This window comes from Antennarius striatus, chromosome 9, assembly GCF_040054535.1.
Source record: "Antennarius striatus isolate MH-2024 chromosome 9, ASM4005453v1, whole genome shotgun sequence".
Classification (NCBI taxonomy): domain Eukaryota; kingdom Metazoa; phylum Chordata; class Actinopteri; order Lophiiformes; family Antennariidae; genus Antennarius; species Antennarius striatus.
Window position 1 is genome coordinate 7,213,611 of NC_090784.1, and position 285,636 is coordinate 7,499,246.

General features: G+C 40.7%; 18 protein-coding genes, 2 long non-coding RNA genes and 1 other non-coding gene across 34 annotated transcripts; 8 read left to right on the forward strand and 13 right to left on the reverse strand.

Moving 5' to 3' along the window:
* Nucleotides 1-60,095: 60,095 nt before the first annotated feature.
* On the reverse strand, nucleotides 60,096-67,425 carry LOC137600929 (uncharacterized). The gene is made up of 3 exons (XR_011037008.1): nucleotides 65,556-67,425; nucleotides 65,092-65,461; nucleotides 60,096-60,715 (listed from the first exon to the last, which is right to left on the reverse strand). It is a non-coding gene; the product is annotated as an uncharacterized lncRNA (long non-coding RNA).
* Nucleotides 67,426-68,696: 1,271 nt separating this feature from the next.
* On the forward strand, nucleotides 68,697-94,958 carry LOC137600927 (zinc fingers and homeoboxes protein 2-like). 4 transcript variants are annotated; one of them, XM_068322837.1, is made up of 13 exons: nucleotides 68,706-69,107; nucleotides 83,325-83,692; nucleotides 83,991-84,695; nucleotides 85,853-86,065; nucleotides 86,410-86,673; nucleotides 86,947-87,162; nucleotides 87,337-87,421; nucleotides 87,698-87,883; nucleotides 89,187-89,596; nucleotides 90,798-91,050; nucleotides 91,263-91,416; nucleotides 91,584-91,703; nucleotides 91,815-93,178. In XM_068322837.1, the coding sequence occupies exons 2-12, from the start codon at nucleotides 83,594-83,596 to the stop codon at nucleotides 91,699-91,701; spliced, it is 2,703 nt and encodes a 900-aa protein (XP_068178938.1). In that variant the 5' UTR covers nucleotides 68,706-69,107; nucleotides 83,325-83,593; the 3' UTR covers nucleotides 91,702-91,703; nucleotides 91,815-93,178. The 4 variants fall into 4 exon arrangements, 3 of the variants coding, with proteins under 3 accessions (XP_068178938.1, XP_068178935.1, XP_068178936.1); XM_068322834.1 differs by lacking the exon at nucleotides 91,815-93,178 and adding an exon at nucleotides 93,193-94,958 and having other exon boundaries at nucleotides 68,708-69,107; XM_068322835.1 differs by lacking the exons at nucleotides 68,706-69,107; nucleotides 91,815-93,178 and adding exons at nucleotides 69,259-69,664; nucleotides 93,193-94,958.
* Nucleotides 94,959-95,192: 234 nt separating this feature from the next.
* On the reverse strand, nucleotides 95,193-100,219 carry derl1 (derlin 1). Its single transcript, XM_068322838.1, has 8 exons — nucleotides 99,894-100,219; nucleotides 99,026-99,125; nucleotides 98,859-98,923; nucleotides 98,262-98,288; nucleotides 96,673-96,768; nucleotides 96,464-96,516; nucleotides 96,144-96,254; nucleotides 95,193-95,967 (listed from the first exon to the last, which is right to left on the reverse strand). Exons 1-8 carry the CDS (start codon nucleotides 100,044-100,046, stop codon nucleotides 95,823-95,825), a joined length of 750 nt encoding a protein of 249 aa, XP_068178939.1. The 5' UTR covers nucleotides 100,047-100,219; the 3' UTR covers nucleotides 95,193-95,822.
* Nucleotides 100,220-100,794: 575 nt separating this feature from the next.
* Nucleotides 100,795-112,390, forward strand: tbc1d31 (TBC1 domain family, member 31). Its single transcript, XM_068323539.1, has 23 exons — nucleotides 100,795-101,165; nucleotides 102,194-102,334; nucleotides 102,609-102,724; nucleotides 102,863-103,041; nucleotides 103,196-103,347; nucleotides 103,476-103,635; nucleotides 103,807-104,007; nucleotides 104,135-104,290; nucleotides 104,428-104,507; nucleotides 104,620-104,766; nucleotides 104,898-105,031; nucleotides 105,213-105,346; nucleotides 105,482-105,661; nucleotides 105,751-105,983; nucleotides 106,122-106,194; nucleotides 106,318-106,397; nucleotides 106,534-106,669; nucleotides 106,989-107,081; nucleotides 107,582-107,710; nucleotides 107,900-108,094; nucleotides 108,381-108,444; nucleotides 111,258-111,449; nucleotides 111,959-112,390. The coding sequence occupies exons 1-23, from the start codon at nucleotides 101,095-101,097 to the stop codon at nucleotides 112,111-112,113; spliced, it is 3,201 nt and encodes a 1,066-aa protein (XP_068179640.1). The 5' UTR covers nucleotides 100,795-101,094; the 3' UTR covers nucleotides 112,114-112,390.
* A 5,240-nt stretch (nucleotides 112,391-117,630) lies between these two features.
* Nucleotides 117,631-121,170, reverse strand: c9h8orf76 (chromosome 9 C8orf76 homolog). Its single transcript, XM_068323999.1, has 8 exons — nucleotides 120,966-121,170; nucleotides 120,355-120,456; nucleotides 119,528-119,671; nucleotides 119,279-119,329; nucleotides 118,966-119,110; nucleotides 118,725-118,860; nucleotides 118,503-118,635; nucleotides 117,631-118,276 (listed from the first exon to the last, which is right to left on the reverse strand). Exons 1-8 carry the CDS (start codon nucleotides 121,068-121,070, stop codon nucleotides 118,103-118,105), a joined length of 990 nt encoding a protein of 329 aa, XP_068180100.1. The 5' UTR covers nucleotides 121,071-121,170; the 3' UTR covers nucleotides 117,631-118,102.
* A 514-nt stretch (nucleotides 121,171-121,684) lies between these two features.
* LOC137601251 (zinc fingers and homeoboxes protein 1-like) lies at nucleotides 121,685-137,915 on the reverse strand. 3 transcript variants are annotated; one of them, XM_068323351.1, is made up of 9 exons: nucleotides 136,314-137,915; nucleotides 134,187-134,505; nucleotides 133,612-134,075; nucleotides 133,327-133,530; nucleotides 132,948-133,163; nucleotides 131,934-132,098; nucleotides 129,893-131,119; nucleotides 128,645-128,860; nucleotides 121,685-126,298 (listed from the first exon to the last, which is right to left on the reverse strand). In XM_068323351.1, exons 2-9 carry the CDS (start codon nucleotides 134,386-134,388, stop codon nucleotides 126,287-126,289), a joined length of 2,706 nt encoding a protein of 901 aa, XP_068179452.1. In that variant the 5' UTR covers nucleotides 134,389-134,505; nucleotides 136,314-137,915; the 3' UTR covers nucleotides 121,685-126,286. The 3 variants fall into 3 exon arrangements, with proteins under 3 accessions (XP_068179452.1, XP_068179451.1, XP_068179450.1); XM_068323350.1 differs by having other exon boundaries at nucleotides 121,685-128,860; nucleotides 136,898-137,915; XM_068323349.1 differs by having other exon boundaries at nucleotides 121,685-128,860.
* A 181-nt stretch (nucleotides 137,916-138,096) lies between these two features.
* LOC137601225 (ATPase family AAA domain-containing protein 2-like) lies at nucleotides 138,097-155,977 on the reverse strand. 3 transcript variants are annotated; one of them, XM_068323311.1, is made up of 30 exons: nucleotides 155,663-155,977; nucleotides 154,960-155,093; nucleotides 152,818-152,873; nucleotides 152,504-152,675; nucleotides 152,092-152,173; nucleotides 151,175-151,289; nucleotides 150,251-150,433; nucleotides 149,795-149,912; nucleotides 149,581-149,595; nucleotides 149,113-149,214; nucleotides 148,561-148,669; nucleotides 147,373-147,488; nucleotides 147,028-147,202; nucleotides 146,840-146,928; nucleotides 145,363-145,522; nucleotides 145,115-145,205; nucleotides 144,790-144,967; nucleotides 144,533-144,669; nucleotides 144,206-144,332; nucleotides 143,761-143,947; nucleotides 143,010-143,195; nucleotides 142,785-142,920; nucleotides 141,080-141,276; nucleotides 140,771-140,930; nucleotides 140,520-140,642; nucleotides 139,686-139,856; nucleotides 139,052-139,606; nucleotides 138,777-138,910; nucleotides 138,500-138,628; nucleotides 138,097-138,287 (listed from the first exon to the last, which is right to left on the reverse strand). In XM_068323311.1, exons 1-30 carry the CDS (start codon nucleotides 155,855-155,857, stop codon nucleotides 138,255-138,257), a joined length of 4,365 nt encoding a protein of 1,454 aa, XP_068179412.1. In that variant the 5' UTR covers nucleotides 155,858-155,977; the 3' UTR covers nucleotides 138,097-138,254. The 3 variants fall into 3 exon arrangements, with proteins under 3 accessions (XP_068179412.1, XP_068179411.1, XP_068179413.1); XM_068323310.1 differs by having other exon boundaries at nucleotides 154,960-155,096; XM_068323312.1 differs by lacking the exon at nucleotides 149,581-149,595 and having other exon boundaries at nucleotides 154,960-155,096.
* Nucleotides 143,547-143,681, reverse strand: LOC137602192 (small nucleolar RNA SNORA5). Its single transcript, XR_011037142.1, has one exon. It is a non-coding gene; the product is annotated as a small nucleolar RNA SNORA5 (small nucleolar RNA).
* Nucleotides 144,284-145,518, forward strand: LOC137601226 (uncharacterized). The gene is made up of 5 exons (XR_011037045.1): nucleotides 144,284-144,419; nucleotides 144,556-144,637; nucleotides 144,803-144,895; nucleotides 145,143-145,249; nucleotides 145,378-145,518. It is a non-coding gene; the product is annotated as an uncharacterized lncRNA (long non-coding RNA).
* A 393-nt stretch (nucleotides 155,978-156,370) lies between the features above and the next one.
* Nucleotides 156,371-160,712, reverse strand: psma2a (proteasome 20S subunit alpha 2a). The gene is made up of 8 exons (XM_068323492.1): nucleotides 160,640-160,712; nucleotides 160,040-160,116; nucleotides 159,435-159,567; nucleotides 158,536-158,658; nucleotides 158,350-158,431; nucleotides 158,050-158,123; nucleotides 157,339-157,396; nucleotides 156,371-157,232 (listed from the first exon to the last, which is right to left on the reverse strand). Exons 1-8 carry the CDS (start codon nucleotides 160,678-160,680, stop codon nucleotides 157,116-157,118), a joined length of 705 nt encoding a protein of 234 aa, XP_068179593.1. The 5' UTR covers nucleotides 160,681-160,712; the 3' UTR covers nucleotides 156,371-157,115.
* Nucleotides 160,713-161,174: 462 nt separating this feature from the next.
* On the forward strand, nucleotides 161,175-164,156 carry mrpl32 (mitochondrial ribosomal protein L32). The gene is made up of 3 exons (XM_068324045.1): nucleotides 161,175-161,336; nucleotides 162,217-162,410; nucleotides 163,016-164,156. Exons 1-3 carry the CDS (start codon nucleotides 161,240-161,242, stop codon nucleotides 163,289-163,291), a joined length of 567 nt encoding a protein of 188 aa, XP_068180146.1. The 5' UTR covers nucleotides 161,175-161,239; the 3' UTR covers nucleotides 163,292-164,156.
* An 829-nt stretch (nucleotides 164,157-164,985) lies between these two features.
* On the forward strand, nucleotides 164,986-166,438 carry zmp:0000000930 (uncharacterized). Its single transcript, XM_068324474.1, has 2 exons — nucleotides 164,986-165,254; nucleotides 165,481-166,438. The coding sequence occupies exons 1-2, from the start codon at nucleotides 165,121-165,123 to the stop codon at nucleotides 165,815-165,817; spliced, it is 471 nt and encodes a 156-aa protein (XP_068180575.1). The 5' UTR covers nucleotides 164,986-165,120; the 3' UTR covers nucleotides 165,818-166,438.
* Nucleotides 166,439-166,674: 236 nt separating this feature from the next.
* Nucleotides 166,675-170,122, reverse strand: ccdc127a (coiled-coil domain containing 127a). 2 transcript variants are annotated; one of them, XM_068323954.1, is made up of 4 exons: nucleotides 170,042-170,122; nucleotides 168,612-168,742; nucleotides 168,089-168,333; nucleotides 166,675-167,994 (listed from the first exon to the last, which is right to left on the reverse strand). In XM_068323954.1, the coding sequence occupies exons 2-4, from the start codon at nucleotides 168,739-168,741 to the stop codon at nucleotides 167,548-167,550; spliced, it is 822 nt and encodes a 273-aa protein (XP_068180055.1). In that variant the 5' UTR covers nucleotide 168,742; nucleotides 170,042-170,122; the 3' UTR covers nucleotides 166,675-167,547. The 2 variants fall into 2 exon arrangements, with proteins under 2 accessions (XP_068180055.1, XP_068180056.1); XM_068323955.1 differs by having other exon boundaries at nucleotides 168,612-169,327; nucleotides 170,042-170,097.
* A 232-nt stretch (nucleotides 170,123-170,354) lies between these two features.
* On the forward strand, nucleotides 170,355-177,145 carry sdha (succinate dehydrogenase complex, subunit A, flavoprotein (Fp)). The gene is made up of 15 exons (XM_068323303.1): nucleotides 170,355-170,449; nucleotides 171,082-171,165; nucleotides 171,317-171,478; nucleotides 171,702-171,845; nucleotides 172,289-172,453; nucleotides 172,558-172,706; nucleotides 172,797-172,921; nucleotides 174,014-174,182; nucleotides 174,340-174,535; nucleotides 174,631-174,802; nucleotides 174,938-175,056; nucleotides 175,235-175,346; nucleotides 175,456-175,586; nucleotides 175,818-175,931; nucleotides 176,031-177,145. Exons 1-15 carry the CDS (start codon nucleotides 170,387-170,389, stop codon nucleotides 176,115-176,117), a joined length of 1,992 nt encoding a protein of 663 aa, XP_068179404.1. The 5' UTR covers nucleotides 170,355-170,386; the 3' UTR covers nucleotides 176,118-177,145.
* A 1,243-nt stretch (nucleotides 177,146-178,388) lies between these two features.
* On the reverse strand, nucleotides 178,389-181,090 carry LOC137601900 (cilia- and flagella-associated protein 45-like). Of its 2 annotated transcripts, none has more exons than XM_068324377.1 (4): nucleotides 180,271-181,090; nucleotides 179,503-179,600; nucleotides 179,073-179,327; nucleotides 178,389-178,893 (listed from the first exon to the last, which is right to left on the reverse strand). In XM_068324377.1, the coding sequence occupies exons 1-4, from the start codon at nucleotides 180,326-180,328 to the stop codon at nucleotides 178,837-178,839; spliced, it is 468 nt and encodes a 155-aa protein (XP_068180478.1). In that variant the 5' UTR covers nucleotides 180,329-181,090; the 3' UTR covers nucleotides 178,389-178,836. The 2 variants fall into 2 exon arrangements, with proteins under 2 accessions (XP_068180478.1, XP_068180477.1); XM_068324376.1 differs by having other exon boundaries at nucleotides 179,073-179,330; nucleotides 180,271-181,089.
* Nucleotides 181,091-190,103: 9,013 nt separating this feature from the next.
* LOC137601846 (FXYD domain-containing ion transport regulator 3-like) lies at nucleotides 190,104-200,952 on the reverse strand. Its single transcript, XM_068324290.1, has 8 exons — nucleotides 200,758-200,952; nucleotides 194,476-194,537; nucleotides 193,657-193,689; nucleotides 193,309-193,332; nucleotides 192,887-192,961; nucleotides 192,249-192,285; nucleotides 192,035-192,078; nucleotides 190,104-190,838 (listed from the first exon to the last, which is right to left on the reverse strand). The coding sequence occupies exons 2-8, from the start codon at nucleotides 194,507-194,509 to the stop codon at nucleotides 190,819-190,821; spliced, it is 267 nt and encodes an 88-aa protein (XP_068180391.1). The 5' UTR covers nucleotides 194,510-194,537; nucleotides 200,758-200,952; the 3' UTR covers nucleotides 190,104-190,818.
* Nucleotides 200,953-214,993: 14,041 nt separating this feature from the next.
* Nucleotides 214,994-220,482, reverse strand: LOC137601765 (junctional adhesion molecule A-like). Of its 2 annotated transcripts, none has more exons than XM_068324147.1 (8): nucleotides 220,330-220,482; nucleotides 219,535-219,677; nucleotides 219,200-219,270; nucleotides 218,852-219,057; nucleotides 217,698-217,961; nucleotides 217,130-217,441; nucleotides 216,563-216,641; nucleotides 214,994-216,064 (listed from the first exon to the last, which is right to left on the reverse strand). In XM_068324147.1, exons 1-8 carry the CDS (start codon nucleotides 220,388-220,390, stop codon nucleotides 216,001-216,003), a joined length of 1,200 nt encoding a protein of 399 aa, XP_068180248.1. In that variant the 5' UTR covers nucleotides 220,391-220,482; the 3' UTR covers nucleotides 214,994-216,000. The 2 variants fall into 2 exon arrangements, with proteins under 2 accessions (XP_068180248.1, XP_068180247.1); XM_068324146.1 differs by having other exon boundaries at nucleotides 216,563-216,644.
* A 2,137-nt stretch (nucleotides 220,483-222,619) lies between these two features.
* On the forward strand, nucleotides 222,620-233,715 carry hpn (hepsin). Of its 4 annotated transcripts, none has more exons than XM_068324143.1 (13): nucleotides 222,620-222,689; nucleotides 223,794-223,968; nucleotides 228,734-228,841; nucleotides 228,965-229,006; nucleotides 229,419-229,548; nucleotides 229,643-229,762; nucleotides 229,939-229,979; nucleotides 230,658-230,823; nucleotides 231,328-231,518; nucleotides 232,674-232,769; nucleotides 232,901-233,043; nucleotides 233,187-233,351; nucleotides 233,576-233,715. In XM_068324143.1, exons 2-13 carry the CDS (start codon nucleotides 223,932-223,934, stop codon nucleotides 233,618-233,620), a joined length of 1,284 nt encoding a protein of 427 aa, XP_068180244.1. In that variant the 5' UTR covers nucleotides 222,620-222,689; nucleotides 223,794-223,931; the 3' UTR covers nucleotides 233,621-233,715. The 4 variants fall into 4 exon arrangements, with proteins under 4 accessions (XP_068180244.1, XP_068180243.1, XP_068180245.1 ...); XM_068324142.1 differs by lacking the exon at nucleotides 222,620-222,689 and adding an exon at nucleotides 222,696-223,039; XM_068324144.1 differs by lacking the exon at nucleotides 222,620-222,689 and adding an exon at nucleotides 222,696-222,934.
* Nucleotides 233,673-239,874, reverse strand: LOC137601763 (carcinoembryonic antigen-related cell adhesion molecule 1-like). The gene is made up of 10 exons (XM_068324141.1): nucleotides 239,694-239,874; nucleotides 238,985-239,314; nucleotides 238,675-238,899; nucleotides 238,106-238,384; nucleotides 237,151-237,420; nucleotides 236,988-237,063; nucleotides 236,351-236,396; nucleotides 235,972-236,103; nucleotides 235,830-235,897; nucleotides 233,673-235,579 (listed from the first exon to the last, which is right to left on the reverse strand). Exons 1-10 carry the CDS (start codon nucleotides 239,731-239,733, stop codon nucleotides 235,519-235,521), a joined length of 1,527 nt encoding a protein of 508 aa, XP_068180242.1. The 5' UTR covers nucleotides 239,734-239,874; the 3' UTR covers nucleotides 233,673-235,518.
* Nucleotides 239,875-244,329: 4,455 nt separating this feature from the next.
* si:dkey-33i11.1 (uncharacterized) lies at nucleotides 244,330-245,534 on the reverse strand. Its single transcript, XM_068322925.1, has 5 exons — nucleotides 245,484-245,534; nucleotides 245,357-245,405; nucleotides 245,094-245,180; nucleotides 244,863-244,990; nucleotides 244,330-244,455 (listed from the first exon to the last, which is right to left on the reverse strand). The coding sequence occupies exons 1-5, from the start codon at nucleotides 245,489-245,491 to the stop codon at nucleotides 244,353-244,355; spliced, it is 375 nt and encodes a 124-aa protein (XP_068179026.1). The 5' UTR covers nucleotides 245,492-245,534; the 3' UTR covers nucleotides 244,330-244,352.
* Nucleotides 245,535-271,740: 26,206 nt separating this feature from the next.
* On the forward strand, nucleotides 271,741-284,084 carry LOC137601739 (basic helix-loop-helix transcription factor scleraxis-like). Its single transcript, XM_068324105.1, has 3 exons — nucleotides 271,741-272,709; nucleotides 273,018-273,234; nucleotides 283,281-284,084. Exons 1-3 carry the CDS (start codon nucleotides 272,309-272,311, stop codon nucleotides 283,317-283,319), a joined length of 657 nt encoding a protein of 218 aa, XP_068180206.1. The 5' UTR covers nucleotides 271,741-272,308; the 3' UTR covers nucleotides 283,320-284,084.
* The last annotated feature ends 1,552 nt before the right edge of the window (nucleotides 284,085-285,636 follow it).

The following is a 285,636-nucleotide window of genomic DNA, read 5'->3' on the forward strand; positions in this document are numbered from 1 at the left end:
ACTTAAACTACTCTGCTTGACAGGCTCCAGTTATGGCTACAATCCTTAAATAAAACAGCATAAAATAGTTTTACATAATTTATAGACTTCTCAAACTATATGGGGGCTGCAGGATAATGGGCTACCAGATGAATCAGCAGGTTTTGAGTTTTCTGGTTCTGGGTTAACATATGATACAATCTATAAGAAAATATTTTGTGTTTTCTCTCTAAAGATTCACAAGCATAATTATATATAATATGATGAAATATTGATTAAGGTATGGGTCCTCCTTCTCCTCTAAAGACCAATGACATCTGCATAAAGTTTCACAGAATGGCAACCCAAAATAAAAACAGAGATCCAAAACAAGAGTCAATTTAAAGCTAGAAACATTGACAGTCGCAAGCTACAATTTTAATTAAGGATCCAATAGAATTAAGAGTAATTTATGACCCCAGCTGTTCCATATTCTTAGTGCTGGATATGACAAAATTTTAAAATACAATCAGTCAGATAAATGAACCAGAATGTGTTATGATATACATGATAGAGTCAGTAAAAAATGTATTTCTGTAGAACATAGAATGGGGTCACAAATTAGATTAGATTGGATTACTGCAATCCCTTATTATCGGGCTGTTCTAGCTCCTCTATTAGGACTACAATTAGTTCAGAATGCAGCTGCTCGCTTACTGACTGGAACTGGGAGGAGAGAGCACATCTCTCCTGTCCTAACATCCCTACATTGGCTCCCGATTAAATCTAGAATACAATTCAAAGTCCTTATGATTACATATAAAGCTCTTCACTTTAAGGCTCTGTATTACATTGAAGAACTTATTGAAGTGTATCCCCCTCCCAGGGCCCTTCGATCTGAGGATGCAGGATTTCTGGTGACCCGTCGGGTTTTTAAGAGTACCACAGAGGGCAGAAGCTTTAGCTATTTGGCCCCTTTACTCTGGAACGAACTCCCAGCCTTGGTCCAGGGGGAAGACACCCTTAGCTTATTTAAGAGTAAACTAAAAACCCTCCTCTTTGATAGAGCCTACAATTAGAAATAACACACACTCCACTAGATATGCTGCTATAGGCCTAGGATGCTGAGGGTATTTTCCCCGTCTCTCCCGTTAAAGGGAGATACTCTGGACCTTCTGTCACTTATCTTTCTTTATCTTTCTACGGTTTTAGAATTTACTACTACTGTTAAATCACACTCTTTGTTTGCAAGATACTGCTGCTGTCTTTGTGCTTCTGTTCGACAGGTGGGGAACACGCATGGAAGACAGGAAATACAAAGGCCTGGAAATCTAGCCCCCAATTCAGCAACAGCTCGCCATGGATATTAAACTCAAACTGGTCTGTCTGCCTCTCTCTCTCTCTCTCCCTCTCTCTCTCTATCTCTCTCTCTCTCTCCCTCTCTCTCTCTCTCTCTCTCTCTTTTACTTGATCTATCTCTCTCCCCAGTGTATTTCTTTTTACCAACCAACAGGACAAGGCGGATGACCGCCCTTCAGAGTCTGGGTCCTGCCCGGGGTTTCTTCCTCATTGAGGGAGCTTTTCCCCGCCACCGTCGCTTATGCTTGCTCTGGAGGGCATTGTTGGCTTTCTATCTGTTAAGCACTTTGAAATATCTCCAGACAGATGTGTTTAAGCGCTACATACATAAAACTTGATTGATTAATTGAAATGGCTCCACACAGTCATTTTATTTGACACTATGGTCTAAATTGGATGGTATCAGTAGCTCCTCCAAACCCCACTTTATTATTTAATGGTGCTAAGTTTGAGCACAAAGTAAGGCACAAGGAGCTAAGGGGTTGTGTTTTGTATCATAATCACGTTCTGTGCTTTGACAGTAATCTGTGTGTCATGTTCCATCCTCTTTAAAAGCCAGGTGTTGATGTGTGGGTCTCGTCGAGGGAGGCTGGGGCATGAAAATCATTGTAACAGCAGATGGGATGTTGAAGGGTGGAGTAATACATTGTCATCATCACCCCAATAAACAAAATAGAAGAGATGAGACAGGTTGTTAAAAGAAGTTTATTTTACATAAATAAAATAAGCAAAAAGGGAACTTAAGGTTAAGTCAAACTTCACACAATAAAACCAAACACTGGAAGGTGACCTGGAAGTGAGCGTCTGACCGCTTACAAATGATGTAGTCCTGAAGCATGACTGGGTTTACTGAATCACCCTGGTGACCCAACTCCACCCATCAGTCTCCACGAGACAGGGGCCTTCTCCAGGGGTCACACACTTCTTCACACCCTCCAAAGTCCTGGTACCCTAGAACCACTTTAGGAGCGACAGGAAGAGAAGAAAAGGGAGGAACAGAAAATATGAGTCAGACAACATTAATAGAAATATCAAAGGCCATCTCAATGAGTGATTTGGATGTTTCACGGAACACAAAGAAGGTCAATGGTCTGTCGGCACAACCACAATGACTTGCAGCCAACTCACACAATATAGTGCCGTAATACCCTTTTAATACCATCATTTGAGAAAGGGCCTTTCCTCCACTACAGAACAGCTCAGCTGATACAACTTAGACTATTGGGAAAAGAATTTGAACAACCTCTCCATCCCCTTATCAGTTCCCAGGAAGACAGGCCCCCACTCAATTGGCCTAGCCTGCTTTGTTAAAGGACAGTGGGTGGGCTGACCAAACAAACATGAAGCTGTACTTCAATAAATCTATGAATGACTCCACAAGTTCTTACAAGGACTTCATGGTACCCTACCATGTCAAAAAATTAATAATGGGTGAAAATTTTATATATTACTTGCAGGAACCTTCGAGTACCTCAAGTACCTCAAGGAACGCGGATCCCCTCCTCCACGTCCTCTACCTCCTTGTAGCTCCAGCTGAAAACTTGTTAACCGTGTACGACGTGGTACCAGGCATATGTTAGGGCCTGGGACATTTTGTCATGTTCTAAGAATCACTATCTTGGTTTGCCATGTTAGCAATTGCTACTTGCAGTTTTACACAAATACAGATTGCAACCAAAGATGATAAGAATGTCATTAGTTTTGGATAACAATATATGAGGGGAGTTTGAGCATTTGTAACAAATTTTATTGAATTCCATCCTACAGTTGTTGCGTCAATTCATCAAAAACCACAAATAACAACCTCATGGTGACATGAGAAAAAACATCAGCAAAGAGATTAGGATCATTTGAGACACATAAATTTAACTACCAGATTTGAGGCTTTCATTAAATTTCTGTGATTTCACAGGAAAAAAAAAAAAGAAATATTTCTGGTGAAACTAGAAAAAGTCAGAGGAACACCCATATAATTAGATATAATTAGTATTCACCACTTTTTTTTCTGCCGTTTATACTCATTTTGTTAGAGAGAGAGAGTTATCTGATTTATTATGTTTTTGATATGGTGTCTCTGTACTTGCCGCTACTCTTGGCAGGGGATAAATTAAAATGACTAAATCACTCCGTGTCTGGCATGAAATTAGAGTCATTAAAGAAATGTCAGACACACCCTCACACAGAAAAAATGTCCACGTCATAAGTCGTCATCACTATTGGCTGCATCACCTTTTGAGTCAGCGTGAGGGAGAACACACACACGGCATTCAAGGGAACCCTGTCTGTGCGAAAGCACTTGGTTGTGTTATGAGTCTGTGGGGGGAGCTCAGGGTAAGAAAACGTTGAGCAATCTGAACAACGTTCTGCACAGTGTTGCTCTTTTTCTGTCTTTTTTGATACCATTTTGTTTGTCTTCACTTCTGTCTTTTCCTGTTGTCACAAACTGATGTAACCCAATCTATAAAAAAATGTTCATGTGCATAAACAATAGAGTTAATTAGGAATTATCATCAACAACTTTTTTCCTACTTCCTTTTGTCATTTTACGTGTGTTGTATGTGTGTGTGTGTGTGTGTGTGTGTGTGTGTGTGTGTGTGTGTGTGTGTGTGTGTGTGTGTGTGTGTGTGTGTGTGTGTGTGTGTGTCCTTATTAATGTTAAGTGTATTAGTTTTGCATTCACTTTGCTGTTGCTGATGTTTTTTGGGAAAAGACATCAACATAATTTATTTATTTATTTACAGTCTCCACTCAACCTGTTTGGTTGTCGTGCCAAAAAAATAGCACTTCATGTTCAACAATGTAGACTTGGAAAGATTTGAAAACCCAACGTTCTCATGTGCTGTCCATTCATTCCCAGCAGGCATTTGTGAGGAGCTGGAACACTCTCTGAAACTGAGTATATATTGCGTTTTATTTTTATGTGGTCCTCAATAAAGCGAATTGTTTTTTCTGTGTAAAGCACATATTAATATTTGGTGATGACAATAAAGGTATGCTTGATTTGACTGCATTGATTAAACTAGGGCTGCTCGGGGGCGCATTGGGTAGCGCTGCCGCCTCACAACGAGACGATTGCAGAGTTGCAGGACTGTTTTTTATTCTTTCATAATATTCAAACAAAATAGGTCTTTTGGCCAAAGTAAGGACTGTAGGCCATCATTCCAGGATCCGATCTAACCACCCTCTGCTAAATGGTTGATCTCAGGTGAACCAGCCTCCCCCTTTGTTTGTAAGGACAAGTCAGCCGACACATCTACGAACCTTTGCTAGAAGTTCACATTTATATCTTGGACAGGTGAGCACGTTATTCTGTCTGCCACATCTTGAGGCACACATAACCATGACAAGAGCCAATATGAGGCAACTTGGTCAGAATAGACATTGTTATCATGATTTTAATTGTAGATCAGATTATTTCTGTTTTTTTCATGGCAAGTATAACTATCAAATCAAAAAAAAAAAAAAATTGTGGCCCAAAAACGTGATAAATGAGCCTTCAACATTATGATTGCTGGAACATGCCTGAGGTCACTATGCTGGCAGGATATTCTGAGCATCTCTCTTGGAACTCATGTTTTCTCTTTATTCTAAACAACCTCTGGCTTAAACTGGGGCCATGAAAATCAATGCACCAGAAACATGTGGTGGACTAGAGCAAGTGGAGGGAGATGCAGCACCCCATGAAGGACCTGCAAAAATGAAATCAAAACCACTGCTGAGTAAAAAGCCTCGAGATGCTTTCTGTCTAATGAGCATGACAAGATTAAGTGACTGTCAGTAATTTTGAGCAGAATTAGGAATACAGGTTAAATCTACAGCAATGTTTTACATGGAAGACTAATTTCAAAAGTAGCATTTTGACCACAAGAATAAATAGACATCAGAAATGCCTGTGATAGGCTGATGTACATTTTTAGCAATTTATGGCCTCTTTGTTGAAAGGTTCTCCTCATTACAGGCTGAGGTGTAAAATAATCAACAAACCTCATCATGTGACCCCAGCTGGGGTTGTATGACACTGCATAGTAATGGAAACTGCATACTAACCCACATTGACTTTGTGGGTTGAAAGACAAGAGAAATCCCAAGCAAAGAGTCTGAATACGTCAACTTCAGACACCCAAAACAGAAGTGAAAATGTGCTCCATATGCTCTCCAGTTAACACTCTGTGAAGTTGAAACAGATCTCTTAGTTCATTTTCCATGAAGAAACTGTAGGACTGCCAGAAACCATTTAGCTACACATTATATTTATTATAGTTTTAAAAAAATTACATGTTTCAGACAAAATAAAATATTTTATACATAATTAATTGTTGTGTTTCTCATAAAAATGTAGTTAACATCATCACTGATCAGTTGCATTGTTACCATTTTTGGTACATCTGTAAATCAAAATTTTAGTGGGGGTCTGAATTTATAAAATTAAACATTAAGTAATGTCATTTTGAATAAAACCATTAGTTTCTGTTGTTGAAATTGTGTGCTTCTATCCCAAGAGACTGCATGTTTTTTTTTCTATGTAAACCCTGAACTGCTAATGTGACACAGCTGGTAGCTGAGATGAGATAATGTGCTACAGGTGTCTGCAGGTGACAATGAAGGAGAAGCACAGGTCAGGATAAACAGCAGAGGTTCAGTTTGTTTGAGCTAAGCTTGTGAGCTCATCTCCATATCAAAAGCATTTTCTGAAAGATCAAAATCTTTTGGTAGTTGATTATGCAACTAATTTATGCAGCATTCCACCTAATAACAGGAAATGATAGGAGACATCAGGAATATCAGATGGCAATAATCTGAGTTCAGAATTTATTACTGTATTGACAATGAAAAACATACAAAGAACAAATGTCTTCACAGCGTAATAGCAGATTTTTTTTTGTCTAGGATGTGATTTGTTTCATTATTGACTGCATTTTGTTCATCCTTTCTTTTTCGATTGACATACTGCTCACCATCACTAATTAAGAGTCAGGCGGCATAGTGTTAAACTGATATGTTGCTTATATAAACGACGATTCATGACTGTGTACAAACATGCATGGGTCTGACAAGATTTTGAATGCATCAGGATTAGGAGTTAAATTCTCTGTGATTCCCTGTAGGCAGCAGAATAAGCACAGATGGAAAAGGTCAGAGCTTTGAACTTATTAAGACTCAGGAGGAGATCACAGTCCGGGTGCGATCATAAAACAATTCCATTCCAACAAAGCTGCAATACTTCATGTGCTCTTTAATTCTCCATCATGGAGAACACATGCTGTCCATGCAAAAACAGTTTGTAAAGACTTTCCAACAATAGTGTAGGTGCAGCTACAACAGTGGTAATTTGACAACTGACACTAAATAAGCTAAACCACATGGTGCTGGGAAGCAGTCATGGATGGTCATACGGCAGACAAAGAGGAGTTGTTTGACTTAATTTACTTTTCATTTTATTTCTAGTGAAAACCTTTTCTACGATAGTTTTATATTGTCATTCACGTACCATTCCTCAGCTATTGCTCTGTTTTATGCACCTGAGATTCTGAAAATAGTTAGTGATGAGAAGCTTTCTTTCCTTCTCGAAACAACAAAAGAAATCACTAAATCAGCTCAAGGTACAAATCACCAAATCAATGAAAAATAAGGTGTGATGTATTTTAATTTAGTTTTTGTTCTTTATTGTAAAGTCACTGCAAGTTGAAGGTTTTTTCCAAGACGTACCACGACTGTGGCCAGATGTTCTATTTCATATGCACACTATACTGTATGTACATACGTATGCATCATATATACATACTGTATATTACTCAAAGTCAGCCATGAGGTATAAATACTTGAGACGAGATGGTGGTGGAAGGTAGGCAGCTTTTTATCCTCCTGTCAGTGTTTGTCATGTCAAACATGAGACCAAAGCATGACAAACATAAATATTTATAATGCAAACAGAGAAACTCATACATATTAATTCAAGAGTCTCCTGTTGAACACATGTACATGTCTGCACTTTCAAATGCAAAATAGAATGTATTCTTCCAGATCATATTACCAGCTGACTTCTGGACTATGAGTACGCTTATAAGGAGGCACTAGAGGCTGGAATAAAGTGTCAGACATGTGTGACCGTTCCTGCATGAAAGGTCGTGTTGATACACTCTAATGCAGTAGAGCAGAGATAAAAAGCATAGAATGCAACTTGCATTCAGAAATAAATACCAAATGAACATGCAGTGTAAATAATGTAATAAAAGTATGGTCAGTGAGTCCAATCACGTTAAGAGCTCCAACAATGTAAAGATTTGCAATGCATCAACGGTTCCTCCTCGACAGGATTTGAAATATGTGGAACTCAAGAAAATGTCTTTGTTCCATGACCAAATAACTAGCCAAAATACTACAAAAATACATGTTTGTGCAATTTCTGACAAATATTTATAGATGTGGCAGTTTTTCAAAAATAAATTCCACATTATATTGAATATTTATTCCATACTGACATCACAGTGTTATCATGCGTAGTCCTGTTGCTTTGTAGCAAGGAATACCAGGATTCAAATCTTCCTGGGACGTTTCTGTGTCCATTTGCCTGTAGTTCCTGCATCTGTTTGGGTTCACTCCTGGTTCTGTGGCTTCATCCTACCAAAGAGCTTACAATAAAGGTGAGTTGGTGAATCCAAACCACCAACAAGCATGAATGTGAGTATCACTGTGATAAACTGGCAACTTTTCTAAGGCACACCACGTTTCCTGGCCAGTGTCAGCTGGGAGACGCTCTGAACCTGAATGGGATAACCGCCTAAGAAAATGAATGAATGAATACCATAATGACACATGTTGGTTCTGTTTCAGGCAGAATTCTGAGGCACCCATCAGTTTTGGCAGTTGCCAACACACCAAGACAAAATCAGCTGTTTGCCAAGGATTTCCAGGAAAGACTATCCCTTCTACAATTCTGGCTTCCAAAGTTGGAAATCTTGACAAAAACTGCGTATGTTTTCATAGCAGTGGGTTTGAGACAGAGCCCAAGTTTCACCCATCAGTCCTAAGTTTTCTTGAGGCTGCTCGTTGGATCCTGGCTGTTGTCACAATAAGAACTCATTTTATCTGAGCTACATTTGATCCTCTCATGTGCATGTTCTGCTAAATAACCCAAGTCAGAAATATGACATAAAAAATCCTCATCACCAGTCGCCTCAGGCAAACCTTAATTTTCTCTCAGCGTAATGTTGGTGTCAATGTGGAGTAACAGGGTGACACCAGTGCTATACAAGAGAACACAACACACATTACCTGCTGTCTCTTGAATCTGGAATAAAAATACACTATTCATATTATTAATTTCTAGAAACCATACAAGCTTTTACAGAGAAAATCGCCTTTTTAAAAAGCACTTTTACATCAGGACATCATACAGAAGAGTTAACCTGAAATAAATTAAATTAATTAGACAGGACACATGTAGTCACAGGTCAGTAGAAATGTCAAGTATGCCAGTATGAAAAATAAACTCTCCACTGTAGAGACCAATTATTACCATGTGATGTCTGCTCATTGGTTTAGCCCTGTTTCAATTTCAATTGACCCAGTATGTGTCATTTATTAAACACTTGAATAATTATAAATAAGGGAAGACATGTGAAGATACTTTGTGGCAAAAAATGCTAAAAAATGTCCTTTTTCAAACATTATGTATAATATAGTTTGATTTTATGAGATCACTTATCAGGATTGATTCTGTAATGATCTGGTCTGATCAGGGGCTTGTTCACTCTGGGCTCTCCAGCTTCCTCCACCACCAAACACAAGCAACAGGTGAATGTGAGTGTGAGAGTGAGTGGGTGTTTGTCTATGTGTGGCCCTGCAACTGAACTGGTGATTCGTCCATGTGTTCCCAGTCTCTGTGTTACCAGTCAATAAATCCATTATAAAACTAGATCAGTATTTACAAAGACGGTCACTTTCTTACTTGAGATAGTCTCACACAGCTTGGCTACTATCTCAGGTAGGTGAGATAGGAACAACCAGCTGGTATCCATGTAATCTGGGTGTAATATTATGTATTTGTGATGCATACGTTTTGCAACCATACATTTTAGTTGTAACACAGCTGAAGGGTTTATGGTCTACATCAACATACACTTCAAGCATTTTATTCTCGACTGTTTGTTTTCTCTCCGTTGTTTCCTCCCTGTGATTCTGTTTATTCGACTCTGTTTCTTCTATTTGTTCATTACTTGCTTTTTGATTTATGGTGGGTGTCACCGAATCTCACATCTGGACCTCCGTTGGATTTCTTTGGTCACATGCTGTGCACACACATAAACATGAAACTTTAAGTGCGTACAGAACAGTGAGTCTACTAGCCATAAAAGTGTACAGACACCCAAACACACACACACATACGCACACACACACACACGCATCTTCATTTATTGCCATGACAATGATCAATAACATTCCCACCCTTTCTTATGTGTTGATCTCTCTCTCTCTCTTTCTCTCTCTCTCTCTCTCTCTCTCTCTCTCTCTCTCTCTCTCTCTCTCTCTCTCTCACACACACACACACACGCACACATACACACACACGCACGCACACAGACTGAATGTGGTGTTGAGTCATGAAACAGTGTGTACAAAACTTTGCAACAAATACATGCTTGTAGGTGTTGCCATACTGTGATGACAAAACCCAAACTCATTACAACTGTAAAAGTTTAATTTTCTCTTGAACACAAAGTCAGTGTGTTTAGGGACAATCTCCATAAAAACTCATTGGACAAATGAAGGCTTGGAAATAAAAGGTGGGCTTCTGAGATGTTAGAGATGTTGAAACTGGTACACAAATCCACTCTTTGCACAAAGCACACAATCCTTCAGCACAGAATTATAGACTGCACCTTTAATATTAAGAACTATTTAGTAAATATTAGGAGGATGACTCCATAATCTGGGATCAGCAATGCCCGCTGCCACTCTTCCATTCATCTACAGTATATTCTGTCAGTGCTTGTACTGTGCAGGATCTTGGGGTGCTGAAGCCTATCCCAATAGGCAAGAGGCACGGTACACCCCGAACAAGGCCAACAAGCCATTTACATCTATGGGCATTTTAGAGTCATAATTAACCTCTATTGCATGTTTCTAGTTGTGGGAGGCAGCCAGAGAACCCAGGGGGAGCCCACGGAGAGAATATCCAAACCCTGCACAGGAAAGTCCCCAGTCCTCAGGCAGATCCGAAACCAAAACCAGTGAGGCAGCAGTGCTGCCCATTACACCACCATCAACATTATCTGAATCTGAACTTAAAAACCCCTCCAGATTTGCTAACTATTTGCTATTTGCCTGTATCTTTCTGCTTATGCTTTTTCATTTTCCTCCTTTACATTTTTTGAGAGGACCCTTGAGAGTGAGCATTTTTCGTTTTTCACCTCCTTTTCCCGCACTGAAATTCAATGGTTCCTGCCTATTCTTTGACCCAGTTTCATGGCAATCCATCAAGTAGCTTTTGTGTCATGACTTAATCTCTAAAAATCCAAACTCCACTCACTTCTTGGTAAAATGATTTGCAGTGTTGTAAACTGAACAATATATCTGTATTCCATTTCCTGAGCAACGTGATAGTCTATTAATTTGATTAGAACCAATTTTCTGGTTGAAACCATGCAATTGAGCCAAACAGCAACCAAATGCAGGTTTAAACTGGACAGATTAAGTAGTAATGTTGCTCCATAGAGAATGCTAGCGATGCTCATAAATTTAATTTAATTTTATACACTATTATAATCCTCAAAGGGAAATTAAGAACACACACACTCTAGTTTTTGTTAGTCAATCAATCACACACATGCATACTAGTGTGTAAAGGCCCCTGTAATACACACAACCACACACAGGGGGGCCTGTAGGCATGCAAGGGAGGTAGAGTGGCAGGCAGCTCCTTCTTGGTGTGCCTCAAATGAACAATTTGTAAAGGGGACGGCGTCTTGCTCAAGGGTGCCTCGACAGTGCTCCGGAGGTGAGCTGACACCTCCCACTGTCAGCTCACCTCAGGGTATTTTTTTGGGCGGGAGCAGGAATCGAACCGCCGATCTTGAATCAAAGAACGACCCGCTCTACCACCCGCTTTACCACTGAGCGACTGCCGCCCTAAATGTTAGACAAAAGATCAAAGTCATGCATGTCTGTGAGACTAAACCCATGGGAAGAGATCATATTTCCATGGTTACAACCTGTTAAATATGTAATCGTTCCCCCAAAATCCCCCAAATTTCCCTGTTTGATGTTCTGAAACTAAGAAAGGAAATGTACAAGGCTTGACAGCAAAGAGCTATGATCTGAGCATAGTGCGAAATCATCAGTTTTTAACTAATTCACAGAATAATTCATTCTTTATGGCTTAAAGGCCACATGTTTCTATTTGTGGGCTTACAGACTGCCTGAAATTACTATTAAGTCAAGATCCTGTTTTCATTTAGTCAACTTTGTGAGTTTACAGTCGTGTGAGTTTACAGGTCTGCTGTGTAATACTGACAATGCTCCCATCGGTGATGAGGCAGAGCTGATGACAGTTTGGGAAAATCTCAAATTAAAAGTTCACCTGCTTATAATTTGGAATGAGGTCATGTGGAGGTATCAGCTTGTCAGAGCAAAAAACATCTGCTAAACTTCATCTTGTGTCTGAAACATGGGAGCGACCCTCACCCTGCCACTCTTTTCCATGTAACCGTTTCTTTATCTCTTAACGTTCTCCCCATGTCTCTCTTCATTCAGTCTTTAGTACTTTCCAAATGGTTTGGACTCAGCACAGCCATAACAAATACACAGTTGCTGTGGTAACATTTCTCAAAGTCCCAGGACAACTGCACAGTGCATCACTTCTGAGAAGGAGGACCTGTACAAGTCCCTGAGCTACAAGTGTTGCTTAATGCTGCATCATTATGAAAGAGATGTTTGATTTTACTCTATTGCTGTTTAGTGAGCAAAGAGAGTTGAAAAGTAATTATGTTAATCTTCAATCATACGCTACAAAATGGACTTTTGCAGAGGCAGAAACCTGCACGTCTTTGTCGATTACGTCAGGCGGTGTCTGTATGATTTTCCCAGATGAGCTCACCCATTCTCCGCCCCCTGACGCCACCAGACCACGGCTGACGTCTGGCTAACGCAACACATGTCAAGGGTATGAAGGCTATAGGTGTATGAATTGTGATTTACTATGGTGAGCGTGAGAACCCCTGTGTGTTGATGAGTCCTGGCTTGGATGTGTTTGTGCTGCCTGTGTGATCCTGATGCGTGGAGTCTCAGGTGTGGCAGGGTTGAGAGGTCAAAGGTGGTCTCATATTCCAGAGTCACTCATCCTTCCCTGGAGATAAGAAAACATCCCTAGGAGCTGCATTTTGACTACTTTTCATGACACATCTCCTTGTGATAACATTTCAAACCTGTTAATAACCTAATGTTATTTCCAGTGTTACAACATGTTGATGTCAACTACTGTGCATGGCAAAAACCTTTCTCAGTTTCAGTGATTGCAGTCCTGCAACCAATGAGCTGATGCTAAATGTTGTATTTATGCAAAGCATTATTTTATTCATTATACTGGGACTTTTTTTGGCTATGTTGAACATTCATACGCTGCTGGTGATCTGCTGGTGTTTTCTGTCGTTTACATGACCTTGTGTCAGATTCTTCCCACTGATTATGACATCGCACAGCAGCACTCAGCTCACTGTTTTTCTGAAGGTGACGGCGAATGGTTCATGCCTCGAGTGTCAGCAAACATGCGTGTCTGGATGTTTTTGGAAGTACTAGTGCTTGAGGCTAACACTGTGAGGTCCATGATTCACAAAAGCAGTTTAAGAGTGTTTCTCTCAACAGTGATGGGTTCATTTGGTCTAAAATTCGAAGCTGAAGCCTGCAGACCATTACTTTGTTGGTATGGTTAGTCCAATATTTCTTTTACCTTTTATTATGTAAGGCCAAAAAATGAACCACAACATCATCAGTACAATATCAATAGTCGGTACATTACTAAATGTTGTTTTTTTTCTGCGACTCATCTTCAAGTAGTAACAAATCAGCAGGTTATTCATTCTTTTCCTGTCAACACCAGTATAATATTTTAATCGCATTTGGACCTTACAGCTGACATTTATCTGTAAGGTTGCAAGGAGATTCAACAAAACCATGGTGTATCAAAGAGAAGTCACGCAGAGTGGCACAACAGAGAGACAGATTGTATATAAAATTAGTAGGTTATCTCAAGCAACACAGGAATTCCAACTGCTTTTAAGGACAAAAAGGGATTCTGCAGCCCAAACAAAACACACAAAGATAGGAATTTATATTGGGATATGGGAACACTGAGAAAGAGAGAAGAATAGCGGGGGTGATGTTTTGAGATCTGCAATGAAACACTGGGGCCATCTTATGGCAAGGATAGTCTTGGCTATCAGATGTTGGGCAACCCACACACACCATATCTGAGGTCACACATCAATTTGCACAGGGTAACATGGAATATGCTATGGCTAAGTTCTGTTTTGCAGTCAAACATGCACTGTGTTGGAACTGAACATGTAACTCATCCGTCCAGAGGGAGCAGCTGCTCTCAACCTGAGATCTACTGAATTTCATACAGTGACACCTGTTGGATTGAATGATCGCTTTAGTTTCCAAATGTTTCCTGTGAACATTTTTCAAAATATTGAAACACACATTGTAACTTGGACTCTAAAAACTGTGTTGCTTTACCTGCTTTCAGTCATTCTCATAATAACAAGAGAGAGACACATGGAACCTCTGGAGGTAAACTCATGTGACCCTTTAAGCCAATCATGTGCCACTTCCTGTATATAACTTTCATGACCTTCATTTCCTTTCATGCACTGATGGAAGCCATATGGCTGAAACATTAGCATGTTTGCTATCATGGCCGGAAAAATTGTTGAAACTGAGATTTGTCAATTTGTGGTTTTGTTTGTGTTACCTTTGGGTAGCGATGGAAGAGCTGGGTGTCATCAGCATAAAAGGCTAAGAAAGTGTGAGTGTACAATCAAAATGAGGATTTTGCTTATATTAAGAGTTGGCGTCAAAATAGTGCTGTGGAGAGACAGTACAGACAGTACCCGACTTACCAACACAATAGGTTCCAAGATAATAATATAATATATAACAACTTATGAACAATTCAGCTTAAAAACAGCCTCTTGGAACCTGTTGTTCTCATAAGTTTGACACTCTGTATATTAAATTTCAATATATAATTGCAAGAACGAACTGATCAAGACGAGGGAGATGAGTGTTGGAGGTGGGTGTATGGAGTGGTACTGTTTGGCGGAAGTTGCGGCAGAAGAGGAACTGCATTTGGCTGTTCCCCGAAATACGAACATCCAACTGTTCGTAGATCGGATATTTGTATCTTGGGAAACTGCTGTAATACCTGAGGTTCCCATGATGTACTCAAAAGTGGGTAGAGAGGAAGATTTAGTGGGGAAGTTTTATCAGTCCATCAGGATGGCTGCGAGTTCATGACCGTGTTGCAGAGTTTGTGACAATCAATGGTTAAGTATACTCAGGATTTTCTTTCGATGTCGGCTCCTCAGTCATGACATTTAGTGACTTCTCACAGATTCAGCTGGACGGCCAAGAGGAGAAGCAAGAGGGTGAGAAAACATGTAATCTCTAGTACCCACCCATGTTTTCCCAGGAGTTCTTCTCTGGACCCCCTTGTCTGAGGTTTTCCAGGTTCAACAACATAGTCGTTCTCAGACACAAATTCATATACACTCACACACTAGCACAAGTGTGCTTATGCATATCTTCAAGCATGCATGTGGACTTTTAGCCCTCTGGAGAGTACTGTGAGATAGCACATGCACCCTCTCTTAAGCCAGTGGAAATGATGTAATTTAAAGCGTACAAACACAACACACCCCAAATCTCCTCTATGGCCAACCCAATAAAATGCCTTTAACACAGCCGTGTTAAATATAAAGGGTCCAAATCTGTCTATCCATTGGGCTTAAATAAAGATTTTACTGCATTCATGGAACAGTTTATATTATTAGCCTATTTTAATGCACAGAGGCAACAATGAGCTGCTGAAGTTTCTTCAAGGACCAGCTCTCAGTTTTGGTTTTGCTCAATGACAACTGGACACAAAATAAATTACAATAACTGTTTGATGACGGTTTACTTTTAAGTTGTATTTTCCTTATCCAAACTTTGAAATGACAGCATAATGGATGCAAGGAGGACAGTGGAAACTAAAGATATGTAGTGTGAGGAGAGAGTTGACATGAGGTCCTACATGTAAGCTTAAAACATATCCTGAAAAGGCTGGTGAGCTCATGGAAAACTTTGATCTTTTACAAAGAGTCTACACATGGTTTCCCTGCTTACCTTTAATGACTGAATCAAGGGATGGCAACCAACTAGAATACTGAAAAGCATTTAAGGCCAACAGTAGCCAAATGATTAGAAGAAGACTTTTAAGAGGAATGCAGCTGACTGAAGGGAAAAGAACATTTAAAATTTCAATTACAACTAAATTTGACAATTTATTAAGAATGTCTTGGCATCTGTGTAATTCTGAGCCTTCCACACTTTCTTGCTCCAAATTGTTTGAAACATGGGGATGGCATTATTGAACTATGATTGAATATTTTGGGTTTTTTACTACTTTTTTGTTGATTTTGTGTTGAAAAGGATGAAGAATATGTCATCCTTCCAATCATTCCACCCATTTGCATCTGTTTATCTGAGGTCAGGTCCTGCTGGCAGCAAGCAAGACAGGGTGATCCAGACGTCCCATCTCAAGCAACACAGTAATAATGTCTTTAATTTGTTAGTGTTTGCTCCTTCATTTTTAAAATAAAGGGTGTAGATGTGACTGAACACACAACACCTGCTAGAATGGCCACAAACAAAACAAAATAACTGCTATTACTAGAGTAATTTTATGAGGGACTACAGAGCATTTTTATCTATGTTCCAATGTGTGAGTGGTGAATAAACATGTAAAAATGTTGGCCTACCTCAAAGGGATGTTGGTTTGCTTAAGCAAATAAGGATTAAACCTAACCTCAGTATGTGTTCCAGAGTCCATGTGAGTTAATTAAACTCAAGATCACTTCTCATGACAATTGTCAGGGTTCTCTTTTTTCATATTCTTCACATTCCAAAGATTGCGTTTGCTTTTTTGAAATTAAACCAAATTGTAAAAATTAGTTTCCATAATTTCTGTAAACCTGATGTTCATTTGGGACAAATCATATTAAAAGCAAGGAAGTTGTGGTTCAAAAATCAAGAATATTTCGGGTCACATAAGATCCAACAAAGAGGGACTATAGTTTGTTGATTGGGCTCATTCCTCTTTTGTGTTTATGTCACAAACAGGACAACAAATGGAGGATCACTGTGATCACTGTGTAGTCACAAAAACAGTTAAACCAGCATGGCTGATGTAGTTCTTCACCAACAGCAGGTGTAATCACACTACTTATAGTCTGACAAACACATCACTGGGCTACCTGAAGGAAGCGAGGGCAGTAACCATCAGTCTATTTTAAACTTAATTTAGCTTCAGTTAGCTTTAATTACATTTCTGATGTGAATAATTCAAGAATTAAATTCATGTATTTTACAGGATTCTTTTGCATTGGGATTAAACGTGACATTTATTCAAACAACCTAAAAATGTTTCAACATTCCCCCTCTGAAGGGGAATCGTTCCCTCCAGGCCTTCAATGAATACAGAATTTTTATATGTCTTGCTGTGCATAAGAATGTGGTCACCTGTTGAACCTTCTCACAACACAAGGTGAATGCACAGCACCAATAAGCATAAATGTCAGCGTTTAACTTTGGGTTTGGCCGTGTCACCTCAATATGCATTTAATGTTTTTCATGTGTGCTTTGGTCCTACATGTTATGGCTTGTCCTATGTAGAGAAGCCTTTCCGACATTTTGGTCTGGATCTCATGCTTCCAGTGTTGTACTGACTTTTCTCTCTATGTATAACTGATGTAAGTATTTTCAAACTAACTATATATACAGAAGTCTGGGCCAGCAGTTGAGGTGTTTACATCAGGGATGAAGTTGGTTCAGCATTTTTAATGATGGTATTAGTACATAGTGCTGTCCCACATGTCAGCACAGCAAGATATTGTCATTGTCTGTTTTTCTTTAAATTTAGCAATTAGAGTTTTGAATTTCAGCACAGCCTTTGGAGATAAAACCTTCTTCTGACTCACGTTACGTTAAAAAAATGTTTCACCACATTAACTGATTGATTTGTGCCCAAGAGTATCAGAGACATTAAACTCGATGGTTTTAGTGCATGATTTCCATAAATTGTATATGTTCAGAATTTAATTAACATAAAGAGGACATGAAGGTAGTTGGTGTGAGAGAAGAGGTTGCAGAAGACAGCTTTAAATAATACAGCATAAATTACCAAACAGCTTAATATGATACACTGCAGCATGAAAACAAACATCTCTGATTCATTTAGAGGATCTGATCTGGATGCTGTACAACCACAGACCTGAAATGGCCTCTGCAGTCATCCCTCCAGTATCCAAACACCTAACTTAGCCTGGGAAAGCAAAGACCATACACAGGTTTTAACTTACTTGTGAACCCAGAACTGTCTAACCATTGTATTAAATGTCAATGTGCTATTTATTTTTTTAGCGTTTATGGAAATGTGTCTTCTGTATGACTGATAAAGACCCCGCTCTAAATCAGCGGTTGAATACTTTCATCGTCCCCTTTGAAGCTTTCTCACAGCCTTAAGGGATGAACTCTCCTTAGTTTACTGGATCTGGGATTCCATCTTGGAATACTTGGATACCACTAAATGTCAAAGGATGAGGTTGAGGCGAGCCTGGAAAAAAGATAAAGAAATAATGCCTGGTTTGATTTGAAAGTATGAGTTTTATGAGAATTCCTTACTCTAGGTAGCCCCAACTGTCTTCGTAAATCAGGTTGGTTACAGGTATTTTTTATTGTTTGTCTTGTGTATTAGTTTATTGTGGACCTACATTGTGGTTTATTTGTTCTTAAATTTTCATAAACAAGAGTTTAATGAATCAGTCTGTAATGGGGAATATGTCTAATAGCTGAGTTTCAATTATTTTCAGCCATTTAGTTCTGAAATGTAAAATCAATAACTAATACAGTAGTTATTATTATTTGTCTTTGACATTTACATAGATGTCCTGGCAACGTGACCATTTGAAGTCTAATTTTGACTCTTCCCTAGCTCCTTTTTATTTTCCACTAACCCCTGTGGAAAATAACAGGCTTGTTAGCTGCTATGTTGACAAGCTATTTTCTTACTTTGTCTGTTTGCCGTTTGGTGCTTGGCAGGTAGAGTACATTTGGTTTTTACAGTGTTTTTGAATGAAACCAGCTGTTTGCTTCAGCAGGAAACAGGCTTGATGAGAGCAGTGAGAGGGAATCAAAACAGTACATTTGTGGTTGAGAATGACAAAAAATGAGCTGAAACCTATAAAAATGCGGTACAGAGGAAAAGAGCTTTACCGTAGTGTGATAATTCTTTGTTGGTTTGTGCATGAAAGTGTCGTCCATCACCTCTGATCTACTCATGCAGTTGAATTAGAAGACACCTTTCAGCCCAGATATTAACTGCTAATGGCAGATTAACTATTTCTAATTGTGTTTCCACAGAATAATAGTTTCAGAAACCAAAATGGTGCTGCAAATTGCTGTCTTGAGATTACTAATAAATTCAGGCTGTGCAAACCTTCAACCAGCGATTGTAATAAGTTGATAATCACAGCTCTACATATTTACACTGAAAATGTCTGTTGGTCAGCACCAGCATCTGACATGATGAATGATTAGTGGATAAACTCAAAGAGGCCATTATGTGTCTCACAAAGAGAAGTATTGTGTGTGGTATCTGTTCATGGGAGGGACATTTGCTTATGAGGTCAAAGAGGAAAATCAAAAATATTTATTAGCTCTTCTTCAGATTTATAAATGAGGAAGAGGTCTGTTTTTCCTCTTCAACAAATGGAAGAGAAGTGTTTACTGAGGTCTTCTAATTTATCACCGGAGCACTGAAGTATGTTTTGGTAGTTCTGAAGACAAATTGAAGATGGTGTTTACTGCACTGCATAATTTGGGGCCCTGACCCAGAGGAGGGGATAAGAGAGGAGGAGAGGAGTGATAAGGAGAGACCTAATGAGATACGAAGGTGTTTGAATGCAGTCATTGAAACGAGGAACACTTCATCACAAATTATCTTATGGCACAAAGCAATAAGATTATCAGTATCTGTTCTCCACAAATATACATATAGCAAAAACCATCTTTGTTTTCCTTTCTGTTAAGACAGTTTAAACATCTTTGGAAGTGGTATCATTTTTTAAGAAATTTTCAGGATTCAGAAGAGCGTACTTATTAAAGTCACACTACATGTTGACTGTGAGATAACAGGGGCTGTGAGGCGGGATTTTCTTTCCAGTCTTGGAAGTTGTCAGATTAGTTTTTATGCCCACAACAAATACATCCTGGACAATGAGTTTTAACATATTCAGCTTATTTTTCACATTTTAAACTTTGCCACATGCCAGATTGTCTACTTTCAGAGTTTTTACCTAGGAGATGGAGCATTTGTGTCCACTACACAAATGTTCTAATTTCAATCGATTTCGAGTCTTATGGTAACCTATGCTAAATTTGGTGACAACAGACATTTATAATAGGTTGTAAGGCAGATAAGTAAAACTATATTTTCTCAAAATGTGAGTGCCTTTCTTTTTTTATCATGTTAATATTTCTAATTTCTTCTTCTGTTATCTCGAAAAAAAAACAAACAGGTATGTGTGCTTATGCTTCTTTATCAGCTTTAGCTCTTTGTGAGGTCCAGCAGTTCTCAGCAGGACGTTCCTGATACTACCTGTAAGTGTGTCCTGTCTGTCTACACAGTGATACAAACTGATCTGGAGTTAGTGTTAGGATTAGCATGGAGTTAGGTTTTGTATATGTTTTAGCCTGTGGCTGTGTGTGATTTTCCACTGCTTCAAAGGCTGCCTGTGGCCCCTGTGGACATCAGGCAGGTGTTTCCTTTGACTCGACCCATACTGTCAACATTTTAGTCATGAGCCAAGAGTTCTACAGCTATAAACCAATGGAAGGACACCTGCTCCTCAAGTATGACGGGTCCTCCTCCACCAAGCATGTGTGTGTGAGCCAAAAGCAATCAACATCTGCAGAACAAAGTGTTAGCCATTGCTCCTGCTGCTGCTACAACAAAAGCTTTTTAAAAGTCCGTTGTTTATTTAACTTCTTTACTTTCACAGCCAGTTAGAAATAAAAGCATGCCCAGGTCACGCAGATTTAGCTAAAGAGAAGTAACAACCGCATTTTTTATTGACACTGAGGTAGAAAGAGGTTAACACTTGTGAAATACTTCAAGTCTCTGAAACGAGAGTTTTTAGGCAGAGAATTTTGAGTTCACAGAATGTTAAGAAAATATTTTTGGTCAAGGTGAAGAACAACACGGACCCCTGTCACAACACTGCAGCATTTGTTGCTCAATCAGTACTGCAGTCATCCTGATGCTCCTGCTCAGTAATTGTTTCTCTCAGCAGCACATACTAACAGTAGTAGGCCGCTGACCTCTTTCACCCAAAGGCTGAACAGTATTCGGGCATGTTGTCTGTCTGGATGGATGATTGCATGGCTGGCTGCCTGGCAGACTGTCTGTCCACCTCTGACTCTTCCCGGCGTTTTCTGACTTTCTGAAGTACATGTATTGGGTGGGATAATCTCAGAGAAGACCCTGTACTGTATATCTGTCGAGCACAACACGTATCACTGCTACTACAATGCAGCAAGAATTCTACTACTACCACAAAACAAAACAAGATGGAAGGATTCAAGGCAACACAATTCTGAAAAAATTAATTGATTAAAGTGTCAAACAGGTGCAGACAGGATGGCACAGTGGCAGAGTGAGTAACACCGCTGCCTCACAATGGGTTCCCACCACAAAACACATGCTACTTAAGTAGATTTGTCATTATAAATTGTGTGTAGGTGTGAGTGTCTGTGTTCCTCAATATGTGTGGCCATGCAGTAAACCCATGTAAAGAGTGTACCCTACCTCTCGCCCAATGTCAGTTGGGATAGAATCCAGCTTAACCCGTGACCTAAATTTGGATAAGCAGCTGAAGACCTAATGAATGAATGAATGAACGCAGACAAGGTTATCACAATTACATGCAAAGTTCATTTCAGTTATGTTTTATGAAAGAATAACATCATAGAAAGGATGAAATGGACAAATAAAACGTGTTTTGATATATGTTCACATAGCTTTTACTCAATGGCTTTGTGAACATTTTAATAATCATAGCAGCAACAGATATAATGAGTAGTAGTAGATCATTGGTCATCAGTTAAGCAAGTTGATCATAAGGTTGTATGGTTAAGAAATCTGGTTCATTGGGAAAATTAGAAATGAGTCATAATACAGAGAAAGAGGAAAAGAATTATTACTAAGAATTCTGATCACTCAAGGGATTTGTTAAGAGTGGAAAAATCAAAATCACTAACGATAAGAAAGAGGTATAAAAGTTTCCATGCCACGAGGCCTTAATGGTCATATATACTACAGGAAAAGAAGAATATTCCAGTTCAGATACAAAGGAGGAATTGATCATGTTGAAGACAAATGGTGAGATTGAATTTAATGTTTCTCAAAATAATGAGTTGGATCCAGTGAGCAGGACGATGGTTTCATATTAATTTATGAATGACAGGAGTTTTTTTAATCTGTTTTAGCAAGTTTTGTAGCTTCTCCACCAAGAATAGTTAGGCTAATTTATTTTAAAGGTCAAAGGGTGGGCCTGATGTTCTTGTTAGACGGCAGCTATGGAGAAGTCTACGGGATGAGTCATGAGAGACTCATTAAGCGTGTTTAGTCTGAAGTGTGGGAAGACATGACTGGGTCAAACAGTCGGCTCTAATCACTGTCAAAGGACGGCAGGCCACACACTGAAGATGAAAGTCATTGGTTTGAAGGCAAAATTGTGAATGAGCTGTGGATTTGTTCACACTCCAGTTCAAATGATGTTATGAAATTTCAGGATATACAGTAGAAAACATCAGAAAGAATTTTAAAAAGTGGGAACCCATATCAAAGTAAAGAACGTCTGTGAGGTTAAAGTATGCCATTTATATTAGGCACATGATCCAAAGTTTGACACCTGTGAAGCCTGAATTGCCAGTGAGTACAGAAGATGAATGAGGGACTATTTACAGCGTAAACCCATTTAGGTTCTCCCTGACCTCCCCCTGCTCCCGGCCCGGAAGGGGAGCTGGGAGGCGAGTGCCTGGTGGTCAAACTTTGATCCACAGGGGCCCCGTGGAGCAGAACCCAGTTGGATTCCTCCCTGTTGGGTTCAGCAGCATGCAATTTATCATAGCAGATCTAGTGCAGCGGCTTTACTGTACAGCTAAGTTGAGCAAGAAACATTTGGGCCAAACACACACACGAGCTGTAAATGGTGCCTTTAAATGCTAACAGTTGTCCCGTTTCTCATGTTCTGATGTTGACCAACTGGTTCATGTTGTCATGTCCAAATAAATCTGTTGCCTTTGGTGTTCTTTGTTTACCTTGAATTCTAAGACAACAAAAGTTGTAAAGGCTTCAGTATAGAGTTCATGACCAACCATACAAACAATGATGACAGTATATATTTTACACCTGTGCATGTGTTTGTATGGAAAACCATTTTAACAGACATTTTTCATGCACCAAATTGGCCATGGTATGATGCAATATTCCCATGGTAGCAAGTCCTTCACTCAACATTCAAGTTTCACTTTGACCCATTTACCACTGAGACCAGAACTTTATCCCAAACAGGAATACAGCATCTCCCAGAGGCACTTGTATCTGCGACGAATAAACTTTTAATTTTGTTCCTTTTGACAGTTTAGTTCTTTTAAATGAATATTGATTGTTAATTGTCATAAAACTTTATACATAAAATAAATCACAAGCACCTGTTGGCAGAAAGAAGTCAAAATCTGATTTATGTTATTATATAGTAGTGCAAACAACTAAACATGAAAATTTCTTATCATCTGCTGCACACCAGCAAGAAAGCTGGTATAATTGTATCCATATGTCACCTTCACAGACGGCTCTGTGGAAGGCCTAATTGAATTTATTCAGTGATATAAATTGAGGAAATTCACAGAGCCTCTTTGTTTCTGTTTTTATAGTGTCACTCCATTAACTCCATTACTTTTATTATTGTTGCAGAAAATCTCTTTTTCAATTGGCCTAGAGACATAGAGTCACTGACAATATGGTATTTGTTTTTTTAAGCATCTATGTCAAAGATGTATGATGACATTAGACACCAAATCATTCATTCAAATAATTTTGTCTTTTTTCCCCAACGTAAATGCAGATGACATGAATTTAGAAACTGCTGTACAGCTACACATTGTGTACACATTCACAAAGCTGTCATCTGTGTTCTTGCTTTTACGTTTAACAGCACAACATGAGGAGATTTGAGCTTTGATCATCAAACACAATGTTTACTTTCAGTGCACCTTATCGCAGTCAAAGTGAGTGAAACCACAGGCTGACCTCATTCTAAGACGTGGCCCATAGTCCCACTTTGGTTTATATCCAAACTTCCTGTCGTCTTAGGAGTGACTGCAACTCAGTGACAACAAAGAGAAAGGGTGTGTTGCAAGTGTGTGTGAGTGGTGGGGGGTTAGAAAGGGAGAAGGGGACACAAAAAATGTTTTATGCATTGATGATAAACATGAACTATGGCATGTCGATTATATCCAAAGCAGGCCATATGTACTGATGGCATTGGGGTCGGAGCCCAGTCATGGATCATAGAATCTTTTGGTTTCTCTAACTAGTGAAACGGTTCACTGCTGCCTTGTAGTGAGGTCTACATGAGAGTACCAATCCTGGAAAAGCTGGGGAGGTGACTGTTCACTCCAGACAGGCCATATGTTCCTGACTACAGATTAGCTCTGCCTAAGATCTCTCTGATCCAGATCTGGTTGATTTGGTAGATAAATATGGAGAGCATCGAAATGTCAACCTCGATTCTAGTATGATCACAGAAACATATTGCTTGACTTTTTATTCCCATAATTATGTCATAACCATGACCAAACATTTCAGATCCCTGATGTTAGACATCATACAGAAGGAATGTACAGACATTATTGAGAAGGAGGAATGTTAGAAATACTGACATCTACTGAGTATTAAAAAAAATACTCAGTAGATGACTATTTCAAAGTTTTGTCTGCCAGTTAGATCGATGATGCAGGTAACCATTGCCTACACCAGAGGAGTTGTATTTTACAACTGTGATTTAAAAAAAATCTGATAAAGCAAGGAACCAAGTTACCAATATTTTCTAGGCTGAGCCATAACATGAGACAGAATGGGATGTGGAGAAAGACAATCATGAGGACCCTAGGAGGATTAGATGTCCTGAAATGCAATGCAAACAAGATGATTGATTGAACATTGGGGGGCTTTCAGACTTGAAGCAATGTGCACCCCAAAGTCCAAAGTCAGTGTGTTTCTGCTTTCCAGTTTTTCCTCTAACCCTTAAACCTCTGCATCTGGTACTTGACATTTGTGGTCTGCTGGTGGTAGCTGCAGTGACTAGTAGGACACCATCAGTCTTACTGTTTGCTACTATAAAGTCAACGGGCACACAGACAATTATCATATTAGTGTCTCAGGTAAAGAGAGCAGGATAGAGAGCTAAGGGTGCAGAAGAGAAGAGTTCAAAAATGAATGAAAGATCAAACCCCTGAGGACATGAAAAGCACAGTGGCTGGAAGTGATTAAGTGATTTAGAATTTTATAATATAAATGTTTTTTTTAGTCTGGGAAAACTCTGAGAGAAACAAGGTCAGCATATTATTAGTCCTAATCAGTCCTGATCTACTGGCATTCAGGGTTTTTGTTTCATATGAGTAATTTTTTTTTCTAAATTAGTTGCTCAACTGTAAGGTATCGCTTTCACTGTGCCTCAGTGGAGACGAAGTACGTCAGTATAAAAAACTAAAGCACTAAAAATATTGGTGTAATTTTAAGCATATGTCTTTTCAAGAGATTGTGTGTGTGTGTGTGTGTGTGTGTGTGTGTGTGTGTGTGTGTGTGTGTGTGTGTGTGTGTGTGTGTGTGTGTGTGTGTGTGTGTGTGTGTGTGTGTGTGTGTGTGTGTGTGTGTGTGTGTGTGTGTGTGTGTGTGTGTGGCCCTTATTACATAGAACAAAAGTGTCAAAATGAAGGTCAGCACAACGTTGTTTCTTTACATTTACATTTTACACACATGTTGAGCCGTGCTGTCTGAACAACAATAGTCATTCATTTATTTATTCATTTTCTTGAAGTCAATACGACTGTAATCTTCTCGTTTTTAGCCGGTTATCTGAACTACCGGTCACATCCTGTGGAAGTGTGATATCAGGCTTTGTCATAAATGCATGAATTTTTGGGTGTCAGAGTTCTTACTCTGAAATTCTATTACGGCTCCATTATAGTGCTGAAAGAACTCTGTGTAGTCTGTATATGTCTGTGTAGCCAAGGAAAACAAAAGCATACACCAAAATATATTACAGAACCCAAGAGTGGAAACTTTTACTGTGTTGTACAATATCATTAAACAGCTTGGAGTCCCCTATTACTCATCAATCTCAACAATGCCTTTGCAATGTTAGGTTTCATTTACTGCTGACTCACTGGGATTATAACCCTTTTTTTCCAATTAAAATGTATCCCTGAACAACCCAGCTGATGACTATTTTTCAGTCAACACTGGAACACACATCATCTAAAACGAATAGAAAAATGCTTCATAATGCAAAATGATTCCATTTTGTGTCAAAAATTCAGAAGAAATTTTTTTGTTGTTGTTTTGATACTCTGGATGTTAAGCGTTTGACGACTGACTGTCCAGCACGTCTTACGGGGTTGGTATACATGCTGATTAACAGTTGAATTCAAACACATAAACCCATCAAATCAAACGTTGTGCTGGAGGTCTTCCAGCTGCTCAGCATGACTGACTGATCTCCTTGGAGATTGTCAAGTTGGGCGATCATATCACTCCAACATTCTTGCTGTTGTCAAACTTTCAAAATGCCTTATTACTTCATAGGCTAATATATTGGAGTACTGACGCACTTGGCTCACCACTACACTCATGAGCATCAGCCTCATTTAAATCATGACAATTCTTTGTTGTGTGAGTGTAGATGGAAACAAAATGTCAACACCTGAAATGACCCCGTAAAGTTTTGGGGCATTTGTCACCAACGGAGGGAACAGTGTAACTTTACGACATGCTGTAAGCTGTTTTGTTAATGATGAATACAATTGGAAAAAGATGTGAGCAACAGACTTCCCAATGATTCACTGTCGGCCACCACTCGCACAAAGACACACCCAGTTTCCTGATTTCACGTGTGTGAGAGCGTCCGCGTCAGTGCAGTGTGAGACCGACTGGAGACACCTGACCAAAGGATTATGAAGGTGGTCTGAATTTGTTCAGAGCAGGAGGGGAAAGAATGAGGATTTGGTTGATGGAAACCAGATAGTTTTACAATTTATCAGCCTTTAATTAGAGTAGAGTAGAATAGAGTAGAGTATAACTTTATTGATCCCTTAAGGAGGTTCCGTCAGGGAAATCAACATCTCCGTCACACACAGCACAGTGAGTGAGTACACAAAACACAGAAAAAGCACACAGAAAGCACCAACACATAGAAAGTAGTACCAACACCAAATAGAAAGAGTAATAAATAGCCCATCAAGAATATATAAATAAAAAATCATAAATAGGCACAGAATTTAAAAAAAAATAAACAGGCCTAGTTAAGCATGAGTAGAGTGAAATTAACACGTCTGTGTGTATTTATGGAGATATGGATGTGTGTACATCTATCACAGAATGACCTAAAGAGGAAATAAACAATTACAATTGTAATGAAACTAAGACCAAATGTTAAGAGCTTCATGTTTCCAATTACTTACTGTATGTACCATATTTATTATTTTACAGTTATTGTAAGTACAGTCTGCCCTCGTTCCTCACAGTTAATGTGTTCCAGGGATTAACGAATTCCGCGATAGAGTGACAAACTATTTATCTTATTATTTACTGTAATTCAAACATTTATGAACCCCCCCATACCTTCTATCTGTATTACCTTTTCCCACACTCTGATAGACTGTTTAAAGCACTTTTGTGTCTTACGAAAGTCCGATACTCACTGAACATAGCGCACTTCCGCATGCCGTCAGCCAATAGAACGAGCATACGGTATCACGTGACAGCTGACCAAAAATCCACGATGCTGTTAAGTCGCGAGCGTCGATGCGCAAATTCGCGCCATGTGGTGCAATTCCACACGTAAACCACTGTTGATTTAACAGAGCACAAGATATTCTGTTTAACAGGATGTTAAGCTCTCTGAGAATAATTTTAAAGTCAGCACACACACACCCTTGGGCACACACACACACACATACACACACGGACACACACAGGGGATGATGAATGTTGCATGAACTTTTGAATGCAGCTTTTATGTTACTTCAGTTGTAGGTCTCTCACAACAATAACATGACATGAATAACACAATTTTCTGTGTTAATCAGCCTTGAATGATTATTTTAATGAAACACATCTGCTAAATTGAATATAAACTTTGTATTAAAAGTCAAATACGTTGTACAGCACAGATGAGATGTGGTCGAGCTCTGAAAGGGAAGAATTGTCTCAGGATGAGAAACATCTTGTTTGATTTTTTAACAATACGGCTTGTGTGTGATTTGGGAACCCCACAGTGGTGGAAGTCCCCTGAGTTTAATTCACTCCACTGGGAAACTGTTTTGAGGGAAATAATTTTGCTTCTGCGTTATAATCTTTTTTATTTAGCCTCTTCAGCTCATGAAGGCTGAGCCGTGGGACGAGCTTGTTTTTGATTATGGATTTGATTTTTGTCAGGAGGATTCATCCTCAAGAAAATATCAATAGGTATTTCATTAGTAATGTATCCAAGGCCAACTGATCAACAGATTGATGTTGCTCTCCCTAGAGCCACGCCGCTAAACAGGCAACAAATGATGCAAACTATAACTGTCAATGAATTATCTGTGTTGTTGAAGGTTAGCTGAATGATGTAATGTTAGTGTAATTGTGGGGATCTCTAGACCACAGACTTGACACTGCCCATCCGGAATATTGAATGGGTCAATTTGGCTTTATACTTCAAGAAAGGGTCATAAAAACAGATGTGGCTATGTGATTGATGATTAGAGAGTTAAAATGTTTCTCATGTGAGACATCAATGATTCAACATGAGTGAATAAAAGTGGTCGTGTTTAACTGACCTTCAATCCTGGAATATCTGTGTGTGTGCGTGCGTGCGTGCGTGCGTGCGTGCGTGCGTGTGTCTGTGCTGTATATGTCTGAGTCACTCAGTTCAATGAAGGACAGAACCAAAGACTTACAGAACTACAGCAGTCACAGTGGAGATCTTCATAAATCAAAGCAGGCCAGCAGAGAGACTGGTTCTGGTCCTCTATTCCCTCCCTTTTTTCTCTCCAAATCTAATTTTCTCTTGTGGGATTCAGATTTTGCAACACCCCCCAAGTGCTCCACTACAACAATACTCTATTGTGTCAATAAGCCAAATGTGTGGCAGGTTGCAGCTTTCAGATGATGATGAAAGACTGCCAAAAAAAATGAAGGCTAATTTGTCCTGTGTGGTTTGTCTAGAGAGCGCTCCAGTTTGACACACAGGACTGGCCTGTGGACATGGAACATCACACTGCTTCAGTTTGATGGGGAAGGATGTAGAGTTTTGTCTCTGAAACATGTGGCCAGTTTAAGGGTTCACAGAGTCAGAATAGCTTGTTAACTAAACTATTTACCAGCAACAGAGTCCGTCGTCTAGTAACAAATGTTTTCTCTCTCTTATATTAAAGCAGTGAAATCATATGGAGGATGAAGTCCTCCCGTCGTAGGGAAAACACTTTGCATGGATCATTCATAATGTCCATTTTAAAGGGTAAATCAAACAAATCACAAGCAGAACTTTGGCACCTGACCAGATCTAGTTCAGTGTTGGGCCACAGGTTTTTCCCATCATCTGGTAAAGGGAAAACACCTGCTGGAGCGTCACTGAGCTGAGCTCCATAACATGCTTGAAATGTTCAACACAGTGGATGATATCTGCAGTAGGCGAATTATACATCAATTGTTCAGGATTATTCTGGATTTCTTACGTAATGTCAGTCAATGCACTTTATTGATTAAATCCAAATCAGCCATGCACTTGCACATTCGCATTACCCTGTCTCAAGTTGCCCGTAGTTCAGAGTGTGGGGGTGTTTGTCTACATGCGGCTCCACGGTGCACTGGCGTCGTGCCCGGGATGTACCCTGCCTCATGGCCCCAGTCGGCTGGGAATGCTCCAGCAACAGCGGAAGAAGTAGGCATTAAAAATGAATGAAAAAAGATGAATGAAATAGAATTCAAAATTCTTGGCGAGGTCTGTACAGTTATTTTTTTCACTTCTTGATTTTTCTTCACCTGTAATATTATCTAACGGTGGGACTGATTTGATCAACCCCACATGGACTGCAGGAGTTTTAAAGTCAAAACTGACGTTTTCATCACACACATAATGAGAATGTTACCAGACTCTCAGATGATCCCTTCTTTAATAAAAAACATGCACTTATAATATAACACATGGAATCTCTGTGTGTCTGTCCGTCTCTTACTGTAATACAGCCACCATGACAACAGACCTGAAGTAAATCTGATGGATGGTTGCTGTTGGCCCAGGGAATTAAGTCTCCACTTCGATGCAGTGTGATTATGTGGCCTCAATATCAACACATTGAAAATAACCATGTGTCCAGTGCTGTGTGCAGCAGTGGGGCTGCAACTTTGGGGTTCTGCTGAAATAGAGCAATAACTTGTGAAATGGTGGGGGCAATACAGTTACACCTGATGAGTGTATGCTGAAGCAACATGAATATGTCACCAATTCTCCTCCATCCTCATGCACCAATAAGTACATCATTCCTGCTGCTTTTACTGCTTTTACTGCTTTCTATTGACTGTAAATGATCACAACCTCCCCTAATTTCGACATATTTGTTTTTCATTTTAATTTTTCACTGCCGAAGTATTACATTTTTTTTTGGATATGGAGTTTAACTTAACCATTACATATGTTGCTGTTGTTTGTTCTTTTATTCTATTTTATTGTTTTACTGTACTAACATGTACTGTCATTTCAGAGCCTTCTCCACCACGATCAAGTTCATCCACTTCACCTGTGTTGTCTCAGCCACCTGCTAACTATCTTCCAGTTTGCCTCAACTCTACATTTAGTCTGCTCAGTCCTCAGTTTTCTGCCAGATTGTTAGCATTGAACCTACTTTCCTGAATTCCTTTTTCTATTTTGACTATCCTTTACTGATTCTGCCTGATTTCTGGATTCCTGTTTACCTGTTCCTTATCGGATTTGTCTGCCTCTGCATTTTATAGAAATAAATTTAATGCCATAATGAGAGCTTGTAGGAAAGAAGCCACTCTACACCCCGCCCCAGCATGTCAACAGCCCCTTGTGTGTATGTGTTACGAGCCTGTTTTTTAGACACTATACAGAATATGCATGACACTAAAACTAGAGTGTGCTAATAATTTCCCTACAGAGATTAATAAAGTATATTTTAAAAGGTTATTAATAAAAACAAGACCCAACCATCCTTAGATGGCATGGAAGAAGTAGCAACCCAATTCAGTGAATTCTTTGTGTGTGTAGGACCTGAGCTGGTAAAAAAAACATGCCTCTCTCTTACACTGGGATCAGTTTGATAACAATGGACAAAGAAATCCCATCTCTGTGTTCTTCACTGGTTTCTTGCACCAGTGAAGAACACAGAGATAAGAAACCTGGTTAACAAATGTGTAACAAAAACATCTGTTGAGGCAAATGACTTTGATATGAAATTAATTAAGGACATACTGGATGAAATTCCATTACCGCTGACGCACATTTGTAATCTGGCATTTCAAAGTGGGGTCTTCCCAGTCAAAACTGTCAAAGTAGTGCCATTATATCAACGGGATTAGACATGATGTGTAGGGTACGACAAGGGTCAGTCTAGGGTCCAAAAGTGTTTATACGATACATAAATGAGATATGTAAGGTTTCAAGTCTCCTAAAAATGATACTTTTTGCACACGACACAATTATTTATGCAGAGAAGATGATCGATATCAATTAGTACAGATGGTTGGGGAAGAATTGTCAAAGCTGCAAATATGGGTCAACATAAACTATTGCTGAATCTGAGTAACACCAAATGTTATTTGGAAAAAGAAGCAGCAAACAAAACATAAATATCACGGTGAACGAGGTAAATATAGAACAGATTACTCAATACAAAGGGCTAGGGGTGACACTGGCAAGGTCAACTTGTTTTGACCATCTATAACATTGACAAAAATATTTTTTCCTTCGAAAAATGTCAATGTGGCCATGCTCCGGTCATATCGGAGCTATTAAAGGTCATTAAACAACAACTTATGTTCACTTACAACTTTTTTTCGGATGTTGTTGATGTTGGAAATGAGATGAAGGTGGTAAAGTCTGCTGTAATGACATGTCTGAAAAAAGTAACTAAATAAATAAGTAAAAATAATTATCTAAAGGTGGGACTGATTCAATCAACCTGAGATGAACAGTACAACGGTAGTGTAGCTGGTAAAGAGATCAAGCAAAGCCTCATATGCACTGCAGGAGCTTTAAAGTCCTAAATGACATTTGGAATCAAGTTTCATCACACAGATAATGAGAATGTTACCCAGATGATCCCTTCTTTAATAAAAAACATGCACTTATAATATAACGCAAGGAATCTCTGTGTGTCTGTTTGTCTTACTGTAATACAGCCACCATGACAACAGATCTGAAGTAAATCTGATGGATGGTTGCTGTTGGCCCAGGGAAGGAAGTCTCCACTTTGATGCAGTGTGATTATGTGGCCTCAATATCAACACATTGAAAATAACCATGTGTCCAGTGCTGTGTGCAGCAGTAGTGCTGCAACTTTGGGGTTCTGCAAAATAGAACAATACCATGTGAAACGGTGGGGGCAATGTAGTTACACCTGATGAGTGTATACTGGATTCTGCCCGTTTACCTGTTCCTTATCGGATTTGTCTGCCTGTTTGGATTGACTGCTTAATTTCGTGAACTCTGCTTTTGGAAGTTGAATACGGATTTGGATTCCACTCTGCTGTCACACAGTACAGGGTTTCATTAAGCTTCTTATGTCCAATGGACCAATGAATGCTTTGCATTACATGATATCTCAATAAGCAGGTCAGTTGGAGGCGTCAGCTCACCTCCCGAGCATTGCCGAGTCGCCCTTGAGCAAGGCTCCGTCCCCTTTATAAGCTGCTCATTGAAGTGCACCATGAAGGAGCTGACTAACATTGTGTGCTGGAGTGGATTAATAATTTCACTACAGGGATCAATCAATCATCTAGATTATCCAGATGCAGGCTGGGAGATGCAAAAGGGGATTTGTAAATGCTTCACGATACCGGATAATCAGGACCCGACACAGGAAACAACAGCAGTTCCCTATCACTTTTCTCCTGTGACTACCTCGATGATTTTGGGTGGCTCAGTGGTAGAGTGGGTCGTCCACTGTTCTGAGATCAGAGGTTCGATTCCCGGTCCCGCCCAAAACAATAATCACCCAGAGGTGAGCTGACAAGAGGAGGTGTCAGCTCACCTCCAGAGCACTGCCGAGGTGCCCTTGAGCAAGGCACTGTCCCCTCTTACAAGTTGCTCATTTGGGCGCACCACAAAGGAGCTGCCCGTCACTCTACACCCCTCTGCATGCGTATAGGCCCCCTGTGTGTGTTTGTTTGTTAAGGGACCTGTACACACTAAAATGTGCATGTGATTGATTTGACTAACTACAGTGTGCCACTAATTTCCCTTCGGGGATTAATCAAGTATATAAATACATTTTTAAAATTAAATGGAAAAAATATTTGTCCCCATTATACATCGCTTAAATTAAGATCTGAGACACGTCATCCAAGTCACCTACTTCCATTCTAAACATTTTGTCATGAAAGTTGGAACTACATTTGTCTTTGCCAGAAATGGTTTATTCCCCACAAATTTTGTACACAAATGTTAGTATTTGCATTCAATTGAGAAAATGCATCCCTGACTGATGTGGCATCTCAAGACACTGATTCAACAAGTCAACATTACACAGGTATTTGTGGAGATGGCCACCCTTTCTTGCACTATTTTATCAAACAAAAGACTTATGTGTGCATAGACAAAGATTTTCTTACAGATGAAAAATTGAATCAAAAACATGCATATTTATTTTTTTATAGAGTACCTATTCTGATTAGTCTGTTGGTGTTCAGCCTCAAACATATACGGGTGGCAACAGCAGTTATGGGTTTGAGTCAATATGAAGTCATCATATGTCCTTCTCCATTCTGGCATCACTGTTCCTGGAAGGAACTTCTCAACCTCAGCCTTGTGGCGATCAGAGGATACTGAAAGTGTAATGGGGGGGGGGGTGTTTGTTCTGCCTGTGTTACAGCAGTGAACTGTGCTGAAATGCACATCTGTGTGAATGTAAGGTGAAAAAGCAGGACAGAGCCGTAACCTTCTGACAACATACTACACATGTGGCCCAAAGCAAGAGGATGCAGCCAGTAGTAATTGCAAGCTAGATAGATATACCACTTTTTTATTGTTGAACTTAAATTGTTCACTTAATGTTGCTATAGCGTTAACAAAAAATGCATTGTAGAGAAGGGATTTTATAGAACCTTTTTACACAATCTGTGTGAAAGATGCTACTGATATCAGATACAACTCATGAAGGACGGACGGCCGGACGGACAGACAGACAGACAGATAGTCAAATGTACAATGAAAGCTGGGAACAGAACTAAGCAGGCAGAAAGTAGCAGTAGCAAAACACATAAAACGCAGATGTACAGTAACTGTGACCTGAGGGCCCACATGGTGTGCAGACAGGAACATTAACCTATTGTTCTATCCTGTAGTCCTCCAGCATTTTGACCGTGGCTCTTTGATAAATCTCTAACCTCCATCTGTCCTCCACTTCCTGTCTCCTCTTCACCTGTCCCCTTCACTAATGAAGCTGGGGAAAAAATACAAATAAACATCCATTCTATAAGAAATAGACTGCCTAGGTAGACAACCAACTGATCATTTTTATTTTTATGGAGTACCACCAAATAAAAATGTTAATTATTCATTATATTGAAATGTTGTGGCTCAACTGATTCAAACAATTAAATTGTGTGCTTTTGGTTCCACCTGCTACATTTACCAGTGACAGACTAACACGGTATTTCTATACTCACACAGATTCCAGGCAGGTTCATATCAAACTGTTGGTTTGGTCTTATGATAATGTTTTGAAATTTTTTTGCCTTTCCTTCCTTTCAGCAATTGCAAAAGTGTTGCTAAAAACTTCAAACTGACGACATTTCTGGAAAAGAAAATAAATGAAACAGTGATTGGAAATTTGCTACAGCACAAAAAGAGGGGATCTTAATTGATGCTCGATCTTAAATTAAATCCAGGAGCAGCAGAGGCATTAAAGTCGAACAATACTGGTGTTATTTGTTCTGTCACTCTGGTTCCCATCAGAGAAGCCCAGATCTGGATTAGATGCATTTAATACAAATCCTATGTTCTTCATCTGTGTGTATGTTTCGCCACATCTGTTTAAAGTAAGAACTGTGACCACAGAATTCTGGGCCAAAACATATGCTCTATATTAACATATGAGAGGATTCCCAGCCAGTGAATGGCAGGACAAATGTATAAAAGTCATGTCACTTGTTAAAAGATTTTACCATTTTTTTGCTCAAATGAGACGGAATAGAAGTAAAAAGTTAAGGCTGGTAATGCAGGACAACTTCAGGGATTCATTAAAAATATTCTAGACAGAAAGACAGACAGTGCCATTGATCAATGATGCAAACACAAGCTTCAAGGAAAGTCCAGCAAAAGCAACTTGGATGAACTGACACAATGAAAAAGAGTTGTTGAATATCTGCAGATCCGATGGGGAGTGGAATCAGGTGAGGAAATGGGTGGAGAAGGCCAGATAGCTGCAGCCAGGTGATGGAGAAAGGAGGGAACGTCTGTTGAACAAGTGTACAACAGCCATGACTCGACCTCCACTCCCACCCTGGTAGGATAAATGTCACTGAGTTGGATGGATCATCAAGTTTAGAAAAAGATCACTAACTCTGTTGCACTACAGATTACCCCACATATGAAGTTGCTTTGATTGTTATACAGTGACATACTGTAGATGTGTTTACATTGGATTTAATTTAGAGCTCCGAGTCATCCACAGATGTTTAAGGGTTCATTCTGCATCTGGACCTGACAAAGTGCCATAGGAGTGGAACCAGGCTGGGTGTGACCGCTTCTATCCTGTTATCTGAACTACGTTTCTCCAACCTTAGTGTAATTTTCAGGAAATCAGAATGTGAACTTTAAGTCATAAACACAGTATACGAGCAGCAGACTGCAGATGCCTCTATCACTAATGGAGGATGGCAAACGTTCACCATGCTGCCACGCTATAACTGAACGATTACTGTGAGAGCTCTGATGAACATGAGTGATAGCGCTGCAGTTAACTCAATGACACAGACAAGAGAGCAAAGGGAGAAAGGGGGATTTCCATTGCCCTAGTTTTCTAGTTTTCATAATCTAATGTGTGTGTGTGTGTGTGTGTGTGTGCGGGGGGGGGGGTTGATGGACAGTGGGATCAGTTGTAGTTTTGATGAGAGCTGCAGCTTTAACTGGCTCACATTCAAAAGACAAATGAAAGAAAATGTGAGAAACAGGAAAAAAATTATCGAGAAAAAAATAGACTAACTGTTAAACTGTGTGTGTGTGTGTGTGTGTGTGTGTGTGTGTGTGTGTGTGTGTGTGTGTGTGTGTGTGTGTGTGTGTGTGTGTGTGTGTGTGTGTGTGTGTGTGTGTGTGTGTGTGTGTGTGTGTGTGTGTGTGCACATGCTCTCACAGGTGGGCCAAATACACATCATTCTTGTGAAGTTACTTTGCAACCACAATACTCTCATGTTACTTGCAGCACTTTATTTGCAGTAGAGATCGTCAAGCATCAAAGACCATGTGGCAGTGAATAAAAGCAGACTGAGGCTGTCTGAGGTGAGGAGAGAAGGAACTGTAAAAGGAACCAACTGTTAACAATGCACAGAATGTCCTAATGAATTCATGGGGAAACTGTTGGTGAAGACTAAAATATTTTATTATGTAAATGATGACGGGCAAGAACTGCATCTGATCACAAAGGAAACCGGGGACCTTTTAACCATTTAGGGGCCAAACAGATATCCAGCATGCACAGCAGCATACTGCTGCAGTCATTCATTACTGATTTGATGATGGCTCTAGAGAAGGAGTCTTATCTTTAGGAGAACATATGAGAAATAATACCATAAATTTCGTGACGTCAGTTAAAAAAAAACAACATAAATATCAACCTTGTGGTGACTTTACAGTAAAAGTCCGAAAAAGTCATTAAATTCATTTTCTGGGAACAATTATTGTGGTTCCCAGACTTTGGCTGTGAGATCATGCTGTCTAGACCAGAATGGTTACTCACTAACCAACCAACTAACCAACAACTGGTTTTGCTATCGATATCACTGTGTAGATCTAATGTAGACCAGGTTTTTCGCTCTTACTTTCTGTCTTTTAACAGTAAGATTGAGAGATAGATTTGTGTTGGTGTAAATCACTCCACGCTGCACAGTCACAGAACCTTCAGTGAGGCCTTTGGCTAATACGCCTCAATCACTTCTCACTCCAAGGCTGCTCCCAGGGGCTTCATAACACCACCGCTAAAATCCTATGAATGAAAAAGAATCATTTACATCCCATTTGAGCTTTTTATGCCTCCACACCTGCAGCAGGCCCTACAGTTTTACGTTCATATTTGGCACAAACATCCAGTGTGAACTATCTTGATTTTAGCACTCAAACCTCTAAGTCCCAGTGAATACATGAGACATTTTTTGACCATAATTTCTGGATTTATACACGACTAATGACTGCATTTTTTTCAAATGTTTTATAAGTTGTTGAAATGATGACAATATGCTGAGCAACTTTGCTGTGAAATCATACTTTCTAGTCATTATTATTCAATAAAGAAGAACAAATTTGCCCATGTTTCCCAAGAATTTCTAGTTTTTACACTGAAAACAACTTTTGAAAAACTGGAGTGGTTTTGGTGAATCTGAGCTTCAGGTGAGCTGTTGCATTGTGACTATGCAGAATCATGAACTGGAAATGGCCGTTTGCCTGCTTCTGTGCAGATGTGGTGTTTGCTTGTTTATTTGTTAGTTTGTTACTGGTTTCTTTATTCGTTTGTTTATTTGCTTGTTTGTTTGTTTGTTTGTTTCCCATATAAATATTTGTGAACAGTCAATTTGTAATTGAATATTTAGAAATGCAGCTAAACTAATCAAAATGATTATCACTGGTTATGTGACAATGATCTCCTACAGGTCATGTGTGTTTGTAGGTCGCCCGAACAAAACATATCATTTCTTGAACAGAACATGTCGTGAATACATTGCTGAGGACAGTTGACATTTGAAAGCATCATTTTAAAGCATCATTGTAAAAAGTGCAGGGAAACTTGTAAAGACGTGTTATTGTTGTTATTATTATTACTGGAACAATGGGTGTCAGACCTTTTGTTGTGGCAGCACACAGAGATTACCAGAATCTAACTTCATTGAAACACAGTGGTATAAGGCTCTTGAGAAATCTGAGTATTTGAGCAATGCTTTTTAATGAATCTTGGAACATTCAAAACAGAACACAGGTGTTGTTTTTTATTTGTGAGTGCAGCTTTTTCTGGACTAACAACAAAGGAACTGGACTTATGTAGCTACAACACAACATGTCCAGTTGATTTCAGATTCCAGGGTTCTGCTTGATATGTTACATCATCTGAACAAACTGAAACAAGTTTTAAAAAATTCTGCCTGACCTGGTGCAACATGACCCAGACTTATCTTCTAAATTTTTCCTCCTTTACTGGAAGGAAGCGTAGAAGACTCTGGCATCTCAAAAGAAATAGATTTCCGTGCCAAGTGTCTGAAACCTTTCAGCCGAGTAGATTCTGCAACCTGAAGCAAACCACAGCCACAGGATTACATTTCTCATCAACACTTCAGCAGCTGAATCACCCTGTTTGAGAGCCTCTTCAGTGATGGATAGAACTGTGACCTATTTGGAATTAATAGAACTTCCAGAGGATGACACTATGTAATGAGTCTTGTGAAAAAGAAAATGATTCCCACAGATAGTCAAGCGTCAAATGAGCAGCACTCACGTTAATGGTAATATTTTGATCAACTCTCTGTTTACTTTTTTTTTTTCACATCTAATATCCCAACATTGTCCTGTAGAATCTGGCAAATTGATGAAAACTGACTTTGAGTGCAAACAGACTACTACCTAGGCCTGACAGCAAATGGGACAGACAGTGTGTTGTCCTCTGAGCTGTGACTGTTTGTTATTTATTCTTAATTTATTTCAGTATCCTGATGTCTTGATGTGTTTCCAGAGTTGCAAGTCCAGAAACCAGAAAATCTTTCACCTACTGGATCTGCTCTGTCCAGTCTCCAGCTTTTACTTTTAAACTTTCAGACCAGTCACATGTCCTGAAATCTGACTATCATTTCCAAAATACTAAACAAGCAAAATATGGGAAGAACTTAAAAATGAGAGCACATGGGGACTGGAGCACATGGGGACTGGGCTGATACAATCAAAACTGCACTGGATAAAAACTGTAGACATGCTGAAACTTTAAATTTACTCTCTGTGGAGTTGAGGAACGACATGAGAGAAACTTTATAAGTGGCAGTGATATCAGAAAAAATGGTTTATTGACAATTTCCTTTTTTGACCTTGACTGACTTCTGGGGCCAGACACAGCTAGATGACCACAGGATGTGAGCATGTCATGTTCTTCAGTTCAATTGTGAAACCAAAATGATCCACATCAGTCACATATATAGACTCAAGCGAAAAACAAAGCCTTTGCTTTACGGATGTGAAACCACCTTAAGAAGACAAATATTCCATAATTATAGACAAATCTGCCATCTTTGTTTTAAATCAACACTTCTCTTTGTACTGCAGCCATTTACTGTAAATCACAGGCTGATCCAGTGTGGCCCGGGTGGCTTTCCAGCAAGCTGTCACTACATGAGGCAGTTTGCAGAGGAGTTGGGCTGCAGCCTACTTCTCTACACATTTACTTGTTCCACATTCATCGTGTGAACTTGCTTGACATTGCTGTGGCTGTATTTTGTATGTGAATCCAGGGAATAGAGGTTTTAAAAGTTAGAAACAAACAACTAGACTTTCTTACCCCTGTCAGAAGACAGACTGTATGGAGATGATTTAAAATCAACTTCCTGAAGGTTGTCAACAAAGTAGCCGCTCACTTCAATTCTCTACTGGTTTCTGTAATTAAAGGTCAAAACCTCCAAAGAAGAACATGACAAGGGTCACAATTGATCTTCATGAGAAAGAGAACCTCATTCACAGACAGGAATGTAAATATGTACTACATGTTTACAAATCTGGATTTGAGTGAACGGCTGACAGAAATACAATTAGCAGAAGAGACTTATTGCAGCTGTAAGTACTGTATATGTACTATATCACAGCCCAGTTTCTGCTCTACATAATTAATTATTTTGTCAACCCCACCAATAATCCGGTACTAGCAATTCATAAATACTGGTAGCTTTTCTGAGCCATCCACTTCCCCTGACAGTCAGTGTAGTGCCTGTGGTCCTACCTGATGTCTGTCAGGAGTCTTCTGCTTGGCTCTGTATTTCATTTGTTTAACACCTCTTTCTGTTGGGTATGATCCTGTGATCACAGAAGATGAACACAAAACCTGCCAGATAGTGCCATACATTAACTTTTATGCTCACTGTTACGATGTACAGTATGCAACACCTCTGAATGTTGCAAAAGGCTGCAATACACTGTCAACACACACACACTATCAGCATACCTGTGGGGTCACAGAGAAGCCTGTCTGGAAGTGGCTTTTTTTTTTGGCCGTAAGAAACCACTGGAAATAGCTGTTGTAGACGCTCAACACATGCTACCACATCCACTGCTAATGGTGCTGGTTTTACCTTTGTAGACTGAATCCACAGTTTGAACTGATGCTCCATTACTGCAGGGACTGGAGGTCTGGATTGGTGTTCATCACTGCTAACTGTTACTTTGGCACATACCGCAGCTCTGCTTTGTCTGGCAGGCTCCTCTACATTGTCTGTGGGCTTTAGAATTGGTGTTTCCACTTGGTTACTGATTATTGCCTAAATTACTGTTCATAAATATAAATGATCTTTTTTTTTTCTTCAATCCAAGCCATTTCATTGTGTGTGTGTGGGGGGGGGGGTAGCATAGTGTGGGAATTTATTTGATTTTACTCATCATGTGAAATGTGTTTCTCTTTAGCGGATAAATAGTTTGGAGAGAATATTTTTGTGGGATCTGGTGATTATTTCTGCTGTTTGCACTATTTCGTTTATATGGCTCAGTTTGCGTAGTTCATCTCTTGGATCAGTCACAAGCAGGTGTGTTTCTACTTTATTTGTATTTGTATCTTTTTCTTTCCTAATTCTTGACAGGAGACCTTATTCAAAACTGTTGTTAATCAGTGGGTTACAGCCTTCTTCCACTACAATAGAGGGATTTAGCCAGTTTTTTGTATTTTTTTATCTACTGCTTATGTAAATGAAGTGTGTGCCCCAATTGTTGTGCTTTACCCTTTCCATCTCAGAAGCTACCAGTGAAAGGTGGTGGTGGCTGGCCCCTCCTTGTGGTGGTGTTCTGGATGTGGGGCTTGTGTGAGCTTGAGGTTTCTCTAACCTTTTTTTTGGAACACGTCATTGTTATGAATGGGATTTCTTCTTCATAGTAAATTTGGTAACTTTGTGTTGCATTCACATCATATGGAGCACTATTATTTCTCGCAGTGTGCTTACATACAAAGTCAATGGAAAGTGGAGACTGAACTCATTTTTTTTGAGTGACGGTGAAGCCAGCAAATGACAGAATATAAATGAGTGAATCTCATTTGAATGAATAAAAAAAGTGTTGAAATAAATTATACTGGAATTTGCCATGTAACTTGTGTGAGTGGTGAAAGTGAATTAAAATGATTGTGTGGTTATTTTCGTATGAACAATTTGAGCATAGCAAGGCAGCAGTAAAAAAAAAACAAGATTTGCATAATATTTGGTGTGAAGGCTGCGTTAATCAGGTGTCAACTGCATGGTACCAGCTCAGTTTGAATCCAATTGTCTTTTTTGGTTTCCAAATAAGTGGGTGGTGGCTGCTAAATGCTAACTCTCTGGTATTAGTTCAGAAAAAATGAGCAGGTGCTGAGAGGTGGTGTGAAAACACTTCAGACCATTGATTGGTCAGAAAGAAACATCATTGTGCCATCAATGTGTGGCAAGTTTGGATTTTCCTACGTAGCGCAGACCCATGATGGTCATTTTTTTCAAATAAGAACAAGTTATAGCAGGCATATTGATGTTCCGATGTTCCAGCTTTTGACTGCTGGCATGTGAATCACAGGTGGAAGAGAGGTGTCTGTTATGCTGAAAAGGACATTATAGCAGTTTTGCACAACCATATGACATCCAGCAACAGTTGAATGATGATATCAGAAAGAAAAAAAAAGCAGAAAAGTAACTGGTGAATTGAATTAACTGCAAAGTCTGTCCAAGGCTAATGGGAATGTCATTCATTTTACATGTATTCACCCACATCTGTTGTATATTTCATGGCACTGCGTTAATATTTCTCAATTTGTGTGAAAAAGCAAGCATCCATCTCATGGGGCTGCACAAGTTTGGGCTGACTGACCTTGAGACAGACATTGCCAACCATAGAACGACTGCGCTAGCATGGAGAAAGTCATGTCAAAATAACACCAGTTTACACCAGAAAGTCAGCTATTTTAAATACAAAATTCAATAATATGGGATATTTTTCTTTTGTGTTTTTTTGTATGACCTTTTAGGTGTCTTTGTATCTGTCCTGTAGAGCAATGCATACTCAGCACTTTAAAATGAAAGCCAGATGTTAACAGGATGCTTTCCACTGAGAAACTGACATCACAGCACAAAGCTATCATATTTACACAATAGGTCCGCTGCTACCCCACTGATGGAGTTAGAGCCTTCTCATTAATAGCCCTTCCTACACAACAATAATCATATCATGCACAAATTTCAAGGGCCTGCAAACTTCAAAAACAGCCCGCCCATTCATTTCAAATGTGTGTCCTGACTTTAGTTGAGGTTGTGAAGAGAGATATTGCTGTAATATCTCATTAATCTGATAGATCGTCCGCTACATTTCAATCCCAGGCACCCAACCTCTTTCTTAATGGCCTTTGAACAGGAAAACAAATGGCAAGCAATTGTAAAGACAAACTTGCTACTGAAAGGAGATGGTCCGTGTTTATACAAACTCAAGAGACCACTTGAACGGACACACAGATTGTTGTGCAATTTTGAACCAATGAGTGATGCTTGTGTTTCTGTGTTGAGAGGTGGGGAGATGTTTTTTGGCAGGTTACACTTTCTGCACTGTGAAGTCATCTGTCACCCACAATAGAGTTGGGGTACTAGCTCTGGATTGTTTGTCCATCTGTCTTTTACAGTAAAATACACTCTACAGTATATCAAATGGTATCTGACTTATCCTAACAATCTAGTATTGTATTGTGTTGCTGGGTTTGTTGCATTTAAGAACTCATGCGTGTGTCACTTGGGACATTTGACAAACTTATGGCCTAGTTTTGACCAAATGTCATAAAAATTAATCTCTCTGATGAATTCCAGCATTCAAAATGACACTTAATAGCCCAAGAGGAAAATATAATACTGTACAACTCACAGCATAGTCACATATTAGTTGTCCAGATGATAACTTCATCACTGAATGAGACACGTCTCCCTCATTATTAGAAATTCCTTTGTATTGATCTGTTGTCAATTTTGCTATCTTTAAAACACCCATGCAAAAAATGATCCAAAGCTCATCCTTCTTACTTGATGAGGTGATTGTACTCTTGTGTGACATTTAAGGGAGTCACCAACTTTTTCTCTTTGTTTATCAGGCAGTGATCTCCATAGTGACAGAGGGGCTGTGGTCCAAATCCAGAGCTGATGTTGTAACATTTAATCCTCTGATTGAATTACCAGGGAAGCCGAGGGAGAGAGAGAAGGAGTAAAGTTACTCTGCTTTCATAAACATTTACTCTGCTGAGGTGGTTTCTCATTTTACAGAGGTTCCACTTATCATGAAGGAGGGTGGGTCATCATTCAATACCCGTGACAGGTTCAAGTTTGCTGTCGTTGTCAATACTTTCTTTTTATTACTACGTCTCTACATTCTCCAGCCCAAATTCAATTCCTCCCGAGACTTTCCCTCAGAGCATTCAGGTTAGGGGAAACTGTAGACAGCGCAGGTGACTATGAGGCTGTAAATTCTGCAAAATTCTTTGTGTACAGAATCTTGAACATTAGTCAATGTTCTGCTGACAATTGTGTGTAGATTCTTGGTTGACTGCAAAAAAAACAAAAAAAAAAGCAAAGATAACTCAGTATAGACTCAGCACCTTCTCTGTACTATCAGACCAGAGTGGATATACCGTTTTAGCATTTTTTTAGCTATAAGTCATTTTTCTGTTTTCCAATAGAGTACCATCGTGCCTGTAAATCTTTTTTACATCCTTTAAAAAACCAATAATTAATAGAGATGGGCACATCGATCAAAAATGTTAATTGATAATCACTTGGCACAAATCAACTAATTCAACTTTTGCCCTTAAATGATTGCTTAAATATTCTCAATTCAAGACCCATCTTTATATCCAAGATGCGTTTGTTAGATTGCTCTACTGCCCACAAGTGGTAAGAAGCATCTTTCACCTGGTCGCATGCGAGTAAAATGAGTTAAAGTGATGATAGGTACAGAATGAAGACAACAGAAATTGAGTTAAAGTGATGATAGGTACAGAATGAAGACAACAGAAATTCATGATGATAACTCAAATGTTATGGAATAGATCATTTTTACTGAGGACTTTTAGGACATATTATAACATCACTCCAGATGTGATGGAGCTTCGTAATTATTATTATGTGTATGTTGCAAGAAGTAAAGTAGCTTTGGCTGACTGGCAGGTTAAATCGAATTTAATTCTGTTGTTGTAACCGTTAAATCCATTAAACGCAACCACACACACACACACACACACACACACACACACACACACACACACACACACACACACACACACACACACACACACACGCACATTAATTTTTGCATCTCCTTGTTACCCCCTGCTTTCTCTCTCTCCTTCATCCACCCCACCACTTTCTGTGTGGGTTGTGTTCACAGTGTGGCTATAGTTTCCTCAACACAATAGGTATAGAACCAGTGTGAGTCCATGTGTTGTTCGGAGTGAGGGCCTTGTTTAGTTATTGCACAAATTCATCATCATTAGGCAATTGTGGCAAAGCACTCCAGTCTGGTTTAAATATACACTGATGAGAGCCGCGAGCAGAAGAAAGTGTATACTTTCACACAAAAGTATGCTTTCATTCACAGAGCAGCACGCGCACCTCACAGGGATGAGTATTTAATTTAAAAAGACCAAATACAGCCACTGAAAATGGTTTTTCAGACTGATGAGGAGGAATCCCTAGAAACACAGTGGGAGTTTCAGGTAAGCTAACAGTACTCCCATTCTATTCCTGCAAATAGGAAAATAGAAAACTGTATGTTGCATGCCTGGAAACATCACACATACCCTAACTATGTTGCACAATTTTGTGTAGATGACAAAACGAGAGGACTGATGCAAACAGTGATCAAAAGCAGCCGTCCATGGCTGTAAATGTAAATGCACATTTGATTTAATGACCAGTGGAAAGGCTGTTACCGCAATAAAATGGTAAAATGGTAAAAAAAAAAAAAAAATGTTTCTTGATTCAGTGCCCTGCACCGGATTTAGCCGTGTTTGGCTGACTTAAACTGTGATATTAATGCGACAATGTCTGCGTCGTTTAAGCGCCATGACAGCTAAATGAAGTAAACAAGAGACAGAAATGACAAATGATTTTGAGAAGAGTTATGTGTGCTGAATTATTTGAAATACTTATTAAGTCTTTTTTTCCCACTGTCTCCTAGGACAAGCAAGTGTACCGCTTCAATAGAGAATGGGATTTTAAAGTACACTGAATATCACTGTTATATTTCACCTTTGTATTAAAAATTTAATTTTTAATTGGTTATTACACAACTTCAGAGATGTCGGCATGCTCAAGCTTGAAACACAGTCATACTTTTCCCAGCTGTTACCATTTCTGCTGAGCTAAGCTTATGTGTCTTTGCTTTAGCTGCATATTTAGTGCAGATGTAAGAGTACTTTGATTTTTTTCATCTAGCTCTACAACAATCATGCTCATTTTATGTATTTAATGTAAAAGTACTCCTGTGTTGCAAGGGGTTAGTTAACTGAATTTGTTTAGTCAGTGAAGCAGAACATGATTTGTAGACATAACCTGCTGTGTAACAATACACTTGTTAAAAAAAGATGAACTCTAACTTCTACTGCTACTAAGGAGCCAAATGGTATGACGCTTTCTTTTATCTGCAATCTCCCCCACGTCATCTCTGACATGATTTTCTTACTTATGGCTGCGTACAATGGACTGGGCTTCCATCCACATCCGTTTAATGGTCCACAAAGCTGCATCGCATACACAGACACACAAGTTTGGCATTTAGAAAATGGGCTGTTTATATGTTGCCAAAGCACTCGTTCACCTCTGTTTTGAAATCATTCCCAAATGAATTATGTCTGTTATTTTTGCAGTTCATAAAACCACAGCTCCATGTAAATTCTGTTACAATGCTTTTACTGTTATTGTATACAATTTAAGGTTGACACAATGGAGTGTTTGTTTATATCCCTACTGTGCAAAGCAATTTAAGATGGCAGAAGCCTCTGAGAAGTAATGGTTCCTATGCATGGATGAGGTTGCTGATACTTCCTTAATACTTCCATATATATATATATATATATATATATATATATATATATATATATATATATATATATATATATATATATATATATATATATATATATATATATATATATATATATATATATATATATATATGTTCAATTAACAATAACTACATATTAATGTCATAAAATATCTTTAAATTCATTTAAAGCAGTTAAAATGATGACCTGATCCTATGAATATCACGGGAGGGAATCTGCAGATGATCAGGGTTTTGGAAGCAATGATAGTTCCATCTTTTCCCAGTCAGATCCTGACTGATATGTCTCCTAATCCACACTTACAATGGAGAAAGCTCATGCATAAAATGCAATCTGGAAGAGTGTAGATGTGAAACTAAACCTAGATTTTAGCCTTTACTGACTAATGTGTCAAGGATGAATGGTAGGCAGAATGCTCCAGGGTTCTCCATATGTTTTCATGGAAGATTGTAATTAATTAAAACTCTGTAAACTGCATCTTGATTCATAATCCCTGAGTTTTCAGCGCAAAAGCTAGCTAGAAATCTGGACCAGCCCATTTTGTGCTGGCCCAGGGTCGTCACTGGGGGATCTTCCAGCTGCATACAGGATTTGGAGATAGGTCCTCCTGTTTTTCTACTTACTGTTTCCATTTACTAACACTAAACCAGTAGTACTGATGTTTTTGGAGGTGGGAGGAAGTCAGAGAACCCCGAGAGAACCCACCCAGACACTGCTCCACCGTGCCGCCTAAATACAATATATCTTTTAAATAATTATTGATGTAATGATTATGGATGATTAAATGATGACGAACGATTTTTAGAAACGTCCTCTTTTTGGTGTCACGCTGACGCAGACTCCTTTTTGGGTGCATGTACATTTATCATGTAGGAGATTAGAGGGATTATAGTGTTGTGGGAATTCATCCTCAGACAGGGACTGGTTCTCTTCAGATATACTACTTCCTTTCTTATCCCACATTATTTAACAAGTCAGTTAACTCATATTAGTAAAATTTGCTTAACCCTCAGACATAACTGTCTACGACTGTCAACAATTAAGTGTTTCCAATTATCTGTCTCCGACCACCCACCCACTTCCCCAATCTCTGCTGGAAGGTATTAATTGTGTGGTCAGACTTCATCAAGATGGAAACACAGGCGTTATAACGCGGCTTCCAAAACCTCACCCTCTTCTGTCTGCGTTTAATTCACTTTCACGCCAAACTGCATACAAGCAGTTTACTGTCCTCAAGCAACCATCTGATCCCACAGCCTGAGCTACCTCATCAAATCAGACATAATAATCTCATCTACGAGGGATTATTATTAGGAGACATATTTTTGATGACAAAGTTTTTTCTGATTACACCATGTTTGAAAGGAATTTAATTGCATCCCGCAAAGCGGTGATGTATTGTAATTGTCAGTGTTTATGTGTTTGTTTGTCCATCGGTCCGTCCGTTCGTCCACCAATATCTTCACAACGGATAGAAAGATGCAGATGGAAAGATGAAATAAAAAGCACATTACCCGGGCAGCAAAGGGGATGAAAATGAGATGATGACTGAGAAAACTAGGTCATGTTCAAATTTTCACTTTTATACCTTTTTAGGTACACATCTCTGAAACCTGATGAGAAATAATCACAAAACAAAAAGCAACATTTTTAGGAAACCAGGGGTACAAAAATGTGATGATGACCTTCACCTTTGGAAAACTAAGGTCAATGTCAATTTAAAACTTTTGTATCTTTTAGCGTCCAACATTCTGGAAACGGACAATAAAAATTTTGAAAATAATCAGAGGTCAAGGAAAAAACAATATGATGACCTTGACCTTGGGAAAAATTAGAAGATTGTCTATTAATAGTAACGTGAACATGGTTTAATAACTTGCGCTTTCAATGTTTTTCTGTGACAGATTAGTTAGTTAGTTAGTTAGTTAGTTAGTTAGTTAGTTAGTTAGTTAGTTAGTTAGTTAGTTAGTTAGTTAGTTAGTTAGTTAGTTAGTATGCACACATGTAACAAAAACCATAGATCAAAGCACTAGCTGAATGATGTAACAAAGAATGTCACCTTGTGCACAAGAGGAATGAACAAAGGATTAAAGGAGATAGATCAAAGATGGATCAAAGATGGATCAAAGCAAAGCGAACCCTATAAATACGTAAACTGCAGAAAGAGCAAGACAGTACGGATTCTTACTTAAAAGAAGTAGGTCGATGAATTCAAAAAAAGATTAACTCTAACTTCTACTGAAGTCGCGGATATTGCAGTCTCTGACTGCTTTGTTACATCTTCAAAGCGGTGATGTATTGCAATTGTCAGTGTTCGTTCGTCCGTCCGTCCGTCCATTAGTCCACCAAATATCTTTGTAACCGTTGCAGATAGAATGATGAAACAAAAAGCACATTACTCGGGTGGCAAAGGGGATGAAAATGAGATGATGACCTTGACCTTGAAAAAACTAGCTGAAGGTCATAATTTAACTTTTTGTACACTCAGGAACCGGATAAGATAGAAAGACGAGAGAGAAGACCAGTGTGACTAAGATCATAGATCAAAGCTAGTGCTTTGATCAATGACAGTAGGTAAGAGCACTAGCTTTGATCTTTGATGTATGCAAGTAGGTCAAGGTAAAATTTTGAATTCAGGGGTGTTGCGGGATGTTGCCGTCTGTGACGGCATTTGTTCTTGTTTTAAATAAGTTTTTTAATAACATAACTCTGTATGACTTCATCAAATGAATTAAAATCCGATAAAAAAATTTATTTTTTACTCAATAAATGACATTTCTGTTTCTATATTCTGATGTGGTGTGTAGTCATTGACACCAGAGATGTGTGCAAAAGTCTCCAACACAATGGCATCTGTCTTAGATTGTACATCACTGTCTCACCACCAGACTGCCTATGGTGCCTATGCTTATTAACTCATGTTCCCACATCACCCAAGGGGAAATTATGGATGTAGAGGGCGGAGTCAGCACATCATTTTTACACCTAATATGCATTCAGATAAATAAAGGTTTTTTTAAAAATATTCCAACATACATGAACAATAGATTTATAAAGAGATTAGACTGTTATTCATGTTATTAAATACATGAGATATGCTTTACATTTCATCAAGCTGCTATAATGACTCATAGTCGTCATTGCATAACAGTCAGTTGCCATCAACAGGGTCATTAAGAGTTATTCAAGTTTCTCAAGATGTCATAAAATCAGAAAGTGTCAGAGTTTGAATAGTCCTTACTTTTTGTCACCACCCAGAATGATTCAACATATTTGCTGCCACACCTTTTATAAATGTCACACATCTACGTCACAGAACAAAACTGACTGAAATGACCATCATTTATGACACCACAGCCAGAGAAACGAAATACAGGTATACATTAATACACTACTAGATGTTGCATCACCTCTATCATGTATAAAACAGGCTATTTTTCAGCAGGGACACAAGTCTCTGTGTATTTCCACTACAATCACACAGCTGTGCAAGGGCACCACATTATTCACACACATTGCAGAAGACCAAGAATTTTTTTCATTTTTAGTATATTTGTCATTCTATTTCATTATAATTTATTTGATATAAACAAATTAAATTACAAGAACATTAAATATGAAAACTTAGGTAAGTGAAATGCTTGTAGTCACCGAAACACAAAACACAAAATCCATTCTCCTTTCATTCCTCAAGAACACTCCACGAGCTAGAACAGGTTAGCTAGTTCAGGTTAGCTAGAACAGGTTAGCTAGTTCAGGTTAGCTAGAATAGGTTAGCTCCTTGAGGGATCGCACCCTCATCTCACTACAGGTTTTCTTCAAATGTGCTTCTGCATAGCGTCTGCATAGTGCCACCTTCTCAGAGTGAATATCCAATCACAGGACACGTACATATCAGGTGAACGTGAGACAGCCTTAGCAACGCCAACTTGTGATCTGATTGGCTATCGCAGCCTTCTATTAACTATATGTTCCCATTCACTCACAGTGCAGGGAGACCTGCATTCTAGATTCTGAAGGTCCTGGGCAGGTTTAATTCAACCTGGCAACACGAGCTAGCTGAATTCTGATTGGATAAAACCCCTCTAATCTAAAAATAGGACACTTACCCAGTGTTGGCCTATGTCATATTATATCCAAATGTATAATTATATATTTATACATATATTTGAATATATTTATTAAAGTAAAATGCAATAGAATTAATAAAATTAACTTTCGTCATAAATATTATCATGATCTCTGGTTTTGTTAGACCAGCAGAGAGGGCCTTGCTGGCCCTGACCGCCCACCACTGGTTAGTATGTTGTAGATCAGTGATCCCTGACCTCGGCAGTGGTGAAAGAGAAATTCAATCTAATATGGAATTGAGATAAAAATGTCAATGTTTTATAGCCCAGAATCATACCTTCAATTCTAAGTTTCAAGTAGCATGGAGGAAGACTGGGTAACACTCCTACCTCACAGCAAGAAGGTCAAAGGTTCAATTCCTCCAGGGCCTGAGTTTCAATGTTTTCCTTGTGTCTGCATGGGTTCTCTCTGAGTTCTCCAGCTTCCTCCCATCTCCAAAAAACATGCTACTTAAGTCCAGTACAACCCACAATCTGCATTTCAGGTAAAGCGGCTGAAGACGAATCAATGAATTCAGTATTTCCTTTCTAACACAAATATGTGTCATTTTCAGGGTTTGCATGTACCATGTGAAAGCCTAGTTTCCATTTCCTTTGATTAAATTTGTTCACGGTAGACATCAAAGCAGACAAACTCAACACAACCTGCAATAAGGTCATCATATGTGTGATGTGTGCAAACAAAATACTCAATCAGTGCGGTGGTGTTAATTACAGGTCTGCTCTCCAGAGGAGCATAATTCAGGTGGGAATCTAAGAGCGTGGATATCAAGCTATGATAGGTCAGGGTTGGATGTCATTTCAATGGAAACATAAAAGTGGCTATGTGCCTATATCCTTGTCCTAAAGGAGCCAAGGTTACTGGGTTGTCCTGGTTTCCTAGCAACAGTCGATCAGAGGCGGAGCCAGTAAACACTAGTGGCTACTGTAGAGGGATGATGATGGTACCCTTTCCTGTGGAAGACAGCCCGGACATTGGTGGGGGGTTTTCCATTGTGAAAGGGGTGGTACGGTGTATTTCGACTGCCTTTAAATCAGATATTTATAGTTTTTATATTACATGACAATATTTATTATATATCACTAGAAACATGAATAATTTAAATGGGATGATCTACCTACCAGATAGACAAGACTGGTTTCAGTCATTGAGTTGTTAACCATAGTTTTCATATATTTGTTATTGTTGATTTTGTCCACTCTGATGTTCACCTTGATCACCAAATCAAGTCTAAGGATTATTCTTCTCAGATATCCTACATTATTCACCTGCTGTCGATGCACACATCTGTTAGTGTGTCTGTGGAAGTGAAAGTGTGTCTGTCATTCGATTGTGTGTGTGTGTGTGCGTGCGTGCGTGCGTGCGTGCGTGTGTGTGTGTGTTTGTGTGATTCTGACTGTCCTTCCTCATCACAGAGCTTGTTAACTTACAAGGTAATTAGTTGGACTTTGGTTTTTACCGAACAACCCCATGGCGTTCCGTGTCCTGATTGGCTGTGACACTGCAGGTCAACAGGTAATTGGATTAACACAATTACTAACATTCTTATGTTGTTGAAGGGGTTCATGAAAACACAAAATTACATACATGCAGTCCACATCTTTATTCAGGCACACACAAATACCTGTGTGATCTCTGGTCTGAGTCTCCTACAAAAGCTGTTGGCAGTACTTTTGTTAACTGTAAAGTGCTGCTCTTCAGAACGTTGTATGTTGATTAAGTATGAGGTGATTTTAGCAGAATGAAGCCTAACAGTCTGTTAAGTACTTTGCTGACAGCTGGAGCTTTTAGGAACTGTTTTAACTCCAGCTTCAGAACTGATTTTCTTTATTATTTAGATATTTTCAAAAACGTGTATTTTCTCCTATAATTTAAATAAAAATTTATCTTTTTCTACTTTTACAAAATAGTTTTGCTCGAGAAATTCCTATTTTACAATATATACAGTCACTTGGAGATGGGCGGCACGGTGGCGCAGTGGTTAGTGGTTAGCACTGTCACCTCACAACACGGCGGGTCCACGTTCGAGTCCAGCTCTGTGCGGAGTTCGCATGCTCTCTCCGTGTCCGCGTGGGTTCTCTCCAGGTTCTCTGGCTTCCTCCTGACTCCCAAAGCATGCGCTTCAGGTTCAGGTCCCAAATTGCCCGTAGGAGTGAGTGTGTGTGTGCGTCTTTATATGTATGTCTTTGTATGTGGCTCCATGGTGCACTGGCGTCGTGCCCGGAGTGTCCCCCGCCTCACGCCCTATACCAGCTTGGATAGGCTCCAGCTCCCCGTGACCCGCTGTGGCAGATACAGCAGCGGTACTTGAAAATGAATGAAAGAACTTTGAGATACATCTGGATGCCACTTTAATTAACATCTTCATATAATTCATATTGATACTTTTAAATTAAGTTTTCAAAATAATATTTCTTCCCCTGCATTATTTTATATTCAATAATTATGGAAATATTGCATAAAAGGTGACAAACTTACAATCAATTCATCCAAAGCAAGTTATCAAGATGACAGAGTAGCTATAAAATAGTGTGTAGCACTGTTACAGTGTGTTACACTGTAATACACTGTGTAATCACACAGTTACAACACTGTCATAACTGTGATTTAACTGTGTGATTCAACAGGATGATTATCTTTAACTAAATCCAAACGAACAATGTTTGAGGTCAATTAAAATATTTAGAGCAGCTTGTTAAAGACACTAAATTTTAATCCAAAGCCCGTCCTCCAGCCAAGTTTTGCTGACATAACAAAAAAACAGCACTAATAAAACCATGACCTCCTTGGCAGAGATAAAATTTTAACTTGTATTTTGTTGGGTGACAGCATATTTGTAGCTATCCAAAGCTGTTTAAGTCAATCCACCAGATTTTAAGAAAGTTTCTTGGAGACGTTTCACCTTTCATCAGAATCAGAAAAAGTTTTATTGCTAAGTACATTAAAGTTTACCATACAAGGAACTTGACGCGGTGTCGGTGCATTAAAAGGTGGGAGAGAAGCAATAAGGAATTATAAGGAATAAGGAATTTTAAAAAGTATTTACAATTTACATTACGGTGAGATGAGATGGTTGGTGTTTACAGGCGAAGAAGAGAAGTCCAAAGAGTAAACTGTCTTTTCAGGGTGGTCAGAGGCAGATGGTTACCAGGGGGGTCTGGAACAAGTTGTGGCCAGGATGAGAGGGGTCAGCAGCAATCCTGGATGCACGTCTGTGGGTCCTTGTGTCGAACAGTTCATAGAGGTTTGGCAGGCTGCGGCCGATCACCTTCTCTGCAGAACGGATGACACGCTGCAACTTGACCTTGTCCCTGGCCGTGGCTGCAGCAAACCACACTGACATGGAGGATGTGAGAATTGACTGAATGGCAGTGTAGAAGTTCACCACCATCTTCACAGGGAGGTGAAACGTCTTCAGCTGCCGCAAGAAATACATCCTCTGCTGAGCCTTTTTGGTGAGGGACCCGATGTTCTGTTCCCATTTGAGCTCCTGAGTGATGGTGGTGGCGGAAAGACTCTATAGGGGTCACTGGAGTGTCACAAATGATGACGGGTGCAGGGCAGGAGGGTCTTTCCTGAACTCTACTATCATTTCCACTGTTTTGAAAGTGTTGAGCTCCAGGTTGTTTCTGCTGTACCATGATACCAGGCGGTCCAGCTCAATTCTGTAGGCCGACTCATCCCCATCAGAGATGAGGCTGATGAGGGTGGTGTCGGCGGCAAACTTCAGGAGTTTGACAGACTGGTGACCAGATGTGCAGCAGTTGGTGTACAGGAAGAAGAGCAGAGGGGAAAGAACGCAGCCTTGACGGGATCGAGTGCTGATGGTCCAGGTGTTGGAAACATGCTTCCCCAGCCTCACAAACTGCCGTCTGTATGTCAGGAAGTCTGTAATCCACCTGCACATTGATTCGGGCACGTTCAGCTGGGAGAGCTTGTCATGATTATATTGAAAGCAGAGCTGAAGTCCACAAACAGAATCCTGGTGTAGAGGCTTCTTCAGTTCTGGTGGTGGCTGGTCATGTCCCAGCTTATTAACCCTGTGAGGTGTGGTCAGTGCTATATTCATATTCTAATGACCATAGCTGAAACCTGTCTGGCTTCTTAACAATGGTTGTTGGGGGTGCCTGGGGGTGTCAAAGGGGGATTGTTGAAATGCGAGTTTCACCAAACCTCTGTTTACTAGTGGGTGTCATTAGCATGAGGGATTCCCTAAAATAGCACTGACCACATTTCACAGGTTCAATAAGCTGAGACAAGACCAAGCTCCACTAGAACTGGAGAAGCCTCTTGGACGAGAGGTCAAATGTCTTCAAGAAACTTTCTTAAAGTCCAGTGGATTGATTTAAACAGCTTTAAACTGAGAACCTACACAGATAGCTTGTAGCTAATTTCTGCTTTGATAATGGTTTTGTTCTTTGTTTACAACTTGTTGCTCTGTCTCCGGGTAGCCAAAAATGTTTGTGTGTAGTTTAATTAATGTTCCACTTGTAATGGGTTTAATGGATCACATGGGAGATGAAGAAACATGGCTAAAGCACAAATCTCATATACTGTACACACACACACACACACACACACACACACACACACACACACACACACACACACACACACACACACACACACACACACACAGTACATATATATATGATTAATGACAAGGTAGGGAAGAAACAATGAATGATTGTCTAATAGTGTTTGAATTACATTCATCTGCTGGCTCAAATTAGCAAGCAGCCCCCTCTAGCTCCAGCGTTTTTCTCTACCTCCCTCCTCCCTTGCCTACCATGCTTCTTCCCTTCTCCTCCTTCTCTTTACAGCCCTGTTGCTCTTCTTCCAACATCTGACACAATTACCCTGATCAGGATGCTGGTGTGCAAGAGAAAAAGAGTTGCTGAAGCACATCTGTGTCTATGTCCATTTGTAAGGTACAAGTGTGTGTGTGTGTGTGTGTGTGTGTGTGTGTGTGTGTGTGTGTGTGTGTGTCTGTCTGTCTGTCTGTCTGTCTGTCTGTCTGTCTGTCTGTGTGTGTGTGTGTGTGTGTGTGTGTGTGTGTGTGTGTGTGTGTGTGTGTGTGTGTGTGTGTGTGTGTGTGTGTGTGTGTGTGTGTGTGTGTGTGTGTGTGTGTGTGTGTGTGTGTGTGTGTGTGTGTATGTGTGTGTGTGTGTGTGTGTGTGTATCTAACCTCCTGCTGCCTTTTTCCGTAACAGGCCACCACCAAGCTGGACCCCTTCCCCCCACCCGGTCTGCTTTAAGACATGAGCGCACATGCTCATAGGCTGAACAAAGCCCTCACAGTCAGTCAGTCAGTCCAGTGAGCTGCACAAGGGCTAGAGCTGGTAAATGGTTACATATTCCCTCAGCTGCATGGGTATAAAAGCAAGCAATGGGGATTACAACATGTTAGATCAGAAGATCTAAAAGACTCAATTTTCACATGAAAGAAGTAGCAAAACGCTGTCTCACCTTTTAATCGATCTCACATAGGTGTGAGTACCTTAAAGGAAATGTGCAGGTTTATCTTTACTGAGACAACTATATATATATATATTGATACTATAATAATATTCTCTGCCAGCCAGTGTTGAAAAGTTAGTATTTTCAGTATAATGTCATGCATTAATGCACGTTGTCAGTCGTCATGTTGTCATAGAATATCAGATGTCCCTCTCCATGTGGTGTTCGTAATGCAGAACAGGACTCATTGATTGGTTGTTTTAATTGCTGCAACCCATCAAAAATTACATCAACCCTAACACACATGCAAGAACACACGCACACACACGGGGGCCAAGATCTAATTTCAGGTTATCTCTACTTTGGTGGTGTTTGCTCTTACCCCGATTGGCCTGTAGTCCCCTCAGGATGAGCTCTTATTGACTCATTTGGAGTCCAACCAATAACAAATACTGGTCCTGACCTCTGACTCCTGCTGCACATGACACCCTTTCTGTCTCTTCATTTCTTTCCCAATGAATATTTAACATCAACACAGAAGGTCACACAAACAGCCAGACTACAAAGAAAGAATCCAATGGGGAATCTGAGGTAGGTGGTTGCTAAATCCACTCACCATATCTGTTACTAGGACTCGTTTTGTTTAACCTCAGAAAGGATAAACGAGACAAATTATTGGCCATGCTTGATGTTCAGTGAGGCTGTGTTTAGGCGGAGTGGTTCTTTGAGGTAAATATCAGTATGCTAACATGCTCACAATCACAATGCTAACAGGCTGTTCAGCTTTTCCATCCAATAGTTGTGGAGTAAATTCCCCCAAAAAACCAAACCTGTCTACCTCATGATGGGCAGGAATTACCAAAATCATAATATGATAACTAATTCAAGGAAACTCACCTACTAGTTGTTTAGTCTCACTGATGGACCAGCCAATAGACCATCATTGCCCCGAGGGGTACATTGGCAGCTGGAATCATTGGCTAATGGCTGTAAGAATCTGTAATTGTTTTGTATTTTTCCTACTAAACAGCTGGAGAACCCATCCTTTTGAGGCTGTGACTTTAGTCTGTCAAATTCACACAGTTAGTGGCGGCTTCGAGGTCCAAGACTATACTGTAAGTAAACTGTTGTTTTCTGTACAATGCATACGTTTAATAAATAGATTCCTCCCTGTTCACCATTGTCCATCTCGGGATGACAGTTAATGCCACATAAGGGATTTCAGAAAATTTGTTTATGGTATTAATATTACATCAGATCATCAATACGCAAGAGACCAAGGTATATATCAAATCTATTTTTGGAGAACTTAATGTGAAAAAAATTGGTCTTTCCTCTTGAATATTTTTCTGTTAAAATGCTTGTTTTCCTTTGTAGATTGCTGTTGTTGGTGTTTCAGCATTAATACCAATCCCTGTCTGTAAAATGCCAAGATAAATGCAAATACTGAACATACATGGACTCTATGCAATAAAGAATTGTCCAAACGTTTTACATCTCCTTTATAACATGCAGCACACATGTTGAAAAGGTGATGTGTTACAGTGGTATATTACATTAAACAGTAACAACACAATGTGTAGTGTTATTGCAAAGTAAGCAGAACTTAATAATGCCAGCTCCACAACAACATTCAACACAAGGGACAAGAATACAATCACAGCAGCAAAATAAAGCCAGTCTCACAAAATGTACCACAAGTTACCACACTAATGGTAAAAACTATAAACAGGTACAAAATTACCAACATAAACCACGGTGCTCTCAACAGACATATTAAAAACCCTAACACAAAGCAACATTTGCATTTGGAACATAAAACAGCAAACTTAAGCTACTCACTGTAACACAGCATGATCAGAGATGAGGGCTGTTGCTATGGCTTCAGAAAGCGTTATGCAAAAGAGGTTTGTGTGTCCATACACAGATGTGTGCATACTGTGTGGCTGGTCCTGGTCCAGAGAGATAGCACAAACCTTCACCTAGGAGTCACAATACACAATATAGCATCTTTTTCATTGGCTTTGCAAACTCATGTTTGTCCCGAAAATATAATTAAAATATGATTAATTGTAATATAATATAATAGTTAAATATTTGATGCTGGCTCTGGAATAATTGATTAAAGCAATGCAGAAGTGCTGTAATCTGTGATGCATTACTTTCTTACTTACACATACAATCATGTTACAGTGATGTTACGTGCAATAAGGTAAGTAATTACTTTGCCCAACACTACTAATTATGGTTAGATTCATTGAGTGAGTTTTCATTTGTGACATCATTTGGTTTAGAACAGAAATACATCTGAAGTGCATGTGTTGGTAATGAACACATTGCCCAAAGGATATCTGGAGGTTGACCATGACTTTTCATTTACCAGTTACGGATATGAGTCACACTGCTCCATTGTAGTGCTCAGTCTCCAAATCTGCAATCGCCTGTGGACAAGGTTGACTCCATGTTCAGAGAGCACTTGGGATCAAAGAAACCACCAAATGGCATAAAATGCCTCCTGCCTGCAAATGGTGAAGGTACAGCACTGTGGCTCACCTTCCCAAAGCTGGTGCAGATGTCCAGTGGTTTTTATTATAAGGGTTAGAGTCAGGACAGAGGCGACCCTGCTGACACTTAACAAATGGTTCTCAGGCTTTTATAGGGTCGAGGAAAGGAAACCAGAGTGCCACTCAATTTCCTTTAACTGTCACGAAAACACACAGTGGCTCACAAGCTATGAGCCACTACAAGCCTGATAAGATGAGGGCTCATCGTTGTGATATTTACAAGAAAACTTTACCACACAGCACCTCTTCAGTTTCAAAGTCAGATTTATGAAGGGTTTTATTTTGATTTTAGATCATCTAAGCAGGTTTTATCAGAATGATGACTTGGGATCTCCATAGATTTGTGACTGTATTATCAAAGAAAACAAATGAAAGACAGAGAGCAATGTGTTTTGGTCAGGAGTGCTGTAGGAGGGGCCCTTCAATGATTCAAGACGTCCAGAAACGTACATGGGGTCTGAAACATGTCAAGAGCCATGAAAATGAAATATGTTACGATTGTTACTGAGATGTTTTTAGGGGGCCCGAAGTTTTCCAACTCCCTCCCTGAGTTTGGCAAAAACTACAGTAGCAGAGTGTATGAACAAAATTACTCCCCCCCCCCCCCCCCCCCCCCACACACACACACACAATGGTGCAGAGCTTTTGAAAATCTGAGGTGGAAATTATTTTCCCCCTTTTATACTTGCTGAAAGGTATAAAACCTAATTTAAACTGTAAGCAAGACAACATCCAAAGTTCTGAAATAATTTATCTCCTCCTTTGGAGTTAAAAGAGAACTTTGCTGGACGTCTGCACGTCATGCTTCCAAGTATTGTGCAGCGTTCTCATGTGGTCACAAAAATGTGAGAATCCAAATCACCTGATCATGTAAAAGCTTTAAAAGTGACATCAGGTAGCGGAGCCTGGGCAGCGCAGGTAAATAAAACATCCTGAATATTACCACTAAAAGTTCTGTGACCAGTGGATTGTGACTCACTTGCCCGTCCACATCTACTTTCATGATTCTTACAGGAAGAAGCATGAAAGTTAGTCCATGTAACTAGTCATTAGACATGTTTTCATGCTGTCATGAGTCTATGAATATACGCATGCAACAATGCCACTCACAAACTGGGAGTTTGCTGTTGTCAGAAGTCTGAGTGTCCAGAGAGTGGATTTCAGGTTATATGCCACTAAACCATTTCATTCACTTTTAATGGGAGTTACATTGAACCGGGAGCTGATTCATCGAAACTCAGTTTTAGTTGAAGACCAGTAATTTATGACAAAGTACCTTGAAACAGGCTAACACAAAGCTGATTAAGTTAATAAACGCCGTTAAAACTTCTACAAGATGAGTTTTTAAATTTGAAGTGGTGACTATCTTGTAATTGTGCACCAACAGTAGAGATGCTCACATCAATAAGGTTTGGTTTGAATCTCTGTTCAGAGATAAAGGGACAAACAAGTTTTGTGACAGAGAAAGCTAAAGCTAATAACACGTGATGTCATAAGTGTTGGCATTGTGAGCTCATTTTGCAGTCCAGATATCAAACTGAACATAAACAACGTTCATAGAGTTTAAACAGTTTTCCCCTCCAGTTACCACATGTCCATTCAGTCCTGGTCCATTCATTCTGCACAGAAAATGTTTAAAATGTCTGTGATCATGATCTATGGTCATTCCATAAACCAGTTAATTCAAGTAAGCCAAGCTTGAATAAATCCTCCCTCGTTTCCAGGTGAGTCCAAATCAAGTTGATTGTATCAGGCTGAGGTCACAGCAGTGCTTCCATTCACTCGTTTGCTGTGTTTGGTTCACTTGACTGTAAACAGTCACCATTAGTTAGTAGGGTTGGTTACGCCATTTTAGGCCAATTAATTTTCCTTCACATGCAACACACCCAGCTGGATGCTGCGTTTTTGGATTTCTGCACAGAGAAAAGGAGAAACAAACAGAGAGGACAACAATAAGTGGAAATCTTTTCACATGCGTGTCCTTTCATCTTGTTTTTATCACAAAGTTTATTATTGTTTAGGTTTGTACTAATTAAAGACTGACTGTATTTTGGTGCAGAGGTTACCACAGTTAGTGCAGTGATGGGAATGAGAAGGGGACAAAGGGGGTTAAAAAAAAAAAGGACTGGGGACTTAAGAGGAAGCAGAAAAGTCATTTGAGGTGACATAATTGGTTGGGAGGAGGGGAAAAGGACAGACGTGAAGTGTTGAAACAGAACTGTGCTTTTGTTTTATTTCAGAAACCCACAGTAATTTTTCAATATTTTTTTGCCCTATGCTGAATGATTTTCTGCATCCTGACATGTTTTAACTGAATAAATGTTGATCTGCACTGCTTACTCAATATCTACAAGACAGGAGTGGAGTTTAAAAAAAAAAAAAAGGTTTAGAAATAAAAAGAAGTGAGTGATCTATCGAAATATTTACGTATTTATTTACAACAGATCCTCCTGATAATACAGTGGATTGAACAGTATCTTGTAGTATTACAAAAGATGTGAAGGTTGAAACTGTAAGTCAACATCTATAATCAAGGACCAAAGTGCCAACGCAGACAGATAAAGAACCAACAATGATGTGGCTTCCAAATAACAGAGGAGAGAGGAAGCCAGTGGGCGTGTTAGACTCACTGATAAATATATAAAAGAACAGGCAGAAACAGCAATATGGAGAGAATGTGAATTTAATACTCCTAAGGAGATCATAGTCCTACTCCGATGTTTGTTAAAGTACTTCATATGTTTCCACATTGTTTAAAGCTATGCTAGATGTATGCTAAAGATTGGACAAACAAGTAGAAGCTTTCTGAAATGCCATATACACAAAAATGAAACAGAAATGGCCATAACACAATTACAGATAGCATGTTGTTGTACCCTTTGATTATGGACCCACGACTTGGGTGCATCCCATCTGTAAACTGACAGATAAACAAAGAACTCAAGAGAAGATATGCATTTATGCACATAAAGAACACAGGAGACAGAACAGAAAGAATGAAAAGTGAGAGTAGGTGTATGGTGAAGCAATGACATGTAATAGTTTGAAATTACATTGTATTTTCACCAATAGCTATTTTTTTTAATATATATTTGTACTTTTGCACCAAATAATCCACAATGACAGCATTGTTACTGAGTTCAGGTTGGTTTCCTCCTGCACACAGAGCCATTGTAGGGTAAACTCGCAGCCTCTGCATCTGTTGTTTAAGTTCAATGAGGAATGTCAGGTGAATGAGATAAAGGTAAATATTTATTGTGGTATTCATTGCAGCATATATGTGACAATAGTTTTGTTGTAATGTCTTTGTGCTCATAGAGTATTTCTTCTGAGCAGCAGCAAGATAATTTCACCCATTTAGTCTTCAAACACTAGTGGTGGTGGTGGTGGTGGCTGATGACTCTGCTGAGGACAGTGAAATTATGAAGTTTGTAAATCTCTAAAAACTGAGCGGTGACGTGGAGCTGGAGGGAGAACATAATACGACCATGAATGAAGGTGAGTTACTGAGAGAATCATATGTAAGTGGTGTAGACATCAGCCAGATGAAGGGAAACGATGACGCTTTGACACTGTACTATTGGTTAGACGTGAACAGCTAATGATAAGTGACGGCTCCAGACGGTACCAGCAATTTAAACTAGGCATGCATGAAGTGTGAAAGAAAAAATGGTATGAGAAATAAACTATGGCCCGTGTCGTTTGAGCTTCCTTTCAATGCTTATTATATCCACTAATTCATTTGGGTTTATCTAACTCTGCGTTTATTACCCATGGTGACAGACGTGAAAGACTTTCAATATTCTTTTTGTTCTTTACGGTCATTTTCTTTCTCATCTTTCCCTTCTTTGTGGTCCTGCGAAGTGAACAAGCTGTCATCCCTCTATCATACCATCCATCAGTTTACTACTGTACTGTATATCTGGGTAATTGTGGAAGTAGGCCTCAATACATTATGTTGTTACCCCAAGCCCTCCATTTCTTCTTGGGGGATCTTTAAACGTTCCCAGGTCAGTTGAGATATGTCATACTTTCTTCACGGTTTAGTGTAGAGTGTCCTCCATTTAGACATGCCTTGAGTACCTCCAGGGACAGGAGGTACCCTAATCCTTTTGTGATTTCTACCTCAAGCTCCATTGTAATATCTAATTTCCTATCTCAAAGGTTGACCCCAGCCAACGAAGAGACTTATTTTGGTTTCTTAAGTGGGGAATGAAACACAGATCAGATGTTACCATTGACTTCACCTTTAACATCAGCCTCAGCTTCACCATAACGATCCTTTACAGTGTCTACATGGCTGACATGACCACAATCCACTGGTCATTCTGACATTCTGAAGCTAAAAAAGAAAATCTTCCTCTTTCAGTTCATCAGGTCTGTGAATTTGTGAACAGCAGAACTATATCATCTCCAAAAAGCCGACATGCAATCCCTAGACCACCATTGCTATGGTCTGACTCACTGGATGCCCATCGTGGATGTAAGCCTGTAGCCTGCATGTTGGTGTTATCACTATGGAAACAACACAGCAGGCAACCTACGCAACCAAAATATGATGTTGCAAAAAGCCTTATTTGGTCACTAATGGTACAAACAACAACTTTGCAGTTGTCACTTTTTTTTTAACAGGGCTTATACATTTCAATGCTGGGAATCCCTTCCCCATTTGGGAGTGAACCAGCAAAACAAGCCAACACCCTATCACCACACAATTTTTCAAGGCCACTATTGTGTCTTCACAGCTTTACATTGCCTAAGATGATTGTGATTATTTGAAAGTAATATAAACAAGCTTGGGGGCTAATGGGAAAAGACTCATGGGTGTAACAAGGCCTTTCTCTAATTGTTCCCTAATGGTATTGGTGTCCAGATACAACCTCATTGGAGCAAAACACTACTCAAACGAATGTCAAAACAGGATCATCTGAGTTATCTTGGGTCATAAGCATGAGTTACATGGCCTAATTTATATTTCTTAATGCAATTTCCTGTCATCTGCACATAGTGACTGAAGTGAACACAATCACTCTTTATTTGTTTTGTTGCCTTGTCTGGCTATTACTACTACTACTGCTTCTTCTATTATACCTGTCAATAAATCTCTTTGAAAGCACAAATCACACATGCCACACATGGCTAGGAGAGAGTGAATAAAAGGAGGAAATCTTCACACTTCATTCCAAACACTTGAAAGCAAATGGAGGGTTTAATAGAGAAGCTACCATAAATTATACTTTCACTCTCTTTCCTCTTCCTTCCCCCACTACTCCTTGTTGTTCTCCAGTTGTCTTGCTGCGCTTATTTGATTTTATCTTTACATCTCCACTGCAGCGATTTCATCTGTAACCATTCATTCTTCCTTTCACTCTCTCCCCTCTCTTCTCCGCCCTCTACTTACCTCTGTTTTAACTTCACCTTATTTGTTTTTCCTCTATTATCTCTCTCTGCTTTCCTTTTTCTCTCCCCTGCCATTGCCAAAAGCCATATGGTTGAATTGTAACCATGTGTGTGCTTGATGATTACAGTGGTCGCTCTGTAAGACTCAGGGAGACTTTAGACTAGTAGGTGGAGGTGGTACCAATAGATAAACACGTACTTAAACATGTACGTGTATGCTCTTCTTTTGTCATCCCAGAAAGAGGATGCATCTTGATATTTTAAAAATCATTCCACTGTGATAAATATTTCCATATCCTGGTTTTGTGAAGTGACAGTTCCATAAACCACAGGAATGAGTGCTTCACATTAACGGTCAAAATGTGAGGTATTGTGTCTTAAATGACACAATGTCTCACCTTTTTTGTTCATTAGGAAAGTATAGCAGTACCAAGCTTTGTGCATTATACTGTTGCCTGTCTCAGTTAGAATGAATACTGATTTGTTTTGCTAAACAAAAGAATTGTGTAGATTTAAAGTTTAAAAAAAATCTGAGTTAACTGAGGAAGAGTGTTAGGACTGGGTTTTATTCATCCACTTAATTGAAGGAAAACAGTAAATAATAGTGTCTTTGGACACTCTAAAATAATATGAAATACTTTTGAAAGCCAAGGAAATCTCCCGAGAACTGCTGCTCCTTTGAAAAGACTTCAGTACAGAGACAAGCCAAGGAATATGAAGTTGGACCGTTCCACCAGAGCCAAAACGGCAATTGAATGAATTGTTTAAAAAGCAGAACTCCACTGTAAAATAAGTTAATTCAACACAAGTATTGGCCACTTTCTGTAGACTGAATGAGTCTGTAGTGATTGCATCTGCTAAACTGAACAGGACAATGAACTGAACTGACCTTCAGGAGTGCTGGAGTTAATTAAGTGCTCCCTTCCTGTGAGTGAACGAGGGTCTCACCACAGCATGTTCACTCTCTGTCTAGCTCTCACTTCGGCGAGTTACCCTGCCAGGACCCACTGTGGGGGGTGCGCAGCTGTGGCAGGATGGTCTCTCACCACAAGGTCGTCCCTTCCTTCAGTTTGTGCTCTGCAGACACATATAATACAGTCCCAATCATTTGGATTGGGGTGTTTGATGCTTATCCTCTGCTATCACTGCTTCATTGTTCTTTCCTCTCCGTCTCCTTCCCTCCTGAAAGTTTCCTCCAGCCTTCTAACTCTTCTCTTTCATTTGCTGTGTGACGGGTGTTGGAACAGCTGTCATTGAACCTGAACATGGGAAGGGAAGCCGTTAGAGATTGCATTGCCGATAAGGGGGTATATAAATTCCCACTGGATGAGCAGTATGAGAATGCATCATTACCAAACTGCTTCTTGACTGTGCTCCAACTGTCTACTGTCTGAACAGCTCCAAACTGTTTGCTGGGGAATAAATCCTGCAGACTCACACAAGTATGGCAGTCATCGATGCACACCAACTGAACAAACCTACATATATTCTAGTATATACATGCTGACAGGCAAATGGCACAACAGCCTGACTGTAAGAACTATTCAACCATCTATTAATATTGTAATGGATTGATCAGTTTTGCTATGTCCGTTAAACCTTGCCTTGCTGCTAATATCATATGCAATTTGCGAGACTTATGTCACAGCAGAGGCTGTGTAATATTATTTGGCTTTTTGAGTTTTGAAAGGGCAATATGTGACAACCATCAACATTCTTTCTATACAAAGAAGGATCTCTCTGAACGGTACTCTATGATCGTTGCTGCTTCAACACATTAAAAAAATCTAAAATTTCTGTGATTGGAGTAAGCTAATAGACAGTCAGCAGTCAGTAGGGTGTAAAAAATTACTACTAATTACTACTACCCGCTCATTATCCACCAACACTGTTATCACAATGTCTTATTAAATTTAATCTGTTCATCTTAATTCTCCCTCTCTCCTTCAAATTGTTATTCCCCATGCATCTGCCATAATAATGAGTGTTGTACAAAGTACAAATGATCTGTTTCTGTATCACCAAGGTGAACATATTAGTTAAAGACGGTGCAAAGATCTGGTGAGTGATATAGATTATTGTCATTGACAGAAGGTAAACATGTGTTTAGAATCAAAAAAAGCAAAGTCGTAAAGGTGGTCTTAAAATCTCTTTGAGTTCCTCTATATACCGTACCTAGGCACACCAGATCACAATAACCAGTGTAGGTCGGTCAGTAGGTCCGCTGGCTTTACACGGCGATCATTATACAGCTATTTGGCGCCATCTAGTGACCATTCACCATAATCACAACGTTTGTCTGATAGACGTCCCTTCAGGGGTCACTGTCTATTTCGTGCATTAATTCTGTTCCTCTGCTCCTCTGAAAGTTATCTGTCTATCTGTCTTGTCTATATGTCTGTCTGTCTATGTGTCTGCCTGTTTGTCAACTATCTACCGAGCTATTGATTTTTCGATCTACATAGCTATCATCATTCCATCCATCCATCTATCTATCTTCATTCTGTTTGGAAAAAATGGGTTGATTTTCAAGTCTTTATTCTAAATTCATAAATTAAGGTAAATGCTGTTCACTAAGGAAATGTCATAGTCTATATACATTACGGTATGATTACATCTTCAATGTCCAATTCAAGTTCATAATATTTTAAATATTCCTCTTTCAAAAAATAACTAAAAACTAATGCAGTCATCGACTGCAACATCCCACGACACCCCTGAATTCAAAATTTTACCCTGACCTACTTGCATAGTGCTCTGACCTACTGTCATTGATCAAAGCACTACCTTTGATCTACTTACTTACTCACACTGGCCTTCTCTCCTCATTTTTTCTATCTTATCTTCCTGAGTATACAAAAGTTGAAATTTGACCTTGGTCTAGTTTTCTCAAGGTCATCATCTCATTTTCATCCCCTTTGCTGCCCGAGTAATGCGCTTGTTTCATCTTTCTATCTGCAACGGTTCCAAAGATTTTTGGTCGACATGCGAATGGACGGACGGATGAACGAACAAACAAACACTGAAAATTACAAAACATCACCGCTTTGATGTAATCAAAAGTTTTTTGTCAGTGAGATAATTAGTATTTTGGCATAATTTTACTCTGTACATTTTTGTTTTCATGTATAATAAAATAGATGTTCACCCTAAGAAATGAATCAGTGGTTCTGAACAGAGACAGAAACCTGTTTGATGATAATCTGTTATATAACTGTGTGTTTCAGAAGGTCAACTAATACTGAACGAGTCGCCACAAAAGATAAGCACAAACTTCACAGCAAACGTTAAAGGTGATGATGGTGATGATGATGATGATGATGATGATGATTCATTCCAAAATTCAGTTGGCTTCGTATGAACATGAAGAGTTTCATGACTATCCAAACTCAAACTTTTTGCCAGCAACATTCAGTTCAATCAACAAGTAAGTCATCTTCTGGGTTTAATATGTGTTATTTGTGTGGAAGAAAATGTGACCAACTTTGCTTCTGATATCAGTGCCTTGCTTAGAAATGGTAAGTTTAATAGAAAATAATATGATGCTGTTTAAAACTAAAGATGTAGACTGAAACAACTTGACCAACTTAACCCTAAAACCAGGCCACTGGTTATCATCAACAGAACTGCCATATCCATTCATTTTGTAGGGACTAAAAGTCACCGTATCTTTCCCAGTGCAGCATTGGGTATCAGCCAGACTTTCTAAAAAGCTTGTCTCACATGATTTCCAACATCTCTGAATGTAATATAGAATTACTAAAACATAAAAATATAGCTTTGCACACTTTAAATTTTCAATATCCAGGAAAAAAAACAACTGAACACTAAGTGGAATCAGTTGATTTGTCTTTGTTTTTTTGCTGACATGAATGCATCTGCAAAGCAATGTTCCCTGATTGATTCAGTTCCAAAGGCCTCAACTCAGACAAGGACTGCAGCCAGAGGTCCAGTCAGATGTCACAGAATGTCCATTGTTTTTAAGTGAGAAACAGAATGAATACCTTCTGGTCACGGATGCAGTGAACCAGCAGTCTGATCTCAGTGCGGGTGGGTATCGATGCGGTGCATATTTTCTCCGTGGCTCCACCATGGCTACATGCAGACAGTGATGCATGAGTGAGCCAAGGTCAGAATCACTTCTGCAGCGGCTCCAGTGGAGGTCACTGTTGTGTGAGAGCTCGCTGCCCCGTCTGTGTCACGTCAGGGTAATTTCTATTACGGTATAGACTGAGAGCATCCCCTGACCTCTGGGTGACCCCTGTGGATCCAGATGTCCGCGTGTTTCCTGTGTGTGATGATAGCTGGGCATGTTTGCAATTTCCTCACTGCAGAGCTCCTACTGTAGAGCACTGCAGCAACTCCAACTCACAGGCACGGAGGGAGAGAGGGGGAGTGGGCGGGGACAGAGGAGAGGTGGGTCCTTTGAGGTAAGGCCCGCCTCCTTTGCTACTTTAATATTCAATGAGCTCCAATGGCAGCGGCTGGCAGGCATCAGCACGGGGACAAGTTGACGGCAGCAGGACGCTGCTCATTCATCTTTACAGTAGCCAGCCTGCTTCATGGAGCCAGCAGCTCTCCCCCCAGCCGTCTGGACACACTTGGTCCACTTTCCTCTTCCTGTTGCTGAAGTTTTCACGGCTGTAACACTATGGAGCCGTTATGGACGGACACCGGCGCTCCAGTACGGCATGCAAATACGTACTCTGACGTCGATGATCATGTGGCTTTTGGCGTAGATCCTCCTTGTGATCGCCAGTTTTTTCTTTCCTGTCGCCTGTTGTCTGCTCGGCTACCGGACCGACGTGAGTGCGTTTAACCCAGATCCGGGGTGTTTCTTCGGCTATCAAGCCTCTTTCGGGTCGGACCGCACTACCTGAGCATCGCGCCAAAAACGGTGGGCAGGTAAGAAACGGATAAACTTCCTCTATTTTTACGCCTCGCCACTGCCCCCCCCACACCCCCTCAAAAAGTCCCCCCCCCACCCCCCAAGTTAAAACTGGATGCTGTTGTTTTTTCCACCTAACCTCGTCCCCGCGTTACCGTCGCGTGGCTCCCAAACAGCCGCGCGCGCCCGCGGAACGTTCAAGACGTTTTAACTTGGGAACTTCCGCCGCCCGCGAGCCGCTATCGTTCCGCCCGCGGACGCAGACAACGAGTCCGCCGAGTTGAGTCTTGTTTTCAGCCCCACTCTGACGGGTTCACGGCGGCGGCGGAGGAAGACGGCGAGCAGAAACACCGTGTCTACTTTTCCTCCTCCTCCCCGTGTCGACATAACCAGCAAAACATGGCCGTCCTCTGCCGACATGTTGTTACGTCGATGGCGAGAGGGGGAACATTTGGGGGAGAGTGTTTTTCTGCGCCCCTCTGTCGCACCACGGGCTGGCCGGTGGGGAACGGCCGCTTCGCGCCCCTCTTTCGCCGGTGTGGTCGTCCGCGGTAAGCGGGGCTCAGGTTTGGAGGTAACTTTTGGAGTCTGACGTTGTTTATCCACTTTGATTTGAGCCACTCCGTGATGTAGGCGGACCCCCGCTGGCGCCTCCCCCGCCCTCCGACGGCAGGGCTCCGGCTACGGGCGGACGCGCCGTGGGGCCGCCGCGGGTGAGGAGCTTCCGGGCGGGGAGGGGGAGCCGTGGGAGGTCAGGCGTGGTTGTTGTCGATCCGAGGCGGAACTTTGTGTTGACTCAGGCTGCCGGCTGTCTGTGTCAGCGGGTTCAACGCCCTGCCGGCGGGGGCGTCCCAGGTAACGGTCACACCACGAGGAGGGTTCCTTTGGGTTTGCACTGCATCCTGCATCGGGATTGGAACCCAAAAGGCACCCAGATGTTGGAATAAAGGCTAACAGATTACATTCAGGCCAGGAAACACACAATAGGTTCAATCCTACAAGCAGGTGAAGTCTACTTGCTCTGGAATGTAGGCCGTGTGTAAATATCCTGTTTTCTGCTGTCATCCATCATTATGTCATAATAACAAGAAGATCTAGTCATCAGGGTTGCCCCGTCACAGGACGGATGTTTGTTTCTAAAGGGCAGCTTTTAATTCTAGAAAAAGCATTTATGAAATGAAAGTTCAGCGTGGGGACATCAGACGTAAACTTCAACATCTTAATAACATGAGTAGCTATCTGCACGTAGACTCTACTGTAAAGAAGAACTTGTGGGAGGGTGTGGTGCAAAGCTTTTGAACATTTTGGGTGAAAATGGAGCACCTGAGGCCACCTGACGGGAGTGATTATTATTATTTTCTTGTAGTCTTGCATGATCGATCCGCTGATGAGCCTTTCAGTACCATCATTATCACCTTTGGGACAGCAAACGAAAAATTTATACTATACAGTTTCCTTCCACTTTTTCCTGTGAGTGAAAGGTCACAAGAACACAAAAATCAAGTTCTGAGTTGATAAATTCTATATGAAGACAAACTACAATGTTAACTGAATGGCAAAGCAGGAGTGTGAATGACTGCTAGCTGCGTCGGTGTGTTTATAATAATTTTGGTATTTTTGGAAAAAATTAACAATTTCCAATGAAAAGACATCTATGCTGGGATGTTTTCACAGAGATAACCTGTTGTGTGTCTGTAATAGCACAGTCTAGACCTGTCGCCCATCCACTTTTGTTCAGTGTTGCTACATGTGGACATAATGGCTTAAATGGAGTTTGTTGGAACTAATATAAACATAGATGACATCACAAATAAACATGATGGGTAAAGAATGAGTAACACCTGATATTTTAAAGTACAAACATTCACACTAACCTGGATCCCCGTCCCGTCGTGTATAATGACTGACAGACTGTAGGATTAGCACGGCCTTCTATAGCTTGTGTATTGCTGCTGGTGATAGTGATCACTGACACAAATCTACTATGCAATAGTTTGATGCACCTGGTCACCAGCATACGGTCCCAGAACTCTGACTTCTCAGACATGCCGGTTAAAAAGGCATTTAGTGTATTTACAAAAAAATACAGCTTTCTAAACAAAAGCTGCCAAGCAGACGTAGTGTGTATTCACGTTTTTTCCACCAAACAGCGTTCTCTTCATGCTGGTATGACCTGTTGTATTTCCAAACATTTCTTGATCAACAGAAGAGTTCAGTCGGTGACAGATGTGTGTGAGTTTGATCACAGTGTAGTTAACCTGCCTTGTCATCTCCGTTACCAGCGATTCCTCTGGGTATAGACGCGTCTTCACTCACTGAGCCACGCTCTCTTGCTCTTGCCAAGCATGGCTCATGTTTGTTCCTCTCATGGGTTCTGCTATGATCTGCCAAATCACAGGTAATGTTATATAATTTGGGATGACAACTGACTCATTTTTATTGGTGGCTGAACGATCAAACACTCCTGTTTAATAAAAGAAAGCACTAACATTTCTAATGACACACTTGGCATGTTGTGTAGTTAAGATTTCCAACAGAAAGCGAAAAACAGGTGTGAGATTTATATTTTTTTAAAAATGTACATAAATAATCTACCTAAATAAAATAAATTTGCCAAATTAGCGTGCAAGAAGGAAGTGTTATTTAAAGAAATGAAGTGTTCAGAGTATTTGGTATTACTCAACTTTTTTTTACCGTGTGACAGATGTAAGATTAGGCCTGTGTTTAAACGTTTTAAATGTTATTGTCTGTATCGCTGAAGCGATTAGAGACATTCACAGATGCCACCACCCAAAATAGTTGTTCATAACGTCAGTGACTGTCCCTTACTCGCTGAGGCCTGATGATTTTTACTGTTTCTAATGATTCATTTACAACCTTTTGGTTTTTTGAAGAGATGCTTCGTAAACTACTGTAAATGTACCCTCATTGGATTGCCTATTATCTCCAATATTGCTCAGCTATGCTGTTTCTCAGTGAATGTCAGTCAAAACATCCAGTGGTGAAGTGACACTCTCTCAGATCCAGGAGCCGTTTATTCAGTTTTTGTAGTTGGACAGCGGAAAATGAAAGACTGTCTTCTGTCAACTTCAAAAATAGAAATTGACAGTGAGTGACATATAGTACAGTCATATATCATTTGTTTACTTGACAGGTGAGATGTAACTGTTGACAGTCATGTTGTTGGATGTTGCCGGTATCCGTCCTGTTCTCATGTACTGCTAGAAGACTGAAGAAGAACATGAAGAAAGGGTGTTTGTTTCTGATGAATTAAGGGGGTGGCAGGTCGTCCTCTTCCATTGATGTAGGAGGACATTTGCCGCTGTCACAGCTGTCCAGTGTTGGAGCCCCGGCTGTCTCATGCAGCCGTCAAATTAGTCCTTTCTCACAATAACACACAATCATGCAGAAAGTCTGCCTGTTATTTCCATAATAGATTTCATTGTAATTCACAGGCATGCATGTATTAAATTAAACATTTATGGAATATGAATATTGAGGTGTCCTCATATGATCCAGGTGGAACTCTGTCGCTGCCGTAATGTTTGATTCCATATAGTTCATCTTCAGTCTCATCACGACAAGAAGTGTTGACAGCCGTCTCATTTTCCACTCAGGCTGATGGTGGTAACCTGAAAGTCACATCTGACAAAGACCTGAAGGTGTGTTTCTGTTAACTGCTGAGCTAACGCTAAAGTTAATGTTAATGTTGAGACAGGCAGGCCGCGCTGCTCAGCCCAGCATGTCCTGAGATGGTGATGATGATGGTATAAATATTAATGTGACGTGCAACGGAGGGATTCCAATTATTGGTGTCTGTCTGCTAGTGTGAGCTGTCCAGGGCTGATCAACAGCTGTCAAGCTAGGAAATGAAATGCACAAGCAGCCGATGCCTCATTGTTCACGAACCCACTGACTCTGTTCTCTGTGAACAGTTAAAGAAATGCAGATCTACCGTCTTGTGATTCAGGTTTACCAGTTAACAGCCAGAAGCTCATATTCTGTATTGTTTAATAGACAAAATAAATGTTGACACAGCTTTTAATATGTATGCAGAATTGATACTGGTTGTATTTTTTTAAAGGGATGTTAGGGTGTTGGGGTGGGATTTCTTTTTTTTCTTTTTTTTTCAAAGACATCTCTGGTGTCTTCTGGCTCAGATTCCAACTGTTTGTAATGGACTTTTTCTTGATTATATTTGTCCTGTTTGTCTTTTATTTACATTCAATACTGGTTTTGAATTCACTCACAGAAACATTGCAGCTCACTAATAAGGAGACTAATGTGTTGATGAGTCTCTCCTTTCGTCATGATCATCCAGCATTTCCTGACCACACATCACACTTTCATGTCCAGCTCTTAGTTCCATAGAGACGTCCATTCTCAGCAACAGAATGAGTCATCATGGGTTGGAGGATGAAGGTTGCTGTCGTCGCCACCGGTCATGTTCAGCCTGACTCTGTGACGACATCATCGACGCGTACCAGGTTTTGTTCCAGTGTTTTTCAATCGAGGTTCTCCCCACTGTGCCTCCACCCCCACAGCCTCTCAGACGTGTTGTTAGGTGACTAAGGCAACCACAGAGATGAGCTCATCACTTGTAGGTGGAGCTGAAAGGGAAATCGTGATTGAAGGAAATAGACAATTAAGGAGACGGGAGTAAAGGGACAAGGAGAGAAGGAATGAAATTGACGCTGTGTCAGAGTATGAGATGGCACAATACAGAGTAGGAGACAAATGAGTGATGCTGTGTGAAGGAGAAGCGGCGGAAACTAATGCCCCACATGAACCTCAAACCATAAAAGCTATTTTACAAGTTGCTGTCATGTCAGCTTTTGGTATAAAAGGCTGCAGTTTAGAAGTTCTGGGAACTCTTTAATGCTTTAGTGGAAACCAAAGCACCATCATATCCGGATAAAGCTCTCATAAACTGACAGTAGTCCTACAGGTTACGTGGTTTCATTTGACCCCTGAAGTCAGGCCCACTACAGGGGAATCGACCCCATCTCTTGTCACCTCAGAGTCACACTGCTGGAGAACTTCAGTCAACTCTAACATTCAGTCCAAGATTTTCAGTCTCTTTATCGATTGCGGTTTAAATGTCATGTGACACCCAGCTTTAGGCAATCCTCCTGTCTGGTGTTCCTCTAAAGATCCTGATGCCCTTGACAGTCCCAACTGAAATTTCCAGTTGCAAAGAAAACCGATGATGGCGAGAAAGAAACAAAGAGGCAAGTGAGAGATTGTGTAAGCAATGAAAATGAGAAGCCAGAGGCAAGGTGTGTGTGTGTGTGTGTGTGTGTGTGTGTGTGTGTGTGTGTGTGTGTGTGTGTGTGTGTGTGTGTGTGTGTGTGTGTGTGTGTGTGTGTGTGTGTGTGTGTGTGTGTGTGTGTGTGTGTGTGTGTGTGTGTGTGTGTGTGTGTGTGTTCTCGGGTGAACCCACTTTTCCCAGTCGGTCATTCCACAGATGAGTATGTTTAAAGACTCCAGAGCTTTGCTGCTGCACTGATAATCATTTAAGTGTATGGGTGCATTGCAGTTTGTACAGCAGTGTCTTCTGCATATGTAAGCATGTATGGAGGTACTCGGTGTATATCATCCCTCAGCTGGAGGGTTAATTTCCTACTACTGCAGCCTTTTAGAGATCAAAAAAGTTTAGCAAATTAGATCCACTGAATGTAAAACAGACACTACTATTGAAAAAGTTTAACGTCCTTGAACGCGTTAGTTTTTCAAGTTATGTAGGTCATTCACGCTGAACAAGCATGTATGTGAAGGAGCTCCCCTCCATCCCTCTGCCTCCTCCAAATTTCAGGTTGGAAAGAATGAAAGGGGGTTAAGAAGAGCGCTGACTAAAAGGCTTTCTGCAGTGCACCACGTCAGCTGTTGGCAGAACACAGACACACCCGTCCTGCCAGCTTGAGACCAATGAGGACAAGCTGGGGGAAAAAAATTCGGAAGCCACACCCACTGCAGGGAAGACAGAGATTGACAGGTTGGAAATGTGGCTGTACAGGAACACTAAATGCCAAAATATCTAGGCTGTCTCATTTGGACTCCACAAGACATAAATCCTCCTCCTCTCACGCATGCACACAGGTTAAGCACATAGCATCACAAACTGAAGAAGACTCATGGATGAGAGTGGAAATGTCTTTAAGAAACCTAACGTAAGTTCAGGGGACTGTGTTTAAGTCGTTGTGGTTTACTTTAACCTGAATGATCGAGAACCTACAGACATAATGTAAAGAAGAATAAAAATATGGCATCTGGTCGCATTAGGAACTGTAGCTTTTACCAATTATTTTATTCTCGTGCACATGCAAATCACAGTGATAAGTGTGTGTGGTCATATTGTTTCTAGACTGGGTCTCTCATTTTTCCCCTGCCATTCTAAAAGGTTTTATCTCCCCCATAATCCTTCTTTTTTTTACCCCAGAAACAAAGTCAATATAAAACCCCGGTGTCCAAACAAATAACTGTTTAGGCACTAAAACATTGACTTTACAGAGCCTAGTGTTTCCATGTGAGATTAACGAAGCGGCATCAGCGCGGGCTGTCTGCATGTGCGCAAGGCCTCCGGGGAAAGGGGCGTAGAGAGAGAGGAGTGCACAGCTGGACAGAGAGAAGACCAAATCAAATCAAGGAAATCTTTTATTATAGGAGCTGAAAAAAAATGTTCAAAAAGTAAAGTCTACAACCGTATCGCTCTATTTACTACAATGAACACTTGCCCGTGTCCCGTTTGCCTTTCATTCCCACTAGCGGCCTTGGATCAAGCTGGTGCTCATTGATTTGCTGGTCCTCATCACTGGCATCTAATTATGTAAATTTAAATGGGGCCACAAAAACAAAATCAACACAGCTTCAGTTGCTCAGTGACTGTTTAGACTCGCGATGTTAAATCTGATTCCACCTCTATTTGCTACACAGTGATGTGTGTGTCACATAATTCAGATGATGGTGGAGTACGTCAACATGTTATCCGCCCACCACGAGTTCTGCTCCACTTCTTAAGGTTATTCTGGACAAACAGGAGAAATCATGCTGGATTATCTGTGTGTCGATCAACAGTTGACAAACAGTTCATTCATTCTGACATTGGCCTGGGTAGATGTGCAGGTATACAGTATACTGTACCTCATTGATCCTGAAGTTTTGGGACCAGCCATTCTTACACAATCTTAAAAGGCTGAAACAGAAGTGGCAGCAGAAACCACAGACATACAAAAAGAGCAACAAAAGATGTAAATAAAACCAACAGTATCAACCAGAACTAAATCGACTCCTACAGTTGTAGTCATGTGCCGTGTCAGTGAGTCATCGTGATGCTCAGCAGACCTTCTTATGTCCAGAATATGCAGAAAGCATTCCTTGTCTAACCATGTCTGATCTCACAGTAATGGTAGGTAGGCAGGCTACAAAATTCAGCCCAAGCGTCGGTGTTTTCACAGTGGATAGACAGAACAAATGTAGTGGCTGCTTGTTTGTTCTTAGCCTCGCCTATAGTGTTTCTGGTTTTATTGGAATTGTTTTCACCAGATATTTTAACCAGACATTTAAGTAAAGTGTTTCAAGATTAGAAAATAGAACACATGGATTAAGGCAATAGCTCACATTGATTTGAACAAGGTTTCCTTTAATTTCTCACTCTGACATTTATTAGCACACATGCATGGTAGCATGGAATAAACCTTTTGGCAGAGCGAATGAAGTTGAGCTTCATTTCTGAACATTTCTGTGATGACTCATTGACCTCTGCTGGGTTTCTGCTCCTGGATGAGAACACACTCGCACACGTTTTCTGTGGCTACAGTGTTGCCATAGTAACACAGCCATCAGCTAGAGCGGGTGGCACACAGATATGTTTATAGCCTGTCCTTTGAGTTTAAGTGTGTGTGTGTGTGTGTGTGTGTGTGTGTGTGTGTGTGTGTGTGTGTGTGTGTGTGTGTGTGTGGTCATTGATACACAGAGCAGCCTGAAGACGGGGCTCTTCATGGATTGCTTGACCAGATTCCCATCATGCTGTATTCAGGCCACTGTGTCACAGATTGAATGGGGCCAGAGATGCCAGTCTAGCTTTCTTTAACTGAAGTGGGATTTTTTTGATTTTTTTTCTCTTCAACTTGTTGTAAAAGATTATACATGTAATCATACATACACATATAGACAGCCAGTAACATAAAGGCTACGCTGCTCAGCGTATATTGAAATAGGTTTCTCAACCAGAGGAACTTGTCATGATTGTTTCTCACCTGTGTGAAGTCTGTTCACTCCATGTAGTACACGTTTCTTTATAAATAGGCAGCTCAGAGAGCACACACCTCTGCCAAGGCTGCTCCGACTGCCCATTGTGTCAACGCAACTAAAGCAATTGTCCCATTATAGCTTGAACCACTTCATCTGATGCGTTGACCATGAAATCCTGCTCCAATTTGGAAGAACATTGGTATCCTTTTTACTTTTTTAAATTAGTTTTAAAAATGTTTCACTGATGGTTTGTTCAGGGACTAGTTAAGTAACCATTGAGTGTGCTTCAAATATAATGTCTAACTTAATTAGAACACATAATTTGTAAAGTTTTGTTCCTAGATTCTCAAATATTTCCAAAACTGCTTGGAAAACACTATAATTTATTTATTTTTTATTGAAGATATTTTCTGTCATTTTTGAGTCAAAGACAAAGGAATAAAATTCATGAGCATGACTTAAAAAAGAATTTTTCGTGGGAGCGTTCATTGGCGCTGGTGGCCCTTTTAGCAACGAAGACGGCAGCTATCATCATCACACTTTACTCAAGCAGGACTGTGACAAACACATTACCCCAGTCTACCATTGTGTGGGGCTCATTATTGCCATAATCGCAGGTCTTTGTTGTTAGTGAAAGCTGCAGGAACTCCTACTGTGTGTTATAAAGTGCATCTGAAAATCACTGAAAAGTTTATTTTCCCCATTATTTAATGCAAGCTGTGAAACTTTCAAAAATTTTAGATTTTATTATGCATAAATTTAAATATTTCAAACCTTTTTTTATTTTAATTTCAATAAACAGAACAGAAACAAATAAATGAACAGAAATAAAATGACATTTTAAGAGTTTTCAAATTTTTACATATTATTGCCAGCACATCACAGGGCCAGACAGTTTCCCCTCTCTGAAATAAGTGATAAAAGAATTTTTTCCTGATATTCTACTTTTTAGGCATAGCCTTTTAATTCTAGTGTCCACCCATCACCAGCAGCCCCATTGTCAAATGGACAAGACTCATGACACCTGCATGGGTAATGCAGTCCCAACTCTCTGCAGAGCATGATTAATTACCTTGATTTAAGTTATGTGTAGTTATGTCCAGATTTACCATTGGGGTTGTTTTTGGGTTAGGGTTAGGTTTTTGTTTTTTTATTTGAGTTATCCAGTTTCAAGAGGCAGTTGTGTCTCCATTTACAGACCGGTTCACAAATCAGCTGAGATGTCCTGAAACAAAAAGTAGGTTTTTCTGTGGAGGTTTTTTTTAATTATCTTAGCATAGCAGATAATCCAGCTGTATAATAATTACCAGTAAACATGTTTTCCCCCTATACTGTATTCTATCTTCCTCCATTGTTATTTGTTGACAACAAAATGCACCTTGCACACTCTGCTGTGTATAGCTCACCTCACTTTGCTTCACTTTATATATTTCTATTTCACAGCTTTGTGTTTATGTATTTCACCCAATGACTGTAAGAAATAGATGTCCCATCTGGGGATAAATATAGTAAATCTAAATCCATCGTATCTGCTGGTGAGCCATTCCAGAGACAAGTCAAAAGTTCAGTTGCTGGTTTTCTAAATGTTTTTAGCTTTGTCAAGGGTTGTAAATAACATATTATTTCTTCTATTTCTATAATAGCATGCTACAGGCGTTTTTTGTTGCAACAACTTTGTGTCGCTACTATTTAGAGGGGGGATGATTTGTGTCTTTGATTGTATTCCGTGCAATATATCAGAGTCAAACTACTTTTTTTCCACAAGAAAAAAAAAGTTTAAAAAAAACCCCACATCCCTAAAATTATATCTTCACTTTTTAGTTAGAGATCGGTAGTGACAAGAACAGCCAGCTGTACGTTTGAATATATAGTTTATCGTAACAACAGTAAACGAATCGATGGCTAGCCCTGGACTATCGAGGGTAACAAAATCATCGCATCTAAAATGTACGAATCACCTGTTTGTTTTTGAATCTATTTTTAAAAATTCTATTAACTAGAGCCAGACTAGACATAATTTGTTATATTTGTGTAATAATATACGCAGCATATGAGAATGTCAGCATTGTAAATAAAAATTTAAAAATCCCAATTGTTTTAAGGTGAAAACTGTTTGACTGTTTCTCTCCATGTAGACTTAAACCCAGACAGTAGAAGTAGCTGCTCTGTTGCTATGCAGACGATCAGCAGACACTGGAGCAGTGCCGCACTGCTTCGCTGTAGAGGAGCCGTGTGATGAGATTTAAATTAATTCTGTGACGGTCCGAAATTCTGCCTCTACCATCTCTGCTGGGACGTGTTGTGTTAATGGAAGCAGTGCTTCTCTTCACCCACACAATTTAGATGCACACACTGTCCTCCTCTGAAGTGGCTGACTAGTGGAACATGCAGTCAGGAGGGAAAACACTTGGAACAGACAGACTGAGACAAACACATCCACACTGCAATGCCAACAAGGCCATGTGTGTTCTCCTTCTGTGCAATATGTTTTTATGCGCTTGTGAAACTGTGGCAGTTCAAAGTTGTAATTAACAGTAAAGTCATGTAAGCCTCACATTTCCCCTGCAGCTTCTTGAGTCTCTTCTGGTCTCTTCTCGTTTTTAATTTTAGAGCTCTGGTGTAAATGCTTGATTTGTTCTTCATATAAAATGAAGTTGGGGCGCAGCAGAGGTCATCTTTTTGACTGGAGTATTGCTCTGCCGTGTCTCTGTCCTCATTCGATCTCTGGATTACATTCTTAAGCATTGTTCTGTGAAGCAACTGTTAGTGTCTCAGCTAACGAAAGCTAATAAATGTTAATTTTTTTATGTTGCCATGGTATTGCTGAAAAAGGAGCTCTAACCTTTACCTTAACCCCTGAGCCACAGATGCTGCAATGAACTCACAGATCCTTCAGAAATGTTTTCTTCAGTTTTGGCTAGACAGACTTTTTTTTTTTTTGTCAGGTTGGCACAAAGGCTGGGATGGAACAATATCTTTCCTATTCATTACATTTGTCTTCAATTTGTTGTGTTCAGGGAAATGAAGATTGTCTGTACCAAAATACAAGAAGAGCAAACATACCTAAACTGTTAAAAAAAGAAAGAATTTAACACTTAGGCATCTAACTGTTATATCGTTCATGTCGATCTTAACATATTGTGACACCTCCTGTGAAAGCAGTCGGTTTCTCCTAGATATTTTCGGGGGGGTTGCTTTAGAGCTGTGTGAATGTACTCGCATGTTAATTTTGGGCAGCGATCCTGATTGGACACACAGTGTGTAACAGCTCTCATCACAAGTGTAAATTACAGTCATACACTTATCGTCACGGTTCCAGGCTGCGCTGCTTTCTGCCAAAATTTCCCATTTCTGGGAACACAGTCTGCGTTCTCCTCCTACACTTTGAGATTAAATTAATGAAACGCAGCGATAGAAGCTGCTGTGACTCACCTCATTCTCCACTCACTGCTCTGTGAATGGAGATCCTTCCTTTAGGACCTGTGTGTGTCTGCTGCGTTAGACCAGTTGTCTGTCTTCATACATTAGACCGACTCAGTAGTTCTGATCCGTATCGATTGGTCCTGTGTTCTCCACTATGTATGTCAGTGTGTAACCTAAAGCGATTACTGCCAGGACTGATGAATGTATTTGTCTGGCAGTATTATAATCTTTCAGAAAGCCAACTAATATAATGTACCGATCACACAGACAGCCAGACAAAAGACGGATACAGACAGAACGGCTGGCGAAGGGTTTCTGTCTGAGTATTCATACAAGTTTAATGAAAATTCAAGCTGTAGAGAGTTTGTGGCTCCAGCGCAGAGTTCATTCTGTGCACACGTAACACGTATGATGAGAACCTCCACAGGTTATCTTCTCAAATCTCAACAAAATTACTGGGGTCCCACGTGCTTCTTTATAATTCTTGCGTCCAGTGACACAAAGTCACTATGTCTTTTTGGTGGGGGTGCAGTTCTCTTCTGACCATTCTTTCATCCTCCAATCCCATCCTACATGCTTGATGCTCCTGCAGGTCAGAACTACCTCTAGAAACACCCAAAAACAACCACGTGCAGGTGGGTCATCCCTTACACACAGTCTCAGTCAGTGGCAGGGATGTAGCGTCTACTTAACTACAGCTGTAGGTCTGTGGTTGCTATAGCGACACCATGGTAATGAGTCGACTGGCTAATGACAGCCTTCAAGCCTTGAAGGGTGCAGCGCCATGTGATCGATGAATGCGCGGACACCTAATTGAAGTATGTAAGACTTTGGCGTGATTACTGAGCGCAGCCTCAACCTGCTGTTCTGACAGAAGACCCTCCAGTGTTTTTTTTGTTTTGTTTTTTGAATGTCTATTCTGCACCACTCTTGCGATGGTGCTGTTCAGATCATAACAAAATGTTGTTCAAGATCTTTTTTTCCCACACATCACATAGTTGTGACCCACATGTTATCTTTAATGTACGCCGCCCTTTGTCCTCTGTTCAGACATAGTTTTATGGAACCTCGGTACATACTGATTAAAAACGTTTACTCACTAGATTTTTAATCGTATGAATATGAGTACGAAGCTTGTGTGTGAGGCTTCCAGAATATCAATAGACTTTCTTCAGTCAGATAAACGTGTCTCTGCCTTCATTATAATATTACCCTAGGAAAGGTAAGTGCTTTCCCACTGCGTTCTCCTTAATGGTGAGGTATCATTTCACAGAACCCAAATTAAGACACTGTTTTTAAGATATGCAACTGGAACGGCTTTGTCTGTGTTTCCTCTCAGGTTACACAGGTCCACAGCGTGATGTCATTTGTGATTTGGTCAATAATTCTCAGGTCGTCCTGCCAGCGTCACAGCTGTCATCTCCATGTGTTTGTGTACCAGCTATGTTATCAAACCCATGATGAAATCTTGTACTTAAAAAACACATAGACAAACTAAACACAAACTAAAGTTAAAGTTGTCGAACAGGAGGTTGTCTGTGTTTGTAACTTTCCGTGAATAGAATCTAGAAAAGTGAATGTTGATGCTTGAAGTGATGCTTCAAACTGCAGCCCTCTTTTTTGTCTCATCCAAATAAAACTGTGAAGATATAAGTTGTGTGTTGGAAGTGGGATCTATTACATATAAGTTTTTCATCCTGTTATTTTGATTGTGCAGCTATTTATTTTTTATGGCACTCTTAGCATTGTGATATTTTTATTTTAGCGTATATCATATATTAGCGATATTTTCTAATATCTATACATATACCAGCATAATTGTTACTAAATACTAAATACTACTGATTTTAAAAGATTGTATGGGGGGAGGGGGCCATTCGACTCTGCTGTTAAATCCTCTGTTTTAATCTGTTACTTGCATTGAGTGGCCCAGACAATACCAATGAGATCTGTGACAAGAACTTTCTGGTACACTTTTTCACGCCATGGACCGGTTTCATCTAAGACAATATTTCACGGACCGGTCTTCATTTGCTCTATAATCGTTAATGACGCCAGGACAGCTGTAGTCTAATAATAAATCATCCGCAGTGGTTTTATGTGAAATGCAGACATCAACAGACAATAAACAAACAAACAAATGCCACTTCGCAAGGACAGGAGTTTGGAAATGGAAACAGGGTTTGCGATACTTTTTGGGCGATCTCAGGATAATCTGCCTTGATTTTAATCCAGTACACTGGACCGGTGGTGGGCGATTAATTTAGGGGTAACCTGTCACTTGACCGAGACCGGTCAAGCGTGACAGACGTCACTTTTCAAAATAAAACATCTTTCCGACTCTGAAATAAATAAAACGGAAGTAATGTAAATCATTTTTTAATTCTGTGCGGCCCGATACCAAATGACCCACGGACCGGTAGCGGTCCGCGGCCCGGGGGTTGGGGACCACTGTCTTATAGCATAGAAATAGAGGACATGAAGGATACAGGAAATGAGAGTTGTTGATCAATTCCGTGTTTATATTAACTGATTTTGTGATCGTTTGTTTTTCCCTCCAGGTAACATCCTGTCATGCAGCTCCAGGAGGTCGGCCAGCAGTGGAGCTGACACTGTCAGTAAGCCAGACCTCCACTTTAGCAGCCCCACCTCGACTGGACTCACACCTCCCACTGCCCCCCCTCCACTTCGCTGACTGTTCTACTGGCTGCTCTTCTGAACCCTTGTTGTCCACCCAACACTTGGATTGTAGTCTTGCATCCTTGACACGTCATCCTCCTTTAAATCACAACTAATCCAGCTGCTGTCCATAAATCCAGCGTCTCCCATCATGTCCAGTCGCCGGAAGACGTCCACTCCCTGTATGATCAGACAAGACCAGACCATGGTGGAGCTGGATGAGGAGATGGAGGAGTCACTGGGCTTGGAGGTACACTCCTCTGGAAGATTCACGACTTTTCTTTATATAATTGAACCAAATAAAAAGTTTCATCCTTCCTGCAGTAAATTATATGGCTGGATTATTGTACAGCCTATTCGTTTTGTTTGTTGTTGTTGTTGTTTTAAAGTTTACAATCCTCATTTGTAGCTTTAAAATAGACGTGTGTTACGCTACAGTAATTTTTCGTTTTAGTTTAATTCAATACATCTGCTTTACGAATCAGTGAAATGATAATTTCAGAATTTTATTCTCCTTTAATCTGAAAACTACGTTTTCCCTCCATCAGACAACAATGGAGAACCATACTGAGGAGGAACCCATGGAAACAGATCTCTTAGCAAAGACGGAAGCTTCTGTGGAATTAGATCCTCCAACAGCTCCGGACAAACCAGATGATGAACCCCCAGATGGTTCTAAGGGGGAGAGTAAGCAACAGGGGGGCTACGAATGCAAATATTGTCCCTTCTCCACGCAGAACCTCAACACTTTCAAAGAACACGTCGACGCCAACCACCCTAACGTCATTCTCAACCCCCTGTACCTGTGTGCCGTCTGCAACTTCAACACCAAGAAGTTCGACACCCTGACGGAACACAACGAGAGGTGTCACCCAGGGGAGAGCAACTTTAAATTCAAACGCATCAAAATGAACAATCAGACGATCTTGGAGCAGACGATAGAAGGGAGCAGCAGCAGCAGCAGTGCTGTGATCTACAACACTTTTTGTGCCACTTCTGGCAAAGCAGACAAAATAGTCAGTTTGCCACAGAGCAAACCCATCTCAGTGAAGGTTGGAAAACCAAGAACGGTGACATCCGAAAATAAACGGACAGACTCGCTTTTGAGTAAACAGATCCCAGATCTAGCCAAGAAACCAATCACAGCGCTGAACGTGAACGGTACGGTCATCATCCCTGAGTCAACACTGCTCAAAGCAGATGGCCTTTCTCACATCATGCCTTCCCTACAGCGACCTCTGAACTACACCCAGGTGAGACCGGCTGAGGAGAATATGACTGTTATTTCATTTCTTGTAAAGAGTTAAGTGTAAAAATTTAGACTTCAAGCTACATCCAGCCAATTAGCTCACCTTTGCATGAAGTTTTATTTAATCATGTGGTGAACTGCTATTTAACAAAGATACAGTAGTTATTTCTCTCTACTTCAACCTTTAATCCAACGGTCTCCTGACTAGGGACTAATAGTTAGTATTTTCCGCACTATAAAGTGCACTGGATTATAAGGCGCACTGGATTATAAAGCGCACTGGAATAGGTGGTGCACTTTCAATGAATGGCCTATTTTTAAAACTTTTCTCATATATATAAGGCACGCTGGATTATAAGGTGCACTGTCGGTTTTTGAGAAAATTAAATGCTTTTAGGTGCTGTAACCTACAGTCATCAGAGTTGTTCTCTTTTTTTGTCAGGACCCAAAAACAAATGCCAAAAGTTTCTTTAGAAGTAAAATTTTGGCATAGATAATGAAGATTGTAAGCATATGTACTGAGGAAGCAGTTCTCCCGCTGAATAGATCTTGTGTGTTTTTTGAGTTGTGTAATTGGATTATTCTTTTTCACTGAAGATAAACACAACTCCATGATGTGTAGATTTTTTGTATTTCCATCAATGAGTAAAGAAAGTTGCCAAAATTTCTAAATTATCCATTACAATATTGATTATATTTAGTATTGACTTTCTGTCACCCCATAATAAGAGTATATTGGAATATTTGCCCACTTTTCTTTGGCACAACCTCATCTGATGGTTTGTGAGCATGAACTGCTCTTTTCAGGTTTAAATTAACTAGACTGCTCCAGAACTTCTGTTCCTCCTCAGTCATACAGTAAAAGAAAAGTTTCAACACATCAGTCAAAAGAATATTTTCCCAAAATCTCTGATGGTCATCAAGGTGTGTAGCAAAATTCAGACAGGCTGTAATGTTTCTCCGGGTTATCATGGCATTCACCCTGCTACTCCACCCTGGATGTAATGTTTGAATGATTATCTGACATGAGATGTACATGGAAGTGGAAGAAAAGGGGAGCAAATCTGTTACTGTGTGAAGTTAGGAACTGACGGCTGTCGATAAAGTGATACTTTTTCTGTCTTTAATGTCTGCTCACTGAGTTCGTAACTGTTATTTCAGGTTCCAAAGATCGCAGTGCCCCTCAACACAACCAAATACAATCCTTCGCTTGACGACAACCTGACCCTCATCACCTCCTTCAACAAGTTCCCCTACCCGACACAGGCTGAGCTCTCCTGGCTCACGGCGGCTTCAAAGCACCCAGAGGAGCAAATCAAAGTCTGGTTCACCACACAAAGACTCAAACAGGGCATCAGCTGGTCCCCTGAGGAGGTAACAGCTATTGTCCTAAAAGCATTTAAGACACTCTTTCAATTATATTAAATGTGGTTTTGTGTATTTTACCAGCTTTTTATCAAAATCAGAAGCTCAGATGACACTGAAATCAGTAGTATAATTAATATTGAATATTACCTTTCCCTTTTTTTCCTGTCTGTAGTCAAAATATTTAATGTTGAGCCTTTTTATCTGGTGTAGGATGAATGATGACGGTGTGAAGATGAGTGTTTTGTAATTGTGTAACCAGACTGTCATGTCAGTCTGGTCACATGTGCAGAAAAGATTCGTGAGGATTTCTTCAATGGGCAAATATAAAAACAGTTTTCCTTCTATGACAGGTGGAAGAAGCCAGGAAGAAAATGTTCAACGGCACCATCTCATCTGTGCCTCAGACCTTTGCTGTGGTGGCTCCTCATATCAACTCCCAGCCCACCACCAACCTGTCCACCAGCGTTACAGCCTCCAAACCCGCCCCCCCAGCAGCCTCTGTCCTGCAGTCGCTCCCCTGCCAGCTCCTGGCTCAGACCAGTCTGGTTCTTACCCCGGTGGCTAACGGCTCAACCATCACATGTGCACCTCTGGCGTTCACCATGGCTAACCAGGTACAGAAAATTTGTGCAGAAAGTTAAACATGAGACCCGTGTATCAGGCTGTGGGCTTCAGCATTGGCAAGAGCACAATTTTGGACTTGTGACAAGATGCTTGAGTCCCGTTGCCCTCTGTGTATAAATTGACAGAGACTCCATACACAAGATGAGAAGTTGACCATCAAAAAAAAAACAAAATTCCCAAAACAAAATCAATGAATGTCAATCATGCTTAATATGACTTGGTTGACATGATTTGAAGCTGTTCTTCCACCATGTTTTCCACAGGTAGCCCAGTCCCTCAAACGACCCCTGGCCTCCAATGTGATTGCCTCTGAGAATAAACGACCTTCCATCATTCAGACCATCTCGGCGCCCACGGCCACATCCAAAGTGATATCAAACAAAATGCTAAGTTTTACAGTCGATCCCAGTAAAACTGCTGAGCAGCTGTCTGTGCTGAGGTCCAGCTACTCTCAGTGTCCTTTCCCCGAGGAAGATGAGGTAAGAATAAGTGAGTGAAAGGATGTTTTTGTGAGCGGAATTTTTTTTTTCTGGCTTCACTGGTTACTCACTAATAAACCCTGATGTTGATTGACATTGTTGATGTTGATTAATGTTGTTGATGTTGATTAATGTTGTTGATGTTGATTGATGATGCCTCTGTTCATGTGACAGATCTACAGGCTGATTGAGACGACGGGGCTGTCCAGAGGAGAGATAAAGAAGTGGTTCAGTGAACAGAGACTTCTCAATGTCAAAGGCACGTGAAGTGATCCTCATTACACATATAAAATGATAAACCATTTTTCTGTGGAGTATTTTCCGCACTATAAGGCGCACCTAAAAGCCTTCAATTTTCTCAAAAACCGACAGTGCACCTTATAATCCAGTGTGCCTTATATATGAAAAAGTTTTAAAATAGGCCATTCATTGAAGGTGTGCCTTATAACCCAGTGCGCCTTATAGTTCAGAAAATACTGTACTCTTTGTGCTGGTTTTTTTCCTTGTGTGAATTACCTCTGTATCTCCTGGGTAGGTGTTTCTACTCCTCCAGTGATGGTGAAAGCTGAGGTGACACCGCTACCCAAAGATGGTCCTGTAAAGAAAGCGGTGCCCAGCCAGTTTCCCCTGCTGGAGAGGGTGAAGGGGAAATCATCAGAGCAGCTAAAGGCGCTGGAGGAGAGTTTCCAAAGAAGTAGCACGCCATCGGAGGCAGATATCGGTAAAGACCACCTCATGCGGTTCAGCCGCTCTTCTCAGTTACATCATAAATATGGCGAGAAGAGACTCCAAGTGTTTGTTTTTTTCTAAAATTGCAAAAGGTTGAAGACACTTTCAGATTCTTTACTTACATCACAGTGCAAACACCACACTGTGAAAATACTCCACTCTATTGTTATAAAAGTTTGAATTACTCTCAGTATATTATTATTGAAGTAAAAATACTCATTGTGCTAAAGTACTCCTTGTTGTTGTTTTACTACCATATCTGATGGTTTTAATAGTTTCATGATGCATCTTAAAGGAGTAAGAATTTTTCTCACTCCAGCACTACTTTATTCTTAAGATTTTAATTTACATGGTAGGATAAAAATATGTAAAATCATGGTTTAAATAAGTGATATCTAAAGCTGCCAAACAAATGTTGTGGAGACTGTACAGTATTCAGCGTTGAGATGCAGCTGAGTTGAGCAGACGTTATGAATTGGAAATGCATCCAGTTACATTCTGCCCTTTTATTGACTGAGGATGAAGAAGTGAAAGAGCAAGAGGCCAGCCCGTGTCCAGGAGGACGAGGCACATTTAAACACTTTATTCATCGGTTCTGGGTTTTAAATTGTAAAAAAAAAATATTTTGTGAGCCGAGGCAAATAATACATTTCACCACATTGCAGTAAAATAGTTGTGGTGAGTCAGGATGTCTGTGGTTTGAGCGACAGAAAAACATTCCCTGAAATCCTTTTCAGCCACAGAATTATTCACTACAACCACACATTAATGAGCTTGTGTTTCCAAACCAATGAATTGTAATTCATTATTTGTTGGTGGTCATCACCTGATTCCTACATTCAAATGCTTAGTGTGAAAATATCGTATTACCATACAGAAGCACCACCTGCCCACCTGTAGCTTGGTCACAGTTGAGGCACAAAAGTGGTCTATCTAAATCTATTTTTAGGATGCGTTTATGTTTGCAAGGCTTCAGAGGAAAAAAATATGACCACCATTCAAAGGCTTTTTTTTTTTTTTTTAAAAAGAGGGTGAGAATCAGGTGGTTGGATTTACATTAGATGCTAAAATTACCTAAAGAAGCCCAGTAGTGTTTTCTTCTATTTATAAGAGTTCCCAGCATGTGACTTGATTCTCTGTCAAACTGGCGGCCCGTCTCTAGTGGGTGCCTGCACGACAGGAATAGAAAAAATGCTTTTTAATGAGCCCAGTTTAAATCCTCCTGAGAAGAGTTTGAATTCTCCACTCGACGGTAACACGACTCACGTGATCCACTGATCTGTGTTCTGATCTAGACCAGCTGGCCCAAGAGACCAAGCTGTCCAAGACGGAGGTGGACTGCTGGTTTTCAGAACGCAGGGGCCTGCGGGACAACATGGAGAAGGCTTTACTCACAATGGCTTCAAAGAACACGGAGGAGAAGGGAGACAGGCTGGGAGCGCTGACGAACGGGGCGTCGCATCGGGAGCAAGACAGGAAACCTCTCCGCACCCCCCCTCACCCACCTGTCCTCTCCTCTTCCTCTTTGTCTTTGTCCCCTCCCGTACTCGCAGTCTCGTCCCCTCATCCGCCGACCCTCTCCTCTTCAGCGTCACCTCCCATCCTCACATCGTCTTCCTCCTCCTCTTCTCCCCATCCTCCCATTCTGTCTGCCTCCTCCAGCCCAGCCCCCATCACCAGCCGCTCCCTCGGTCTGCTCAGAGAGGTGAGAAGCACCCATGAAAACACGTGAAATACATTCATCTTGAGAGTCTATTACGCTGGCACTCAAGGAAAAACTCTGACATTCCATGATGAGATTTGCTGATATTTTAATATTAGATGTGATTTTATAAAGCAGGAGCCGACAAGGTTAGACCTGACAAAGGAAATTGGCGTAAATTAGAAAACTGTAGTCTGTCATTGGATTACAGAGCCTGTGAAGATGCAAAATACCCACATGAGATCTGTCTTGTTCTGTTCCATATTGCACAGGTATGAACTGTCAGCTAATGGTGACCAGTAAATTTCAGTTTGTTGGGCTGAGTTTTAAATCTGCCCCAAGTTTCATTTAAACGTAACTTTCATCTGCGTTATTAGACATGAGCATCTGCAACTCTCTCCTCTCCCGTGGAGGGAGGCTGCTAGACATACATTAGCGAGAAATAGCAGAACAAACTATGTGAAAGTAGAAAAAGCAAATGAGCTTCTCAATGCGCTGGCGACGCGTCAGGGGTGTACCCTGCCTCTCATCTGTAGCCAGCTGGTATAGGCTTCATCAACTCCCGTAACCTACAGCATTTTCCACACTATAAGGCGTGTCTTTGATTTTTACAAAAACCGACAGTGCGTTTTATAATCCAGTGGACCTTTTGTATGAAACTTTTTAGAATAGGTCGTTTGATGAAGGTGTGTACTTGCAAAAAACGTCTGAAGACGAGACAATTTATCTCGTCTGCAAGACAATGAATGGATGTTTTTTAAGGACAGTCATAACCACAACCAACATGCTCTCTATGACGAAGTCACCTGCTGATATTTGGAAGGAGTCAAATTTACCAACTTTAATTATCATATTACCAATACTAGAGTAAATAATTGGATCTTTTTTAAATAAAAGTATTAATACCTCATCACAAAAATGTTACTAATTGAAAATGGAAAAATCAAAGGTACTCATCCAGAAAAGCTAGCCTTGTGTTACCATTATTTTAGATTAGCGCAATGACAAGTTTTTAGTTTAGAAGGATCAGAAGTTATTTATTATATTTATCACTCTCTTTAGCTGCTAACTGTAATTAACATATTCAACACACAAACTGTTTTCTGAATTGATAGCTGTTCACTGTGTACATCAGTTGATTTTGTGTAAGGATGAGGTTTTTGTGGTGTAAATGTCACTGATGGACAATAATCTGTCGCCACAGATGTTCTGTCGGACTCAGTGGCCGTCTCCAGAGGAGTACAGCCAGCTAGAGGTCCAAACAAACTTGGGACGCACCGACATCGTCCGCTGGTTCAAGGACCACCGCTCAGCATTGAAAAACGGTGAAACTCTGGATTGGATGGAAGGCTTCCAAACACAAAACCTTGTAGAGCAACCAAAAGCAGGCCAGGAACAGAACGGCCAGTCCTGTGAGAAAAAACAGAGTGTTTCCTCAGAAGGCAAGGCTGTGAGCGGTGAGTGTTGGAGAACACGCAGGAGCTGTTTATTATAACTTTATTGATTTCAAGGTTTTTTATTAATCCTGAATGGGAAAGTCTTTGGGAACCGGTCACCCTACGGTTCCCAATCCAAGTCTACTGCTACACAATAGAGAAAAGCGCAGCTGATGGGGATTGAACCCAAGCATGTTGTCTGTTTATGTTCGTTTTTACCTGTCTGTCTTTAGTGGGGGAGACCGGTGAGAACACAGCGGCAGCGACGGAGCCCTCCAAGCTGCTCGACCAGGACAAAGTCCAGTGGCTGAATGACAGAATAAGTGTGACGGACCTGAGCCGAGGCCGACCGGACCAGACCAGCTCCAGTGCTGCCGACAAAGGGAGGTATGTTCAGGGGAAACGGCTCTTAAATGTTTGTTTGTTACATGAAACCTGTTTTCATCTTGTATGGCTCAACCATAGAAACAGTCAATTTGCAAATAAAAATCTTTTTGGTTTTTTGTTCCTGGTTCCCAGAGGAAGTGTGTGTTTAAGCCTAATTTCTCTTCCAGGTGGGTGAAGGTGACTGTAGCGGTGGGTGACGAGGGCGAGGAGGCGGTGGATAGACCGAATCTGGCAACAGATACTGATGTCCTGAGCTTGGAGCAGCCTGGGAGGGTCACAGGTTGACGGTACGTTCACGTATCCTAATGAAAGTAATCTTTTTGAAGAACTGAGGAACTCATCAAACACAAATATTACATTAGATGAACAAAATACTGAACATAGATCTGAATTTTCAGTGTCGTATCCACCAGACTGAGGATAAAAATGGACAAAATGAGTTTCCTTCCAGCCTTAGAGACAGGATGCGGTGCTGGGACTTCATCCTGGTTAGCGTGTCTCCAGGGAGCCATCCTTTGAAAGTTGTTCAGATAGTCCAGTTTTGAGAGGATCCAGACCTTGTTGGAGATGTTCCACATATCCTCTAGCCTGGAAACACTTGAGGGAAGGGGAATGTTTGAAAAACCGTGCTCAGCTCAACCCCCACTACGACCCAACCCTGGATGAGAGGAGAAAGGATTGATAGATGGAAAGAAATGAATCCTCAGAATAAGAAAATAAAGCAGGATGGCCTTTTTAATCTTCACTGCTAATGATTTATTAAATTATTGCCAGTTTGTCTGGAGCAACATGTAGCATCTTGATTTTAAGCTTGTTAGCTACTTGATGGGTTTGTCTGTTTTTGTTTGAGTCTGTGGCTGAAACAACATTGATGGAAGTGAACCAAAAACATTATAGGGTGTAAATTTAAAAAAAACCTGTACGCTAAAATGCACCAGAGGTCAGGGATAATTCCTGGTGAGTTCAAACCGTTGTTAATATAAAGTGTTTGTTAGAACATCCTTAGTCTGTAATGAAGGTGTTGCTGCATTTATATCACACAAAGGTTCAGTGTAATTCAACAGGAGGATGTAGCTGCTGCTGCTGTGTTGCATGCTGGGATACTTTTCATCGCTCCATGAGCCTGAAAGAGAATAATCAGTGGTAGAGGATGGATGGATGGATAGATGGATGGAGGTTGGAGATTTTGACAGTTACTGTGCATCTTGCATAAATACATGAATAAATTATGATGTGTTCCTTCAGGATGCCACAGCTGTGGCCTTCATCTACCCAGGAAATTATTGGGGTGTAATTACCTCTGATTGGTCCTTCAGCAAGATGGAAGGATGATACTTGGACCGCTCCATCATTAGCATCCAAAATGCACACACACAAATATTCAGTGCTGCAAATAGAATTTATAGATCTTTTACAATAATTTTCTCTGTTAGGAGGTTAAAATTGTTGATCCCTCTGGATTTTTACACAAACATTTTTGAAATGTTTGTTGATTTCAGGTTACACTGAGCAAGGGCTTAATTAAAATACTTGACATACTGAACATGCATTTGAGAAAATAGGAAAACACTTAATTACGATGCGTACAAAGCAATTGTTTTGTAAAACAAGGCATGAAATGAGAGCATATTGCTCCTGCTGGACCCTTCATTTACTCTCATATCAATCAGGCCAGTATTTCTGTCTGGAATCTGACAAACAGACTCAACTGGTAATGTCAGATCAGAGAGGATAACGACAGTCGTTCATTTCTGATTCTGTCTGATACCGTTGCAGGTCAAGTAAATCAACAGTCGGGTGATGATTCAAACCAACGTGACGCAGCAGCAGTGACGGAACTTCCTGTGATGTCATCGCAGGAAGCCGGAGGTCTGGAGGATTGCCGTTACAGCACTAATATGTGGCTCAGATGCTGACATTAAGAGGAGTGCCAAAGCTGGACTTGATGCATTGTTCTTACTCCTTCCTGTTTTATTTTTTACAAAAATGCACCCTTGTAAATATTTTGTTTCTGTATTATGAAAACATTTGTACAGTTTAACGTTTGGAAAAAAAAATCAACAAAACCTGGATTTTTTTTTTTTTGTTGCTGTTTTAAGATCCAAGTGTATAATAGTCTGTTGTTTGCTGAGAATCAGTCCTATTTTTTTCTAACATCATTCTTGCAGTTTACTCGATATGAGTAGTATTTTGATGGCACTTGCATATATATATATCCCTGTGGTAGTTATAGTTTACATGCTCGGCCACTTCATCTCAAACTGTTAGGCAGTGGAAAGTTTTTCCTTTTTCTCCTGCAGTGCCAGCTTGACTCACCCTCATGGATTTACACTGGTGAAAGTGAAAATCAATCAGCAGTGCTGTGGGGCACTTGGGACTGAAGCTGCAGCTTCACTGCCTGAGAGGCTTGAGAAAGAACACCAACTCACCATGAAAAACGCATTTGGGCGAATGAATGAATGAATGAACGCACTGTACACCACAACTTCAAGCACCTTTTCTAATCAGCCGGTTTCCTGCATCAGTGCTCGAAGCGTCTTTTACCAGGCTCGAACAGCACAGAATGTTCTTTTCTTGACGTAGAAATGAATAATCACACAGAGAAGATCGCACCATGCTGCCTTTTCAGCTCTTATCTGACATTCGCTGTCTGCCTCAGAACTGGGTACAGTACAGACTGTTAATGATGACTTCAGCATTTCGTGTTTGTTTGAAAAACTTGAAATAATTCTTGACCCAACTTGCCAAGAACGTTTTAGTGAAAGTGTTTGACGCATGACACAATAAGTGATGCTTCTTTATTTGAGCCATGTCAAATCTTTTTTTTCTCAGTTGTGATCTGTGAACACATCTCTAGTCGAGGCGTTCTGTCCTCAAGAGGTTCCAAAGCGAATTATTTTCTAGACTGCTTGTTCGGTAGCGCCTGAAGCAAGTCTGAGAGACAATGAATCTGTGATGTTAAATGCAGCAAACATTTGGAAAACTTGTGAACTGCTTGCATGTGCTTCAACAATTTTAATTAGTACATTTGTTTTGTTAAAGATATCTGATTTATGGGTCGAATACCAAGAGCAAACAGGCGGTTAAGTTGAACCATCATTTTTTAAGCTGGTTTGAACAGCAGGTGTATGGCTAAATATGTGTTGCTGCTACTAACGCGTTAGTTTCCTGTTCAGACAAGTATCTCAGATACTTCTTTTGGTTGGCTAGAGAGAAAAAAACGCTTGCAGTTTCATTTTCTTTTCAGCCTGCTGTAACTCAATAAATACACAACCAAATGTAAAACCCATTTAGTCTCCCTGTGTTGTGTGGCAGAAAGTTGGAACAAGGGAACATTGCTTAAACCCTGAGGACTAAACATTTAGAGGCTAGGATAAGAACACCTGATATTTTGTGCAGCAAAAGTAAATTATCACTTGGATTCATATTGGTTTGTATTCACAACACCATCTATGTAAAGCTAAGCAGTATATTAATTAACAAAGAGAACTGAAATAAATCTGGCCACAATTCATTGTGCTTTTGATGAACTGCCAATAAACTGGAGACTAATGTTATTCATTTGACATAAGTTGTATATGAAGTCCAAATAAGGCAAAAAAAAACAGTAACCATGTTAACTTCAACTTTTTTTCAAGCAGATGTAAAACATGCTGTGGTTCAGAATTCTAGAGAATGAGCTGCAGCGTCTCTTTGTTGGCTGCGCTAAAACCTAAAACCTGCTTGTTGCATTAAGGAATCTGACAGTACAGTAATTACACACTCTTGACTCGGTCTTCTTTTCAATAAACAACTTTTGTATTTACAAAAAAAAGAGCAAAGTCCCATCTTCATCACATTCTGGTTAAGATCAGATCGCGAGAGCCATAAAAAATGTTTACATCCATGTGAATTCAGACCAGGAAACGGTGCAATCTATATAAGTTGGGTTTGAAGAAGGCCGGCTGAGACTACGCTCCCTCGACATAATATGAAATCTGATAGCATGGCAACTCAGAGGAAAAGGACACGACCACAACAAAGTTAACAGTGTGCTGGTGTGCAGTCCGATGGAGTGGAGGTAGATGGGGGGTGGGTTGGGTGAACAGAAAGGGATAGAAAGGAAAAAGAATAAACATAAAAAAAATGTGTTTATTAAAGTTATCTTCCTGCACCACGTGACTCGTCCTCCCGCAGCAGTAATAGAGCTGGTTCTGTGGGGTCTGCTGTGATGCTGTGTGCTGCCTCTAATTCCTTCTTGCTGGATCCTTGAAAACTAAACGTAAATATGGAAACTTTCAGACACGGGTTTCCCTCAGCGAGGAAGGAAGTGAGAGAGCCAACACTTTGATCTGAAACATCAACTGCACAACTGTCTGTTACTGGGTGCGTAGGGGCATAAGGATCGAGGCATCTACTGCTGCCCTTCATTCGGCCCCAAGGCGGTGGCCTTGGCCCCAGCTGTGACGTCCTCCTCCTCCTCCCCCCACCGGCTCCTGGGCAGCTGGTCTCCTGGTGGGAGGAACTCCAAAGCCCGACACTCCTCCCCTCCTGTTAGGGAAGTACCGATACCTGGGGGAAGAGCAGATATGTTTCATCAATTTCTTTTTGAATAATTAAAACACGTTATTTCTTCATTAAAGAACCAATAGTTCTGTGTTGCACAGCTACAAATCTGATGTGGTTTGACTACATTTTTCTAAAACAGGCCGAAACTCCCAAGTTGGTGGTCAATAAAAAAAACTTACAGGATGTCTGGTGTGGAGATGAAGGAGCGACCTCCCAGGTCGATGGGGTATTTGAACATGAGGAAGTAGTAGAGGTGACCCACCAGGTTCCCGGTCAGTTCATTCACAAACCTGCACAAAACAGCAGAAAGAAGAATAAGCAATTACGTGTACAAATTTACTGCTTTTAGAAAGAAATAGACCAATCCTGCTTAGATCGAATGTTCCAGTGCAGTATATATTATAGATACTAATATATATTAATTTCTATGCAATGAAAGTATGACTAGCAATATGTCCCATTTGTTTTCTTAATTCAACTGATTAAAGTAGTTACTCACGAGCCTCCAATGACAAAATTGAACATCAGGATGACCCAGGGTAGGTAGTGCGCCTGACAGAGCAACAAGAAGATGGTAAAGAATCCCATCAGTGCTGTCATTTATTATCTGTTCCGATTTAACTAATGAATGTAGTACAAATTTAATTCAACATTCATCAATTGTGTAAATCGGAATGTACCAAGTGTTGGAAGTAAAACATGACGTACCTTGAATCGTGTTCCGAACCAGAAGGTCACGATCATGTCTTTGTTGAACTGAGCCCAGACGTAGAGCACCGACATGATCAGAGGGATCATCAGCAGCTGATGATGAACATATCAACATTATGAGTCCAATGAGTTGAAAACAACCAGAAAGAAGATCTCAATGATTGTTCAAACTTTGTAAATTTATTTTACTCCTGGTCACAACCAGTCGTGATGCTTTTTAAGTTCACATCCTACGTCAGCTAGCTGATCAGCGAATTTACAGCAAGGTAAAAACGCGTTGGCCTCCTTCCTGATTTGTTTTTGCATGTTTGTCACAGTTGTGTTGCAGATTATTAAAACTAAATAAAATACAAAGATAACGCAAACACAAAAAATAATTTTTAAACAAAAGTTGTTATTAAGAAGGAAATAATCCAAACCTACGTGGCCCTGTGTGGAAAAAGTGATCCCTGATAAAACAGAATTTAAGTGTGGTTTTTACACCTGAGTTTAGCATCTCTAGCCACACTCAGGCCTGATTAAAAGATCCTGTAAAATCGACACCATGCTAAGATCCAAAGAAACTCAGGAACAAATAAGAAAGGAGATCTATCAGTTTAGGAAAGGTTATTAAGCAATTTCTGAAGCTTTGGGACTCCAGTGAACCACAGTGACAGCCATTATCCTCAAATGGCAAAAACATGGAACAGTGGTGAACCTTCCAAAGAGTGGCCAGCCAAACCAAAATTACCCTGAGCACAGTGATGACTCATCCAGGAGGTCACAAAACACCCCATAACAACATCCAAAGAACTGCAGGCTTCACTCTCCTCTGTTAAAGTCAGTGTTCATGACTTCCCCATAGGAAGGACATTACATCTGGTATGAGTGTAACACCGCATTTCAGGAAAACATCATACCAACAGTCAAATGTGGTGGTGCTGTGATGGCCTGGGGCCGTGCTGCTGCTTCCGAACCTGAAGGCTTCCTGTGATAAACGAACCATGAATTCTGCTCTCTACCAAAAAATGGTGAAGGAATGTCTGGCTACCTGTTCCTGACCTCAAGCTTAAACTAACTCGAGTTCTGCAGCAGGACAATAACCCAAAACACACCAGCAAGTTCACCTCTGATTGGCTGCAGAAAAACAAGATGAATTTTGTACTACTACTACTACTGCATTTGTAATACATTTAAATAAATAAATCAGGAAACTGGCTAAAACTTTCACACCATTTTATGTCAATATGGATTAATAAGAACATTCTATTTATTACAGGTGCTGAAATCCATTTAAGAGACCATAACAATACAGAACTACTTAAATGAACTTTGACATATTGAAAAGGTGATTTAAAATAGGGATTTTTTTTCATTTCAGGTTAAAAAAGATTAACTCAAGTTAGGCAAGTGTATTAGTTTACTTTAACTGCAGTGCTGTTAAAAATGTTAATGTTTATTTTTTCTCGAAATGTCAAAGTGGCCATGTTGCACTCAGAATCCCTCATAATGTCTTGACTGACCATTGTAAACAAATACAATAATCTTCATATACAGTCTGTATTGTTACAGTTTCAAGTTGTGGTATAAATAAAGAAGATTCTCACCCGCATGTTTATCAGCAGTCCAGTTATCTACAGCTAGAGTCAAGGACATAAACTTGGGTGTATGCAATTATAGCTGCAGCCTTAAGATTAAAGCTGTTAATTCACCCTCTTCCCCTTGAGCAAGTTGTAGGACACGGACATCAGATATCCCCATTCAGCCTCACAATTACCCTGGGGCAAAAAAAAAAAGTGAGCAACTGGTTTGGATTTGCAGAGCATAATCACAATGTCTACATTTACCTGTTAAATGATAAGTGACTAAAAAAAAACAGGCAGACCAGCAATCTGAGCTGATGCCCTGACAAATGTGTCACAGTATAGAGATGTGGGCCAGGCTGTGTTGCTGGTACTGCATGTGACCTAGATTGGGTTTCTCTGCTCTGCAGGGGTAAGCTAACAGTGGGCCACCGGCACAGAGCCGCCCTAACATGGCACATTACTGCAGAGAGATGAGGGTAATGCAGAGGCATGAAGAGAACACAGAACTATTATCAGTAGTGAAGAGAACAAGGACCAATCAAATGTAATGATTAGATGTGGATGGATTCAAATTAATCATTCAAACAGAAGGTGTCTGTGATGCCAGTGAAAGGATACAAGAATGCAGATCCAGTTGAAGAGCAGCATGAAGACATAGTCAGCAGGCCTGGTATCGAACACCCCTGGGAAACAAGAAAAATATTAGCATAACAACAAGAGCAGATAGTGTTTATTAATGAATGTTATGTTTATGAATGTTAAGTCACTGAGGCTCGCGGTCTCACCTGTCTCTAGTCGTGTGGAGTACTGGTAGAGGAAATACAGATTGACAAGGTACAGAAACCCAGTTGGAAAATAAAATGTGGCAGTCAGTGGCCTCCAGAGCTGAAATAAACAGAAGCAAAGTCAGGTTTCTCTAAAGGCTCCACGTGTGACAGACATGCACCGTTTACCAGAGGGGTGATAAGTGTTTTAATTAAAAAAGATGGCAGGACTAAATTACAAAATTCAATACAGCCATGGCGCAAATTTTAACATATTCCCTGATATTCAACTTACTAATTTAATTAATTCCATCACAATAACATCAAGGCACTTGTGAAGTGTTTAGCTCTGCAGTGAGCAAACGTTCCCAGAGGCTGACTGAGTGGCAGCCTGGGCTTCCTATCTGCTCCTATCTGCTCCCATCATGTCCTGTTGCTGTGTGATTTCTCCATCGTTTCCTGTCTGCTCTTCCCTTTAAATTTCTTGTCCAAATAATAGAAAGCATAAGATCACAAATCTATAATTCACAAATATTTACCACTAATTAAGAACCTGAAATTTCAGCAGTACTGCTGTAAGACAATTCCGTCCACAGGGTGATGAATTAATACTGGCAGAGCAAGGTACTCCGCTCCAAACGTTGCTGTGGAAATAGATTCTCAATAAGCAGCACTCAAAACTTTTATTTCCTAGACTCTGATCTGGAATTCATTCTTTTTGACAGCTTCCGGAAGTCGTACCTTCCACGTGTGGCTCTCTCATTGGTCGTCACCGTGAGGAGGCCTGTCGTACGGCCGTGCTAGCTACCTGCTAGCTGACCACCCAGACCAACACCATTCAGTCAGCGTTACACCAACACACTTCGCTGAACAGTCAAAGAATGCTTACCTGAAATCTATTAAAGACCAGCTCCGGAATAAGCAAGAAGTTACTGAAATGAACCAATCCTAGAACGCCAATAAGGGGGAAAGCAACAGATGCGCCGAACCATGTCCGGGTGATAGGAGGGATGCTCCTAAACCAGTCCCCGATGTCTGACATCTTTCTTCACAATAACTAACAAACTAACAGTTACAACCGAGAAACAAAGACTAAGTTTATAAGGATCCACAATTCATCCGCAAAGTGCGACTTCTCAACGTGTTGGCGTCCGAAGGCTCCACCGCTAAGTTCACATGACGTGGCTAACACGCAGGAGCTAGCTTTGTATACAATGTTAGCCGAGCAGATTTAGACAGATCCGGTTCAGATTTTCAAAGTAAAAGTCAACCGACCGCCGGGACGAGAGATGGGGACTGAGTATGAACTGGTTGTACAGTAACTAACTGAGACCAATTATGTTAATTCTGTTTAACTATAGTGCAGGTAACACCAATGAGGGCCTGTTTATTTCTTAACTGAGTTCGTGTACATTGATCTGCCAAGGGCTTTTACGTCATACCCTTTTGTTCTCATTTGTATTGATTTAGATATTCATCATATTTTCTTTCCTCACTTTATTTCTTTCTTATATTTGGCTTACTTAAGAATAGGGGATTTGACACATTTGCTCAATTAATGGAATACACGTCGTCTAACATTGTAAATATTCAAAAATGTAAAGATCATTCTGTGTTTATTCTAAGTGACTTTGGCTGTCTAACCTGCATCAAATCAAACAACGCTTTTGTCAGTGGTGACACAGAACAGCCGCGGAGTCTGTGAAACCATAACACAGTGTCAAATGCTTTCAACTACAACACCCATAATGCAACCTTCTATTTACCTGTTACGTCAAGACTAAGCGACAACATAACATCCTCACAACAAATTTTAAAAAACTCAAAAACCTGAATTAGAAGCTAAGTGTTACAGTAGGGTCTCTTAAATGTGTTGTTAGTATTTAATGGTGATGAGGGTTTAGCTTTTTTCCTGTTGCTACTTCAAACTAAATATGCAGAATGTTTCTCTTTCAAATTTCGCGCTGTTTGCGCCGCCTCGCTACAGATTAGCCCTTTAGCTAGCCATGTGAAGTTATCCGAAACGTTTCTCCCAAAGAGATTTTCAGCTTCAGAAAACACCGATCACATTTTCTACGTGCGTCTTTAAAATGGTGGTGACAGACATTGGGAATAAAGAAGAGGGTAAAATATGGCATCGAAAACCGACACCCGGCAAGGGGTAAGTAGGTTACACAGCTGAGTGGTGCTGGATTAGTTGTCATGTGCAAACAGTGGAGGAGCAGTGATATGGTTTTATTTTAATGGTAATAGTTTAGTTTGTTAGAGAAATTAGTTATTATTAGTTTATTTCTCTTCAGTCACACTTGTTGCACTGCTTGAGAATTACCTGTATCAACTTTATACGCTTGAATGACAAAGAAGTATTTCGATGTGCTGAAAACTTGCTTGGATGTCTCACACAAATGTCTATTTTCAGTTTAAAGTGCAATCATTAGTCTGTACGTTTCGATGGAGGGTATAAATTGAAAATAGCAACTGCTTTTGGTACAGATGTATTCCTCATTTTTGAAATAATATGATCGACTCCGTCTTCGGATGCTTTTTGGCAGCCAAGATCTTGTTCAAGATTACCAAAACAAAATATAAGAATACTATTACCAATGACTTAATACCGCTATTTTCATAAAATGTTTGGGCATATACCTGTCAGTACTTTCATGTCTTCTTAAATCTAATCTATGCTGTCTAAGAAAACTTCAAATGAATTGAATTGAATATAGAAATTCACATGACTTACTTCCCTGCTTAAAGAACATACAAAGGAAATTTATCAGTTTTACTCTGACAATTCTGAGCAACATTTCGGCACCATACTTCCATCCCAAACTCAAAAAGCAATAAATGTGACAAAACTCTTCCGGTGAACACAGTGGGCAGGAAACCCACTGTAATCCCTGACCAGCTGGTTTCTCTTCTGCACACCAAAAGTACTTGTAAATTAATGTGCAAAACATATTCCTCTGTTTAATTATCAGGAAAATTGAAATGACTGACAGTATGCTGTCAAATATTAGATTCTTATTCATGACATGATAGCATCCTGGGTAAGATACTGTAAATGTCATCCAGTCAATCTGAAAATCCTTTAACTTGTTTTCTGACCACTAGAGTGCAGCCTGGGTTCAGCTTTGAGCGCTGGCTCAGATTTTGTTTCCACTTTAAGGTGTGTTGTTTTGTCACCCTCAGAGTTTTGGTGACGGTGGTCAGAACTGCTCAGCAGGCAAAGACGGTGCGTTTCTTGCATGTGGCGTTTGACACCACTGGAGAGTCCTTTCTTGCAGGAGATCACCATGGCAACATTTACATCTTTGACATCGGTAGAAACAGGTCTGATGTCGCTTTTATTGTATTTTAGTATCATACTTTCTTAAGACTGGTAGTTCATGGAAATTCTATCATATTCTCAAATATTTGAAAATAATATTTATTATAATATAGTCTGCTTATCACTTAATGTTGGCACAGGACAACTTTCCTTTGTACATGCACTATTTTGAGCAGAAAAAGGCAAGAATTACCTCTAGATGAGCAGTCCTTACCCTTAATTCTACTGTGCTTTTGAATGTCATCTTGTGTTCTGCACTGCTTCTTTCTTTGGCAGGTTTCGATTGGTGCAGAAGACGGGACAGGCCTGCACTGCATTGGCTTTCACCCTCCGGAGGACGTCAGAGTTCCTCGTGGCCCTTGCTGACAACACCATCAAGTGCTTTGACAAAGGTGGGATTATCATATCCTTACATTACTTTTTTCTGTTAAGAGTAGTTTTGCAGGTTTAGGATCCTGCAACTTTTTCCACATAGGTTCATTTTTACTGAAACTTCACTGAATTAATTTTGTCAATATATTTCTTTTCAGACACAAAGCAGCTGGTCAGTTGGATGCGCGGTCACGAGGGGGCAGTTTCGTTTATCTCCGTCCACAGCTCAGGTCGCTACGCCATCAGCACGTCCTTGGATACAGCTCAGCTCTGGGACCTGGACACCTTCCAGAGGAAAAGGAAGCTCAACATCAAACAGTCTGTTGGCGTTCAGAGGGTAAACATGCAATTCTTCCAGATGAAAAAAAATGAGATGGTTTTTAGTAATTTCTGACAGTGATGATGATCATCATGGTATTGTCATTCATCTTTATGATATTTGTGGGTTTATTGTTTTTCTTCATTGTTGTGGCGGTGCACTTGTGTTGCAGGTGTTTTTCCTGCCCCTCAATAACACCATCCTCAGCTGTTTCAGCGATGACTCCATCTTTGCTTGGGAGATTGACACACTCTTCTGCAAATATCAGCTGTCAGCCTCAGACTGCGGACCCAAAATGTCATACAAAGCTTTTGCTGTCACACGGTGGGTCTCTCACATCACAACCACTAACAGTCTAGTCAACCTGTTGTAGCACACCATAAGCGACTGTGACTGTTAAAAGGAATTAGAAAGTTTCCTCAAACACTGACTTGCCTGACTTGTGATGGCAGTGATGGTAAGACTTTTGTTGCCGGTGGACGCTCCAACCTCCTGCACCTGTGGTGTCTAGAAAGTCAGCAGCTGGTCAGAGTGATTCAGATGCCGACGCAGGTCCGAAGCGTTCGACAGCTGGAATTCCTTCCAGACAGCTTTGATAGAGGAGCTACTCAGGTACGTGGACAACAGGACTGTCCTCTCTTCTGGTGGTGGATTTAAGTATCCACCACCAGTTTCCACCATGAGTTTCCACCATAAAATAAGTTTCTGTCTGTTTATGTTTATCATGTTAGTCTGTCTCCATGGTGATATTGTGCTCTCGTTGTTGGTTTTTTGCATCTCAAGACGTTAGGTGTACTCAGCCAGGAGGGTGTGATGCGCTTCATCAACATTCAGACGTGCAAGCTGCTTTGTAGCATTGGTTCCCATGACGATGCCATCACCACAGTGGCAGTCAGCCCTAATGGCCGACATGTTGTAGCTGTCATGGATAACGGCAGCATCAACGTCTACAGAGTTCAGAGTCTCACTCAGGAATTAAACAAGGTGACAGAGAGTTGTGTGTGTGTGTGTGTGTGTGTGTGTGTGTGTGTGTGTGTGTGTGTGTGTGTGTGTGTGTGTGTGTGTGTGTGTGTGTGTGTGTGTGTTTTATTCATCTGTATGTGTCTTGCAGCCTCCTCCCTCCCAGGTGGCTGTAGTCTCTGGTGAAGCTGCTCAGGAATCTAACTTAAAGGTCAAAGTCAGGTCAGAGGTCATTCAGAAACAGGCTAAGAGGTCAGGTAGATGGACTCAGGCAAAGATGGTTCGACCCCCCGCTGAGGATAAAGAGGTGGGGACAGCATACACCACTGTACTTTACATGTTTTTTATACAGTTAAAATGTTCAAGCAGAAACACGTGCAAACCTCCCCTCCCTCTGTCTGGAGTCACAAAATATGAGTCTTGTTTTTTATTGTGTGTCTACAGAATGAACTCCCTGCTGGTCTGAATAAGAAGAGGCTGGTGGATCTGCTCAAGGCGTTCGGAGAATATCCTGCTAAATACAGGTGAAAATGACTTTGACTGGGAGAACAGTCATCCTGATGAGTCATTACTGAAACATAAATGCAGATTTTTGAACTCATGTATTTTACATAAGCTAAGCTGTGTGTGTTGCAGGATGTTTGTGTGGCGGTCTTTGCTGTGTCTGCCAGAGAATCATGCGGCCTACGGCAGCCTGACTGATAAAGGCCTGCATTCAGCCTACCTCACTCTGCAGGAGAAATACCCCATCAAGAGCCACAAGTTACAGAGGGGGCTGCAGAGGTACCCTCTCTTTTAATCTGCTGCAACTTAAATGTGCAAAATTTTTCTTTAATCCATTTTTATTGTTAATTAATTTCTCTGTTTATTTTTAAAATAAAAGTTTTTCTTCCTTCCTTTCCGTTGCTCTTCAGGGTTCTGTCTGCCTTGGCTCACTGGGCGTCCCTGTTTGGAGAGGTGGAATACCTTCCCCTGCTCGCCTTTCCTTTTGTCAAGCTCTTCCAGAATAACCCGATGCTCTGCTTTGAGGTGGTGGCTACTGTCATCGGTAGTTACTGGCTGTTCATATGAATTACCTTTTTTCTAGAAAACAAATACACAGCAGCTCATCAGCATCATTTACTTCAGCTACACAGTTGGAAGCTTTACTGTGTTCAACTTCTTCTTCTTCAAAAAAAAGAGGTATCTGCATGTCTTGATGAAAGCCAGTCTGCTGTTTGTTTGTGCAGTGAACTGGTGTCAGCACTGGTTCGAGTACTTCCCAAACCCTCCACTGAACGTCCTGAACATGGTGGAGAACGTCCTGGCTCATCATGACCGGCAACTGCTGCAGCATCTGGTGGACTGTGGCATCACCTCACAGGTAACCGTAGCTCCACACAGCATCGCACGCCAGCGGCAGGAAGAGGCAGGAAGTGTTCAGAACTCCAGGCTCACAGATTCACAAGCATATGGTCAAATTTTAGTTATGCGTGTTATAACTCCAAATCTGTGACAGCTCTACGTGTGGCCCCTGCTGGAGACTTTGTTCTCAGAGGTTTTGACTCGTGATGAGTGGCTCAGACTCTTCGACTCCATCTTCTCCAACCACCCGGCATTCCTGCTTATGGCCTGTGTGTCTTATGTCATCTGCTGCCGAGAACCTCTGCTGCTCTGCTCCCAGAAGCAAGATTTTGACGTGACTACTTTCTCCTCTATTGTCAGCAGACTTTCCCGTTTCTCTTTGTCCAAATCTTCTCTCATGGCTCCTGATTTGTTTCCTTACAGTATTTTTTCCACCATCGTAACAACCTGGACGTTGCAGCCATGATTAAGGAGGCCTATCGGCTCATGGGCAGCACACCAGCTGACATCCATCCCAAGAATATACTCACTGATTTTACACCTCTAACCAAGGGCCAGTACCCCGTGTTTAACCACTACCCAGAATTTATAGTTGAATACCAGAGCCGGGAGAGGGAGAAAATTCGACTGCAGGAGAGGGAGTATCTCCGAGAGAGGTGAGATAACAGGCAGCGTCCTCATAAATACGCTGAGTGATTATTGGGTTACATAATTGAATCCAGGCAACACCTTTCAAAGTAATTATTGAGGGAAAAAATGAAGCAGATGAAATGTATTTATATTTGTGTCATCAGACAGGAGGTGTCAGCCCTGCATGCAGATTTTGTACGTCGTCAAGCTGAAGAGAAGGCATATTATGTACAACAGGTGGATATGGGTTTATTTTATTTTTTGTACATTTTAAATATTTTTTATATTTTTAGTTCATAAAGTTAATCTGCATATGAAAACAAGCCTGAAAAGAAAGTGAAAACTTTAACTTAAATCTAGGATTTGCTGCAGAAGGCAGAGGAACAGCGCAGAAACATCCTGGCACAAGAAGAGGAAAAAATAACTCAGCAGAGGGCAAAGTACTGTAATCAGATGACATTTCTCTCTCTCACACACACACACATACACACACACACACACACACACACACACAGTTATGATCTGAAGACAGAACGATGTGATGTGCAGGTCAATGTCACAGCTCTGTCCTTGCAGGCTGGCGGCCATGAAGAGAGAGCTGAAGGTGAAGGAGCTACAGCTGCTGGAAGCAACCAGAAGACGTTTCCTGAAACACCAGCAGGAGCTTCGAGCCACACAGATCCAACAGCTTGAGCAGGAGATCAGCAGGAAGGTAAACGTAACGTGAAAGGGTTTTATATAAGCACACATCGTCCTGTGAGGCGTGTCCTGGACACTTTATCATTATGTTTCAACAGATGTTTAGATGTTGGCGACAGCTTGTGGTTTTCCAAAGAATCAGAAATGAAAAACACTAAACTGAATGTGACTTTGGGACACAACAATATGTGGCTGTTTGATCCTCAAGCAGAGATCCTGAGCCGTAATACGAAGCTCTGTTTTTCATGTTTTCTCATCATGTTTCTGTCAGTGGACTTTGAACCTACACGTTTGAACACTGAACCAACACTGATGTCTTTGTGTTTCTGCAGATGGATCTCAGGGAGAGAGAAAGAGCTGCAGCTGTCGAGGATCTAGAAGTCAGACAGATGGAGCTGGAGGCTCAGAGGAAACGACTTGAACAGGTGCACTTAAGGAAAATTTCTGCTAATCAGTGCATTTCCAACGATTTTAATTCAAATTGATCAATTTTGTGCATCGTCTGAATGAGAACTTTTAGGAGGGAGGGGACAAAAAAATTGATAATTGAATAACTTTGGCACCTTTGGTAACGTATTGGCGATTGAATGCGTAAGAAACGATTTAGCAGAAGTTGCTGCCAAGAAAAGGACGTTATGCAAACCTGACATTTTGCAGTGGAATGCAGGTTTTCTGGAAGCATAAAATGTTATCACATATTTTCACCATACATTCAACAGATTCAAATGTCTGACATCACTCACACTCACTTTTTTCAATTCAAGACGTCACAATGTTGTTTTGTCCTTTATAGACAGACGTGTAATCATAATCAATGAATGAGTCATCCTGGATGGCCTGAGGTCAAACACCAAGGTCACGATTACAGGAGATATGAAAGTGATGAAGGAATTTAAAAGAGTGTATTTGTGACAATTTCCCTCAGCACTTATTGAAGGAGCAGGAACGCGTGGGACGAGAGATTAAAGAGGAGGTGGACATGAGGATGAAGACAGCAGAGAGAGAGGAAGGGGACTACAACCAGTTACTGCACAACACCGAAACAAACATGCAGGTTAGTAACACGTCCCCGCAGGCAGAGTGTATGAGAAGTGACATATGTCAGCGTACGATCTCGATACTCTCATCATCCGTCTGCTTTTACAGGAAAGTGTTGAAGCCACACATTCATCCAAAAAGTGATTTGGCAGAGGTCCCTGTGATCCTCTCCTCTTGTGTCTGCTAACTCGGTGTCCACACACAGGCGCTGGAGGAGTCCCTGGTGGAGGCGTGCCAGCTGGACTTGGAGTCAGACTGGCAGAGAGAGGTGGCAGATCGCCTGCAGCAGGTGGATGAGGAGCAGCAGAGGAAGAAGGAGACACTGGCAGAGCTTCACAGAGAAACCCTGGTGGGGGAGGAGATGCTGGCTGGCGCCATGAGAGACGTGGCAGGAAGGAAGGTGAGGGAATGTTTGTCAGCACAGCATCTACACGAGGTTTTATGGTGTGATGGTGAATACAGGAGAGGAATATATGAGGTAATTAATGGTCTGTTCTAACACCTTTAAGATCTACATTACAATGAGAATAAACACCAGTTCTTAGAAACGCCATAACAACCGCAATAACAACCACCATTGCAACCACCATTGCAACCACCATAACAACCACCATAACAACCACCATAACAACCACCATAACAACCGCCTCACGGTGTGAAATATGAATTTTACTTTTGTTTTTCAGGTGGAAGAGTTGATGAGAACCAAAACTCGGAGAAAAGAGCTGCAGCAGACCTCAGCAGACACAGGTACTAGTACTAATACTACTAGTACTACTACTACTATTACTACTACTATTGCTACTAGTACTGCTACTGCTGATACTACTACTATTACTACTACTATGACTACTAGTACTACTACTATTACTACTACTAGTATTACTGTTAATACTAATGACCACCATCATGACCATCATCTGTCCTTCTGCGCTCCTCTCCATGTTACCAAACCTGCCCATCACAGAGGTGATGAGGATGTGATGGGCAGGTTTGGTATCTAGGAGAGGAACGCAGAAGGACAGATGGTAGTTGACTTTGCAGAAAGGATGGAAATGTCTGTATTGAATACTTTCTTCCAGAAGAGGCAGGAACATAGGGTGACCTATAAGAGTGGTGGTAGGAGCACACAGGTAGACTACATCTTGTGTAGACGGTGTAACCTGAAGGAGATCAGTGACTGTAAAGTAGTGGTAGGCGAGAGTGTAGCCAAACAGCATAGGATGGTGGTGTGTAGGATGACTCTGGTGGTGAGGAAGATCAAGAGGACAAAGGCAGAGCAGAGGATGAAATGGTGGAAGCTGAAAAAGGAAGAGTGTTGCATGACTTTTAGGAAGGAGTTAAGACAGGCTCTGGGTGGTCAGGAGGTGCTTCCAGATGACTGGACAACTACAGCTAATGTGATCAGGGAGACAGGTAGGAGAGTACTTGGTGTGTCATCAGGAAGGAAAGTAGATAAGGAGACTTGGTGGTGGAATGAGGAGGTACAGGAGTGTATACAGAGAAAGAGGTTAGCTAAGAGGAAGTGGGACACTGAGAGGACTGAGGAGAGTAGACAGGAGTACAAGGATATGTAGCATAAGGTGAAGGTAGAGGTAGCAAAGGCCAAACAATGGGCTTATGATGACTTGTATGCTAGGTTGGACAGTAAGGAGGGAGAGACTGATCTAAACAGGTTGGTAAGACAGAGAGACAGAGATGGGAAGGACGTGCAGCAGGTTAGGGTGATTAAGGATAGAGATGGAAGTCTATTGACAGGTGCCAGTAGTGTGATGGGGAGATGGAAAGAGATAACGAGAAGATGCCTGAGAAATGGAGGAGAAGTGTGCTGGTGCCCATTTTTAAGAAGAAGGGAGATGTGCAGAGTTGTGGCAACTATAGAGGAATAAAGCTGATGAGCCATACAATGAAGTTATGGGAGAGAGTAGTGGAAGCTAGACTAAGGGCAGAAGTGAACATTTGTGAGCAGCAGTATGGTTTCATGCCAAAAAAGAGTACTACAGATGCAGTATTTACTTTGAGGATGTTGATAGAGAAGTACAGAGAAGGCCAGACGGAGCTGCATTGTGTTTTTGTAGATCTGGAGAAAGCTTACGACAGGGTGTCCAGAGAGGAACTGTGGTATTGTATGAGGAAGTCTGGAGTGGCAGAGAAGTATGTTAGAGCAGTGCAGGACATGTATGAGGACTGTAAGACAGTGGTGAGGTGTGCTGTAGGTGTGATAGATGAGTTCAAGGTGGAGGCGGGACTGCATCAGGGATCAGCTCTGAGCCCCTTCTTGTTTGCCATGGTGATGGACAGGCTGACAGACGAGGTTAGACAGGAATCTCCATGGACTATGATGTTTGCAGATGACATTGTGATCTGCAGTGAGAGCAGGGAACAGGTGGAGGAGAAGCTAGAGAGGTGGAGGTTTGTCCTGGAAAGGACAGGAATCAAGGTTAGCCGATGTAATACAGAGTACATGTGTGTGAATGAGAATGACCCAAGTGGAAGAGTGAGGTTACAGGGAGAAGAGATCAAGAAGGTGGAAGATTCTAAGTACTTAGGGTCAACAGTCCAGAGCAAAGGAGAGTGTGGAAAAGAGGTGAAGAAGCGTGTACAGGCAGGATGGAGTGGGTGGAGGAAAGTGTCAGGTGTGATGTGTGATAGAAGAGTTTCAGCTAAAATGAAGGGAAAGGTGTACAAAACTGTGGTGAGACCAGAGATGTTGTTTGGTCTAGAGACAGTGTCACTGAGGAAAAGACAGGAGACAGAGCTGGAGGTAGCAGAGATGAAGATGCTGAGGTTCTCTCTGGGAGTGACCAGGAAGGATAGGATCAGGAATGAGTACATCAGAGGGACAGCACATGTTAGAGGTTTTGGAGATAAAGTCAGAGAGGCCAGACTGAGATGGTTTGGACATGTCCAGAGGAGAGATAGTCAATATATTGGTAGAAGGATGCTGAGTTTTGAACTGCCAGGCAGGAGGCCTAGAGGAAGACCAAAGAGGAGGTTTATGGATGTAGTGAAAGAGGACATGAAGGTACTCGGTGTGAGAGAAGAGGATGCAGAAGACAGAGTTAGATGGAGGCAACTGATTGGCTGTGGCGACCTCTGAAGGGAAAAGCCGAATGGAGAAGAAGACTACTGTTAATACTAATGCTGTGATTACTGCTGCTGCTACTAGCGGTAGTATTATTGTTACTAGTACTGCTGCGATTGCTAATACTACTACTGCTGCTGCTACTGGTACTACTACTACTGCTATTACTACTACTACTATCACTGCTATTGCTACTAGTGTTACTACTAGTACGAGTATTACTATTACTACTACCACCTCTATTACGACTACTATTCCTATTACCAATATTTCTATCTCTACTACTACCATTATTACCAACACTACTATTACTACTAGTTTTACAATTGGTACTACTATTACTTCTACTACTTCAAGTACCACTACTGGTATTACTACTGCTATAAATACTAGTACTCTTATTACTACTACTGCTAACACACAGTGTTGTTTGTAACCTATCTAGATGTGTGATATTGTGTTGTTTGGTCTGAGGCAGACAGGGACAGACAGACGAGGGTGAGGTCACCCTGTAGGAGCAGAGGACTTCCTCCCAGACCCAGAGCCACCACTTCTGTCTCCACTGGGACAACTGGAGGTCCAGCAGTCAGGTCCACCCCCCCAAAGCAGACGGGAGCCAACATGATGTGTCTGAACGGCAGCTCACCATCAGAGAGCATTTCCACCAACTGTGAGTTGAATCTAGAATCGACGGCACTAAGCGGGAGAGAAGGTGTTTGTATCTGCTGCTCACTGTCAGAACGTTTGCCCCACCCCCTGGCAGTGACAGTAACTACACAGGTGTTTTCATTGGTTAATGCTGCCACAGGCTCCATCATACTCCTTTATTTGTTGTAGTTACTCCTTTGCTACCATTGGAAATCCTCCCAAGATGTGTTAAAAGTCTTTGCTGGATGATGATCAATTTTTCTGTGTAATCAGTAGTTTGTCTACTTGTTGACAAGTTCTTGACTGAAACAGACATTTCTTTATGAAGTAAATATGAGTAATTATTAAAGTTCTGCACTTGAGGTTTAATATTTGTGCTTCAGTGAGTTTTACTTTATTGATGAAGCTACAGAGTTAATTTCTTGAATTCCCTTAATACATGGACTAATGTACATGTAGTACCTGATTGGCGTGTCATTATATTATGAGTATCTGTGACTAACGGTCCTGTTTGTCCTCCTGTCCTGTCAGTTTCCCTGGACCGCGGCCGGGCCCAGCTGGACAGCAGTGAGAGGGAGTTGCTGAAGGACGTCAGAGAGCTGAGGCAGAAGCTGGCGGCTCGAGTCAGAGACGGCGGCTCTGCCTCCTCACAGTCTGTCTGCACTCTGACCTCCGTCTCCTCGTGACCACGCGTCACCTCACGTCTCCTCAGTGTCAGAAAAACGTCTTCTTGACTGAAGGGAGTCAGAACAACAGAAGCAGTGACTCAGACTGAGAGGCATAGTAGACAACATCAATCTTCTTGCAAGTCTTCATTCCCACTATTTAAGTGTGTTCCCTTTGAACACACGAACAGATTGGTCTTTTCACTTCTGCCTGGGTTGCGTGATATAAATTGGATGTTCAGATTAGTCGGTGCTAGTATTGTTTTGTTGCACATTTTCCTGTTTATTTTAAAATCTTTCTACATTTAAAATTTTTTATTTGAATTAAGTTTTTATAGTTTGTTTTATGTAAAATTCTTTTTGGATTAAATTTTTTTTTTAATCCTGGTTCTCCTCTGTTTTCATTGTGGCTCCTTATATTGTGTGTATCCCAGTGATTTTATCAGCGATTCAGTTTAAAACCAGTTTAAAATCTTTTGGTTTGAAAGTGAGTAGCATTCCTCGTAGCATTTCCTGTCAACAGCCACCATAGATTAAATGCTGTGTCCCAGATTAGCAAATCCAGCTGTATGTTTTAATTATATTAAGACAGATTGGTATCATATTTTGATTGGGTATTTTGACAATTTCATTTTGGGTGTGTGTTGTCTGAGTTTCTACCTATGTTAAGATTTTTCTACTTATGAAATGTGTTAAACTGACACTGAGAGGTAAACCACACCTGCCTGCTGTTAGGCGTGCCGCTGTGAGTCCAGGTGTTGTTTGACATCAGCTGAAATGACAGCCGTCATTTTCCCCTCCTTCCTTCCTTCCTCCCACCTTTCATCTGCTTTGAATGACTCTGGGAAAACTGAGCTCAGTTGATGATTTGGTGACTTGGTTGATTAACAAAGACAGAAAGTCATTGTTGTAAATGTTGGATTACGCCTCGAAGGGAGCGATGACATGTGACGAGTGAGAGCGTCTCAGCTCACCTGTCATGTCTCATCTCCATGAAACCCTCTTGCTTTAAGCAGGGGTGTGTCGCTGTTTTCATAGTACTTTGTGTTTCGACCCCAATTGTCAGAAACTCTCAAGTCTCACTCGGGCTCTGAGGATCGCTCTCAGTGGTACGACTGGACCTGTTTGGGTGCAAATCATTTCCTGACCGGCTAACAAGACCTGAAGTTCACCATCCATGGATGCCAACACCGCCTCCCTACTTCAGCACAGGATGACGAAACCCCAGGGGAAGATGAGACGACGGGTCCAAGGCCTGCTCATCCGTTCGTCCACTAGAGCCGCGCTGGAGCTGAGCTATAACGAGAGCGCCCGGCTAGCGATGGACTCCCTGCTCAGCCGGGGTTTACAGGGCTACCAGGAGGTGCTGGAAGCAGAGGCGGAGGTGGACTTCCTGTCAGAGCTGGAGAAGATCTACATCCTGGAGAACGGCAGGGATGGTGTCACCGGCAGTGAAAGTTTGTGGTCACATTTTGTCCTGGTCTTTGCAGCCTGTGTTTGAAAACTTGAGAGTAATTTGATGGATGAAAACGAAATTGTTAGATGAATTACCTTCTATTTATCATGGCTTTATGCAGGGTTTTGTGTTTTACACAGCCGATGATGCATCAGATGACAAAGTGTTAGAGAGCCTGTCTTCTGCCTCTCAGTACACCACACATTGTTCTGCAGTGTCACAGGACAGTTTGGACTTGAGCATCCTGAAAGGTATGACTTCAAGTAACTCAACAATAAACCTATTTTATCAGGAGTGAATCTCTTTCACTTCTTTTGTCCCTTCAAGATGTGAAGACGACTGATCGTGTCCTGAACCAGTCCAGCGTTGAGGTTTATGTCCCATCAGACTGCAGGACGACTGCTATGAAAGACACGGTCAGAATGTTCATCAGAAAGTCCACAATGGTGGGTGTCTGACAGCGAGCTCTTCATGCGTGTGCACATGAATGCATGACATGCATGCCTGTACATGTCAGGGTGATAACAGGCTGCGTTGGAGCTGGTGTTCGTGTGTCAGACCCACAGTGAGTGACGTCTGTCTGTGCAGGCCCTAGCCATAGTGATGGACAGCTTCAGCGATACGGAGCTGCTGTGCGACCTCCTGGAGGCGAGCAGGAAGAGGAACGTGTCCGTTCATCTGTTGCTGGACCATCTCAACCTGAACCTGTTCATCAGCATGTGGCAGGACCTCAAACTAGACCACAAACACTTTCCTGTAAGTCTGGTCGTCTCGTCTTTTCACCTCTCTGCTCCTCCAGACCAGAGCGATACGACGCGCCTCTGCCTTCAGGTTTGAGTCAGTGACACTCAGCTGGACTTAATATGTGCTGACTGCAAGAAAAACATCTCAGATTTTGTCAACTTTTTGTATCCAAATGGATCATCATGTGTTTTATTTGTATTCATTTTATGATTATATATCCCCGGATCACCGAACAAATCTTTGATAAATAGAACAATGTACTTTGTTTTGTATGGGCAGCATGATGTGGAGTGGATACCCAGCTTTCATATCACCATAGAAACATTATAATCTATATAAAATACATATTATTGTTCTGCAAATTCCAGGGGTTTATTTAGTGCAAAATAACGACTATTAATAACATGGTAAAGATATCCTAAACTGTATTTGTGTTAACATTTTAAACTACAGTATTTTCTGCACTAGAAGGCGCACCTTCAACGAATGGCCTGTTTCAAAACAATTTTCATATATAAATTGCACTGGATTATAAGGCGAACTTTCAGTTTTTGAGAAAATTAAAGGTTTTTAGGTGCGCCTACAACCTGGCTGGTTTCACCAGAAACACACGGACGAGCTGTTCATGTGGACACTTCCTGTGCTGCCTGTGCATGTAGAAGTTGTCGGTGAGCAGCGTTGATGGACAGACCTACTGCGCAAAGACGGGCAGGAAACTGACCGGTCAGATCGCTGAGGCCTTCATCATCAACGACTGGACTGAAGTGCTGACGGGTTCGTTCAGGTACACGCCCACACAGACAAACAATCAGCACGTGCACAAGAACACACGAGAACCCACATTCACGTGACAAATCCTGTTACACAGGTATGAATGTTTGCTTTTTTCCTATCCAGTGTATTTGTTCTCCTAAGTCTTTTACTTGTTAATCATGCTCATCTCCTCCTCATCTCCTCTTCATCTCCTCATCTCCACCTCAGCTTCTCCTGGCTGTCCTGGCAGGTCCATCGTAACTTTGCCGTTCTGCTAAAGGGCAGCGAGGTCCTACCGTTCAATCTGGAATTCTACAGGCTACACTTCAAGTCCAAACCTGTGCCTGGCTTTGTCACCTACATCTCTGTGCCTGACACTCTCACTCTTTACTCCATGTTATGTGCAGCTCAAAATGATCCAGCTGTTGTCAAAACGTTGAAATCAAGCCGGGCTGAACTGGAATGGAAGGAAGATGTTCAAAACTCCCAGACTGCAGCAGAGATACTGGTTCCATCCAGCCTACAGAACTCAAAGTTGGAGCTTATCCTCCAGCCTCCACACAGGGGAGGTAGTGGCACACAGATTTCTAACACACCTCCTACGTCGCACGAAAAACCATTGGTTGAACCCGACCTGCTGAGTTTACCAATGAGAAAGCCTAAGACTACATTTGGAGGCATTTTCAGCTGGCGTGGTACAAATATGGAACCCCCAGGAAAGCGGGAACCCCATGTTTCACGCATTCAGTCTCAGCTCACCAGCCTAACCATCACTACTGCGGCTGAAAAGATCAGGAGGGTTCATCGATCAAACTCTCTGCAGGTGGCTTCAGCCACACATGGACAGCACAGGGCTGATGGCTACAAATCACCGTTCAGTTCTGATTCAAACCCCAAAAGAAAGATCTTTCCCGATGGTCTTTCCTTCCCCAGGGGGAGCTGCAGATCGATCAAGCCTTTGAGGATTGCTGCAGCTCTGAACACACAGAGACGCCGCTGGCACTGGCCTCCAGACCTCAATCCAAAGAGCAACTTCACATCCCATCGTCTCAAACTCCTGCCACCATCCACATTCCAGACTAACCTTTCGTGTTGTTTAACACAAACTAATGGACATTTATCTGGGCCAAATTCAAAAATAGGAAGTAGGAGACCGGCTCAGACACAGAGCCACCACCAACGCCCCCTCCAGCGGTGCTCAACCCCAGGAGCTCTAGGTGTGAAGGTGTCACCAACAGCACTGGTTACACGACTTAAACGTCAGCTCCATACAGACTCCCAGTATTCCTCACCAGGTCCAGGGATCAAACCAAACCCACAGACCCTCGCACCCCAGCAGACGAGGCCCACAGGACTAAACTGGACACCACGTACTGACAACACAAGACCAAGACCTGTGACTCACAAGAACTCCTTCAGCACCGCGTTTGGAACAGAGCAGCAGGCGAGCCAGGAAGGACTTCACCTCAACACGGAGACATCGATGGGGAGGAGCAGGGCGGGGGCCTACAAGTCAGCAGGGTTTAGAGGAGCGACGGTTACACCACATCTGAATAAGACCTGAAGGAACACACACACAGGAGATGTCCAGGTTAATGAGAGTTTAGTCATCAGTGTTGTATCTACTCCATCATGTTAAAACAGACAAACCTCCATGAAGTCAGCTCAGTTTTTATCTTTTATATTCTAGTTTTTGGTCTCATCCAACCAATTTCTCCAAAATCCCTCCATAACTTTCAGACCTGAGAGACACGCCAGCAGAAACGTGGCGTCCTAATGCATTATGTCTATAACTGAGACAGGACTGATGTGTCAACTTTTTTTTTTTCCACAAAAACTTTCCATAGCCTTTTAAACACTTAGTACAGTATATGTATGTTTCTGTCTCTGACGTGTAGGAAATCTATTGCTCTCAACAGTTTATCTATAAAATAAAAAACAGTATTCAGTATTTTTTCATAACAAAAGCACCACATGCTGACTTTTTGGTAAGTTTCACTTTTTGCTATTTACAATTTTTTTCATTCTTTACATTTTAACATAGGTTAACATTTGTGTCATACCTTGTATAATGTTTTACAAATATTTTTTATAAATTGTTCATGTATACCGGGTAACATTTTGAAATGTAAAGTTTGCTTGTTTTTTTTTTGCATATTCGTACCTTTCGTAGACACAATTCTGCATTGGAGTTGACCTCCAAAGAGGGTTTGTTTCCTGACCTTATCGTTTCATGTTTTTACAGATATAGTTTAACCGTCAATATTTTGATATTCATTTCTGTGCTCCTATAAATGCTCTCTGGGATAATTCATCTCCTTTTAAATCTGGGAAGGTGGTAAAATTTCATTGTGAAGTGTAATTTAGAAAGCTGAACACTCGTAACAAGGGGAAGGACGGTCAGATGCCATTCACACCTGTACAGAATTGAAAAGGGTTTCTGAAAACAACTGCTGAGTTTGCGTTTCAATTCTCTTAGAATATATAGTCCAAATAAAGGGAAAACAAAAGCTTTAAGAGCAACAGTTCCGTAACAGAGGAATCAGGCTGTCATGAGGTGACAAAAAGAGAAAAAGGAAAGGGAGGAGGTTTATTTTTATTTATTTATTTTTTCAGATACGGTAATTTGCTTTCATCACAGACACACAAGTGGAAAAGACTGAGTTCTCTGCTCCTTGTACAATAACAAGGCACTGGAACAAAAACAGCAACACTTTACTAGACTAGAATTTGTGGTCAGCTATTTTGACATGTTTGACAGTTTCTAAAAAAATACAGGTACACCATTATAAATACAAGACTTTAACATTTTAAGGCCAAGGCTGCACTTACATTACAGGAAGGTGCTGCATTACATTACATTACATTTGACCTACTCCTTGGATCAGTGTAAACATTTAGTATTTCTAAGATTTTAGCATCACAGGTCAATATTTGACTTGCATTTCACACCACGTCTGGGGCAGGAGCCGACTTTAGCTTCCTGATGCTTGTCTTCCATTCTTTCTTCAGTCCCTTCTTGTCTGTTAACTCCTCTGTAAACACAGCTCTGCTGCATCAGGTCTGTCCAGCTGCAACTGGTGTCGAGGGTCCATCAGTCTGTAACACTCCAGTCAGTAAGATCTTCTCCCACCAGCGCTGCTTGAAGCTCTGCACACACAGACTGGCAATGCTCTCGCCATCCTGGTAGTCCTCCCTCATCTTGTCTGCGGTCAGGTCCTCTGACATCACCTGACACACAGCCGGGAGAGAAATGAAGCAATTTAAAGCCAGCTCCACACCTAGATATCCCCCAATTGTGACTGATCTCAGACAGACAACTGAAGACAGTCGGTGGTATTTAGTTACTGACATCAACAGAGGGCGCCCTCGAGCCAATAATCTACTCAGGGCTACTAAAAGTGCACTCAAACTAGCCAAAGTAGTCTCCATTCTCAATCCAGGAGCCTGTAGTCACCTCAGTCACCCCCTGCAGAGTTGTTTCTTTGGGGTTTAGCTGCTGTAATGCCTCTTCTGTCGCCTGTAGGGCGTTCTCACTGCGCTGCAGCACAAAGGAAGACTGCTGCTGCCGAAGGATCCTCAACAGGAGTCTGATGGCGACACAGGAGACATTCATTGTTAGGATTCCTTAAAGCGTTTCATTTATAAACAGTTAAAAATCAGCTGTGCAACAGATGACCTCGTCCTGATGAAACAGACGCACGCCTTCAGCCAGATTCTGTCCTTGTCAAGCACCGTGGATTCTTCCTGCTCTTCTTCACTCTCTCTGTATATCTGCTCCTCCACTGATTCACACCTCCATGAGGAACACGATCCTAGTGACAGCAAAATCAGCAAACAACACGACGCAGTTTGCTTCCAATAAGACAGAAACACACAAAGTCAACAGGTGAGCTGGGACAGAATGAAGTCCATCCTACCTGAGGTCCTGCTGTTCTCCAGCAGCTGCAGACACGTTTGTCCCAGATTGAACCAGTTCCAGGGGTTGAAGGGTAACAGGCTACACAGCTGCTGCAGAGACGACATCTTGGATCCAACGCTTCCAAAACGCTGGTAGACGCTGACCTTCAGGGTAGTTTTTAATTAAATAATGTCAGTACATTTCCACCACAGAATGACTAAGAACCACCAATCATGGAAATGTGTGTGTGTGTGTGTGTGTGTGTGTGTGTGTGTGTGTGTGTGTGTGTGTGTGTGTGTGTGTGTGTGTGCGTGTTCAAGTTGTTCTCTGACCTTGAGCAGGAGGAGGCTGATCAGGTGAGAGCTGTTGGAGGTTTCTTTGCTCTGGAGAAAATTCACATATACCTTCATGAGGAGTGTCATCAGTGTCTAAGTCTAAACTGTGAGAATGATTCTTTACTGTCATTTAAGATTCATTCATTCATTCATTCATTCATTCATTCATCATCAACTGTTTCAGGATTTGTGTTTTAAACAGATACTTTCTCATCTTTATTTCATACTGTTACACATGAGGATTACCAGTAAGTCCGTCAGCTCCAGCGCCCTGTCTCTGTGTCCCAGACTGGTGCAGCAGCGGACCATTCCCTCCAGGACATCTCTCCTGATGGCCAGATTGTTGTCAGCGATCCACTCCAGGCATCGGCTGTACGCGTCCAAGGCTTTCTTTACCGCCACGCCATTTGAGCAGAAACACAAGACTTTTTAACGCAACACAGCTCGTAGTGGACAGAGCTAGAGTTTTTGAACAAGATCATAGTAAAAGCTTATCAAGTCTGGAGTGGTTCAAATTAATACTATCAGGGAGAATATTAAAACATCCATCCATCTTGGAGAAGAAACAATCGCAATCATGTCGTCTACAGCCTCCAATCCACCTGGAGGATCACGGTTGGATATGGTGCAAGAGGAGGGTGCACTCTGGATGAGACGCCAGCTCTTCTTGAGGGCCATACAAACGCAAACAATGAAAAACCAAATTGAACTACTTTCTTTTTAACTAACTAGTTAAATATTCACACAGGGCGCTAACAGCAGACTACAGCTTCATGATTTACAGTATTTTCCACACTATAAGGTGCAATGGATTATAAGGCGCACCGTCGGCTTATGGGAAAATGAAATGCTTTTAGGTGTGCTTTATAGTGCGAAAAATACTGTAATCCAACGGTTCACCCGCGGACATGTTCATGGGTGTTTTAGTGTAACGCAGCTTCTATTGTCTAGATATTCTGCTTGTTTTTTCAGCTTGGCACCAACTTGGCTTGGAGTCTTCAGCATTATTGAAAATCCCTTATAATAACTTAGTGAATGTGTGTAAACACGTGTGTGAACAGGGTCCGTTTTACCTGGTAGTCCCTCTGTCTCACAGCCAGGTCCCCCCTGAACTTATAGATCTTCTGCTTCTCCAGAGGTTCTTCTGTGTCGAGAGCAGAACTGTCACAGAACCACTGCAGACACACAAAACAACAACATGAACACAACGCAAACAAATGAAGACATAGTACTTAAAGTATCGTCGTTTTTCAGCTTAAATACAAATGATTTAAGAAAGAACTGCTCGTTTATGACCCTAACGTTACACTGGTTCGTCTTGATTGAATGCAAATGGACGCATTTTGTTGGTGTGAAACGGGACTTAGGTTTGTACATTTTATTTCATGTGTGATTCTTGTTTCGAGTTTCGTTTCTTGCAAAATGTAAATCAAATTAACTTTAAGAAGCTAGTTAGATGACAAGCTAGCAGGTAAATCGCTCACTCTTAGCTAACTAACCACAAACTGAGTCTATTATTTTATAATATATTATAATATTTTATAATAATTATTTTATAACTATTTTATCTGTGGAGTTTTCCCGTAAAACAATCTGTTTATCCTCTTTTCGCCCATAGACCTCACAGCTTTCAGACCTGACATCGGTATGGTATGTTATGTTGTGGGCTGAAGTTCGGTCCAACCTCTGGTTCACACAGTTTTGCATCGTAGGTCGACAGCGCCACGGAGACTCGATCTCTCGCCTCTGCAAATATGGAGTCATCAAACGTGCTTCCCAGTAACTCCATCTGACGCCGAAAATACCCCAAATTAAAGACGTGAACGTGTTCCAGTTGCCTTTAGTACCGCTCACAAATTGTTTACATCCTGCTGGGAGAGAATTTACAATTCTACTATGGTGAAGCTCACCCGACCTACACTTTGATTGGTTGTACTAATATGTTTCCTGAATCTTAACCAATCAGCAAGTCAAACAATCACGACGACCAACCAGAGGCAGAGAGGGGGTGGAGTATGCCTTCGCCATAGTATGATTTGAACTGCGCTCGCGGTAACAATGCGACGTGCACATCTACACTGACATAGTACTTCCGGTCCAAAAAGATTCCGGAAGTTGATGAGAACAGGGGCGTGTCCTCACAGCACGTCAATACATGTATTCACCAAATACACTACAGTGCTTTACTCAACAAACATCTCAACAAACACTGTGTAAGGATAGTCTAAGCATATTTTGCTCTAAACTAAACAGAAAAGGGTTGACCCATGCATGAGTAGACAAAGTTTTTTTTTTAATCTATTTCCTCTGCAATAAGAGAAAATAACAAGAAATGTGTTCAAAAGTACATAACTAAAATAATGTGAATACAAGATTTAATCACAATAGTCAAACAAAAATAAATGTGGCTGAATAAGATATATTTAATATGAATCTGATGCACGAATGCAAATCTGACAATTGTCAGCAATTAACAATACATTATAGATTTTTCCCAGAAGAGTTACAATATCAAAAGAAATGTGAGTCTTGAGAAATTTTAGTATCATGTAATAATGCTACAGTATATTTAATTACACACAAAGAACACAATGATATAACTTCAAACACATGAAAATGTTACAACTGTGTATGTATGAGTTAAAATAGTGAGCAAACACATCATATTAATAGATTTGAGAGACAAGAGTTCCCCATGTGAATGGTGCTCTTTGTCAAAAGTACTTGAATGAAGATATTTTGTAGACAGCCAGTAAGTCAATTCGTCACCCAGATTTTTGCAGCTCTGTGCTCAGATCACATGTTGTCATTCCCATTAGTGAGTTTCATAAGTGAAGATTGTTTTTCTCTGTGGTGTTCAGATTGGTCTTTGTATAAAAATATAGGGGAATATGTGACAATTCCTTTTACAGTTTAAAGATGGCAAGTTATATACTGTACTGTCAGTTTACCAGCAGCTATGTTATTATTGAAATGTATTATTGCTTGGTAATAAAGTAGGTGCCATATGAAACACACCAATGTCCCATCCTTCAGTACATTAAAGTCCTGAACACATAAATCATTTCCTCTTCTTAAATACTGGACTACATTCAGATACTGTGGAGTAATTTACAGAGGAAAAAAAACAAAAGAAACATTTTTCTTTATCTTCATAGACTTTTTTAATGTGCCCTAGAGCTCATTCTTTGTATCCAGCATTCAAAAAGGCCATTAATATGCTTGTGCAAAAAATGAGCAACACATCAGATTCAGCTATGGACGAAAAAGAATGTTTACTGTGGAGGAGAAAACATAGCTTCAGATGATTAGATCAGATGGGGACAACTTCAATATTTGACAACTAGCACTGGGATACATTTGATGTATGCAACACCTTTCCAAAAGGCTGGGATAGGTTCATGTTTGCCAGTGGGTCACATCCCTTTTTTTTTGTTTAAGAATACTCAATGTGTTGGATTAACAGACACTAAGTACTGAAGTTTTAAAACATATTTAGGTTCCATTCTTGCTTGTTCAGTTCCTAAGCACGAGAATCTCTTGTCATGTTCCACGTTTGGGCCATGTATCTTCAATGAGGGGCAGGTATCAACTTTACGTAGGCTGATCTTTACTGTAAAGCCACACTGTTGTAAGGTGCTATCCGCTGCACCACATCAGATTCAGTCAAAACTAAACACACAAAAACATAAGCATCCATCTTTTGATCAAAATTTATTGGGTTTTGTCCTCAAACAAGTATAAAATATAAATCATTTCTAAATAAAGCTAGAAATCAAGCCAGACCCTCAATAACGACAGGGATTTTAAATTAAAACATTGCACAAATCATCTGCCTCACAGCTGGCAGCTACAAGCTGGACATCGCAGGAGCCACAAAAGGAATTTATAGCTTTCTAAACTAAACCTGCAGAGGAAAACATACACACACACACACACACACACACACACTGTGCTCAATCAAAGCTTAGGACAGATATTCTTAATTTAGCACATTACAGATATATAGTCAGTGTAGAAACAACTCGCTGTAGATGAAAATGTCAGTTCCACAGACACAGAATAACAATATTTCGTAGGGTTTTGACGGGTACTTTAGTTTGTGAGTACTTCAAGTAACTTCCATAATGACTAAAGTGTCCGTTGTGGGGCGTACCAGTTCAGCTGAACTTCTACAGAAATGTGTTGTCTTGAACAAGACCAAATGTCAGATAAATCTGAAGTGATACTTTAAAAAGGCACAGTAAACATTTGTTTCTTCCCCAATTTATTCCACTATGTGGCTGGATCCCTGTGTTTTTCCCAGTCTTTCTGTGTCTATGGAACCAAAGGTAACTTAATACAAAACTTGAGAAATCACCGTCATTTTCCAATAATACAGGTCTGGAAATAAGCAGCGAGGCAAAGAAAAACGGAGAGAAAAACAATCATATTATGTTTGAAAACAGCAAAACAGCACTCTTTAGAAATGATAACTTGGTGTTCAAGCAGTAAACAAAAAACTATATTAAAAACAGAAGGTGAAAATCCCGTTGGAAAAGAATAAAAAGAAAATGTTTCCATCTGTAGGTACAGTAAAATATATTTCTCAAAAGGTCTTTTTTCTCCAAAAAGCTGACTGCTGTATAGCAAAAACACTTAATCTCTGATTGCTGTGAGAAACATTCAATCAACTACCTGTTTGAATACACCAAATAAGTGAGGACTATAGCAGAAGTATAGTGAAGGATAAACACTTGACATTATATGCACAATAGGACAGCAGGTAAACTACTCCGACCACAATGTTAGCTCTTAGCTCTACTGCACAAGGTTAATTGGAATACGTGACTGTTGAATATAAAATCACAACTCAAGACATGAAGCAGACGTGGCACTGAGCACCCTGGGACACCTACTCTAGTACAGGATACATATTCAAAGTAGAAAGGAAGAGATATTCATGTATGGGACTAAAAGAAAGGTAAAAGTCTTATCAAGTTTGGATCGCTGCAGCAGAGGCAGAGATATCCTCGCTTCCAGATCCCGGTCTGATTCCAGATCCAAGAACACAGGATTGTACAGTTCCAAAGTTTTGTGTTCCCAACAAAACAAGGTTCACTTTTCAAGTTTTGAAAACCACATCTACATAAAATCAAGATGATATCACAATTCATGGTTATGTTTTCATCCTTTAGAGAGCTACCTCTTGAACCACAGAATCCATTATTTAGATCTGTTACACCGGCTGAGCAGTACTCTTTAAGGATGGCTATATATTGTCCCTAAAATTGATGGGATGCTTTTTTAAGCAACCATCAGGCTAATAAGATTTCGATCAATTTTTGTGTTAAATTGTCAAAGGTGGTCCGAAATAAGAGTGTGCCGACTAGAAACAATATGACGTTCCAAACACTTTGTAAGTGTTGTTAAGAGAACACAATGTGACATGCCTGTAAACATGACCCTGTATGAACTTTTAATAAATGTGCTGCAGGCATTAAATTAAGAATGAAAGTGTATTTATAAATACAAAAGAACAAATATCATTATCTTGTCGTTGTGCAATATTTAACTGAATTTAATTTTGGATACGTGCAGTATTTGCACATCGTTGCTTTCCGTTTTTCTTGACGTTTTATAAAGCAATCTAACTTTATGTAACGGGTTGTATGTTTTCAGAACAAATTAGCTGTAAAGCTCAAATCTGCTATTTGGAGGTTCGTTCTTCATCAAAGTGCCTGTCTATTATATTGAGTTCTGATTCCATATTTTACCCAACTTAAGTACCAAAAAAGCTTCTTGAGCAACATTGGCTGAGCTCTAAAACTGATTCTATTTCAAAAACACTACTGTATAGCAAATATTGTATGATTCTGTCGTGTTAACAAACAATCCACTGGTGTCTGGAAAGAGTTCATAGACAGAAACATATCAAACCATTCAAAACAGACTAGCTATAGTAGAGAAAGAGCACTCCGTCAAAGACTGTGGCCTGGATACTTGGGGATGGGTAGAAGCCTAACCTGTGGACCAAACCAGGAAAAAACAGCAATTGGTAGCTGGTCTAGAAATTATCATGTGAATCTGCAGGATTCAAATGATTACAAGAGTACAAATGAGAACCATCATGATGACCACAAACTATTTTGTTCAGAACACTGGACTCTTGGGGTTAGGTAGTCATAGACAGGACTTGCTGTACATAGCTGTTTCTTGGAGTCCACAAATTGAAGCAAAAATACTTTTGCCATTGTTGGAGATGAAAAGTATCGATGAAGTGATACAAATCATTAATCTCCTGATTAAGCTTCTACTGTGCCAAGTATATCAACCCAAAATATTTATGTACAAATGAGCAGTTAGTCTTGGATATTGCATGCAGTATTAGACAAAATGTATACTGTAACATTTAAAATGTGTTTTTTTTTTATTGCCTGGCACTTGTCACACACATTACAACAAAAGCGTTTCAACTCTCCTCCATTTGTTAATAAGTACTAAGCTAAGTCTAGCCATCTTATCTAGTTCATTGTTAGCAGATTATATTTGTATCAAAGATACTCATTTATTTAAATAAAGGTGTTAAAATGTCAGTGTGACAAAGTGCCTGGTGTAAAAGTACAATACATTTCGGAACACAAAGTTATCCATTTAAGAATTGCAACAGAAGTTTTCAACGTCGACATAAAGAGTGTCTGTGCATCTCTTAGCATCATCAGAAAGCGAAGCTCGGCCATGCATCAACCTCCTTTAACAATCAGTACGGGATCCAAAGCACTGACAAACTCTAACGTCGTCTTCTGTGGATATCTGACGGTTTCTGTTCGAACAAGCATACAAGCCGTTTAGGCACAAAGGTTTATCTGCAAAGCTTCATTGAGTCTCTCCTGTGTATGAAGGACTGTAGCTTTCATCCGATTGACCTGTGGAGTTACTGCAGTAATGTGTGAGGAAACCAGAACCAGGAGCGTTATTTGGTAGACTTCCCACCATAGAGGGAAGGCTGTGCTATTTCTTCAGGCATCATAACAATTCCTTCAAAGAGAGAAAAGAATTTCATTCAATATCTGCTTGAAACTTTCTGAACAGTCTTTTATGTCTGTTGTTGTTGTTGTTGTTGTTGTTCCTGTTGTAAGATATTCCTACAGTAGTGTCTGTCTGTGAATTCAATGAGACAGCACTAACGTAATACAGCTAACATTTACAGAAACATGTCTGGGGAAGTGCACATCAAGAGTCCAGGCATTAATTTTACAAAAAGTGACTGGAGGAGGGGGATAAAGAGTTGGACGAGGGTACAGGGGAGGAGAGACAGGAGAGACAATTAAAAGCAACAATAAAAAAAAAACATAACAAAAAATATAAAACGTGTGCGTTTACAGAACAAAAAAACAAAGGGGCTCAAATTGTGCAATTTAGCAAAGGAAAGCAACGGGTGATTGTTCTACCATTTTAATGAGCCTTAAAAACATTCAGCTATGAAACAACATATAATATTAGAAACAAGGATGAACTGAAAACACAGGAAAGACAAAAAAAAAAAAAGGCAAAACACTGGTTTACTTTAAATTCATACAAAAAAAGGTTTGGTCTCTCAGAGCCATTTTATGGTGTAAGAGATAAGGTGCCTAATCAGGATTTAATCCACATTGTAATCAAGTGGACAAAGTGCATTTTTACAAAAACGTTTGGTGCTTCTGTTTTTCTCTTCAGTGCCGCCTGGAGTCAGATTCTGATTTGAAATGCTGCTAAACAGTCTGACTGTTAGCACTGCTAAGAAAATCCAAAGGGTTTAAGCGTCTATGAGATAAATGTAAGGGCTAAGTGTCGGCGGTTTGGAGGGGACTGTGTTCTTGCTAAGGTGATTACTTGTTTGTCGACTCTAAATCTGAACCAGCTGGTGCTTATATTTGTCTGGTTTAGGACTCAAAGCAGAATCTTCAACTTAAAACTCCCTTCACCCATTCAAGCAATCACAAACACAGCGTGAATCAATTCTACAGAAAATGCTGCAGCAAAATAGTTACATTTAGATTTCGACGTAAGTGGACTCAGATGTCTGCCTCACAGTGGATACTGTTCAGTTCAACACCACCGTCTGCATCACACTGGTTCGCTGCTAAGCAGATAACACATTAATCTTTGGAACAACAGCGTCACATTGTCCGAATCATTTGTTAAAAAACACATCGTGAGATGTGTGCTATCAAAAGGTAAAAAATTAGCTTAAAATGTTAATAGATGTGCATATTAAAAACATAGTGTGGCATTTTTCCATCAGACTTGTAGGTGTAAAGTCACAACCCTCTGCTAATAATACTCATGAAACAACAAGCCACTATATAAAGGGAAGACTTGAGTAGACATCCTGTGTTAGTTAACAGCATCGTGGTATTCGTCCAGCATTCAGGTCAGTTTGTCTCCTATCACGTCTGATAAAAGCCTTGACCCTCAGCGTTATCGTTCCGATCCAATCCGATCAAACAATCTGCTGATTTCTATCTGGTCTTAATGAGTGCTAGAAAAAAAAAAAAAGACGCTAGAGCGGACTCCACAAGCAGATAGTGAGCTTAGTGTCGCCGCAGAGATCGCTCACCAATCGACACGTAGCTGTCGTCCATTCATTAGCACCTTTGGAAACACAACAGACCAGTCGTTCTCTTCTTTTTTTTTTCTTCTGCAGTGTGTGATGTTAGTGTGGGACCAGAGGTAAAACATTCATAACACTGAACACAGACATTTGAAATCAGGCCAGTGCTCATAACAGCACGCCTCCTCGAGAGAATGAAGCGGAAAGGTGTAAACAAGATTTCCTTCGCCGGCTTCGTTTTAGCGAGCGAGGAGTGCAGATTTAACGACGGGCACAGTGGACCTTAAAACTATAGATTCCATTTTCACTCAATAGTAAAATCAGTTGCTGTGAAGGAACAAAGACAAATGGGTGCATTCGGACACACCACACCACACTACCGTATTATTCATCTTCAGCTCAGCAAGAATGCTGATGGTTTTTTTCTCTATGACCAAATACTGGAAACATTTTTTTAAAGCTTGGTGTGCCACTTAAGATTCACAGGTTTCCTTAAAATTCTTTTTTTTTTTAACCATGATTTTTCTTGAAGCTATAAATAAGAGTTTGGAGATTGACCCTAAGCAAACGAACCATCTATTATTCTCATGTAGACATGATTCAAGCAATAGTTTGAGGACGAGTACACATGCATGTCAGTGGCAGAGAGATGACTCGGTTTAGTTCACGACCTTTCAACACCGATCACACCAGTCTTTCTCTTAAAACATTCTTAATCTTCGGGCTTCACACAATCTTTAGTCTTCAGAAATTGACAAGGATTTCCTGACGCTACGCGACGGTTCCCAAACCTCACTGTCATCTGTGTCTTCGCCATCGTCCTCCTGATCTATTTCATCATCATCTTCATCTTCCAGCCCTGTGCTGGTCTGATCCTTAGCGGCCGATGCCCGGCCCAGTGTGTCGGGTCCCTCCTCTCCTCTGTCTGTCCGTTCTTCTGCTGGCTCCTGGAAGGGATCTGACCCCATGTCGATGCGTCGCTGGACCTCGGCGAACCACTCCCTCACCTTCGGACAGAAAGAGACTAACTTTAACCAGGTGCTAGAGCAGGGCTGTAGATCCAGGCACACAAACTGAGAGCATTTCATGTTCTATTTCTGGGAATTCATACAAATTTCCACCAAAGAAGAAATGAGGACAGAGTTAATCCTTGGCAGTAAAGGGACTACTTTTAGTTTTTTTACAGTCATTAATGAAGCAAAGCAAAGACATTTGCAGTAACTGTTACCCACTGCTTGACTTTAATAGCATGAAGATAGGACAGAATTCCACAGCTCAACACATTATATATGACAGATCATACATACATTGACATACAACTATCACACTTTTAATCATAAATCTTGGATATACACTATTAAGAAATATAATGTAGTGGAGAAAGGAAAAAAGTTAAACATCAAACATTTCAGTTTCTTCTTCTCTTTTCGGCTTTTCCCTTCAGGGGTCGCCACAGCGAACCAGTTGCCTCCATCTAACCCTGTCTTCTGCATCCTCTTCTCTCACACCAACTACCTTCATGTCTTCCCTCATTACATCCGTAAACCTCCTCTTTGGTCTTCCTCTAGACCTCCTGCCTGGCAGTTCAAAACTCAGCATCCTTCTACCAATGTATTCACTATCTCTCCTCTGGACATGTCCAAACCATCTCAGTCTGGCCTCTCTGACTTTATCTCCAAGACCTCTAACATGTGCTGTCCCTCTGATGTACTCATTCCTGATCCTATCCATCCTGGTCACTCCCAAAGAGAACCTCAGCATCTTCATCTCTGCTGCCTCCAGCTCTGTCTCCTGTCTTTTCCTCAGTGACACTGTCTCTAGACCAAACAACATCGCTGGTCTAACCAACACCAGTTCACAGAAGTTTAAACTTCCCAAAACCTTGAGTGAAGTACTTGCTTGAGTTTACCCCAACCCGCTGAGACAGTCTTAGCTCTCTACAACAGGCCGGGATGGAATTTAAGAATATTTTAGGCAGTGAGGCCGTGGATGACAGACCAGGATGCTATCTCACAACAATGAAAAACCCATTTCATTACCTGCTCGTAGCTCATGTTGGTCTTGGTGACGAGCTCATCCAGGTCTTGCTCGCTGAGGAAGCCGTGCTTCAGGTAGTACTCCTTCAGAAACTCTTTGCCACTCTTGAATTTCTTTGCTGGGGGAGCGATGTGAACATCAGTGCTGAAGGAGGCAGACCTTCTCGGCTGCTTTCTGGTTCGGGACCGACCCCAACCACGATTTCGGCCCCGTCTTTTTCTCCCGATGCCGCCGCCACTACTTCCTATTTTATTGCCCCCTCCTCCGTTTGGCACCTCTGCGCTGCCGCTTTGGTAGTGGTAAAACCACTTCAGGTTACTATTCTTCCACGAGTACCGGGAGTCCCCAAACCAGCTGACGATGTAGGAGCGAGGGAGGCCGCTCTCTTCAGCCAGCTGGTCGTACTCCTCCGGTGTAGGCCACTGGGTACGCACAAAGGCACTTTTCAGAACATGGAGCTGCTCTGGAGTCTTTTTACTCTTGTCTCTCATGTCTTTGTTGCTGCTGCTGGGAATCTGTTTACTGCGGCCGCCGGGGGGGGTCTGACTGCCTCTACGGGATGAGGCAGACGGAGAAGAAACGCCAGCTCCAGGTCCTCTGTCCCCTGCTTTTGCTCTGTCTCCCTCCATCTTTCCTCCCTCCGAAGACTCTGGGGAGGAAGTATTGACCGATGGCATTTTTCGTCTTTCTGTAAACCAGGCATCGATTTCCCTCCGTGTCAGTTTGGTCTCCGTCCTCAGGCGGCTCAGTTCGTCGTCTGATGGCGTGACGTTCTTCTCGAAACTTTCCTCCAACACCACCAGCTGTTCTGGAGTCTTTTCTTTGAACTTCTGCAGGGTGAAATCAGGAAACGGATTCCATGTTTTGGGGCGTGTCTCCTTCTCCTTCACAGGAGGAGTGCGTGGAGCAAGAGGGGAGGCGGGGGTCTCGTCACTCGAGTCGATAACAATTGTGGTGCTGGCACCGCTATTACAGCTGCCAGTTCCTCTGCGCCCTCCATCATGGAAAACGATGACGTGGCTGTTTTTGGAGTTACGCTGGTTGTACCTGGTGTCACTGAACCACTTCTTGATCTCTCCTTTAGTCAGGTTGGTGACTTTCATGAGCCGGAGAATTTCTGCATCAGTGACAAAGTGGTTTTTCAGGTAGCTGGCCTTCAGCTCTGCCAGCTGCTCTTTGGACTTTTTAGGCCGCAAACTGAACGTATCGGCACTGAGTGCTGAGTTTTCCTTAGAAAGGTGAGAGTTAAACATCAAACAATGTTATTAGATATGATCAGTAACAGCCAGGCATGAAATGGAGCTGCATCATTATTGTCATACTAGAGTTGTTTTTTGTCAATTAAAACAGCAATAATAATGGTGACATCTTCACAACATTACATTCTATAAACAATTTACAAAAGTCTTCACTTCCCTAAAACAGCATTGCCATGGAAACCAACAACCAATCCACAAAGTTGATCATTTTATGGTAAATCCTGTCAGGTACATGGACCAAAGACTAAGGAGTTGTGACCATGGATGCATTGTCATATCTATGATATTTAAATATATTTCCAAAAAGAACTACTAAGTTAATCATACTTTTCATACATTTCTGTTGGTTTCTCCAGAGGTGGTGATATCAGACCTACAGTAGAACATATTGAAATGAATTTAAACTTAACTCTTGTTTATATTTTTGCAAATCTGGAAAACAATCCAATCCACGGGACGATAGCAGCCCTTTGTGTTTCGTCTTATACTTTGTGTTGTACTGTTTGCTGTACTGCCTGAGTTGTCCTGCCTGAGTTGTCCTGCCTGAGTTGTCCTGCCTGTGTTGTACTGCCTGTGTTGTACTGCCTGTGTTGTACTGCCTGTGTTGTACTGCCTGTGTTGTACTGCCTGTGTTGTACTGCCTGTGTTGTACTGCCTGTTGACTGTGGGTCTGAGAGGACTGCAATTTCATCTGTGCTGTATGTCATACATATATGGAACATTCCACAATAAAGCTTTGACTTTACTTACTGTGATGAAATGTGTGACTGTGTGCTAACCCTACCTGTGGAGACAGAGAGGGGGGCTGGACAGTGGTGGCCCGTTTTAGTTCACTGTTGGATGGGGTGGGCTGGCAGGAAACTCTGCTGGAGCTCTGGGACTGACTGGGTAGTCCTGCCACTGTCAGCGTGATGGGGGTGCTCGCTGGAAGGTTTCCCCCAGGACTGACCTGCACACAGTCCACAAGTTATGACACACTGAAGGCAAGGATGAGACATACTGTGGAACCATAAATGGGTACGTTTGAATTTTTTGAAGCAATTATTACTGGTATTCAACATGTGATCACATGGAAACTAACTTTCAGGTGTGTAGCAGCAGTAATGTTCTCACTTGTTCAATCTTGTTTGTTTTTTAGCACAAATAGTTTTCTCTGGCTGAAAAGTATGTTATTTTTCATAAAGAAATTGCACTGTAACAGTACAGGCAACCTTTAATATGTGCAAGAACTCAGTTCACACTATAAGATGAATCTTCAATCTGGCATGTGTGAGGAAAATCAGTGTGTGTAAGACGAAATTCAAACAAACTCTAGAGACATGGCTTCCTATCAGATAATATAAAATATATGCTGGGTCTTAGACTGTAAACAGACATAGCATTTATAGCATTGGTGATTCAGATTTCATTCAAAGCAATGAAATACATATAGTAATTATATATAGTAATTGTCGGCTAGTGACCTACAAATGAATACCTGGTAAATCCTATAGTCACCAAACTAACTGGAACACTTCCATTAGCCGGTCTTACAAAGCAAATTAAAGCAAAATCTGTGGAGCTTCTTTATCTGCTGAAAATAATTAGCCTGAACTGAACTGACAGACATACAGCAAGAAAGACACCATCAAACTGTCACACATAACTACATTTAATTTAAGTCAATGAAATTATAGCAGATCATATCCATCAAATCTTCTCAGATTGATGAGTTGTGTCAAATGTGACAGACTAAACAAAAATCCAATCAAATCAAGCCCAGCTAGTCGAAGTCATCACGTTTTCTCTCCTTACCTACCTGTGTGAACACCAGGCCGGGTTGGCCCACTATCTGGCAGGTCTGAAGAATGGACTGCAGGCCGTTGGCAGCAGCTGATAGCTGGTGAGCGGGTATGACGGTGATGGTCTGCGGTACCGTGTGCACCGTGCCGTTAAACTGTTTCCTCCTGGCCTCCTCCACTTCCTCTGGAGTCCAGCTCACGCCGTGCTTCAATCGCTGGGCTGAGAACCACACCTGGTGGGAGAGCAGGCAATGTGTGACATCAACACAAAATAAGCATGAGACAGTATATTGTGTCTTTCACGACAGAAATGTTTTTGTTTTCCTCTCATATCACAGACAAGGAACTTCTACTCTTGGGCTTTGAAGGTACCCTTTGTGAAAACACTGACTCTACCTTGATCTGCTCCTCTGTGAACTGTGTCTGTGTTGCCAGGTTGCTGATCTCAGCCATGGAGGGGTACGGGAACTTCTTATATGTGCTGCCCAGCAGAGGGTTGGTGTCCATGGCTGCACTATAGGATGGAATGCTACTAAGAGGAATCAGTAGCTGTGGTTGTGCTGCTGCTGCAGTGTGCTGGGCCTGGAAGGCAGAAAGCACCTGAAATAAAAGAACAGAAAGGGAAAGATCAGTAACGTCAGGAGTTGAGATCCACACTGAATATATATTCAAATCTCCTACCTGTGCCAGGCCAGCAGGCAGAACCGAGGGGTTCAGGGTGGAAGATTTTCTCTGCTGCCCTGAGGGTGGACCGACCAGCAAGCCTCCTCCCCCAAGCTTCATGGAGTCATGCAACAGCATCTCCACGGGTGTCATGGGCCCCACAGGAGCCTCGATGGGCTCCTGCTCTCCTCCTACCTCTGCCTCGCAGCCCCCACCGTAGCCCTCCACTGTCTCTTCTGTTGATTTCAGGGACACAGCAATCCTCTTGGGTTCAGATTTGGTCTTCATCCTCATAATGGGCGTCTTGCTGAGAGAAATGGCAGCGACCGTGGCGGCGTCTGCTCCCCCTTCCTCGGGGGTATCGCCGTGGTGTTCCTGGGCTGGCTGGTCGCTGTCTAGATCCTCCAGAGGGTTTGTAGCACTGCGCTTTAGAGGGGCACTGAGGACTTTGTCGTCCTCTGCAGTAGAAACACTTGGCTGATCTATGATTAATACAACAGTGCAGTGATAATTTCCCACATCATTCCTTTGCACTCACACTTAAAATTTCTGCTATCATCTTGACACGGGATTATGGTCCAGATGGGTCTCACCTGTGTCTGAGTGGGTAGGGAGAACCACCACTGCCTGATCCAGCTCCTCTGCGTTGGACCCCTCCTCTGGTCCCTCCATTACCACCCCCTCTCCTGCCTCGTCCTCTCTCGTCCTCTCAGTTGTCTCCTCCACGCCTCTCTGCTCCACAACAGTAGAGGGCAGCACCATGCAAGGTGTGGATGACTTCCGGCGGCTCGACATCGTCAAACCAAACTCTGTTTACTTCTTTTCAAGTCAAACAAGATTTGGGAAAGAAATGTCGAGGCTTTGTCTTAGGCGGTCGTGATCACATGCTAGAGCTGTTTGAATTCTGAACACCTGGTGGAGGACATAACAAATTTTTTAAAAAGTATTATAAAACTGTGAACTGTAGCTCTATCCTTTAGGTGTTCTATCATTGAATAATCTGTTCCCTGAGAAGACTGGGGTTCTTTAACACAAGTGAGAAACTGCTGATGATGTTCTACCAGTCACTGGAGTTCCTGTCTGAGCTGTGGTGTGTTGGGAAACAGGCAATTAAGAGGAGGGAAGCGAAAGATCCTGATTGGATGGTGAGAAGAGCTGCCTGTGTTTGGAATAGGGCTGGGACTCCTTTGTGTCAGTGGCAGAAACATAAAGGAGTCCCCTAATAATAATCTGTCTTCCACCATTGACAATGCCCATCATCCCCTGGGTGACACATTCGCCTGGCAGAGAAGCGTGTTTATGGGCAGCATCTCTATCCTGCTCATGTGCACTCTTCTCTGTATTATACTTAAAAAATAAAACAATGCAATTAATTTGCACTGTTCACAACTTCACACCTACCTTCCACTGCTGAGCTGACAGTCATTAGCTAAATTAGTTCTTTTTATAATTCCTCTTTTAATTATTATTCTCATTATTCTATTTCCTCAATTAATATTCTGACACCATTATAGATCAAAATACATCCTTATGTACTAACGGATATTGTATGTAGGTGATAGGTGTGTGCATATTTGTACACACTGCGGTATAAACAGGTGGACTACTGGACTTCTCTCAGGATCAATAATTTATGCATCACTTTAAAGCTATGGTGAAGGAAATATGATGTTGCACTTATTCAGCATGAGGATTAGAGCTTGATTCAAATGGGTCATTTCACTTCACAGGCCCGTGCAAAAACTTATCTTTTGATGCCATGCAGTTTTTAAAAAAATGCCTTTACTACAACTTCAGTGAAGCCACCAAACATTTCCTGCATCCATCTTCTATTATTTATTATATTGTAATTTTGAAAACATCTGAATTCCTCTGAACTGTTGGCCAGACATAAAAATATATTTTATTTCAAAATGAGTCAATTTTGTTAGTTCCTAAAAGAATAGTAGGATCCAAATTATACGACCACATATACTTAGCAAACAATGCAGTATTATTTATATTTCTTTTGCACGCATTGTCTGATGACGGTAGATATTTGAATTAACTTTTTATCGAATTTACAATGACATGAAATTTATGGTTTAACTTGACGATTACAATATTTTCCAAACTAAAAAGTGCACTGGATTATAAAGTGCACCTTCAATGAATGGCCTATTTTAAAAAAAAAAAAATCATACATAAACCACACTTGATTATAAGGCGCACTGGATTTAAAAACGCATCTGAGAATTCATCTTGAATGGTCTATTTTAAAACTTTTTTCATAGATAAGGCACGCTGGATTATAAGGCGCACCATCATTTTTTTTGAGAAAATTAAAGGCTCTTAGGTGCGTCTTATAGTGCAGAAAATACTGTACATTTACAAGGTCATTCTCTCACATAGAGGTGTTATAACTGTCATCGGTGCTTCAGCAGACACCGCTGCAGCATGCAGGAGTCTGACTGTTCATCACTCATGTGTGTTAAATTATTAGCTCAGGGTAATCGTGATTAACTGGGTACAGTCACGTTACACTGCCATAAGATCATTTGCATTAGCAGTTAGCATGTCAGTAACATTGTGGAAGTGTGAGCGAGCTACTCCAACACGATTCAAGTTGAAAACGATGAAATCAGATCAGGATCAACATCCTCCTGTGTGTGAGGCGGGCCGGCGGGCTAATGTTAGCCGGGCGCTTGTTTCTATTGATTCTGTCTGGCGGTAAAACTTACTGGAACTGGCGTTACTGGAATATGCACAATGGTTCAACGGGTCTGTCGAGGAGAGGCGAGAAGGAATGTCTTAGGTCTCCGCAAGAACGAGCCCCAGGTTCGGTGTGTGGGTGTGTGTCCGTCCGCAGGCTAACCACGGAGCCTCAGCCCGGACGGACTAGAGCCTGAGCGCTGTCGGCGCGCGCGGCTCTCTGGAACCCGGCGGAGGGACACAGACGGTCGGACGGCTTCGGCTCCAGATGCTGGGAACACTGGACATCTCTCTCCCGTCGAAGCAGTTCGGCCTTTTTTTTTTTTTTTAGCTTAAACAGCGGGTTCGTGAAAGGCATTAAAATTAAAAAAAATCGCTCGTTATATTCATAAGATGACCGTCGGCATCGTATTAGTTTGCTGACCTAATTGTCTGGTATTTTTTAACGGCAGATTTTTTTTTTTTCTAACAATCAAACGGCGTCGTCATTCAATGTGATACGTCCTGACGTCATTCCTCGGCGACTTTCTGTGTTTTCGTTAAGGAAACTTTCGCAAAAAAAATACAAAACACTTATCGTATTATACTTATTTATAGATGGAATTAGTTATACCATGTCCAGGAGAAAAAGATCGGTCAAAAATTACCGAAAATAGGCCGCAAAAATAATCTCTCCCGACCTAGCTGTCTGACGAGGTGTCCTCATATGACCTCCCGGAGAATTTTGTGAAGCTACTCGAGGACAACATTGACGTTGCAAAATTCCCTTTCACTTTGTCTCTTCCAATCAGGAGTCATTATTTGTTCTAATCTTTTTTTCCAACTATGTTTTTTTTTTATTAGCTGATTTACAATCTTTAATATTACGGTAACACAAGAGAGGAAATAACACGTGTTGAATATAAAAATATTACTCTGAATGTAGTATCTATGATATCACATGAGGAAAACATGAAACAGCTTGTATGATTCTTAGTAATTAGAACTTATTCTACCATATAATGAGTCAGATCCTATAATTCATATATGCAATCTAAAAATAATGGTAGTCTTAAAAGCGTATGGTATGATTTTTACTTGTAATTCACAAAAATACTGCATCATCTTTAGAGGAATTTATAGCCTTAACACACATTAATTGCTACTTTAATACAAATTGTCTTGCATTGTCACTGCGGCCGACAGGAAGAGACTGGACAGGCTGATTAGGAAGGCGTGTTCTGTCCTAGGATGCTCCCTGGACTCAGTGGAGGTGGTGGTGGAGAGGAGGATGACAGCCAAAGTGTCATCGATGATGAGGAACCACTCCCACCCTCTGCAGGGCACACTAAGATCACTGGGGAGCTCCTTCAGCGATATGGTGCTTCATCCAAGATGCGTGAATGAACGCTATCGCAGGTCCTTCCTGCCCACGGCCATCAGACTCTATAACCACAAATCCCCCCAGCAGACCACTCAAAGAACTCTAAATCTGGATGACCAACGTAATCTGCAGTTCTGCAGTGTATAGTTTTGTAAATATAACTAAATTTCTGATATGATGTTAATGTTTCCAATATGTGAATATGTATATTTCATATGTTGCATATGTTAATATGTATATTATTCAAGTATTTATGTATGACCCCCCCTCCCACAATCACACAAATTTCCCCAATGTGGGACAATAAAGGATTATTATTATTATTATTTATTATTATTATTGAATTAAATCAGAATTACACCCAAAGTCAAACTGCATTTATGAAATTTCATTCTTCAGTCACTCTAAACTTCATAAACACAATAAAAAAAGGCACAGAGATATTTAGAGGAAATCATTTTAATTAACTATAAACAATCATAGTAATACAATGATTTAGCTAATGCACAAATAGAAAAGCCTGTAGGTTTCTAAGAAAATAGAACCAGTGTTTGTATATTTACACCACTAAAATGATAGAAATGATCACAGTGTTCCTGTAGAAGAGTCAACAGAAGTCTTCGATCTCTTGTTCCAGCTCCTAATCAGAAAATAGGAGGAAAGAAGTATAAATTAGAAACATTGAATATTTAGGGTGGGAGTATACAGAACAGTTATAGGTTAAACTGATAATAATTGAACTAGTCTATGTAATGGCTAACATTTACTATCATCTTTCAATCCTACTCATAAAATAGTTTTGACATATCAAGGCACTGATTTTGGGCTTGTAGGCATGACTTGAACACTAACCTTTATTAGTACTGTTTTATCATAGTCCCGTCTGTGCCTATAGATGCTCTGACAGAGGAGGGCATATATTTTCTCCAGCTTGCAGACTTCATAGCCATTTGTCTTGGTGACTACTTGCTCCAACAGCCCCTGAAGAAACGAGCATAGATGAGCTATTAATATAAAGAATAATCATATACTGTATATTGTAAAAAAGCCCAGCAGTACAGGAAGGTCATGATGCTGAAAAAAACTGTCCAGTAACTACAGGAGGACTAACACAGTATCACTACCACACCTGTAATTTCTCTCTGTCCACCACCAGAGGAGGAATTTCCTGGTCCAGGATCTGCAGAGCCTTGTCCGTGCTGATCGTCTGCTGCTGCAGCACGCCGTTCTTCAGAGATCGAGACACGCTCCGCAAGCTCCGCCCTGAGGTACCGCACACACATTGACACACACTTGTTGAAGCTTTCTTTACTTAGGAATTAATCTGCATTCCTCTTAATGTTTCCTTCACACGTGAAGTTAAAAGGGTAAGGCTCTATATAAGATGTATGTCAATGCCCCAACCTGTGACTGCATCCTCCGGTCTGGTAGCTTCGGGTACGTCTGCACGTGACATTTCTGTTGTTTCAGCCTCCAATGGTTCAGCAGAGCTGTTTTGTTCTGCCTCATCTCTAATAACAACCTTGTTGTTCTTGGTTTCTTTCAGGTTCTGCTCATTAGTTTCACCACCACCCTCTGTGTTGGACTGTCCCTGGGTATCTGTCTGTGTCTTAGTGTGGCTTTCCTGGTCAGTGGTCACAGAAATTCTTTCACTGGTCTCATTTCCTGCCTTTGTCAACACTCCGTTCTCTTCTAACTGTCGTTGATCTTCTTCACCTTTATCTTTCTGAGCTAGTGCAGGCCTTGACTCTGCATCGACCACCACATGCTCCTTTCGTTTATTCCCCTCATCATACTCTGTTCCCGCTCCCTTCTCAAACTCTTCATTGTCATCATCTCCATCTTCCTCATCAGACTCCATACGAGAATCATTCTTGGATGCATGAAGTAGGGAGGTAGACTTCTTCTTTGCATATGAGCCAGTGGACCAGCGACTTTTCCTTCGTTTCCTCTTCTGGGCTGGAGTAACAAACAGGGAAGGATTTTATTTTTTGATACTGTGATGATTGTGATTTTGTTTTTCTACTGCAGTCTTTACCTGTGTTTTTAAGCACTGCAACTCCAGAGACACTTGTTTTAGGGGAAACTGCAGTGGCAGGGCTAGCCAGTTCTTTTTGTTGGGTTGAGTCAGGGGTCTTGGCCTCAATAGGTTTGGATTGTTTAGGAAGGACGTGGTAGAAGGCGGGAGGAAAACGGACAGCAGAGCAACCTAAGGTTGAGAAAGCACAATACCTCTCGTGAAAACTGAAGAATATGGTAGAATTAAAAGCAAAATCTCGTGTCACAAACAGTGTGACAATGCTATTTTCATCTTACAGTGGAAAGAATGAGTCACCTGAGGCCCAAAAAGAGGAGAACCAATGAGCTTGTGGTGACTAATTCTTTGTCTGTTAAATTCCTTGAGCACAACAAAAAACGGTCAAATCTTTTGTGTTCACATGTGAAACTAATAAATGTGATTCAGAGAAAACACAAAGAAGCTAAAACAGTGATTCTTCACACATATCTTCAACCACACAGCACAAAAGATCCATAAATGTCACCAAGGTTTCCATGTAGTCAGACATTCAGTGAAACACGGTTATTATCTCCCCTTCTGTTCCTCAGTTAGGATACAAAACAGTCACAAGTAACATCCTCACTGTGAACGTTACATTTGACCTCCCCAAAAAGCCACTTACTACCTATACATTAGTATTTTAGTCAATCATTGGGTAATTAAAGTGATCCAAACTCGTAGTGTGTCAATGTGATCCAAGCACTGGAACTAGTATAACTAGTCTTCCATCATTCTCTTTCTTTCTTGTGTGCGCAAACACCCACGTGCACACACACATGCACACACACGTGCTCACACACACACAAAATCTACCTCTTCTTTGGCGTGATATTTTCATCTCTTCACAAATCTTTTCAAAATCTTCATCTAGTTCATCAGCAATGATGGCGTGCACCGTGTCTTTCAGCGCACATGCTCTGTGGCGAATCTGACGGTCTGCAGGAAACAAACACGCTTGAATAAGAAAAAAACTGTTGCAATATCATCAGTTTACAATAAATGTTGTGGTTTATATTTTTTCCATCAGCATCATATGGTGGTTGTTGTTGTTATTATTGACGTACCCGAGGGGTCTCTGTCCGGGTTGTATTCGAGGGCATTCTGCCAGATGAGATCCACATCTTGCAGGAACTCCTTGACTGTCTCATACTGATGGAGATCAACCTTGGAGAGAACTGTTGACAGGTCCATGGGCTTCTTGATCACCTCAGCGTAATCTGGTACCTTAACACATGACAAAGAGGCTGCTGTGAGTGGGGATTACTAGGAGTAATGTATATAATAACACAACAACCCCGATGAGTCTAGGTATTATCTGGTGACTCAGCTTCGGATAAGGCTTTCTGAGGATAAGCTACCAATGGAACAGCTACCTCTTCTAAATGCACAGGCTTTGTAAAAGCCTTGAAGCGTTTATCTTGGGAAAGGCGATTGGTGACGTCACGCAGGAAGAGGCGGAGCTCTCTGAGGGTATTTTCCTCCTGCTCTTCTAATCGCTGGGTCTCCTCTTTGGTCAGTTCACGTGGTGGAGGCGGAGGAGCAACAGGAAGTATCTGCAAAGCATTCAGCACTGAAAAAAGAAGAAGTGAGGGATTAATACACAAAGTGATAAATTAAATGAACTAAGGGTCCACTGTCCACACATTTACATACTGGATTGAGTTACCCACAATCCAGTGTTGTGATGCAACCCAACTGAATTCCCTACTTAAATAAGCCGTTTATCATCCAACAAAAAAACATTGATTTAAAATTATGATGGGATTTTCTTCCCTAACTGGATTCATATATTTTGTGTGTTCATAGGGATGCCATATGAATTTGAGCTGTATGTGCAGCTAGAGTCACACAACTCTATGGTAAGTCCACTTTCTGTGAAACGATCCTAAAAAACAGTCAAAGTAGGTGGTCTGTCCTATAAGTGCCATTACTGTGAAAATGAAAAGCATATAAAATAAGAGATCATGAAGCTACAAGTAACACGATGTCACAAAGTGTTATTTAGTCACCCCATTTCAGCTCATGCTTTCCTTCTAGCCTGCAGTTCACAAATCCAACTATTTGACAAAGAGATAGCACAGTGTGGTATTGGTCCAACACTCCACAATTTAACTACATATGTTCCAGTTAGGAAATGAATAAAATCACTGTCGTGTGACACAGGACAACTCTCAGTGGTAGATTCTGAATGACTTACTGGTGTTTTCAATGACTTCAAACTGTTAAGAACATGCAATACTGCCATTGGCGTTTTCCACCAAGTATTAGTGCTGAACGATGCAGAGCTAACTTAAATTAGACATACCGTATTTATTTGAGTATAACGTGCAAAATTTTATACCTAAAAAAGAACTCAAAGTTTGGGTGCGCGTTATAAACGAGGGCTGGGGTGACACGCTTAGATGTATCAGTATACAGTATTATTTGCGCAATGACTTATTTGTCGAAGATATCGCTGACCACAATCGCAAAACATTGAATGCAACCACATCTCTCGACCCACAAAACGTCCATGGTCGATTTTTAGTAACAGTATCCAAATCATTTGCGTGGGCGATCTAAAATAAATACCGGTAATTCATGATGGCTCATGCGCATCACTCCTGCAGAGGCGAGGCGTATCTAAGGAAATGGTATTCAATAATCAAATGCGTCATCAGCAGACCTTGTCAGATGGTGTCATTTCCGAGAATTCTTATTATCCGCTGTGACGTATGATATTTGATTATTGATTAGCATTTTATTAGCTACGCCTTGTCTCTTCATTTCCTTTCCTCGCCTCGGCCACACTGAAATGTGAGTTACCGGTAAGCATTGCTGGTGTATCTGATGATGAATCGGACTTTGAAGGATTTTAAATACCGGTAAATATAGTTAATTTTATTTCGGTACTGTATTCATAGTTTACGTTGTCAATAAATGATTTTTATCATGGACGCACGTGTTTAACAATGTTTGGCACTTGCAATGCTTTGTCTGAGCCGAGAAAAAGTGAAACAAAATTTTATACCGATTTTTAATCGAAAATTAGGGATACACATGTCCGCGTTATAGTCGAATAAATACGGTAAGTCTCACCAGCTTTCTTTTTTGAGGTGGGGGCCTTCGCAGCTTGATTAAGGATGAGGTCCTCAAAGAAGTTTCTTCTTTCTCTACTGCTGGGGACTTGAACATGAAAAACTTCTCCATATTCATCCCGGAACAACTCCTGTACCTGAGAAAAGAAAGATGAGAAAAAAGTTGTACATAAGGGAGAATTATTTAATATGAAAACACGCTTTTCATCTGATGTTCCTTCAATACCTCCACGCTGAGTTGATCGTACTGCAGGTTGCAAGTAGCAAGAAGGAATATAGGAGCAAAAGCTGGAATGGAGCCGAGTAGGCTGAGAAAGGTGGCTCTTAGAGCTGGGCCCACGGTCTCCCACCACTGTCCAATGTGAGGGACGTACAGGATACTGGGGGAGGTCCGCTTTGCTTCAACAAAAATCTGCAATACAGGAAATAATCATATATGGCATGGGTATTTATAAAAATTAAGATGTACTGTACATCTACAGTAAAAGCACATGCTAGAACAACAGATGGGGATCAGTATGATGTCATAGACAAGTATGATTTAATGCATGATGAGGAGACTAATACATAAATCATCTGTTGTTTCTATAGATTTTATCACTTAGAATGTTTTTGAGACGTAAAAATACAAAAAAAAACTTTTACTCCTATGTGTAGATATGTATTTTACATATCACTGTAAACTGTATTGTAGTTGGAAGTATTCTTACAACTGGTCCTAAATAAGCAACTTCCATACATCGTTTGAGTTACACGTATGGGTAACTGTCTGCAGCACATTTTTATCCCCGCTTCCCACAGTATCAGGGGGCGGGGCCCATAAACTACAGTCTCTGTCGCAGCTATATTGGCCAGTGAAGTCCACTGCAAGGAACACACTGAATTTGACAAAGCTGCAAGACAAGAAAACACCTCTGGACAACCACAATTCTCTGTGAATTTTTGTTTTTTTTCACCCCTGCGTAGTATTTCATTACCTGGGCACAACTCTCTTCAGGAGCAGTTGCGCTTGCTCCAAACAACACAGCCACGTCCAGCGTGTACACCGTGAATTTCTCCAGTGCATGGAGGATGGCTGGAGCCAAGTAGGAGCTTTGACCTGAACCTGGTCTACCCTCTAACAGGAGACGAGGACGGTAGGAGGTCGGGTGGCTCACCACGCTTCTACATAAGGAGAAAGGACATTGACACTGAGATGAATCAAGTCGTAGGCATGTTCAGATTTACTTTTTTGTGGTGGATTTAATTTTCCTGAAAATTTAGGTCACTGGGACACCACACAGCTCACGTGATTCTCATTAAAATAAGGATAAAAGGAGGCGGTGGCGTGGATCAATATGTTCTCCTATAAGTAGAGTTACAAGTAACATTTTGATTCAGAAATTAAACAACCCTAACCCTAACCCATTATTGTTTACCAACCTGTTGAGGTGTCTCTTTACAGAGGGTGTTTTGAATTGAGAAATAGATATCTGTCCAACGGAGAAGACCTCTGAGTCCTCATCCTCACTGAGCATGAGATCATCCTCCGACAGACCACAAACCACATCTGGAAACACAGAGTACAGCAGTTAGTCCCGTCGCCTGACTGATCATTTGCCAACTTCATCTAAGTGCACACTGCTCAGGGACAAAGGCAAAATAAATTTCCTAAATTAAATTGAATACATGACCATGAATAGAGCACATGAACACTAGAATAACTTAATACAAAACAGACCAAAAGATCAAAATGATGCCTGACTGAACCTTTTTCTCTCTTCTTTTTTAAGCTGTGTTCAGCATGTGGGAACACTCGACCAACAGTTTGGAGAATATCCTGCAGGGCAGCACTCAGCAGAGGAAGGATGGCAGGTATGAGGGCCTTAGCTGGTGAAACTACTGCCCTAAGAATCACAATTAGCATGTATCAATACAAACAGTAACCAGGAACTGGAAATATAAGAAAAACAAAACAGCATTCTGTTTAAGTGTTACATATTTATTGTATTCTTGCTTTCTTGTACCTCTGTGATGCAGGCACCATCTTAGACATGGCAGACAGGAAGTCTTTGCTGGTGATGGCTATGGAGTTCACATCAAGCACAAGCTTCTGTGATGAAGAGTAGATTTGTGGGTAGCGACGCCTTAGTGCACAGAGGGCAGCCTCTGAACACACTGCCTTGATATCTGCTCCACAATAACCTGGTAGTAAACACACATTGTTACAACATGTTGACGCTAAGACTTTGTAGTAATGTCTACTGTAAAAAGTATCTGGGTGGAGATGGAGATGGGTTTGAAGAGAGGTATTATCCTGGGCTCACAATAGTTTCCATGAAACAAACATACCAACACATTTATCTGCCAATTCTTCTAGAAAAGTGTGTGATGGCTGAGGAGTCCATTGTCTGGTGTGGATCTTCAAAATATCCTTTCTTGCCTGCCATACAAAACAACATTACAGCATTTTAGGCTGCAGGCCCAGTAAGTACAAGCTGAAAGCCTTCTATTGTTGCAGCCTAAAATCATTAGAGTGCACTCATCGAGTGCAACAACCAAGTCGGTTCAGTAATTCTGTCTGTCATGCAGTTTCCCACCTCTCTGTCCGGTAGGCCAAAGAGGAACTCTCGGTCGAAGCGTCCGGGTCTTCTCAGAGCTGGGTCGATGGAGTCCAGTCTGTTTGTTGCTCCAATCACAACGACCTCTCCTCTGGAGTCTAATCCATCCATGAGGGCCAACAGCGTCGATACGATGGAACTGCAGAGACGGAGAGAAGATGTGTTCTAGCTGGTCCCTCTTATCTCCTTTAAAGAATGAGGATATATCTGCAGTGCACAGAGTTGATAAACTGGAATGATTGTATGGGAATATAAATCACAGGTTTAATCCTCACTACCATTGCATCCTTGGAAAAGATACTGTCTCCCACATCCCCAATGAAAGCTGCTGATACTGTTTGTGAGTAATATGTTTGTGAAGCCGCATCCACGCGCTTCACTGTACACAACACCGAGGTCCTGCAAGTTTTTTCTTAACTTTTTAAAAAAACTTCTGAATTCATATAACATTAAGATCCTTGTGCACGGGATCAGCAAAAATGATGCGTAGAATAAAATGTGCAGAATGCAGGGCCAGCAGCGACAGACAACAGCAAATTAACACACCACGTGTTCTATCAGGGTGTGGCTGAGAACATCAAAACCACATCACCAGTTTAATCTTTCTTATTGTACGTGGAACAGTTGCATTTTCAGAAGACCACAAACTAAAACCTGCAGTTCTGTCAAACGGCAGTCAAGTCATGCAAACAACCGTTGTGTAAACAGAAGTTAACTGTAACTGATGGCAAGTTTTTTGCCAAATGCTTGTGTGTGTGTGTGTGTGTGTGTGTGTGTGTGTGTGTGTGTGTGTGTGTGTGTGTGTGCGTGTGTAAATGCACATCACTGTTCAAGCCGAACAAGTTTTCTTAATTACCACACGGTTAAAAATTTTGAAGTGAGCACACAGACTTTAACCCCCGAGCAAAATTTTCAGAAAACTGCTTAACGCCTTAGAGAAAAAGAATTTTCATTTTAAATCATTGTCACTGGAATTGTTATCACAAAGTAGGTAAGTATGTCATCTACATTAATTGTACTTCATTGCTGTGAACCGGTCAGGTTCACTTTATTTCATTTTATATTCTTTATAGCACCACATCAGGTCAGGACCTTATTAAACAAGCTAAACCTCATCTAAACACTGGGTACGGTGCAACATAACATGTTTGCTGTGTAAATCAAATGTAAAAAATATTTAATTGATAACATCTGAAATTTGAATCACGTCAGCCTTTTGTCTCCTGCTATAAGTAACAATCAGTGTAAAACCAGGTGTCCAGATCAGACGGTCACGCTCCAGCATGGCCTCCTACCTGATCTGTACCTGGGACCTACAGAAACTGTGGCCTGGTAGTGCTGATTAATCATGCTATTGTTGACTAATGCCAATCCAGACGATGACCCATTTTTCAAAATGATATGAATGTCACGATTGAGGCTTACATTCTGCCTGAAAGAAAGTTGTGTTGCTCACCTGTGGATCTGGTCCTGACGGCTCGATCTGACTGGAGCCAGACCATCGATTTCATCAAAGAAGATGATGGAGGGACGCATCTGGTACGCCTACAATGAATTTGACAGTTGACAGATGTCTTTCAGACTGGAACATGTGCAGTCACCGACAGAATCAACAGGTTCGCTTTCACAGTGAGTTTCGTGTACCTGATCAAAAAGCAGGCGTAGCTGTCTCTCAGACTCTCCTACCCACTTGCTGAGGCAGTCAGCCCCTTTCCTCATGAAGAAAGACACCTTTCTTTCGCCCTGGCTGCACTCGTTGGCCAACGCTCTAGCTACAAGGGTTTTCCCTGTGCCTGGAGGACCATAAAACAGACAGCCCCTACAGACAAAGAGAAAAAATGAGGAACATTTTTATTGGGTGTTTTAACTGTTTATATGGCAAATGCATCCCAACAATCAAGCCAAATAGATTGATAAGTAATGGTAAATAAGAGATTGGACGAGCCCAGAAAACATGGACGCACCGCTATCAACAGACCCATTGTTTACCTGGGAGGCTGTATTTTGAACCTCTCAAAGACTTCTGGGTAGAGAAGCGGGAAGACGACCATCTCCTTCAGAGCTGAGATGTGCCTGCTCAAACCTCCGATGCCATCAAATCGTACCTAGATGTTAAATATTGTTACTTCTCCACACCGGTAACGACATTATTGTTACAGTAGTTACAATTGAAAAATTAGAGAAAGCTGTCAATCTGTTTACAATAATCCCTAGCGTATTACCGCTTCAAGATAGGTAGCTTCACTACGTCGCAGATTTTTAGTAGGCAGTCACGTGATACCGTACGTGCATTCTATTGGCTGACAGCATCCGGAAGTATGCTGTGTTCCAAGACTCACAGAACGCAGCACACTTTTGTGTATTAAAGACACACTTAAAAGTGTTTTAAACAGTCAACAAGAAAGTGAGGAAAGGTAATACAGAGAGAAGGTGGTTTAATATCAGTATGGGGAGGGTTCATAAACATTTAAATTACCATAAATAATAAAATAAATAGCTTGATAGATAGATAGATAGATAGATAGATATACTTTATTAATCCCGGAGGAAATTGCTTGTTGCTGTATCGCAGGATTTTGTTATTTGCGGGTGGTCCTAGAACGCATTAACTGTGACTAACGAATGATTACTGTATATTAAAAAGTTAATACCTACATGCCAATAATTTTGAAGAAGCAACAGGTATTCTGCTATATTGTTTTATATTTTAAATACAGTAAAATAAGAATATTGTGCGCAAGGATGACACACACAATATTCCTTGATGGTCTTTATTTGGCTTCCAGGATTAACAAGGAACAAAAGAACTGCCAACGATCTCCCGCTCACACTCTCGCCATGTTCTCAGTCTCTAACCCATGCAGAACACACACACGTAGGCCAACTCAGGGCCACACACACACAACAGAACACGGGTTATCACATTTAAAACATTTTGTATTGATGAAAAGTTGCAGGATGAACCATGAGTCTCAGAACGCAGCGCACACACAGACGCTGTCAGCCAATAGCACGTACGTACGTGACTCCCCACTAAAATCTGCGATGTAGTGAAGCTGCGCATCTTGAAGCGCGTATAAGCAAGGGATTACTGTATGTCAGAAAAGCTTCATCATGTCAACAAATGTTTTAAAGACATCTGTGTGTAGGTATTCATCACTCATCAGTGCAGCTCACCGTCCTGTCGATTTGCATTGGGTCTACATCAGCAAGGCTGGCACCAATCTTCATCCTGTCCTTGTGGATCCCCAGCAGGTCCTCTTTCCTGAGGTTCATTGGCAGACATCTGTATAAAAAACAAGGAAGGAGCAGCTTAATAAATACATCAATATTTTCAGATTCATTTTTTGAAAGTTTGGTTCACTAATATAAATCTTAACAGCAATATAAGTTAATGAAGTCACTGATCCTGCTCTGTACATGTAAATTATAATGAGAGACTACCATTGAACTATAGCTACATGCATGAATAAATGGGGTACCACAGACTGCAAACATCTGATCATATATTCACAGTTTGGCAAGAAACAGTTACAAAATAAATATAGAAGCATTCATTAACATATTATTGTCAAACAAGAGTCAGTAGTGGAGACATGGCGTTCCATTCCTAAAGGAACAAGTTTTTCATTTTTCTTTATATACAGTAGTTTGTATTTTCACACCTGCCGCGTGCTGTTGTTTCTGGCTGTACATGTACTGTATGACATCTGCAGCTCATGGACTCACCTGTTGACTGACCTGCTCCTGTTCTTACTCCTCCGTCTCTGGAACTGCTCATCGTCTGAAGATGAGGACGTGGAGTCACTACTATGGATGGCATGTCTCCTTCTGCAAAAGCAAAAGATCTTCTTTATCAATTCAACAGTAAGCTCATCTGCAAAACAGAATCTCAACCACACGTACATTTGATTGTTGACAGCAGCAAAAAATTGATTACAAATCAGAGGAGACATTATTGAAATACGGCTTGGACAAAAGCGAAGTTAAACAATCACCTTTTCAAACACTGGGTCTTTGTTATTAATTAAAAATTGTTTAAACAAGAATCAGGTTCAGGTTTACCATCTAAAGATTTGAATCCCCTATGCCCCACTGGTGCTCGCCTATCAATAACATCATGTTAGGATCAACAGACCGCACACACAAACAATTTAAAGAACAAGAATAAACACAAAGACACACTGACAGTCTTACCTCTCTGAACTACTCCTGAGGGTCGGGTGAAGAGAAAGAAAAAAAATGTACAAATTTAAGAATGATTAAGGACAAGATTCTGTGCTGGATTCTGCATTAGTCAAAATTTGCTAACTGCTACATTATGCCTATTCTGAATCAGACAACCAAGTGTTAGTGTGAAAATACATCCCTGAATAGGAGAGGTTACATTTCTAAAATGTCTCGTACTAACCTGCTGGTTCTCCTGTTGTAGGGGCTCCTGGGAGCTGTGGAACTGAATCTGTATCTGCGTCTGGTGGGAGATGAGTGGTTCTTGAAGTGCATGCTGCGCTTTCTGGGCTCTCTGGGTTCTAGAAAAGCAAAAGCCCACCTCAGTAAACTTTTAAGTTTTGTAAACATGTCAAACACAATATAAACGTTTATTCAGAAATATTCAGAAAATAAAATATTTTGTGGCACTGATGTTTTTCCCTTGGGCCAAATCTGTTTAGTTATATTTAATCATGTAAATTTGTATGTGGAAATCTTCAAAAAAAAAAAATGAATCAATAGATAAAATTAAACCAAGTGGAATGCTACAAATTAGTAATAAAAATATAAATGTAATTAAAAAAGTTTGACTGAATTTAACCTGCAAGTGTTTCAGATCTTTCACGCGCATCACAGACAAGCGAGGTTAAAGCACTACCGTCTAGTGGAGCCTCGTAGCGGACCACAGTCTTCCTCTGTCTTAGGTCATAACGCCTATGATTCTCTTCTTCCTCATCCTCGCCATCTTCATCATCATCATCATCGTCATCATCATCTTCTTCATCTTCCTCTTCCTCATCGTCCCCATCTTCCTCCTCATCGTGATCCACCTCGTCCTCTCCTGTTAATTCAAGGGGAAAATCTAGTTAGGTTCCTGAACTGGTTCAAGTAAATGTGCAACAACCAGCGACACTCCAAGGCTGGACGATCACGTAAAAACTAGATCACTGGCGCCCAAGGAAAGAGATGCTCCCCCTACTGGAAAAAAGAGATAGAACTTAATCCATCAGAGACAAATGACATAAAAATCTCCTTCACAATTTCAAATATATTTAAAAATGTTAAAATGAGCAGATTTGAAGAAACCACCGGAAAGCATGTGTGTCCCCCCTTGCACGGTCACAGGCATGTACTGGATGATGGTAGTGTGTGTGTGTGTGTGTGTGTGTGTGTGTGTGTGTGTGCACATGCTTGGGCCTGTATCTATGTGTAAATATAAGATTTAATATTATTGTATTATTATTATTATTATTATTAATAAAACATAATTATTATTCTTCCGTTGATGTGAGCAAATTTACCACAGAAAATTTAGACTGCATTTTACAGGCAGAAAAGATCCATCAATAGCAGCGGACAGGGCATGACCCGGAGCTGCACAAAGTGTGTTGTCATTTGAAAGATGGCCGACTTTTTGTTTGTCTGCTGTTACACAGATTATAGAACAATATATATGAAGATACTTGAGGGCCAAACAGGCTTTGATGGGACAGATGTGGCCTGTGGGCTGCTTGTTGAGAGTCACTACTCCTTTTAGATATGTAGTCGATTTGAAGTGGTCATTTAAAGCAATCCATCTCACCTTGTTTCTCTTCCTCCTTGTCTTTACTGTCCACCCTTGTCCTCAGAGACAAGTCATCAGAGTCCTCAGTGTCCTCAGAGACACTTCTCATTCTGCCTCTGGTGTACATACCATGCTGTTCAGAGAAATAACATCCAACGTTGACTAATTCATGACTTTGCAGACAGTTACACATCACAAAACAGAAAAATTACCCTCTGCGGTGTTTCCTCTGCTACTCATTTGTAGCAGTACACAGTTTTGAAATAAGCTAAATAAAAATGTAAAATGAATTACACTACATATCCTGCAGCAATCAAGTCACAATTAAGGCCAATGCAAAAGCTACTCTGTGAGGTCAGGATGAAGGAAAATATAATAAATGTGCATAGCCTACATATTAAATGAAAATTTTAAAAAAACTACAGATATATATATATATATATATATATATATATATATATATCACACACTATTTATTCAAGCAATCATTTCAGCCAGTAAAAAAACTACATCATCCACACAGACACAGGAATTCTAAAAACACAATGTTAGGAATTAAAATGATGCTCCCAGTGTGAACAGTACAGTAATTACTCGTTACTCACAGCTAATGTGTTCCAAGATCAAACGTGAAAAACGAAATTCCGCGATATAGCGACAAACTATTTTATTATTTACGGTAATTTAAACGTTTATGAACCCTCCCCCTACTGATGATAAATTACCGTCTATCTGTATTACCTTTTCCCACACTCTTATAGACTGTTTACAGCACTACTGTATTTAGAGAAAGGCACAGGAGGAACCGTGAGTCTTGGAATGCAGCACACACACAGACGCTGTCAGCCAATAGCACGCGCCTACGGTATCACGTGAATCCAACATGTAGTGCAGTCGTGCATTTTGAAGCGCAAGTAAGCGAGGGATTACTGTACCTCTTCTTGAGTGTCTCTATCTCTCAGTCTGCGCCTCATCTTCTGCATGTCATCCATCTTCTGAAGAACAGCTTCAGCAGTGCTGAAAGGCATCAGAAACAGAACATTACTCATCTTTAAATCCATACTTGTGGCCCACTGTGTTTGAGGGTGGCTCTATCTATTCAAGTTAATTTGAATGATGACATCCACTCTCCAGCTTCCCAAAGACCACACGCCACTTTTCATTTCATTACTAACATCACAGCTAAACACGCCTCCCTTCAACAAACAATGAAAAACTCAAATGTTCGTCAATGTAATGTGTTTGTCAATGTATTTGTACTACTTGAGGTAACTAATCAGTTACATTCTGAACTCCATCAGTGGGTTAGCAGCCACAATGTACTTAAATGAATGTTGCTGAACTCACTTGGTGATGAGGCGGTCATAAAGTACTGACTGATTACGGGAATTTAGCTTGTATCGGGTAATGCGGGAGCTGCGTCGCACTGAGTGATCCTCCTCTTCTTCCTCATCTCTGCTCTGTAAGTTAAAGCGGCTTCTCTTGGGGGTGGACGACCCTTCCACTTCATCTGGAACATCTAGGGAACAACGGAAGCAGTTTGTTAGATAACTAATAAACAAATATTAAAAAACTAATAAACAGCTACATATTCTTTCTTGCTATATCCTGCAATAGTTTTGGTTATCTTGGTAAAAAATTCACACTGTAGAAAATGTTACCTGCTTGCTGCTTGCCACTGGATGCCTTTCCTCGCCTCTGCAGCCTGGAGGATTTTCTGCAGAGGAAACACATGAAACGGGGGACAGCAGTTCAGTCCACAAGCACTTCAGAACGGGAAGGTGGCCGGTTCAACACCAGAGTTGTCTACCTGGATAGTGGTAGATCCAATCAATTTTACTGAACCAACCACTTTTGTTAAACATACTGCTGTATGTGGAAAATAATATACAAGATCTACACAATTCAAACAACTAGCCAACAAATAAACATACTCTAAAGCAGGGGTGTCAAACTCATTTCCACCCAGGGCCACATCAGAATAATGACTGTCCTCAAAGGGCCAGATGTAACTAATAAATGTAACTAAATGTAACTCAATCTAATGTAAAATAAATGTAACTACTGTACTCTATAATGTTAAATAACTCTGAATTTATTACTTATTCAAGTTACAAAAATGACAGTTATACAGAGTAAATATGTTTGCTTGTTTCTCTTGTCATAACATAAATCCTTCTAATTTGTCAGGTTATGAAACCCACAGAACTCCATCAATCAAAGATCAAATTATCCAAGTGAATAAAGAAAAATAACATCAAACGTTTTTGTCAGAGGGATGAATTACTGCATTGTGGGAAATGTAGTTTATGGTCACAGCACGCTTTTGACTTTTGAGACATTTATTTTAGACACTCTGAACTTTTATGGTCTCATGGGACACATAAGATGATGTGGCGGGTCGCATTTGGCCCCTGGGCCTTGAGTTTGACACATGTGTTCTAAAGGGAAACACTGATCTACATTGTACACACCAGGCTGCTCTCCAGGGTTTTTCAAAAGATGATATGCAATATTATCGCTGCACTAAAAACTGAAAGCTGTAATGATAGACTTACCAAGATGAAGGAACTACCCAGAAAAAACAGCATTCAACATTCAGCTTCTGAAATACAACTATAAGCAGCTCTGATGGAACTCAGGAATTTATGAGGACAATTATTGATGCCACATAATGTAACATGAGCCTCAACTGTGTTTAACATTTGGGAACAAAGAACGCTACATAGACTATAAGCAGCTAACAGGACTCAAGGAGAAGTTGAAACACACATCTGATATTCCCAATTCCTTTTAACAATATCAGAGGTAACAAAATGTTCACAGTATAACCCTCAAATTCAATTCTGCGGATTATCCACAGCGGTTTAAATCAATCCACTGGGCGTTAAGAAAGTTCTTGAAGGCGTTTTGTCTCTCATCCAAGAGATTTCTTCAGTTCTGAATGTGGCTGATCATGTCCCACCTCATTAACCCTGTGGGGTGTGGTCAGTGCTATTCACATTCCAACGACCGTCATTGAAACCCGTCTGGTTCCTCAACGATTGTTGGTGGGGGTGTCAAAGGGGGTCGCTGAAATGTGGGTTTCACCTTTGTATGCTGATGAGGATCATTAGCATGAGACACATCGCCTGAGTCAATCTGTTCCGACAAAGACTGGTCCACCCAAAAGACCCCACACCACAGTCAGAAGAGAAATCTGGTGTATGCAGTTAAATGCAACGAGGAATGCTCAGATGTCTACATAGGGGGAAACCAAACAACCACTACACAGGCGCATTGGCTCAACACAGAAGAGCCAACTCATCAGGTCATGACTCTGCAGTCTTCCTTCACCTCAAGGAAGAGGGACACTCATTTCAGGACACCGATGTTCAGATCTTGGGCAAGGAAGATAAATGGTTTGAGAGAAGAGTGAAAGAGGCCATCCACGTCAAAGTGGAGAAGCCATCTCTGACCAGAGGGGGGGTGGTGGTGGTCTGCAACATCACCTTTCTCCCATTTATAATCATGTCCATTCAAAATTCCCAACAAGATTGTCTCTGCAGATTGACCCAGGTGATGTGTCTCATGCTAATGACCCTCATAACATAACATACCAAGCATGGGTATGTTAATCATTTTAATGTGGTATATACAGACAAATATCAAAAGTACCAGAAAACAGCTAAAATAGGGTTAAAATGGGCTGACAGGACAAGGAATGCCTGGCATTTTGATGATTGGTCATCTTTTTTTGTTTGACTGCACATACCATGAACAACCGGTAAGTAGGACCAGTATCCCACAGAATGGAGCTTTACCTGGTACAGTGTCCTCCAGCCTTGACTTCATCCAGAGGGGAGCTGGCCTTTGGTTCCATCTCAGAAAATGAGACCTCCAGTTTAACTCTTTGTCTTCGGGTCCTGAGCGTGTGATGGGGTCCACTTCTCTCATCCTGCTTCACATCAGCCGGTCCGTGTCGGTCACAAGAGTTCAGACATTACAGCAGAAAGAGAAGGAATAAGTATGAGCTTAATTAAATCAGAAACTCAAATCAATAATTGACTAGGATGAAGGGTACTGTATTTAACTTGTAAGGCTGAACAGAACTCAGGTCACTCAGTTGTACATAAACTCAGACCACCAGAGCTCTGCTTTACAATATTTACACTCAGTACTTCAGGGTTCATGCATTCAAAGCCCTTCCGTTGCTATGAGGAACAGAGATGCTCGACCAACTGGTCTAAAATTATACATTTATTATAACACTATATTACCACACTATGTAGTAGTAACAGTAAGATAAACACATTATTTAATAACTAAACCGAATCCAACACTTTTTCTGGACTGTCATTACACATGAATAGGAGAGATTACGGGTCTTTGAAGACTGATAGCATCGAACTAACGTGGCATGCTAGCTAGCCTAGCATGCTAAATGTAGCACAGCAACATTTTCGGACTAAATCCCAGGGTTCTAGCTATCCAGTGGTCGGTAGCGGTCTAGGTTTACACGCTCACATTCGCCGTGTTGTGTTCGGGGCTGCTGAAGCTGCCATCCAGGGATCGGGAGGACCGGGTCAAACGGCTCGACTTTCTCTGCGACGCGGGAAGCAGCGATAAAAACTCCGAGCTTGAATCCAGCTCCATACTCCTCTTTGGGGTTGTTGCCGCTGGTTGAGCTCCGACATGACCGCTGCTGCGTAGTATCACCATCTTGGCTTCGACCCGACCTCACACCAGCACGAATAACGGACGAAGATCCACTCTTTCAACGGCTATGATCCCGATAACATAGCAGCAACAGTGACTCGTTACCAGCTGACTGGTACTGCCTCCGCTCTGAACCCTTGATTTCTGGCGCCATAAACGTCATCAAAGAGGCGTAGCAGATCAGCCTCCGCGAAGAAAAATAGATCCAGCAGAATTGTGCACAATGCCGTTTTTAACATGTTAATTTCTTCACACAACCAACTTAAAACGTATCTTTGGTCAAATCTTGAAATCACTGATGTCCCACTCATTTTCTGAAACATAACGTAGGCGAAAACATATAAAAGTTTTGAAAAGGTTTTCCGGTTGCTCTACACGCGCGCTTTTCCACCGGCTTATGATTGCGCGCTCAGACACAAACCGTGTAGTGTAGTTCCCTCCGCTGCACCATCTATGACACACTTATTCACACTGATACAGTATGTCAAAGCTTATAACCTGACACACGGGGTCAACATCAGTTCATCTTTTATTTGAGTAAATGATAGATGTCAGAAGAGAAAATACAAACTAGTGTAGTCTGAGTGTGAAAAAAGTACATTTTTTAAAACTGCTGTACAGGCAACAAGGTCCTGACTGCAAATCTCAAAAAGATTCCACTGCATCCTCCTTAGCTGCTCCCATTCTATCTTAAGAGCGTTTAAGGCTAAAATTACTGCCATTTGCTCTGCCAAAAACTCTTTCTGGTATTTAATAGGTTTCTTCAATTAATTCTTACAATTTTCTCCCAACTGTCACAAGAAACAAAAGTTTCCATGCTTGATTTGTAAATAAAGATCATAACCATTGCAACGGAAATGAGCACAAAATTAAGGATTCAGTGGAAGTTTTGAGATTTCACCCATCAGTGCCAACATTACTTTTCATATGCACAGTAACCAACGGTCACATTTCACAGAACCTGGATATGGTTTGGCGACAAAGCCAATTAGTTGTGGGATTAAATGAGTTTGTAGAAACCAGCAAAGCTGCACACAGATGGACCGCTGTAAGTCAAGAGGTCAGGACATAATTCAAAACAGGCTCTTATTCTATCGTAGCATCCTGCTCTCAGGGCAGAATCACTGGCCAAAGTAAAATGTGGCCAAAAGATTTCAATAACTGGTTTACAAAAAATATCCCATGAGACTGTTGGTTACTGTGCTGCTATGCATTTGTCTGGAACTGTGGCCTGAAAGCCCTATCGTCAGGGAGGATGTGTTCACGCAATGGCTGCCAGGTAGTCCTTCACCTCCGCAGGGGTGAGCCTTTTGAAGCCAGCCTCGTTGCAGATCCCCACCTCAATATTTTCTTCTGTCATCTGACCCTCAAAACTCTCCTGAAACACCAAGACATGGGAATGTAAAAGACTGGCAGAGAAGAGGAGAAAAAGCAAAAAATCACTTCAGATTCACTTCTTCAGGTGTTTTTTTTTAATGATTTACCTTCAATGTCAAGATGGCTGTGTGGATGGCATCTTCCAATTCCAGATCATTATTATACCTGCAGAAAAACAAAACAGCCATCTTGAAATCTGTGTAGTGTGCATCAAACAGAAAAACGTTAACAGAGAACCCCTAACATACGTATATGGAATCATAATAAACTGTTTTTCACAATGTGAATATCTAAAACATGTTCCAAGACCCAAACTGGGTCAGGGGCTTGTTGAAGTATGGTAAGATACAAGTGTTTATATGCCAGTGTTAGCTGGGGTGACACCAGATTCACCTCATTTAGGTTGCATGCTGGGAAGAGGTTTAACACTCATTCATTCATTTTCATGTACCGACGCTGTATCCGCCGTAGTAGGTCATGTGGAGCTGGAGCCTATCCCAGCTGGCATAGGACGTGAGGCAGGGGACACTCCGGGCACGACGCCAGTGCACCGCGGAGCCACATACAAAGACATAAAAACACGCACACACTCACTCCTACGGGCAATTTGGGACCGGCCAATCAACCTGAAGCGCATGCTTTTGGAGGTGGGAGGAAGCCGGAGAACCCGGAGAGAAGTAACCCACGCATATTTTTTGATATTGTGTTAACCTTACCTTTAGCATAACTGTAGTTAAACCATAGCTGAGAATCCACATGCCTTACATTTATTTTATTCTACTGATTGAAGAAAAATGCCTTTCATTTTTGAATTTTACCTTTTTTCAAGGAATGTTTTTCCATTAACGTAGTTTTTTCCCATGGCTGTGGCTTTCCATGCAAAATAAGCTCCCTGCGAGTCAGAAAAAGAAAACATTAACATTCAAATAAAAAGTTATGCTCCTACAATAGAGGAATCACTGCAGTCACTCATAGAATACGCAACTAAATACTTAAAGAATGGACATAAACAGGTAATTGTGTGTGTGTGTGTGTGTGTGTGTGTGTGTGTGTGTGTGTGTGTGTGTGTGTGTGTGTGTGTGTGTGTGTGTGTGTGTGTGTGTGTCAGCACAACATACAGAGGGGTCTGACTGGAACAGGTAAGGTTGATCCTCATCCCATCCAGCTATCAGCAGTGAAACACCAAAGGGACGCACTCCACTGCAGGAAACACAAAGACAAAATCTTACAATTCTTACAGAACACTTCTAATCTCTGAAATTTAAGAACATGACGTTAACCAGTGAGTCTTCGTGTAAACTCACCCTGACTGTGTGTACTCTTGCATTACAGAGGCCACTCTCTGGACAAGCTGGCCTGTGGGGATTGGTTCTTGATAAACCAAGAAGTACTGCTGTGCCAACTTTCGGGCTCGTCGCACTAAAACCCTACAGAAATGACAGAAATCCTTAGTTATTCTGGAGTCAAACTACTTTTCCCCCCAATATAGTGAAGACAATTTACAGATATACTCTCCATAAAGAGTGCTGCACTGTAACCCTGATACTACTATCAGAGTTCATTAGAATAAATTTTACACATGAGGAGCGTCAGATAAATTCCAGTCTGCCATCCAATGAGAGGATGGCTCAGAAACATCTTTGAAATACGGGCTCTGAGAGTCCCACAATCTTACTACTTGATCAGAGAAATAAAGAAGATGGGCTTTATACTTCAAGCGGTAATAGAAAAACAGAAAATGGGCTGTAGTGTCTCTATAACAAAATCAACTCAATACTCCCACAGACACCGAAACTCTGAGCATACAGTATTGTAATCCTTCGTGCATCAACATGTGCGACTTCACCTCATCACAGATTTTTAGTAGGTAGTCACGTGATATCGTACATGCATTCTAGTGGCCGGCAGCATCCGGAAGTGCGCTACGTTCCATTAGTCTAGGAAGGCAGCACACTTCCGTGAGACTAAAGTGCTTCAAACCGTCGTTAAGAGTGTGGGAAAAGGCAATACAGATATAAGGTGGTTTAATATCAGTATGGGGAGGGTTCATAAACGTTTAAATAACCGTAAGTAAAAAGAAAAATAGTTTGTCACTATATCACGGAATTCGCGTGTGGTCCCTGGTATGCATTAACTGCAAGGAACAAAGGCACACTGTATTTGGATTTATTGGATGTCACAGAAAGATGCACAAGTAACACACCTGTAATCAGGCCCCATGCCACTGTACACCATGCCTATGTGTTTAGTGATAGGCTCCACTTTATGGACACTCTGCTCATCATACAGAATGGATTTCTGCTTCTTCTCAGTTGCCAGGACAACTCCATTGGAGGCTGAAATAAAACAATATCACAATTAGTGTCTTCATTAATCACAACTGATGAGATTGTTTCTGTAATCAACTCCAGGATATTTCATGCATAGCCTATGAGATTGAAGAGCCAGTCTCCTTTAGGTTGGTCCACCAAGTTATCTAGGTAAATAAGCACATCCTTCATGAATGTGAAAAACATTCCTGTCAAAAAAAGCAACCATATAGCCTATTATATTCCTCTACTGTAATAGATTTATTTCATTGTCTTTTTTTCTCTCACGGTGAAAAAAATCCCAACTCACACTGGCATCTTAAATTTCATTTCAAGTCATTAAAGTCAGGTTAAATGTCTACAAGTAAGTGAACATAAATGGGCATTTTAACAAATTATTTCCAATAACAATCAAACATAAAATAATTTAAATTATATAAATTATGTAAGGACATCCAAAGATTTGCCCCAAAACCACGTTTAAGAAGCACCAGCATACCTTTGATTCCAACCGAAGGCGCTCCAGCTGCTACGGCCGCCAGGGCATATTCAATCTGGACCAGTTTACCCGAGGGGCTACGGGGAGCAAACACAACGCTGCTTTAATGTGTTGTAAATTAACCTGTAATCCGCGAATCAAATGAAATAAATGCACTGAGATCTTGAAAATAAAATGATGAAATTGCAACTCATGAAAACGAAAGAGAAAGTAAAGCTAATAGAACCGACTCACGGGAGCTAATACAGGTAAGCTAGCCTAAAACACAAGCAAGTAAAATCACTTGTTTTTAGTGATTAATCCATAGGATAACAATTACAGAAATTTGGCAAATTTCAGTTAAAGATACCAGGACAAAAGTTGTATCCAATCAGTTTAATTTAAAAACATGTAGTAAAACATGCTAAGTGTCAGCGTTAGCCGATTCATTAATACCCGGCGATGACAGTGCACCAATCACACGGGCTGCTAAACTGCTATTCGAGGGCAAAATAAAACAACAAGCATGAAGTATGTCAAATTGCTATTCCCAAATTATAGCTACAGACTGCAAGTTTAAATGCCTCATTCGAATTTTACAACAATTTTAAGTGAGTTTACCTGAATGTGGTGAGGGAGAAACTGTAGCCACGTTCCGCCATCTTGATCTTGTTCTTCTTCTACTCTGTCAAAGTCGGCTTGTAAATCCACTTGATGGGGTTAGACTGCCACTCTGAAATGAGACCTCCGACGTCATTGGGCTCAGTGAGCAAGTTTTATGTAAAATATTAGTCATAAGGGAATAAATTAGTTATTTAAATTTTATTTTTATTTTTATTATTGTTATTATTATTATTATTATTATTATTATTATTATTATTATTATTATTACTGGACCATAAAAAATAACTCTTTTTGGACACCGCCTGGAATCTCCTCGTCTACTGCTGTACTACAGCTCTGTTCTTCTAAGGTAGTTTTCTATTTTGTGTCTCTTGTGCGTCGCTCTGTATAAAAGCGTATGCTAATGAATAAACCACCGTAGTACGTACAGGATTTGCATAAAGTGTAATTTTGACAGATGACCGCTAGATGGCACATATCAAATTAGAAAAAGAGAACAAGAAGACGTTCATAGTCGCTGTTTGATGACGCAGAGAACCCTAGTGACCGTGAGGAGTGTGACATGTTGAAGGGAAAGACAGCTAGCCAACTAAAAACATGATGAATTTATCAGCTTTAGTGCACAGCCTCAGGTGCTCTTTGCTACACATTGAAAGGAGGCTTCTGCGAGCCGTGGGCCTGGAGCGGCAGCTCGGTGAGTTTAGCGGCCGTAGCTAAACCGTGGTGGCTAACCTCACTGCTAGTCCATGTATAGCAAAAGAACAGCGCTGCTAACGGACGGGCTCACTGCAGGATAAATTACTGTATTATAAACTATAATTATATAACTGTTTTTATTCTGGGACAATAAAGTGACATTTCAAAATCTTAATTTATTAAAGATTTTATTAAAGATTGCAAAACGTGATCGATTTTTGCATCTATAAAAATTGAATAAATATAATTTGAATTACATGATTACAATACATTTCGGAGGCAATAGTTGATCAATACAGTATCCAAAAGCTGTTTAAGTCGATCCACTGGACGGAAGACGTTTCGTCTCTCGTCCAAGAGACTTCTTCACCTCTTCAGGTGTTAAAAGAAAATCAACCAAAAATATGGAAATTTTGAAGTACTGTCAATGAAAACAAGACATTTGAGATCTCCTTCTGAAACACAAAGAGTTACACTAAACAATAATTATCTGTAAATACATTTATGTAAATATGCAAAATTTAAAGGACAGCTTTTATATCTGCAACAAAATCCCTGCATAACTGACTTGACTCTAAATCCATAGATATCATTTACAGTTGCAGTTATTTATCATCATGGGAATAAATAACATCATCACTAACAAAATACTATACTGTATACTTACACGTCAATATGCCCCAAAAACCACTGTCTCTTAAAAAAATATAATTTTATATAAATAGAAGTCTAAAAATGCTGAAAACATTCACAATTCAAGGATATTACACACACACACACACACAAGCTTTGATTTCCATTGTATTTTTCTGCTCATATTGAACCGGCTGTCTTTGATTGCATTGATTAGAATTGTCCATTATTCCATCTGTGTGCAGCTCCAGCTCTGGCAGTAAATGGTCCTGGTCTCCTGCCTCATCCTGTTAAAGATCAACTAGAGGAGAGGCCGAGCCCTGAGCACCCCCATGGTCTACTAGACAGCATCCTGTGGATGGCAGCCCCCAAGAAGAGACGTACGATTGAAGTAAATCGCACCAGAAGAAGATCTGACAGTAAACTCATTAAAATCAAGGTACAATGAGCTGGCCTGCCATCCACTCAAAGGTTAATTACAACCAAACCAAACAGCCTGCATCACTTTGTGTAGCTTAAAGATAAGCCTGTTAGATGTGTGCTTTAGCTGGAATATGTGTTGTCTTACAAAACTTATTTTATTACTGTCATACAAGACTGTCTAATGTCTCTAATATAATAATAAAATAATGCAAACTTGTAGTCATTGTGGGAAAAAAGAGGCAAAAAGTCTGCGGCTGGTAAATTGAGGAATTACCCTCCACAGGCCGTTGATGTAATAAAAGTAAAGTAAACATCTCTTTTTACATATACCGGTAATAAGATACTTATTCATGTATCAATACCAGCACAGATTCATGTAAAATTGTTGTCATTGCTAATTTTATGGAGATTCAGTTTTCAGGACAAAAATTTAACTGAGAAAGTCAAGACTCCTGTTGTTTAATGTCGCTAATGCAGACATTAAACAACAGGAGTTACAATTGGACAACACTGAAGGCCATAATTTTACTACAGTATCATGGACCAGGCTAAATTATACTGCGTGTGTGTGTATTATCATCATTCATGGACATCATGTCAGTCTCCCTTCTGTCCCCTCAGACCAACATCGATCTTTGTCCAGAGTGTGGCCACTTGAAGCAGAAACATGTGCTGTGTGGCTTCTGTTACATGAAGGTCTGCCTAGAGACTAAACTGATCCGTAAACAGATGAAAGAGATGGAAGGCGGTCTACTGAACGCCCCTGTTGTGGAGTCTGTGGTCATCTATGATGGCGAGACACCCAGCCAGCAGGACAAAGACAAGAGGATCGTGGAGAGGCCCCGGAAGAGGCCCGCCTGGTTTAGCCAATGCTTGAGAGACATCAAGGTTGTGTGATGTGTAATTTCATTCTGACCCTGTCTGGTCAGAGAAACACTGAGGCTGTGTTTTATATAGTAAACTGTATTTTTGTCCAGCTTGAGGGAGATACGTCACTTTTGCTCACACCAACTCTATCAAATAATTTTGCCATCAGCAGTTGTATACCCAAAGCTAATTTAAATAAAGGATTCTCAGACACGTTCACTTCTGCTGTCATGTTGTTGCCGGTTGAATTTGTACATATCAAAGCCTTACGCGGTGTTTTTGAATCACAAGATGTTTTAATTTTTCTTTATTGTTTGAATACATTTTTTGACTTGGAACTCTTGGAATTAGAAAAAATTAAAGCGTACCTACTTTATTAACCCCTGTGATGTACGAAGTACTTCCCATATTCATCAAATGACTTTGTATATATTAACTAATCTGTTTTTTTAAACTAAAAGTCTCAATAGGAAAGGCACAATGTTTTTATGAACTGTTCTGTAAAGCTTTTCGTAAAGGAGAATTGAGAGTGCTAGCGTGGCCCTTTTAGTAAGACGACTACTATCCCCGTCTGATTTAACCTTAATTGTGTTGTTCAACATTAATATGGATGTACTTTGATGGAAAATGGAGACAGTCTGTTGAGTGATCAAAATGTTATGTTTTCAACTTTTCTAAAAATGGACAAACTACCAAAATCTGACTTCGATTGTACACCTTTTAATGTGAAAACTTAGGAACTAACAGCTAATAAATGACAAATTTGTGTGATATCCCTGTAATAACATTCATATGAACTTCCTACTCTGGTGTCACTGGAGCAGAGGTGTTGTTGGGATGAGTCCAGGATGCCCTCCGTCACATCATCAAATGCCCTCTGATTTAGTTTCACCCTCAGTTTCCCTGTGACATTATGAGTCCACACTGATATTCTGTCAAGGAACGTCTGATGTTCAGAGTGCTGAAGTATAAATAATTCAACTGCTGACAACTAAAACTGTCACAAAAGTGTAATTTGATTAAATTGAGTGTTTTTAAGAAGTGACAAGCCACAGCTCTAACTCGGCTATGATCACGATATCCTCGCAAACATTTATATCCAACAAGATCATAGACTTGCTTCCTAAACTTTTTATTAATCAATGATTGCTTCAATAAAGATATCTGAAGCACATCCGTTCTCACCATCCATCACGTCCTTCCACAGTGAAACCATCCTCAGATCAGATGCATTCCTAGAATTCAGCCAGATTTAAATTTTGTCCCACAGACCCTCTATGCAGTGAATGAATGGGCTGAATTACAGCTGGTGTGTTTGCCCTCAGCTGTCTCCTTCCTGCAGCGGGCGACCGATGTGACAGACACCTGAGAAGAGGACGGATGGTTTCTGACCTGATGGGATAAACCTTGTATCCACGTCATCCAGTCACATCACTGTCAACACTAATAATATTAATGTTCCCAAAACAGCTAAAGCACCTAAAGCAGTTTGGATGATTTTTATGAATATATCAGTGGATTATCCTCATGTACACGACACAACACCAGCACCCAATAACTAAAATAATGAGCGTGGTTCATCTGGTGTGTCATGGAGAGAGCCAGAGATAAAATTCAAATGAAAACCAACCGTCATGCCTGAAGGGATCACTTCAAAGTGATGCAGAGGAGCATAAATAGAAACAAGACCTTATATTTAAGACATTAGCCGACACACACACACACCTCAAACGGAGTGATACACAGACACGTGTTGATGAGTATAACTCAATAATCTGATATCTTGTACTTTAAAGTAGTTTTTGTGGATATTTTGAAGCTGTCCTTTTAAGTCAGAGGTTCTGACACACACACACACCATGCACTGTGTGAGCAGAGGAGGCTGCTACCTGGTGAACTCCTACTGTGATCTTCAGGAGGACGACCACATGAGGAGGGAAAGCTATCAAGCATGTTGGCTGAGCGTCGTTCTGGAAACAAGGCCACAATACAGGTAGGCTGGTCTTACCTAGAATGTCAATACTGTTACGTATTTGTTGGTTTGTATAATATAGTTCTGCACTGCCTTTCTGGACTGAAGTTATGTTGGATATGAAAACAAATCCTATCAAATTTGGAGCAAATTGTGGATAAGGGTTTAAGTTTGGTGCTGCAACTCTACTGCAGTGTATCACAGAGACTGAAAGTAAACTCATTCCCGTGGTGTGTGTGTCCTCCAGGCTGACTCTGTCAGAGACAGACAGTAAATGCCGGGAGAGTAAGAAGCAGCAGGAGGCGGTCCACTTCATGGTCCAGAGGGACCCCGACCAGACGCTGAGCCTGGGCAGCAACAGCAGCGTCGTGACAAAGCACCGGCTGCCCTACTCTACAAGCAGGGGTGTGGTAGCGACCATTGGGTGCACAGAGCAACTACCAATCACATTAAGGAAGGAGGATAAACAGGAAGTGATTGCCATCATTCAGAACCTCAGCAAACCAGTAAGAGAGAGCTTCAGAGCCTCAAGCCTGATGTCCTCACCAAGGGAAAGCTCTGATCGGGTGCCGAGGAGAGAGTGAAGGTGGAGGGTACGACACAATGAACTCTGGGAAATATAACACAGCCATTGTTAGTTCAGATTTCAGTCCATTAACGTCAAATTACATCCTCCAGATGATATTCTTCAGATTTTGCCCGACTCAACCCCGATTCCTCATCTGCTGTATAAATTTAGATTTTTACTATCAATTACAAAAATAGAGAACCGTTAACTAACTCGTCCCTTATATCCTGATGATGACTGGAGGTATTTCCAGGAGAAAATAGTCTCTCTTCCGGTGATCTCCATGTTTAACAAACCTTAAATGAAACAGTGTCTGGACCTTTATTGTGACTCCTGTTTTACATCGAAGTTGATGACATGAGAAAATCCAAATGTCATGTTCATTCACGTTTTAAAGCTCTGTTGTTCATGGAGGGTGTGGTTTCACCTGTCTGTGCATTTTGGTGGATTGATTTTCCAGCAGGATTACACAAAAACTACTCAATGGGTTTCTAAGTAACTTTAATTTCTAAGATAATGATGTGAACAAGTTGGTGCAGATCCAAATAGAAGTCTGGATCCACCAGATTGAAATGGTCACCTGTTATAAACCAGTGTTGACATTATGGTGAGAGTGGGGAGTTCAAATAAAGGAGACTTTTGGGTCATTCTCGTGTTACAACTCAATTTTTTTGCATCTGTGGTTCCTTTGTATGCTGATATTTTCTATACATTGTGCTTTAAACTTCCACTAAGCGACTGCATTACATGATCATTCTTTAGGGAACACACTACCCAGCAGAAAGAGGGAAACATCGTAACGCTCCTGTCACTGAACTGATATTAACCTTTGGTAATCTAACAGTAAAGAAAAGCCTGAAAGTTTTTTTTCCTTGAAGTAAAACTTTATTAGGGTGATTTCATCGAGCATTTAGACTGTCCTTTAAAATTTAAAGCATCATATCCAGCAACTACTGAGTCATAACTTTGTGGAGCAATTTTCTAACATGTTCTGGTTACAGTTAATCCAAGCATTACAGGAGTTACTGAAAAGTGTGTGGTATAGATTATTTCAGCACTGAGCACTACTTTAAGCTCTGCCACCTTTTTTCAATTCATGTGCACCTTCAGCGTCCTGCAAGCCAGACGGTTAAAAAGCTGCATTAAAGCCCTGAAATGAAAAATTAGCAATTAGGAATAGGTCATGATAACAGAGTGCAAGCAAATGGAAAAAAAACCTACTAGTTAAGGTAATAAATTATGTCCCACATTTACCATGATAAATATCTCCACAACAGACCCATCCCTGTGTAAATGCCCTAAGCCCTAAGGTTGTACTTGAGGTGGGGAACGAAACACTGTCAGACAGGTGAATGCATACGTACCTGGCACCAATTCATTACACTCAATATGAGTTAAATTCACATTATTTTCTGACAAAATTTTCCATAGGACAAAAACAAAATAAAGATACTGGAGTGGTGGATTAAACAGGTGTCTCTAGTTTTATCAATCTATATTTTCATGATTGATATCTGCTATTTATCTGTAGTTGTACAGTTAAGGTCATTATAATTTTTGGCATGCTAAAACCCCAATAGCAGATTATGGGAAATAAGGGAGGACCGTTCGGAAGCTGAACATTATCTCACTGATATTATCTCTCGTGTCTTTCAGCAATTAAGATAAGGGATGGTTCATGCTTTTCATGTCTCGGTTCAAGACTTTTAAAGTCAAATAAAAAACACCAGCTCGTGCTTGTTTCTGTCACTTTGTGTCAGACTGGATTTTCTTTCCTAATAAGGCTTCTTCAGCTCTCTTGTGTTTCTGGACAGTAATTTGCAGCTGCCAGTATTTCAGGTACACCCACATGAGGCTTCCATTCTTCCTCTTGTCCATGTTTAGCAGGTCAGCACAGTGTGTATCTCTCTTGAAAATATCCTTCAGATCGGATTCTAGATCCAGTCCTGCCCCAATGGGTTCTCTGACAACGTTAAGTAGGATGTTCTTCTCCATCTCCAGACGTTTTTCTCGAGGTTGGATGCGTGAACAGTAGGCGTTTTGGCGCTCCACAAGCTGATCCTCTAATTCCTTTAGAGTGGCGGTGGCTTGTTTGTACCAGATGTTCTGTCTTTCCAAGGCCTGGTGCAGAATAACCCCTGCAGCACCAGACTCAACCAGCATCTGCTTTTCTTTCTCCAAGGCCTCATACTCCTTGTCACGGAGAAGACATTTTAAGTTATGCGAGACTATAGTTTAGAAGGGAAGTGTGTAAATGGATGATCAATGTGGAAACATAAGAATTTACCTGCTGCAAATGTTTCCGTTCTTCCATCATCTGATGGCTCTGTGAGATTATAGCCTGCTTGTAACCTTTGACCCTTTGCCTCTCCTTCTCCAGCTCCAGTTCTAGTGTAGCTGCTGCCCTTCGCCTCTCTGTTATCGTCTCCCGATACCGAGCCTCCATCTCCATCTTTATTGTGGACATATCCTTGTCGTACTGGGCCTTGACCTTCTGGATCTCCTTCTGAGACTCTTTAGTCCAAATCCAACCTGATGTGATGGTGGGACGCAAGACATCAAGATTTTCATGAATATTCAATGTGTCACATATTATCTTGCATCTTTTATCTCAAAACTAATTAAATAAGTGACTTTCTTGAGATCCCAAATTATTATATACTTCAGGTCAGGCAAAAATACAAAGCATAGATCTCACACAAACATATTTCTTTGCATAGAGAACTGACTAGAAGTCCATTCAATAGACCAGCAGTGACCTCCGTTCTGTCACCTCCCCACCAACAGATGTCTCTACTGCTCCAACTTACGGAAGGCTGCCAGTCCCAGCATGGGGACCAGCAAAGCATAGTTCCACTGGTTCCCATCATCTGCCCCCACGCCTCTGCCTCTGGGATCCGGCTGGATGTTCCATCTGGGGGGGTCATTCAAGTTGTTCATACTGTCACAACCACACAGGACACACAGAAACAGAAGTGATAAATGTCACTGCTGGGAAGGCAACTGTGAAACCATAGCAACCAGGTAGTCCACACTGGTAGGAATTTAACTACAGCATGATGTGTGATAGAAGAGTTTCAACAAAAATGAAAGGAAAGGTGTGCAAAACTGTGGTGAGACCAGTGATGTTGTTTGGTCTAGAGACAGTGTCACTGAGGAAAAGACAGGAGACAGAGCTGGAGGTAGCAGAGATGAAGATGCTGAGGTTCTCTCTGGGAGTGACCAGGAAGGATAGGATCAGGAATGAGTACATCAGAGGGACAGCACATGTTAGAGGTCTTGGAGATAAAGTCAGAGAGGCCAGACTGAGATGGTTTGGACATGTCCAGAGGAGAGATAGTGAATATATTGTAGAAGGATGCTGAGTTTTGAACTGCCAGGCAGGAGGCCTAGAGGAAGACCAAAGAGGAGGTTTATGGATGTAGTGAAAGAGGACATGAAGGTAGTTGGTGTGAGAGAAGAGGATGCAGAAGACAGGGTTAGATGGAGGACACTGGTTCACTGTGGCGACCCCTGAAGGGAAACGCTGAAAGAAAAGAAGAAGAAAGCTAGAATAACTAGAAGTTCGTCTAGGTTACAAAAAGAAGACCTGTCTTGGATGTTTGGATTTTTTAATTTATAAAAGTTTCCATCAGTTAGTCAACTGATAAAACACACTTAAAATGCACAAATTTAAAAAAAACCACTTAAATCTTTATGCTTGCATGGATAAAGCTGAACTGCCAGCTACTACAAAATGTATTTAAATCAACGAGTCTATTTTCATGTCGTTAATTGCTTTAAACACTGATAAATTCTACATATAGAGAATCTGTAAATGTTTAAAATGAACACATAGACAGAAAGGGATGTGCAGTGGTTTGTCCTGTGCTCCAATGCTGTGATAACCAGTGGATCTTCATTGCTGGGTGCATCTGTTCATGTTTTAGACATTTAAACAGAGACAAACATTGGTGGAGAAACATAACACCTGGTTATTAAGTTAAGCCTCTTATTTAAAAAAACAAAAGACTGAATATCTTGTAGTTTTTCCAATATTCTGACATTGACTCAGTCATGAGAAGCCACAGTCAAAAGCAGGCTAGCTACCAGCTACAGTGCTACTTAACGTGTTAGCTTGCTGGTTGACACTCGCCAGAGTAATTTTTAAAAACATGAAATTATTCTGATGACACAGAGTAACACAGTCAGCCCTGCGACAAGCCTGTGTGTTTTGAGTAAGAACAGTGCTGCTTCTCACCTTGAATGAAAAGTATAGGTCACTTTTGCATTTGTGCTGGCTAACACAGGTTACACAATGTCTACGCGTCTGCTGTTCATCTACAGCAGCTGAGGGGTGAACACAGAAATACACTCGTGTAAACGTCAACATTTAAATTAAATTTGAACTTTGAGATTATTATTATGACTTTTAATATGATAAAAAATTATTTAATGATGTTTAAACTGGTTAATGCTTTTTTAAAAGGACAATAATTGGCTACTTTTTAAGTCTCACCCCTATAGCAGGATAATGGTTTAGTCCTGAGTTTAGTCCATTAAGTGAACGCCACCAGACCAGCGGCTCTGTCCTTTAGCTGACAACATGGCGAGTGTTCGTGTGGCGTCCCGTCTCCTTCCGAAGAGGTTACTGTTTAAAACAAAATCAGTAAGTAGTCACAAGAACGTCCACTTTTAAACTGATTTACTCGTTTAGTGTTTGTCTGTGCCCATTGTCAATTCAATTCCGGAAAGGTTTGGATTTTTCTGCTTTCATAACCGATTCTGATTTACGTAATCTTTGTTATGTAGGGTGTTGTTTCAATGTGACTCCTTGAATAAAAGCTACTTTACAAGTCCAGTATAACCAGTGAACAGCTATAACGTCTGTTATTGTTTCATACTGCATAGGGGCTGATGTTTCCCTCTTAAAGGAGGTATTATTTGAGTATTTCATTGTGATTATAACAGTCAATTCAGTTGTCCTTGTCAAGCGGGTTTAGCTACGGAGTGTTAGCTAGCAACATGAAAAAAGGGTTACTTTAAGATCAAAATATTTCATGGATGCTACAAGTCAGAAAACATTAAACCAAAGCTTGTTGTAAAATGTGCATATCAATCAGTCATTGGTTACTGCAGTAATGTAGATTGTTATGCAAATGTTATTCGGATGTGCCTTCAGCGTGTGAGGACACATTTAACGTGTCATCTGAGTTCATGTGAATGTTGTCAGTCTTATTAGAATGATAGAATAATAAGACTGACTGTATCTCCATTAATATCCGTTGTTTGTCTGCTCAGGTTCCCGCTGCAGCCGTTCAAGGCTCCAGGAACTTCCATTTCTCCATCTATGGCAAGAAAAGCAATGGCAAAGTATCAGAAGATGTGAGTTTCATTTGGGTTATTGTTATGGCATGATTGGATACTGTAAAGTTGTGTAAAATTGGAGTCCTTTGTTAGTAATTCAAATGATCACTCTGCACGTGCTATGCTCTTCATTGGAGGTGTGACAGTGAGTGTTCTGCGCTGTTTTCAGATCTCCACTCAGTATCCTGTAGTGGATCATGAGTTTGATGCTGTGGTGGTCGGGGCTGGAGGAGCAGGACTCAGGGCAGCGTTCGGCCTGTCAGAGGCTGGATTCAACACTGCCTGCATCACTAAGCTCTTCCCCACCAGATCTCACACTGTTGCTGCCCAGGTATAACAAAGTTTTTGTTTTTTGAGTACATGTGTAACTTTGTCATTTTTTTTCCTGCAAAACCTTGTCAGACTCAGATGCTACCGTGTTTAGACTGAAGAATGGCACACTCAGAAAATAGTTTTGTTGTGCAAAACAAAAGCTTAATTGTAGTATATAATTGTAGTAAACACTAATGTTGATTTATTTTTAAATTTTTCTTAAATATTAAATTGTTTCATAGGGTGGTATTAATGCTGCTCTGGGGAACATGGAGAATGACGACTGGAGGTGGCATTTCTATGACACGGTGAAGGGATCTGATTGGCTGGGGGACCAGGACGCTATCCACTACATGACAGAGCAGGCCCCTGCAGCCGTAGTGGAGGTAAAACCTCATGCACATTTGTCATGTTGACTCACTAAAGGATGAAATCAAAGAATATAATCCATTTGATAAGAATATTTGAATTATTACAAAAACATGTTCGCTTATCCATCTGCATTTTGTCCTAAAAGTTAATTTGTTATTTCTGAATGTACAGGATAAGAAAAAGATGAAATAATTACAAGTTGTTTTGTTTTACATGCATTTGTGTAGCTTGTATTCAAGTTTTAATGTTACGGTATTTGACAGTTTCTTCTTTCTTTGGAAGATAAGACTAGCATTTAAATTTATTTTATGTTGCTCTCTGGGTTTTTTTGATGCTCAAATTTTAGTGATTACATAATACTCTCAAAATTTCTCTTTTACACATTTTACACAGTACACATTTCTTATACATTCCTACAGCAAAATCCTGACCTTATGTCACTGTGCCTCTTTCCCAGCTCGAGAACTTTGGCATGCCCTTCAGCCGTACTGAAGATGGGAAAATCTACCAGCGTGCTTTTGGAGGTCAGAGTCTCAAGTATGGAAAAGGAGGCCAGGCCCACCGCTGCTGCTGTGTGGCCGACAGGACGGGACACTCACTCCTGCACACACTTTATGGAAGGGTAAATCAATACATCTGTTCACATCAAACTATTTTCATTGATAAAGAAAGTAGTTGCACTGTGGAATACCATTTCATCCCATCTTGTTAATCTGTTGTGTTTAGTCTCTTCGCTATGACACCAGTTACTTTGTTGAGTACTTTGCCCTGGACCTACTGATGGAAAATGGAGAGTGTAAAGGAGTGATTGCTCTCTGCATGGAAGATGGATCTATTCACCGATTCCGAGCTCAGAATACTGTCATTGCTACTGGGTAAGCAACACGACGACAGTTTGCAGCTTCTTTTAACCTTAACCATATTTTTTATGAAAGCGAATAAAATAGTTATTCTTCCTCTTAAAGGGGTTATGGAAGAACCTACTTCAGCTGCACATCTGCCCACACAAGCACAGGAGATGGAAATGCAATGGTGACCAGAGCTGGTCTGCCCTGCCAGGACTTGGAGTTTGTTCAGTTCCATCCTACTGGTGAGTAAAAAGGGATCGTATTAATTTGTTAAAGCAGTGGAATAAAAGTGGAGTCTTTATTGTGGCACTTGAAGGCACTTCAGCCGTTGTATTAATACTCAGAAATTTGTGGAGATTCAAGCAGTAATAACAAACAGGGTGTTCTATCAGTGAGTGTTCAACGTCCAGTTTTTATTGCTCTGTGATAAAAATGTCAATAGTCTGTTTTAAATTGTTTATTTTGTACTCTGTTTGACAATAACTAAAAATTCAACATCTGCAGGCCAGAATTTTAAACTTACTTGTTGCATGAGGTTGTTCAGGTTTGGTGGTTTCCTGCAGGCTCCATGCAGAGACCTTATTTACATAAAGAGAGTCATCATCTTTATTTTCCTTGCTGCTGACATTTGACACCTGACTCCTCTGTTATAAAGCTACCTGGTGACGTAACCTGTGGGAGAACACAAAAAGCTGAGCCACCATTCTTTGAGTTGAAGTCCATGTTTTTATTTAGTGCCTTAATTTTGTGGGTATTTGCAAGGAAAGTAGATGAGTCAATTTTAAAAAATGCAGCTTAAAATAGATTATATGAGTGTAAAAAAAAAAGTCATCGTTACTGGTAGGTTTTTGAATTAGAAAGTTAAGTTTGTTTCCCTTTTACTGTTGAATACACAGAAAAACTAAGCACTAAAACAATTTCAGGAGGAAACGGTGAGCAGTGGTAAATACATTTATCACTGTTAGGTCAATAAAGCACGTTAGCATAGCATTTTATTGATGCAATTAAATGTCATGACAATAAAAATTCAAGGTTTTTATGTTCACATTTACTTAGTGAGTCATTGACGAGAATGTCCTTAAAGGCTTTTACATTGACTAGAAGTCCTTTCAAAGTTAAATTTTAAATGACTTGTACATGACTTATTCATTCAACAATTATAACAAATTATGATTAGAGAAACAATTTTCTCCAAATAAAGCTGATTTTTGTGTGACTAAAACTGCGTTGTGCTCGTATTTTCCATCAACAGCACATATATATGTACTGTAATGTTGTTCATGTTGTTCATCACTGAACAGAGTTTTGACTTTGTAATGTGTGACTCCTGAAAGGGATCTACGGAGCTGGCTGTCTGATCACAGAGGGTTGCCGCGGTGAGGGTGGGATCCTGATCAACAGTGAGGGAGAACGTTTCATGGAGCGCTACGCACCTAACGCCAAAGACCTGGCTTCCAGAGATGTGGTGTCCCGCTCAATGACCATAGAGATAAGAGAGGGCAGGTATGAACAGAACTGCGCTTCATCTGGAACTGTGTGTGCAAAAATTAAATAAATCACCAATAAATCACAATGAAACCATCAAATTGTTGGTTTTGAAACAACAGAGTACAGTATTCTGCTGCTGTTTGTGCTTTACTTTCTGTCTTTATTCCTTCAGGGGTGTTGGTCCTGATAAGGACCATGTGTACCTGCAGCTTCACCATCTGCCCCCCCAGCAGCTGGCCACAAGGCTTCCTGGTATCTCAGAGACAGCCATGATCTTTGCTGGAGTGGACGTAACCAAGGAGCCCATTCCCGTCCTGCCTACCGTCCACTACAACATGGGTGGAGTACCCACAAACTACAAGGGACAGGTGGGTAATCCGTCTGCTTTTGTCTTTTCAGTGCTTCGCTTTGAGGGTCCTCCCTAAATGAATGAAGAGACATGCTTTTTTTTTCTTCCATTCAGGTGATCACTCATTCCAATGGAGTGGATCAAGTAGTTCCTGGACTGTACGCCTGTGGTGAGGCGGGGTGTGCCAGCGTCCACGGTGCGAACCGGCTCGGTGCAAACTCTCTGCTGGACCTGGTGGTGTTCGGAAGAGCCTGTGCCCTTACGATCGCTGAGGAGCACAAGCCTGGTGAGGATTTAAATTCTGGAGCTTGATGAGAATGCCATGCTTCGTAGTTTTTATTATCTTTAGAGCATCATAATGACCAATATGCCTTGGCAACAACTGGTTCAGTGCTGACTGGTTTTTCGGTTTCCTCCACAGGAGAGAAACTGTCCCCTCTGCAGCCCAATGCAGGAGAAGAGTCTGTGGCCAACCTGGACAAGCTGAGGTTTGCAAATGGAAGCCTTAGAACCTCAGAGATCAGACTCAACATGCAGAAGGTACACACAAACACAAACACTTGAAGAGCTTATGTATGAGAAAATATATAAGTAGCAATAATTAAAGAGCACGAGAATGTGTACTTAATATTAAGATTATATGCATTGTTTTTAAATCTTTCACCTTTTTTGGGTTCAGACATACATTAATCATCTCTCTCCCTTCCCTGTTTTAAAGGCGATGCAGGAACATGCCGCCGTGTTCCGTACCGGTTCCGTTCTGAAGGAGGGATGTGACAAGATGGATGCTATTTATCAGACCATGGATGACCTCAAGACTTTTGACAGAGGTACTGCACTGCTGGTCATGCCTGTTTCTGTCAGCGTAATTCTTTTGGCCTCTGGACACAGAAAGTTCTATTATTTCAACACTAGTTTAAAACGTCGGCTGTCTTCCAGGTATTGTGTGGAACACAGACCTGGTGGAAACATTGGAGCTGCAAAATTTGATGCTGAACGCCGTCCAGACCATCCACTCTGCTGAGCAGAGAAAGGAGAGCAGGGGAGCCCACGCCAGAGAGGACTTTAAGGTCCGTTTGGACACATCTACATGTGTTCTTTAGTATGGTGAACGTATTCTACATCTGCAAGTTCATCCTGTCGTTTTTTTGTTTTTCCAGTAATCGTTTCCAGTAATCGTTGCTTTACATTTATTCTTTCCTAAACTGTCTTTTCCCAAAACAGCACGTGTGACCTCTCTATCTTACTGTCAACGTTACTACCAGTCTCCTCATAAATATTTTTTCTGGGCTGTATTTCAGGATCGTGTGGATGAGTATGATTACTCAAAGCCTCTGCAGGGTCAGGAGAAGAAGCCCTTCGATCAGCACTGGAGGAAACACACTATGTCCTACGTTGATGTTAAGACTGGAAAGGTATAGTGTCTGTGTGTGTGTTGTGATGCTTACAGCACGATATTAAGCCCCTATTAAGAGTCATTTGTCATTAATATGAATCGTGACTTGTCATCACAGGTGACCCTGGAGTATCGCGCCGTTATTGATCACTCTCTGGATGAACAGGACTGCGCCCACGTCCCTCCTGCCATCCGCTCCTACTAAGATCTCCTCTTCTTACATCATTTATGTTCCATTCGTGGTGATATTTTCCAGTGATAAAAATGGCATTTAAGGACAATATATGCTTCTGGTTCCATTTAGAATAGCTAAATCCAAAAGATTTGTCTTGAAATATCTTCTTTGTTTCACCTTCCACTTCCTCAGCCTTTTGTCTGTTGCCTTGATTTAATCTGCCTACAACACATCCACATCAGTTCTGTGTATGCATGCGTTGGTATGCGTGCGCACATTCAGATGGGATGACATTGGGACTCAGGACAAGTGGACGATCCCAGCCTCCGACTGAAAGGGAGAGAATGCAGAACAGTTAACGTGCTTTGCACCATTGAAGCTTGGCCTTCTGTGACAACATCACGCAATAATTTTCTTACAATGTATCAAATGATTCTTAAGTCGTCAGTCTTTTCTTTTTGAAGTGAAGAGTGTGGTTAAGATTGTACCTTGAAACGCACATCACTACAGTGTGACAAATGGAAGTTTTTAAGTATGTAAATATTACATAAATGTACAATAAATGTACTGAGCTATGGTGTAAGACCTATTCAAGTATGAGATGTTTTATCATTCACTATGGCCTTCAGTCTTTGATTGTATTTATATGATACTCGGTGTGTGTGTGTGGTCTTCTCTGTTAAGCTCATCTTCAGAATGCAGTCTGATGGGTCTACTGGAGCTAAACCTAACAAAGTTATCCATACGAAGCAGCTTGATGTGTGTTTCTTCTCAACCACAGCATGAGGTATCAACTGATGAGATAGCAGCCTCATGATACATTTCAGTGTTTGTCTGAAAAAATATGCTTCTGGTAATCTGTTATTTAGGGTTTGTAGATCTCTGATTAGTGTTATACTTGATATTAAGTACGGTTTTTAAAGGGACAACACTGTATGATTGGGAAGTCTTGACTTCTGCTACATAAAAGGATGCACAGTTATGTTGAACTTCCATGTTTTTTTTGTGTTGAAATGTTGAGTGTGACTTTGTTCATAAAGAACTGTAGATCAAATGTCTTCAATGTTCTGGGTTTTTCCATCTGTATTCATTTTCTTTAAGTATAGATGAAAAAGGAACAAAAGGTTTTAAAATGATTTTGATAAGAAACCTGGACATTAGCTCATAGGTTCTGTCCAGCGTATGAAGTATTTGTCCATCCCATGATGTTGAGTATTTGGAGTGAATGTTATCTCAATTACATTCAACATTATTCTGTTAATGTTTACAGTATATTATTCTGTTTGCTTCTTCAGCTTTGGAGGGCATTGCCACAATAGAAAATATATATTTGCTAACAATATCTCAGCAATATAACAGATTGGTGAGAGAGTGTAGCCATTTTGAAACTAAACAAATGTAAATAACCGATTTTACAACAAGTAAAAATGGTTCCAGTCCCCAAGTGTACATATTGATGTAAGCTTGATACTTGATGCCAGTTTGCTCTCGTAGCATCATTAGGGCTGAACTCATCAGGGAAAACAAATTTCATCATGTGTAACTGTAGCACATGTAAAATAGTGAATAACATTAAAGCTTCTTAGCTCTGGGCAAAATACCTCTTCCTCACAAGAACTTTGAGACAGGGTTACCAGTAGAAACGCTGTCTCTGTGCCTATAGGTCTAGGTTTTCTATGCAATCCATTTCAAGGTGTGTGAGTAATATATTTGACTCTCTCCTTTAATTCAAGTTCTACTGGTTCGTTAAATAGTGTAGGAAGAGATGTGTGTCTCAGTTCCGTCTCTTTACATGTACCGCTGGGCCTTCATCCCAGAGGCTTCAGATGACTCAGGTTTGGAAGTGAGACGTCAGGGAACTCACCAGCCGGAGATTAAACCAAATGTGTTCCGACTGGCTCAGCTGCTGAGGAAACCAGCCAGGATCTGTTATCTGCTGTGTTTCAGCCGTGGGTATATTTGAATATGTGTCCCTCAGTGGAAACAGTTTGGATACCTGTTCTAGTTTTCATTGGGTGGGTCTATATTCTGGCTGCAGCCACACGGGGGCGGTGTTGCTCCAGCGGTAAAAATCAACTTCCAGTAGTGAAGCTCTGCAGCGACTGAATCTGCTGCTGCAGTTAGATTGTTGAAGGTTCAAATAAAATCATGCTTGCCCAGAAACACAAAAAAATTGTAGTATAAAATACACCAGTGATAATGCGACTGATGCCACTTTATCATGTCAGTTCTCTACTTATAAATAGTGATCATTGGGTCAGCACTGACAGTAAATGTTCAGGAACAACTTGGATTTCTTTCTAACATCTTCAGTGACGTGTTTTGTTCTTGAGCTCCTTTGGTCTTTTAGCTCCTCTCCATCGTTGTTGTTGGTAAGAGACATTTTCTCATTGTTCTCATAGTAAACATGAATCAGCTCTGATGGATTTGATATCTTGTTGTCACCTTTGTTTTCACTTCATGTTAAAATATCTTAATAGGTGAAGCAAATCTGGTTTATTCCTTCCTTTGTTATTTAATGTTATGTGGTTCTGAGGAAGAATTACAGTCATCCTCACTAAATGGAGTCAGATAAGATGTCAGAAATTGAGTTTTTTTTATTCATCTTATTTTACTTTTTACAAATAAATGCCACACATCTGTACAAACAGCAGTAGTTAGACTCTAGAGGGGGCAGGGGGTCCAGGTCCAGAGGGATCAGTCAGATGGGTCCAGGTCCAGAGGGATGAAGGTCTTTCCTCTTCATTCATTAGAACAGACAAACACAGTAGTCCTTCTTCCTGTTTGAGTTCTTGTTCTGGAGCTCCTGAAAAGAAAGACGACATGTTTGATTTCATCTCCAAAAGTCTTCTAGTGGGTTCGGGGGGCTCACTGCCCTCCCCCCACCCCCTGTAGCCATAGCAAATGAACACATGAACCCCCAACCTTCAGTGACAAACTGCAGGTATGAGCTGAAGATTTGTGACACTAGAATGAGGAGCTCACCTGTGGCAGGGCGTGGTCCTGTCTGAAGGAATGGACCTCCCTCTCCTGCTCCTCCTCTCTCATGTCAGCCAGCTGCTCCTGCAGACGCTCCATCCGTTCAGCCAGCTGTCTGGAAAAGGCCGCCATTTCCTGGGCGAGCACCTTCTTGAAATGCTCCTCCACCTTGAGAGTCGCCTGCCGCTGGCGCTCCATGACCTCCATCAGCAGCCGTTCCTCCTTCTCCTTCAGGTCCTTGGCTGTGGCCCTCTTCTTTACCTTCTTTACAGTTTTGAAGGGAGCAAATGATGACATGAACAGAATCAGTCAGATAACACAAAGCGGTAGCCAGTAGTTGTTAGAGTTGTGGAGAACAGCAGCACATGAACGTAACAGGGAAAATGAGTGGCGGGTGAAATAAATACTAGAACGTTGTCATTAGAAGGTCTCCTACCCTCTGGAGCTTTCTTCTGTTCCTCCTCCTGGTTCTGCTGCTCTTCTTTGGTTCATCGTTCGTCTCCGCGGGACGACAGACACTCCTGATGGGATCAGCTGTTCAGAAAAGAAGAACTAAATGTTAATGAAGTCACATTTTGATAAAAACGTCATGCAACTGTAAAATAGATAGATACTTTATTAATCCCGGAGGAAATTGTATTAAAGGAATACAATTTCCTCCGGGATTAATAATGTATGTATGTATGTATGTATGTTTGTATGTATGTATGTATGTATGTATGTATGTATGTATGTATGTATGTATGTATGTATGTATCTATCTATCTATCTATCTATCTATCTATCTATCTATCTATCTTACAGTTGCATGACGTTTTTATCAAAATGCGACTAATAATAAATAACCACGTAATAATAAATAAATAATAAATAAACACAATTTAATAATATTAATAATAAATAAATAATAAATAACCACAATTTAATGTGGAAGCATGTTTTTTTTTAAAGCACAATTACCATGATCGATATTATTCCACAAGAAACAATACGACAAGTGATTACTAATAAAGTTCAAACTGAGAGGCAGAATTGTAACAAACATTAAAACTTTAAACATTTGCATTTTTTTCATTTCCAGTAAAACAAACCAAAAATAAAAATGTTCATAAAATAAATATTAACACATTTACACACAATTTATATCAGAAGACAGTTTGTTAAAGTACATAAATGAACTAAGGGTGTGAATGTCAGACATTACCGTCTGGATCCAAGAGCAGGTTGGTCAGAACGGGGAACTCTTGGTTTGTAGGAATCATCTGAGTCTCGGATGTGTCAGGAGAGTCTTTGTCTCTGCTGGACGTTTCTGTTGGTGTCTTTCTGGAAGTGATGTGGTTCTGAAAGCCTGAACTGACTTTGAAAGATACCGATATCGGCGGCTAAAATCGTCTTTATGACGCCATAAAGAAATTAGCGGCTTTGAAAATGATTGGTCCATACTTGTCACGTGATGCGGGTTAGTGCGGAAGTAACTGTTTCAGCGGTAACAGTCCCCACGAACACCTTTACCCGCTGTAACCGAACGTACACAGAATACAAATGTGAGTAGACTAGTGGTGGGCTCACGGACATAACATTGTTGTCATGTTCTCCAATTTGTGTGTGAATCCGTGAACTTTGCAAAGTACAGAAAGTCGGATTTTGAAACGAGCACCGGACCACGTCTGGCTAAATGCTAACGGCTAATCCGAACAACACCTGTTAGCTAGCAAGGAAGCTAAGGCCGTATGCTTTCTCCTACATAATCAATTAGAAAAAGAAATGCTCTTAATTGATCTCACTTGTAGAAATAATTTTTTCTACTAATTACATCCCACTTTAAATCAGTGATGTAGTGTAGAGTAAGTGTGTTCGTCTGTTAGTCCACCAAAAATCTTTGCTACATTGCAGATAGATGAAACAAACACACATTACTCTGGCAGCAAAGGGGATGAAAATAAGGTCAAATGTCAACTTTAGTACACTCAGGAGCCGGACAGGATAGGCAAGGGTGAGGGCCAGTGTGAGTAAGACTAGATCAAAGCTAATGCTTTGATCTATGAAAGTAGATCAGAGCACTGGCTTTGATCTTTGACCTATGCCAAGTAGGTCAGGGTAAAATTTTGAATTCAGGGGTGTCGCAGGATGTTGCAGTCTGTGATTGCATTGGTTCTTGTTTACTGATTAAAATTCATATATATGTATATATATATGTGTGTGTGTGTGTTTGTATATATACATACATACTGTATACTGTATATATATATTTGCAGATCGTTTGAACAATTAGAAGCCTTTTTCAAGTGAGCTCAGTCAAATATATAGGTGGGTTAGGGTTGGGGTGATCCAATAAATTTTGGAGATAGGGATTATGATCAACCTGTGAACATGATTGAAAACACGTTGACAGCTTGAAGCGATCAGCTGTGCTTGTTTCACAAGCAGAACTGATGAAACTAAGATTGCTGAATGCAGAAAAGAAGAAAAATCATCTGTCCTGATTTCAGCCACCTATAGGTGGCTTTTGACCAAAACAACAGCTAAACAGCATCTAAAATAGGAACAGGAAAGAATATTTGCTGTCAAATGTTAACAGCTTGGCTATACTTCAACTCAGTGGTTGAGTCAACACAGTTTAATGGCAGACTTCTCAGGTAGAAGCTAAAACTACTGACACTGATCGTAGAATCTAACCCACTGTGACCTTTGTCTTTGCAACTCATAGTATTGTGGGACAGTAATTCTCTAATATAAATAACTTCCTGCCATTTGTACAACGACCCCTAACATCTTTGAGAGAAATAATGTGTTCTTTGCGAATTGTACTTCACTCAAAACATGAGTAGTATTAACAGTCCAGCCAACAGAAGTAGGGTCTTGTGGCTGCAAAGCCACCTGAGCTGGATTATTGAAGTTTAAATAACTGGGTGGCTGTTATTCTGTTCTCCAGCACAGATGATCAATGTCAGGACTGAATCATTAGTCATCAACAAACTCAACTTTCACTTGATTACAGTGCAAGATAAAGAAAAAAAAAGTCACTTCTTTTAATAGCCTGAAATAATTTGAAAATGATTGTCTCTATATGGGTTACAATATATATATATATATATATATATATATAGATATATATATAGATATATATATATATAGTATACTAGCGGGAACCCGTGGAAATTACACGATAAAACAATAATATCAGTTTTTGTTTGTTTTCTTTTTTCTTTGCCATCACAAGAAAACAAACCGCTGTGTCCGACGAAGCCGTAACGGCTCCGTGTGTATGGGACAGATGAACGCGAAGACGAAGGCCACTTCGGCGTTACGGTCTGGCCATCTGGGTAGACGCCTGTTTTCTGAGTTCGGTCCTGGTGAATAAAACATTGTGGTTCCTCACACAACAACGTGAGGTCCATCACAATCAAAGAATATAAACCGTTATGTTTGACGAAGCCAAAACGGCTCCGTAAGTGAGAGACGTGGACATATGTGAAGACCGGAGCTAACTCGGTCCGGGTAGACAACGGAAGCGTGACAGCGTGAGGTTTTCAAGTGAACTTATTCAAATATATATGTGGGGAGATGACCAGGGTACAATAAAAACATACAGGGAGTTAGATAAACACTTACAGTAATAATAATCGCAGATTACAATATATTGAATTCACCATTAAAACACAGAGGACAGAAAAGAAGAGGAAGAAACAGTGAAGAAAATGGGACAATGCATGGGTCTCTCTGGGTTCTCCAACCTCCTCCCACCTCCGAAAACATGCGCTTCAGGTAAATTGGCTGGTCCCAAATTGACCATAAGTATGAGTGTGTGCGTGCATGGTTGTCTGTGTCTCTGTGTGGGTCCGCGGTGCACTGGCATCAGGCCCAGAGTTACCCCTCGTCACGCCCTAATCCAGGTGGATTTGGCATGGAGATAGCTCAGTTTTAAAAATTCTTGCAAAGATTACGAGAGCTGTGTGCAGAGATTAAGGAGTTTTTCAATGCAGCTAAACATGCAGAATATAAGCAGCTAAATGACGGTCAGGTCGTTCAATGTTCCCAAGTTGGGGGGTTCTGTTCCCACTCCCGCTACCTGAGAGTATTAGCTGACAGTGTCAGCTCACCTCCCAAGCACTGTCGACGCACCCTTGAGCAAGGCGCCGTCCCCCTTTAGAAGTTGCTCATTTGGGGCGCACCAGGAAGGAGCTGCCCGCCACTCTACCATTGTGCATGGCCCCCTTGTGTGTGTGTGTGCGCGTGTGTGCTACAGGGGCCTGTATCCACTAATATGTATGCGTGTGTTTGATTAAGAATTAATACTAGAGTGTTCTGTTAATTTCCCTTCGGGGATCAGTCAAGTATACAAAATAAATAACTGAATAATTTCCTCCATGACTGATGATTATTAGAAGTGTGCTTGAGGCTGGATGTCAGCAGCTGCTGTCTGGACTATGCATTCCTGGCTGATTCCATTCAGTGCAAGTCAACGTAGTAAACCCCGGACATGACAAAAAATGTGCATAGTTAATTGTGTTGTGTAATAATGTGCTCATGCATTAATGCAATTTATATCAATGTACAGTACGAGCCAAAAGTTTGAATACACCTCATGCAATGAGTTGTCTTTATTGTCATTGTATACTTACATTGTCGACTTTCATTGAGGGGATCAAAACTTTGAATGAACACATGTGGAGTTATGTACTTAATACAAAAGTTGAAATAACTAAACGCATGTTTTATTTTCTAGTTTCTTCAAAGTAGCCACCCTCTGCTCTGAATACTGCTTTGAACACTCCTGACATTCTGTCAATGAGCTTCAAGAGGTAGTGACCTGAAATGGTTTTCCAACAGTCTTGAAGGCGCTCCCAGAGGTGTTGAGCTCTTGTTGGCATCTTTGCATTCACTCTATTGTCCAGCTCACCCCAGCCCCCGTGACTGTGGAGGCAAGGTCACCTGCTTCAGCACTCTCCTTCTTGGTCAAATAACCCTTACACAGCCTGGAGGTGTGTTTGGGGTTGTCCTGTCAAAAAATAATTGATCGTCCAACTAAGCCCGAATGGGATGACATGTCGCTGGTTCATTGCTTTTCAATTTTGAGTAAAGCAGTGTGACCAGCAAAACACCTATCGCACCTCCTCCTCTATGCTTCACAGTGGGAACCAGGCATGTGGAATCCATCCGTCACCTTTTCTGTGTCTCAAAAAGATATGGCAGACGGAACCAAAGATCTCAAATTTGGACACGCAGTCTCCTCTTAATAGTTGTTCTCCAGAATGGTTTGATCTGAGATGCTGTTAACTTGCAATTTCTGAGGCTGGTGACTCAGATGAACTTCTTTTCAGAAGCAGAGGTGACTCTTGGTCTTCCTTTCCTGGGTCATCCTCAAATGTGCCAGTTTTGTTGTCGCACTTGATGGTTTTTGCGATTACACTTGGGGACACACTTAAAGTTTTTGTAATTTTCCAGATTGACTGACCTTCATTTCTTTAACATAATGATGGCCACTCATTTTTATTTAGTCAGCTGATTGGTTCTTTCCATATGATTTTTAACAGTTGTCCAAGAGGATTGTTGGCTGTGTATTAACCTGTCTTCTGCGCAACACAACTGAAGGCTGCAGTAGAGGGGCTTTGATCTGCCCATGGAATTTACATGGGTCCTGCTAGTGTAATATCATCATCCTTTCTTCTGCCCATTCGGTTGTGGGTCACAAGACTCTTCGTGGTGTCACACATGGGACAGCAAACAAACTCTGTCCAAACCCAGAACCTTCTTGCTATAGCAATCTCCACTCTGCCACCATACTGCCCACATTGTTTTAGTACTAAATACACGTGATATCTTGCTTTGACCTACCCATGTAATGTCCACGAGTCCCCCTAGTTTTCTTCCATTCTTTTGATGAGGTCTTTGTTTTCATTCTGCCAAAGGCGACTGAAAGTGGAGTGTCCAGCCCATCTCAATGGGTTGGGTTGTAGACCCAGACTGAGTGGAGGTCACCCTGACTATATGTAGACCTTACCTCTTAAGCCTGTGAGGGAGTTCTTAAACTCCCTCACAGGCTCCGCCAGACAACCCACGAAGAGATCACACAGGTCAAGCCACAGCTGATCAACCTCAAGTTCGTGTTCTTCCTCTCTTTCTGGATGAAGGCCTCCAGGGCCTTTATCTCAGCAGTCAGGACCTTCTCCTTCATCTGCCACTCCTTTTTCTGCAGGAGAGTGATTTTGTTCCGTTTGTGGAGCTCCTGGTAGAGCCATAATTTCTCCTCTGTCCACTCCTTCTCGTTCTGCAGCAGTGTCTTTCTCTTTCTTCTGTTTCTTGAGCTCCTAGTAGAGAGATGATTTCTCTGTCCCATCATTCTCTTTCTGCAGCGGAGTGTCTTCTTCTTTCTTCTGTTTGTTAAGCTCCTGGTAAAGAGATGGGTTGTCTGTCCACTCTCTCTCTTTCTGCAGCAGAGTATCTTTCTCTTTCTTCAGCTTCTCTAGCTGAGTGTCATAGGACTCAATCTTCTGCATAATATTATCCAGTTGAGTCTCCAGATGATGTTCCTTTCTCTGCCTCAGTCTCAGGTGATCGACCAGTTGAAACGCCTGGAAATACGGAGACTGTAACAGGTCAGAGGTAGGACCCAAGTACAGCACAGACTGAGACCAGATCAGGAATAGTCCAACAGTTTATTCTGAGGTTCGCACAGAATGGCAGCAATATTCCAGAAAAGCAGTCTCCGTAAACAGGAATCCCAGGTGACAGGTATCAGACAAGGAACGAGCAGGCATAGTAGTCAAGGACAGAAGGCTGGTCAGGATACCGGGGCAGAGACGAGGAAGACTGGTTGAAGACAGGCAGGGTCGTAACCGAGGAAGCAGTCTGGAGATCAACGCGAGAGAGCTATGCATGACAAAAAGACAATCTGGCAGAGACTGAGAGGAATGGGAGGGTATATGTACTGAGCAGGCAGGTGATGATCAGGTGAGGAAACACAGGTGAAGGCAATTGCACTGATGAGGTGGGAGTGGAAGGCAGGTAGAGCTGGGCGGATGAGGGGAAAACCAGGAGCGGATTGTGACAGAGACGTGTTTTCAGTGGTCAGAAAACACACCTCCGATTCTCCATTCAAGGCCTTTGTGTCATCGGTAAGAAGAAAGGAGGTGGATTAATCATCTATACCAATGATAGATGGTGCCACCCGGGACATGTGACAGTGAAATCAACACTGTGCAACCGCGATCTGGAGCTAACAGCTGTTAGCATCAGACCCTACTACATGGCGTGTGAATTTTCACACGTCATTGTCCACGTCGTCTACATCTGTCTATTATCACCGGTGACTTTAATCACATCACTTTGGACTCATCTCTCCCCACAATGGTCCAGTGTGTAGACTGTCCCACACGGAAGAACAGAACATCGATCTGTTCTACAGTAATGCTAAGGAGGCATACACCGCCATCCCCCTCCCTCCACTAGGTAAATCAGACCATAACCTAGTGTACCTACAGCCCACCTACATCCCGATGGTGAAACGGCTGCCAGCAACAACACGACAGATCAGGAGCTGGTCCCTGGAAGCAGAGGAGATGCTGAGGGACTGCTTCCAGACCACCAACTGGGATGTCATCGTGGGCTCACACGGGGAGGACATTGAGGGGGCAGCTCAATGTTTTACAGATTACATGAACTTCTGTGTGGACACCGTGTCCCCTGTCAGGACAGTCAGGTTCTACTCCAACAACAAAACCCTGGGTAACAAAGGAAGTCAAGGCTGTCCTGAACAGAAAGAAGCGGGTGTTCAGGAGCAAGAACGAGGAGGAGATGAGGAAGGCCCAGCAGGAAGTGAGACTCTGCCTGAGGAAGGCCAAGGAGGCATACGGGACGAAGCTGGAGAAGCAGCTGGGGCGCAACCAGGTGCGGGAGGTCTGGAGTGGGAAGAGAACCATCACCGGACATGGGAAAGGGTGCAGCACTGTGGAGGGGAACAGTGAACAAGCGAATGAACTAAACAGCTTTTTCAATCGGTTCAGCTCCCCCACCACTCCATGCTCCTCGTCCCAGGCCTCTCTCGGCCCTGCAGACTGCTCCACTGATGCTCCCTCCTCCTGTGCTTCCTCTGCTTCCACCCCTGCCACTTCTCCTTCCACCCCTGCCCCTGCCACTTCTCCCAAGCCCACTCCAGGAGCTGCGAAGCTCAACGGCCCCACCTCAACCACTGGACTTCCAACCTCGCCACGACCTCCTGCTCCCACCACGACCGAGACCGTCATCACTGCAGACCTGGTGATGACAACGCTGCGAAGGCTCCGTCCCTATAAGGCGGCTGGACCGGATAAGATCTCTCCAAGACTCCTCCAAGCCTGTGCTTCGGAACTAGGGGACCCCCTGCAGCGATTGTTCAACCTCAGTCTGACTGACTGACTTCGTGGAGTGGTGCCAACAGAACCAGCTCCAGCTCAACGTCTCCAAGATGAAGGAGATGGTGCTGGATTTCTGGCAGGCACATCCCTCTCCACAACTAGTGATCATCGAGGGCAGTGAGGTGGAGGTGGTAGGAAACTATAAGTACCTGGGACTGCAGCTAGACAGCAGACTGGACTGGTCACTCAACTCGGACTGTGTGTACAAGAAGGGGCAGAGTAGGATGTACTTCCTGAGGAGGCTGGCCTCCTTCAACATCTGTCCTAAGCTCCTTCTCATGTTCTATCAGTCCGTAGTCTCCAGTGTGCTGTCATACGCCATTGTGTGTTGGGGTGGTGGGGCCAGGAAAAGAGATATGGACCGTCTGAACAGACTCATCCGCAGAGCCTGGACTCTGTGGAGACAGTTCTGGGGAGCAGGACCATGTCTAAAGTCAGGGCCATCATGAACAACACCAGCCACCCCCTGTACAATGACTCTCTCAGGAGGAGCGAGGGGGAGGTGGCGAGGTCAGCTAGTGGTTAAATGGATTTTATTTTATTTTATTCTGTTCATATTTTAATTTTATACTGTTTATATTTTAATTTTTTTAGTATATGTACTGTTAATGCTATATGTGTCTCTTACTGTATTGTATGTCTAGTGGTATGTCCTGTTTTTTTATGTTTTTTTCCTTATTAAAGTATCTATCTATCTATCTATCTATCTATCTATCTATCTATCTATCTATCTATCTATCTATCTAGCTATCTATCTATCTATCTATCTATCTACCCACCCACCCATCCATCCATCCATCCATCCATCCATCCATCCATCCAGATCCTCTTGGACATCAGAATATTTAAAGCCCTGTATTTCCATGATGGCTTGAATGTTCCCTGATGTTTCTGGGCTTCCAGGAGGGGTTCATGTTTGACCGTTGACTCCCTTTGCAGAGAGTGTTTTCCTATTCCTCTTAGTCACCAAAACGGTCACATCATCATTCTTGCTCATATTCATGTTGAGTTCAATGGGGTACCCCTGTGTTGCTCTCAGACAGACTCCTGAACCAAACTCGTGCCCTTTTGTACATTCCTAACAAACGAAAATACAGGACTTCAATGGCTTTGGTGTTTTGTCCTTCCTGGTTAATGTGAGTTGGTAATTCTAACCTGGCATGTTGAAAAAAAAAAAAGAATGAATAGTATCAAAGGCATAAATAAGCCTTTGAGTGTATGTCTTTTTAACATATCTTTGATGTCATGTAATGTCATCTGTTCATGATGATGACAAATTCTGTTCAGGTGCAGTGAACAGGTTCTGATTTCAGTCTTCCTGTCCTGCAGAGGGCGCTGTTGTTTGTACAAGATGCTACACACTGCTCTTATACTACTCCTTGTGCTTGAACTAAACTGAGAATTTATCTGTACTCTTGTGTTGATAGCCACATAAAGATGTGAGTACTTACATTTAAATTACTGTATAAATATCTGAATGCTATAGTTATATTATAACTAGCGGGAACCCGTGGAAATTCCACAATAAAACAATAATATCAGACTTCATACCAAACATATGAAAAGAATAAATAGCTACCTTGTTCTATGGAGTAAGATAGATAGTAAATAATGACTGGGAACAGAATTAATGTATTTATCTATTTGACAACCTTTGGTTGATAGGCTTTAACCCACTGAATGTATAGGATACTTTTTTGAATGCCCCACCTTTCTTTTTGTTGGCGATTTTACTTTTGTGCTTGGCATTCATTGGCTCTGGCTAAGTAGTACTTTTCTTTTCGTGACGCAATTCTTTCAGTCAGTTTCACTCAGAATTCGTTCTAGTTTTCTGTGTCGTTCCTGCTGTTTGGACCTTCTGCTCAAAAACATGAAAATTGTTGGAACAATTATGATACTATAAAATTATGTTAACTGGGAAGTCCATGTATACTTATTTCTTCCAACATAGCAGATGCCTGAAGCCATGTTGTTCACGTGATTCCTTCTGGCAGATGCTCCGTGATTGGTCGGGTGCTTGACTGACAGGTAATGTGTGGAGTTGGTGACAGCGTGAGTGTGAGACTTTTCAAGTGAGCTTATTCAAATATAGAGGTGGGGATATCCAGCAGGAGGTGCACCAACCTCCTCAGTTGTCCCTTCCTGCTCTGATTGTGTGGACTACCTCTTTATTGAACTCTTTCTATCTCCTCCTACTCTTTCCTTGCTGTCATGCCGCAGTGGTCTTTGACATAGTTTACATTATACATACTGTATAATCTCAATATATTTATAAACGTTTTGTGTAGTTGGTTTGAAAGTGTATATTTTATATTTATTAGTAAATCATAATACCCGTGAATTTGTGTCCACACATACGTTAATGTTTGCTAAACCTTACGAGTCGACATAGGAGAGTCAACTCCTCAGGAAGACTCAGCAGTCCACGTGCACCTGAAAGACACAGGTCACTGCTCTGAGGAGTCATGTCCAGGTTTGATCAGGGAAGACAGACGGTTTCACACTGGTTAAACCATCTGAACAGAGGAGTTAAAACACCTACTGTCAGCAAAACAATACAACATTGACCTCCATCCCCAGAAACCACATCGTACGCACGCACGCACGCACGTACGCACACACACACAGAACTCCATACTAAGGGTTTGTTTCAATAAATCTTTTATAGAAATATGACATCATTCCATATTTCTGAACAGTTCGATTCACTACATTCCTCCACAAAGCTAGACATAGAGATTAACCGATAACATCAATTATCAACACCACCTGAAACATTCATGACTACATGGATTTCATATATTTAACATGAAGGCATGGACAGTGGGTTAGGCTGGTCACATTAAGCAACTAATATCAACGTTAATGTGAGACAGACTGTACAGTACAGAAAACAGAAGCACAGCCAGACGTCAGTTCCATCTACAGTTTGTGGACTCTCAGGAAGTTTTTGGTGATCGGCTTGTTATTAACATATAAGTAGAAGTCACTTTCAGCTCAATCAAATCTTATCGACAACAAATGATGAACTGAAACGAATAATCCTTAATCGGATGAATGTTTCTTCATATGAAAGCCTTTTAAACTTCTAAATACCAAATAAAGTTCAAATGATTGAAATAAACGTGACAAATTGTGTGAGCAGGTGCGAGTGTGTTTGTGTGACGGTGTAGCTGCAGATCGGTCCCTCAGCCATCAATCAGAAAACAGCACACCTCACAGCAGGTCAACACACACACAACCCATCTGTCGCCGTCTGACAATAAAACAAAAGGCTCTGGTTGGAAATGCTGCCGATGATCCGCTGTGTTGTTTGTTGGTTGCAGGTTTAAGAAGTCAGTGTGCGTTCTGGTTTACGTCTAGCAGTCACAGGAGCGAGCTGGAAGCAAACAGGAAAACAGGAAGGTGAGTTTACAGGTTCAGATTCCCAACATCCTGTTTCTAAGGTGATCAGTCCTGAAACGTTGAGATATAAACATACAAGGTAAAGTTTTAGGATGCTCGTAGATGTTCCACAAAATGCAAATAATGAACAACCTGGTCACGTCTTTCAGACTGTGGCTATATAAACTGATTTAAAAGGTTCATTTACATCTAACCATCCTTGTCAGGGTGGAGAGGCTTAAATGCCTCAAGGACCCTGTATGCCATACTGGTGGGGGCTTTTAAGGCCCCGACGGGTTCAACCATGCTAGATGGCTTATAGGTGAGAGGTCAGACAAAAGTCCAGTGATGGACGCCAATGAACGGAGGCAAAAGAGTTGAAGAGTTTCAGCCAGCCATGGGACAGCGTCCAGAGAGCAGCCACACACAGGGGGGGACCGCAGAGCCACGCTGGGACCAGCATCAAGGGCAGTGAATGACCAGTTACATTCAATGGACTCAACGAACGTCACCCCTATACTTCCATTTAACCTTAAATGACTTAGGGAGGCTCCTAAAATGTAGCCGTATATACAATATGAATACAAACAATATATCCATACTGTACGCTATATGTAGCTCTACCATGTTGGATATGTGTGACTATCAGATCCCAGAGAGCACCTGTTATCGGTAGATGTAACGTAGAATAGGAAGCGCCTGTAAATCCACCTGCCTGTTACCTACAGCTACACCACCTGTTGAACAGTGAGGTCCTTGGCACTGTGGGATCTTTCCAAACTGTGCGTGTGTGTGTGTGTGTGTGTGTGTGTGTGTGTGTGTGTGTGTGTGTGTGTGTGTGTGTGTGTGTGTGTGTGTGTGTGTGTGTGTGTGTGTGTGTGTAAGAGAGAGAGACATGGGGCTGTTCACAGTGAAACAGATGGACAGAGTAAATATAACTTTAGACCTTGGAAGGATGTCAACTGTGTTAGGCAATCTTGAATATCTGAGGTTCTGTGTCTTAACTTTACAACTTTACTTGCTTTTTGCTTCTAGGAATGACTTAACATGGACTACTTGTCAACAACAACTAAGGTGATATAACCTTAAAAAAGGAAATTTGTTTAGTTGTTGTCTGTGGCTGACGACAATCTTCTTTGTAGGCCTTTTAAAACAGTGTCTCATCGTTGGTAAAGGAAATATTAGCATTACCTTGTTCAGACAGCATCTGCTGAGCAGCGCTTCCTGTCCTCCTCCTGCAAAGACAAAGACAGAGAGAGAGGAAGAGAGGATGAATCAGTCAACTATGTTTTTTAGCTGCAATATAAGGTGTAAGTTGGTGAGGCAAAAAGCAGTTATAATAAACACCAATGTGACAATACAGCTTAAGTGTTTGTTTTGTAACACAAATATATGATGAATTCACCTCTTGTCCTGCTTGAACTTGCACCTGCAGTGGCCACCTGGAACAAGAGAGGAGAAACATTCACTTTTTCTGTGATCTGTATGAGCTTAAAAGTTGTCTGAGTCTGTTTACTCTTCTACTCAATGAAATCAGACAAAACTGAGGCCACACAGAAGATCTGCAGGATCTAAGATTGGAACTTTTCCACCTCAGTGTTCTTCACTCTTCTGTTCAGTTTATGATTACAAAAAGCTGCTGCTCACAAGAATCTACCACTGTTTGAATTTTTACGTGGTGTGCATCAAATTATACATGATGCGCAGATAACCAGCCATTGCTAGAAAGCACTGTCACAAGCAGACATGCTTTATGCATAACATTCCTCCCGTGTTTTGTTCCATGTCACACCTTTACTGCTGGGATGTTGTCAACCTGGCATTAGTTGGTTTGAGCTAAAAACAAAAAGCAAAACTGGTCTAATGGAAACACTTTACAGAAAAATTGTGGGAATTTGCTGTAAACAGGGATTATGACTGCATGGATCCTATTTTAAGTGTGTGTGTGTGTGTGTGTGTGTGTGTGTGTGTGTGTGTGTGTGTGTGTGTGTGTGTGTGTGTGTGCGCATGTTTGCGTGTGTGTGAGAAGGATGTGTTTCTTACTGAGGAGGATGGTGATGCCAATGAGACAGAGGACAGCAGCTAGGATCAGGCCTCCAACACGCAGTTTGTGGTAATCTGCATAGACGTGAAGGTTTTCAAATATGTTAAAATTGTAACAAGATTTTACACCATAAATTATCATATAAATTGTAACATACTGTACATGTATAATCATTACTATTATTACATATATTATTATATCTAATCATATATCATATAACTAACACAAATAAACACTACAAGAAAGACAAGAAAAGTACAAGCAGTGAATTAATGCACAAAACCTGAAATCTAAATTTCAGAGAGTAAGAAAGAGAGACATTTACAGCAAATTGTCCTTAATTTCAAAGACGCAGATAAATCCACTAACAGAAAAGACTGTAAAGATAGTAGTAATAACAAGTGATGAAAGAATGAATTACCAAAGGTAAATGGGTCATCTTCCACTGTAGGGACAGAGAAGAGAGGGTTAGTCCCTTTGGACAACAGACACATCAGGATTTACACACAAAAAAATCCCCTGTTTAACAGTGACGTCATTAAGTCAACAGCACTGAGTGAGATGAGCGCACACATTGGCCTAGTTTGATTCCCCCATTAATGATTGACACGCCCCAGCATCAAATCGATGCCTTTCAAACACTGCAGACAGGTTTTAGCAAAAATGGAGTAGACATACTGATGTGGTTGTTTTATTTATTATAGTTGTTTCTGAAAGAAGAACTTTCGTGCATTCTAGTTGAGGGTTTAGTGTAATCTACTGAACTTACAGTGTTGTTCTTCTGCAAACACCAGTGACACAACTGCAAGAGAGACAGAGAGGCACACTTCATCACCATCACTGTTCACACACTATTCGAAGCATTCTGTTTATTAATGACCATCAAATGAGAAATGTGACGTTATATTTTGTGCATTTTAAAAATAGATGCATGTAGTCCGTAGTAAAAAAATCCCCCTGAAAGTCGACATACAAAGGATCACAGAGCTCCTCTGCTGCCATGCTCCTCAGAATATACTGTTCTGGTTTACAGTATGTATGATGCTCAATCAGACATAAGGATTGTATGTAATGTAATGTAAAGGGCCACCAGATAGCCACCAGTGTGACGGGCGCTCTTCACAATCATCCACCCGATGCCTTCTGTTTCATTGAGTGGCACTTCGTGTCACCAAAATACAAACACTTGATCAAAGTGATGGATCTTCAGGAAGAATTTCTCGTATAAAGAGGAAGCTGAGCTACCAGGTCACATGACCTGATTCTATATTCGGCTCTTCAGGAAAGTGTTTGCTCGTCTTCCTGGGTTCTGTTCAAAAGGACTGACACTCAAATGAAAATGAAACTGCAGCTAAAGAACAAAACTAAATTAAACTAAAAGAAGTGGAATTACACTGTGAATGAAACAATAAACAATCAAAAACAATTGACAGTAAAAGCATTTAGCCACTCTTATGGATTCAACTGTTACCATACCAACAATATTAAAATAAAACAGACGTTTGGTTTCTTTAAAAAGAGAAATTGACTGAACGAGAATTTTACTGAAACACTGTGATGACATGAAGAGACAAACGGTTTCACTCACGTGTCATCATCACCAAAGCACAGATCTTCGACATCTTCAGGTTTGAACTCTGAGGCTGTTTCCTGTGGAGATGAAGACAGACATACGTTAACAAGCCATTTAGAAACAAAACAGATGGACTGGTGTGTTGACGGGCCAATCGACGGCTCCAGTCGTATCCTCACACTAGTATCATCACCACCTGGCCCAATGGCAAGCAGTAACATTCTATGTCTGACCTACCAGAGGCTGATGCTGATGCAACATTGAGCTTTTCTGTGTTTTCTGAGGGGCCAAAACTAAACAAAAAGAACATTCAGCCACACACACAGATACTGTATCTAGTTGAATTTAGAGAGTCCTAATGGTCTCTATTGGTCTCATCACACTCAGATACTGTACATAAGGAAACCTGATCCGATGTTGATGGAACTGTAAGTGCCCTAATGGAGCTTTAACAGGAAAACAACATCTCTCTGGTCATATATCACATCAACGACATGTCCAAGCCTGTTTGTCCGACTTTCTGCCCTAGCTTTTGATTCCAAACAAAAGGGATGTATAGCACACACATACCTGTGTGTCAGTGTGTCTGTCCACATTCTTTTGTTAAAATCAGATTGTCGTTGCAGACAAAAACAAAACAAAAAATCCATAAGAATCCAAGTGCACCCCCCCCCCCCTTCAGAGCTATCTCTGTCTGGGACATCACTCTACTCATATTCCTAGCATACATTAGTGTAAAGAGGTTAGCGTTCTGGAGCTTCATCAGTCAAAGGCGCTATTTTTGACTCTTTTTGCAAAGCTAACAAGGACCCAATGCAGTCAGAGACTGCAGAGACACCCCTGAATTCTAAATTTTACCTTGACTTACTTGCTTAGGTCAAAGCACTAGTTTTGATCTATGAAAATAGGTTAGCGCACTAACTTTGACCTATGGTCTTACTCACACTGGCCTTCTCTCTCGTCTTTCTAATCCGGTTCCTGAGTGTACAAAAGTAAAAATTTGACCTTGACCTAGTTTTCTCATGGTCAAGGTCATCATCTCATTTTCATCCGCGAGTAATGCGCTTTTTGTTTCGCCTTTCTGCAAAGGTTGCGAAGATATTTGGTGGACTAATGGACCAACAGACGAACACACAAACACTGACAATTACAATACATCACTGCTTTGAAGCGGGATGTAATTATTAAAAACAGCATACTTTTACTGTAACCTAATGATTATTAAACAAAAGCTGCCATCTTTAATATCCCTCTCCTAAACAATACCACGTTTATAAAGAACTTGGACAGATCTTGACAGGCACTATTACACCCCCCCCACACACACAGAGCTGCTGAGCATCAGCACTGTGGTGATTGCTACGTGTGACCGGAAGAGAAAACATTCACTGAAAGGAGACACACCTTAATAACAGACATCAGTGATTTTCCACTTATTGCACTTCTCAGCTCTGAGTGGACCATAATGAAGAGCAAAAATACAGAAGCACATTTCATAAGTCCCATTTTCACTTTAACACACCGAATTGCATAAAAAGTGCATTTTTTAAACCCAACATGTGTGCATCTAGTAGTTTTCTATTACATTTTCCTAAATTCATATAAATTATTGATATTTGACACCCTATATTGTGGCATACTGTATACCTCATTCACAGACTCACTTTAAACCACAACCCTAATATTGTTGATGCATGTTCTACTACTCTGACTAATTTTTATTGCATAACAGCTATTTTTATTATGAAGCACAAGGTTTAAGGTTTGAGAATCAGACTGTCAGGATGTTACTGTACATATTTAGCTGCTTAGTAGTTCAGTTTGTACATGTTACTTAAGACCACCCAAACATCAGTGACCTTAGATATCCCAGTGACGGAGTGTGAAAGTAAAACCATGCGTCTCCCCTACTCTGCTGTTGGTATTTGGAGTTTGGCAGAAAGAGAGAAAGTGGAGTGCAGGCGGTGTCACGAATGTTTCTCTCCTGGTGTCTCTCCACAGCAACCCAGAGGAGGGCAGGGAGAATGTAGAGGATGGAAAGCAGCCCAAAAACCCCTGGAGGATGGTTTACCTCAGGGGGAACACAAAAAGAGGAGAGGAGACGGGTGGAGGAACAGACAGACAGGAGTAGGAGGACAAAGAGGGCAGTGGGGGTGAGACTGTTCTAATGACAGGAGTGGAGTGCGTAAGGAGACAGAGTAAGGAACAGACGAGAGTGGCGCCTCTCTTCTCAATAGAAGATCATATTCTAATGCAAATGTTAGTGTAAGGTGGAGTCGATGACGCTCAATGTCAAACACCAGGAGCGCTCCTGAAGGAAAGACTTCACACAGTTCAGCAACCTGCAGATTAGTTTGTGACTAATTGTTTTTGTGTCAATTTTCTCCATTCCACTTTTTCCCAGAAGTGACTGAGTGTTTCAAAAAACATACTAAAGGACAACTAATTAGAAAGGGTGTTGAGTGATTGTCTCTATTAATCATTCTGATTTAATTTAAAGTTTCAGTACAGAGTTAACACAACAAACAATCAGCAGATGTAGCAGAGCCTGATGATAAGAAACCAATCATTCCTGAGGGCTGGTGTCATGTCCGTGGTGTTAATGCCCCTGTGGGGCATAAAGAGCGTTCTGTTCTGTTCTGTTCTGTTCTGTTCTGTCTGCCATGCTGCTCTGCCCGTCTCTCACTGTGCCTTGTTTTCAGTTTACAGTGAGATGGAATTTTTCCCCCCACTTTATTTTCTCTTCCTGTGTCTTTAAACCCGAAGCGCCCCTCATTCTGCCCCTGTCTGACACTCCATTCCACTTAATGTGAAAAGATTTCAAAAATGCGTTGTGGTTAAAACTCCACATTGCTTTTGTTGAGCAGCTCTCCCCTCTCCAATCGCTTCCAGTCTTCTCTCCTCTATCACTCCCTCTTCTTAGGCCCTTTTTCTTGTCCCTGCTCCTTCGCCCATCTCGTCCTTTCCAGCTTCCCCTCATTTATCCCTTTCTTCATAAGTTCTGTGCAGCAAAGGCTTTCTAGGCTACATGCCATCTCATGGTCAAACACATCATCTCCTCTTTCAAATCCCACTCCTCCTCTCCCAGCCACCAGTGATGCCACACAACAGGCTGTTAACAGAAACCCACCCACCACTAATAGTTTACATACAGTATTTTCTGCACTATAAGGAGCACCTAAAAGCCTTCTCAAAAACCAACGGTGCGCCTTATTGTCCAGTGGCCTTATAGAGCGGAAAATACTGTCCTTAAATATGATGATAGAACCACTTTAAAGAAACATTTCTTCTTTAGTGAGTTACCCTTAAAAATGTGGTCTAAACAGGAATTGTCAGATCCTGTCAAAACACCAAGATGAAGCCAAAGAAGGCGAGCGGCTGACAAAAGATCGTGTTTTACATTTTAGTGTGGACATTTATGTGTGTGTGTCAACAATATTCCTTGTGTCGTGTAAGTGGTGTGTACAGTGGATTTGTCCCTATTTCTATCCCCCCCCGTTTGTGTGTCTGTGTGCTATTGTTGTGCAGCACTACAAAGACAGCTGTCTCCTCTCAGCGGTATTTTCTTTAATTCCTAAATTAGCAGCAGTGGATTCCAGAGTTCAGCATATCCTTTCTGACACACAAACACGGACAGAGGAACGTCATGAACTTGAGACACTGAACAATGTTTCACTCTCTTCCATGAATTATTTGTTTTTAACTTTGCAGATGTAACTTTAATTTGTTTGTTTTGCTTCATCAATACACCAAGAAATTTACTACAGTATTTGACATCGTTCTGGAATGTCACAAATAAAGTGTTCGACATCAGCGAGCTTGTTGAAATGTTATACAAGATAAATCTCAATTCCTGCTTAATAGCTAAACAACAAGATAATAAGTAGAATGCTGATTCCATTTACACATAACGAGGAAGAATAACTGAGATAAAAAGGAAGAGGGTGGGGAATCAGTGGAGACAGTTTGTTCATGATGGAAAAGAGCAATGGAAAAAAGGACAAGAAAGGGAAGAACAAACCAGATATCAAGCTGGGAGGTAGGAACGCATGACAGAGAGAGGAGGAGAAGAATTCCAACCTGGAAGGGAGGCAGGAAGTCAGGAGAGAGTGCTGTTATGAAAGAGGGGGAAGGAGAGAGGACCTAAGGAGACAGACGGAGGGCAGAGGGAGTGGAGCATTCTACAGCCATGACTCACACATAGGAGCCACAAGGCTAGTGCTAAACTGCTAGCAGCAGCCTCAAGAGCCTCCCTCCAAGTCAGGCAGATGAAGCCGGGTTGTGTTTCCCCTCAGCTACCAGATTTATGATCACTCATGTTATAAGCACAGATGCCTACATCTGAATGAGTCTGTGTTGAACGTGGAGCTGGTGTTATAAACTGTTTATTACCAGCACTGGTTGATGTGATAGCTGCAGATTCTAGCTGTGTGGCTGCTCACACTGGAGGTCAGTCACACCATCTCTATAGAATCAATGGATTCTGCTTGAGGTTTCTAAATTTATGTGAGCCGACAAACTGCTCTGATGAAAGGTGAGGACAAATGTGTCCCACCTCTCCCCCTTTTTTTTTCTCACTTCGTTCACCTGTTTTCTCAACTTTTCCTGTTTCTTGTTCAAGAATAGTCAAGAATTGCTGTCATGTGAGGAGAGCTGAGGAGTCTGTTTTACCAGAGAGACCAAAGACAACTCTGACTGACACCATCTTTGTTCTTGTCATCTCTATCTCAGGCTCACTTTGTTCCTCTTTAATCTGGGAGCGTTAAGGTGCATTTCAATCCATCAAAAGCAATAATTCAGTGTGGTTTGTGTCTAAATCTGACTGTCCTTCATCATTTAGATGGATACTGTGAAATTTGCTTCACAATGTGAGCAGAATCCCAGAACGAGCCCAAACCGGCAAGCATTCTGTGATCAAAACCTTGTTTCCAGTTTTCACACACAGGTTCCACTCAGATGAAATACTGCCTTTAAATTATTTGCACCTAAATTAAATGGAATTTTTCTTATAATTATATATAAGTTGCATTACTTTGGCTCATTCTCCCCCACCTTTATCCCTGGAGTGTTTCTGCCGCTGTCACAAACAGTTGAGCCAGTTTTTCTCTGACACTTCCTTCACACACACATTCCATGCTTCAGTAACTACAGGCGTTTTTATCTGAATATGTAATTTTGACTTCAAAACCATTTTTATAGGAATTCAGAATGCATCAACATCCAAAACCTAATTTCAGACTGAACGAAACTAAAATTAAACATGTGTTTCTAGCAAAACTGTTTAATCTACATTACATCCATATCAAAACTTGAATGGCTTCTAATGTGGGATCGATTTTAACTACTCACACATTACAGCCTAATAACCGCACAAAGAGTAAAAAGTGCAAATAGTATTAAGAAACCAGACAGGATTAGTCATAATCAGTCAGCAGAACGCTGACGGATTACAATCTGATAATGCTGACGTGACGCAAGATGCAGTAACATTTTTTGACTAACCTACATGCTCAATTTGATTAATCCAACAAATTATCAGTGTTTGCAGTTAGACACTGTGTCCTGGTGCCACACAGCAGTTATCAGCACAGCTCTTATCAGCCTCCTCACTCACTCCAGCCTCCAGTGTGTGTTCAGTGGAGCAGGTAACAGAACGATCACACTGGACAATTCCACAAGTAAACTCTTCATTTGCTCTGTTTGTATTTGTGACTCATTTCTTTCATCACGAGTTCGCTCTGTTGTCTGATCAACAAGTTTCTGTCAGAATAAACAGGCCATAAACTTCTACCGACATAAACGACAGCCATTCAAGTCGCCAGCAGGACAGACCAGACGCAGTAAGGGAGACTGGCCCGCGGTCACGCGCGTTGGCCCACGGGCGCGTGCCGCTCCGTGGTCCTCGCGCTGGTGGGCTCGTGAGGACTAACCAGACAACAAAATGGGATTAGAGCTAACTGTGTGTTAAATGTAGTGCTGAGAACAATGTTCCGAGACGTAGTTCCGGAACATTGGATCAAGTTTTTTTTTAAATTTTATTTTAAAGTAAGCGAAGTGATTCATATAATTTGAAAGACATAAATTTATTAGCAACACTTTTCATTCAAAAAAAATAAACCGGTAATAAACTCAGTAAAACCTTAAACGTGTTCTTAAAATTAGCCTAACTAGCTTAACCAGCTGAAAGATGCTCACCAGCATATTTGATAAACTCCATAAACTATTTTCCTCAAATGAGAACAACACTTGATGGAACCATCTTCTAGGACAAGTATCCGTCTTGACTTCAGCACTTACCTCTGGTTTGTTGTATTTCTCAGCGGTAGAAACAAGAATTTTTTCCCGAACACACGGAAATCTGAGACAGAACTAGTCTCCGAACCGCTCGCCAACACCCTGCCTGTCCTACAGTAGACGCTCAACAGGTTGGCTCAGTTTTAGAAAAGGGGCCGAGTTAAAACCGCTCTGCTTTCACTGAGTCCTGATCCAGGATCAGTTTATGTGGACCATCCTGTGAGACGAACACAAGACTGCTGGAGTCGAGAGAAGAGTGGAAGCTGATCCAGAGTCAGGACAGGGGCCAGGAGGAGGAGGAGGAGATTATAAATATTCGGTTAACGAGAACGAAGTGGTGGAAATTTGCCGACGCGTTGAGATGTAAATTATAAACTGTTTACACATCAGGGTACTAAACGACGCAACAGCTGTAATAAGAAACTGAAAAGTCGTAATAAAATATAGTGTAATATAACATTTTAAGAGCACACATTTTATATAAATATATATATATATATATATAATTTTTTAAAAACATTTTTTATATTTTTTTAAAATTCTGTAATGAAGAGGCCGACCACAGGGAAAATCTGAGTGTAAATTTAATTGTAGGACAAAGCAGAAAACCTGAATGACTAAACTACAAGTTATGTTCTTATTGATGCTTTACTTCTGTTATTATGTGCAGCATCCTGGTAGAGACTGAACTAAACAGAGTATGTGAGACGCTCTGAATATGTAATGGAGGTTAATATGCATCATATATATATATATATAATAACATGTCAACAAAGAAGCAGGTTTGAAAGTAGGAAAACGTGATTGGGGGGGTCCTTTATTTGAACCTTTTCATACATGTAAGCATATGAGACTGCATTCATATCTTTCATAATATATAGCAGCACATAACTTTACTGTATTGCTGTCCTCTGGTTTGATAAGCTAAAATCACTAGCAATGGTGCGTTTACCCCCCACCCCCACCCCCCATCATTCATGTCTCCATGCATTGTCTTTCAGCTCTTCTCCCTGCTCCAAACCGGTTTGACAGGCTGGGTTTCAGATTTCACTGTTATCATCTTCCACTTTTCTACAAGGATAGAGCAAGAGCAGTTATTGAGAAGAAAGACACAGAAACAATAGGAGACAGACACCAAACGGGAGAACAGGCCATGCATTAAATTAGCATTAGCAGACAGTAAATTATGTAGATAAAACAAATGAGAAGACAAACCTTTCCCTCCTGGTACACCTGTTATCTGTAAAGACAAAGCAGGAGGTGTCACTGAACTCATTTCAATACACAGATGTGTCTTTTTTATGACTCTGGTTCGCAAAGAGAAATCATGCTCACAAACAATTTGATGCATGGGAAAATATGGTTTATGGAATTATTTCTAATTTTGTGAAGTGATCGCGAGGTTTTTAAAATGTAGATCCAGTTATATTTCCTACATTGAGTTGATTTGTCTTATTTTAGTTCAATTTGTTTTTTTTTTGGAAACTACATTTATAATACTAAGGTATATAAATTAGCTGTAACAACTTCATTTGAATTGTATGTGCAGTCTGTGGGAAAGACGACACGCAGTCCCTACAGGAAGAGCATCTCTCAGAGGTGTCTGCTGTGACATGTCTCCACAACAAACCCCTGAGTCTGAACATGCACAAACATGACAGTTTGTGGAAATTAAATTGCACATACAATTTTCCAATTACTTTTAACAGAATGAAACTAGCTTGATTAGATCAATCTGCTAAAATATACCAGAATAAAGAAAAAACATAAAAAATATATAACAATCAAAAAGGCTTAAAATGTATTTATCTTAGTTTAATCTGTCTGTGTGTGTCAGCATGAATACTAATGTCTTTTATGTCGATCCCAACTCTGTTTATAGGCTAACCATACTGTTGGATTGATGTGTGTGTGTGTCAGGACTTACAAATTATTATCCCGACTCCTCCAGCTATCAACAAGCAGGCGCAGATCAGACCTATGATTCGTAGCCTTTCGTAATCTGTAAGACAATAATGTTGGAATTAATGAGCCTCCTGGTGCAAACATCAAAATAAAAATTCAATTCCAAAATTTACCAGTTCAAGATCATTAATTCAAGAATCTGTGAAACATGATGTCAAATGCTGCAGACATGATTTTAAAAAAATGTTTTTTGAAGCCATGTTTGCAGTGTTTGCTTTTGGCATTAAGAAAGCATGCGATAACTGAAGAGAGGATACTCTACTGAATAGAGGAAACTCTGTACAAATCTTTTATTTTCCATGCAAACAAGTGAAGTGTTGTGTGTTGTAGGTATCAGGAGATACGTGTCTGTACTTACTGTAAACAAATGGATCTAAAGACCAAATTAAAGAAGAGACATAAGAAAGGAGAAAACAAGTTAGAGTTAGAGACAAGTTTTACACAATATGACAGCAGACTCTCTTCAGTTTCCTCGGGACCGGATGATCAACAGAAAGTTAAAGGTTTGCTCTCTAATGAATGGCCTAAATGGAAACAGATTTTTAAACTTCCTGCAGAAGCCACTATTTCTATAATTATGAAGAAAAAATAAGATAACCTGCTTATCTATAGTTGTCCTAAACCAGTTTCTTTGTAAACCAACCACAAAACAAGAGTAGTCTGGAGTGTTGGTCTTACTTGCTTCAGTTTCCACAAAAAGGGTGAAGAGGACTGCAGGAAGATCAGAAAAGCAGAAAAGAATTAAGCAGAAATCTGTTTCATGCTTACAGTCATTGTATTTGTCTGACCACACAAGCATTTCTAATAATAATACAGGGTGAGTTTTTTGCCTTACAAGGTACAGTTTAATATCTAGACGTGAGCTTTTCTAGGCAATGGAAACAAAATATCTGGAATACTTATTCTGTATATCAAAAATTATTGTAGTTATTTTTACATTTTCTTCAGTTTTAGGGTCAAGATGTCCTAAACTCGTTCTGCAGCTGACAACTAAGATCTCCCAGAGAAATGAGAATAATCTATTACCTATGAGCAGGTCATAGTAATGTTGATGTTTTCTTCTCACTTTACTCCTGATAAAAGACTAATTCTTTGTCCAGGACACAATATATATGAAATTATTTACTATGTGTGTAAAAAAGTATGCCTTCCACTTTATTTACCTGACAAAACAGCCACAACAGTGAGATGTCCCATCTTCAACACAACTAAGAATTAGATAGAATGACAAGTGATAGGAATAAGACAGACAGGAAGGAAGTGGAAAATTAAAAGAAAAGTTCCTCACACATGCTCATGAGCAAAAAAGCACATTTCTAACTGTCCTCTGGAAGAATGTCCTTGGTGTGTGAGAGGTCAGGGCCTCCTCAGCAGGGTTGCATTCTGGGTGTTTGGAGAATAAACAGCACGCAAAACCCTGCAGGTTTCTACAAAACTTTTCTTCATGTCCACCCACATTTCCCACACTGAATCTCACCAGTGTGTGTGTGTGTGTGTGTGTGTGTGTGAGTGTGAGTGTGTGTGTGTGTGTGTGTGTGTGTAGTAACCTCTAATCGACCTTGGAGTTGACAATTAAAATCTTTGTATGTTAGAAATGATTTCTGTTTTACCTATCTTTAAGAAAGAAATCTTGCTTTTGGCTTTTTGCATGCTACATTTGATTGGTAAGAAGAACTAAAATTCTTTGAATCATAGTTAAGTTTTCTTTTTTTAAAAATATCTTTTGCATTTTCACATTTTGCAGGGAAATACAGTTTTAACCAGCTTTTCAAGAAATAAACATCTAATGAAAACAAAGATAACACAGAGATACTTTTCACATCACACAATTTTGTTCCCTAATTTTCAGCCATGGCCTCTGTCCTTAGTTCTTAGTCAAGGTCAAACTGATGGCTGGTTACTTTCAGTGATTGCTAATTCTCAGATGACATGGGATGAACAGAAAAAAATGCTCTTGGAATCATTATACAAAAACTTTATCTTAACAGTGAGAACATTTCTGTTCCGTCTCCTTCATATCTTCCCAATGGTCTGTTAGCATACACTGCTTTAACTCTTTCATGACGTGAACCACTGCACTGCTGGGGTTCTTAAAACCTTCTCCAACCCTAATCCACTTTTTATCCAAGAAAAATATTGAAGAGAGAACATTTCTGTTTTTGTTATGCGTTATCAGAAATCATGCCAAAGATCATTCTGGAGCTCTCTCGAATAATATCAAATATAAAGGGAAGTCTTCTTGCCCTGTGCAAACACATTATTATCACACATGTTTAATATTCCTGTTTTCAGATTTCTCTACACTTTTCATGTTTAAAATGTCATTTTAAAGCAAAAGATGTGTATCTTCCACATGAACTTCACTCATCCTTCAGCCTATAGGTTAACTGCAAAGAACTGCAACAGGAAGGTGACCTTGCCTCGTCCCACAACACAGAACCTGTTCTTACCTGCACATACGGCCCAGGAGCAGACGAGTGTGTGTGTATCCTCCAAGACACTGCCTGTTGAGAAGCACGCATTTTCTATTTTCTAGCCTCCTCTTTGTTTGGGGTATAAACTTGAGATGCACGTGTCCATTGTGGGTGTGTGAAGATTCCACTGGTGACTGTGACATTATTTTCTCATAAACAATGTATGTGCCTGTGGATGATAATGATGATGATGATGATGATGATGATGATGATGATGATGATGATGATGATGATGATGATGATGATGTTGATGACGATTATGTGAAGGCAGTTTTTGATTAACTGCATTTAATAAACTTCCTTTGTCTTAATTTTACCAAATATACATTTTCAGATGTTCATCAACTTATTTACTCTTCATTTTATGATATTTCAAAACCAACCCTGCTTCAGCTTCACCAGCAGAAGTGTTTTTGATACATCAGTGATGGTCTATGATTCCTGTGCACACTGTGTTAACACGTTAACTGGAGAGTTATTATGGGAAAAAAAAGGAAAATTGGAAAAGATATTTAATCATACAATGAGAAATCATCATAACTACTGCTGCAGAACAAGTAGCACAATTGACATTGACATGTATTAGTGCTTTGTGCTGTGCTCCTGGTGACGTCACAGTGGTCCCACTGGTCTCTCACAGGTATCCAGGCGCCTCCCAGTGACTGTCGCTCCGTGGAACGCATTGCTTTGTGTTGACCGTATGGTTGACAGGCTTTAGTCTCTGGTAAGAAAGCTGGGCAGGAGGGTAGATTTTACACAATGCTCAGGGAAGAAGAGTCACAGCCTCCTGGAGAGGATGCAGCTTTACAGTGTGAGCATTTCACTTCAGTTTAATAAGCCCACAGTCTCAGGCTGAGTCCACCTCCAGAACAGTGTGTAACAGCACAGTTCCATGCATCTGAAAACAAGATGGTGGTTAATAGTGTGAATATTAGTGTTGCCCTTCTGCTTACGCAACACGTGTGTGCTGAAATATGTGAGTGCATGAGTGCATGTGTGTGCCACATGGTGATACGTGACTATTTATATGGATTTTCCTCACACAGCAGCAATGTTGAGTTATGTGTCAGACGCTTAACGAACGATAATATTCAAAGGACAGAGAAGATAGAGAGTGACACACACACACACACACACACACACACACACACACACACACACACACACACACACACACACACACACACACACACACACACACACTGTAGTTAAGGGTGTCATGTGTGTGTGTTTGTGTGTAAGTGATAACAAAACAATTTGAGGCATCTTGAATGGCAGCTAGTGATGACGAGGCAGACAGACCAAGAGAAATGTTCGTTCTAATGAACTTGTACAGTATTATGTAATTAGTTGTTAACATGATATCTAGTTACTGCATCCAGCAGGTGTGGCCGTCTACTCTGTTTGTCCTGTAGGTTGTCGTTGGACTTCATGTGTTGAAGTGCCCTTGAGCAGGAAGCTCAAAACCACCAATGTGAATTCTTCTTACTTCAGATGAGCAGGATGTGCTGTTTATTGCTTTCTCTGTTGTAAAGAACTTTAAGTGGTCACTCAGATTAGAAAGGTGCCATAAGTACATTCCACCAACCATAAAAGCATAATCACCTCTTATTGATTCTTCAGGGCTCCACTGTATCTCCATGTTGTTGTTGCCCTCCCTCAGCGTAAAGCACCAGCCGTCTGTGACCTTGTTTGTGTGAGGTCACTGTTCTGTGTCAGGGAGACCTCACTGATGGAAACAGAGGGTGTCATTAATGTACAGAGAGGAAGCTCAGTGTTGGATTTCTGTCAAGACATGTTTGCTGTTACGTGGAAGAAAAGATTGAGGGAGGAACTATGGGATGCCTGTGATGTGGATGGATCATAAATCAGATTGAACCCTGATGGACAAAAGCACAAAGGCATCACTGAATGCTCTATGGGTAATGCAGTTTATTTAAAGCCACTGTGAATTGCCAGATATAGAGCAAAACATTCCCAGCCGCTACGAAGAGTGACAGAACACAAAGCTGCATGTCTGTTACTGTCGGCCACCTTGATGACGGATGTTTAAATTAGTGGCTAAAGTTATAGTCTTATTTTCAGTGACGCATTATCACATCGCCATTGCAAAAGTGTTTCGTGATAGCATTATCATTACAATATTTATGTTTAAATATAAAGTACAGGAGGTCAACATTTCACAATAAACTGATGTAATAACATATCAATTAATAAAATTCTAAAGAAATAAATAATAAACAAAGAAGCTTAACAAATAAAAACAAAGGTCAGATTTTGCTGTTAATGAAGGAAGATCAATTTCATTGTCTCAGTAACAGAACGTAGCTTAAAACCGGATCCAGAGTTCTGAGTCAGTGTCATCGATTCACCATCAATGTGTGAATTGTAAAGGTCAGTTGAAGGTCATTTTAAGTAATTGTGAAAGTTTGTTGTCAGCCTCACTTCCATCTTTTGTTGGAATGTGTAGTTTGTTACTGTTTGAATGATTTTTTAAAATAAATTACTCTGTATTTCTTCAGGTACTGACTGATGGAAGATAAACTGATACCATATCAGTTAAAGGTCATCTTGAGAACACAGGAACAGACACAGAACAATGTAGGTTATCAGTGGAGACACACACACACACACACACACACACACACAGACACACCGCGTATGACAACACATGCACGTCTGTTATGGTGGTATTCAGGATGTTTGTCCCTAAACAGTAAACCTTAAGTCCTTCAGGGCAAAGAACAGGTTTGCTCATTCACACTGAGTGAAATCAGTCAGTCAGGAATTGACTGAGCTTCGCTTGAACATGAATCCTGTAGAAACTAGAAAAAACTTCACAAATTTAAAACACATTTGTCAATTTATTTAAAATCTTTTTTAAATTTTCATTAGTCGGATTTTGAAAAAAAAAAAAAACTTCAGTAACACACTGACATATTTACAAATAAGTCATATTTACTGAGAAAGGCTTGTATGAAGAGAAGACCGTCTAATACAAGAACGTGACATCATTGAGTCGTGTCTACAGGTGAAGATCTGCTTTAAAGCTGCTGCTCCCTCCCGTATATAAACCACGTGAAGGACTCTCACGTCTCGTCTTCACACGTCTACAATATTTGAGAATATCTCGAGTGAGGATTCTTTTGTTCAGTAAACTAAAGATCATTTTCACTGTAACTGTTACCCCACTGGAGAATATGAAGAGATCAGAGCAGAGTCTGACAAAAACCTCTGAGCAGCTGTGTCAACACATTGCTCCACACCGCCTCCACTGAAAGAGAGGCAGACGTCTCTCCTGCTGATTGCATTGTGTGTGTGTGTGTGTGTGTGTGTGTGTGTGTGTGTGTGTGTGTGTGTGTGTGTGTGTGTGTGTGTGTCTGTATGCGTCTGTATATGTGTGTGTCACTGGCTGTTTTAAGAGGTGTGAAGAATAAAGAAATGAAGACCAGATAAAAGCATTTAAACCCAGGTGTTATATGAATTCTGAATAAGTGGAATGCTAATGTATCGCAGATTGTGTGTTTCCAAACACAACTATGACTACAACTGTGTAGATCATTTTCATTTTGAGCTTTAAAATAGTTGTATGATTAAACTCAGTAGGATTCAGATTAAAGAGAACATCCCAGGTGACCTCTGTCACCTCATGATCATTGAGGCTCATTTGAATCTGACCATAAACACCTTCATGTCAGGGTCGTGAGCTTTTAGTGGAGTTTAACTATTGAAATAGGCCGTTTCAAAATTTACACAGGGAGAATGTCAGACTGACCTCCACTAGGGTTTGTTGAAGCTGTTATATAACTAACCAGGTGAAGATCAGAAGGAACAATAGCTTTTCATACTGGTTATTAGATAACCTGCCTGATTGTCCTGTTTAAAAAATCCTTTAAGACTTGCGTTTGGAGTTTATTCAGGCTGTCTTTGTTTGATGTTGTATTTTGTTTGTGGATTCATCACAGTTTAATAGTTGATACCTACAAAAATAGAAGAAGTCAGTGGGGTGACTCAGAGTGGGATGATTATTTTTTAATCGTACACTTTTGCTTCATATAAATACATATAACTAAATACACATCACTCAAAGTTTCTCTTGTGCTGTGACAGTATTCATCCTGAAGCAAGAGCTCAAAGAGTTCCTCAAAGCTGACTTGTTTTTTTAACATTGTCAGCTCTAATGTGTCTTACTGTTAAATAATTTACACTGAGAAATAAACAAACACTGAAAAACACGACATGCAGAATCATTCCAGGATGACAGGCCTTTCATTCAGATTTTTATGGGTCTGCAAAAGCATTCAGAATGTTGACAAAGACATTCCAAAGGTTGGAATCTGTTCTAACATTTGAAGAGCCTTTTAAAGTGAAATTCTTCAGTTATTTTAAAGCAACTTTAATCAAAAAAGAATAAAGTACCAGTAAATTACCATTACTGTAATGAAACACACATTAACATGTCACCCTGGCATCATCATTTGTTCTTGCGTCATTTAAAGTGCTGAATACAGTATTGTACATGGAGTAATGTGAGTATGTGGATTAGAACTGTAATGTGATTAATGTTAGCATGATCTGATTATTAAAAGCAGAAGAAGGAAGGAATGATGTCAGACAAACACCAGCACCAGGCTCGTTCATTTGTGTTTTATAACCACACTTCAACCTGTCAAAAGATTTAAAAATAGCCCATCCTCTGCACGAACGACAAAGAATTCTCAACACCCTCTCTGGATAGATTTTATGAGGCGACATCAGCGACAACAGAAGAGTCTTCAGCTTTCTGTCTCCCTTCAGTCCTTCACAATTGTGCTCATATCATCTTCAGTTTCGTCTCCTCCTGAAATCATAAAGATCACTCATCATTTATCAATTCTGAATTCACAATTCAGAGAGGTCTAGCATAATTGTACTTACTGAAGAAGTTCTGGAGGGTCTCAGACCTCTGCAGCAAGAGGAATAATAAAGCAGCCACCAACAAGGTGCCGAAGAATCCACCAATGACACAGCCGATCAGAAGGGCGTGGGGGACGCCGTTATCTAAGAGGAAGAACAGCAGAGAGGGAGGAATGAAGAAAGAAAGTCATTTACAGCAGGAAGTTTAGCCAGTAACAAAATAATCTATGTCCTTAAACTATCTTCTTGTTAATAAACGATTATGACCGAACGCATCACACATTTATTCTTTCACAGTTCTTGCTATATATGTGGAGAAAAAAACTTAAATAATACTGAAATAAGGATATATTATACAGAAAGTCAAATTAAAACAGCATCAGATAATGTTCAGCTAATCACTGCTATTGAATATAGAAATGGGGGCCCGACAAAAAGCCCCATGAGGATTTTAATATTGAGTTCATCATGAGGTCAAGTAAATTAAATACATGTGTTTTATTGTGTGATGAGTATCCTGAGAGACTAAATAAAAAAATACTCTCAGATTCATTAATGCCAGCTCCACAAGGACAGAAAGGTGGATGACATCATTTCTGTTTACTTCTATTCTGGTATGGTTTGTTAAAAACCAATAGAGGGACCAGCTATAGAACGACTGTATGAGGAGTGTTTCACCATAAACATGAAGGACTGCAGTCGCCGCTGTAGGATTCTGTGACTGCTGACACACGACCCTGGTGCCGTTGTCTGAGAAGGAGGTGCCCCTGATGGACCACACAGCCAGAGACTGTCCATCCTTCATTTCACAGCTTCCATAGAGAGCCTGAGGAGAGACAAGGTTGATTCCAACAAGAGAGGAGGGAAGAAGAAGAGATACAAAAGAGAATAACCATCCCTATCCAACGTGTAAAGGTTTAACATCTGCGTTCTCTATTCAGCGCTCATTTACCCCGTTGAGTTTCTGACCTCTGGTGGTGCTTTGGAGCACCAGCAGAGTTTGAGTTAGTGGTTTATTTGTCTTATGAGACAGGGTGTAGTACGTACAGTGTGATGTAACGCATGCGTGTCGATATGTTGGTTCAATAGGTCTAGATTAGCAAGAAACAAGACTGCTTGCCTGTAAATGAAAATGTCAATCACACTAGTTCCGTCGATGTAATAAAAACCTTACTGTGATTTATAATAAATAAATATAATGCATCCGATTTGTTAGACGTCAAAGCTATACAGTGTGTTTCAGTGTGTAGCAGTGAAAGCATGCATGATTTCAGTGTCTTATAGAATTCTATGCTCTTTCTTTAAAGAAATGCATAAAAATCTCTTGTTAACTTTGTGATTTAATTCCATTAATTTAATGGAGATACTTTCAACTAGCTGAAAGTAATCTGAATCTCATACGTACACAGTACATCCCTGTGAATGTGTGACACCCGAGGAAGAGGAGAGGAATCAGAATAACAACATAGTCAGGGTCGACCCCCTCACCTGGGGGATGTCTTCCAGGTGACCAAACGGGCAGGTGAGGGTGTAGGTGCTGTGACCTCCATAGATGGTGAAGGTGATGTTTGGAGAAGCTTCGGGGACTCCACACCTAAACACTGCAGATTCTCCCACAGCCACCGTGGCGTTGGCGGGGCGTGTGAGGTAAGTGAAGGCCGTGAGGTTCTGAGCTGGATCAGTGATCCAGGTTTGGCAAAGTGAGGGAGAAGAAGAAGAAAAAGGATAAAAATGAGTGTATGTAGTTAAAAACCTGGTGCAAAATCTACTCTCACTTGTTGTCCTGAAGAGTGAATCAGAATCCACCTCATTATTAGTGATTTGAACTGTCTCTAACATCCAGTCTAACCAGGAAGCATTAGACTATTGGTTCAGACGCTGGTTGATCTTGGCAGACGAGCAAACCAGGTATGAAACCAAACACACTCTTCCTGAAATAGTGGCCAAAGAAACAAACACACGTCATAGAATTCAGTCTTACACTACAGACATTATTTATATTATTGTCATATGCACATTTACATTCATCCATTTTTTTAAACTTATATTAAAAAAGGGTTTTTATTCATATTGACTGATCAACTTCTTTGTGTGATGAAGAAAAAAGTCCCTCTTCTGTCCCCATCTGTTCATTTCCTGCCTTTCACAGGTCAATCTAAGGACAGTGATTTTTGTGGGCATAAATAAGAAAAACTAACTGTGACTTAAGTGAATCAAATCCATGTGTTGGGTTACCTGTGGAGGGTGTGGTGAGATGAAGCAGAGCCAGCAGCAGCAAGCAGATATGTGTTACCTGCTTCTTCCTCAATGCTTCTTTCCTTTTTGTCTCCATTCTTTCTGTCGCTCAGTCGTCCTTACTCCATATGTAAATCTGTAAAAAATTGTGTAACCATTCTTTTCATGACAAACAATTTCCCATGCCCCCCCCCCCTTCTTTCTCTCTCTCCAATTACAAAGGAGAGTGTTGCAAGCAAGAGAAAGGCATCAACCTGGAAAAAACTGTTCTAATATCGATTCAATCATCAATAAAATGCGTATAAACACACACACACACACACACACACACACACACACACACACACACACACACACACACACACACACACACACACACACACACACACACACACACACACACACACACACACACACACAGCAGTTTATTAATTATACCAATACAATATATATAAGATAGACCTAAAAGGAGTAATCTAAAAAATATATGATGTAAACAAATAATAAAGGGCAAAAATTATAAACAATATTATCACTTCTTGACTTTTACAGAAATCAAATAAAATACAGTAGATAAGTCTGTGAAAATTATATACATCATATTTCTTTATTAATATACTGGTGACTTCTAATGACAGTATGTAAAACGTTTCCTCACTATGTTACCTTCACAGTTAAATGATCACACGTTATATTTCCCCCATAAACTCATCTGAAGTCACAACTATGTTGTGCAGAAACATGATTGAGGATTCAGTAAGTATGTGAAATAAAATAAAAAGGAGAATAGTAGCTTTAGTTGTAAAGCCTAATTAATATAACGAACACTGAGCACCAACGACCTGGAAACTCTGACGTCTTTCCTTATGTGAAGTTTAGGCATGACGGTACCCAAACCTTACCCAATGCCAGATGTCTTCACACCTTCTTGATGCTGCTAGTTTGACATATTCCTCCTCTTCTGGATCTCAGTTAACCATGAAAAGGTCGTCACTGTGTCTACGTACATAATAAAAATAATCTGTTCACCTCTCTCCGTCTCTTTCCAGCTTCGCTCTAACATGACAGGACGTTAAGAACAAGAACAACCCCTGAAGGAATGTGGACACATTATCTTCCTGATTTGTAAGAAAATTTTCTGTAAACAGGTTGAACAGGCCTGACCTGAGCCAAGAATAGCTGCCTTTCAGTTTCCTTTACTTTCACTTCCATCTGTCTCTTCTCTAAGTCAGAACAATTTAAACGTGCACAGAGGATCTTACTTAAAAAAGACTTCCATGTTTCTGAGGGACAAGCTCCTTGAAATACTCGACTGGGATGATATAACTTTACTTTCCTGTAACAGTTCATCTTCAGGGTGCTGCTCATATTTGAGACGATGGATTGGAACTGGTCAGAAGAAGGATGGACTCTGTTTCTCTGCAGTTTAGAAGCTATTAGACTAGACTTGGAGATAAATGCTAAAATCAGCAAGCATGAATAGCTGGTTTCTCTGCAAAGTTATCGTAGCCTGCTATCATATAAAGATTTGCCAATTTGCATGAGACACACAAATACACTGGTAAATCATGTAATAAAGTAAATTAAAAATATTTGACATGTGGTCTAAAGTAAAGGAAAATTAGAAAGTGAATTGTATGTGCCCATTGCCACTATGCTTTAGTTACTGTAATCCTGCAGGCAAAGAATACATCAAGTCATGATGTTTAAGTAGAAAACATTAATGCTCCTTGGTAAATGAAATTCTTCAGATGCATTGTCAAGAGAATTGATTCCTTCTTACTTCCTGGAACTACTAATATTTAGCATATTATTGTGTGCATTTTAAATTGTTTTATAATTCACTTTTAATGGCAGCTAAATGCTTTCATAAAATTTCTATAAAGCAGTATTGCATAAAATGTCACATATATTTTTCAGTGTGTTGATAGAATATTTCCAACTTTATTTATTTGCTAATTTAAAAAAACAAAACAAGTTCCTATCAGTTAAATTTGCTTTTTTCTCCTCACTCTGCCTCTACAGTTAACCATTTTTAATTGTACAACATTGATCTTGAAATACTGAAGTGTTTCATGCAAACATGGACATACTGGGTTGTTAAAGGAAGTGGAGATGATATGAACACATCTGGGTTTAAATAGGTCAATCAAGACAGACACATAGGAGGAAGTACCTGTCTGAAGAGAGACACGCATGATGACATCTCATTACACATGAAGTGTCCACAGCGATGTCTGTGGGATGTCTGCTGGCTGGAAACTTTGCTCAACCAAAGTGTTTATGAAGTTAAAGTTTGAAGTTAGTCTGCGGGTTAGAAAAAATGTAGATGAACTCTTTCTTGAGTTCAGTTTTTTTACTCTCGAAAAATCTGGCAGATTGTTGAGAGAGTGATGTCATCAAGAAAATATTAATTAAATACTCTGTTAAAAAACATGTTTTTAACATTATTTCCCCGGCTGTGCACCAGCAATATCTAATTATTCTTAGGTCTTCTCAGTAAATATGCTTCATGTGTTTTTTATGCTAAACATAAGCAGACTTTCACCAGACTGTGTGTCATGAAGCTGGGCTATGCTGCCCTCCTGAGGTTAAAGTAGTTGGTACATACTGACATCAAAAGAATTTCCCTTCATGCCACCAATCCTGTTTAATACTAGGCTCCAGCTGGTTTATTAACACAAATGTTAGCAACAGAAAATATATACAACAGTTCAGTGTTGATTGGACCAATGCATTTTAAAGTTAAAGCAGCTTTTGAACATTAAAAATGTCACTTTAACAGAAATAAAGAAGTTTTTGTGATTAATTTAAAACTCTCTTTTTAAAGTACTTGTACTCAGTATTCAAAATTACAGACTTTCTGGTGCACCACTAATAAGCTTTTCTCACTTTCATACAAGGATTCAGACCAAAGCTGATTTCTAAAAATAGACAAATGAGATGCAGACTTGATATATCAGAGTACATTTTCTAAACGAATGTGGTGTCACTGTCCTCCTGGCCTTCAGCCTCCTCCGCTGCTCCACAGGCTCTGGTCAGCATCTGCTGGAGCCTTATCTCACTGAGGGTTCACTAGAAACCACACATGTGACCGAAGCACAGCCAACAAAGAGTTTTAATTGGATCATTAAAACGGGATAGTCCATCCTCATCTTCATGTTTATTGGCATAAATGTAATTTTAGCAACATATTCTTCAATTTTTGTTGAACTTTTCTTGACATTACTTACATGGTAAGCAAGGCAGGCAGTCAAGTCCAATACCAGTAAAAATTTTCATCAGTGGTCATGTCATGAAATCAAACTGAGAGGTGTGTGTTTCATATCTGTTACTGCAACACTTTAACTGGGTGAGCAGAAAGTAGATGGGTTATCAGCTACTACCTTGTCCCACAGTTTACTGAATTTAACTTAATACACGCCTAACAAAAACAGCAGAATAAAGATATTCCAACAGTTTTTCCCCTTTTCTTCACTTCAAGCTATTGTAACTAACAACTACCTTGAAACATTAAATCATGAGTTCATCCTCGTTCAGTCTGGTGCATCGAAAGGCAGGAATCAAGTATTTTGGCTGAGTATCCTGTTTCACGCTTGAAAGGCGACGCTTGAAAATCAAGTGTGACAAAAGAACTAATAAATACAAAAAGTCTCCTCTTTTTTCTGTCGTGACGTCAAGGTGCTGTAGCACTAGTAGCAGTGAGGACATAGGAGTGGTGTGTGGACGGCTTCCGTCTCCTGAAAGCACAGACAAAGAACACTGATAACACTCAGGAACACACACACACACACACACACACACACACACACACACACACACACACACACACACACACACACACACACACACACACACACACACACACACACACACACACACATGTGCGCGCGCATATAGTTTATATAAATATATACATATATATATGTATATATGTATATATATATATATATATATATATATATATATATATATATATATATATAAACACACATGTTTATACAGTGTATGTTTAATTAATTATAGTAAATTATCAATATTTTGTAATATTGACCTCAGTCAAAAGTTAAGATATAATAGATAACACAGCAGTGAATGTTCAAGCTTTGAATGTTTAAATTAGGTGTGAATTCATTTTAACATGAACAACGTAAAGCTTTAGACATGTTATCACCAGGCCTTATGAAGAAATAAAGAAGGAAATACAGACAATGCTCCAAGAGCAGCAAAGATCTCACCTTATCATGAGAAAAGCCACGATGGCTGTAATTGCCAGAAGAACACCGATAGTCACTCCAATAATCACAAACGTGTTTCCTGCTGTAGTCCAAACAGAAGGGACGAGATGTTACAGCTCATCAAACAGTCATAGTAGACGTTAACATCTGACTCCATATTTCATGGAACAAAATTCAAAATATTTGAAGTAAATCTTGACTGAAAAGATATTTCCTGTTTCCTGGAACAATATTGGCCTCACACAGCTTTGGAATGTGTTGGACTAACTCTGGTACAATGAGTGAGCTTTTGATGAAGATGAGGAAACCTTCTACATGCGGAAAATACAGGACACCAGACAAACTGAAGTGATATAAGTGATCTGATATGATCTGATGATTATACACAATAATGTCCAGCACTACAGTACTCACTCCAGTCTTCCATTGTGGAAGTATGTTTTTATGTTTTATACATTTTAATAAATTGAAAAAAAAGCTTCTAAGGATAATAACCTATAGCCCATATTTTACCAAACAGTATTACTCCTTAGTTTTCCTCTGCGGGATCTTGGTTTCCTACTGTACCTCTGGTATTTCTGAGCGTCATGCTGGAGGTCTGTGACCCGTGAATGTTTCGTGCTACACAGCAATGCGGTCCGTCCTCAGCGGTGCTGATGTTAGCACTGCTGAGTGTCAGGTCTCCTCCTGTGGGTGCAGCCAGAGATTGTCTTGCTGAGTGAAAGCTTTTGTCTTCTGTAGGGAGACATGCTGCACCCTGGTACCACAAGTAGGTGTGAACAGCTGGGTTAGCATCGCTGCTGCAGGTCAGAGTCACAGGAAGGTCGTCCTGCAGGTCTCCAGGAGGAGAGACTGAGACCACTGTGTCTCGAGGGGGGTCTGGATGGGAAGAAAATGCAAAGGGCTTCAGACCAGAGTCAGACGAATGCTGGCAACTTTCAACTATATTACAAACTGAAGTTTAAACATCTCATAAAACTTTGTGGTTTCTCCATCTTTCCTGCTCTTCTGATTTTAAGTTACATAAAAATATTGTAAGAGGAATAAATGAAATTGTGCATTATTCTCTATTGTGTTCTGAGGACTTCATATTGTTCCAAACGACAGTAGAAATCTGACTTTAAGCTTCACTTACACTCGACATCAACATGCAGCAGAGTAGAGTTGTGGACCTCGTCTCCGGTCTCTACCTGACAGTAGTAGCTGCCAGACTCATCAGATGTGACCTCCCTGATGCTCCACACCCGTCCTGTGTGAGCTGAACTCAGGCTGGTGGTCTTGTACCATCTGAAACGGGCCTGTGGACCGACTGCAGGGCCGCAGCAGGCCAGACGTAAGGGCCCCCCCTCTGTTATTCCTCTTGGGGGACTCGATAATACGGTGACTGCCGTGGACGAGTCTGCAGAAAACAGAGTTAGGATAGAGAGAAAGTGCATGATGTGGATTAAACATTATACATATTCAAATGTACTCAGTCTGAGTTGAGAGTCTTCTAATAAATTGTACTACGCTGGATTCTGTACAGTCTTTATAGGTTATGTTTACTTACAGTTCACAATTTCTTTTTGTGAAGGAGTTTTTGCGTCACACAGCTGTTTCTCAGGAATTTCGTTAGACTGTCTTTGTGGTTAAACAACACACACACACAACTCTACACACACAAAGTCGTCAACAACAGGCTCTAAAACCTGAGATGCCTTAAACCCCTTTTGAAACACTCTCGTTACAGACATGTTTAATTGTGAGCCAACATGTGTGGCTATGAGGGATTCTGCCACAGACCTCAGTGTTTAACCGATCTGAGTTTCTGCTGGTTTTATACACAATGGTCGGTTTCAGTTCTGCTTCTTATAAATGACACAAAGTGTCAGATAGTTGTATTAAAGGTTTAATTTTCACTACATAGGTAGTAAAACATCCAACAATAAAGATGGAAAACTATAAATTTTAATAAGATAAAAGACCTTTATTATTTGGTGAACGACTTGGATGACAACGCTTTGCTAAAGAGGAAGATGCTTGTTGCGCTGATGGTGATGATGATATTGACTTCTGTAAATTACAATACATCACCCCCGAAGCGGTGATGTATTGTAATTTTCAGTGTTCATGTGTCCGTCCGAACACACAAACACTTTCATCTTTCTATCTTCACGACCGTTATATAGAAAGATAAAAGAAGGAAGCCAGAGGCACAAAAATGTGTAGGTCAGGGTAAAATGTTGAATTCAGGGGTGTCGCGCGATGTTGCAGTCTCTGACTGCCCTCATGTAAATGAAATATCCCCACCTGCCACTAGCAGCTGCACACCTCTCTGCTCAGGCATCTTCTGTGTGGGGTGACTAGTGATGAGGTAGAAAACATACGCCCCACTGTCTGACTGTCTCACGTCTGAAAGCCTCAGAGAACAGTTCTTTGTTCCCGGTTGCCCCAAGAACTGCACCCGGTTGTTATAGGATGGGTCCAGGAGGATACCAGAGCTGTGGAAGACATATCTGAGACAGACAAATGACAGACAAATGACAGACAAATGACAGACAAATGACAGACAAATGGCCAGACAGAATTAGATCTCATCTTCTTTGCTAAAATGAAACCAAAGTCTGGTCTTGTGAGTGTGAGAACCTTCAGCAGTACCTTGGTGTGATACAGCGGCTGTCTTCAAGACACCACATCTCAGACAACACTTTATACTGGCCCTCTCCTCCCTAGCAGAGAAAAATAATTAAAAATAAAAAAAAAGTAAGATACGAGCTTTAAAACAAGAGGTAACAAACTGATAAATCATGTTTTCATAGTAACCTGACTACAAATATTCAAAACTCCCCAAAACCTTTGGTGTCATATAGTTAAAACAGGAAGTGTGATTTTACACACACACACACGCACGCACGCACGCACGCACGCACGCACACACACACACACACACACACACACACACACACACACACACACACACATTCTTCACTCACTTGAGGAGAGTGCTGGCCCTCTTCCTTGCTTCCATTAGAACTTTGAGGGTAGTCATAAGAACAAGGCAGAACCACTGAGGAACCAACCACAGCACAGATAGGACTGGAGGGGAGACGAACTGACCAGTCACCAGCCAGCACACCTGACAGAAGCACACGTCACAAATTACACAAGGGTTTTCACTGAATGGTGGAAAACTCCCCAGGAATGACAGGATTTCACAGGTAAATTACAGTCCATCTATCTTCTATTCCCTCTTCATCTGCTGTGGCGGGTCGTGGGGTGCTGGAGTCTATACCAGCTGACTCGGGGCGTGAGGCATGGTACACTCCTGAGTGTGACCCTAGTGCACCGCGGAGGTGGGAGGAAGCCGGAGACCCCGGAGAGAACCCACTCAGACACGGGGAGAGCATGCAAACTCTGCACGGATCTATTTCCAACATTAAGACAACTTGAGCTGACTGGCAAATCCTTCCTTCACCACACAACAGCTCTAACCACAATGCAGTTCTCTACATTGGATTTCTTGTGTTTTCCAGAAAAAGCATCTTCCTGGCCGCTTTCTTTGTCCTTTTAATTGCGAGGTAATTGTGACAAAATTAATAAAGTATATCATAAAGACAAAAATATTAAAACATTTTACCCAAGGATCAGGCAGATGTTAATTACAATAAGTCCAACATGACGCTGTCCTCCTGAATGCTTCATGCTAATGATCTGTTGGAACTACATGCGGGGTTAGGACAGCTCTGGATGGTATCATGAATGCTCAGGTGCTTTCAAACACCTCTTACCTTTCAGAGACAGTGTGAGCAGCAGCCAGCAGCTCTGTGCAGCTCCTCCATCCACCCACATCTCTTCCCACGGTGGACGTTTGGTGGTCAGTCAGCTGTCACCTCCTCACCCCAGACACTCCGATCCTCTGCTTTATTCTCGTCTTGCCAAGCAGACACTTCGGGTCAGATTGTTCAACTTCCCCTTTACTCTGTCTCTCAAAAAGGAACTGGAGGTGGTGACAGAGCTCTCGTGTGAGCAAAGGGTATCAATAGAGTACATGAATACAGTCTGAAGCAATAATACTCAGCACATACTGCATATATGCGTATAGTTTTTGACAAAATAAAATCAACAATCAGGTTGATGCAACAACCCAATCACACATCGGTTTCAGGAGAACTTGTGTATTTTCTTGGCTGTCACAGCTGCCTGACGTAAATCTCATGTCATTTATGGTGTTTATTTATTTTATTTATTTATTTTATTTATGGTGTTTATTTATTTATGGTGTCATCTATGGTGACCAGCAGCACGGGGGCGCCACAGGGGACCGTTCTATCCCCCATTCTCTTCACCCTCTACACATCAGACTTCAAGCACAACTCGGATACATGCCACATACAGAAGTTCTCCGATGACACCGCGATAGTGGCATGTATCCGGGAGGGTGATGAGGGGGGGTACAGGGCATTGGTGGCTGACTTCGTGGAGTGGTGCCAACAGAACCAGCTCCAGCTCAACGTCTCCAAGACAAAGGAGATGGTTCTGGATTTCCGGCGGGCACCTCCCTCTTCACAGCCAGTGATCATCAAAGGCAGTCAGGTGGAGGTGGTAGAAAACTATAAGTACCTGGGACTGCAGCTAGACAGCAGACTGGACTGGTCACTCAACTCCAACTGTGTGTACAAGAAGGGGCAGATGTACTTCCTAAGGAGGCTGGCCTCCTTCAACATCTGTCCTAAGCTCCTTTTCATGTTCTATCAGTCCGTAGTCTCCAGTGTGCTGTCATACGCCATTGTGTGTTGGGGTGGGGGGGCCAGGAAAAGAGATATGGACCGTCTGAACAGACTCATCCGCAGAGCAGACTCAGTGGTCGGGCTGAGCCTGGACTCTGTGGAGACGCTTCTGGAGAGCAGGACCATGTCTAAAATTAAGGCTATCATGAACAACACCAGCCACCCCCTACACACCACCTTCTCCCAGCAGAGAAGCACCTTCAGCGGCAGACTGCTGTCACACAGCGCCTCCACAGAGAGGCTGAGGTCCTCCTTCGTGCCCCGTGCCATCAGGGGGTACAATGACTCTCTCAGGAGGAGCGGGGGGGGAGGTGGCGAGGTCAGCACGGGGTTGAATATGGATTTAATTTAATTTAATTTAAATTTAATTTTATACTGTTGTATATATATATATATATATATATATATATATATATATAATTTATTTATTTTTTATACTGTTTTATATTTTAATTCAATTTTATACTGTTTAGATTTTATTTTATACTGTTTATATTTTAATACTGTAATATTTTTAAATTTTATACTGTTTATATTTTAGTTATAGTTTAGTATATAAGTCCTGTTAGTGCTGCATGTGTCTGTCTGTTAGTGTAATGTATGTCTTGTGGTATGTCCTGTGATGTCAGTGTTTCCTTTTCTCCTGGTGTTTATCCAGTATTATTTGTTATTTAATGCCTGAGCAGTGGATATATGCAATTTCCTCCGGGATTAATAAAGTATCTATCTATCTATCTATCTATCTATCTATCTATCTATCTATCTATCTATCTATCTATCTATCTATCTATCTATCTATCTATCTATCTATCTATCTATCTATCTATCTATCTATCTATCTATCTATTTGGAGGCTGCAGCCGTCGGTAAAAATTATATTTGGATTTTATTAATATTAGGGTGAAGCACAAAGGAGCTGCCTACCGCACTACCCCTCATCATCTGCATGCTGACAGGCCCCTATTGTGTGTGTGTGTGTGTGTGTGTCACAGGCCTGTATACGGACACACACACACACACACACACACATGCACACACAGGTGTGTGCGATTAACAATAGCTAACTAGAGTGGACAAATAATTTCCCCTATATGGATTAATAAAGTTGATTTCTCTCTTTCACACACACATGAGCTGATCCAACCCCGTAAACTACATTTCCAGTTGCCCCCACGTCCCCAGTGGGGTGTGTTCCGTGCAGTGGGGTAGACGTTCACCTGACGCAGGTGGGCGGGGTCACACACCTCTCATTGGAGCTCACGCGCCCGCTTTGACCACTCAGACCCTCTGACGTCACTCGTAGCCTCTCGCCTGCGCAGCGGAGCGCTCGGAGGACGAGCGCACAAAGCCACAAACTTCGGGTAAACTTTGGTTTATCTCCGTCTCAATTAGCCCGGGCTTCCAAATGTTCCTCCGCTCGTCTGTTTCCGGTGGTTTCGGCCGACAGGAACGTTTTCTGGAAGCTTTGCTGCCTTCCTGCGTCTTTCTGTGGGGTCAGTAACCTGCGGAGAGAGCACAAAAACGGATTTACTCAAAACTGGATTTATCTGCGGTGGAGTTGAGGCAGCAGGCTGCTGTCGCCGGTCATCGATAAGGACGGTTTATGGTGTGTTTGGGACGGGTTATGGTGTGTTTGAGAGGGAAACTAAAATAAAATAAGCTGAGAATCTAAACCAGAAGGCCAGACTACACCTGCTACGAGGAGACTCAGGTGAGCGACGCTCTGATTCCAGCCCTGAAGCTGTCAGCCTGTTTTGGGGTTATGAGGACCTAAATAGTTAAATGTGACACTTCAGTTCGCTATTGTTGTCTTTATATGAGACTTAATTCCAAATAACTCCAAATAAATGCTCAAGCTGCTTTTTAAACCATCTGACAACAACATAACCCTGCTTTTGTTTTCCAGGGGTCTCTAACTTAATGTACTGACAGGTACAGATGGCTCTACCTTTGCTGAATTCAATGCAGTTCAATTCAAAAAACTTTATTTGTTCTCAAGGGGCAATTGGAGACACATAAAGCAGGACTGATGCACATAAAAGAAATGCAGAGTGCAAAGGGCAAATAAAATAAAATTAAAAAACCCAGACTTAATACACGTAATACACTCAATACAATAAAGGTTTATAAGGTCTTCTAAACGTTACAGGAGAATATTGTTGGCAGGGGAAAAATACATTTATCAGTTAGAGAACTTGGCCTTCCATCCATTTACCGGTTGATATTTTATATTGGAGTGTACCAGTCAAACATAATGCTGTGTGTTACGACGTAGTGAGTTGTAATAATCTGTAGTAATATGAGAAAGGATTCCAGATTTTTGGCAAAATAGACCTCTGGCTTTACATGAAAAACAGTAATCAAATGTGATCTCACATATCTCGGTCAGACTACCTCTGATAAACATGGGTAAACAATAGATTGGCTCTAATGTATTTGTTTAATACTCTATATTATTTCACCAGATAAAAGTGACTGCTGAGGGGTTTGAACTCCTGCTTTGAGGAGAGACGCAACGAAGGAAGGAAGGAAGGAAAGGAGGAAGAGAGGAAGGAGGGAGACGTCTCTGTCTTCTGTTTCCACTGGCTTCAAACTCCACACAGATGTATGCTGAGAAGGTAGTGACGGAGGGGAAGATGGGTAAGTTCACATCTCACAGACATTATGGTTCTTGGTCACTTTCTTGACAATGCAATCAAACACGCACGCACGCACGCACGCACACACACACACACACACACACACACACACACACACACACACACACACAATCGCACACACATTACAATGTGTGCCTGCTGTCTGTATTTGCGGCAGACATCAGTCTTTACTGTTAACCATTAACTGTCAGGGCTGCTGGCTCCCTCATGTTCTCTAGATTTATTTTTAAAGTTTGGCTTAGAACCACATTGATTTGTTGCAAAATGTTTTTAACCAAAAAGATTAGATAGATAGATACTTTAATAATCCCGGAGGAAATAGCACAATTAGGTAAATTTAGGTAAGATTAGATTAGATTTAGTCATTAGATTTAGATTAGGTAAATCTTTGAATTATAATGTAATATATTGATGACTGGGAATGGAACAAACCATCCTTTATGTCAAAATATACTTCATTGGAACTCATTGTAGTTTTAACAATGAACCAACACCCCTCTGTTGGTCATAAACACAAAACACCCCTCCCAATGTATCCTCATCACAGTGACGGTTCAATCAGAACCCGTGCTGATCATTCCATATTTAAAGGGGAGGCATCCACATCCATCCTCCTGTGGCTCTGCAGTTAGATAATGGGTTGTAATGAAGCTTTATGGCTCCTCATGGGTTTACTGCTAATAATACGATTCTGTTTTATAGAAGGAAAGATAAGATTTCTTTCTGTGTTGTACTGTTGCTACAAGTGTGAGTAATGTGAACCCTGAAATCACGTGTTTTTGATCGTAGAAATATTGACCTCACATTCTCCCGTCGTGTCTTAAAAGCATTTTGAACTGTAGACCAGCGTCTACAGGAGCTGTGACAGAACAAGAAACTCACCTCACATCTATTTATACCCCACTGCTCTAGGTAAAAGTACACCTACCTTATTTATGCAGCCGGCCGTCTGTCACTCAGTTGTATCTGTTGGTGACTGGAATCAACTCCACATCATCTGCTGCCCTCATATCCTTGTTGTGTTCTTATTGTAGTGTGTCACAACATCCTCAGCTGGTTGTTATATGGTTTGTGAGTCCACCCAGACGCAGTGAATCACAGTGGGTCCTCAGCGCTGTTAATTACAGGAGACGTCTAGTCAAGGAGTGGCACGTGTGGCGCGGCTCATTGCTGCTGTGGTCATGCTTACATTAGGTGTGACGTCACCCGCTTTAGGAAACAGTGTTTATGTTAGCAGGACATGCTTGAACTCCATGAACATACATGAATAGACAAGTTGAAATCACAAATATGACCATTCAAATGTAAGTAGTCCTATTACGCAAGCCGTGGACGCCTTTGAAATCATTGTTTTTACCACATTGTGCTTTTGTGTTTATTTTTACTTTTTTCGCCATGACAACCAGGTCTGTGAGTAATACCTTCTGCCGTGTGTCGGGTCTCCTGCTTCTGCACACTTAGCTTTGCCTTTTCCCATTCTTGTCACATTGGCGTCACTTAACGTTACTTGTTGTCACTCACGCTCACTTATTGAGTTGTGGAATTTTCATTCTGGATCAATCCTACTGTCAAATCTGTTGAGTGTGTTTTTCTGTGTCTTACTGTTGGTTTGTTTTTTGTTTTTGTTTTTTTTGGGGGGGTGGGTCTCAGACAGCTTTATGTCTCATCTGACCTGCCCCTGTTTGTGAACCAGTCATTACACTGGAAGGCCTTTCATGTTGTAGTGCTCCTCCCTCCATCCCAGAGAATGGGGGATGACACTGAACCTCTTTCGTCCTGTGTCTTCTGACTGGTCACATGACACATAGATGAAGGTCAAAATTGCAGAAAATAACATGTGGATATGTTTATCATGTTTTTGTGGTTGGTGATAAACAGTCAGTGATGATTCATTTCTACCTCTCGTGCCAGCCTTATTTACAACAGTGGCACAATAACCATGGTGACAAGCTACCCACCACACTGAGGGGATGCCCTCAGTGTTAAACAAGAACCAATGCAGTCACAGACTGCAACATCCCATGACACCCCTGACTTGAAAATTTTACCCTGACTTACTTGCATAGGTCAAAGATCAGAGCTAGTTAATTTCATAGATCAAAGCACTAGCTTTGATCTACAGTCTTACACTGGCCTTCTCCCTTAACTTATCTAGTTCCTGAGTGTACAAAACTTGAAATTTAATCATCATCTCATCTCATGGTGGACTAACGGACGAACATATGGACAAACACACAAACAATGACAATTACAACACATCACCACTTTGAAGCAGGATGTAATAAGTCCTGAAACAGGTTCCGGGTTTGTTTCCTTTATGTGAGGTGTTGTATGTTCTCCCTGTGCCTGTGTGGGTTCTCTCTGGGTTCTCCAGCTTCCTCCCACCTCCATACATATGGTGAACTGATCACACTCAATTGTCCATAGGTGTGAGTGTGTGTCTTTGTTTGTCTTTTGTGTCGTCCTGTGATGAGCTGGCGTCTCATTTGGGGTGTGCCAAGCCTCTCACCTGTAGCTCATTGGGATAGACCGCAGCAGAGCTGTGACCCCCCCCCCCACACACACACAGGACGGGTGTTCTCAGGTGAAGGTGGACACAATAGAGTGATTGTTCTGTCTGTAACACGATTGTGGACGGCAGCCTGTTGGGAGAAGGAGAGGAGGAAAGAAGGAAGGAGAAAGGATTCTGGGAACAGGGGGGTTGGCTGCGGTAGTAAAGGTGTAGATGAGATGTGTGGAAGAAGGACTGGGTTATTTCCTGGAAAGCACAGCCTGAGGGACTGAACACGAGACGGGAATGTTCCTCTTATAAAATGTCTCATAGAATTGATAGGCTTGTCTCCGTCTTACCTTTTTAGGCAATCTTATAACCTAAGCAACAATTGGACCCTTATTATGTTGACTCAGGGAACTAAATGGGAAAGAGGCAGGGGGGAGAGGGCAGGTATGGCAGGAGAGGAAGGAGACAAGCGCCGCAGCAGGAATAAGGGCATTGGGGAAAATGTGCAAAGAAGGAAGCAAAGCAATGCACGGTGTCTTAATCATGTTATAATACATTCTAATAATCTTAGGTTTCTTTGGGAGCAGGAGCCGTGAACAGAGAATGTCTGAATGAGATGCAGGCAGGAAAGAGACAAGGCCCGTTCAATGTTTTCTCTGACACTTACAGTATTTCCAGATCTTTCCTGGCAGATAATGAAAAATATTATTATTAAAGTCCTGACTGCCTCATAGACTGATCAACACCATAATGAAAATAAAATCTGCTCACTCTTCTAGTGTGTTTTAAACCCTTTTTAACAGTTAAATTCAAACACAGGCTCTGATAAAATATCAAAGTACTGGATTTAGGATTACACAATGTGAAATTAAAGACCTAAGTTAACTTTAACCTTTCTCCACAAAAAGAAGTGTCTCCCAACATTAATTAGTGACCTCACATACTGTTAAGATATCAATATTCTGTTTGTTCGTTTGTTTGTTTTAGAAGCTCTATGTAGGTGGAGATACTGTAATGTAACAACAGCTGGATTCCATTTAGCTGCTTCAGTTTCAGGATCCTGATATTTCTGGCTTCCTTCCACATTTTTACATAAAAAACTAGAGTGAGAGATAACAGGATGTAACTGTGCCTGTAGTCCAGATTAACAGCTTTATGATGTGATTTAATGCATCTGTGTTAAAAGCTGTAACTTCAGCCTCCTGCCATTGTCTGCACTGTTGATTTAACTTGATGACTCCATAACTTGATGATATTTTGATGATAATGACACTGACTGTGGGTTTGTGTAAATGTTTGATGGTGGGAAGCAATAGCAGAAGAATAAAACAGAAAATGTACCAAATGGGTCCAACATTAATGGGTAAATTTATGTGAAACAAGAATACTCAAAGAAAATTTAAAGTTCATCCAGATACAACAGATGTAATATCGTAGAATAATATGGAGACACATGTGTGGCTCTTTCTTTTTTATTTAGGTATTTTCGTTAGTCACAACAGAAGCAGGTGAAACTAATGTAATGACTTATAGCTCTGTCCCATCAGAAGTGTCCTATAAAGTTAATAATCTCATTGATTTTTTCTTTCTGTTGTATACCTGCAAATGAGAGCAGAGGGCATAAACCTACAGAGGTGCTGGTGTGCATGGAGATGTTACATGACATCATACCAGTTAAAGAGTTTGTTTCTACTCTGTAGAGAAATGCTTGACTTTAGACTATTGATCTAATCTGTGTAATTTGTACTTTTCAGTCTTTGCCAGGAACTGTATTCACTTCATGTCAGGACAGCGAGCTAAAACTAATGATTTTGCTGATGTTCGTTGTTTGGTCACTTGGGAGTCCAAAAAAGAGCCCAAATTAAATAACAGCCTGAAACTTTGAACCTTTGCCATGCATTATTATCCAGTAAAGGGCTTGTCATATTGGCATGTCCAAACATTTTGAAATGCCTTGCAGGCATCATAATAATATTCAAAAAGACTTTGAGGGTTATGTGTTTTAACATTTGATGCACAAACTTTGAACTAGTTCATTTGAGTGCAGGTTAAAACCGTAACATCCTGTCTTCATGTAAAATATAAACAGATCCAAAATAGTTATTTTGGAATTAGGCTTGCATTCATGTGTGTCTTTGTTCCATGATAGATAGATAGATAGATAGATAGATAGATAGATATACTTTATTTATCCCAAACTGGGAAATTTAGAATATATGAATATACTGTATGTGTGTGTCTACAGGGAGCAGGGGAATCTCTCTGACCTGCGTGTTGACCCCCTGCCGTGTGATTGGTGTGTGTGTGATGCTGATGACCTTGGGAGCCATTGGAGCAGCCGTCTGGACCGTAGGTCAGACCACACACTATCATCATCTGAGGTTTTTTATTCAGAGTACAAATATCAAAGATGCTGCCATCATTGCACATATTTAATATCTTTTCTTTATTTATTCTTTTTACTACACCTCTGTAGTTACGTATTGCACTATGGAAGAAGACACAGGACTGTATGATGGTGAGTAAGAGAAGACAGGTTGATGCTGAATATAGACATCAGATATCATCAATTATATGTTACAATTTGAAAAAACCTGTACAATATATGTATATAAAATAACATCTATATATCTATATTTATAGGTCTCTCTATGAATATAAATATAAATAAAAAATAAATAAATGAATATAAATATAAATAAAAAATAAATAAATGAATATAAATATAAATAAAAAATAAACAAATGAATATAAATATAGGTCTACTTTGTATTTTGGGGTTTGCAGAAATGTTTTTAGGCTCAACATGTGATCTTCTATGTGTTTTTCTGTAGGACCAGGATGTAATCAAATTATGTCACAGGAGTTTTATTCTATTACAGCCTTTTTTTATATTGTCACCTCAAGTAACCACAGGTTATTTCCTGCAGTTCAGGTAAATTCTGCCGACCAGCATCTCAGGGTATACGACTCTGCCCAGAGGAGGTGGCGTCAGGTGTGTTCCTCCTCAGCCAATGAGCTTTTAGCTAGCATTAGCTGTGAGGAAGTGGGCTTCATCAGGTGAGTTCTTTTTTTTTTTTTTTTCACAGTTACGTCTTATTGTTTTTATGCTTCATGCTGTAATCCAGGACTGAAGTGGGTGTGCTTTTTTCAGTGTGGTGAATTACTCGGTCACATCAGTGCCAGAGGCCAGTGGAGATGGTGGAGAGTTCTTCTGTGTCAGACAGGAAGAGCTCAGCTACGGCAAGAAAATCAAAGACTCCTTGTTCCCATGGTAAGACACACCTGTTTGTCTGACGCAGCAACCGTCTCACTACACAGTCCTCTCTGTTGTTCATCGTGCCGTTTCTTTCTCTCTGCTCATCTCGGACACAAAGGAAGCTGAACAGGAACTTAGTTTGGATGTTTTCTCTCTCTGTCTGGCTGTTTCTAACTCTTTCTCTGTTTCAGCGACTGTGAGAGCAGGGAGATTCTCACACTGTTGTGCCAAGGTAAGATGTAACCTCATGTCTGATTATTACTTCTGACACGTGTGCTTTTATTCCAAAGTGACTAAGGCATTATATTTTCTGACAGAGACATTGGTTATTCAGACACAGCAAAAAAAAAAGTTGATAATGTCAAAAAATCCTTTGTATTTGACCCCGAATACAAAACCTAAAACTACAGTAGCCCATAACTGATCAGAGGCTGAAAACAATATATCAGTTTATTCTAAACACAGTAGACATGAGCTTGTCTCCCAAGTGACAGTCCTGTGGTTAATCCATCCACCATAATCTAAATGGACCTTGTTGGTCTTGATGCTATGTGAGAGCATCAAATTTAAGTATGAAAGGAGTAATATTGTAGCTGTTGGGTTGTGGCAGCAGCAAACATAGGAAGTCTTGTTGTTGTGATAATAATTTGCACTCATGAAATGATAATAACTTGACTTCACCATCATGGAAAAGAAAAATATTGCTTACCTTCTACCATTCTGTCATTGTTTCCTCCCACACACCTTGTCTGTTCCCCCTGTCCTGTCTGACATTTCCTACCTGTTTACAGCCTGTCTGGTATTGTTTTTTGTTCTGCTTATATCTTCTTTTACCTTTTATTGCCTTGATTTTCTTCTTATTTGCATATTTGCCACTGTCTCTGTGAATGTCTCCTCTGTGCCCCGGCAGACTGTGGCAGGCGGAGTTTTGCGGCTGACCGTATAGTCGGTGGTGTGGATGCTCGGCAGGGCAGTTGGCCATGGCAGGTCAGCTTGCAGTACGATGGCGTTCATCAGTGTGGGGGCTCCATCATCTCAAATCGTTGGATTGTCTCAGCAGCGCACTGTTTTCCAGAGTAAGGGGTGAAACTTCCATTTAAATAGAAATCAAGTTATTTTTTGATAATGCTGGAATTGTTACCTAAATTTTTGTGTGAATGTTTCACGAACAAAAAAGACAACTTACCTTCTGATGAAGACACAAGTCATGCCATTGCTTTATGTACAATATTTTTCGCACTATAAGGCGCACCTAAAAGTCTTTAATTTTTTCAAAAACCAACAGTGTGCCTTATAATCCAGTGCATCTTCTATAGGAAACAGTTGATAAGGTGCGCCTTATCAACAGATTATAATCCAGTGGACCTGATATATGAAACAGTTTTAACATAGGCCATTCATTGAAGGTGCGCCCAATAATCAGATACACCTTCTAATCCAGTGGACCTTATAGGTGAATTTTTTTTAAAAATTGGCCATTCATTGAAGGTGCGCCTTATAGTGAAGAAAATACTGTACTACATTACATTACATTACATTATCACATCATTACACTTTCCTCTCTGACTCTTTCCATACAGGCGGTATCGCTTTGTTAATCGCTGGCGTGTGCTTCTGGGCTCCATCTATAACAAACCAGTTAACGCCAACGTGGCCGAGGTGAAGACCATCGTCTACCACAGCAGCTACCTTCCCTTTGTAGATGCTAACATCGATGACAACAGCAGGGACATTGCTGTTCTGGCCCTCTCTCAGCCCCTCACGTTCAGTGGTAGGACACATTTATATCAACAAATTGAACACTCATCTACTCACACCACAGTAGTTCATTGTCTATTGACAATAATTAGAGAGGAGGAAGGATGATAACAAGTTAAAGGAGACCCAGAGTCATCAGTCATTATGATCAATAGGTTTCCTGTTTCCATGTTTGAGTCAAAATACTTAAAGGTATTTTGTTCAACATAATTCTATCAACACCAGACAGGATGTAACCTTGACTGTGTCTGATACTGTCTTGGAATCTCATCACTTCACTAAAACCACACGTCTCTAATGAGAGGAATGATTTACCATCTGGAGAGGTTTTACCACTATAGATGGTAAATGTGATTTAAAGTGCTATATTAAGTCACAGAGAGAGACGTAGGTTACGGTGTATGTCACAGATGAACAACCAAAACTAGAAATAAGGGCTTGATGGTAAATACTGTACCTTTATCTGTTCGTTGTCTATTTCTGAGGAAAGATCATAGTGATGAAGGTCTGGACCGAGATGAATGAAGAAGCAGCACAGAGTTCTGAAATGAAACTTGATTAAACTTCATCTGTGGAGTCATTAATGATGCCTGTTTCATGGGAAACATTCAGTGACTCGTGTCTGACGTCTAGTGTTTGATGTTATAATTACAACCACAGTGCAAACAACATATAACACGGTTAAACATCTCTTTGCTCAGTGTCTTGATATATTTTTTTATTTGTAGATTAAATGTCACGAGATTCTTACGAGTTTAATTTACTTTATCATTGGCTTTGAGGGAATGGTTCAGTGAGAATGGTTATAACTGAGTAACTTGTTAGATGAGAATTAAAACAAATTGTTTTACAGTATGTCCTGAATGGGAACAATAATCAGGCATGAGCCATCATAACAATCCCTTTAAACTACAATAATCGTGTGAAGTTTAGTTTATTGTGTATTTTCAGGCTGAGACACATCACTTATTCTCATTTTATTTAGTAAACGGTTGAAGAATGTCACCATATGTCATCTTCCCACTGTGAAACATGAGACAATTCTCTTCTCTGCATTGTATAATGAATAACCATTAGATGCTTGTGTGTGTTGGTGCGTTGGTATTAGTATTTACTTATTATATGCAAATGTGTTTAGGTGAAATTGTCAATGTTTGTTTGTGTGTAGAGTACATCCAGCCCGTTTGCTTGCCAGCTTATGGTCAAAGACTTATAGACGGGCAGATGGGAACGGTAACAGGCTGGGGAAATGTAGGATACTATGGTGAGCCTACATTCCATTTCCCTTCCTGGACTTCAGTGCCATTGGTGTCTGACAGTTCCAGTGGTTTTCAATATTTAAACAAATCAATATGTTCAATATGAGCTGTTAGAAATGGTGTTTCTCACTTGCAGGCCATCTAGCAGATGTTCTCCAGGAGGCTACAATCCCCATCATCAGTGACACTGTGTGTAATGCTCCTGATTACTATGACAACCAGATCACCACCAGCATGTTCTGTGCTGGTTTTGAGAAAGGAGGCACTGATGCTTGCCAGGTCAGGGAGTTTAATCTGGTGCCTGTTTTTCTGAAAGCTAACAAAATGTCATATATGGTTCTATTTTTGGTCGCTTGAATTTTAGTTTCTTGCATAAACAGTTTATAATGTCTCTGAATGGCTGTAGTTGTGTGTGCTCTCAGGGCGACAGCGGGGGTCCTTTCGTGGCAGATGACTGTCTGTCTAAGAGCAGTCGGTATCGTCTGCTAGGGGTTGTGAGCTGGGGAACAGGCTGTGCCATGGCCAAAAAACCCGGCGTCTACACCAGAGTGTCCAGGTTTCTGCCCTGGATAACAACGGCAATGAGGGTAAGAAAACATGACCACAGGAAACGGTAATAATTAGAGGACATGTTCTTGTCACACACAAGCATGATATTGCCTTAAGGAACCCAAATGTCATCATAAAATCTTGCGTCACACATATGCAATCAGCTAAGGCTGAGTTTTGTAAGTTGTTTGTAAGTCTCATGTAAAGTCTGCTGGATCAAAGTGTTCTTCTTGTGATTTATGTCTTCTCGTTTCTTTTTCAGAACTATCACAACTTACCAGGCGTTCACAAAATGGCCCGGACATGAGGATCCTGCTCCCATGTTGATTCTTTTCCTTCTCTTAAATGAAAGATGTCAAAGATCCTGCAGGGACAATTTCACCAGGGTACAAAAGGCTGAGAGGTGCCCCTGATATCACGATTCCATTATTTTTAAGGAGGTTTTAAACTCTTCCTTAACCTTTACACAACTTTGCAGATGTTGCTCTTAAAGAGACGTTTATTGAACTCCATGCAAAGAGTGATTGATTTTACAGACCTTGTTATTGAGAGGTTATTAGTGAGGACAAAAATGAAAAAAGAATAAAAAATAATCGCTTTGCTGGATTTGAAATTCCAGTTATGTAAAATATTAGATTATTTTTCTGTGTTGACTTTTTCTTCTTTTGGTGTATTTTTAGCTTCATCTTGCTGTCACCAGGCACGCAGTTGATAGTAAATATTGTGACTTATGAGCTGAACAACTAAACCAAATTAAAATGTAAAAGCTCAGGTTCATCTTAAACATGCAGGTGTGGTTATTTGTGACCAGCGGTCCTTGTGCACAGTGAATAAAAGAATTTGTTAGTCATGTACTCATTAAATTCCCAGGCAAGCTTTATTTTGTAAAACCTCAGTACACACAAATGTTACTCGAAGCCAACGACTCATGTGTAATTACACTGTGTGCAGTAGCTGAACATTAATTATTCACGTAAACTCTCTTTTATATCCACAGGAACTGATGAAGGTGACAGTGTTAATGTGGAATCCAGTATTTTGTTGTTTCCTTGTAAATACTAATTATTATCTTGTTTATGTAGCTGCTTATTTGAGACGTAGATCTTAAAGCCAAAAGTGCAATAACAACTTAAATCATGAAATTATTAAATATTTTTTACTTTGGCACACACTAATTCCAAGGTGCTGTTGATGTGTCACCACATTTACAGGATTGACATCAGTTGTTAGTAGAAGCCCCTCTGCTCAAGTTGAATTAACTTAAACTACACAAACACTATTGTGTTCAGTGTGTTCAGATAACAGTACACTAACAGTAACTAAAAGAGATCAATAGATAACAGTAAACTAAAAGAGATCAATATCCTCCTGTTTTACTTATTTGTTTTATTTCTTTTGTAAGTCGGTGTACTTACAAAAGGGTTATTTTTACACTTGGACAAAAATACACATTTTTAAGAATAAATAAAATGTTTAAAAATAAATTTTGACCAAATTTGATCCACAGGCGAAATGACAAACGATAACTAGTCAAAATACACATTTAGACACAAATGTTTATCATGAAGACCTTAAGTTTTTAAATCATTTAATTTTAGTGGTGTCACACACTGTCATGAATCTAATCAAAGATTGGGATGGGAACACTAGTAGTCTGGAAAGTTCTACAGCAACCTCTTCTAGCATGATGTTCTGCTGTTGAATGAACAGAAGGTAATGTCACCAGCTTGTCCCATAACACTCACCACTGGGTCCCCTTTATAATAGAATTAATGTATGTGCATTTATAGCATTGATGTGTGTAAGAGAAATAAATATTGTGAAATTTTAAATTGTTGAATTGAAATAAAGCCTTCATTTAAAAATAGCTTGTGTAATAATATTACATTTGTGTAGAGTAATTACACTGTTGTGTACAAATACCTCATCATGACAGAACTATTGTGTTATCAGAAATCTCAAAGTTAAATAAAATACCTTCACTGCAGTGTCACTACTAGTAAAAATGCAGCATCGTAAACAAAAATAAATACAAGAAATTAGATATTTCAACACTTTCCCAAGCTGGTTTGTTCTAATGTTAGTACTCCTGTCATCAGATCAGTCTTTCCTGGAAAATTAAACTTCACAGTTATCTTCAGACGAGAGACCGTTGTCTTCTTGATGATGATGGAGATTCATGGGTCTGAAATGTTTCAGTCATTCTCAGTTGGATGTTACCACAGCAGCATAGATCACAGAGTCTGTGTTTGCTTCAGCTTTAAACCTGAGGACGAAATTATGACATTTGTGAATTTTATTCCAGATTTTTACTTAATTTCAAAATGTGGAATTCCTGTCATTAATGTGACTTATGATGACACGTTGAAGCAGAACCTTGAGCCAAGCACTCGTGTTAAGTTTTATTTGTTGGATTCTGGAATATTATTATACTTTATTATACTGTACATACAAAGAAACTATATTATTTGATTAATGAGTGTGGAGTGCAGTGATCAGGTCAACAGTGATCCTACCGGCTGGGATGTCTGGGACTGAAGGTCACGCTGGAGTAAACTATCTCATTGCCATGAGATGTTGGTGCCTGAAGGGAGAGGAGTTAATTTGTTCAATCTCAGAAGACATTTGATTGTTCAGCTTAATAGTCAGTATATTTACATCATGTTGAAGGGGTGAACGAGGGGACTCAGCTGCAGGCCGGTAGGATGGCAGCGTGTGGTTGACATAGAGACTGTTGGGATCATCGTTGGCAGAAGAGTTGTGCTTGTGGGACCTGAGGTCTGACACAGTCTGCACAAAGGAGGAAGTGATTATTTCTACTCTATTATGATGAATATTTTCAGTAGGTGCTCATTTGAATGTTGTTTCATTTGAGTGGTTTTGATCTTGCACAAAAAGGAGAAGTTAAGCAGAAAAATAGGGAAACAAAACAAACAAAAGTAATTATCTCTAAACCATTGTTGGCTCTTTAATTATGAAATATTCACAAATCTTCATATATTTAATCAAATGCAGATATGACTGGATAATGACTCACATTAGATGTACTGACTTTTTTCCCTGCACGGGTCATCAGTTTTCTCCTGCCAAGACAACAAAAACCAAAAATGAATGATTTTGAAAACCTGTGTTGCTCAATGTTGGACGTCACATTTTGGTGAAGTTACTATGTAATAACGGAAAACAGCAACTTGACACTACTTGGACATTTTTAGTCACTGAGTTGTTGGTGAACAGTTTGTCTAATGAAATGTAGGACTAGTAATGAGCTTTAAGTTGTAATTATTGATCACAACTGTACACAGATAGACTCGAATGACATTGAATTCTACCACTGAAAGCAGAAAAATATGAAAAATGTTTAAATAAAAATTAATTTTAAATATTAAAATATTAAATATTAAATAAAATGTACTTCACTGCATAGAGAAATATTTTAAAAGTTCTTGGTTTATCAACAAAACAAGCATATAGTTAGACGGACGTGAAGAATAAGTGACCAAAGAATGGGAATTATGATTACATGTGTACACACCATGGCAACGCTATGTGAAACAACAGAGTGTTACACAATTAATGGAAACCACATAAATGCAATTCAAAGATGCACATGTGACTCATTTGTAATGGTAAAACTGACAGATACTTGTCGTCTATGTCATTCATTCACTGACCAGAACAGAAGCGCTAACAGAAGTGCCACAAACAGGAGGACCCCAATTCCAGCTATGATAGAGACCGACAGGTTGCCTGGTGGGAACGAAGAAAATAAACACGAGTCACATTTAATGTTTGATTCAAAATTAAATGATTTTCAGAAAGTCAAATGACACAAACCATAGTTCTGCTGTGAGATCAGAGGCATCTCACTGGAGTTCTTTGCCCCCCATCGGTTGCTGGCCTGACAGATGTAGAGCCAAGTGTCTTGTCCCTCGACAGAGGGAATAAACAGCGTCTGTCCTGAGCCCACATCCAACATAGAGCTGGTGGGGTCTGACCTCATGAACCAGGTGTAGCTGTCTGCTGCGGGGTTAGCCGTGCTGCTGCAGGTCAGATTTATGCTGCTGCTCCCAGTAAGACGATCAATAGTAACATTCTCTGGACGGTCTGATGAAAGCACCAACAATTGACATGTTAACAAGTTCATTCCAAACTGAAAGAAATCCAACAATTTCTTTGTTAAAAAGAAATTTAGTATATCCTATCTTACCATCCTTGATACTGTTTTCTCTGACTTGCTTCCTTTTTTTAATTTAAATGATAATCCGTACACATGTGTTGCTTTTAGGGATTTTATCTCATTCAAATGAAACATTTACAGGTGAGATTAGTTGAAAAGCACTCGTTTGAAAAACTAGAGAGCAAAGGAGCATTCACTGACACAAAGGAAGTTTTGTTTTCTGTCTTGCTCAACAGGATTATATTTAAAGAAACTCCCAAAAAGTAGTGGAAGGCTGTGGCATGAGCAAAGGAAGAATGAAGGAAATTTTGTTATAGATACAAAAAAACGAATTCTTTCCACTTTGTTCAACAGTGCAAGATAGCGATTTAAAAAAAAAAAAAAAGTTTTCCATAATCACAGAAACATTGGACTTGAACTAAACAAGTCTTCTCTCTTTAACCTGAAATGTACAACATGTGTCATATTCTATGTACAGTAATTTGTGTTCCCTATTCTTTGGTCAAGACAGTCAAAGTAAATGAGCGTTTGTCAGCACTTACAATAAATTAATATTATATGAGAGACCAATGAGAGCAGACATTTATGTTGACTTGGAAACAACAAACCTACACTGGACATCCAGTTGAACGTCTGTGGAGTTAAAGAGGTCGCTGCCTCTCCAGCTGACGTTGTTCCAGGCGTGACAGCGGTACCATCCGCTGTGGCCGGGCTGGATGTCAGAGATGGTGTAGTTCTGTCCTGACTGGAGCAGCCGTCCATCTTTATACAGAGCGTATCCACTCCGTGTCACAGGTGGGTTCGCATCCCCGTGACAGGTAAAGGTTACTGAACTTCCTCTGACAACATCTCCTGATGGAGTCATTGACAAAGTCATCTTATTGGGAGCATCTGATTGAGAAAATTTAGCATTTTTAGTCTCATTTCATTCATTCATTCATTCATTCGTTCAATAAATCACAATGAAATTAAAAACAGAACAATAAATTTTATTTTTTTTTGCCCTCTGAGAAATGGAGTCCATTATTTCTACATTTACTTAAATGTCATCTGCATTTTTGTTTCACCGAGAAAATCAAACAAATTATTAAGAGGAGATGAAGATGAAACAAATTCAATGAGACACAGGGAGACTTTAAACTGAGCTTTGGAGGTTTATGTAGCGTTATGGTTTTACTCACACTGAACATTCAGAGCCACAGGATCAGATTGGACCCTTTCCCTTCCCCAGACAGCACAGTAGTATTTCCCAGCATCCTCCCTCTTGGCCTGGAAGACTGGATTCCATACAGGTTGTCCATCTCTGAACCAGACTACGTGTAACGTCGTGGAACAATTCAGGTGACATGTCAGCCTGACACTTTCTCCTTCTGCCACAATGCTGGGCTGTACATTACTCTTCAGGTCTGATCCAGAAAATCACAGAGTTAGATCAATTTGACTCAAACACAATTACTTCATAAGGAATGTTTTTTGTAATACATGCTTTACCTTGAACATGTAAATCAAAGAATGTTTTACTCATCCAACTGCTTAATATTGTAGAAAAATGAAAATAGTATTTTCCTGTGTCGGCTTGCTGAACATCATTGATCTGCAGACTGCAGTCACCCTGGTAGTTACCCACATATTTAAAGTGGCCTGTAGGTGATTGCAGCTCTGACAGGGGGACCAGTTGTTCATTGGGACCAACTTTGTACCAGTCCATCCCAGTAACTATATGGCCGCGGGGATAGTCATACTCGCACTTAATAACTACTACGGACCTTCGTAAAACACACTGGTTGTAGAAGATCACCTCCCAATCCCTGCTCCACACACCTACAGGCAGAAATGGAAAAAAATAGAATTAAGTGTCTGATGCTTTTATTTCCCACAGAAATTCAATGAATTAAAACCTGAATTTAAACCATGCATATATTTTGCATGCCTACAGGCCCCTTGTGTGTGTGATTGCTTCAGGGGCCTGTACATACATAAAAGCATGTTTCAAAAATATACTAATTAACCATGAGTGAAAAAATAATTTCCCCAAGGGGATATGCAAAGTATACTGTACTTCCTCTTATTATTATTTGGAACATACTGAAACATGACTGCTAGAAATTTATCATTTAAGGTCTGAAAACACATTTCCATTATTTTTGAATTACAGTCACCACATATGACATTCATTAATTTAAGGAATATGCCTACTTACCTGGAGCAATAACCAGAACAAGCAGAACCAAAGTTTCCATGATTATAGTCAATCTGTAGCATCGAGACACAGGGTAGGAATCAAAATACAACCTCCATGAAATATTAAAAAGAAAGGAAATCCTCAGAAACACCTTGTGTACTGTGCAGTAGCAGCTACTCACTACTGAAGCAAGACAACTTGTTGCCTTGGACTCATTCAGAAGTGATTTTGTTGAGTGAAAAGCAGAAGTAACACGTTGTGGCATTTCTGCTTCCTGTCAGCAGAGCGTTACAGGTTCATGGGTAGAAGCTGAAAGTGTCCCATAATATGACTCAGACAACCAAAGTTTTTCTCTGGGAAAACACGACTAGAAATTATTCATTCGCTGTACATAATGACACAATAGATCAATATCTGGAAGTGTAGATCTTTTGCTACAAAAGGCAACACACACACACACAAGCTGGAAGTGGAGGGTCAGTGAGGTATGTTGAATTCGAACAGACTGATGGCAACTAATATTTTGTGCCAGTCATACAGGATGATCAGTTAGATCCCCCACTTATTCTTGAATGCAATGCAATAGGGCTCCACAATGCCCAGGTGATCCATCCAGGATGTACCCGGCCTCTCACCTGTAACTCTAACCCTAACCCCTAACCCTTAACCCTAACCCCTAACCGTAACCGTAATCCTAACCCCTAACCCTCTATCTCCTAACCCCAACCCTAACCCCTAACCCTAGCCCTAACCTTAATGGGGTCCAGCAACGCTCGTGACCCACGAGGTGGAAAAACGGCTGTAGAAGACTCAATGAAATTATGTCAATAATGTGGTTACAAACATAAAAATGCTTTCGTCCCTGCTAACATTACTCCCTCCTGTCCACAGGATGGTGGTACTGGACTAGTTTGATGATGGTGACTGAGGACTGGTCCCTCTCTCCTGTCCTCATGGACTCATCAAACTGAAACGAGTTGAACTCACAATGAGAGAGAGAAGGAAAAAAACTGCACTCTAAACCGTAGCATCATGCATTTTTATTTGTCTTACCACATTGGATACTTCAACTGCAGTTCCACAGAAAGACAGGAAATGTCACAACGAGTACATTATAGTGGTAAATTTATTGATCCATATATTTCCTGTGCACCACATGGGTTAGAAAGGAACATTTCAGGACAAAATGTTCATCTTTTGAAACTGAATCTGAGCGGTACATAATATATGAAGTAACAGCGTGAAAAAGTGCGCCCTTGTGTGGTCCACCTCATTGCGGATTTTTGGTCGGCAGTCACGTGATACCGTAGGCGCATTCTATTGGGTGACAGCATCTGGAAGTGCGCTTGTTCCGTCAGTCTCAGACTTTCGTGAGACACAAAAGTGCTTTAAACAGTCCATAAGAGTGTGGGTAAAGGTAACACAGATAGAAGGTGGTTTAATATCAGTATGGGGAGGGTAAATTAATGCTTCAATTACCGTAAATATTAAATAGTTTGTTGCTATATCGCGGAATTTCGTTTGTTGCGGGTAGTCCTGGAACAAATTAACCACGAGTAACGAGGGACTACTGTAATCCCTAAGACTAACCAGAAACAATTACAGGACATAAAAAAACCACGTAAATTAAATAAAATACTGCAGTAATGTAACTTACCTTTCACTTTAACCCCTTCAAAAACAAACAAGCTGCAGAATATCAGTTTTTTTTATACAGGTTTTATCATTTTATTTCATTGTAATTATCCACCAAACCTTAAAGGCTGGTCCATGAAAATATTGTCTGATGTTACACTGGTTGGGGACCACCAATTTAGAGAGAAATAAGAGGAGGAGGAGGGAGGAGATATTGTCAGTCAGAGTCATCAGAGAGATTGCTGTGTTTCTTTTACACTATAGTCACTAGCCTTCTCTTTATCAGCCATGGTAAACAGTAAAGTATTTAAGGTACAAAGCCTGATGCTCTGAGATGCTCACAGAGACAAGTAGAAAAACAAATGGGGGAGATGAGTGTTGGAGATGTGTGAACACAGCGGTGCAACGCAACATTCTCATAGCTGCTCTGCCATTGGCTATTACGAATTACGTATCTTCCTGGCATACCACTGGCTAAGAGGGATGCCACTCCACCTCTGTGTGGAGCTAGAACGGTGCTTATGGAGTGTCTCGGCATTCGGCACTCGACCCGTGAGGTAGTCTGATAGTTTTGCGCGAATATAATAACTTTGTACGTATTCGCTATGGACCCCTAGAAAGTCACGTAGAAAAGAGGAAAAGAAAAGACGAAAAAAATAGTTTTTCTGTCCATACAAACAAAGCAAGAGATCATAGGAAAGCGTGAGAAAGGGATGCGTTTGGTTGATGTCACCAAAGAATATGGCCGTAATGCATCTACAATCAACACGTTATTAAAACAAAAGGAGGTTTAAGGAGTTTAAGGCATCGCGTGGGTGGTTGGAGAAGTTCAAAAGGAGGACTGGAATTCACTCTGTTGTTCGGCATCGTGAGGCAAGAGTGCATGAACCAAAGAGGACAAAAACAATGAGGACAGCAGTTAAAAGGTAAATGACCATCATTTTTATTCTTTACTCTATTCTTTGTTTTTTACGTTATGCACAACTCTCATTTATTGTGTAATAATCTAATCGTAACATGTATTTGTTACATGTTTTTTGATGCGTTTTTATGCTTTATAAAACATTTATGTCGGAATTTTTGTGGGCTTGGAACGGATTAGGGCATTTGCATAGAAAACGCGTCTCTACTTACGTAATTTTCTACTTACGTAATTTCTTCCGGGACCAATTAATTTCGTAAGTAGAGGTACCACTGTAAGTATGTTCAGAAGTTGAATGTTCGTATTTTAGGACTACCCATATTACCAGAATGTTTTTTGAGTTGCCATTTTTATATTCAGGAATAACCAACATGTGTAGAACCCACCCAGGCGGGGCCGGGTCATTTCCCCACACGTTGCAAGATCTTGTCTGAAGTACTAAATGTCACCATTGCAAGGTAGACAAATGAGCAACTAATGCAGCAACAGCCTCGTGGTATTTTTAAAAAGAAATTAAAATTTCACATTTAAAAATATACATGTACTGATCAAGAACAAATTCACAACAAGGGATGTCCAGCTGGGATGCAACCTCAGGGCAGACCCAGGACCAGGTGGAGGGATTATATCTCAACACTGGCCTGGGAATGCCTTGGGATCCCTCAGTCAAAGCTAGTGGTTGTGGCTGGGGAAAGGGAAGTTTGGGGCTCCCCGTTGAAGCTGCTGCCCCGCGACCCGATTCCAGATAGGTGGTGGAAGATGGATGGATGGATGAACAACAATAAAATTAAGAAATGGAGAACAAAAATATCTAAATGCTACAAATTAATTGATAAGTTAATTAATTACTACATGGAGCACATATTTGGTATAGTATCATGATATTCCAAGGATGTCTGAAATATTTTTCCTAAAAAAATGTTTCCAAACTAGAATTGAAACCTTAGATCAGTCCCAAATTATTTTAACACTGAAATGCATTGTATATGGTCCTAAAATATTACCCATCATGAGTAACCAACCCAAATTCCTTGAAAAGAAAGTTAATCCACCAACCCTTTAAATAAGTGGACATTTTGAATTTTCTAATTAGACATATTCATTGTTAACTAGTTGACTACCATTTCATTATCAGTAGTAAAAAAAAATTAGACAATTAACATTTAAAAGAAGCAGTATTCTATGATTTAGCAGGAGGAAATGTGTGCGCTGAAAATCTTTCATGGTTTACTGTTGTGGTGGAAAGTTTTTAATACAATAAAATACCACGCTGTCATAATGTTTGGTAGTGGTGTTTTAAAGAAATAAATAAATATATTATAATGTAGTACAATCAGTTGGTTTGGTTGTACTGTCTGAGTAAATCTTGTTTGATTTCTGTCTTCTTATCGCAGACACGCACAAATGTTTGTGAGCTGGATGAAATACAATAAACATTCAACCTGTGCTCTTGTCATTTTCTCCAGTATTTGATTTTGCATTCCTGCTGGTGAAGTAAATGTACTAAATCTTTTATTGGTTTGGAATGTGTGGGTGGACTAAATGGTGAATATTTGCCATACAGTTTTCTACACAACAATACAAATGATTCTGACACTTCAGTGGTCAAATGACTTCGTAGTAACCAGTCATATTGCATCACTTGTCTTTGTTTGGGAACTTCAGCATCAACTATTAGGTAAAAGGCATCAGAAGGCATACTGCAGTTTGTATTGTGGATAAGAACGCAGGCAAACGCAGGCAAAGCAACAACCAACAGTGTGATGGCTAGTCTTTCCACTTCTGGAACTATTTTTAAGAATTTATGCCTAACCGTGGTAAGAAGTTTAGAAAAAAGGCAAAGACATGCAAAACAGTTTACAAGATGAATATTCAGTCAGGACCAGGACCACAAGTTGTCGTCACAGTCTGGGAAAACATGAGAATCCATAATGACACGGTTTACATGAGGAGGGCTGATGTGTTGTACAGCTGAGGAATAACAGAGAGAGAAGATCAGATCTATATAAACCTATGCATGGAGAACAGAAGCATATAAAAAACAGAAAAAATAATACAAATTCTGATGTGTGTTTTCAGATTTGTAAAATGTCATACATGATGTGCCTTTATCCTGCGGCTCAGTGGTGGCTCTGGTGCAGAATTGTGTAAACAGGTTTATAGGACTCCTTTGGCATTTTGTTACCACCTGTTGGCAGGTTATGGATCTGCACCTGGTCTGCACTGACACAAACAAGAGAAACCACGTGAGTTCATCCAGACATCTGATGGAGATCAAACCAGAAAAGCCCCCCAGAATCACAGAAATATATTTTAGCCGACAAAATTGGGGCGAGAAATTTATCTTTCCAAATTAAATCGGAGACGGTGTCAGATATCAGATATAATGGAGGAAAGACAGAGGAGGAGGGGAGGAGTGTGAAGCATATAGAATGTGATGACAGGAAGATAAAGAAGGGAGGCGAGTGAGGTTTAACATCAAGTCTGTTGCAGACGTGACATAAAACAGCAGAGTGCAGCTGTGGTTTTCAGCTCTGCATGGGGACAAATGGTGGAGGAGGGAGTAAGACAGAGAGAAAGATGGAGTTCATAGGACAGGAGGGATGTGGACGGAGGAAGATGGTGTTTACTTTGACCAGGTGGTATAAAGGACGGAGCTGGGGGCATGGTTGTGACCCTCATGTTTGGTGATTGGTGGAGCATCCTTTAGAGGAACAATGGAAGGGTGAGAGCTGTCACTCAAGTCCTCTGGCTCTTCCTGCACACATAGAGTAAACACATATATTTGTATTTTTGATATGTTGTGATTCTTCTCTAAACATACTGTAGACCCAACTCAAGTTGTGATCGGAGCCGTGTACCGGTATGTCGGACATCTTGCCCTTTCTCACGGGGAAGGTCTGCTGGGCTGACTCACAGAACGAGGTGTCAGCTGTCACTGACGGGCGCTGGGGTCACACACGCAAGAACACACAAACACAACAGAAACAACACAACCAAGGCTAATTTTCATACAACAATTTCTAAGAAGACAATTTGACATAATTGAAACCGTACTGACTTTATTATGGGATGTTGCATGATTTAAAAATATAATTCAGAAAAAGAGGAGTAAGTACTGTACCGTGTTTGTTACTTCTCCTGACTCCACGTCTACTTTGTGCATGTTCTTACTGTGAAACCATCATTAAATGTTGTTGCATTTGTTTTTTTAGATAAAGCAGTGGAGAAATAATTTAAAAGGGTGTCACCTGATCATAATCGCCACAGTGAGAGTAATGAGTCCAGCCGACACGCCTACTGCTGACGCTAAGGCAATGGCCTTCAGACGGCCTGGCAGGTAAAGGACATCAGCATGACAGAAAACAACAGATGAGAAGGAATACGGGTTAACGTGAGATAAAGAAATCCATCCATTGGTTTTACAGGGCATACAGATGTACAGGAAGTACCTCCAAATGAGAATGGTAACCCTATATGCCCCTTTTGGCCGAGTACTAAAATGAACCACAGACGAAAATAGAGAAACGTGAGGAACTTGGAAAGAGCTTTGCATCATCTTGCAGGCATCTAGACTTGGGACTTGTGTTTCCAGTTCTGACTTCCAAATCCAACTCCACATCTTCAGCTGTCTAGACTCAAATAGTAGTTTTCCACAACACCTCATCACCCCTTCCTTTCTCCCCATAGCGAGAGGGCTTTACATGACTCACCATGACTCATAGACAAACAGTCAGAAACCATGAGACCATGCACACGGAAGACGAGCGCCTGGACCTCATGCTGCGATAGTGACAGGGGAGGTTTCATCCATCATCACTTCAAAGACACACAAACCGACTCAAACGTCCCACGTGCCTCAAACAGTTTAGTCATTGGATCAGATAATAACAAACCTATGGTGGGCAGGATGTAGAAATGTGGTGGGTGTGTTTCATAAGCTAATCAGTGACACCTCTTTCCTCACATCTTTAAAAGGGACAAAAGCATTTGAAACCTTTCAGAAAAGAAAAAGAAGCCACAGTAAGAACTGCTGACAGTGTTTGACACTGTCAGCAGAGATGAGACACTAAATCTATAAAGTTAACTCAGACACACTGACAGCTTGTTCAAATGACAAAAACAAAACAATTACAGTATGTTTTGGCAGTGAAATCTCATCATCCTTCATCCAAACATCCAAACTTGTCCTTTGAATTAATTCATTAGGCAGACATTCAACACAACGTCACAGCAGAAATGTAATCCATAGGCTTTGTTGAAACAGGCAGGAACTGTTGATGTTTTTGTGACAGTCAGCACAAGCTTAATATGGAAAAAATGTTTCCATGCATATAAATACTTAACAAACTGATATTTAGAGAATATGTTACTCAAATGATGGTCTTCAGCCATACACATTATTTTCCCCCCAGTTTGAGTAAATGAAAACATTTTTTCCTACTCCTCAGCAAAATGCTTTTGTTTCCTAAACCACAGACAGGAATCAAACTGGATTTTAGCCTCAGAGTCCAAGACATCATATCCTCGTCATCTGCCCCAGCCACCACCTTGCAGCTCCAGTGTGGTTTATAAATGTAGCGTTTCATTTGGTGAAAGACGCGTCGCGCTAAGAGTCACATAAAAATTTCCATGTACATGAATCTGCTGACAAACTGCTATGATAGAATGTTGTGTATTTAAGGGAAATGGTGTTTAAGCTAGAGAGATAATGCTAACCCTAACCTCAACCCCAAACCTAACACTAACCCTATCCCAAACAACTCAGGCTGATGTCACTGTTTTTTGATTCAGAGCCTTAAGGTTTGTAACATTTTTAAAGGTCCCATATTATGCTTTTTTAAAATTCATGTCATTCAGCTGCCAGATGTCCAAGTGTACTGTATTTGACATGTCTTGCTGCAAACTGATCCGTGGTCCTCAGTATCTTTGATTGAATATCGATGGATCTTTGATTGAATATGGATGAGTCCTCTCCCACTCTCAAAAGATCTGTTTTAATCGGACGTAGCTCTCAGCTCCCTATCTCCTCCCCACTCTTTTCCACTCTTGTTTTTCACGATGTGACTGTTGATTTTTCAGCGCTAAGCGTGGACCTGCTTCCTCATGTTCCCCAGTCATTGCTGAACAAAGACTCGTGGCTCATTGTGTCAACATGATCACACCGGCCGCTGAGATATTACATCCTATATCAAAGTGATGTACTCTGATTGATAAAGCTGGTTTTCCGAAAATCGTCATGGACTATGACAGATCGTGGATAACACGGGAGCTAAGCTAACGCAAACTTATGAAACATTGGATTTTACCGGTAAGACCAAGTTTTTCTCTTGTGTTCTTGTGTGTGTGTGTGTGTGTATGTGTGTGTGTGTGGGTGTGGGTGTGTCTGTGTGTATGTATACACGCAGCTCTCTGATCACTTAGAATAGCGAAAGCTGCTTTCATTCATCAAAAAACAGACAATTGTTCTGAATTAGTAATTAATGTGCAACTGGTTATGTGTTCGCTCTGACTGAAGCAGCGCTAACTAGTTAGCCAAATGCCATCTGAATTCACAGTTTGTGAAGGACTATCAGTGTGTAGCTCTGAGCCAGGTCATTACCACACACTGCTACATAGCCTGATCACGAACCACGACCACACGCGCGTGCGCACACACTCACACACACACATACACACACGCACACACACGCACACACACACACACACACACACACACACACACACACACACACACACACACACACACACACACACACACACACACACACACACACACACACACGACTGAAGTGGACCTAACTAGTGGACCTAACTAGTCAGCCAAATGCTAGTTGAGTTCAACAATTTGTGAGGAACTTTCAGTGTGTAGCTCTGAGCTAGGACATTACCGCACAATGCTACCGTAGCCTGAGTGAACTCTCCCCTCGGGGATGGCCACAACTTGGGCATGTCAACCAATCAATATCGTCAATCACTCTTTCCAATTGCAGAGCGCCATTTGTGACGTAATTTACATCACAAATGACCATTCAGGGCCATGAATTCCTAAAACTCCAAATATCTATTGATGCAGGAAGTGTTTGTTTACCAGATTCTAGGAGTTGGTCGGGTTAGGGAGGACCGCTGTAGAGACCTGAAAAAGTGTGATTTTCATAATAGGACCTTTTAAAGTTCACCTTAAGATAACGCCAAATGAAAATGTAGGTATCAGTAGAATTCCTAATATTTAGTCAACAATAATACAACTACTGAGATGTTTCAGTGAAATGCACAAATGGTAGAGATGGTAGAGTACTGGAAAAGCCAAAAGTTCAGCCACAAAGATAGAAAGCATCCACCAAAGAGAAGGAAGCTCTCTACAGAGCATCATCTCAGCTCGTCTGATGGCTGTAGAGATGCTTCACTTTAGAGAAAGTTTTCTGACAGAAGTATGAAAGATAAAGGAGCATTAAGACATGAATAATTATGTACCTCTGACTCGTATGGTCAGGACAGGAGAGTTATGGGCTCCAATCCGATTCCTGGCTTCACAGTAGTACTGACCACTCTCTCCAGGGCCAACCTCCGAGACAGCGAAGACAGGACCAGACTTGGTGGCCCACGCTGCACCAACAGAGAGAAAAATCACACATCATTTTAGAGAGAGTTGGAGAAAACAAATCAACAGACAGTCTAGAGAAGCGATGCACCGAGTGCCCACAAACATTTACCACAGGCAGTAAAGGTCGATAAAGATGAATTCTAATGTTATCCATGAATGTAACCATCTTTTGATGCTAACATTGAACAGCGCCCCCATCCAGAGGTAAGCGATGCCATGTAAAGTTGTCTACTGCTGGATTGGCCTGACTGCTGCAGGTCAAGGTCAAAGGTCGGCCGGCGTCTACCACACTGGAGGGACGAGCCATAACTGAGGTGTTTTTAGGAGGATCTGGAATCAGAGGGTTTTAGATGATTGAATCTGAAGAAGACGTTAAATCACTAGAATAACACAGACAACAAACCACTACTCACACAGAACAGTGAGAGTCGACACAGGGGAGGTTTGGGATCCTAACCGGCTCCAGACTCTACAGTAGTACTGACCAGCATGGTGAGCACGCGCTGAGGGGAATGTCAGGTTCTGAGAGGTTCCTGTGGTTAACAGCTGGTCACCTAGAATACGATACCAAGCATACCTGTAGGAGAGAGGACCCTGAAGATGACGATGAAGAATGGCTATGGAGTAATTGGGTCATTTTTATTCTAATCTTCGGTCTTTATTAAATGGACAGTAAACTCAAGCAGCTTCCATATCCAGTAGTCACGTGGGGTCATACGTCATCGGCGACACCCATCGCTTCATCAGTCAGGACAGCCATTACAACACAATACAATCATTGACTTTACTGTCCCTTTAATGATAATCTAATAATTTCCTTCTTCAAGACCTAGGTGTGAATTTAAGGTATAAGGTGTATAAGGTGCCTTTATTTCTATGTGGCCCTCTAATGACCTGAAGACTTGTCAGCTGGAATAGGTATAGCCCCCTCTCCCCCCCATGACCTCATGACCTCACAGAAGGGGTTCCACAGGATTACTCAAACATGTATGAACAGATTTTGGCTTGATTCAGAGGTAGGGTGTGTTCCGAGGAACAATACTTTAGATTTTGGTAGTTATATAAATAATTATCTTGATATCTTTACTTCTTTTTTTTTTTTTTTTTAACCTTTTAGGGGCTGTAAGAATTGTAAGATTTTTGCTTGCACCTTCCTAGCTATAGTGCCTGGATAAAAGTTACAAGATTAAGACATAGTTTAATCTGAATTCAAGTAATATTCCAGTTTCTAGACGTTTAATTTCAGAGTGTGTATGAACTGTGAGACAATAAACAAGAATTGCTTCCAACTAAGATCACCTTGTAGCTGAAAATGTGCTGATTCAGATTTGATATGGGTTGTGGAAACTGAGCTGCCCTGTGGAGGTTTACATTCTCTGAGCTTCTGTGTAGGTTCAGTCATCCAGGAACATAAATCAAGAAGAGCAAAGAAGAATAAACTGAACTTGGTTAAGTGTGTTGAAGACGTTTCACCTCTCATCCAAGAGGCTCCTTCAGTTCTGACTGACTAGTAGAGATTCCAGATACTTACAGGGAGCTGAGTGTAAGTATCTGTTCTACTTATCTATGTATTTACTGAATATATTTATGTATTAATTATTTAAATCTGATCTATTTACTCTTTTTATTGCCCAGTCTTCATTAACTATCTTCAAAGTTAAATGACAGCTTGAATCACAAAACTTAAAGATGGAAAAAGTGAACATCAAGTTGACAATGAGCAATACGAGAATCATACTGATGACAAACAGTAAACTGATCATGCTGCAGCATCAGCAGTAGAGCTCATCAGTGATGATGATAGGTCCTCATACCTGTTGGCAGGAGGGTTGGCCTGGTTGACACAGCTCAGGTTCATGTACGAACCTTCTCTGATATCACCTGGAGGACTGACCAGCACACGCGTGTTCTTTGGAGAGTCTATGCAGGCAGAGGGGTGATAACATTTTGATGAAAAATGCAACAACTAGACAATACAGCTTCAATCCATTTAACACACACGGTACCTAAAATAGAAACACACGTGATATGGGTTTTAAAAGTTTTTTAAACTCAAAAATTAATTCTGAACTAAACATATAGTTTTCTTGACTTTAGTTTATTGAACTATACAAACATTAGAAGTATATAAAGAAACCATGCCTCTAAAACAACGACAGCATCCATCAAACTTACAAGTGACATTGAGTAGCAGAGGTCTGGACCGGTCTGTTCCCAGTGAGTTACGAGCCACGCAGAAGTACTCCCCTCTGTCTGTGTACCTGAGGTGGGGCAGGTGGAGCTGAGGCCTCGAGCTGTCTGGGATGCTGCCGCTGTCCATGTCTGGAGGCAGATGGAGACACGCGTGAATTCACCATTATTTTATATTCTTTTATTTTTATTTATTTAACATACTTTACTACTCCCTGTAGGGAAATTGTTAGCACTCTACACTCTGTTAGTTTAATCACATGCATATATACTGTATATAGTGCGTACAGGCCAGTAACACACACACAATGTGAAATAACAATATAGTGCGCCCTCGCGCATCAACGCTCGCGACTTCACCTCACCGCAGTTTTTGGTAGGTAGTCACGTGATGCTGCCTAGGTTATAGGCTATTCTCCTAAGGTTGTGGAATTTCAAAAGAAACTTTTAAAATCTTCACTTGTGCAAACGCAGGAAAATGCACATTTACAATTTACTGTCATTGTCCAGTTGGTCACATGTGCACAACAGCTTGCAAATGTGTAGCCATGTGCTGAATTCTACCTTTAAACCATGCATAGCTCTCTACTGGTGGAGCCGCATCACTGCTGCAAGTCAGAGTGACTGAACCCCCCTCTGACACCTCCCTTCCTGGAAAGACTGCTATCGAGGTGGAGTGAGGACTGTCTGCAGGGGAACAGAGGGCAATTGGGAGAGAGGGAAGAAAAGAAACATGAGGATCATGGAGCAAAAAAAACCTTAGCACTTAAACCTTTATCAGGGACCTATAACTTAAAATAAATAACAGAAAATCTTAACTAAATAGGACACAATGTGGTCCCTGCTGATGTTTCTGTGCTGAAACTATAGGACACAGGGATCGTGGTGTCCCTCTCAAATTTGCCTCATCGGTCAACTGTACTCACATCCCAGAGCCAGGGAGAGGGGAGGTGACAGGACATTCTGTGGGGGGATTGGTCTACAGGTGTAGGCTCCAGCATGCTGCTGGTCAAAGCGATTGATAATCATCTGTTTCTCGTAGGAGCCAAGGTTGAGTCCATTCCTGTGGGCAGATCATCGTATCTCCAGTGAAGCAGATAATAATAAATCTGAATGTGACACACGATCAGAGCCATTGTCTTCTACCTCTGCTAACAATATACACACTTATACTTCAGTCACACCTGTAGAGGGCAAGACTCCTTCCTGGAGCCCCACATCCTCTGGCCTGACATCCTACAAACACAGTCTCTCCCAGGCCAAACATGTTAGCAGGCCTCGCTGGATACACCTGGACCTGCAGGTCTAAAACACACACACACACACGCACACACACACGCACGCACGCACGCACACACACACACACACACACACACACACGCTAGGGCTGTGAATTCACTGCAGGACCATCATAATTCTCCGTCAATGTGTTTTCACACCTACCTGTTACGTGGAGAGTGACGGTGTTGGGGGACGTCCATCTTCCCAGCGGTTTGTCCGTTTCAAACCTGAAGTGGTACTCGCCTGCATCACTGAGCTTCACAAGCCGGATCTGAACCGAGCAGCTTGAATAGCTGCCTCCAGTGTACCTAGAACACACCATTCATTTCTCATATAATCATGCATCATTTCACATTGACGGCACATTATTTAAAAATGACTTTCTCCTACCGTGTCCGTCCGCGGTACGACAGGCTGATCTGGTTCAGGTCGGTGTGGTGAGCAAACTGCCTGTGACCTTCAGCAGACACTCGGAACCACATGACCCGCTTCACAGTGTGACCTGTGAAAACCAGAGCCAAAGACTCTCCATTCACTACCAGATTTATAGCAACTGATGGAAAGAATGTTGGAATGATGATAATGTCAAAGTTTATGCTCTGAGGCAAACTCAATTTAATTGCTTGCAACTTTGATTTCAGAGGATTCAGAGCATTTAATGGCTTTATTGATGATTATAGAACCTTGAGTTAATTTCTAAAATAAATGATCAATGACACTTTAGTACAAAGAAGGTCTGAACACAATACCAGATGGATAGTCATAACGGCAAGGCAGACTGACGGTTGTTCCTGCCCACACACAGATCTCCCTTCGAGAAAATGACACACTCCACCTGCTCTGGGTACCTGCAGAACATTTTAAAGACAAATAAAGAAAAAGAAGAAAAAAGGAAAAAATTTGTCCGACAAAAATGTTATTATACTAAAATGAAAACTTGTTCAGAGTCCCAACCAAACATCCAACACTCTTGGCTGTCACATCCACATATTGCCTGCCATAAAAAAAATCTAAGAATTCAGGAATGAAAACTTGGAGACTGAACTAAGTGTAAATTTCAAATTCATACAAGTCAAAAAAATTCTACAAAGTGACTCCTTAGAGAAAAACCTGTCAAACCGCAGCTCTGATCAGCTTAGAGAGTGACACATAAAACTGAAGCAGTGAGAATGAGGCCGGTTGTGCAGCTGTGCTGTCATTCTGTGCTGCTAACTGCCTGCCGTGCTGACTACCTTGCACAAAAAACGATCAATACTTATAAATAACCTGAGCGTAAAGGCAAGGGCACCTGGCTGCAGGTCTTTATGAGCATAATGGATCCAATAAGTCTGTCATTCTGCAGTTTAACAGTATGGGTGACACATTTATGATATATCTGGGACACAGTCTAAATACACAACAGTTAAGGAGCCTGCCAGTTTAAGCGACACCCCTAATTCATAAGGATGTACTTAAGAAAAATTGCCCAGTAAAGTTTTATCTCTCAAAATTAAAAACAGATTTCTGATGATAAATGAATTAATTTTTTTTTAGCATTTTCCTTACCTGGTAAAACTGTAAGGATAGTGCCCAGAGCTAACACACCTGCCAACATCTCCGCTGACACGAGCTCTGGAATGTCACCAGAGAAGGAAATAAGCCCAGTGGAGACGGAGGGATGAACAACATACTCATCAGGACAAATGGCATCAAACAGAACAGATTAGAAACACTCACCTTTTAGTGTATCGTCATGCAGCTCAGTCAGCCTGACAGAAAGAGGTCTGAGGGATGCCTGCAAAGCCAAACAGCGATGAAGGTGACTGTTGATAGTGGTGAAAGTTGCTTGGCGATCAGAATCGAGTGTTAGGAAATGGGAGAAGGAGTGGACAGGGCGGAGAGAGGAGGATAAGGAAGAGGAAGTGCTTAACATGTGCCTTTTTGTATTCCACCTTAAAAACTTTTGAGTTTCCATTTTAAACATTTTCTAATTTTCCATCGGAAACAGTTTTAAAGTTCATTAATGTTATTTTTCTTGTGATTCTACCACTTTCACAATCATCTCTTGAATCTGAATGCCGTTAACATAGTGAATGAAATATGTATGGACTGGGTAGAGTTGGTTTATTAGTTTTTTTTATTTTTGTTTTCTACTAAAAAACAGCTGTCTTCAGTGTCTGGAAAAGCAGCTGATGAGAGCGGTTACAGCAAAAGTTCAGGCCTGTAAGACCAAAACATTGAGCCAAAAGACACTAAAATGCATCACAGAGCTATGACTGCAGAGAAAGGGGCCAACTCTCTTGTATTGCGTTCTACCAGCAGCACCTTTGTCATGACCATGTTTATTTTATCTATTATTTATATAATATTGATGATCCTAATGTCAACTAAATGCAGTAGTTCCTATATTATAGATATTTATTCATTCCCTCATATTTGGCAATTTAATCAATTCAGCCTTCACTCTAGAGTGACATTGTCACAATATTGTTAATATTCATTGCTAAAACGATGGACATGTTTGTTTAATTTGCAAAATGAATTCTGTCTTGTTGGGGAATATTAGCTCAAGTCATGCGGACAAAGACTCAGCAACCCAGATGTTCTCTCATCCACTGCTCAAACTGAGAATTGCTGGCAGAGAAAACCACCCACAAGCAGACATGGGGAGGTTTGAGACCTCTCAGTCAACTGTGTCCAATTAGCCTGATGAGTCTAAATGACTTTAACATCCTATCCTGCCACAACTTGGCCAATAGTTGTCAGTTTAGCATCACAAGCCGGCCAATTGGCCACTTAGCCCAGCTCTGACCCAGGAGCAGTGATGTTTAACATTTCAGTCAATCTCTATTCAAAGGCATCCAAGACAGAGAAGGAGGATGGAGTGAAGACTTTCACAGATAAGATCTGCTCTGTATCTGGATACATCTGGACACGTCTAGATCAGTGCTAATGTTAACATACATGGACATAAATCTGATTTACATAGTACATATAGGACCTATGAATACTTTATGTTGATCTTCATATAATTCCAACAGGGTTAATAGTGGTTTTACTGAGCATTAAATTAATGCAACATGTTCTCATTTGAGGTCTTCTAGCATCACTGCTGAGTCATATCCCTCAGCATCTTTACACATTTCTATGTGTGTGAAACACAGAAAGTCAGATGTGATTTGGTTTGATTCTGCTAGAACTACTGCACAAAAATAAAAATAAAGTATTGGTGGGTGAAGGGACTGCGTGGGGACCACCACTAAACCCTGACCTCCAGCTCTCCTGTGTCATCCTATAAACCTGATTGTAAAGTTTCAACCACAATATACCAAAAAAAAAAAAGGTTTTCTAATCCTTTTTGAACAACAATTGATTTCAAATTGATTATCATTTTAAAAAAAAAACAGAATTGCAATTGTTCTAAATTTAATACCAGCGACACATTTGAATGAATTTGGGCCAAGGGCTACAAAAGACTCACCAGTGATGATGGCTGAGGTTCGCCTCTGCGAACTGTCTACCTGGACTCAGGGAACCTTTTAAAGCTCTTGTTTGTTTAGAGTGTTCAACTGCAAAGTATTTATTTTTATTCAGGTTTTTCACAATGTCCTAACTGTCTCTACACCATGTAGAGAGTTGTCATTCATAATAGACAGATTCACTGAAACACTGACATGACAAACACAATGCTCCTGGGAATAATGCCAGCTGTTTTAATGAACTCAATATAAATGGTAAATATGAAAAAAGGTAATAGAAAAAATTCTAGAAACTTTTTTGCACAGTCTGAAGATTGAAAAGGCGGTACTATATTAATATATTTTTGGCTGGGGTAGAAGACATATATTTATTTGTTTATTTTGTTCCAGGTCTGCATTATGGTTCATGGGAAGCATAATGCTTCATGAATTTGACTTTAAACAGTTAACCTTAATGAGGACCAGAAAGTCCTTGGCTGGGAAAGTTACCATCATAACAGAATGAAAATCCTCAGGATATTAGGTGAAATGAACAATATATTCCAGTTCACAGATTGCTATGTTGGATTATGGGTTGGGACCCAAAATGGGTCGCAGGCCCGCCGGTTTCCACATGACAAGAAAGCTCGTATGAATTAATGACCCTGGATCTCAGGGGGAAAAAGAAATTTGGTCCTTTTAGCTGAAAACTTTTAAGAACTTTCCTTCTCAAATACTCTGTATTATATAGTGAGGGAAGAGTGGTGGGCTTTGAGCTTAACCTGTAACCACAGCGTGACTTCAAAGGGATCACGGTACACTAATAGGTTAAAGCCTGATGTAATCTTAATCAGAAACAGACCAGACTAAACGAATGAAGAGAAACAGATGGATGGAGCTAGATTAAGTGTGACTGACCACAAACAGAGAGAGAGAGAGAGAGAGAAAAGGGGTGACAGAGGCAGAAATGAAATGGTTTGAAGGGGAAGGTGGGTGGGTGGGGGCAAAAACACAATGAGGTAAGGCTGCAAAGGACAGAAAGAAAACACACATATGAAAGACAACCAGGGGACGACAAGAGGAAAAGGATGAAGAAATAGAGGTTAAAAAGAAGATAAGTGTTAGGTTTGTCCTGGGAGGAAGAGGAATGGAAAGAAGTGTGAGAGGGAGCAATAGACAAATGCATGACAGCGTATCCAACCCTTACAGTAGGGAAGGTATCCATCCACTGACCGCAGCCTCCAGGCCAGATGAAGTGTGACCGTCTGGTGGTCGGACTGGACCTGAAGATTTTCCGCTGTTGCAAAACACTTCCTGCCTGCTGTTTTCATGTAATGTGACCGCTCACAGTTTGCTCCCCTGCCATACTTTAAGTTGTACAATATGTTATTTCTATGTTACTTCTTATGCCCACAGATTAGACTCTTGGCTCTCCAGGCCCTCCAGCCTTGGACAGACTCCACATAAGCAAATAATGATTGGACTGTCCAACATGTGTTAGTCTTCAATTTGAGTGGTGCTCTCCATGGGGGAAGTCTGGGCAAGAATGATGACGATCAGAACTACAATCATATCTGACAAGGTGATGTGTTGTTCCTGTGTTCTCTTAAAGGAGCTCCGCTTGATGAGTTGATGAGGTGGAGTTTTGCCAAGAATCGATGAACCAAAAGGGAATTAAAAAAGAGATATTAATCTTAACTTCCGGAGAGAAACTTTCTCTTTCATTAAACTGCTACAGCTTATCAATAAAACACAGCATTTAGCCTCTCAGACATTTTCATTAACAGGCCAAACCAAACACTTGATGAATTTTTAAAACTCCTAAATCTTTGAAAAATATTGGCGCTCCATTAAATCTTTACCCCAGTTTTGCTCATTCCTGTCCCATTCACAAACTCTGCTGCCGGCTCGGGTTTCGGCTCCTTGTGTGCCAGAGACCTGTCTGTGGCTGCTGTGGTATTCCACGCTGGATGAGTCATGTCTGGTGGTTATTATGGGCAGGCGTTTGGCTCCCCCCGTCTCTCACCCCGTCTAGTGGCAGCAGACAATATTACATCTTTTTTTGAACCTGGTCCAACCAGGCTGACGAAGAAGAGGATCTCAGTTTACCAGGCTAGATGAGTTAAGGACACATACTTGTTTAGTGATGTAAGACAGTGTTGACCTAACTTCATGCATTTTTTAAAGTTTTGCTGAGGCCAAACACATAAAAGCTGTAACTCTTGACATAATAATTAAAGTTAAATATGAGTTAAAGGTGTTTGTCGGTCAAACACTGTGAGTCTCAGACTCAGTCGCCTTGTCAGTTATCAAATGAGTGGAATCTTTCTTTAACCAAACAGCTTCACCTGAACTGATGTTTGACGGCCCACTTAACACTCATGTGGTGGAGTGGAAAATTAGATTATTAAGGACATTTGGTGAATGCATGCAAAATATTTCTGACACTGGAGGCCATTGTACTCCATTATTTATCAACGAGTTGTATTTCTATCCTTTGAAGGTAGTTATTTTAGAGAATTAGGAAATTCCTTAAAATAATTATTTTTCTTGGTAAGGAAAAAATGGACAGCTCAAGTCTGCTCATTGAACGTCAAGCTATCAGAGTTGGGGGCGGGGGGGTGTAAGGCCTTGAACAAAGAAAGTCAAACAAAAAACGCCACGCCGTAAAAAGTTCCCACTTCTTCAAACAGCATATAAAAGCCACAAAAATCAAATGTGCCACGGGTTATATGTGGAAAGCTTCAATTTTGTAAAAACTCTTTAATAAAACTCAAAAGCATATAATAAGATAGTGAAACTAGTCGGTGTCACTTAATTTATACTGATTCTTCCTCAGGTTCACATTTACAACGTTTATCCAAGACAATGCAGCCCATGTCTGAACACCATGCAACAAACGATCTACTCAAAGGTTTAGCATGAGGTCAGGGATGCCTGATCAATAGACAGGAAGTGGTGTGACTGGTTATAAGGGTCTAAATTAGCGTGAAAAAGTGATAAAATAAAGACAATTTATAAAAATACTGTCTTCTCTTCTTTAAACTATAAATTGCATGTTTATGCTACCTCCCAAACACTGACAAGAACCGTTAGCAGGCTGTAGCTTACCTTAGCATGAAGACCAAAAATAAGAACATGCAGCTTAGCTCTGTTCACAACAGATATGTTCCATCGAGCGTCTCCGAAGGTCAGTCACTGACAGATCAATACCCTCAAACTCACCTGAACTTCTTGGGGTCCTGCTACCATTGTGAGGTCACCAGGCAACAAGAGCGTGGGCAACAAATAGTATTCTAATTTTAAACAATGATATAATGAACAATGTACAAGTTTAGTTAATTTATGTATTCGTTTAGTTTTCTAAATTGTCATAAATCAGCATTTTGTTGGCGTGTGAGACAATAAGAAAGACAGTTTGCAGACAAAGAAACTCGTTCAACAGAATCAATGGACAACAATGGATAACCCCCCCCCCAAAAAAAACAAACAAAAAAAAAAAACAAGTTGTGCAGGAAAGGTTTTTTCACTTGGGAATCTCGATTCCAGCCTTCAGTGGCAAAAACTTTCCCCCTCTGTATTACCTGAAAACGGAATTCCGTTTTCAAGTATGAGTAAAAACCATTTCCTGGTTGAGGCTGAGGGAGAACATGTGTGTCGTCTGTATGTATTAGAGAGCAAGGCAGTGTGTGGGTGTCTGTGTGTGTGCTCTGTGCGCCTGTGATGGTTTTACCATGAGCACCGTCCCCTTGTGGAGCTAAATGAAGTCCGATATGAAGGAAACTGTCAGGTCTGGACTACTGTCGGAAACCCTCCTCCTGTTACCTCCTCCTCCCTTTCCTCTTCGTCCTACCTTTTAAACCTGAGGATTAAAGGAGGACATCCAGGTTATTTGTAATGTTATTAAGTTTGTGACATCTAATTTTGAAATTGCTCTGTGCAATTTGATAATTATTAAGACCAAATGTTTTCTTATATCACTGCTAGTACAAAGTAATATTTCTGTTTATGCCACTCAAGGTAGAGATAATAAATAGCATGAAGGTAAGACTTTCAACTAAAGGTGACACAGCAGCTTTTGATCACAACATTTATTGTGTGAAACCAGTAAGAAATCACACACACACACACACACACACACACACACACACACACACACACACACACACACACACACACACACACACACACACACACACACACACACACACACACACACACACACACACACACTGCACGTGAGGTTAGACTCAGCCCTATGTTGATGTTTTAGGTCTCAGTTGTTTGTGCCAAAGTAAACTTTTAGTTTAGTAAACTAAAAGGAGCTAAGGATATTCTCTGAACTGTGGGTCAGTAGTGAAGGGGAGCAATCAGATTTGGAAGGAGTCCAGTCCCACCCTGGCAGCTCTCTGGTTACGCCCCTGGTTTCAGTCGTCCACATGGAACAAGCTCAGTCCAGGACTTTTTGCAATCCTAACCCCAATCCTAACCTTATCCCAAACCCTATAATTAGTTTTTTCTGAAAAGAAAATCATCCACACAAGTCATTTTCTGGTAATTGACTGCAAGTAGAGTTTAAATGGTCACACACACACACACACACACACACACACACACACACACACACACACACACACACACACACACACACACACACACACACACACACAGTGGTTGTGCAGCTGTGGCGTGTGCGATAATGAGACAATCCTTAGAGGGGCTCATCTGGACTGTGTTATATCATCTCCCTGGAAACAATCCACAGCTCTAAAATAGGAGAGTTTGCTCCCAGTCAGCTGCAGCATGATGTCATCCAATATAATTCCTACAATCAAGGAAAAAAAGATATTTGATGACATGTGAATGTGCAAAGAACAGCGGTTTTCTTAAATATGGCGATTCTTGTGGTTCCGAACTCTAATGTTTGTCTCAGACTCGCCATAAACAGAAACTTGTTGCCTGAACTGCTGCACCTGTCCCTCTATTTTTTTTTTTAAGTGAATAAGTATCTCAAATAAGGAAAGTGGGCTTTCTTTTTAATTTTAATATTTCAGTCACATTGATTATTAAACTCTTTCTGTTCCTGTTGCTATTTGAACATCAATGAGTCTCACATTGAATGAGAAATGTAGAAAATCCTTCATATACATGAGAAAATGAACTCCAGTCTGGTGTTTGACAGGGTCGTACAGGTGTTCCACTTTTGTAATGACTTTCACTGAGTTACTAACTTTATAGTACTCACTCCTTCGCCTCTCCCCTTCTGTGGCTTATTACTAACTCACATCTGGATGGACCAGTTTTACAATATTTTACAGTAGAAAAATATACACTCAAAATACTTATCTAATTGAGAAATATTCAATGGTTCAACTTCAGTGGACCCTCATTTAAATATACCTACTCCTTGTCTGCCCGGCTTCTGCTACTGTGTGATTAGGAAACTGTTGAATAATGAGGTCTGCTGTCATATTTTCAGGCAGAGAGGATGTGATTCTATATGAATGTGAGCGTGACCGTGTCACTCCCGCCTTAGAAGAGCCTCAGATTGGCTGGGTCTGGTCTGTTTCCCAAGCAATAGCTTTATTACAGACTGTGTGTGTGTGTGTGTGTGTGTGTGTGTGTGTGTGTGTGTGTGTGTGTGTGTGTGTGTGTGTGTGTGTGTGTGTGTGTGTGTGTGTGTGTGTGTGTGTGGTTTACTAGCCGGCTGCGGTGGTTCTCAGGGACGGCCCTCTCCAGCTGCTGCTTTACAAGACTGTAACATCAAACACACATATACACACACACACACTAACTTAACACAAAGGTCTGACTTCACACATCTTTCACTTCAACTCTCAGACTCCTTTAACAAGTTCATCAAATGAACTCTACTCCTCCCTTCTCCCGTTCTCGACATACTGTACCGCTCAGACGTCCCTGAACGCCTCCTGCAGAGACTCCTTGATTTTAGATGAACACACTGTTCAAGAATTCAAACGCCGTCTCCAGTAAAATATACTTTGTATACAAATCAGTATGTATGAGTTTATGAGTTACACAAAGACATCTGTGAGTATCAGCTCTGCAGGTGTAACTCTATGTGTGACCTTGACCCTTGACCTGGTGGAGGAGAATCCAAACACATCTTTCCAGCCTCCCTGCTGTTCAATAATTGAAGTGACACTTTAAGAGAGGGATTGTTTTTCACTCTGCAAAGTACGGATTGTGAAAGTTGCTTCACTGCTGGACCACAGTAGTCCAGCCATAAAATGCAGTATGAAGTACGAAATGTTTGGACTTGACCTGATAATAAAACTGCTTTTAGTATTTATATATTTTGACACCCAAACTTGAGATGTTCTCCAAGTTAAACTTATGGTTTTAAAGAACCCTGAATAACAGTGTGATGGAAAGCAGTTGGTGATGACCAAGAGATTTAACTTGACTACATTTAAATTTGTTTGATCAGCAAATAGTGCCACTAATGACAAAAAGGTGTACACACGTAGTCAGGTAGTCTCCTTACACTGATGGAGCATTTCAATTGCTACAGAGACACAAATAGTCCCACAACAGAAACACAACTACTCCACTGTTATACAAATTAAACACACATGAATTAACATGTTAAATGTGAGCTTCAGAGCTGATGATTTCTTTGTATTTGGGCAAAGCTGAGCTAAGCTAAGTCTACAATCTAAAATACTGAGTCTAAAATCATAAATAATGTATCAAATTTTTACCAACTTCCTCTTGGCAACCCCACAATGACATCTCACCTGGGGTATACCCCACCTCTTGCCTATAACCAGCTGAGCATTGCTCTAGCAGACGTGTGACCCGCAAGGCAGATAAGTGGCTGAGGAAAAGAGGATTGGGATTGTAACCGTCTACAAAAAATGGATGGAAGGAATGCGTCTTGGCAAAAAGGTGACAAGGCCTGCTGGGATTCTGTTCATCACTTCTGTAGTTGTAGATTGTTTTGGTGGAGTTGGGGTCAGGGTTAGGGTCAGGGTCAGGGTCAGGGTTAGGGCTCAGTGTCAGGAGAGAAAGAGTTCAGCGAACCTAGGTCAGAGTCAATTATGACAAGTGTTTTGTGTTATACTGATTCAGAGTTCATTGGACCTCAAGAAAGTAGTGCATCCCTGGGATGCGCTTCAAGAAAATTTGTACATCCCAACATGACATTAAGGCACCCCAAAAGTAATAACAGAATATACGGTAGAAGCATACTCATGGATTGAGTTTTGCCAATAGTACAATATAAAAACAAAACAAACTGTTAATTTGAATGTTTTTATTAATAACATCATAACTTTTTAAGTAAAAAGAAAAAAAGATTAAAATTATATTAGTTTTATAAAAATGTTAAAGCCTGGTAGTCATTTCAAAAAACAGTTTTAGAAATAAAGAAAGTTGTGATACAGTTTTTTTCACTTTTACTTTCACTCAATAGCTTTCTTTGCATTTAATTCATATATTCTGTGGACACTGAACAAAGCGGACAGAACCTTCTCCACACACGTTTCAGTAATATCTGTCAGTAATATCTGTCTCTTTTTCTTAATTAACTTTTAATTCTTATTTATGCAAGAAAGCACTCATTGTCACATGATTTTTCTTTAACTTTTGCATCTTTTTTGGAGGCAAGGTGATAATCGATCAATCAATCAATCAACCTTTATTTGTATAGCGCTTAATCACATCAGCAGACATTTTAAAGCAGACAAAGAAACCCAACAGGAGTCTCTGCTCTGGAGGGTATCACTAACTCCTCGCTCCCACTGCAGCATGTAAAACGATTTTATTAAGGCAGAATCACGCAGGTGAGTCTCGTGACAGAAACTTGCACGAGTTTCTCATCCATAGTCAGTTAGGACAGACTCCAGCAACCCCCGTGACCTGCATGGCAGAAAAAAGTTGACGAGTCAATTTTGGTCATCTTGTCTTTAAGAAAATGGATGGATGTTTGACACACATTCATTTGAATAATCCTTGGAGATTAATTTACTTTTTTTTTCAAAATTTCTTTTCCACTTAGTGTGTTTTTTGCCTATTATTGGAATCTTTACTTAGAGGTTGATTCTGAAACAGTTGCTTTAATCTTCAATGTTTAACACAACCTATATACAATAAATGAGAATCTCCACTGACATATCATCTCTCTGGTATTGATTCTCATCCTTTTAAGGATTTTATATATTTTTTCCACAATATCTTAACATATTTCAACTGTAGGAAAAACAAACAGTATAACTTTGAGAATTGGTGGCATGTTTCTACCCATCTGTACCACCTCTTCTCACTGTAACACACTCTCTTTCTTATAGTGATGTGAGCTCCCTGGCATCTGAGGCAGCCAGTCATTACACCATGGAATGTAGTAGAGCCAACCAGAGTCTTAAGGGTTTGGAAATTCATAGTGTGAACTATTTTATTTATTGTTACCTTTCAGCTGATGTCCGTTCATCATCACTCACCCTGTAAACATATGTTATAAGATCAGATTTTTGATTAAAGTTCTAGACTCTCCACACTCACGGTATGTTCAGACTGCCCAACTTCTGCATTCAAGTGTGGCTCTGGAAGTGATTGCAGCCAGGGTGCAACAGAGCAGGACAGTGTGGTTAAGCTCATATAACCAGCAAAGAGAAACCTCATAGTCTTGAAAAAAAAAACATGAGTGGTACACAGAGAGAAGGGAGGAAGAAAAGGCGAGCGAGAAGGCGATTTGGAGAGTTTAAAAGAAAGCTAAAATACAGAGAGGTGAATGATTCGGGTGGTCAAACTTGTTCCCGCCACCTCATTAGTGGCGATGACATCACAGCTGATTTCTCTTTTGGTCTGCTACTACCACTACGCCACTCCTCTGTTACAGCAGAGGTAGAGCTGCTACTGACCACAGGCTTTAATGGCGGAGTCTGGGGAGCCGATTTAATGTCGCCAATAACTGTCAGTGAGTAAAAAGACGACTGTGTGAGCTCTGATTGGAGAAGTATTTTTTGATTTGAGCAATCACATGTCAGAGATTTCAATATAAGTCAATCTACATCATGATCTGACTGCAAGCTAGATGCAGCTGCCTGCTTTGAAATGGTTTCATCTTAAGCCTTTAATGGTTTCTTTTGGTTTTATGGATATCACTGAGGAGAGAGAGAAAAGTCTTCATGAGACAAGAAAACCAACAGTTGATATGAGCGTTTCCTCATAAATGTCCTGTGACAAACATTTATTCAACCAGATGCAGAGGCCTAATATTTCTGAGACAAGACTTTTAATCACAGCTCTGGGTCTGATTGGCTGCAGCAACTGCAAATGATTCTTGACTTCGGTGAAACTTTTTTTATTCAAGTATATCTACTGATTATAACCCATCTACACTGGAATAAAAAGCTGAGGCTAACAACATCTACTACACCAGATATATCACTAATCATATGACACTCACTGCATGGTTTAAATGATGAATGCCTGGACTGCGTGCAGAAAAATCACTTCAAGCCTTGAATGAGGATTTGTGTTTCCATCACCTAAAAATCTGAACCGCTAGGTGGGCTGGAAGTAGCTAAAGGGATGCTGCAAATATACTTGCAAATGGACATCAGATAATGGAATGAAGTCAGGCTTCGAAACATTTATTTTTTACAGGGGAGTATGTCTACATGAGCTGCAAGATTCAGACAAACTATAGCAGAGACACCCTCCTTCAATGGGGCTCAGATATATGACGACAGCCTTCAGACAAAAGAGATAAAAGTCACACAGACTTTAATTTCCCAGCATTTGTTTCATTGTTTTACAGCGTTCTGAGGGATGTCGAATCAAACAATAGCTTTTTACTATGTGTTTGAACCCAGTGCACCAGGAGCGTGTTTGTGAGAAACTACCATAAAACGGCATATGAACGGAAAAAACTGGCTGAAAAAAAAGTGAGCCCAGTTTCAACTGATGTCTTCCAGTTGTGTGACCTCTCTTTCCTTCTACGTCTTTTTTCTGTCTCTCTGCCTCTCTCAGTTTAATAAGGCCAGCTGTAGAGCCTGGTTCTCCTGGGAGACGCAGTAGAGTGTGGCTGGAGCTGAGGCTGAAGGAGGCTGAAATTGGGACTGGTGGTGGTGGGGGTGCAAGTTGGGGGCCGAGCACTTCCGACCATTTTCCCTATGCAATACACCATACAGTCTGGAGCACTGGCAGGCTGCCGCCAACTCTCTCCCCTACTTTCTTTCATTTTTCATTTCCTTCCTTTTTATCCCACTTTTCTTCCTGTCTCACTGCCACTGTGCTGCTCTCCTTTTCTCCCGTGCTTTCCATCATCCCATCGTCTTTGCTTCCTTTTCCTGCTCTCCTTCCTGTGCTTGCCGCCGTTGAAGGCAGACGTCTGCTCAATGGCACCGGAACAAGACTAGAACCTCTCCCCTGCTCCTATCACTCTGAGCACAGACCAGAAAAGACTGTCCAAGGACTGCGATGAATAGCTCAGTCCCCTTGGAGTCCTGCTCCTCATCCAGACGCCTGTTCTGTGGTATCAGGTCCAGACCTGCTTCCGAATTTTGACAGGTCCCTGACCTACGCCAGAGCAGTTCAGCTGGGCTGTGTCTGTGTGTGTGTATGGGTGTGTGTGTATATTCCTTTGTGTTAGTGTTGGGCCCATTCGTGGGTGTTTTTCATCAGACTAATGAATAATACGTCTGAGCTAAGAGAAGAGTATCAAGCGAGTGGAGAAGAGGAGGAGAAAGTGTGGGGGAGGAGAGGGAGGGTAATGACTATCAGATGGTGTACTACTACTACCGTGCTGCTGCCGCTGCTGCTGCCGTCTCCTTAAAGGAGAATGCTCCGTTTAAAAATTCACATTTCATTATTGATCTGTGGAGCTACCCCAACATTGTCATGGAAAGGATCAACTTCATCACAGCAGAGAAACTGGAGAGAAAATATATCAGTTGTTTACTAGTTACTGTTGTTTGCTACGTCGGATCAAAAATACAAATGACATTGATTTTAATCAGTGTCATAAAAAAATTAAATGGCCCTAACTTTCAGATACTATTCAGTTTTGCTGAACCTAAAGGAAACATCAGCCTGCAGGTAATAAATTACCTTGAAATACTGTATTTAAGTCTCCTTTGTTCTTTTACCAGTGTAAGTCAGCCATCAGAACATTATTTGTCAGGCATTAAATAAATCATAAGAAGGACACAAATTTAAATGGGACATTTCTGTTATTTATTTCAGAAACTCAGTAAGAATCCAGAATAAAGTCTAATATAACTGAAGTGTTGCAGCCATTTAATCAACGTTAAGAGAGACACCAGGCAAACAGAAAGATAATAAGCAGATTTTATGAACGGTGTTGGACAATATTCATGCAATATTTAACTGAAGCATTTAGTTGAAGTGTTTCCTGCTTCAATATTTCACATAAACATTATAGTCAGTGTGTTGTGCTGCTCTGAGTGAATATCTATTTCATAATGTAAAATTAATATTTAAGAGAAGAGCACACTTTCAGAATGACTGGGGATACATGGGAAAGCAGCCAATGTTTCACTGTCAGCCAATCGTATCCTCAGCTATTGGAAGCATCATTACAGATTGGGGCTATCCTCTTCCTCGTGGTATACAAAGAAAGTCTCTATCTAATGCAAGCTTTATGAAAAGTTCTGTGATAACCTGTAACAGACAACTTGTCTGTCCACTGGAGCCAAATTCAGATATTATACATAAAACCCAGAGTCTGGACTTCTGTCAAGATTCTATAGTTTTGTGTAAATGTCAGCATTACTGTGCGTAATGTAGCTGTTTCCTGTTCCTTTAACATTCCTCCAGTAAATGCAGCCACATGTGATTATGAAAAGACATAAAGTGTACATTATACCCACCAAATGTTTTCTGGCCTACGGGCATCATTTCAGATAGAAACTGAAACTGGGTTAGAGCAGCCACGGTCTCCTGGGAGATGCAAATCAGAGGAAGATCATGCTAATGCATGTAATGATGGGCCACCGCGAGCGAAGCTGGTTTGGAAGTCTGGTGGAGAAGTGGGTGGTCAAAAATACACATGTAATCACATCGAACACGGTCTGACAGTCATTTACGAAGACATACTTAAATGTGCCATTATAGAAATATTTAAATTTTTGTTTATTCTTTTTATATGTAAAAAAAATATCTCTGGAGTGATTAGACTGTAACTTGAAGAAATCATGTTGGTTTGATTCAGGGTCCAGGTTATTGTTTAACATATGTTGACATTATTTTCACCCGTACAAGAGAAACAAGCTGTTGGGATGCATTTTATCATCAAGACTGTTCACAGTTCATAGCCAAGAAACAACTGATGTCCAGTGACTTGGTGAACAACAGCAGGACCTATCCTAACCTATCTTTATTTTGTGATTGTTATCATTCACATCACATTGAAGAAGTCTTTGGAAACGTACTGAATTTGCTGTCCAGTCAGTGATAGCAAGTCCTTAACTTAGCTGAAGCAGCAGTACCACCCCAGCCAGCAGTGATGTTAACAGGGTCTACCAGTCCCAAGAATAACACCGATGCCTCATACAATGGGAAAAAAACAGTAGTACCAGGAATGAACTGTACTTCACTTCACCGTATTTTGCTGCTAATAAAGCTTTATCATTAGTAACTGCCTGAAATAGTTGCAGCACAAAGTCCTAGTTCCCTGTCAGCTGCCAGGTACTGAGACAGTTGACTTTTCTTGTAAACACTATCACCTAATTTGTTTTTGGTCATCTGAATATTTCATTCAGGGCTTTGATTAGGTGGTTTACAAGCAGACAGAAACAACCTGCACCTCCCACCTCTAGGTGAAAACACAGTGTTAACAGAAACAGATGATAACCAGCCTCAGCGTGGATCTAGATTTCACTCTTGGAAAGAGTAACTTAGATCTCAGGACAATAGGTCTATGAAACTATTAGTCAAGTATTATTCAAAAATGTACTCTCATTTCTGAAAATACAGTAATGCTAAATGTTGAAATTCATTATAGCATGGTAGTGATATCGTCATGTTGGGGGGGTGCAACATTATTTTGGTGCTTACTTAAAACCAGTGTCCTCAGTGTGTCTGGTTCTCTCCTCTGCTGCACACACACATACAGACACACACATACAGACACACACATACAGACACACACATACAGACACACACATACAGACACACACATACAGACACACACTTACAGACACACACAGAGACACACACAGACACAGACACATACACACACGCGCACACACACACACGCACACACACACACACAGACGTCTACTGTATTCCAGCTGCTGCTCAATGAACGCCACCTCCTCCTGACCAACTGTAATAAAACGTAGAAAACAATGAGATCCAATCTTCAGGGGTGTGGGGGTTTGGGGGTGGGGGGTCTCCTGTATTGCTTACCCGTCAGCCCCCATCCTCTGACCCGAATGCTCCGTGCACTGAACTGTAATCCATTATTGCGAGCAGCACTGGCCTAATTTCATCCAGTCAATACCGCAGCATAAACATTATGACTGTGATTGATGGGTTAGATACAGAAAGGATGGAGAGGGAGAGAAAGAGGCCTGCAGACAACAGAGGAAAATAAAAGACAGAGAAATGAAGTGAAAGCATGATGAATGCGCGCTCTAACATTGTGCAACTCTGACAGATTATTTATTGTGCTATCACTTTTCAGCAGCAGCGGCAGCAGCTTACAGTTGCCAATCTACACAAAAGGGCCATACCAGCAATGGCAGTTGGGTTTAGAATTTTCAATAATGCACTGCTGAGGATTATAAACTTCATGGTTGAGTTTTACATAGGTTGTCAACCTTTAACCACTGCAGAGTTGAGGCAGGAAACAAAAATCGAAGGTCATTCAGTTCCTTGGTGTGAGCGTTAAGTTGCAAGACAATTACTAATAAAAACTAACGGACTTTAATTTGGAAAAGGAGATCAGAACTTGGTACTTAATGCATCTAAAAAGGGCAGATCTTAATTTTACAAGCCGCTAGAGTACCTCTGTATAGATAGATAGAAGCGGGACTCACAGGAAGATCATACTGTTCTGTCTTTCATTATTTCTTTTCGTCTTCTTATCCCCTCCTTCGTATTTGCTCCCTGTGCTGTCTCCTTTAATTTTGTGTTTTATCTCAGAGCATGACGGATTGTTGCTGAGATTGTAAGTGAGTAAACTAGCAGCTCCCCTTCTACAAGCCTCTGAGCCTCCCCTTCATCACCACAACACTCCACCCAAAAGTTTGATTCCCTTGAGGGCAAACGTCTTGCAGGCCCTCCGACATCGTAGTTTGTACAGATAAATAGCTTCAGCCATGGATGAATGAAGGCAGATCCCGGCCTCAACCACGAGTCCTGCCTTAACCGTCTAGCATTGTGGCTGCCAGTCCTCCAACTACTGTCCAGGGACAAGCACAGCACAGATGGAGAGAGGGAGGAAAAGAACAGAAAGGCAAACTTACTTCACCACTCAACCTTCTCAACTTCTTGCTGTCAAGACTGTGGTTGAATGAAACATCCGTTTTGCAAACCCAAAGTCTTGCCTCTAGCTGGTTGTCTGCTCTGTTATGGAAGTATGATGACAAAAATATATTTGAGAGACCACAAAGCAAATCTGAGCGCTACTGAGTCTGCAAGTCATCCTCTAAGAGGCATGGACTGTTAGAGTAGGGCTGGATTTGTGAGGGAGGACAGAGCTGTGAGCATGAGGGATGATTTGAGGAAGTGAGAGGAATTGTGTCGTACAGGATCCTCGTGTTTGGTTCATCACAGCTGCGCTCACCATTTGGACTCGGATGAGTGTAAAAGTATCACATGGAGCAAAGCATCACATGTTTGGTTTCACCTCGACGTTAAGAGTTACTCTACTATACCCTCCATTTAAAAATGAAAACTGGGGATTTGATGGTTTTAAGTGAGAATAAAAAAACAAACTTTTTTTTTGACATATCACAATCTGGGTAGTTAGAATCACATGCCATTTTGAGTTTCACATTAACTTACAAATAATAGTTGTAAGGCCTCTTATTTCTTCTTTTTAAAAATAATTTGAATAACTTGACAGAGACATGACCTCAGTGTCATTAGTCCTGCTCCAGCTTGCTGGTCAAAAGTAATTGGCAGCTGACTTCTTGAATTCCCAACTACTAAGAAGCCAAAGCAGCTGGAGAAAATTGAAAGTGCAGACTTATTAATGAGTATACCCATGACCGGGCCTGCATGCCTAAATCTGATTCTTCTTCTGTGAGTTTGTGCCTGTGCACTCTCAAATGCTGGCTTGTAAACTGAGTAGCATTCAGACTTTGTTTTGTGCTCTCTATATATTTCCATTCTCTGTCAGATAAACCTGAAAAAAAGTTACCCGAAATGGAAAAACAGAAGAGATTTCACTTAGTGTCTGCTGGTTTGTTCCATGTCAAAACCTGAACACATATTTCTCAATATTTTGAAATTATAATTTTGTCGTGTTCTTTGTTACGCAAATATTTAGTCCATTACAAAGTTAAATTACTTCTCTTTTGCTCATATGTGCCTCTGTCTTAGCAGCAACAGTTTGAAAACCACACTAAGCAAATTTAGAGATTATATTTCAGGTATTTGATGTTTAACTTGAGATGAAGCTGACGGCTCTCTCCAGAACAACACTTCTCTGCCTTTGTTTCATTTAAATCTTAACCCACTGTACCAGAAAGTAATAAAGTTGACTGTAATGTGTTTTTCAGAGGCCTTCATGACACTAAGGTCACCAAACGCACTGAGCAAATGAGGGTGATGCAGGTTCTGATTTAGGGTGGATTTCCCCTGAACCACAGCAGCGAGCAGCCAAAACAAACTCCTGCTGATGGTTTGCCTCTTGCCTCCGGTCTCTCTGGCCTGCTTCTAGACAGCAGCCAAGGGACCCTCAGCGCTCAGAGGGAGGAGCGGCGGACTCCTCCGGCCCTCCCTCCTGCTATAAGACCAGAGGCAGACTGAAACACTCAGACAGCAGGCACACGTGGAGGAACGAGGCAGAGAGAGGAGAACGTCAGGGAGACAGACCAATAGAGGCAAAGTGCTGCCACAGGCTGGGAGTTGTTTGTGCTACTGGGATTGAAAGAGACAAATTTAGAAACAAAGAACCAAGGAGGAGGTCTAGAGTAGGAAAAGAGGACTTCAGCATGCCATTTTAAAGCTCATCCAAAGGATTAACAAAGAAGAACCCAGTTTTTGGATGTGAAGTGTTTTCATTAAAAACCAAGAAGGACCTGAACCTGCAGCCATCTGTGACACAGCCGCTTTGAGGTCACGTTGCTCTTAATCACTGACTAAGGATCAGTTTTCTGATATTTGACCTGATTAACAATCATAAAGGCTAGATCTGACTCACTTGACTTGGAAGACAACGTGTGAAGAAGACAAAGGTGAACAAACAATTAAGGAGAGGACAGCTTTGGACTGAGAGGCAAACAATCAATATTAGACGACTTTCAATAGCAAACTCATAAACACCACAGCTCTGAGAGAAGAAGAGCGTGGAATCGCCACCAGGATTGACCAGCAGCTGTCAGAGCCTGGGGTTGAGGTGAAGATGACCTTCGCCATGCTCCGCACAGCACCTCCTGCAGGCCGCTTCTTGTACGGCGACATCGCCCTCCTCTCTGAAGATGATGATGAGAACGGGAGTGAGGGCTCGGGCTCTGAGGAGCGCACCTCCAACTCCTCCAACTCCGCAGCCTTCCGTCTGTCCTCTTCATCACCATCTGCCTTTCACATCAAGGTGAACAGGAAGAGGAAGCTGTGTGGAGGTGTAGGGGGTGTAGGGGTGGATGCAGGGCCCATGGTGGGGAGGCTCGGCCCTCCCATGTCTCCTCCCCTTCCAGACGGTCGCCAGAGGACTGCCGCCAACGCGCGGGAGAGAGATCGCACCAATTCTGTCAACACAGCGTTCACGGCGCTGCGCACGCTCATCCCCACCGAGCCTGCTGACAGGTACAGCGCTGCATGAGCAAAGGTGGCGCGAGACAGTTTGTCTTAACCACAAATACGTTCCTAAAAAGACAGTTTTTCCATTAGGGAACACAAAAAATGAGAGCACTAGCAGCACTGCAATCGAGGCCATCCTGCATTTAATCATGAGCATTTATTTTCATAAATGTGTCAAAGAGTTAGAGTTGGGGGAGTGCTCCTGCAAAGAAATATTCAACGTCAATGCTAGTATCATCTTTGTAATATATTTTATTTTCAACAGTGTTGCGATAATGCCTTTTGAAATAAAGAAAATTCTTCTGACTCAACAGGAAGCTGTCAAAGATCGAGACGCTACGCTTGGCCAGCAGCTACATCAGCCACCTTGGAAACGTCTTGCTTCTGGGCGAAGGCCTTCATGATGGACAGCCGTGCCATGCGCCGTCACCACCATTCTTCCACGTTAACTCCTCCCCCACTCGAGGATCCGACCAATCAGGCCAGCCAAAGCACATCTGTACTTTCTGCCTCAGCAACCAAAGGAAAATGGTGAGCAGACAAAAATAAGATTGGCACACGTTCGAATGCATAGCTCTGCCAAGTCCCAACAGTCTTCTTAAATTCAATGCAAATTATCTGAAATCCGAATCACCGCAGTGCAACAATAATTTTCAGTACGACTGAAACTACCCCATATGAATTTTAAATCTGGTGGATTTAGATTTTTATTTGGATCCACACCAAATTCAACACTTATCATACCAATTACCTAAATATGTCTGGGGGTTTTTTAAAAATCAAAATACATGCATCATTCCAACAGAAATTAGGGAAAATGCTGTTTCACAATGTTAAAGAAAGAAAGAGTGAAAATACAGTGTGATAGAGAGTCCAAACTAAATGGGGTATTTTTTGGCAGAGACCAATCGACCCAGGACGTTTTGAAAATTTTTGCTTAAACCAACTAACAAATGGAAACGGGTGCAAACACAAATCCATTTGTGCAAGTATCCAAAAAAAAGAAAAAGAAAGACAGAATAAAATAAACCGATGTGCGTCATACACAAAAATGTTTTCAGATGGGATGAAAAATACACAAAGAAAAAGAAATGATTAATAACCTTAAATTCTCCCTACGCATCAAAATCGATTATAATTAATCTTTTTCATAATATCTATAATACATACATTTAATTATTTGTATAATCAAAGCACCGAAACCAATACAGACAGAATTAAAAAGCAGATTTAGCTAGAGGTAATGCTGACCTTACTGGGGAGGGAAGCTCTTCCTGAGAAATTTCGGTGCTCTAGGGTCAGTTTGGTGTTTAAAGCTGACCTGAGATCAGTGACTCTGCCTATAAAGCTGATTGGCCCTGAGGGGCATTAAAAGCAGGACCTGTTTAAAGTCCTCTTTTGAGGTAAAGGACTGTGTGTTATGGTTCTTTTGGGGGTTAGTCTGAGCCGAGCAGGTGGCGTTCTGAAACTCCCCGAGCGCGACAGTCAATTGGTCCGAGTCAGGGCTGAGCAGAGAGATGGACTCCATAACAATAACTCGCTTTGTTTCTCACCACAGCCTCAATTTATGTGCTGTTTCTATAGATTTTTAAAGATATTAATTTTAAATTTACAAGAATATCTGCGAATGTAGCGAGGGAGATTTACGATGTTAGACCATGAAAACCATGTGTGTAATTTGATGAATGTAGCATTATTATTATTTCATGGTAGTTTTGTAAGACACACACACACGCACGCACGCACGCACGCACGCACGCACACACACACACACACACACACACACACACACACACACACACACACACACACACACACAAATGCAAGATACGTTTGGAGCCATTGAGAAATATCTGACATTTCCTCCTCTACTGCGATGTTGGTCTATACATTAGTCCTGGATAGATACACAGAACAGGAGTCATCCACATGTTGAGTTCACATTTGATGAACTCAACATAGAAAAGAGCGACAATGAAGAACAATCGTGACAAAAAAAAATCCTCAGTTCACTGAGAAATAGGATGAAATGAAAACCTCCTGTTCGTTGACTAGAACCAAATCCATCCTCTTTGACTGCAACAACCACTGACAGCCTGAACAGAGGACGGGTCGAGAGCTGACGTCCACTCGACCCCCACCACCCCAACCCCCCTAATATCACCGCTGCCCATTTAGCAGGATTTATGGGTGAGGAGCTGACATCTGGCAGACTCCCCGGTTACCCCAGCAGTGTGTGAAAGCTAATACCCTCCACAGTGTCTAAACCCAGAGACCCTTTAACTGGGGGGGATAACCTGAGTCTCAGCAGTGTTCGTCACCCCCCCACCCCCTCATGGTCGTGAGTGAAAGGTTAGACATCCTGACAGTGTCTGAAACCCAGACATCCTCATTTGAGAGATGTCCAGCTTCTGACCTGCGTCCTTTTCTTCGTGCTTGGCCCCCTCCTCCAGGAGCTCCTCACCTGCATCCCGCCCCTCCTTCACCCTCACACACCTCTCACCCCACCTCATCTTTTTCCTCCTCATTCTCCCCCCGAGCGTCTCTCGTTCCCTCAGCTCTCTCCATATCGATCAGCCTAGTGGAGGTCAGCGCTGTCAGTAGGACCTGTGTAATACTATCTGCTGCCGTCAAGCCGCTGCTGCAGACACATCACTGACCTGTAAATGCATGCTGGGTAGAAAACAAGTTTCTCATGTCAAGCCCTTCAAAATGTAGACACTTTGATTAAGTCTCATTTGATGTCGGTCATATTATGCTGTTTTCTATTAGCCCGCTTCATGCCATTCTCTGTTGTGATGAGGTGGATCCACGTGAGACGTATTAGCTCCTCATCAACCAGGCACTTATTTTTCCACATCAGTCTACATTTATGCGTTAAAGATGAGTTAGGGAACAATTTGGAAGGTTTTTCATCCAATAAAATAACTACCCTCTCAGTTAAAGAGAAAAATATGTCCTTTAAATTAGACTTTAATCCCCACAGCTCGCAAATACTTAATTTGATTTAAAAAAAAATGTCCTGGTAAATTTTTGTCACAGCTGGATGCTGCAGCTACAACTAAGGATCAAAGTGTGAATGGTCGGGGACTATTTTCAGTGCTCTACTTACATTTACACAGCGACTCAAAGTAAACTGAAGTGTATGTTTATTTCTTTGAAAGAACACGACTACCGGTGTGACCTATTGAGGTGTTTCAGCAGAGCTGACTGTGTGTTACGTGAGGATAGAAACACTCTGACATCCTAGTGGGATCAGTTCATTGCTGGGGTTGGTCTCCTTGTGTGATTTGATGGAACCCTTTGAGGAGCAGTGGAATCTCTTCTGGAACAGAGATAGTTAACTCGGATTGGCAGAAGCAGAGAATTTGATTTTCCCTGGAAAAGTGGATATACAGTGCGTTTAAGTGGGCTAAAGGGCAGAGTTGGAGCTGGTGATTACAGAGAGGAAACGATTGTGAAGGTAAAATGAGACTTTGTGTCCAGAGTGCTCTCCTTGTATGTTTTTATGGTCATTGAGGTTCATCACAGCTGTCAGCCCTGCTTAGACCAGCTGCTTCAATTACACTTCTTTCCAATGTGGGAGAGAGTGAAAGTGAGAAAAGAATATGCTCATTTCCTCTTATTACATGTGTATGCAGTATAACTGTTTCAAAACAAACACTCCTGTCCGTAATGACTACTGAGCAGAGAGGGCCCCACTGTGGCGTTTGGCTCATTCAATACTAATGTGATCTTATTATTAACTACGTGACTCAATGCGAATGATAATACAAAAATATATCAAGTGAAGTGAAGGATGATTTGGACATAAAATGAATGATTCTTTACATTACTAATTATAGAGAAATCTTTCAAAATATTTTTGTTGCTGTCCAATGAAAACTGCTTTGATATTGAATTCTTCATTTTAACAGAGGATTTAAGCTCCGAAGTAACTGAAGAACAGTAAACATCTCCTTAGTATGAGCCTGAAGAAGTAGTTTTTCTGATGAAATCATGGAGCAAATTTTATTTTCTGCACTACTGCTAGTTGTTCTTTCCCCCATTAACTTGTCTGCTATAGATTGACACACAGTGGGATGCCTCTGCTTGTTTTTTCTGATCAGTAGCCAGTGTCTACATACTTCCTGACAAGCTTTTACTTTTCAAAAACACTTCTGGGGTGTAGCAGCAGCGGCCTGATATGGACAAACTGAAGCTCCATTTTGATATACGCAGTAAAAATAGGGATGCATCTGACGGCGACATCTGTAAATGAGATGTGGAGGGCTGGAGACGGAGGATTGAGGTGAGCAAAGGGCTGCAAAAATCCCTCTGCTGTCTGTTTGATTGATGCAGATATCCTGTGTTAGGCCTCTCTGCTTTCTGCTGATCAGTGACCGGTCAGCTATCTGGACGACCGACAACAGGAATCTCATGTGATTACAGGTTCAGATTTAATTGTCACAACTCAGCTAGAGTTCATTATCAATATTCTTGAAATGGTCGTACAGGTGAGCATCTGATGTCACGTGAATGAAGTTACCACAGCGATCAATATGATTCTTATTTGTAAATTCTCTAGTACAAAAAACAGAATGTGATAATTTATCGACTGTGTTGTTTTCAGGCTACAGCGGTTGAAGCATTTTTACAGCCGTGGCTTATTTCTTTTGGCCTAAAACAGGGACAGGGTCAATTCGATTCAATGGAAAACATAAACAGAAAAAAGCAGCGCATCTGCCAGTAACAGCAATTATGCTGAACTTTTTCCTTTTAAGCAGGAGGTGACAAGTAAAGGTATTTTCCAGCAATTTGAAAGAAGACCATTTGACAAATTAAAAGGCATTTTATATTAGAAACTAAAATAAAAATGTGATAAAAATATACCTACTATGATAATTACAATGTCCTTGTTATAAATAAATGCTTCTCCTCTGAGGTGGTTAGCAGAGTTTACAAGCATTTAAAGGCACAACCCCAATTTAATTCCATCGTGAAAAAAAATCTCTTAAGAGAAATTGAAAAGTAATGTTTTAACTGAGCAAAATGGCAAACCGAACAAAAGATGTCTAATATTATGAGCAGTTTACATCTCGGCTGCAGTAAAACTTTTATGTGTGATCATTAATGCGAGAGGCTGGAAAGAAGGGCGTGAGGAACGAATATGACACTAAAACGGCACCGTACAATTTGCAAACGGACTTACTGTATCTGTGCTCGTATGTTTTTACATAGGAAAGGCAGAGGGAAAGAAAGGCTGTATATGTCTGTGCTAACGCTGATGTATGCAGGTGACATGGAGTGACATTGCGCACAAATACAGTACACACACTCACACACACTAGGTCTGGAAGTCATTGGCCATTCCGAGCGGAGCAACAAATGAGCTAATTGTTCTGTAAATGATTTATCCTCTGCTGAGGCCTGTGTAGCCAGTGTTTAATTCAGCTGCTACTATTAGAAACACATTGACGTTGGACTTTGATGGTGATGTTAAAGAAGCCTGGAAACCGCTCTCTGTGAAACGCCCTCACTGCCTACAGAGTCACTCACACCCACACCAATGACACACACACACACACACACACACAGATGTATGCCCGACCTTAGGAATACTGACACACACATGTGCAGCACAACTCAATCAGAAACTTTTATCTAAACGCTTCTATTTTCTATTTTGTCCTTGTCTTTTCAGCCAGACGGTTTCAGTGAGTGTTTCTGGGCAGCAAATAAGCCTCATATATGATTAGTCACTTAAGGAGGCTGGGATCATGACTGCGCTTTCAACACTTTCTAAAACTAATGGTTTGCAGGAAGTTGTGGAAACAGAGATGGGGAAGGAGAGAGAGACCGAGAAACAGTCTGGGCCTCAGCACGATAATCAACTTTGCTATTTATCTTCCCGTTTGGACAGTTGGTTTTCGACTGTGTTGAAACTACACTTTGCTTCTTTATGGAGATCAAATGAAGCATGCACCTTAAGAGGGCTTAACTACAAAGAGAGGACATGTGCAGGAGCACACTAATGACTGTGGTTTTTACAGTCATTTGGATATTAGTCTGTTTTCACTGGAAAAAAGAATGACGTCACCTGCATGAAGTAGACATTTTAAGGTCATAGATGAAAACTAAATTACTCTCATTTGCTGATATGTTGGTGTTAACTTGGAATTTATTTTTTTGTGCCTGGGGAGTGAGACTATGCCCATTAGCATCTCAGTCTAAACTATGCTGATGAGGGTGCACTGATGGTATCTCATATACTGCAGCCAGCTTTCAAATATATTCCTGCCCACGTTCAGTGTGTGTGTGCGAGTGTGAGTGAGGCTCTGTGCATGACGTATGCCTTCATGCATGAATCTGTCTGTGTACTTTCAGCACAGATGGAAGCAGTTAAAGCCTAATTTAACGCCAACAGAAGAAGTCGGATCAGATAACTAACAAAATCTATTAGCAAAACTATCATTCCGTTGTCATTTGCTCTGTGGGGAAAGTGTTGGTCACAGAGCAAATTAAAAAACACGAAAGGAAAAAGACCCAGAAAATAGAGCACAGCAAAAAGAAATCTAATGTGAATACACACATGCAGGTGCAACAAATGAAGAGGAATCTTCAAGACGATGTGTGTAAAAGTCTACTTCCTGATGATCATTGGCTGTTACAGAAGAACATCTTTGCACTACAGTGAAGTGATGGCTGGCGCGTGGTTCTGCCTTGTTCTGCTGTCACTATTACAGATTGTAAAAAAAATGGGAATGATCGTGAAATGAATGTGCAGACGGTCAGTGTGAATTAGGCAATCTAAAATAAATCATATTTTTCAGAAGCCATTATGGTACTTATTAGCAAAACCGCAGTGAAAATGAAGTATATGTGTGATGTGTCCAAGCCACATAATTGAAGATTGTGGCTCATTTGGTCCGTTAGCTTAATTGGAAAGTCTGATGTGCTCTTTTTTGCACATCTTTTGTATGGCTATAATCTTCTAATTGATGATTATTTTTAGGGTAAATTGTGCCTTATAATAAACACTGCAGTCAACTGACGCATGTTCACATTTTCTAACAGGATAAAGGGATATTACCAGTTTTCATTTCATGGATGAATACCAATCTACTTATATGATTGTCGGGCCAGTAACCAAGTGGAATTATTTTTTCCAACCAGTCATTCCTCTCTTCCTGCAGCCAGAAACTAAATTAGATGTTCGTATTTGACAGAATGGCTTAACACAGGAAAAGAGAGGGAGAGCGTGTGCACGGAAAATCCACATTTATAGGTAAAGGAACAGCTCGGATTGAGTTTTGGAAAAACAATATTGAACTTCGAATTAGTGGAATTGATAAGACGCATGAAGAGATCAGTTTCCTATCTTGACATTAACTTTAAATGGGCTCCATTCACCTCGATAAAACAATAATATTGTTCCAGAGCTGTAATATCATCATATCGTATCTAAAACAAACATCATCAGGTAATCAGATTAGTGTCGGACAAATCACCCCCCAGGGAAGTCAGTGGCATGCCTTTCTGTGCATGTGCATGTGTGTGTGTGCGTGTGTGTGTGTGTGTTGGTCTTCAGCAGACTGTTTTGACTACCAGGCCAGCCTTAACACCCCTCCTCCTGTTTTGACTGAACGTTCACACACCAGCTGAGCCTCCTTCACCAGATACAGCTGTGCTTCTTAAATCACTGCTGAGCTCTCTCACAGAGATGTGGGCTAATTCCCACTGATTTCCCACTAAATTGATGTCATTTGGTAAATCATCCTTTTGTCATGTATCCACTCGACATTACTTTCAACGATTATTTTCATTTCCATCGAAAAATACCAGCGATTTTCCTCGGTATTTAAAATAAACACCAGATAGCGTAGCTGTACTAGCGTAGCTGTCTCTTTTATAATATGTTATGGCAACAAACACAGCAACAGGCCACAGAAGCTTTGTCACAACTGATAGTGTGTACATGACGATGAAATCAAGTCTAAGACACCGGTGGTTTAAAGTTTTTGAGAATTGATTGTTCTGGACATCCTCTAGTGTGTGTGGGACAGTTTTAGCGTTCTATGTCCGGTCAGAAGTGGTCAGAGAGGAGGGATGGTTTTACACGTGTGTGCATCACTCATCTACACTAACATGACACATCAGAGTGGATTTAAGATTCAAAGTGGAAACAGAATTCCCCTAAAAGATGGTCCAGATCTGAGTCCTATGACAGATGGAACCCAAGCATTAAACATTTTAATAAAAGTTAGGAAAGGATCTCAATCTGGAATAAAACTTTCAGAAGTAAGTAGCTTTTCCAGTATTTAATTAAGAACATCTCTGTGATTTCAATCATGTCATGTTTGTAAAGTAAGGAATCTATGAAACAGAAGAATAACAGCTCAGCTGCTAAATTGGAATTTATATAGAATGGAGGTGTCAAAGAATTATTTACTGAAGCGTTCAGATTCAGCACGTTGGAGCAGTGGAAGAGTGACCTCTCCTAATTCCCTCTGCTGTTACAGCAGTTTACAGTGAGCATTGTTAATGAATGATATTATGAGATGCATCACTGTTGAATAATACTAATTTAACAGATAACAACCAAGTAAATTGTAGATTCAAGTTTTCCTGCTCTTTCATTTATTTCTTGCTGTATATATTGATCATTTATAACAAATAGACTACACCTTTATTGATTCTGGTAACATCCCTCTATCTGTACCTGGAGGGCCACATTATATACTGTACATCTGGCTCCCAGGAAATATCCCCAGAAATAAGAAAAACACACCAATGAGTCGCTCAGCTGAAAGATGTGTAGCTGCATGGCCAACAACATAATGGTAATGGTCCATGTCTAGATGATAGCGTTTTCTGGTCTGTGTCCAGCTGGAGGACGCATTGACAATAATAACTCTTGTGTCTCCTCACACTCACTTCAATCAGAGGGAGGCCAGACTCCTGTCCAGAACCTATGATCTCACTCTCATTACTGCCTGATACCCTTCCAAACACCTACCCACCTTTGTTGATGTCGTCAAATGAATTTTTCCAAACACCTACACGTTGTGCACGGCCCGAGAGGAAATGTGTAACAGGTGTTGGGCTGATGTGGGACATGGGGGGGGGGGGATCTAAGTTTTAGTTGAAACAATATGAGGAGGGGAATAAAAAGTCAGGAAAGGACAGGACAGCTGAAAAGTTGACCTTCACACCTTTCTGTACTTTCTTGGTAACTTTCTTGTGAAATTAGTTTTGGTTGCAGATGCTTACTATATATACACATTTAACAATGACAGGTAACTGTATACTACTTGAAAACAAACTAATTTGACAACTTTGACATGATAAAAGACTACTTACTACTATTAATTATATTTGGTAAGATAGGGATGGTACTTTGCATATCAGTCACTGATGTGTTCGGTAAAATGCTGTGACTGTGGTTTGGAAACCAGTGGTATGGCCTGAGACGAGAGCGGAGCAGTGAGAGGTGAGATGAGGAAGGAAAATGTGATGTTATTTTCCTGGCCAGATAGAGAAAGTTTCCTCACCAGCCAGGAAATAATGGCTTCTCTGGTCTGATACCACAGATAAAAATGAGAAGCAAATCATCATGCGATGCTGTCATCATCAGCTCTGGATGTCACTCTTCAGGTTGTAATGAAGGTAGCTGCCACTGCCATAATTAACTCATAGTAGATATGCTACTGTGTAGGATGTTACATGCAGATGGACTCCTTCAATCCCAATGGGGAGAAAACCCCCCCACAAAACCACATAGTTCTTCTGCCAGAGATTGTAGTGAAATATCTCCTTCAATCCTGTGCTCTACATTTACCTCAGATCCTATTGATCCACTGTATTGAAGGATGGGAATCAAAGATCGCAAGCGCACTCACTTGTTGAATATATTTATACATTATTATAGAAGGGACTCTTGTGTTAGTAGTGTGTAAGGAGGGTTTGGTTAGGGGCAGGAGGGAGGGCAGTGTTAGATTGTTTCAGGGGAAGGAGACAGACGTTTTCCTCATAGGTGTTGTACTGATCGCCCTGTTTCGCATATAATGTTTTTTTGCCAGCAAAAGGCTGAAGAAGTTTAAAACATCTGTATATATTTTGTCTGTTAAAAGATGCAAAGCTTTTCTGAAGGTTATGTTTAAGCTTGCTGTTATTTTATGTTCCATAAAGACTGTTTGGTGCTGTCACTGAGAAAACCCACACGAGCGTTATCCTACAACGTAATTAAGACAAACTTAATGCACTACGGATTTTCAAGCCCTCTACATGTAATGTAACATACCAGCACCTTCGTACTGTGTTAGCTTTGATTGTAATTGATGGTGTTCCTGCAGAGAGTTTAACAAGAGGATTGATATGTCAGTCACATCATTATAAATCCATGTAAACTCTATGTAGTTAATTTCTCTGACGGAACCTCCTGAAGGGATCAATAAAGTCCTACTCTACTCTAAAGACTAGAAACACCAAGAAACAACTCATCTCTGCCCAGAAAGAAAAGAGGAGAACTAACTTTGTCATGGTGACTGAAGAGTCTATCGTTGATGATGCGACTTGTTATCTTCTCCTTCTTGCAGAACAAAGACAGAGACAGGAAGACCGCCATCAGAAGTTAACAACCAGGACACGGACACACGGATCAGAGGCTGACCAGTTTGACAAAGCTTCTGCGTTATTACTGCAACTTGAACACTTGTCAGTCTTATGATGCATTTCAAAGACACGAAGAACCGTTGTAGCACTTCCAGGACTTGAGGATCATGACCAAGCATTTCTCTTTTTGGTATTTAATATTTTTATATCAATTTACAAGAACTTTTTTTTGTTTGTTTTTAGGGTGTTTTCATGTGTGAAACACTTCTGAAAAGTTGAACAGTATCTTCTTTAAAGAGTTGTCATGTGATTACCAGGACATCGAAGAACCTTTCAAAACACTTTAGACTTGAGACGTTTTACTATATCGTTCAAAGACTCTTTGTTCAGAGTCTGAGGACTTTATGGCACATGATCAAAAACACACAGACAAATGTGTATTCAACAAAATCTGTGTGTTATTAATGTGTAAACTGAAATATATATGTATATTTATAACATTATATAATGAAACCATGTTATTTAACCAGCGTTGACCCCCATGACAAATAATAAAAAAGTATTACCATGCAAAACATTGACAGAATTTATGACATCACAGAAAATATGCTGGAATGTGTGTGTTGTTTTTTGTTTCAAATCATCATTTCTAAGAATGTCTTCATGCTGGAAAGTAACTCAAGATGTCCAATAAATTGTTTGTATATTTGGGAGTTTATTCAAATAACGGTGGTATTGTGAGCCTATTGTACTCTCATGCCCCCCAACCAATAAACATTATGAAAGATTTCAAGGTGGATTGAACTGGGCTGCCGGAGGAGTGGTAATTTTGGAAATCTTTAATAATTCCTTCTTCAAAAGAATGGAGCAATCAAGAGTTCCACACTGGCTACACCTGCAGTGTACATCAGCCTTATCCTAAGTTTTAAATTTGGCTGCTACTGCTCTCTCTCTGTCTCTCTCTCTCTGTCTCTCTCTGTCTCTCTCTCTCTCTCTCTTTCTCTTTCTTTCTCTCTCTCTCTCTCTCTCTCTCTCTCTCTCTCTCTCTCTTTCTGCTTTCACACCCCCCACTCCCCTGCTTTCTTTCTTCTCCTCTGGAGCACAAGAGATCAGAGCACATGGAGACAGAGAGGGCTTGAAGATTAGGTGGACAAGAGGGCTTTTGAGGAGCACAGGAAAGACGAGCAAAAAGAAAGGAAGGAAAAAAGAGCAGAATTGAATCTGCAGGTATTGCTCCTTGGACATCTGCCTGTGTCCCCTCAATGTCCGCTTCTTTACCTTTCCACATGCTCTTTCTCTCTTCTCCTCCTCTGCTCTTCCTCCGTTTTCCCCAGAGTGCCACTGGCCACAGTCTGGTTGGTGATGGTTTTCCAACCTGTTTATCCATCCACTAACCCTCTTCTATCTGTCTATCTGTCTATCTATCTATCTATCTATCTATCTATCTATCTATCTATCTATCTATCTATCTATCTGTCTATCTATCTATCTATCTATCTATCTATCTATCTATCTATCTATCTATCTATCTATCTATCTATCTATCTATCTATCTATCTATCTATCTATCTATCTATCTATCTATCTATCTATCTATCTATCTATCTATCTATCTATCTATCTATCTATCTATCAATCTATCTATCTATCTATCTATCTATCTATATATCCATCCATCCATCCATCCATCCATCCATCTGTCTGTCTCTGTCCATCCGTCCGTCCATTCGTCTGTCCGTCCATCCATCCATCCATTGTAGATTTGGGTCATCAAACTCTCTTTTAAACTACATTACTTCAGTCTGAATCCAACCTCCCAGCATTATTATCTTCATAAAAGGAATATTTCTGAACCAATTTTCCACCACTAAATTAAATTTAAATGAACCGTTCTTTACATGGTGTCCAACCCCTCTGTTGCACCAGTTTGGTGTCTCCAAATTATTTTTAAACAATACTTACAAGCTGTTTCTACAACCGAAGTGCCAATTGTGGCTTTTTTTCCTATGTGACAAGTGTCTGGTGAAGAAAAACAACTAACATAAATACTAACGGCACTTGATCATGCTGCCAAAGCAGCTTTTAGGGGATATGCAATCTCACAAACACCTTGAATCTATAAACAGGACAAAAGTCAGCGTTAGAGGTTTTGTGTCTGACTTATCCTCACTGTGACGTCATGTAAAGGACACTTGCTTTAATGACATTAGTCACACAAGGTGATGAGAGGGAGAAAGGTGTAACTCTAAATTTGTGGCAGTAGAAGGAATAAAAAATATAGTTTCACTGCTGATAATGTTCCTTCTCAGGAAACTATTTCCATTAAACAAAATCCAGTTC

Bases quoted from the DNA above. Each gene is read 5' to 3' on its own strand.
- LOC137600927 (XM_068322837.1), top strand. From the start codon at position 83,594: ATGTCCAGTCGCCGGAAGACGTCCACTCCCTGTATGATCAGACAAGAC. The intron at 86,674-86,946 runs GTACAGAAAATT...TGTTTTCCACAG, and splicing joins CGTTCACCATGGCTAACCAG to GTAGCCCAGTCCCTCAAACG. The intron at 87,422-87,697 runs GCACGTGAAGTG...TCTCCTGGGTAG, and splicing joins GAGACTTCTCAATGTCAAAG to GTGTTTCTACTCCTCCAGTG.
- derl1 (XM_068322838.1), bottom strand. From the start codon at position 100,046: ATGTCAGACATCGGGGACTGGTTTAGGAGCATCCCTCCTATCACCCGG. The intron at 96,255-96,463 runs GTGAGTAACTAC...TGTTTTGTGCAG, and splicing joins AATTTTGTCATTGGAGGCTC to GTTTGTGAATGAACTGACCG. The intron at 95,968-96,143 runs GTAAGTTTTTTT...CTCTTCCCCCAG, and splicing joins ATCTCCACACCAGACATCCT to GTATCGGTACTTCCCTAACA.
- tbc1d31 (XM_068323539.1), top strand. From the start codon at position 101,095: ATGGTGGTGACAGACATTGGGAATAAAGAAGAGGGTAAAATATGGCAT. The intron at 103,636-103,806 runs GTACGTGGACAA...TTGCATCTCAAG, and splicing joins TTGATAGAGGAGCTACTCAG to ACGTTAGGTGTACTCAGCCA. The intron at 105,347-105,481 runs GTAACCGTAGCT...AATCTGTGACAG, and splicing joins ACTGTGGCATCACCTCACAG to CTCTACGTGTGGCCCCTGCT.
- c9h8orf76 (XM_068323999.1), bottom strand. From the start codon at position 121,070: ATGGAGTTACTGGGAAGCACGTTTGATGACTCCATATTTGCAGAGGCG. The intron at 119,111-119,278 runs GTCAGAGAACAA...ACTACCCTGAAG, and splicing joins TCAGCCTCCTCCTGCTCAAG to GTCAGCGTCTACCAGCGTTT. The intron at 118,861-118,965 runs GTAGGATGGACT...TGCTGTCACTAG, and splicing joins GGAGAACAGCAGGACCTCAG to GATCGTGTTCCTCATGGAGG.
- LOC137601251 (XM_068323350.1), bottom strand. From the start codon at position 134,388: ATGTCGAGCCGCCGGAAGTCATCCACACCTTGCATGGTGCTGCCCTCT. The intron at 133,531-133,611 runs GTAGGAGATTTG...CTTTTATTTCAG, and splicing joins TGCCTGCTGGCCTGGCACAG to GTGCTTTCTGCCTTCCAGGC. The intron at 128,861-129,892 runs GTAATGAAATGG...TTCTGTCCGAAG, and splicing joins CCAACATGAGCTACGAGCAG to GTGAGGGAGTGGTTCGCCGA.
- LOC137601225 (XM_068323310.1), bottom strand. From the start codon at position 155,857: ATGGTGATACTACGCAGCAGCGGTCATGTCGGAGCTCAACCAGCGGCA. The intron at 152,676-152,817 runs GTAACATTTTCT...GTTGTTCCCTAG, and splicing joins CAGTGGCAAGCAGCAAGCAG to ATGTTCCAGATGAAGTGGAA. The intron at 142,921-143,009 runs GTATTGAAGGAA...TTCTTTTCTCAG, and splicing joins ACGATCAACTCAGCGTGGAG to GTACAGGAGTTGTTCCGGGA.
- psma2a (XM_068323492.1), bottom strand. From the start codon at position 160,680: ATGGCGGAACGTGGCTACAGTTTCTCCCTCACCACATTCAG. The intron at 160,117-160,639 runs GTAAACTCACTT...TGCTCCCCGTAG, and splicing joins TTCTCCCTCACCACATTCAG to CCCCTCGGGTAAACTGGTCC. The intron at 159,568-160,039 runs GTATGCTGGTGC...GTTTTATTTCAG, and splicing joins GCCTTCGGTTGGAATCAAAG to CCTCCAATGGAGTTGTCCTG.
- mrpl32 (XM_068324045.1), top strand. From the start codon at position 161,240: ATGATGAATTTATCAGCTTTAGTGCACAGCCTCAGGTGCTCTTTGCTA. The intron at 161,337-162,216 runs GTGAGTTTAGCG...ATCTGTGTGCAG, and splicing joins GGGCCTGGAGCGGCAGCTCG to CTCCAGCTCTGGCAGTAAAT. The intron at 162,411-163,015 runs GTACAATGAGCT...CTGTCCCCTCAG, and splicing joins GTAAACTCATTAAAATCAAG to ACCAACATCGATCTTTGTCC.
- zmp:0000000930 (XM_068324474.1), top strand. From the start codon at position 165,121: ATGCACTGTGTGAGCAGAGGAGGCTGCTACCTGGTGAACTCCTACTGT. The intron at 165,255-165,480 runs GTAGGCTGGTCT...TGTGTCCTCCAG, and splicing joins GAAACAAGGCCACAATACAG to GCTGACTCTGTCAGAGACAG.
- ccdc127a (XM_068323954.1), bottom strand. From the start codon at position 168,741: ATGAACAACTTGAATGACCCCCCCAGATGGAACATCCAGCCGGATCCC. The intron at 168,334-168,611 runs GTAAGTTGGAGC...CCATCACATCAG, and splicing joins GCTGGGACTGGCAGCCTTCC to GTTGGATTTGGACTAAAGAG. The intron at 167,995-168,088 runs GTAAATTCTTAT...CTCCGTGACAAG, and splicing joins AACGGAAACATTTGCAGCAG to GAGTATGAGGCCTTGGAGAA.
- sdha (XM_068323303.1), top strand. From the start codon at position 170,387: ATGGCGAGTGTTCGTGTGGCGTCCCGTCTCCTTCCGAAGAGGTTACTG. The intron at 171,846-172,288 runs GTAAAACCTCAT...CCTCTTTCCCAG, and splicing joins CCCCTGCAGCCGTAGTGGAG to CTCGAGAACTTTGGCATGCC. The intron at 175,587-175,817 runs GTCCGTTTGGAC...GCTGTATTTCAG, and splicing joins ACGCCAGAGAGGACTTTAAG to GATCGTGTGGATGAGTATGA.
- LOC137601900 (XM_068324376.1), bottom strand. From the start codon at position 180,328: ATGATTCCTACAAACCAAGAGTTCCCCGTTCTGACCAACCTGCTCTTG. The intron at 179,331-179,502 runs GTAGGAGACCTT...AAAACTGTAAAG, and splicing joins ACAGAAGAAAGCTCCAGAGG to AAGGTAAAGAAGAGGGCCAC. The intron at 178,894-179,072 runs GTGAGCTCCTCA...CTTTCTTTTCAG, and splicing joins AGGACCACGCCCTGCCACAG to GAGCTCCAGAACAAGAACTC.
- LOC137601846 (XM_068324290.1), bottom strand. From the start codon at position 194,509: ATGTCGAAGATCTGTGCTTTGGTGATGATGACAC. The intron at 193,690-194,475 runs GTGAGTGAAACC...TCTCTCTTGCAG, and splicing joins TGCTTTGGTGATGATGACAC to TTGTGTCACTGGTGTTTGCA. The intron at 193,333-193,656 runs GTAAGTTCAGTA...CTGTCCCTACAG, and splicing joins GTTTGCAGAAGAACAACACT to TGGAAGATGACCCATTTACC.
- LOC137601765 (XM_068324146.1), bottom strand. From the start codon at position 220,390: ATGTGGGTGGATGGAGGAGCTGCACAGAGCTGCTGGCTGCTGCTCACA. The intron at 219,678-220,329 runs GTAAGAGGTGTT...TGCTTCTGTCAG, and splicing joins GCTCACACTGTCTCTGAAAG to GTGTGCTGGCTGGTGACTGG. The intron at 219,058-219,199 runs GTACTGCTGAAG...TGTCTGTCTCAG, and splicing joins AGCCGCTGTATCACACCAAG to ATATGTCTTCCACAGCTCTG.
- hpn (XM_068324143.1), top strand. From the start codon at position 223,932: ATGTATGCTGAGAAGGTAGTGACGGAGGGGAAGATGG. The intron at 229,763-229,938 runs GTAAGACACACC...TCTCTGTTTCAG, and splicing joins AAAGACTCCTTGTTCCCATG to CGACTGTGAGAGCAGGGAGA. The intron at 233,352-233,575 runs GTAAGAAAACAT...TTTCTTTTTCAG, and splicing joins GGATAACAACGGCAATGAGG to AACTATCACAACTTACCAGG.
- LOC137601763 (XM_068324141.1), bottom strand. From the start codon at position 239,733: ATGGAAACTTTGGTTCTGCTTGTTCTGGTTATTGCTCCAG. The intron at 238,900-238,984 runs GTAAAGCATGTA...TTTCTGGATCAG, and splicing joins CTTTGATTTACATGTTCAAG to ACCTGAAGAGTAATGTACAG. The intron at 238,385-238,674 runs GTGAGTAAAACC...TTTCTCAATCAG, and splicing joins TGTGGCTCTGAATGTTCAGT to ATGCTCCCAATAAGATGACT.
- si:dkey-33i11.1 (XM_068322925.1), bottom strand. The intron at 244,991-245,093 runs GTACACGGCTCC...CTATGTGTGCAG, and splicing joins GCAAGATGTCCGACATACCG to GAAGAGCCAGAGGACTTGAG. The intron at 244,456-244,862 runs GTAAACACCATC...TGTTTGTGTCAG, and splicing joins CTTTATACCACCTGGTCAAA to TGCAGACCAGGTGCAGATCC.
- LOC137601739 (XM_068324105.1), top strand. From the start codon at position 272,309: ATGACCTTCGCCATGCTCCGCACAGCACCTCCTGCAGGCCGCTTCTTG. The intron at 272,710-273,017 runs GTACAGCGCTGC...CTGACTCAACAG, and splicing joins CCCACCGAGCCTGCTGACAG to GAAGCTGTCAAAGATCGAGA. The intron at 273,235-283,280 runs GTGAGCAGACAA...TCCTTCTTGCAG, and splicing joins TCAGCAACCAAAGGAAAATG to AACAAAGACAGAGACAGGAA.